We start from the raw sequence: 251,973 nt of genomic DNA on the forward strand, positions 1-251,973 counted from the left end.
GAAATCTATACAATAAATACAATGGTATCAAAGGGACCAATTTAAGAACTTAGGTGTTTTAATCTATAAAGATGACGTTAGCAATTTCTCTGGGTGCCTATTTCCAGGACTGTGTCTTCTCTAGCTGTTGTGTGTTACAGAGTTTAGGATCAGGTTTTCTGGGTATTATGTTTGTCTTTTAATTCATTCAACAAATATTTATTAAACCCTATTATTTTGCATATAGACCCTGGAGATACAAAATCAGAACAGGAGAATAATGATCCCAGATCTCTGGTATTAATTTTTAGTCCAGTGTAACCAAGGACCATATGAGATTTTGTCCTGTTTTCTAGGAATTGCTGCAAAGACTCAAAATTAAATGCAAAACATGCAAAATTCTTGCATTCTAAGCTCAGAGATCACTAGGAGTTGGGGCCAGACACATCTTCAAGGTCTAATGAGAGGCAGAATCCAAGCATCTTCTCTTCCATATCTAATGCCCATAACTCTGACAGTCAAAACACATAGAAGACTGGTGGTAAGAAAATGAACTGCCTTTTCAGAAGCAGTGTCCAAGAGGAAAGACTATTTTCTTCCTTTTTCAGCATGAGCCTATAGGAATGCTTATCCTTCCAAAATCCACTGGAAATGGGGAGCTTCATGAGAATCACTTATTCAATAGTAGGATTTCTGCCAGAAAAGGAGAAAAGTATTTTGTCCCCCAGTTGTACACTGTGTAACCAGCAGACTCACTAATCTGCCCCTGGGTCACCATGAGCTGGGAAAAGAAGAAGAAGACAGGGCTAAAATAGAGGGAAAAGTGAAACTTCACATACTGTTAAGGCTGAGGCGAGTGAACATTTCAGAAGACAGCTGGGTTTGAGCTATCTTGAAAGAACTTCTCCCAAGAGGAACCTAAGCAGGAAGGTGTTGTGGGAGAAGCCAGGAGCTACGAGTACAGGAGGTGGAAAATACCAAGTCAGAGCTAGATCTCCCATATCAGGGACTCAGCAGGAAATCTGAACGGAGCCCTCCTGGGTCCCATGACAGAAATGACCAATGTGAGCCAGACACCTCTCATCAACGAACAAGTAACTGCTTTCACCTACAGTCCAATAAGGAGAGGTCTGCCTTTTCCCTCTCCTTCCTCTCTACCAGAACCTAACAGAGAAGCTAGCACCTAGAAGGAGGAGGCAGATGGAGAAACTGCTCCAAGATGCTAAAGACACAGATAGTCCTACCTATGCTTTGAAGAGAAGAGAAAGCTTTGAACTGAGTTTCAGACAGAAGTTTTAAAATATACAAGACTGGATGTTAAATGCTGAAATAGGACTGTCCTAATAACTGAAAAGTGCCTGGAATGTGAAAGAGTCTATTCACAATTACATTAGGCAAAGTGAATGGCTTTGCTCTCCCCAGAGTTTGGCCCAAGTCTTAAGTAAAGCTATCAGCAATAAAAACTCAGTTAAGCAGATGTTTTGTTGAAAGCTAGATGTAGGGCACAGGCAGGCCTGAATCCCAGAAAAGGTATCTGAACTGAAGGCACAGAGTTGGAAGCTCTTAGCACTTAAAAATAATATCACCAATAAATAATATTAACCAAAATATATTAACAAAAATAATAGTATTAACAATAATAATGAACATTTATTGACCTCTTACCACCGGCCAGGCACTATACTGAGAGTTCTATATGAGTTACATAATTTAATCCTTAGGACATCCTAATGTACCTAAGGTACCACTATTGTGCTTATTTTACATGGAAGTAAAATGAAAATTTAGAAAATTTGAGGAACTTGCCCCAGTTTCCCAGCTAGTAAACAATAGAACAAGCATCTAAATAAAAGTAGTTCTGACTCCAATGTCCACTTGCTTAACTGAATTCATTAAACTGCCTTCTGAACATTTTTAACTGTATGAAAGTAGATGTTATCATTTAGAGAGACATGAAGTAAGAAGGAAGGGGAACTCTGAAAAACAAAGTAGAAAAGACAGAAAATGAATAAAAATAAGTAAGGTTAATTTAGATACTTTGTAAGATGAAGGCAGTGAGATGATTACAGAAATATAAAAGTTTTTTTCTTCCCAATCAGTGTTGAGGGCCAATTTAGGATGGAGAACATGAATTTATAATAGCACCAACTTTGCTGGTGGTTGCTATATCTTCACAGGTAAAATGCTTGTTTTCTTTAAGAAATAACACTTCATCTACCAATTCCATTCTGTATTCCTTGATAGCAGCACAGGATAAGTACATGATTAATAACTTCTATATATGTATACCTATATGGAAAAGCTACAACTAGTGGATGAGTATATATACATTTTTAAAAGTAGAAGTATAATTTGTGGATCACATTCTTTTAACATAATTCATTTTATGGGTTACAGAACTTATTTCCAGTAAGGTGCAGGAAACTAAACTAAGACTGTTAAGGTCCATTTCATAGCTAAATATCCAAAGCTACTGCATTCACTATCCCTCTTGTTTTATATAGTCATACCTCATTTAATTGACACTGCTCAGGAATATGGTATGCAACATAGATCAATTTTCCAGATAGCTAAAGCTTGCCCACTATAGTATCAAATTGACTCAATTTTAATGAATCTGATAGAAACCTTCTAAAATATATACTTCCTGTCCTTCTTACAGTAGGTGTATTATATAAAATGTATCCTTTTCTTGATGGTCTAGAATCATCCTTATACACATCAGTGTTTGTGCTGCACTATAATATAGTAATGCCCTGAGGAGCTATCCAGGTAGTTTTTCCTTTAGACAAAGACTACTCCAGAGTTGGCATAATTATATTGAATAAAACAAAGCACAACGAATAACACCATGAGCCTTGAATCCAGCCATATATGAATTAAAATCGTGGGTCTCCCATTCAAGAGTTGGGTTACTCTTTAGGTAAGTTATTAACCACTTATGAGTCTTTGATTTCCCATTAGCAAAATGGAGGTAAAATAAGAGCTAATATTGAGTATGTGCTAAGTGCTGGCCACTGTGCTACAGTCTTAACTCCACACTGAGAAGCATACAGTGCAGGAATCAAAAACACAGACTGTGGAGCTGGACCATTTCCTAGCTTTGTGACCTTAGGCAAATTACTTAACCTCTCCATGACTTAGCTTCCTCATCGGTAAAAATGAGACCATAAAAATACCTTCTTTATGGAGTTACTGTGAAAGTCAGTATACTCAAAACACTAAAAGGAGTGCCTGAATCCTAGTAAGCGTTGAGTAAGTGATGATGATGGTGATGATCTCATTTAATCCTCAGAGCGATCTTGAGAGTAACTTAATAACTCCTTATTTTGGAGATGAGGAAGCTAAGATTTAGAGACCTTAATTAACTTGACAAAGTAACAGCACTAGTAAAGAAGTGCTGACTTCAGACACAAAGATGTGACCACTAAACATGGCCACTAGATGCACACTCCAACACATGCTGTTTACATTGTTGGTAATGACCTGGGACTTATGCAGGACACAACCCAAACAGCAGCTCTACCCCCTAGGCTAACTCTCTATTTCATGCAACATTTTTTTGAAGATTAAATGAAAGTATGAAGGCACGCAACACAATTTTTCGCACATAGCCTTTCAATAAATGATAAATCCTTGTTACCTCAACATGCTTCAGTTTTTTTAGCCGTTTAAGCCGCATCCAATCTAGTACACTGTGAATCTAAAGAGAAGTGAGATAACTTGTCAATTCAATAATTAATTCGAAGCCACTTTCTGGCCTGAAAAATATACTCTTATCTCCTACAAGGAAAAGTTCATGGACTTTTTGACAGATGTTTTATTCTGGGTGTTGTAGGTAGTTTCTAAAATGGTCCCCAATGATCCCCACCTCCTGCCTTTGGGTAATCTCTTTCCCTTGAGTATGGGGTCAACCTAGTGACTTGCTTCTAACAAACAGAACAGGGCAAAAGTGATGAATGTCACTTCCAAGATTAAATTATGAAAACTATGACTCCTATCTTGCTTGCACTCCCTCTCTTGTCCTCTCACTTGCTTACTCTGATGAAGTTAGCTGGTATACTATGGGCTGCCTTACAGAGAGGCACTCCTGGTGAGAAAGTAAAGGTGGCCTCCTGGTAACAGCAGCAAAGAACTGAGGCCCTCAGTCCAACAACTCACCAGAAACTGAATCCTACCAACAACCACATGAGTGTGCCTGGAAACAGACCCACTCCTGACAAACCTTATGATGACTACAGCCCAACTTTATTCCAGCCTTGTTAGGGACCCTGAGTCAGAGGACCCATTAAGCCAGCTCCTGACCCACATAAATTTCCAGATAGTTGCTTTAAGCCATTAAGTTATGGGATAATTTGCTACATGGCAATAGAAAAGTAATATAAATCTCTGACAAAACTTGCCACATGGAATTGTCATTATCTGACTCCTTTTCTGCCTATCCTACTAGGCTGTGAGCTCCTTGAGAGCTAAAATTGTATCTTTTGCCTTTATTTTTCCAAAATCAGGAGCCCTGTTATCTAACAATTAAAATATCTAGAGCAAGGTTGAAAGACATAGATGAAGTACAAGCCCAGGAGAAGCAACAATACTGGAAGGTAGGGGAAGGGGAAAGAGGAGGCTGTGATCAAAGAGAGATTTCAGAGTTTGAAATCCTACAAACAAAACAATCAGAATGATGATAATGTGTGAAATGTGACAGTACTCTGCTAGGCGGCTGGGCACACAAGCCATTCTTAATTAGCTCTTGAGTAGTAGCTTGTTAAAGGCAATGACCACACGAGGAAGAATTAGTGGTGAGCCAAGCTCCCTCCATTTTGAGAAAGCAGTCTAGAGCTAATGCTGACAGCCCAATGCCTCTCTAACATTTCCTGGCCTCAGTAATGAGATCCAGGATGAGAACATCACACCCAGTTCCATTTCCAGGCCCAGCATGACAAAAGGAGTAGGGGCCCAAACCTTGACACATCACTTAGACTGTTAATCAAAAGAAAAAAGTGTCTGTATGAAGTTTCATGAGCAGAGCTTTGAAAGGTTACTATTAACATTAGTGTATTTTATCTGCCCAAGTTGACCTGATCTTTGATGATAACTTTTTAAGACTAATTCAGAAATGTCATAATCAGTTTTTGTTTAATAACCACTCTACTTTTAACAGCTTAACAAATAGGAAAGAGACTATATCCTGTGGAAACAACACAGATCAGAACACAGGAAGTTTGAGTGCAAGTCTCAGATATTCAGTAAACAAAATGTGTCCTTAGGTAATACTTGACTCCTTTATGGCTTAGTTTCTTTATTAGTCCAATTGGTATGATAACTGCTACAGAATTTTTGTCTAGATAATATAGAATGATGTGAAAACCCTTTGATAAGGTTAAATGAGCTGTTCAGTGCAAATTATAACACAAACACCAATCTGCTTCTATGACCTCCTTCAAGAAAGAACTCACTTTCATTAAGAAACGTTCTCTAACTCATCAGCAATCTCCCTCACTCTAGAATTATTCTGTCCTTCTTGTGTGGTTTATTTTATCATGTGCTTATTTATAGTTACAAAACTTTTCACTCAAGTTAAAGGTACAAAAGTAGAAAAGGTTTTTAAGTTATATATCAAAGTGAAGTTTCACCTTCCTGTTAGCACCAAACCAAACTAAATGTGTGCCCCCATGTAATTTGTTAACCTCTCCAATAACCTGATTGAATGTTTTACATCTAGGATATTCCACAATGCCATCTCTCACCACCAGCAACAACTGGCCAATACTTTCAGAATCACATTTTTCAGGATGCACAATAGCATTTCCAGGAAGTTGGTTTTGTTTATAGGGAATCAAAACCTCCTGGTTTCAGGAAAAATCCCTGCAAGAGATAAAGCCTCATGAAAGAAAGAAATGGAAACAAATGTCTCCACTCTTGCCCTAAGAAGCCCACTTCCCTCTATCCAACTTTACCTAACACCTGATTAGAGCTGGGCCATGGTGCAACCTTCCAAACACACAAGTCCACCCTGCCTAGAATTCCAGGCCAACTGTGAGCACACCATGCTGGACACTTTTCAATGCCATCTACAGACACCCAGTGAGGTAAACTTTGCAGGTTAGAGGATCCAACATCAACAGGTCTTTTTCCTTTGCTGCTGTGGCAGGAGCTCCTCATTTTCTCCAAAACTCTTTTCCCTGTATCTAGGGAGTTCCTCTACATCAGGTACAGGTAAAATGAATTACAAGCATTTCGCAGCTTAAGCAAAACTTAGTTGATTCATATATCATCTCTACTCTTTTTTAGGGTTTTACTCCCAGTTCATTGTCCCAGATTTGCTTTCCCCTGTCTTTTGGTGACTGGTGTGGTGGGAGGAAAGGTGAAGAGGAGACAGTGACACATAGTCCACTAACTCCACAAGGGATCCTACCTCAACAGGAACATTACAGAGATGCTAAATCACTAGGTTGTTAGCACTGCAGTCCTTCTTCAATTGTAATCACAGTGCCCCATCTTTGAGTTACTTCTCTGGCATGAAGGCATTTGCCAGTGCTTTCCAAGTCACCTAGCCTTCCAGTATAGTCACTCTTATCCCAGAGTACACTAGTCATCTCTTACTATTATTGCAGCTTCTACAGAGTATATAGTCAAGACTCCCCAAAACTGTGCTCTCTTTCAAAAGGCAGGAAGCTATTCCTAGAGAAGACAGCATATTCCAGATAAGTTTAAGTCTCTCTTACGTGCACCTACAGCACACTGTGCATGCCCTTATTAAAGCACCTATCACAGCATTGTATTGAAATTATCCATTTTCACAGTTAAAGTGTAAACTCTTTGAAGACACATACCAGATCTTAGCATTCTTTTTTTAGAGCTATGCATCTGTCTTTTAAACTGAACTAAGTGAGAGCAATGTACTGGGAAGTTGTAAATCTCTGGGTTATCCTTGCTATATTTCATATGATCAAGATAGAAAATGTTCCTAAAACCCTTGTAATGAAAATTTTCAAATATAAAATATGCTCTAGGATATTGAATTTATAAATGTTAAAATCATTTTTTATTCTTTAATTTTTCTGTCATTAAGATTTTCAAAAATGTGTATATTTCTTAATATTGATATATATTAAGATTCTAATTCTTTGGCTTTAACTCAATGTTGCATTATTCAACTACCATAATAAGATACTCTCACCAAAACAGAAAATCTAATACTTCCCATTTATAGAATATGATAGTAGTACAAAATTGGATTATAAAAGATTGTGAGTGCTTGGATAAGCAGTGATTAGGAAGTAGAAATGTATCAAATTTTCTATATTAATTATGATTTAAGGAGATAATAAAGTCTTGAAACTAAGCAACTGAGTAATTGCATAACAGATTAGAAATTGCTTTAAGTGAAAAGCTAGTCATCTCATTTTTTGTTTTAGACTATTAATCATAGGGTATTCTTACTTTTTGCTTTATATTAATAGATGGTATCATAGTAATACAAACAACATAAATTCAGCTCTGTGATTCCTGTAGGCCCCTTGATTTCAGAGTAGACAAATCTCCTCAGTCTCTGTAAAACTGGCCATGCTCATAGGGACCAAGTGCTATCCAAGTGTATTTCTCTCTCCAACACTGCCCCAAACCACCCACCTAACCACAAATACACATAAAGAACCTCCACAGGTACAACTTTTATTTTATTTCACATAAGAGTAAACCTAGCTCTCTCTAAAGAGACAAAGCTTGGTATTGCAGCATGCCATGTTCCTTGACTCAGTCCACAGCATTTACTGAAGAGCCACAATATGTCAGCCAACTCCTTCGTTGAATGTGCAATCCAATAAGCATAATCCAACACTCAAGCTCATCACATCCTTAAGACTGTGGCCATTCAAGCACAACCTAAGCAACTTCAATTATTCTTCTCTACGCACTTCTCTTAGTAGAAGCCCATCTACTTGTACATTTTGTAATACCCAGGTTCTCCATCAGAGTATCTAGGTCCCCATGTGCTGTCACTCTCCCAGAGGTCAAGAGTTCACTTGAAAATAACCTGGAAATAAATTATCTTGACCTCTCAAAGCCCTCTTGTCCATAAAGATAGAAATACTCATTGCCACCATTACCTTTAAGTCATGCTCTTTCTCTCCTGAAGGCTTTGGATTCTACAGTCTATTCTCCTTTAATTTTATTCAATCATCCATCTTGTCCAGCCAAACAAGATTATTTGTTTTTATCTCACTATGCTGTAGGAAAATATTAAAACACTAACTTGAAGGAATAAACTCAGAAATGAAACTTCCAGTGATAAGAGGAGAAAAAAAAGCAAAAGATATCTGAGAACAAGGTAGCAGAGACATTAAACTAACATATACTATACTTGAAAGCCACGCTGATTTTTCTGGAAAACTGAGGATAAACTAGGTAATGAATCTAACAAAAATGGGATTGACATTTCACAAGGACATTTCTTATCCCTTATCATTAAGGGATAAGAAAGAACGGAAGCCCTCTGGAAACAAAACTGCAAGACAAGCAAATAGATACATGAATCCACTGTCAGGTGAGAAAACAGTAAAGGAAAGCTGCTGACAGATTTCATCAAGAATCATTATAGAATGCTTGGTTTATGATGCTTTACCCATATAGAATTATTTATTAGTAACTGGTAATTATGCATGATAACATTTCTTTATGATCAAACATTGTTTCATTCATTTGTATCTGATCAGGATTATATATTAATTAGGTTCATGGCATCATTTAGAGTAGAGAAAAAGTATATAAACTTTTCTACGTACTGATTCTTTAGGAGATACAAAATAATATTGAACTGGAATAATAAAGCATCACTATTTACAGACAGGTGTCAGGAGATCTCCTTGTGCAAAGTTACTCAAAAATCAAAGACAGCTTCAATCATCTCTTCACTTGGCTGATTTGCTCTTGGCCTTGAGTGTTATTCTAGGCCTTCTTTGAGTTAGATGTTCCTCTTATGTACTCCTATAAAATCTTATGCTTCTATCACAACACCAGTTAAACTTTATATTATTGGCTTGTATTTCATGCTAGATTTCAAATAAGTGTGACTGAAACTATGTTTTACTGACTAATATAGCATTATCTAGCAAAGTCCCAGAACACAGTAGGCAGTCAATAAATATTTACTGAAGCAATGTATGAAAGCTTACATAGGAATGATTACTTACCAAAGAGTCAAGAATATGTAGTCTAAAAATAAGTTTGTCATTTCCTGATAGGTACTCCTGGAGAATCTTAGAGAGAATTAATGTTAACATGAAGGCTATGACTGAAAGCATCATGGTCCCTAGGAAATGAATGCCTATTAGAAACTTGGGATTTGAGGAAGTAGGCATCCAACCTAATTATAGTCTCATGATGATGACAAGAGAAGGAAGATAAACTAGACTCATTCCTGCCCTAGCCTGATTCTCAGAGTCCTGTAGTTCATTTTACAGTGTTCATGACACCATGTTTCCTATATTTAGAATTCCTTGTAATTACTAAATTCCAATGAGACTAAAGTCTCTGATATGCAGTGAGATAGAACAATATTAAATGTTCACGAGCTTTAAAGTACCAACTACAATACAATCCCCTTGCAATTGCTTGTAATTCCAACTTACATATGTTTTATAAAGGGACAACCCAGAAATAAATTAGAGTTTTAGTAATTTTGATACAAGTAAACACTTTTTCCTCCTCTATACTCAGTAGTTAACATGCGTCCTGAGAAGTGGTTTTGTAATTATAAATCCTTTCATTTAATAAAAGATTAAAGAATGATATTTACTCCTATGAGCACTTACACAAGAATTTCATTTTAAATTTATTTTTTAAGTTATAATAATGAACCTAATATTTTAATGAAAAGGGAAGCAAGTATAGTAACACAAAATTTCATTTATTGCATCTTAAGTTTTCAAAGAACAAATGCTATTGAAATGGTTGAGACTATTTGATTGATAGGATATTTTGTACTATGGTGGCTGGTTTTATATAGTTTAACATTTTGACTGTTTCTTCAGAAACACTTAGGCCTTTGTTTCATTTTGAATTATTAGAACACATTAAGATCTACAAACACTGCACTTTAAAATAGTAATCAGACTGAAGAGACACACAAAACATAATTTTTTGAAAATCAGTAACATACTAAACCTGTAGCAGATACTTTGTGGAGTAAACAATGATGTGAAGAACATTATTTCTTTCAGGATAACAAAAGACAATTTAGTTTAATATCTAAAAGAAGACTTTTACAAGAGAGGAATTAAACTTTCCCTAATAAAAGAAAACAGATTACTTCTAAAAAGTATTTCATTGAAAAATTCCTAAATTGAGAAGCTATGATAACCTCTCATCCATAATGAACCAAACAATTATTTATTAATAATTCACTACTGTACCAAATACAGCTATAAAACCTGAACAGAATGCATAGGGCAGTTACTTGATTCTAAGAATTAAATTGTAGCAAGCAGACTGGGAAAGAAAAAACAGAAATCAGAGTGCCACTAAACCGACATTGAGTTTTAACTTTTATTTTACTCTGGCATCCCGTGTCTGGACTCAATTCAGTCTGAAATTCAGAAATGGAATTTGGTCAAGAACAGCAAATGCCAAGAGAATTCCTGCAGTTCTGGCTCAAGAACTGAGAAAGGTGTCCCCTAACACTCAGAGAGAGAGCAAGAGCTCTATTTTTCTTCCTTTTTCTCCATTCTCTCATGCCCCAGATCCAAGCAAGCCAATGGTGGCTCAGTGACCACGGCAAAGGTGGCAATGAGAGGTATGGGAGCCTAAAACTCTAAGTGAGGAGAACTTTCATCTCCTGTAGATGAGTTGTGGTCCAAAGAGGGTAAGGCAACTCCTCCCCACCCACCCACCTTTGTCTTCTTGCTACTTTGCATCAAATGTCATTATTTAGAATTCCTCCCTATGATAGAGTCATAGGAAGTATGAGAGTAGAGTAAATAAAGACATATTTCTGGCCAGAGGACCAAAAAGGGGAGTCCCAGGAAACAGGTAAGTACAGTAAATACTGCAGACTAAGGATTGTGGGAAAGTGACATCACAAATTGTTTATGAACTACAGTGCTCAACCCTAGCTACATATGTGTGTACTTGACCTTAAACAGCACACTAACAACTCTGAGAAGTGAATCAGTATTTAGACCACTGCCCAGATCCCATACTGGCCATTGTGAGTGGTACACATACAAAAAGGACCTTTTGCACTATAAAAACTTTGAAAACAGAACTGACCTTGAAACCACATTCTGCAGAAAGCTGGTTATAATTCGTGGTCTGAACCCAACTTGGCCAACTGCCAGCTAAAACAAAAATATCAATATTTTTCATAGAATTTAAACAAGACCCAGCACCTCATAACATAATATTCAAAATGTCCTAGATATAACCCCAAATTACTTGGGGTTACCAAGAAATCTCTCACAGGGAAAGAAAATCAATAAATGCCAATGCTGTAATGGCAGATTCTGTAATTATCTGACAAAGATTTAAAACCATTATTATAAAAACATTCCAACAAGGTCAAATACCTTGAAATAAATGGAATGATAGAAAATCTTGAAATAAAACAGCAATTATAAAGAACCACCAAATGGTAATTTTAGAACTAAAAATACAATAACTTAAAAATTTACTGAATGGGATCCATGGAGATGACAAAGGAAAAAGATTAGTGAATTTGAAGATAGAGCAATAGAAACTATGTAATCTGAAAAACAGAAAAATGATTTAAAAAATTAAATGGAACCTCAGGAACCTGTGGTACAATAATAAAAGGTCTGATATTTGTATCATCTGAGTCCCAGACAGAGTGGAGAAAGAGTACATTAATAAAACATATATATATGTATATATTTGAAGAAATAATGGTTGAAAACTACCCAAATGTGCAGGGAAATGCACAAACCTGAAAGTTCAAGAAACTCAGTAAACCCAAACAGAATAAACACAAAAAAAATCCATGCCCAGACTCATCATAATTGAACTGCTGAAAACTATAGACAAAGAAAATATCATGATAGCAGCCAGAGAGAAATAATGCATTACGGATAGAGAAACATTTACTCAAATTAACAACTGTCTCATGGAGGCCAGAAGGAAATGGAACATTTAAAAATTGCTGAAGGGCTTCCCTAGTGGCGCAGTGGTTGAGAATCTGCCTGCCAATGCAGAGGACACGGGTTCGAGCCCTGGTCTGGGAAGATCCCACATGCTGTGGAGCAACTGGGCCTGTGAGCCACAACTACTAAGCCTGCGTGTCTGGAGCCTGTGCTCCACAACAAGAGAGACCACGACAGTGAGAGGCCCGCGCACAGCAATGAAGAGTGGCCCCCGCTCACCACAACTAGAGAAAGCCCTCGCACAGAAACGAAGACCCAACACAGCCAAAAATTTTTTTAAATAATTAATTTAAAAAAATGCTGAAAGAAAATAATTTTTAACCCAGAATTCCATATCCATAGAAAATATCTTTTAGGAATGAAAGTAAAATAGTCTCAGATCAAGGTAAATAAACTAAGAGAATTTTCTTGCCAGCAGATCTGTTCCAAAAGAATTGTTAAAGGAACTTCTTCAGACAGAAGAGAAATAATACCCAAAAGATGCCTGCAGCATTGAAAATGAAGAAAGAGCAACAGAAATGGTAAATATATGGGTAAACATAATAGACTATTCTTATCCCCTGTAGTTCTTTAAAATATGTTTGATATTTGAAAGCAAGAATTATAACACTGAGTTTTAAAATGTGTGTAGATATAATACATAAGATAGTTACAATACAAGGCAAGATAATAAAAACTATATGGTGGAAAAGTAAGTGGGTGCTTTATAAATGATAACCTATAGGAAGACAAAACTAAATATAAAGATTCCAAATGCAGTGTGACTGTCTACAGGAAAATGACTTCAAAAGTCAGAAGCAAGGTTAATCAGAAATAGATTGGGGAGTGGTATAATATGAAATCCTCACACAGCATATAAGTATGCTCATGATCTTGACCCATCATGAGGACTGCTTACCTCTCCAGCTTCATCTCACTCTTCATTTCCTTGTACTATATACCCTAGTCATATAAAAATTATTTGCAATTCCCCAAATATTCCATACTAACAAACCTCCATGACTCTGTATAAGCTACTCCTTCTCACGAGACTTCCTTCATTCCTTTCTTCACCTGGCTAATTCCAATTTATTTGTCAAGATTAGCTCAGGTGTTTCCTTCTCACACAGGACCCAAAATTAGGTTTCATGACTTTCCTATGCAGTCCACATACATATTATTATATGCATATGTATATTATTATATACACAGTATATATGTATATATACATATTATATACACATACACATATAATACATATTATTATATACATTATTATACACATATTAATTATATAATACATATATAATATGCTAATATATACATAAATATTAATTATTTGGTTTAAACTTTCTAACAAATGCTATCAAATTAGTACATAATAAAATTATAAAGCAATAAAACTATTTGGGGAAAAAACAAAAGTACTCTTAAATCAATACATCAGTAGAATAATTGAAAAATGAACTAATTTAAAATCATTTAGAATCAGTAAAAAATGCATTTAAAATTATCTCTAATACACTCTTATTTAGTTATCATCTTGCTACCATTATTAGAATGATCTTAACTAATGTATTAAACTAAATGCCCTAAGGTAAAATTACTTTTATGAATAATATTTAATGATCCAGAAGAATAATATTAAACCCACAAAAATGTTTTTCAAAACCCATTTTTAAAACTCCGTATTAAAATCACTGTTAAATAAACGTGTGTTCTGGCATTTGATAAATTTATTACAAGTTTGCTGGAACTGAATGAATCTAAGAAATCTACTTCAACTTCTCTATTTTACAGACAAGAAAACAAAGAACCAGGGAGGTGACTTGGGCAAGTTACATAGCTAATTAATGGTAGGGCTACATTAGAATCAATAGTCTTTGACTCCTTCCTAGAGCAGAGTTCTTTTTTTTTTTTTCAATTTGGGGGTATAGTTGCTTTACAATACTGTGTTAGTTTCTGCTGTACAGCAAAGTGAATCAGCTATATATACACATATATCCCATCTTTTTTGGATTTCCTTCCCATTTAGGTCACCACAGAGCACCAAGTAGAGTTCCCTGTGCTATTCAGTAGATTCTCATTAGTTATCTATTTTATACATGTAGTGTATATATGTCAATCCCAATCTCCCAATTCTTTCTAATATGCTACCAAACCTCTCATAGATACAATAAATTCTAAACTTATGAATGGATTGTATTTTAAAAATTCATTTATGATTCACTTTCAGTTAGAACTGGGAATTAACTTTTCCCCTAGAATAATTTTTTATTTGAGTTGAATTCCTAAATTAGTCCCCAAATATAGGTACTCTGAGGAATTAACAGTCCTTTAATTCAACGATCTGAACAGAGAAAAATTAAGTTTAAAGGAAGGGCTATTTTTATGTGTAGATCTTTGACGCTCATAAATTAAACTCCTTGAACATGCCACTAATGATTATTGCTATAGTTGAAAATGCAAGATGACTTTCTAAACAGGTATTACTAGGATTCTAGCACAACTTCCTGACTTTCATGATCCAACTTTGTAAAATTATATTTGGGGATTTTCCCCCCTTCCTTATGGTATCTGCCAGATGTTTTGTAGTTGCTAGCCATCTTCAGCTGTGTACCTACCTGACTTCACAAACCTCCTATAGGAGCTGGAAGGATTTTTGTAGAACATGGCAAATTCAACATACTCATTGGCTTAAATCCAACCAACACTAACTGCATCCAGGAGAACTGAATGTTCTTATTGGTTTAAGGCAATTCAGGGCTACCCCCTGAGCTGGCAGTAGTATATCTCCCTGAACTTATGGACCATGTACCAAAGGGGTGGATGGCCTAAGAACAATCTGGGTATTATAAGGAAGGTGGGTAAGGGAAAGAGATGTTATGTAATCAATCAATAAATGTCCACTACACTAGGAGATAATGTTCCTTGTTCTATGAAGTTCCTTCAAGGCAGAGTCATTTATAGTCTTCATGCAGTCTTTAATGACCAAAAAATACACAAACTGCCCCTCCTCTATAAATTCTCTTCTACTAATGTTTTTGTCATACCCTGAGTTTACCAGATTTCCCATGTACATAATATAGTTATGGAGCAGTCCACCAAAGGATTTTTTCTGATTTGGGAATTCATACATACATACATACATTCATATCTTAAACATGTATAGTTGTACAGCTAAAGACCAATTGATTATTAATGAATCACTTTTAATTGAAAAACACAAAAATTCCATTAAACAAAGGGGAACCCAGATATTTGATGGTTGTATATTACATTATCATTTTCCACATACACTGACTAAAATTCAGTATTAATTTTTACTCCCTGCAGGATATTAAAAGCCCCGGCTAAGCAGAGTTAAAAGAGAATAAAGAATTAGCACTAAAGTTCAAAGAAAAGTAGAAGTCTATAAAATGACATATGATATGAAGACTAGAGTTCCCTGTAGCCTCCTTCCTTACTGCTACCTCGCCATCAGATGAAACAAAGGATGAAGGGGAAAAAAGTAGATAGAATAAAAGAAGACATAAGGGAAAACTACTTCATGTGAATGGCTGTAAGGAAAAAACTAAAGTTCTGCATTAATGACAGAATATAATTTATAAAACTGTATTGCCTATTGTCATGCACTAAACAAACACATAAACACACACACACACACACAAATTAGAATTATTCAAAGAGAAAAAACCCAGGGAGGGGGACTAAACACTCTAACATTCAAGTATAGTAAAACCCTAACTGAAACAAAATTGAAAATTACTTAAAAATTTTTCCATATAATTTTAATATGCTTTTTTTTTTTTTCTTTTTGCGGTACGCGGGCCTCTCACTGTTGTGGCCTCTCCCACTGCGGAGCACAGGCTCTGGACACGCAGGCTCAGTGACAATGGCTCACGGGCCTAGCCGCTCCGCGGCATGTGGGATCTTCCCGGACAGGGGCACGAACCCGTGTCCCCTGCAGCGGCAGGTGGATTCTCAATCACTGCGCCACCAGGGAAGCCCTTAATATGCATTTTTAAGCATTAACACAGCATCAAAGGAAAGTGATTTATTTTGGAAAGATGTTCAACAATAATATTGAAACCAATAGTATTCTGATTAAAGAGAAAATTCTGATTAGCTAGTATACCCCACATACATTCAAGATCTTTTTATCTGAATTTCAATTTTATATACACACATGCACATTCAACACACGATACTTAAGATACAATTTTCACAGAGATTAGCTTAAATTCTAAAATGCAGAATTTCCCCTTGAAAGCTATTAGATATTGATATTAGTTTTTAAGGAAATGTTCAATTCCTTATCTCTGAAGACTTCTAAAATCTGTTGTGGTTTAGGAGCCATCAAGCCTAAATCAGTACACTTACGTGCTGCTAAACAGACAACTCCAAGGACAGTCCACTAAACAGCTAATATGCAAATATGTGAAAACATTCACATAAACCACAGGAAGAAATGTAGAAAAGGATTCACCGTTACCTTTTTTTTTTTTTTTTTTTTTTGCGGTACACGGGCCTCTCACTGTTGTGGCCTCTCCCGTTGCAGAGCACAGGCTCCGGACGCGCAGGCTCAGTGGCCATGGCTCACGGGCCCAGCTGCTCCGCGGCACGTGGGATCTTCCTGGACCGGGGCACGAACCCATGTCCCCTGCATCGGCAGGCAGACTCTCAACCACTGCGCCACCAGGGAAGCCCCACCGTCACCTTTTTACTGTGTTCTCCCATACATGAATGAGGTGTCTCAGAATCATCACTGCTATTTTTATTATTATGGCTATTGTTAACCAGCTCAATTGCAAATTCCTGCTTTTCCTTATAGTTTCCATTAAGTCTTGGCTAAGAAGCCTTCCCTGTCTCCCCTCAACAGGCTTGAGTCCTTCTTCCTTCTATGATCCAAAGCACTTTGAACACATCTCGATTATCAACATTAAATTATTGCATTTTAATTACTTAATTGCATGACCATTTCTGAAGTAGGTTTCTCCTAGAGAAAGATATTCTATCACTTTGCCTAAGTAACTTCTACTTTGTTGGAGTTCAATATATGCCTGTCGAATGAATGGTCAATCAAAATCTGTATCAGAGATTAATTCCTTCAGTTAATTATATAGAGTAGGAGTTGAGATGGCAAGACAGTTTTTCTGACATGTTTTCCCTTCCCACACTCTGTATTACTAAAGAAAAAGCCTAAATTGCCTTCTTAATAGAAGGGAGGAAGTATTTCCTGCTCCCATCAAAGGCCAGCATATCCACTTCTATTCCATTCCCTCTCAGTCTCTCATGGGGTTTGCTCCCACAATTATCCCTTTCCTGCATCATCAATTATTTTCTTGAGCTTAATTATTCCCATCAGCTTACAAACATAGCCTTGTATCCTGTATCTTAAATTTTTTAATTATAAATACATCAAATAGAAACCCCCCTGTTGCCTTCATATCCTCTCCCAGCTACCTTCACATTTCTCACCTCTTCTTCACTGCAAAACTTCGTGAACCTGTTAGTGATGTCTGTCTTAACTTCCTCATTCCCATTCTCTTGTCAAGTCACTCCAATTGTCCTTCATTTTTCCCCCACTACACTAAGACTGCTCTCATGAAGGTGCTGCTGATCTCTGTGTCTCCAACTCCCACAGACAACTTCTCTGCTATCACCCTGCTCAGCCTCTCAGGTCATTGGACAGCGTGGATCACTCCCTTCTGGAGAGTTTATTCTCTTGGCTTCCTTAACACACAGGCTAGCTTCTTTTCCTATCTCAATGACTGTGCCTTTTCTGACTTCTCTGCTAGCTCTTCTTCCTCTCCTCAATGTCAGGAGTGACTCAGTGATGAGCTCTGTTCTCTTCTCTATCTACATCTCTTCCTATAATTTTAAATAGAATCTATATACAGATGCCTCTCAAATTTCATTCTGTAACTCTCACCTCTCTCTAAGACTCAAAAATCTTATGTCCAACTGCATATTTGACATCTGCACTTGAATTTCTACTTGGCATCTCATAATTAACAAGTCCAATGCAGAAATGTTGGTTTGTATTTGTTCTTCCCCTAATCTTTTCCATCAGGATAAACTCTACTACCATTTATTCAGTTGATTTCTTAAGAACAATGAAGATCTTTATATTAATCATGTATTGATTGCTGTGTAACAATTCTCCCAAAACTTAACTGCTTAAAACAATGAACATTTATTGTTTTGAACAGTTTCTGTAGGTCAGGAATCCAGATATGGCTTAGTAGCTCTGGCTCAGGGACTCTCATAAGACTGCAGTCAAGATGTTGCCTGAGGCTGGTCGTCCAAAGCCTTGACTGGGGCTGAAGGATCCACTCTAGTGGCTCAACAGTGCTGATTGTTAAACAGAGGGTTTCAGCTCCTCTCCACAGGGACCTCTCCAAATGCCTGCCTAAATGGCCTCAGAATATGGCAACTGACTTCCTCCAAAGCCAAAGATCCAAGAGATAGCAAGACTGGAGCAGGAATTTCTTTCTGATCTAGTGTCAAGAGTCACAATGTCATTTCTGCAATATCCTATTGGTTACACAGGTTAGCCATACTTGGTTTGTGATGGGATGACACAAGGACATAAATACCAGGAAGCATGAATCTTTAGGGACTCTCTTGGAAGCTGGTTAATACAATTTTGCATAGGGGAAAAAAAATCACATAATTGAATCCTTCACAGTCGTTTCAACCCCAAATGTTTCTTTCCTGTAAATTACTCCATCACACACAAACACAACACAGAAAAATATGGAATACGGCAGCCTAACTATAGGTCCACATCCTCCTCCTTCTCCTCTCAAACCTCAGTAGACTTGGATAGTGCATTTGAAACCATGAGCTTTACTAGAGGCTTTGGAAAAATAAGTTAGGGACTTCCATCTACTCTGTACTAGGTAGGAGATTGAGGTCTCATGAAGTAAAACTCCCCCCAAAAGACACAACACTATAGGTCACAGAAATAGCTTAGTTGTCAAACACCTGAAAAGCTCCTCAGGAAGACCAGCACCTGATTGTAAGCAATCCGGATAATCTCCCCAATGTAGTCATATGGCTTCTGTTACTATATAGAGTTCTGTAACATAGTGGAATGATATAAAACCTTACCAAGGAGTTAAGTGGCATCCTCCCTAAGAAATATCAACATCATTAGTGTTCTTGAAAAATTCTCTTTTACTAGAGATCTTTATGTAACCGAGCAGGACCCTGTGGGTACTTCCTGGGACAAGAACCCCCCTCCAACCCCATGTCCTCTGCCTGCCTCCTGTTTGTAGAAAAGCCATAGTCTCCCAGGACTCCCCCTGAGTCACAAAAGCGTGGCTCAAGAATTAATGATTGAAAGAATGTGAACATGTAGTGACAAAAATATTAGTTGGTCCAGGAGAACTGGTAACAATTTAAACAGTCAATCTGCCATATATCAGTCACAGAATTTTTAGTTCCTCCCTGAAGAACATAGGTAACAGTGTCTGATGCACATTCCTGAGTCATTTTACAGATACTAAAACTCCCACCAAATGGAAGTTAACTACTTGATGATCATGAGCACAGAGCCCCCAAATCAGCTGGAGCCTGAGGACTGATGATGTTAACCCCTGTGATACCACACTGTTACCTCACCATCAACCAATTAGAGAATTGTGCATGAGCTGGTCACTCACCCTGAGACTCCCCACCCTCACCTGGCCTTTAAAACTGCTTCCCTGAAACCCATCACTGGAGAGTTAGGGGGTTTTGAGTATTAGCTGTCCATACTCCTTCTCTGGCACCTGCAATAAACACTGCACTTTCCTTCACCACAACCCAGTATCAGTAGACTGGCTTTACTGCACACAGGCGAGTGGACTCAAGTTTGGTTTGGCAACATTTAGATGGTGACAAATATCTAAACAAACTGAAAGAAAAAATTATGAATCATGTAATTAAATCATAGGGATATAACTAGCCTCAGAACGACTAAAACTAGCTCTCTCTAGCTCTCCTTTCTGTTTCTTCTTTGGCATCAGTGCATTTTTACCAGACCAGAAGTCTCCATTCAGTTGTAATTATAGCCACCACTCCCTCCTGGCTCATATCTTCTCAGTTCAGTCACAAGAAAGAGAAGGCTCTTCTGACCTCTTGACCCAGTTTGAAAAAAATCTCATAGGACTCTGCTTGACTCAGCTTGGTCACACGACTACCTCATTGAGTCAGGGGAGCAGAATGCTATGACTCAGTTGGACATATTGTTCATTCCTGAGAGCAAGGAATATGGAAGAGTTCATTCAGAATACATGCTACAGTGGGAGAAGTAGTGTTCCAAATGAGGAAGTATGCTATTCTCAAAAGAAATAAGAGTCAGTTGCCAGACAAAACAATGAATGTCAACCTTACTTCCAACCCTAAACTATAGCATCTGTCTGCATACCTGAGGATACAAGAATTGAGAAATTAATGGTTGAAAGTAAAAAGTAGTTATTTTTAAATACTTGCATGGACTTATCCAGTCTTCACAGGGACTCATCTCAGTTACCGATGGTAAATTTTTTTTAAAGTCTCTTACAAGAACACATAAATTAAAGAAAATTAATGTATGCAATGAAAAAAACAGCAGTTCAAAGAAGAGGGTCCTTTTTGAGCATACAGTGAGTTACTATAAAACATAAGAGAGTAAAAGAAATTGGACCAGTGAATTTAAAGTTCAGTTGGAAGAATTCTCTCAGAACTTAAGGAAAAAAAAAATAAAATGAAAATTATGGAAGGAAGGACTTTAGAAAAATAAGATAGGGCTTCCCTGGTGGTCCAGTGGTTGAGAGTCCGCCTGCCGACGCAGGGGACACGGGTTTGTGCCCCGGTCCAGGAAGATCCCACATGCCGCAGAGCGGCTGGGCCCGTGAGCCATGGCCTCTGAGCCTGCGGGTCCGGAGCCTGTGCTCCGCAACGGGAGAGGCCGCAACAGTGAGAGGCCCGCGTACCGCAAAAAAAAAAAAAAAAAAAAAAGTTTCCTAGGAAAGATAACTGAATTACATCACCTATAGATAAGCTTTCTTTTTAGTGATAAGAAACTCATCCATTCGCCAGATATTTACTAAATTCCTACTACGTACTGTTTAGCAGCTGGAGATAGAGCAGTGAACAAACTACACAGTCTCTGCCATAGAATCTTCATTCTAGTGGGAAAAAAATTAAACTGCAAGGCAAAGTGGAGAAAGCTTACCAAGATAGATAATCTCTGTCAAGGTGGAAAAATTTTGTTTCATCATATTTTATGTCTCACCATATTTAAGAAGTGATGCATACATTTCATTTTACTTTGAGATATTCATTCTGTCAATTAGGATTAGGTTCAGCCACAAGAGTAAATTAACAGAGGCCCTTATTTCTTTCACATATAAGTCCACAGTTAGGCAGTCTGTGGGCATTTTAGCAGATCAGCTCCATGAAATATACAGAGACTCAAGACTCCTCTATTCCTAAGAATGTACCCTGTACCACCCTACCATGCCCACCCACATACATACACTCCCCCAAAACTGTTTGGGGAATCCAAGGAATCTGCATTTTAACAGGTATCCCAGGTAATCGAAATGCAGGTAGTTTATAACCCACCTGAGGTATCCTGATATAGAAGACTGAGGAAAAAGATGATAAAATGACTCCTAAAACCTTGGTAATGAGAGAAATAAAAGTACTTCTAAGAATCAAACTGTGAAATCAATAAATAGTTCCTAAAAGCAGAGATAAGTAAAGTCACCTTAAAGAAAGCCAAACCACCCACATTTGACAAAACCTCAACTTTTAGGTATTTTCTTATCTAAAGAAATTGTCGGAGTGAAGGTGGATGATGCAGAGTGAGCCCATAAACAATATGGAAGCAACTAAAAGATAGTCTCAGAGGTCTTCTCCAGACATGATGCCTACATCTTATTGCACACATTTTCAGAACTCCTCCAACCATTCTCTTATGAAAAGTTTGGATTTACTTTTATTGTTACCTTTTAAAATGTTTCACATGAAACTTTATAATTTTAAATTAATTTTGTGCCATTAATAGTATCCCCTGTCAGGTTATGTCTTGGAAACATAGGTAATATTAGGCTGTGGCTACTCATACCAAAGGCTGTATATCAGATAATGTTCAACTACGGAGCTGGGCAAAAATGCAAGATAAATTTTGGCTTCCACGTTCTCATCTTCATTTCATTCTAAAGGGAAATAAGAAACAAAAGAAAAGAGAGAAGAAAACCCTAGAACAATGTGTCATAAAGCCAGATTAAAAAAAAGGGGTTAACACTATTTTGTAACATCTATCACTGTACTTCTTTTCCATAACACAAATGCAAAACTGAGTTGATTATTCCTGTCCACCAAGAACTTTTTAAAAATTCCTGAAAGAATTTTAGGTCCTGTTCAGAAAATATATGTATCTCCAACGAAATAATCCTAAATTCAATACGTAAGTTAAACTGCATGCCATTATACTACTCCACCCTAAAAAATTTTCTCTTACCTCTCCTTTTTACTAAAGCCTATCCTTTCAAATTGCTGTTTAATTTCCAAATTAATTCTTCCACAGCTTCACATCACTCAGGTAACCTCTCAGTCTCTGAATTAAGGGACTCCCACCACCAGTTTCCGGCTGGAGATAGAACTTTTATTAAAAGTACGAAGTATGAGGTCAGCCAACAGGACCTGAGATTTGGGGCAAGTTCTTCAACGCTGGGAAACTTAGCTTTTTCATTTGAAAAATGACGTTTGATGCAGATTTCTAAAATTCCCTCAAATGTATAACGGTGATTCAAACATAACCAGAACTCTTGTTTGATATGGCAGTAGATTTTCTTAAGGGAAGCAATTTGGCAAGTTTTGCATCACCTGTCCCAAGCCCCTTATTGTGTGCACTTACGGAAAACTACTTAAGCTCCATTTTACTACCGAATTAACCGGTGGGGAGGTGGAGCGGGGGGCGGGGATGTTAACCTACATTTTAGCACTGGGGAGAATGGAACTGTCGCCCCTGCAAAAATCTACGAAAGGGACAGCACTGCAACATACACCCAGGAAGCTTTCCAGAAGCAAAACCAAGGGATCTGTCAGGTGAAAAGTACGCCCCAGGTTGGTTTCACATGCTAACCACTGCCTGAGATCCCCTAAGGCCAGGCAGAAAACGCTTGTCTGTTCTTTTTTTCTTTGCAAATTTCAAATTCCTTCAACCCAAAGGCTTGGCTCCAAACCATGCTGTGGGGAGCTAAACCGCCTCACCCGTTCTGAATGTGGAAACATGACTCCGCCTCACCAACAACCGCAAGAGGGAGAAGCAGCTACAGGGAAGCCAGGTTAGGCCGGGCGCCTGTCTCGTCGGCCCCGCCCGGGAGTAGACCAGCCGGCGCAAGCCCCACGGCCCCGCGCGAAACCCTTAAGAGTCCACAGCCCACGCCGACGGCGGCGGGGTCAGGGCGGCGCGTCACGTGGCCCAACGGCGCAGCCAATCAGCGCAGCCCTCTGAGGTATTCAAATCGATGGCGGGGCCGACGGTTGTGGGAGGTTGCGCTGCCGCCGGCTTCTCGGGGGCTGAGTGTCGCCTTGCGCCGCCATGCCGGGCACCGGGCGCTGACAGACCTTCGGGCCCAGTGGGAGGAATGGAAAATCAGGGTGTGCCTCCCGGGCCTTATCGGGCCACCAGGCTGGTAAGACCGCGCGTGAACGAGACTGGCCAGTCGGGGTGATGGCTGCTTTTACGTGAGAACGTTTGTAGCTTTCCCTCGGGCGGAGGGATAGGTCCCAGAACCTCTTGGGTGGCTGAAGAGGAGAATGAGGGGAGTTCACGGATATCGCGGACCCTTGCAGGACACGCCTGTCCCCCTCCTTTGCTCCGGGCACCCCGGGTGGGCGCATCGGAGTCACCTTCTGAAGCTACCCCTGTTCTTGGTGCTGTCGGCGTCCTCTGAAATGTCTTGGAATATTTTGAGTTTAGCCGCTCCGCACGCCTGATTTTCTACCCGCATAAGGATTCGAGAAGAGTTTTGAGTTCCAGTGCTTTGTAGGGTCAGACTGGGGGCAAGCCCGATTGTTTGTGACAGCTTCGTTTAGCCGGTCCTGTAGAATTTAATGCAGGATGTACCGACTGAATGCCACTCAGTAACAGCTATTTCATAACTAAGAATGTTTTAAATACCCATCAGGAACCACTGTTGGTAGTCACTGGATTTGTACTTGCATAGAGTGGCTTGTGTATTTGGATCATCAATCCAAGAGGATACTGTGCCACTGGTTATGTGACATTAGGAGAGTCACTTCTGTGAGCGTCAGTTTCCACCTTGGTAAACTACAGCTAATGATACATGCCCAGGCTAAAAGATGTCCTAGAGTAGACATACTGTATGTGAAAGTGTGCTGTGATCTGTAGAATAACAAACAACTTATTCTCTGGATAAATTGCAGCTCAATATAAGTTTCTCGAATAATATATGAAATGTGGAAGTGTGGAAAGAAAAGAATACAGTTATTGTGTTTTCAGCCCTTAAATTCTGTGTTGTGATTTTGGGACCACATAGGTTAGATAAGTGGTAGCATAGCGAGTAGTAGCATAGTTGGGGTTACAAATCAGATTTCTTAACCTCTAATGTAAGATTTTTTAATTAAAAAGTTATATGTTTATTCTATACCACTCCTCGTAGACCTGCCACGAACCCAAAAGTTTGGGTAATTTGAAAACAGTTTTGGAAAGTGTGAGTATCTTTTGAAAATGTAGATATATCACAGCGTCATTAAACAAACAGTAGACTTAAAACTTAACTTACCGCATATGTTCTATGTAAATTATTGGGATCTTCACTAGTAAATATACTAAAGGTATATTAATACTTTAATACTAAAGGTATTTTACCAATAAAACTATTGCCTGCCAAGAGTTTTGTTTGGCCTGCATAGTTAGTTATGAGTACAGGTTCTAGAGTCAATCCAATGCCTGGGTTTTAGCTGTGTGACCTTTGTCAAATTATTAAATATCTCTGTGCTTCATATTCCTTATCTGAAAATGGGATAGTAATAGTACCTATTCATAGAATTGTGAGAATTAAAGTGAAATAATGAGTGTAATGCATAGTGTCTGACACAAATGCTACTATCATATTATTAATATTAGTTGAGGTTAAAGAAACAGGAAGAAACAGGAATAAATGCTTTCTCTGTTGAGGACTAAAGGCAGGTTCATTGTAGTTCTCCTTTATTCCTAGGTTTCCTAAGTAAGCCAACCAGCCAGTGAAGTGCTTGTAGTCCAAAACTATTACATAAAAATATTATTACAACACTAGAATTAATAAAAAGAAATCAGTATGGGATGTAAAATTTTCTTTAGCACAAATAAGACAAGTGATTTCTTCATGAATTTTAATGATTTAACAAGATGCGAATGAGAGAATTTTCTTTGTCTAATTAAAAAAAATTTTTTTCCTTTCTATTTGCAGTGGAATGAAGTTACCACATCTTTTCGAGCGGGAATGCCTCTAAGGAAACACAGGCAACACTTTAAAAAATATGGCAATTGTTTTACAGCAGGAGAAGCAGTAGACTGGCTTTATGACCTATTAAGAAATAATAGCAATTTTGGTCCTGAGGTTACAAGGCAACAGACTATCCAGCTATTGAGAAAATTTCTTAAGAACCATGTCATTGAAGATATCAAAGGCAAATGGGGATCAGAAAATCTTGATGACAACAGTCAGCTATTCAGGTACTAAACAAAGAAATAACTGCAAAACTGAATTACTTAACAATGAAGTTTCACTCCAGTTCTAATACTTTTACTAAAACAGCAGCCTCTTCAGGGGAAGTAATATTTTCTGCAGAAAACTTACTGCTCTTAGTCCAATTAAAACCATTTAAAAGTTAAAGTTAGTTAAGGGTTATTGCTGCACAATTCAAACTTATAATAAAATAAGGAGTTGGGAGGAAAGAATGAGATAGTGTCACTTTTACATATTCTGAAAGCTCTGTAACATGTCAAGGACAGAACATTATCAACCTTTAGTTTCATAGATTTAAGAATTACAAGACAAGTTCTCACAGGTCCTTACCTTCAAGTGATATGTAATCTATATAATCTAAGAACACATGTGATGAAATAAATAATAGCAAACTTTATATAATAACTAACAAAAGAAATATACCACAGGTTGAAGAGATTATTTATTAAGAATTTATCATGTACCAGAAGCCCTACTTTATGAGTTACATGTTTTCTTTATTTAATCCCTAGAATAGCTCAGCAAGGAAAATATTAACTCCTTCTTACAGGTGAAGAGCCTGAGACTATGCTTCAACAAATTTTATTCCCTTGGTCTGAAATATGTTCATGTACACATTCATCAGACGAGTAAACACGTTTCTTCTCATATCAGCTGTATTGTAGCATCTGTGGGGCCTTTCTGACTCCCTCAGGCCAGCATAATTGATTTTTCTCTCTCGTACCCGGAGTTCTTGATTATATATCCCTTAAATTAGGTCTTTGGATTCTAATACCCATGTGTTTTTTTGTGGGGTTTTTTTGTTTTGTTTTGTTTTTTGCGGTACGCGGGCCTCTCACTGTTGTGGCCTCTCCCGTTGCGGAGCACAGGCTCCGGACGCGCAGGCTCAGCGGCCATGGCTCACAGGCCCAGCCGCTCCGCGGCATGTGGGATCTTCCCGGATCGGGGCACAAACCCGTGTTCCCTGCATCGGCAGGCGGACTCTCAACCACTGCACCACCAGGAAAGCCCCCCATGGTTTTTTACTCTGCAAAATTAGTACTTTTCAAATGAAATGTAGAAATTGATTCTTGCCTATGTGTCAAAGATGATATGTCATACAAGTAAACTGCAATAACAAGCATATGAATATCTTGTATAACACCCTACAAATCTTTCCTCTCTCTACTACTCATCAGTCACCTTTTGAGTTCCTTTGCTGCTGCTCATCCTTTAGCTTTTACTGTCCTCAAGGTCCTAGGCTTGTCTACCCTTCACCTCTCTCCCTGGGCAATCTCATACCATGTCTCCACTTACTTTTCTTATGACTTTCAAACCTCCAACCCAAATACCTCTCCTGAGCTTTAGGCCCACTTTTGCCTATTAAACAGGCACTTCAAATATAGTATATGGAAAATCACTAACATCTCTTAACCTAAATTCTGACCTCTTATATCCATATCTGAATGAATGGCACAGTCTTCCCTGTAGTTACCTTCATTCTTTCCCTTCTCCCCTTTAAATATGATGTAATTATCAAACCATGTCTATCATGCTGCCTCAGTATTCTCTGATCTGTCTACTTCTCTTAATGAATGTTCTTTTTGTGAGACTACTATTCTCTCTTACCTGGAATTCTGCATAACTCTTCAACTAGTCTCTCTACCTCTAGTGCTTTTATAGTGGTAACAAAACTATGACGTAGTTAAAAATAAAGTATAACAAAAATGTGTAAGACCTTACTGGAGAAAATTATCAAATTGTACTTAAAGTAATAAGTGGAGAAGGATATTCTGTTCATGAATGAAAAGACTTAGTGTCATAAAAATAAGTCACTTCTTCCCAAATTGATGTATAAATTCAGTGCATCTTCATTCAAAACCCCTACATAATTTTTTGTAGGATTTAACAAGCAGATTTTAGAGTTCATTTGATAATGTAAAGGTCCAAGTCAATTTTGAGGAAGAGAATTGCCTTACCTGATTATCTGGGCTTAATTAAATTTAAATTAAGACCATTAAGTGCTGAGAATATAAACCCTTACATATAAAGAAACTTGGTGTGAGTTATACATGAATTAAATACCTAAATATGAAAATAAAACTCTTCTGAAAGAATATAAGAAATTATTTTTAGGACAGAGGAATAAGAAAAAAACTTCTGAGGTGACTAAAAACTTATGCATAAACTTGATGTATGTTAAAAGATACCACTGAGATATTGTTTATGTATATTTATTTAAAGTATGAAAACATGAACAAGAAGGAAATACACTAACTATAGGTTAATGATTTCCCTTAGGAAGAGAGAAATAGAATTAGCAAAGAATTTCTTTCATTAATAAAAAAGATAATGGGGCTTCCCTGGTGGTGCAGTGGTTAAGAATCCGCCTGCCAGTGCAGGGGACACAGGTTCGAGCCCTGGTCCAGGAAGATCCCACATGCCGCGGAGCAACTAAGCCTGTGTGCCACAACTACTGAGCCTGCGCTCTAGAGCCCGCAAGCCACAACCACTGAGCCCACACGCTGCAACTACTAAAGTGCACGTGCCTAGAGCCCGTACTCTACAACAAGAGAAGCCACTGCAATGAGAAGTCTGCGCACCCCAATGAAGAGTAGCCCCCACTCGCCACAACTAGAGAAAGCCCACACGCAGCAATGAAGACCCAACGTAGCCATTAATTAATTAATTAAATTTTAAAAATAATAATAAATTAAAAATTTTTTTTAATTTAAAAAAATTTAAAAAGATAATGAAGTCTTGGTAAAATGTTGATAGTTGCATTGGTTGATGGTTACCTATGTGGATGTTGTTTTATATTATTTTCTGTACTTTTTTGTATCTTTGAAATACATACAGTTTACTAAAGAAAGCAGGAAACTTAAAATTTTTAAAAGGTTTAATGGGAAAATTAATTTATGTAGAAGATTCATTCCTTGATAATGTAAATAAATCCAGTTTTTTTAAGTTATTTTTAAGATAAATGGCACTAAAAGTTTGTTTATGATCTCACATTATTTAATTGCATATTATTCTTAAACCAGATTTCCTGCAAATTCTCCACTTAAAACTCTTCCACGAAGGCATCCAGAATTGAGAAAAAACAGAATAGAGAACTTTTCCAAAGATAAAGATAGTATTTTTAAATTACGAAACTTATCTCGGAGAGCTCCTAAAAAGCATGGATTACATTTCTCTCAGGTAAAACATCCTTTACTAGTTTAAATATAATTACTGCGTGCTTAATAATAGAATCATTAAAAGTGAATGATTAATATTTGAAGCCAATACTTGGAATCTCTTAACTATATTATATTCTAAAAATGTATGTGTAAATTTGTTTAGAACTCACAGAAACGAAAATAAAAATGGTAGTGAGACATACTTGAAATAGTATTTGTATAATTTAAGCATGTTTTGTTTTAAATTAATTTGAGGGTAGTGGAGGCAGCTGCAAAACCGAAAGTTCTATTACAATATATTGCATTATTTCTTCAAGTGACACCTTACAGCTCCACAATGGGCTGATACTAATAGAATTACTAAATATTAGAAGTGGTGTCAGTTCATTATCTCCAAAATGTGAGCATACCATATTAAACCAAAGTAATTCTTTTTTCAGGAAAATGCAGAGAAAATGAACTGTGAAATAATCAATGAACATCAAGAAAACTCCATTGATAATAGAGAAATAAGCCAGAAAGATGTTGAAGAAGCTTGGAGATATGTTATTCTGATCTAGTAAGCTATAACTAAGCTATAAGCAAGTTCCTGAGGTGTTTAGAATGTTAATTTGATATTTTCATCAAGATATGCAGTTGAGGAAGAACAAATTAATTCGCAAAGCTTAGAATTTAACCTGTATATGTGTTTCTTAATAAATATTCTTGCGATAGTTCTGGTACAATAGAAGTAGAATGTTTTCAATATAATTTGCTTTTTCTTTGACTCAAAGTTGTAGCTCTAGTTTGGGGTCTATATTGGAATCCTGCAACGGTTATTAAGATATTTTAAAGTAAATACTAATATAAGTCTTAGAGGTTGATTTAAGAAAAATATTCCAAAAGCTTTGTTTGTTTTCCATTCAAACTCTTTCATAATTGTATTCTATTCCACTTATTTTATGGAGGAAAAACAGTTTGTATTCTTTCTCCTATTTAGCCTGCAAACAATTTTAGGTGTGTCATCCCTAGAAGAAGTCATAAATCCCAAGCAAGTAATTCCTCAATGTATAATGTACAACATGACCAATACAAGTAAGCACGGAGTAGTTATACTGCAAGACAAATCAGGTTGGTATCAATAAAAGAAGTTGGAATCATTTTAAACATGCTAACAAAGGTTGCAGCTATTGTGGGGATAAAGAGAGACCAAAATGTAGAAAGTAGAATACTTCAGTTGAGAGAACGTCAGGGAGACTACTGATTTATCAGAGGCGCTTTAGTAATCATAGTGGGCTAATTTTTAAATGAATATTATTCACACTTATTTTAGCTCTTAAGGTGGATTCCTGAATGATTTTTTTTTAATGACAGGGTTAAGCATCCAAAAGATATGCAAATATAATTAAAACTATTGATTAATCACATTTTATTGAGGACCTACAATGTGCCAGGCACTATGCTAAAGATTAGTGATGAGCAAGAGAGAAATGGTCCATGCCTTCCTGGAGCTTACATGAGAAGTTATATACAAATTTAAAGGGGTCAAGACATACATACAAAACCAAAGTAACACCCTATAAAATAAGTCAAAACTCTCATGAACAGTATTCTAAAGAAATCTGGCTTTGTATTATATATGTGTTTATATAATATATTGATTTCAGATATAAGATAGGAAAATTGGGGAAATAATTTAAGCCAGATGTATTGGAAAGCTTATAGGAAATGTATTAATAAATTTACTGAAAATGTTGGCTCATTTTTTTATAATCAATTGCTGTCTGTAGAATTAATTGACATGCATTACTTTGAGTTTCTTTTTGTGGGCAAGAACTTTGAGGGTTTAATTGTAGGAGCAAAAAAGTAAATGTTAAAACTTAAGAACTATGTTGTGTATGCTTGTAGCTTTGGACCAGTTGTATCTTTCATTACCTAAAATAACTTGATTATATGCTCTCCATCTAAGCTTTCTATTCTTTATAATTATTAACTTTTCAAGTCAAATGTATGTGTGGTTTTTGTGTTTGTGTCAAAAAAATGCTACACTTATGTGTCATGTTTCACATAGTGGCAATTGAAAGATTTTAAGCAAGCCTCACTGCGAAAGTACCTTAATATTCAAATATAGCTTGTTTCAATCATAGGTCTCACTCAAATCAGTAATATTCAAATAGCATAGCTAACTTTTTAAACTTGTATTGTAAAATACTGTCTTGGCCCTATGTCTTATTAAATATGTAATCATTTTTAATCCTGCTGGTACACATACGTGTGTGTGTGTGTGTGTGTGTGTGTGTGTGTGTGTATATACACACATGTATGTATAATTATATAATATAATAAGTGTTAAGTTTTAAATATACTATCATCATAACTGTATGATTGAACACTATTAATTTTTCGTGTAGATGACCTTCCTCACTGGGTATTATCTGCCATGAAGTGCCTAGCAAATTGTAAGTTAAACAAACTGTGTGTGTGTGTGTGTGTGTATTATATTGATAAAATATTTAATAAGAAGCAAGGAATTATTTTTAATAATTTATAAAGTCCTGATAAAATTAAATTATATTCTTTCTGTTGATGTTTAAATGAATATCTAGTAGAACTGATTACACTTCTTTGCATGTGGAGTGTGTTATAGAGCCCTTAACTTTTTCTATGCAGATAGTGATTTTATAATCCAAGCCCGTCATTTATGACTCAGTTCTCATAAATCATAAAATCATAGGCTAGAGGATCTCAGAGGATTTTTAGGTATAATCTACATCAATTGCTTTAGTGAGTCCAGAGAGTTCAAATAGCAACTTCTAAGTAATGCAGCTGGTAAGTTGAAAGTTTCTGTCAGAAATGAAGTCTTATAAAACCCACTTCAGTCCCCTTGCCATTGTACACGGCTTTAACATTTGGTGTTTCATGACATGCTTCTACTCCATAGGATATATTAATGGGACTTTTATGTTTATGAAAAAAAATGGTCTGTCATTAATCAGATCATTTTTTAGCATTTCATTCTTCAAGTTTTTTCCATAGTGATCAGTGATAAGTGAGTTTTATAATTTAAGACCCTAGTTCTAGTACAAAACCCTAATTGCTCTCGAAAATCAGTTTTTAAAATATGCAGAGGTGTATGCTTCTAAATCATCAAAAGTTAAATTATATTTTAATAATTTTGTTACAAAAGTATTTTTCTAGTTTTTATAAAATTAGTATTTTATTAATGTTCAGGATAAGTATATATTCCCTTGTTGTCCACTGGGTGTCAATATGACAAAATAACAGGATAACTAGCAATAAGTAAATAATATTAGTTATAGAAAAAAGTTATCAATTCAAGATAAAGATCTTGATCAGAAGCTAAAGATTTCTGAGATTCTCTTTCTACCTTCTCGCTACGTAACTGTCCTTCTCTCTCATACCTTGGCTCATGATTAGCAACTCAGATAGCATACTTCCAGGGATTTCTCTGATGCCCCATCTTTAGGGATTTGTTTCTTTTTCTTCTCAGTCCACATTACACATAAATGATACCAAGATATAGCTTACTAAATTCCAGTTTAACAACAATATGTCTAGCCAGAGGCAATATTAAGACTTTTACTTAACTTGTTTGTTATTTAATCCCCCACTGTAATCCTGTGACATACAGGAATCAAAGATCAGTATACTATTCATAATTTTTTTTCTAGAAGAGAAAACTAAGGCTTAGAAAGTCTTTTTTTCTGATACATAAGGAGCTATGTATTCAAACCTAGATTCTCTAACTGTAAATTCTGTGTTTTTAATTCCAGTAAAGTATTTTCTATCTTAGAAAACTTTTAATTATTATCAATTTTTTTATTCTACATATTAAGAATATTTCTTATATCCTCCTCAGAAAAATTGTCTATTTGTTCCACATAAAATCCTTATTAGCCTTTAAGCTATTAAGTGTGTATATGTGTGTTAACTTGAAAGATAACATAGTAACTCTCAAATCTGAGTGCATATCACAGTCGCTAGAGAAACTCAGCAAATATTCAGATTCAGTCGATTCAGTATGTCAGGATTTTTTTTTTTTTTTTTTTTAAATCATGTCTCAGAAGATTCTTACAGCAAGATGCCCAGCTCCGTGTTAGGAAACTACTTAATTAGTGAACCAGAAGCAAACATTTCTAGATCAGTAATTCCTAGCTCCATAGGAATTCTGATAGATTCTGGACTGTTTAGAGGAGATTATATATATTTTTAATATGTACACTGGATGATTCTGATTATGTAGTCCATGGACCACACTTTAAATGCTATTAAACCTCAAGATCCTGTGACTTGCTCTCGCTTTATACTGCTCTAGATTCTAATTTTAGCTTTGCCACCAAACCTCTTTTACCTTGAGCAAGTTGCTCTGAGCTTCAGTTTCCTCACCTGTAACATAAGATCAGAATTTATTTCTGAGGAAAATACTAATGAGTAGACATGATTATTTCAATAATGTTAAGCTAATGGAACAGCGATGTAAAGATATTATTTAAACTCATTCAGGGTATGCTTCACGTCAGGCAAAATTTAATCACAAAAATGTAAATTTACAAAAGACAATTTGAAAGAATTATTTGCATAATCCAAATAATCTTTGCTTTATAAAATGAATTGTGATAAAATCCCATTAAAATAAGCTGTCCTGATGCTTTTAAAATATATTTCAAATTTTGCTTTATATACAATTTTTCAGTCATATAAATATTAAAATTAAACAAAATGCTAATAGTTGCAGTGATTTCTAATGAAAAGATGGTGAGAAGGAATGAGATATGCACAACCCTTTAAATTTTTAAATTGTGACAATTTGTTAAACATAACTCCTTCATGAAATAAGTATATGTTTTATGCTTTTTATAAGTATCTTTAAAAACTATATTTAAAATAAATTATATTTCACCTTTTTTTTTTATTTTTTGCCTCTACTTAGGGCCAAGAAGTAATGATATGAATAATCCAACTTATGTTGGATTTGAACGAGATGTATTCAGAACAATTGCAGATTATTTTCTAGATCTCCCTGAACCTCTACTTACCTTTGAATATTATGAATTATTTGTGAACATTTTGGGTATGTATAGATTTTTATTTATTATTTAAATGTATTTTATTAGTTTCCAAGTCCCCCATAATTTAAAAGATCTAAAAGTATAGGTAAACATGAAGGTGGCAGGCTATAAATTATTTTAAACTTCAGGAATACTCTGGTTGTTGTTATGTTGTTTTCCAGTAATTCAAATATACCATTCCAACACCAATTCTCTACACCAATAGGGTGTCTTACAATTCAGTTCATTTCTGACACTAACTACCCAGCGTTAACCCAGACCCCAAAAAGTTGAGGACAAAGTCTTTCAGCTCTGATACTAACTACCCAGTGCTAGCTCAGACCCCAGAGATCAAGGGCTCAGTTCCACAACGCTGCCCTCACTTCATTCACCAGCTGCAAATGAGGTCCTCAGGTTTACTGACATTTCTGCCTGGCTAACTACCAGGTTAGGGGTTCCCACAACCCCCTGAAGTTTAATAATTCACTGTAACGGCTCACAGAACTCTGGAAAGTGCTTTACTTAATGATTACCAGTTTATTATAAAGGATACAAGTCAGGAACAGCCAAATGGAAGAGATATATAGGGCAAGGAATGGGGGTAAGGGTTGTGCAGAGTTTCTATGTTCTCTCCAGGAATGTCATCCCCCACAAGCGTGTCCATGTATTCACCAACTGGTAAGCTCCCATAGCTGTGTTGTTTCAGAGTTTTAACTGAGGTTTCATTACATAGGCATGGTTGATTAAATCATTGCTCATTTTTGACTAAGTCTGACCTCCACCAACCACCACTACCCCACCACCCCCTCCAGGGAGGTCTGAGGTAAGGCTAAAAGTTCCAACCTTCCAAGAAGGGCTAAGCCTAAGTCACCTCATTAGCATAAACTGAGGCTAGCTCTAATAGGCTCATTGTGAATAACAAAAGACTCCTGTCACTGGAAATTCCATGGGGTTTAGGAGTTCTATACCAGGTACCAGAAACAAAAATGATATATATGTTTTATTAAACTACAGTTGTCTTATAATTAAGAATTTTCTAATACTTGTAGACTGAAAGTAGATATTTTTTCATGTATTTGACTGAATCCATTTAATTAGATTGTTGAAATAAATTTTAAAGTTATTTTCATCACAAGTTGGAAAACCTTGAGTCTTGCACTTTGTAACTGAATGTTGCATGTGTCCTATTTAAGTGGCTTCTGAATTAAGCAACTGCTATTTGTACTATACTAACAATATGTACTATAGTGATGCTTTGTTTTTTTAACGTTACTCTTGTTTTTGTTTTATTTTTGTCCACTGTCATACAGTTGCATCTTAATTTTTGTTTCATTTCCTGGTAGTTGTTTGTGGCTACGTCACAGTTTCAGATAGACCCAGTGGGATACATAAAATCCAAGATGATCCACAGTCTTCAAAAATCCTTCACTTAAACAGTCTGAATTCCTTCAAATCAACTGAGTGTCTTCTTCTCAGTCTGCTTCATAAAGACAAAAACAAAGAAGAATCAGATACTACTGAGAGACTGCAGATAAGTGATCAAGGATTTCAAGAAAACTATGCTAAGAAAATGCAGCTAGTTAATTTAAAAAACAGAAGAGCCAGTGTTAATGACATAATGGGAGGAAGTTGTCATAATTTAATAGGCTTAAGTAGTATGCATGTTCTATCCTCTAGCATCAAACCAAGGTGCTATTCATTAGAAGGAATTATAGATTTACCAGGGAGTTCAAGTAAAGAGGTCTCCAGTGTCTTCCATCAATCTGTTCTGAACATAAAAGGACAAAATAATAAACAATTTTTAGAGTCTGAGACCAAACAGGAATCCCTAATGCATCTTCATTCAGAGGAAAGTATTCAAAAACCACTCTGTGTTGGTTTTAAAAGAACCTCTACTTTGACCGTTCAAGACCAAGAGGAGTTATGTAATGGAAAGTGCAAGTCAAAACAGCTTTGTAGATCTCAGAGTTTACTTTTAAGAAGTAGTACAAGAAGGAATAGTTATATTAATATGCCAGTGGCTGAAATTATCATGAAACCAAATCTTGGACAAGGCAGCACAAGTGTGCAAACAGCTATGGAAGGTGAACTCGGAGAGTCTAGTACCACAGTCAATAAAAGACTCTGCAAAAGTACAATAGAACTTTCAGAAAACTCTTTACCTCCAGCTTCCTCTATGTTGACTGGCACACAAAGTAAGGTTGATGCTTTCAATGCATGTAATGTTAACTTTTAGTGTTTACTAACCCTGTTTCACTTACCTGGCTTTTCTTCTCTGAAATTGCTTTACTTTTTCCCTCCAGAAGGAAAGTTTCATATTGTAAAAGACTTGTCATGGCATAACCAAGATTTATTCTACTTACCTAAAGCACTCCTTTTCTTTCCCTTAAATTGCACTTATTCTGAGTCACTTTATTTGTAATAAGTGAAGGATTTTCAATCCTTCATAATCCAATGGGTTATGAAGAAAATAATGAGTATCTTACCATGCTTTTGAAGAATGTGGAAATTTCTGGGAATAGTCAAACGAAATATTAAAATATTATTTTGCCTTCTTTATATAACTATATGCTGGTAGTATGAAAGCAGCTAGTGTCATTGATGATTTTTTTCTGGGGGGTAATTTGCCTTCTAGGTTTGCTACAACCTCATTTAGAGAGGGTTGCCATCGATGCACTACAGTTGTGTTGTTTGTTACTTCCCCCACCAAATCGTAGACGGCTTCAACTTTTAATGCGCATGATTTCGCGAATGAGTCAAAATGTTGATATGCCCCAACTTCATGATGCAATGGGTACAAGGTCACTGGTAAGTTGATTTCTTAAGGAAAGAATAAGTCCAGTTCATAAACTGCACCGCACCACCCCCCCCGAAAAAAAAAAGAAAGAAAGAAGACCAAACCATCTAAGCATACTACTCAAGTGATGTCATGGTCTTGAAATCCTAGATTCTTGAGTTAAAAAAAGGCTTTTGAAAGTCTAACCTTTCCTAGCAGCAGAATACTGGTGCATTAATCCTTTGTGCCCAGTCTTTTATACTTTCACATCTTGATCTTTACCTAAGGACTTTGCCTATTCACTCACGCTGTATCACTTCATAGTGGTTAACTGTCAGACCATATTATATTGCCTAGAGCCAATTCTGTTTGGTGGGGAAGGAAGAGGAGATGTAGGCACTGTTGAAAGCCAAAGGGCACTATAACCCTGTGAAATAAAGAATTAATGGGAAATTCATGTGTAGTAAGTCAAAGTGTTTCAGATATTGTAGTAGTGGGAAAATTGTATTTGATGTGTTATGTGAATTAGGATAGCTTGTCATTGTGGGCAGGAAGTTGGGAGAGGTACTGTGAAGCAGTCTTAGGCTCCATATGAAGATGAGGGAAACAAGGCATTTATATGCAGATGTTGACTGGAAATGAACTCTTGAAATAGTATCTCTAATATCTCTTTCCCTCCCTCTCTTTATCTCTCTCTTCCTCTCTCTCTCTCTCTCTCTGTCTTTCTATAAAGAGCTGCCACTTCCTCAGAGCACAGCTTCAATTTACAGATTGTTCTTGTAGCAAGGAATCTGTAGCTAAGCTCCGTTCTTCCACTTATTAAGGACAGTTTTTTAATAAAACGACATACCTAATATAAAGAGGAAGAATTATTCTTAAGTAACTGTGGCATCATTAAAAAGCATAGGGAAGTTTGTAGGAAAAGATATTTAGAGAGATATGAGTAAGAAGGAGGTAATTTTGATTTTACACTTTTTGAGATTCAGGTTATAGAATATCTAAGTGAAATTTATCCTACAGACAGAAGGTTGGAAATGAATCTGGTGAAGAAATATTAGGGCAGAAAGTATATTTTTTGTAAAAGTGGTAGTTGAGGCTATAGGAGTAAACGAGTTCTATAAAGCTGAGCAAACAAAGAATAAAAGCTGAGGACTGAGCATTGGAAGAAGATAGGAAAACCTGCCAGGCATGTAGGAATAAGACCAAAAATATTTCAATTCAATAAATATGCTCACCATCTATTATGTGCAAAATACTTAAAATACAATTCTGATATTCAAATTATTTTAGAATGAGGTGTGTGAGTGTTTATGTGTGCGTGTGTACATGTGTGTGTCTTATATTTGGTGGGTTATATGGACATGAATGAGAGTAAATTAGTTTTGAAACACAAAATTTACCCCAGGATTTGAAGATTGTCATGATGGAATTGAAAAATACAATGTACTAATTGTTTTTAAAGACTAATAGAATAGCATTAAAAACTGTTTTCCAGTTTCAAAAGATAAATGATGCCAACCTTGTAACCACTTGTGTTTATATATTCTCCTAATCTGTGCTTTTATGGGGTTAATTTAATAAGTCACTGTTCTCTAACAGTCTTTAAGCACCATATTTGTATGGTATTAATGGAACCTAGGTGTTTAGTGATAAAATTGAGACAAAACTGAAGAAAAAGCTAGGCCTTCTGTAATCATTTGGAATTTATATTAAGGAAATACTTAACAAGCACTATAAAAAAATTGGCATTTTATTCTTTCTAATGTAATAAGTTATTGTCCTCATTTTGTAAGCTGAAGTCTGCTTATCACTTTATCTCAATCCTTCAGCATAATACTACCTAGAAATTACTGGTATTCTAATTTATATAAAACCTTAAGTTTTTAAATTCACATCTTTTAACGTTTCTAGATGATACATACTTTCTCTCGGTGTGTGTTACGCTGTGCTGAAGAAGTAGATCTTGATGAGCTTCTTGCTGCACGATTAGTTTCTTTCTTGATGGATCATCAACAGGAAATTCTCCAAGTACCCTCTTACCTACAGACTGCAGTGGAGAAACATCTTGACTACTTAAGAAAGGGCCATGTATGTATTCTAAGTCTTAAAATTCTCTGCATTAGTCAGTTGTAAGTGGCAAACTCATCTCAAACTAGCCTAATCAGAAAGGGAGACTTTATCAGCTCACATAAATAACCTCCAAAAGTCAAGAATGTAGACAGAATATGGATATTCAAATAGCAATAGGACTGTTTCCATCCCTTCATCACTTATTTCCATTTCGGTCCTGTATTTGAAAAATGGCTCCTTCACATGACAGGATATGGCTGATTAAAGCTCTTGAGTCATAGACTTATATTTGCCATCCAAAGGGAAAAAAAAACCATTCCTCACCTCCAATTTGAAAAGTTAATGGTATATACATAGAGTGGCCAAATCTAGATTAAATGCACATTCTCTAGGTGGTTGAGGGTGAGTGGGTTGAAGAGAGGGCCCATTCTCTGAGTGGCTCTACATAGATTAGAGAAGAATCTGTTCTTCACGAAAGGTATGGATAGTTGGAGTAGAATGGGAAGAACTTTTATAAGGAGAGAAGGAATCTAAGCAACCAAAAACAACAGATGTCTGCTATATTCAGTCCTTAGCTGCCCAACACACATATTCATATTTCTTCCTATACATACTATTCTAATATTGCCATGACTTACTGTAATTATAACTATCCCCTACAATTCTTTCTCTTGTCTACATATTTTTTTTTTTCCTACAGCAGGTCCTAATTGGTCATCAATTTTATACACATCAGTGTATACATATCAATCCCAATTACCCAATTCATCACACCACCACTCCACCCCCCCACCGCTTTCCCCCCTTAGTGTCCATACATTTGTTCTCTACATCCATGTCTCAATTTCTTCCCTGAAAACCGGTTCATCTGTACCATTTTTCTAGGTTCCACATATATGTGCTAACATACGATATTTGTTTTTCTCTTTCTGACTTACTTCACTCTGTATGACAGTCTCTAGATCCATCCACATCTCTACAAATGGCCCAATTCCATTCCTTTTTATGGCTGAGTAATGTTCCATTGTATATATGTACCACATATTCTTTATCCATTCATCTGTCGATGGGCATTTACATTGCTTCCAGGACCTGGCTATTGTAAATAGTGCTGCAATGAACACTGGGGTGCATGTATCTTTTTGAATTATGCTTTTCTCTGGGTATATGCCCAGTATTGGCATTGCTGGATCATATGGTAATTCAATTTTTAACTTTTTAAGGAACCTCCATACTGTTCTTCATAGTGGCTGTATCAATTTACATTCCCACAAACAGTGCAAGAGGGTTCCCTTTTCTCCACACCTTCACCAGCACTTGTTCTTTGTAGATTTTCTGATGATGCCCATTCTAACTGTTGTGAGGTGATACCTCATTGTAGTTTTGATTTGCATTTCTCTAATAACTAGTGATGTTGAGCAGCTTTACATGTGCTTCTTGGCCATCTGTATCTCTTCTTTGGAGAAATGTCTGTTTAGGTCTTCTGCCCATTTTTGGATTGGGTTGTTTGTTCTTTTTAATATAGAGCTGCATGAGCTGTTTATATACTTTGGAGATTAATCCTTTCGCCGTTGATTCGTTTGCAAATATTTTCGCCCATTCTAAGGGTTGTCTTTTCGTCCTGTTTATGGTTTCCTTTCCTGTGCAAAAGCTTTGAAGTTTCATTAGGTCCCATTTGTTTATTTTTGTTTTTATTTTCATTACTGTAGGAGGTAGATCAAAAAAGATCTTGCTGTGATTTATGTCAAAAAGTGTTCTTCCTATGTTTTCCTCTAAGAGTTTGATAGTATCCAGTCTTACATTTAGGTCTCTAATCCATTTTGACTTTATTTTTGTGTATGGTGTTAGGGAGTATTCTAATTTCATTCTTTTACATGTAGCTGTCCAGTTTTCCCAGCACCACTTATTGAAGAGATTGTCTTTTCTCCATTGCATGTCCTCGCCTCCTTTGTCATAGATTAGTTGACCATAGGTGCGTGGGTTTATCTCTGGGCTTTCTATCTTGTTCCACTGATCTATGTTTCTGTTTTTGTGCCAGTACCATATTGTCTTGATTACTGTAGCTTTGTAGTATAGTCTGAAGTCAGGGAGTCTGATTCCTCCAGCTCTGTTTTTTTCCCTCAAGACTGCTCTGGCTATTTGGGGTCTTTTGTGTCTCCAACCAAATTTTAAGATTTTTTGTTCTAGTTCTGTAAAAAATGCCATTGGTAATTTAATAGGGATTGCATTGAATCTGTAGATTGCTTTGGGTGGTATAGTCATTTTCACAATATTGATTCTTCCAATCCAAGAACATGGTATATCTCTCCATCTGTTGGTATCATCTTTAATTTCTTTCATCAGTGTCTTATTATACTTTTCTGCATATAGGTCTTTTGTCTCCCTAGGTAGGTTTATTCCTAGGTATTTTATTCTTTTTGTTGCAATGGTAAATGGGAGTGTTTGCTTAATTTCTCTTTTAGATTTTTCATCATTAGTGTATAGGAATGCAAGAGATTTCTGTGCATTAATTTTGTATCCTGCAACTTTACCTAATTCATTGATTAGCTCTAGTAGTTTTCTGGTGGCATCTTTAGGATTCTCTATGTATAGTATCATGTCATCTGCAAACAGTGACAGTTTTACTTCTTCTTTTCCAGTCTGTATTCCTTTTATTTCTTTTTCTTCTCTGATTGCCACGGCTAGAACTTCCAAAACTATGTTGAATAATAGTGGCGAGAGTGGACATCCTTGTCTTGTTCCTGATCTTAGAGGAAATGCTTTCAGTTTTTCACCATTGAGAATGGTGTTTGCTGTGGGTTTGTCGTACATGGCCTTTATTATGTTGAGGTAGGTTCCCTCTATGCCCACTTTCTGGAGAGTTTTTATCATAAATGGGTTTTGAATTTTGTCAAAAGCTTTTTCTGCATCTATTAAGATGATCATATGGTTTTTATTCTTCAGTTTGTTAATATGGTATATCACATTGATTGATTTGTGTATATTGAAGAATCCTTGCATCCCTGGGATAAATCCCACTTGACCATGGTGTATGATCCTTTTAATGTGCTGTTGGATTCTATTTGCTAGTATTTTGTTGAGGATTTTTGCATCTATATTCATCAGTGATATTGGTCTGTAATTTTCTTTTTTTGTAGTATCTTTGTCTTGTTTGGGTATCCGGGTGATGGTGGCCTCATAGAATGAGTTTGGGAGTGTTTCTTCGTCTGCAATTTTTTGTAAGAGTTTGAGAAGGATGGGTATTAGCTCTTCTCTAAATGTTTGATAGAATTCACCTGTGAAGCCATCCGGTCCTGGACTTTCGTTTGTTGGAAGATTTTTAATCACAATTTCAATTTCATTACTTGTGATTGGTCTGTTCATATTTTCTATTTCTTCCTGTTTCAGTCTTGGAAGATTATACCTATCTAAGAATTTGTCCATTTCTTCCAGGTTGTCCATTTTATTGGCATAGAGTTGCTTGTAGTAGTTTCTTAACGATGCTTTGTATTTCTGTAGTGTCTGTCGTAACTTCTCCTTTTTCATTTCTAATTTTATTGATTTGAGTCCTCTCTCTCTTTTTCTTGATGAGTCTGGCTAATGGTTTATCAATTTTGTTTATCTTCTCAAAGAACCAGCTTTTAGTTTTATTGATCCTTGCTATTGTTTTCTTTCTTTCTATTTCATTTATTTCTGCTCTGATCTTTATGATTTCTTTCCTTCTGCTAACTTTGGCTTTTGTTTGTTCTTCTTTCTCTAGTTCCTTTAGGTGTAAGGTTAGATTGTTTGAGATTTTTCTTGTTTCTTGAGGTAGGCTTGTATAGCTATAAACTTCCCTCTTAGAACTACTTTTGCTGCATCCCATAGGTTTTGGATCGTCATGTTTTCATTGTCATTTGTCTCTAGGTATTTTTTGACTTCCTCTTTGATTTCTTCAGTGATCTCTTGGTTATTTAGTAATGTAGTGTTTAGCCTCCATGTGTTTGTGTTTTTTACGTTTTTTTCCCTGTAATTTATTTGTAATCTCATAGCATTGTGATCAGAAAAGATGCTTAATATGATTTCAATTTTCTTAAATTTACTGTGCCCTGATTTGTGACCCAAGATGTGATCTATCCTGGAGAATGTTCCGTGCGCACTTGAGAAGAAAGTGTAATCTGCTGTTTCTGGATGGAATGCTTATAAATATCAATTAAATATATCCGGTCTATTGTGTCATTTAAAGCTTCTGTTTCCTTATTTGTTTTCATTTTGGATGATCTGTCCATTGGTGTAAATGGGGTGTTTAAGTCCCCCACTATTATTGTGTTACTGTCGATTTCCTGTTTTATAGCTGTTAGCAGTTGCCTTATGTATTGAGGTGCTCCTATGTTGGGTGCATATATATTTATAATTGTTATATCTTCTTGGATTGGTCCCTTGGTCATTATGTAATGTCCTTCCTTGTCTCTTGCAACAATCTTTATTTTAAAGTCTATTTTATCTGATATGAGTATTGCTACTCCAGCTTTCTTTTGATTTCCATTTGCATGGAATATCTTTTTCCATCCCCTCACTTTCAGTCTGAATGTGTCCCTGGGTCTGAAGTGGGTCTCTTGTATACAGCATATAGATGGGTCTTGTTTTTGTACCCATTCTGCAAGCCTGTGTCTTTTGGTTGGAGCATTTAATCCATTCACGTTTAAGGTAGTTATCGACATGTATGTTCCTATGACCATTTTCTTAATTTTGGGAGGTTTGTTTTTGTAGGTCCTTTTCTTTTGTGTTTCCCACTTAGAGAAGTTCCTTTAGCATTTGTTGTAGAGCTGGTTTGGTGGTGCTGAATTCTCTTAGCTTTTGCTTGTCTGTAAAGCTTTTGATTTCTCCATCGAATCTGAATGAGATCATTACCAGGTAGAGTAATCTTGGTTGTAGGTTCTTCCCTTTCATCACTTTTAAGTATATCATGCTACTCCCTTCTGGCTTGTAGAGTTTCTCTTGAGAAATCAGCTGTTAACCTTATGGGAGTTCCCTTGTATGTTATTTGTCAGTTTTCCCTTGCTGCTTTCAGTAATTTTTCTTTGTCTTTAATTTTTGCCAGTTTGATTACTATGTGTCTCGATGTGTTTCTCCTTGGGTTTATCCTGTATGGGACTCTCTGTGCTTCCTGGACTTGGGTGGCTATTTCCTTTCCCATGTTAGGGAAGTTTTCAACTATGATCTCTTCAAGTATTTTCTCGGGTCCTTTCTCTCTCTCTTCTCCTTCTGGGACCCCTATAATGCGAATGTTGTTGCATTTAATGTTGTCCCCGAGGTCTCTTAGGCTGTCTTCATTTTTTTTTCATTCTTTTTTCTTTATTCTGTTCCGCATCAGTGAATTCCACCATTTTGTCTTCCAGGTCACTTATCCATTCTTCTGCCTCAGTTATTCTGCTATTGATTCCTTCTAGTGTAGTTTTCATTTCAGTTATTGTATTGTTCATCTCTGTTTGTTTGTTCTTTAATTCTTCTAGGTCTTTGTTAAACATTTCTTACATCTTCTCCATTTTTTCCTCCATTCTTTTTCCGAGATCTTGGATCATCTTCACTACCATTATTCTGAATTCTTTTCTGGAAGTTTGCCTATCTCCACCTCATTTAGTTGTTTTTCTGGGGTTTATCTTGTTCCTTCGTCTGGTACATAGCCCTCTGCCTTTTCATCTTGTCTGTTTTTGTGAATGTGGTTTTTGTTCCACAGGCTGCCGGATTGTAGTTCTTCTTGCTTCAGCTGTCTACCCTCTGGTGGATGAGGCTATCTAAGAGGCTTGTGCAAGCTTCCTAATGGGAAGGACTGGTGGTGGGTAGAGCTGACTGTTGCTCTGGTGGGCAGAGCTCAGTAAAACTTTAATCCACTTGACTGCTGATGGGTGGGGCTGGGTTCCCTCCCTGTTGGTTGTTTGGCCTGAGGAGACCCAACACTGGAGCCTACCTGGGCTCTTTGGTGGGGCTAATTGTGGACTCTGGGAGGGCTCGCACCAAGGAGTACTTCCCAGAACTTCTGCTGCCAGTGTCCTTGTCCCCAGGGTGAGCCACAGCCACCGCCCACCTCTGCATGAGACCCTCCAACACTAGCAGGTAGGTCTGGTTCAGTCTCCCCTGGGATCACTGCTCCTTCCCCTGGGTCCCAATGTGCACACTACTTTGTGTGTGCCCTCCAAGAGTGGAGTCTCTGTTTCCCTCAGTCCTGTCGAAGTCCTGCAATCAAATCCCACTAGCCTTCAAAGTCTGATTCTCTAGGAGTTCCTCCTCCCATTGCCAGACCCCAAGGTTGGGAACCTGACGTGGGGCTCAGAACCTTCACTCCAGTGGGTGGACTTCTGTGGTATAAGTGTTCTCCAGTCTGTGAGTCACCCACCCAGCAGTTATGGGATTTGTTTTTACTGTGATTCCGCCCCTCCTACCATCTCATTGTGGCTTCTCCTTTTTTCTTTGGATGTGGGGTATCTTTTTTGGTGAGTTCCAGTGTCTTCCTGTCAATGATTGTCCAGCAGCTAGTTGTGATTCTCGTGTTCTCTCAAGAGGGAGTTAGAGCACGTCCTTCTACTCTGCCATCTTGGTTCCTAATCACCTTGTCTACAGATGTTATGGGCCCTGCCCATGCTCTTACATCTCAAAAATAGTAGATGAACCCTTTATTACCATTTCAAAACGTTAATGTTTTAAGATGAATTAAAATATCACTTTGTTAATGTTTTGTAGTTAAAAGAATAAAATCCATGGTTATTGGTTCTAATGGTGTTAGCTACCTTTATTTAATACTTGTGTGCTAAGCATTTTATATACATTATCTCACATACATTCACATTTTACAGGTGAGGAGACAGACCAAGACCAGTTTAAATAACTTTCTGATGGTTATAAAGCTAGTAGGTTGTAGGGCTGGGATTGAGACCCTACTGACTTATTGCTACTCTGCTGCATAATACAGTTTTCTTAAAGTGTTGAATGTTTGGTGGCAAAATAATAGGTATTAAAACCCATCAGAAGAACCCTTTACCAAATAGGAACATGACCAGAATTAATAGATTTGACTGTATGTATCATTTTGTTCATTACAGATTAAAAATCCTGGAGATGGAGTGATTGCTCCTTTGCCAACTTATTCATACTGTAAACAAATTAGTGCTCAGGAGTTTGATGAACAAAAAGTTTCTACCTCTCAAGCTGCAGTTGCAGAACTTTTAGAGAATATTATTAAAAATAAGAGTTTGCCTGTAAAGGAGAAAAGGAAAAAACTAAAACAGGTAAGGGAATGAACAAGTTTCAATAGTAAATATTTTCTAATATGCTATTGCTGATTGTTATTTAATGACATTTAGAATCGAATTTCTCATTTTAATATTTTGAATTTTAAATATCATATATGTAGGATATGTATGACTACCTGCCTGGTTTTACTCTGTCCTGAAATTTTCATAATAACCATAATAACAGATACTCTCCTTTACTTCCAGTGTTTTATGTTTAAAGCATGCATTACCCTGGGAAAATAATTATAAACTTAGGACTATAATATGTAACTTTTAGTGACTTATCATTACCATTTAGAATTTTTAGCTCTACATCAAAACCCTGTAGCCACATGATTCTGGCAAGTCCATTTCCTGGTCTGAGACACTCAAAGAAGTATGAAATATACTAACTAGATCCTTGCGACCTTCATAGGCTTTACCAGTGAGAAGGAAGAACATCTGGAATTTAGGAGAATTAACAGCAGAAGAGAATCCTAGATGTTAATGCTAACTGGAATCTAAGAAATATTACAGGGTACCTTTCATGTGTGAGAAAGTGGAGGGAGAAGCAAGAATAAAGTGAAAGGATACTGATCTCTGTAATACATCTTTGAGAAAGGCACTGAATCATTATAAAATGTTGACCAGTGGCTTCAGCTCAGATAATAATGTTAAATACCCTCTAATTCCTCACCTCATTTTTAAGTTTCAGAAGGAATATCCCTTGATATATCAGAAAAGATTTCCAACCTCTGAAAGTGAAGCAGCACTTTTTGGTGACAAACCTACAATCAAGCAACCAATGCTAATTTTAAGAAAACCAAAGTTTCGTAGTTTAAGATACTAATTGAATTGAAAATTATGTAATACTTGTGGAACTTTGGTAAGTGAAGCCATATCTAAGAATTCAGCTACTAAAAAGGAAGTCTCTTTATCAATAAGGTTTTTCTAAATAGAACATTATGTAACGAAGTGCCAAAATAGTTTTTATCAATGTGAAACTGCTGAGAAACTAGTGAATCTCAATGGAGAGCAAGTGACAATAGGTGATACCAAATATTTTAATCAGAAATAATCTTTTGTTTTTTATACAACTATCTGGAAAAGCTATCATAATGTGTGCTAAAGTTTCATTTACTTGAATTTTGAAAAATGACATTTGCTCTTCAAGATTAAGCTGTAATTCTTTAAAAAAAAAAAAAAACAACTTATCTGCATGTGCTTATGGATGTTAGCTTAAAGAACTAGTTGTTTAGGATTACTTTTGTTTCTAAGTGTAAGAATGTGAAGAATATTTGAAAATTCAATGAATTAATTTTCAACTGCTAAATATTGCACTCATATGTTCTTTTGCTACTTTTTATCTATTTATATATGTATGTGTTTTTAAAATATGAATATATATTATAAGACTTTGGTTTGCCTTAAACATTTACCCTAACTGCTTCAGTCATTCATTTTTTCAATAAATATCTTTTGCATTCTTATCTTCATGAATCTACTAGAATATAAAGATATGAAAGAAGTATAAGGCAATCACGTATTCATTTAAAAGATATTTATTTAGCAACTACTATGTGCCTTTCATTCTTCAAGATGTGGAGAGAAAATGACGAATAAACCAGAAAACCTCTTCCCTAGAGTATTTGCTTCCTAATCAAGGGAGATATACCTACCAGATACTTAAAAAAACAATACACCCCCTGAAATCAAGTCATGAGGATTCATTCAACTGAAGACTAACCTTTTTAATTATGCAACAATTTCCTAAGCTAGTGTTTTCAAATTGTTGCATAATAGAATCACCTGGAGAGTTTTAAAATAATACATGCTCAGGCCCTACCTTATACTGAGTAAATCAAAATTTTAAGGGATGGCATATAGGCCTCAGTATTTTTTAAACTCTCTAGGTGATTCCAATATTCAGCCACCTTTGAGAATCAGTGCCCTAAATACTTTTTATAAATAAAATGTCAAGCTGGTTTCACACTGGCTTTATTATTTCATTGGAAGAAAATGCCAAGTGTAAATCCCTCTCATCTTAATAGAAGGTTCTACAAATTTCTGCTTGACTAACTGCGTACAAACTTGAAGCAGCTATTCTTCCACATTTTTCTGAAGATTATTTAATATCTATTTGGTAAGTGTAAAGATATACATAATGCCTGGGATGTAATAGACACTTATTGTTCAATGACTGTTTTGATTTTTCAGTGTAATGTTGTACTGTAAAATGACAATGTTCCATTTGAAATTAATATTTTTATTAAAAATATGGACAGAAAATAACTATATCTTTTGCCCAGAAACCTTAGCTATAAAAATATTGAAGCGAATTACAATTCTTCCCAAGGTGTTTGTATACTAAAAGTTTTTCTGTTTAAAGGTATGTAATAATGTGAATTATGTTGCATATTGAGATAAAAACTATTGTGGGTTTTATAACAATTTAATTTTATATTTATTGATTGATATTAAATATATAAATATTATAAAGACATATAAATTTTGATCTCCCTTAATGTGCATGCAATTGAGGTTACAAAATACATGATGTAACACTTTAATAATGTGAACTCTGAAGTCAGATTTGAATCCTACTGTGCTGTTTACTGTGTAACCTGAGACAGGTTATTTAACTTCTCTAAATCCCAGTTTTCTTATCTGTACAATAAAGATTATAATAGTACCTGTTCCTTAGGATTGTTGTGAGTATTAAATAGAATAATTTGTGAGAAGTTTTTAGCACAATGTCTAGTATAGAATAGGCACTCTATTAAATGTTAGAAATTAATACTAGAAATACCTAGAATTATAACAATAGAAGAGATCTTAGCAAAAATACAGTCCTCTCAATTGCTTTGAGCAGAAAGGAACCAAAACAAAATTGTGAACAACTGGTGAGTCTTATTAAACTATTTTTTAGTCATGAAACACAGCTTCTGATTGTACATACTGGTTGAAAATACCTGGTCTAATATAATGAGAAAATTTGATGAGGAAGGAAAGCATTAATATCTTCAGAAGCAATATCCTTGAATATGTGAAAGCATACAGGACACATTACACAAATAGAAGCCTTATTAACCTTTGGCTAGAGCATGGACAGATACCGTTGTATCAGAAAAAAAGGGCAGAGTCTTTAATTTCAAATATTGATGGGTTGATTTGATGTTGAGTGCTTATAAAAAGTATCTTCTAGTTGCTTTTGCCTTCTCAGGAAATAAGAATCAGAGTCAACACTTGAGAGTAAAGCATGGTGGGGAAGATATTGCAAGTTTGAAGGGAGAGGGTGTGAAATAGTAAATCTGTGGCAATGCACAGGGAATTGTAGTTCTGGTCCCAGAAGTTATTGCCACCAACCATTCCCAACAGCTTCTGCTAATTGTTGTCATTTAGTGATCCACTCTTCTCATATACTGTCTAGTTATCTAGCACTCAGTAGTGGAAAGTATCAATACAAGGAATTTCCTACTGACTAGCTTCTGTCCTTGGAAAATGTAAATTCTGAGTTTTCTCATCCATAAAATATGAATAATAACATCTACCTAACTGGGTTGTTAAGATAATTTAAAGCAGCAATATATTTAAATCTTGACCTTAGCAAGCCCAGGCTCAATTTCTAAGTCCTTTCCTCTGATAATGAGTTTAATAAGATTTCTGCTGATTAAAACTCCTTCCCTTCCAAATCTCTGTCCTCATATCTCACAATATATTTTCTTTTCTATTCTATCAGTGGCGATATTTTTTACCCCATCTTTGGAAGAATTAAAAATAGATCCAGAATTTTATATCCTGACAGCCTGTGTATCTCTCCCAAAGATATATCTCCTTTTGATTTTGAAGGTAAAGCACATATGTGTATATGTATATGCATGTGGTGTTATTGTTGAAATGAAACTTCTAGGAGAGAAAGGATTGCTGGTTTTAATATTAAACTCTAAATTTAAAGAAATAAAGTCAGTTCACTGGAATAAACTTAATAGTTCTAAATACAATAAAGTATAGCAACTAAGAATCTTTTGTTATCTCAGAATTAGCTTTTGTATTAACTAAGAATCTTATTTTCTAAGAACTGGGGGAAAAAATGTACAGAGTAGCTGTTTTTAACTCTCCTGAAAACCTCTCAGAATATGTACTGAGGGAACACAGAATGTATAAGACATTTGAAAGTAGTTTTGACTTTTTGCTCATTGTAAAAACAATTTTTGTATCATTAGTTGGTCTCTAACTTATCCTTCCATAAGCAAGTAGAAAACCAAAGTATATGCAACAACTGTTTCTAGGCATCGAACTACAGGTAATAAAAGACTGATTCCTGAGAAAAGGAAAACAAAGGAGGTAAGTCCTATGATTGTCCCCAGATTACTGCCTACAGGCAGTTGCCAGGCCACAGTGCAGGGAGGGGCAGCCAAAATAAAGCCCAGTGTCTCACTGCATTAAGGAGCTAGAGATCAGAGTTCAGGATGACTGAGAGAGATAGTAAAAAAAAGAAAAGAAGAAGAAGAAAAGAAAAAAACCTTCAGAGATCTGCAGTGGTCTAAAGGTTTTGTTGAGTACTAATTGGCATGGAGCACAGTGAAGTAAGTCAGTTGAGTACTAAAAAAAAAAAAAAAACTAGCCAAGGAAAGAATGAGAACGGACTGGAAAGCAGTAAACCAAACAATCTCTGTACCTCATGGATCTGGGAATAATTCATATTCCCACCAGCCAAAATATAGAGAACTTCTAATACTTGGGACATTGGGTAGCATCTTCAGAAGAGTTGTGCTTCAGTAGTGAGGCCAAATTAGCCCTAGAATAAAAACTGCTATAAACTCACCCTAATAAATCTTAAAAACAGCCTGAAAATGTTCAAATTGCTCCTCAAGTAACTTCCTGTATGCCAGAACAAAGTTCAGTACTTTAAAGAAATACAACAAAATCCAGCACTTAACAGTGTAAAACTCACAATGTCCAGCATCCAATCAAAAATTACCAGTCATACAAAGAAACAGAAAAAAATATATAATCCATAACCAGGGGGAAAAGCGATCAATAGAAACATACCCAGAAGTGACAGATAATGAAATTAGAGACACTTTAACAGTTATTATAAACATTATAAATATATGCTAGGATATAAAGAAAATCAGGAATATAGTGATAGAAATGAAAGATATAAAAAAGATTCAAAGAGAAATTCTGGAGGTTAAAAATACAATACCCCAAATGAAAAATACATGGAATGAAATTAAGAGCCAATTAGACACAGCAGAAGAAAAGATTCATGAACTTGAAAACAGCAACAGGAACTACCCAAAATAAAGTACAAAGGAAACAAAACTGAAAAAGACAAAGAACAGAGTCTCAGTGAGCTATGTGAAAATAACCGAGTAACATGTGGATTGGAGTCTATGAGAGAAGAAAATGAGAAATGAGAGAAGAAAGAAAAAGGGAGGGCATAAAAGTTATTGACCAAAAATAATGGCTGAAGTTTTTCTAAATGTGACAAAGACCATAAACCCACAGAAGCTCAAGTAACCACCCCCAAAAAAACATAAATTTGCAACAAGGCACACATAATCAAGTTGCTGAAAACTAGTGATAAAGAGGAAAATCTTAAAAGCAGAGAAAAAGCAGTTTATACAGAGGAACAAAAATAAGAATTATAGACTTCTTTTAAAAAACTGCAAACCAGAAGACAATTAAGTGATATTGTTTTAGATTTGTTTTCTTGGCTGAGAATTGGTGCCAATTCACCACTAATAAAAATTTTGGCAGGGACTGTCAGTACTCTACCAACCACCAGTGATAGTCTCCTCATTACAAGCCAGCCATTGATTGATCCAGATCCAAAATTCTATTTTAGTCAGCGTCCTAAGACTAGTCTTAGTTCTACCTAAGGTCATGTTACCCATAATATTGAGACAAATGTTTGTGTACTGGATGGTACACTTAGGAGCAATACTTAAAGTGCTGCAGGGGATGGGGCAAAAGAAAAAGTTGAACTACCACAGAATTGTAACAGAGGCCTCAACTGATCCAGTGAACAGGCTGTGGAGCTGGGATGGGCCTTCAGAATTGTCCACAATAGAGAAAAGGAGCTGGGCCTTTGTACCTTCATGTAAACCAGTCACTGAATATGGGTTGATTCGGGAGGAAGTGTAACCTTGGGTAAAGCAGTTCCCTTCAGCCAAGCACAGTTCCTAAAGAGGAGTGCAGCCAATATTCCTGACAGCTGGGAAATGAATGAGTGTGCACTGAGGGGTTCTATGGAGAACACCTCATATTCACTGCAAAGTATCCCTAGCATTAAAACGAACAAACTAGAAAAGGGATTGTGTTACTATGAGAGAGGTTATGAGAATTGATGTTTGGGGATTATTTTTTACTTTATTATTTGTTGATTTATTAAAAAGTAATGTCTGTTCATTATAGGTGATTTGGAAATGAAAAAGTTTAAATCACCTATAATCTTATCAACCACATAAAACCCTGTGAAATCTTGGAGTATTCTGTGTCTCAAAAACTCAAAAGAAAGTGGCTCTCTTTTTTTCTAAAGCTTATATGATTGACTAAGGTTAGAGATTAGCAATAATTTTTCTTAAAAGTTTATGGTGAAGCTAAAAATACAGTGAAAAGACCTACATTCTTATTTCTTATGTACAGTGTCTTAGACTTTTGTATTTTGGGGTTTTGATCAGCTTTCTGATTTATATCTTGGAAGTTCTAAAGACTGCATCCATCTTTAGATTTAGCAGTTTCAACCTGTCTCCTCACAATTAAGTGACCTGATTTGTCAGGCAGTACTTTATGCTAAAGCAAAGAGTCCAAATGTCTTTCTCTTCCCCAGCTTAATATTCATGTATCCCCTCCACTCAGATTTATGTTCCACCTATTGCTAGGCTGTAGGGCTATTAAGCATTGCTATTAAGTTCATTAAACAGAAAATTAAATTTCAACATCAAATCATAAATTGGAAGGAATTACACAATTTATAAATCACAGATGTTGGTGGAAGTTTAACTTTTGGAATCAGTGTTATATAATTCCTAAAATGACTGTGTATTTATTTTTTTAAAAAACTATTAGTAAATTAGATTTGGATGACTTATGGGCAGCAGTGCCATCTGCAGGCCTCCTCTGTTGTAGTTCTTTTTAGTCTGATGTTCTCTTTAAAAGGGATTTGACTCTACTGAATATTTATGGCTTTATAATGTCAAGTACAAAATGGTATTAATCACAGACTGCAGAAGGGTGAACTTATAGGTACAGATCCTCATTAGGGATTTTTAAACCACTGAGCTAATATCAACTCTCATATCCATATTTATAATTCAAATATTAAACATAATGTGTAAGATCTAGCATATATATAGAATGAGTGTGGGTATTGGAATCAGGCAGAACTGAGTTCTAATTGTGTTTATATTAGTTGTCAGCTGTGTGATATTAAAAAATTTACTTCTCTGAGTTGCAGGTTTTTTATTAGTAAAATGGGGATAATACTTCCTTCATGACATCTTTGAGAGCTCAAAGTAGATAAAATGTATAAAGTACCTAGCACAAATGTGCATACAATATGCCTCCAATTGATAATAGTTCCCTTTCCCTTAAAATTAAAACAACAAAAATCTCAAGACCATTTATTGCCTTTGTACACAGTGCATTTGAGAATTATAAAATATATCATTACATTTTTGGATAAAGTGGAGTTTGAAGGAACAGTTTTACTGGGATACTTATTATCCATCCTGTCCTGTATGTCTTTTCATTCTTATGTCTTTTATTTTATTTTATTATTTTATTTTTTTGCTTTACGCGGGCCTCTCACTGTTGTGGCCTCTCCCGTTGCGGAGCACAGACTCCAGACGCGCAGGCTCAGCGGCCATGGCTCACGGGCCCAGCCGCTCCGCGACATATGGGATCTTCCCGGACCGGGGCATGAACCCGTGTCCCCTGCATCGGCAGGCGGACTCCCAACCACTGCACCACCAGGGAAGCCCTCATTCTTATGTCTTTTAAAATTTAAATGTAGATATATGTTAGAAGCTGCATAGAGTATTTCTGCGAGGTATTTACAAGAAATGATAAACAGTGATTGCTGAATTTTGGGGATATGAAGGAGTCTTATTTTTTTAATGTGTATACCCTTGGAACTGTTTTAATTTCTATCATGTACAACATTGCTTTTTCCAAACTAAAACAGTAATAAATATCAACATTTGGAAAAGGAAAATGTCTGAGATTATCCTTGTATTAAAAATGAATCATAGTGACTTCCCTGGCATTCCAGTGGTTAAGACTCCACCCTCCCAATACAGTGGGCACGAGTTTGATCCCTGGTTGGGGAGCTAAGATCCCACATGCTGCAAGGCACAGCTAAAAAAAAATGATAATTTGGTCTCCTCACCCCCACCTCCAAAAATCTTTGCTTCTAAATGAAACAAGACAGAAAGGAGAAGGCTAACCTGAGCAATTCAGATTTTGAATAAACTTTCTCTGAAATTGTAATATTGATATATACTTTCAAGGGAACCTGTATACAATTTTCTTCAAAATTGATAAGAATAGAATGAACTGCCTAAGATCTCTCCTCTCAGGAAGCAGAGGCTGACATATTATCTAACTGCTAGCTCTGTGATTATGTAGTAGACTATGATTTGAATCACCTGACATGCATGCTTCCAGCTGAGGTTGAGCAAGATGAGGCTCTACCTTCTTGTTTTAGCTCTCATGCTATGAACAAGTGTCCTCTTTGCAGTCTATGTAGTGCCATGTTTTTCTTATTTTTGTGCTTTTTATAGGTGATTTCACTGTTTAAATTGAACCCCAAGCATAGTGCTGAAGTGCTGCCTTTTATTCCTAAGCATAAGCATAACAAGGTGGTGATGTTCCTGACAAGCAAATGTATGTGTTAGATATGCTTCACTCAGGCATGAGTTACAGTGCTGTTGGCTGTGAGTTAAATGTTAATGAATCAACAATACATATTAAATAATGTGGTTTTGAACAGAAACATACATAAAACAAGGTTATAGATTAGTCAGTTCCTGAAAATATTATGACCAAAGGCTCGAAATAACCTAACCCTGTAATTCCCCTAGGAGCAACGGTTCAGGATTTGCTATTTCAGTGTTTGTGGCGACTTTATAGAAACATCACTGCAAATAATGAGAATCAATTGTATTGCCATATGTGTACAAAAGAGTGGAGGTATCATGGCTGACTTTTTATTTCTCCTATACATTTCTGTATTTTCCAAATTTATTCTCATGAACATACACTAATTTTATTACAAGGAATAAAATTTTTCAAAATATATACATTCTTAGAGACAGTTTGATATAAGTAAAACACATTGATTAGCGGTCAGATGTGGATTTGAGTTACTGCTCTTCCATTTAATAGCTATGTAACTTTGGGAAAGTTGTTTAACTTTTCACAGCCTATATCCCCATCTATAAAACAGATAATATTATGTAACTTGGGAAGTTATTCTGAGGATTAGGAACAATGTATCTAAGTTGTCTAGCTCAATATCTGGTATAGGATGGAACTCAAAAAAATGTAACTACTAATATTAACTCCAAAAAATGTAACTATTAATATTAACTCTCTCCTAGGACTAAACTACAGAAGCCCAAGCCTCAGAGACTTACAGCTCTTTGGAAAATCATGATTTTTTATGCCAGCTGTTATCCCCATTCACAAGCACAAATTTTATAGATTCAGTGCTTCAGTTTCTCTATACTTATTCTTGTTCCATCAACTGTTTGTTGAGTATCCACAGTGTGCTGGAACTCTTCTAGTGGGGAATAAAACAGACAAGGTCTCTGCTGTCTGGTGTGTTAAATCATGTAATTTAGGCCTTTGTAGAAGAACTTTAATGACTTTGACCTCCACTGATGTATCTCATCGAATACCCGGATTTGGGGACTCTGACAATTAACCCTAAAATACACATATTCTGGAAATTGCTTCCTTTTTTAATCAAATCCATCAGATATTTGCTTAGGTATTTTTAATCTCTAAACTGTTTAATATGTGTGGCATTATAAGGCTTGATTTTCCTTCTAACAATACTTAGATCAGACTTTATTGCACCTGCTCCTTTTTTTTGTTCTTTTTTTTTTTTTTTTTTTGAGAGTTCATAATATCTCCTTTCTCTCTCTACCAATCTGAGGAGATTAAAGTTGCCGAACATTTACACTATGTTAGTTTGAGATGGTGAATAGAATCTGACTATTATACAAATTTAGAAAGTTTCTAAAATGGAAGCTCTATTTCAAAAATCAGTTTTTGAGAATAACTGAATCCACATCTCAGACAAATTTAATAAGGATGATTTAACTTGGGCATAATTCATAACAGAAGTTATGCTTCTAAAAATAAACTACACAAATGGGAGTTCTATTTGGCCTCCCATACACAAAGAGGTAGCAGTGTATGTCTGTGTCTCTTTGCCCTCAGTCATGATCTGCTAGCTGTGTTGTCCTTTTCCTTAGTATAAGGTGCTGGAATGTCATTACCTGTGTTCCCATGCATGTGTTTTCCAAGAGGCTGGCAAAATCTGTCCATGTGTGGTCCAGTGTCCCATTGTGTCCATTACTAGTACAGCTTAGCTGACCTCACCCATGTGCTGCTGCCCTTTTGCATTTTTCTATTTTATCTTGTCTCTGCTTTTATGTTGCATTCAGCTTTTCTCTTCTGCACACTGCAATGTCCTCTCTGTGCATCCTCTTTTCATCTGCTTCAGCTCTCAACCATGTGGGAGAGACCGTTTACCTTTGGGAAATGATTTTATTTTGTCACCGGAAAAACCAACCCCTTCCCCAAGTGCTTATTTTCTAACACACTCTGGATCTTGGAAACAGGAAACAGTAAGTAGTTTTTCTTCATTCCAGAACATCCTGGGCCATAGCTGCACAGCAGAGATCAAAGCAGGCACACATCAAAAGCACCCCAACCGAGAGGAGCAGCCCTGAAGCTTCAGTGCCTCCGGCTCTTATTATCATCACTGCCTGTGAGTCATGTATATCTCATCTTTCCCCTGTCTGCTATTCCTTTTCTAGGCTCAGCAAAGAAAGCTGCTCTTTACCAAACTTTCTTAACAACTCAAGATAAAAACTCCTTCAATATTTCCCTCCCTCCTTCCTCTCATAATTATTATAGTTACACAATTTGAGTGATACTCATTTATTTGACATTTCTTAAGCTCTTATTGTGTGCCAAGTACTATGCTGAGTGATGAGGCTAGAAAAAATGAATGCTACACTCCCTACTCTCAAGGAGCTTTCAACTAATGGAACAAGGCAAACAACACATAAACAGATAGTTCTAATATAGTGTGATCAAATCCACAGTAGAGGCAGGCAAAGGTCTTTTGCTAGTAAATGGAAGGGGCACCATTTCACTGGTAAGGTGATGTATTGGATGAGGGTTTTGCCAGGCAGAGGGTTAATGGATGTAGGGACAGGGTATGGGAGGGCTAGGGTAGTGTAGACAGAGGCAAATCACAGTAAGATATAGCAGATGTGTTCTTGAGGGAAGGGTAATAGAAGCAGATCAGGATTGCTGAGCTATGTATTTGAGGCGGGGAGATACTGCTGGGAAGAACATCGTAAAACTTTCATTTTTTTTTCCCCTTTATTCTGTTCTGCAGCAGTGATTTCCACCAGTCTGTCTTCCGCTCACTTATTTGTTCTGCCTTGTTTATTCTGCTATTGATTCCTTCTAGTGTATTTTTCATTTCAGTTACTGTATTGTTCATCTCTGTTTGTTTGTTCTTTAAGTCTTCTAGCTCTTCAGTAAACATCTTTTTGTATCTTCTAGGTCTGTGCCTCCATTCTTTTTCCGAGATCTTGGATCATCTTTACTATCATTACTCTGAATTCTTTTTCAAGTGAATTGCCTACCTCCACTTCACTTAGTTGTTCTTCTGGGGTTTTATCTTGTTCCTACATCTGGAACATATTTCTGTGCCGTCTCATTTTGTCTAACTTTCTGTCTTTGTGGTCTCTGTTCCACAGGCTGTAGGATTGCTTTTGCTGTCTGCCCTCTGGTGGGTGAGGTTGGTCCAGGGGCTTGTGCAGGCTTCCCGGTGGGAGGGACTGGTGCCTGCTCACTGGTGGGTAGAGCTGGGTCTTGTCTCTCTGGTGGGCAGGGCTGTGTCAGGGGGTGTGTTTAGAGGCTGCTGTAGGCTCAGGACACATTAGACAGCCTGTCTGCTGATGGGTGGGGCTGTGTTCCCACCCTATTTGTTGTTTGGCCTGAGGCATCCCAGCACTGGAACCTGCAGGCAGTTGGGTAGGGCCAGGTCTCAGTGCCAAAATGGCAACCTCCAGGAGAGCTCATGCTGATGAATATTCCCGGGGGACTCCACCACCAGTGTCCTTGCCCCAACAGTGAGTCAGAGCTGACCCTCACCTCCCCAGGAGACTCTCCAAGACCCAGAGGTAAGTCTGGCCCAGGCTCCTGTGGAGTCACTACTTTGCCATAGGTCCCAGTGCACATGAAACCTTGTGTGCACCCTCCAAGTGTGAGGTCTCTGTTTCCCCCAGTCCTGTGGAGCTTCTGTACTCAAGCCCTGCTGGCCTTCAAAGCCAAATGCTCTGGGGGCTCCTCCTCCCAATATCAGGCCCCCAGCTGGGGAGCCTGACGTGGGGCTCAGAACTCTCACTCCTGTGTGAGAAACTCCACAATATAATTCTTTTCCACTTTGTGGGTCGCCCACCCAGCAGGTATGGGATTTGATTACATCACAGAAGCGCCCCTCCTACCATCTCATTGTGACTTCTTCTTTGTCTTTGGATGTAGATTGTCTTTTTTCGTAGGTTCCAGTCTTTTTTGTTGATGGTTGTTCAGCTGTTATTTGTTATTTAAGTATTTTCATGAGAGGAGGTAAGCTCAAGTCCTTCTACTTTGCCATCTTGTATCCTTCCTGAACATCATAAAAATTTATCTGACACACATTCAAGAACGTGGACTTTATTCTATAAAGGTGAACTTTATTAAAATGTGACTTCTTGTGTTAGGTTGAATAACAGGCCCCCAGATAAGTTCATGTCCTAATGCCAAAGCCTGAGATTATAATGCCTTATATGATAAATATATATATATACTTTGCAAATGTGATTGAAATAAGGATCTTGGGATAGAGGGATTACCCTGGATTATCTGGATCATCTGTGTAAACCCAATATAATCACAAAGGTCCTTATAAAAGAAGATAGGAAAATCAGAGACAGAGAGAGATGTGAACATGGAAGCAGAAGACAGAGAAAATGCTGTGCTGCTGGCTTCAAGATACAGGAAGAAGCCACAAGCCAATGAATATAGGTGGCCTCTAAAAGCTGGAAAGGTCAAGGAAACATTCTCTGCTAGAGGCTTCAGAAGAAAAGCAACTCTGTGAAACTAGTTTAGACTTCTGACCTCCAGAAACATAAGACAATAAGTTTGTGTTCTTTAGTCACTAAGTATGTGGTAATTAACAGCAGGAAATTAATATGCTCCTTGAGAGCAGAAGTTTCTGGTTTATTGCTGCTCTATCATCTTGAACAGTCCCAGAATAACTTTCAGAGAAGAAAAAGAAATAAAAGGAATCCAAATTGGAAAAGAAGTAAAACTGTCACTGTTTGCAGATGACATGACACTATACATAGAAAATCCTAAAGATGCTATCAGAAAACTACTAGAGCTCATCAATGTATTTGGTAAAGTTGCAGGACACAAAATTAACACAGAAATCTCTTACATTCTTGTACACTAAGAATGAAAGATCAGAAAGAGAAATTAAGGAAACAATCCCATTTACCATCACATCAAAAAGAGTAAAATGCCTAGGAATAAACCTACTGAAGGAGGTGAAAGACCTGTACTCAGAAAACTATAAGATACTGATGAAAGAAATAAAAGGTGACACAAACAGATGGGGAGATATACCATGTTCTTGGATTGGAAGAATCAATATTGTGAAAATGACTACCCAAAGCAATCTACAGATTCAATGCAATCCCTATCAAATTAGCAATGGCATTTTTCACAGAATTAGAACAAAAACTTTTACAATTTGTATGGAAACACAAAAGACCCCTAATAGCCAAAGCAATCTAGAGAAAGAAAAAGGGAGATGAAGGAATCAGGCTCCCTGACTTCAGACTATACTACAAAGCTACAGTCATCAAAAAAGTATGATACTGGCACAAAAACAGAAATATTGACCAATGGAACAGGATAGAAAGTCCAGAGATAAACACACACACCTGTGGTCACCTAATCTATGACAAAGGGGGCAAGACTATACAATGGAGAAAAGAAAGTTTCTTCAATAAGTGGTGCTGGGAAAACTGGATAGCTGAATATAAACAAATCAAATTAGAACACTCTGTAACACCATACACAAAAATAAACTCAAAATGGACTAAAGACCTAAATGTAAAACTCTTAGAGGAAAACATACGCAGAACACCCTTTGACATAAATCGCAGCAAGATCTTTTTTGATCCACCTCCTAGAGTAATGACAATAAAAACAAAAATAAACAAATGGGACCTAATTAAACTTAAAAGCTTTTGCACAGCAAAGGAAACCATAAACAAAATGAAAAGACAACCCTCAGAATGGGAGAAAATATTTGCAAATGAAGCAACCAACAAGGGATTAATCCCCAAAATATACAAACAGCTCATGCAGCTCAATATCAGAAAAAAGCAGACAATGCAATTAAAAAATGGGCAGAAGTTCTAGATAGACATTTCTCCGAAGAAGACATACAGATTGTCAAAGAACACATGAAAAGATGCTCAACATCACTAATTATTAGAGAAATGCAAAACAAAACTACAATGAGGTATCACCTCACACCGGCCAGAATGGCCATTATCAGAAAAATCTACAAACATAAATGCTGGAAAGGGTGTGGAGAAAAGGGAATGTTGGTGGGAATGTAAATTTGTACAGCCTTTCTGGAGAACAGTATGGAGGTTCCTTATAAAACTAAAAATAGAGCTACCATATGATCCAGCAATCCCACTCCTGAGCATATATCTGGAGAAAACCATAATTCAAAAAGATTCATGCTCCCCAGTGTTCATTGCAGCACTATTGACAATAGCCAGGACATGGAAGTAACCTAAATATCCATCAGCAGATAAATGGATAAAGAAGATGTGGTACATATATACAATGTAATATTACTCGATCATAAAAAAGAACAAAGTAATGCCATTTGCAGCAACATAGATGGACCTAGAGATTGTCATACTGAGTGAAGTAAGTCAGACAGAGAAAGACAAATATCACATGATATCACTTCTATATGGAATCTTAAAAAAGGGTACAAATGAACTTATTTACAAAACAGAAATAGAGTTACAGATGTAGAATAGAAACTTATGGTTACCGGGGGTAAGGGCGGAGAGCAACAAATTGGGAAATTGGGATTGACATATACGCACTACTATATATAAAATAGATAACTAATAAGGATCTACTGTATAGCACAGGGAACTCTACTCAATACTCTGTAATGGCCTATATGAGAAAAGAATCTAAAAAAGAGTGGTTATATGTATAAATGATTCACTTTGCTCTACACCTGAAACTAACACAACACTGTAAATCAACTATACTCCAATAAAAAAATTTTTAAAAAGAAATATTGAAGTAGAATCTACAACTTGGTTAGAGTCAATAAATAAATAAATAAAAATGAAAGCTGGAAAAGTCAAGGAAACATTCTCTCCTAGAGGCTTCAGAAGGAAAGCAACTCTGTAAAACCAATTTAGACTTCTGACCTCCAGAAAGATAAGATAATAAGTTTGTGTTGTTTTAGTCACTAAGTGTGTGGTAATTAACAGCAGGAAATTAATATACCCCTTGAGAGCAGGAGGTTTTGGTTTATTGCTACTCTATCTTGAATGATGCCAGAATAATCACCCCAAAATATGCTTCTTTGAGCTAAAGGCCAGTAGAACCTGAACACCCAGGAAAAGCTCTAAAACCAGGGCACAAGATTCCCTTTTGTAAAGCAAATTTACATTTATGAAGGAAACTTACATTTGTAAATAAGATGTCTTATTTTCCTATACCAGAAAGAGGAGGACTCTTTTAACTCTTGTGAATGGAGAAGGCACCAAAAAAAACTGGTTAACAAACTTTATTAAACAACTCTTGTTTACCATATTTTTCTGGCCGCCTTCCCCTAACTAACCTCTCTCAGAAGTCCTTTATCCCTTTATCTTACCTAAGATGGTATAAAAACCCAGATTCTAACCACATTTTGGGTTGCTCATCTTTGGGTACTCTCATGTGTACATGCACAGTGCATATTGATAAACTTCTCTTTGTTTTTCAGTTGTTAATCTGTCTTTGGCCCGATTATCAGGGCCCCAGCCAAGGAACTTAAAGTGGATAGAGGAAAAGACCTTTTTCCTCCCCTAGACTTCTGGCAATGAGAATGGGCTAGCTGGGACACCCCACTTACTCTGGAGACTGTAGCTGAAATCCAGGACCCCTGACAAAGCTGGCCGAATGTAAAAATTCTTACCAAAGTCAGCCTCCCAGGTTTCTATCTGCAGGGTCCAATCAAATGAGGGTGGTAAATGTCTCTTTGTCTTATCTTTTCCAAATTTCGATTAACAAGTGAAAAACATTTGTAGAAATTAGTTATTTGGATTTTTACTCATGTGAATTTGGTTCTGAGGGACTGATTATTGATCCTTTCCCTCCCAGGGACAGCTATTGCTTTCTTCTTTGTCTAGTTCTGTGCCCTGAGAGTTTGGCTTTCCTCCTGCCAGGGCATGCAGGTTGTCATACCTGCAACTGCAGGCAGCCACCTGTCAGGGAGGTGGGCTGGAGGCCAAGAGCAAGTGGATGGGTTGCATTGCATTCACAGCTGGTGTCTTACCATTGCCAGTTCTCAGGGTTGGTTTGTCCAAGTCTTTCTTGCTTTTGGCTACCTTTGGATAGATCATGAGATCTATCACGAGAGCTTCTTCTTTTGCACCTTCTATGGTGATGCCTCTTGTGTCCCTGGTTATGCTATAAGAAAGCTAATGTTTTTGGCTTGAGTCAAAATTGGAATAGTATATCTTTGTTTTAAAAAATCTCCAAGACCTAAAACAGTATCTGGAACATAGAAGGTCCTCAATAAATATTTATACAGGAGTGAAATAGGACTTAACAATGAGGTACCCCAAAGAGAGAACCAGAGGCCTTGTGAATTTTTATCCTTTACTGTATCAACAGTATATAGAATTTTTTTTTTGCTTGACCACCTTAAAATAATATGCTTTTCCAACAGGAGAGGTCATATTCCAGGGCATAACCAAAGACAAATAGGACTCATCTTTCTGCAGAGTCAGTTTGTCATGAAATTTTGGAGGAGAAAAATATAAATAAATAATCTATACTATGTGATAGGGTATATGAATATTTTACAAACTTAAAGGAAATTTGATCCTCCAAGCCAGTAGCCTCTGGTTATGCCCACAGATGCTTAGAGGGTGAGTTAATTCTCATCCAACATTGAGACTATTTGGGTGGAGAGACTTGATAGACACATATCTACTGGTAATGATGCAAAATACCTCAGTCATGCAGAACTGCTCTCCTAAGCTTTCCATGGTCACATTCTCTTCTCTTTCATAAGAAGTTCCTGAGCACTTTCCTTTACTTTGCTTCCAAAATCAATATGCATTTGTCCTCATTCCTTTTTATTCTCCTAGCATTTTGCAAATCTAGCTTTACAATTACTTATATGAATGACATTTTACAGATCACTTTACCTCTTTGAGTTCCAGTTTCTTCATTTGTAAACTAAGGAGTTTATACCAAGATATCTTTAAAGTCTATACCAAGTTTAAAATTCTATGATAATATGTTTTATAGTATTAACCAGCTGCTAGTAGTTGGCTTAGAGTAGCAAATAAGCCAACATTTATCACTTGACATCTGTCCCTCATCTTTAATTACAAGATATCAAGTAGTTATTTTTGCATTAAACAACCACCCTCAAAATCTAAAAGCTTAAAATGACAACCGTTTATTTAGCTCACAATTCTGCAGTTCAATAATTTCAACTGGGCTCAAAAGGACAGTTTTTCTGATCTTACCTGATCTAGAATGGCCTCAGCTGAGATGACTTATCTTCATTTCATGCAGCCTCTCACCTTCCAGCAGGCTAGCCTGGGCTTTTTCTCATGGCAGAGCAAAGGCCCAAGACACAGAGTGGAATTGCACAATGCTTCTAGAGGGCTAGGCCTGGAACTGGCATACCTTCCCTTCTACTGCATTCTGTTGGTCTAAGGAAGTCACAGATCAGCCCAGACCCAAGGAGTGGGGAAATAGATTCCATCTCTTGATAGGAGGAGTTGCAAAGACACGTTGCAGAGGGCATGGAAAAGGGAGAAAAATTGGGGTCATCATTGTCCTCAATCTTCCACATAGTTCAATGATTCTTTTCTTTCTACCCCCAGCATCATAACTACTCTCCTTCTGAAGTGACAATAATAATAATAACTCACATTTATTAAGCACTTGTTGCCAGGCACTCTTCTGAGCACATTACATTAACAATTCATTTTCTTCTCACAAGAACTTGTTGAGGTAGTTATTATTGGTATATTAGAATGAGAAAACACAGGCACAAAGAGGAAAAATAATTTACAAGATCCTTTCCACCAGGAAAGAAAAGTTCTTAGAGGATAAGCCATGTGGTGTTGATGAGAATTAAGCCAGAATTGAACAGCTCTCCAGGTCATCTGAGGGCATAAACACCTTTCCATTGCTTTTCCAGAAGATTCAAAGGCTAGAGCACTCAGGAGAATGAAGTTGTCCCACCATTGTTAAAGAGATATTTGTACATTTACAATCTCAGCCAATGATTTTAAAAAGGCAGATTTTAAAATCATCTTTAATGGAAAGAATTCCTCTGTATAAATTTTCTTCATATCCCTATGGAATCTATTTTGTTTTAATTCCAGCAATCTTTATCAAGTGACAGTGATGCCAGACACTGGGGATATCAAGAACCATGGAGTCTTTTAATTTAACATAACAAAATCAACTTCAACTAATTATGCAGTTCTAGAGCAAGCATCAGCTAGGTAATTCTGGAGCATTCAGCCTTTCCTCAGAGCCACTAATGTCACTCAATGACCTCAACTTTTAAGCACACTCTAACTAATATGACCAAAGACATCTGCCTCTATGTCTGAACTATCTCTGATCTTCCTCTTAAGTTTTTTCTCCCCTGGTACAGCCATCTAAGCTCTATTGTACCTGCCTTGCCTGTGCTAGCCCACAGACCCTATTTTAGTGTTTTCCAACGTTGCCTAATCTATCACATCAGACCTAATGAGTCTGAATCTGCAGAGAGGGAATCTGTATTTCTAACAAGTACTCCAGGTGATTCTTATGACTATGTAGGTTTGGTAAATGCTGCCTTATCTTTTATCTAGCATGATTTTAATTAGAATGATTAGTTTAATCTAGCATGATTATAGTCTAATTCTAATTGGCTTGACTGAATCCTAAAATCTGGGTTCATGAAAATTGTTTTCCATGGCAAGAAGTAAACTTTGCCTGGGAACTTAGTCTCATCATTCATACTGGGTATAGCCTAATAGGGAGACAAGATCTGGACCCTCCACCCATGATAATTAAAAGTGATGTAGAGAAGTACTATCTGGTATCCATTTGGGCCATACATGGGCTGTTGGAAGTTAACATTCTCTGGTGGGGAGAAAAGACTAAGACTGATAGATATGTAAAAAAAATGTGTTTTAAATATCTCAAATCTAGTTGCTATATCCTATACCAAGGCCATTTCAATTCTGACCTAATTGAGAATAAAAACAATGAATTCTTGGGCTTTTACTAATAGGTTAGGTAATTGATCTTTTTGAGTTTTAATTTCCTAACATGTAAAATGGGAAGCTTGTACTAGATATTCTCTAAGCTTTTTAAAGACTAGTGTCTTGGATTCTAAGAGTTAGTTTAGTCAAATAAAATATGACAAGTCATTAGATGACTGAAATGTTTATTGAATTTATTATAGCTTTACTATACTGATCTTATTGGTTAATTCAATAATGACTAATAAAGCTATTTGTTTCTGTAAATACAGCTAATGTTTTTCACTTATTCCAAGTTTGGATATGGAGGAGAAAGGAAGAAGGAACACCTAGTCCCTCCCTTTTCTCTTCACCTTTTCTCTTCCAAGAACCTCTGAAAGGGTCCAGTGGTCCAATGATTGGTTGGAGTAGTTGCCACCCATTCCAAAATAGAGAAAATCACTTAATGCCCTTCAGAGAAGAAATGGTGCCCCATTTCTTCTTTTACTCTCTTTCAAATGTTAACTTTACTGATTCTTTCAAACCTAGAATCTTCTAGTTAGGAGCATCACAACCATAATAATCTAACATAGATCTTTTGAATGTAACAGTTAAAATTTAATTTCAGTGTGGTTGGAACCTTTCTAAATCCAGTTGTTAAAAGAAATTCCTAATTAAATATAACATCTCTAATTAATGAATGCAAAAATAATACATTAGGCACTCAAAAATGTGTCCTCATGCAAAAAAAATAAAACAGAAATTTGACTCAACAGTAGATAATTCAGGCAAAAATTGAAAGTGTTAATTCAGAAATATGAACATTACAGGTCAAAGTAATTTTTTAAGACCAAGATTCTTTGAATAATTGCCTCAACTGCACACAACCTGGACAGACATGATTAACTTAGCTAAAGAATGATTATGAGGAATTTATGTGGGAAAAAATTACTTGCAAATCTGATTGAATGTGAATTTCTGCATTTACGATTAATGCCAGGAAAAGACATTGTAGCAGTCTCATGGAATATCTCACAGCTCTAGTGCACATTTTTGTGCCGTTATCAGCAGTTGCAAACTAATCGACAGAGCTTGCATGGTAAGCAATTAGAATATACTAATCTCCTTTTTTTCCCACTCAGCTTTTTTTTTTTTTTTTTTTTTTTTTTTGGTATGCGAGATAAGCAGAGTCTGGAAATAAATAACTCAACAAGTCTGATTTGGGCATCTTCAGTGGATTCTTTTCTGATATTTCACCTTTTCATAATTATATTTGATGTCTTATCAAATGTTTGGCCAAATTTTTAATTATAAAATATCATTAAAGCCCTATAACTTATGCACAACTTTACCACATTATCTTTGTGCATGGCTTTTTTTCTTCTCTTCCCCTGTGTGCCCTTTTACTGTCCTGCTGATTACGGAGAAATATCTTCTGAGAAGCAAGTTAAAACCTGACAGAGGTTTTCAATCTGACATCTCATTTTACAAACTTGATTGGAATTCAGGTTATTGAATCATGGCTTGAATAACTTGAATATAAAGCTAAAGCCTTATATTCCACAAATATTCTGAAAAGCAATCTGCTCGCCCATTTTCTGCAGTGGGCCAAGGCCATTTGATTAGAAAATATCTGCTTTTTTGAAGAGGCAGCTTTAGAAGAAACCCTTTGAGAAATGGAAATTCTCTTCATAAACCATAATAATGCCATCCTCATCAGATATAGAAATTTGAAAATGAAGTCACCTATTTCTTTTTTTCAGCTATGCTCCCAGAGTCATTTTGCTGATAGTGAATTAGCCTTGAGAAGGATGAGATGTTGTTCATTCATCTCTTCATTCATTTCTAGGCATTGTTCTAGATCCTAGAGACACATACAAAGATCCTGCTGCTGTGGACATGAGCCACAATTGTCTGCTGCCTCTTTTTTTTTTTTTTCTCTTTACGTTGACGATCACAGAACTGCATTTGTCATATTGTGAAGTAAGTACTGAGTAATACTCAAGTGGATACATGACTAGCTTCTCACTTCTTTGAATTTAGGGAGTACTGCTGCTCATTTGTTTAAATTTGAAGGCAAAACAACTTGAAGTTGTCATAGAAGATTAGTATTAAAACTTTAGAAAAAATGTACTGAGCACTTAACCTATTGTTATTACATACCAACCTCAGTTGTGCTTGAGAATAAATGTGTTGGCCATTTTGACTGATGGGTATTAGGGCAGCAGTCAGAAGGCCCATTTATCCAAAATAACTCCCTTGACAATCAACCCTAGTACAGAAAATTTGCACCGTTCATTTATCCATTCATTTATTCACTCATTAGTACCTGCTATGTGCTCTGCATTATGTACACAATGGGGTTAAAAGACTAAATAAAACACCCTAGTCCTGATATAGAGATGCTCACAGACTGGTTAGAGGAAGAGATGAATAAATTGCCAATTATAATGTAACAAGTGCTATAACAAAGGAAGTATAAGGCTACGAGGTAACATATCATATGTTGTGTATTTTTTGGATTACATCATCTACCGTAATTAAATAAAGCATCTCAATTAAGTGAATATAAAAATACTACATTAGGTACTCAAAACTTGATCTCATACAAACTGGGATGAAGTTTAATGAAGGAAGGGACTTTGTCATTTTATTCACTGCCATATATACCACAGTACATGACACTATTTGTATCTTATAAGTCTTAACAGAAAAGTCTTTCTTAAGTTTCTTGCCTCCTGCATTATGACTTCCAATACCACCATATCATATGTAATGCCTTCAGTCATGAAACTCCATAATCTCATTTTCTCACTTCTAAAAATGCACAACAGAAGCTCCCTGCCACTGTTCTGTATGTCACTCAGGCAGTTCTCTGAAATTTATTTCCAAAAAAATGTATATTTATCAATCAGTGAACTTTAGCTCCCAAACAAAATTAAGTACTAAGGACCAGATTAACTCTCCTATCTGAAATAATTTTTAAAAGAAACAACACTGTTCATGATATGGGACATCATCAATAAAAAAAACAGTGGCCACTAGACAAGGTAAACCATCCAACTGCACCAGCTTAATGCTATGAAAGGATTCTAGGCTGTGATGCCCAGAAAGTGAATCTAGATAGAGCCAAAAGATTCCAAGTTAAGGAGATGGAGCTGAGAATTGAGGAAAACAAGGTGACTAGAGTTCATACGAAGGAGTCCTGTGAAAGAGGAAGTCTACAGAGAGAGAATTCTGAAGCTCTGCAGAGTGTCCCCCTTGAATATTCAACTGAAATACTTATTAGTGCTTCTGTGTGAGGAGATTACCCAAGGCCAAAAGAATCACCTGAGTGGATTAGAGGTCACAGTGCTAGTCACCCACACAGAGATGAGAATATAGTACCTATTCTCAGCACCCAAACTAGAAAGTCTCATGATTCATGGAGAATTTGGTAAAATAATCAAAAAAGTCTTGAACTCAGTATTAGACAGTAATACTGCATAATACAGTGTTGAGGAAAATTGGTCTTACACTGAGCACTGCTTCAATCCAACCTAACAAATCCTTTAAACAAAACTCAAAAACCAAACTGTTTCCAAAAACAATGAGTCACAGAATAAAGCTCAATAATATTTAAAGGAATACAAATAAACCTAGCAAGCAATGAAGTAAAACTTCATTCTGCACCCACAGAAGGGAGTGGCAAGATATATTCAAAGTCCTGAAAGGGAAAAATTTGCAACCTAGGATACTCTACTCAGCAAGATTATCATTTAGAGTAGAAGGAGAGAGAAAGAATTTCTCAGACAAGCAAAAACTAAAGGAATACAGCAATACTAAACCTATCCTAAAAAAAATATTAAAAGACCTTCTCAAAATAGAAAAGAAGCAAGAATCTATAGGAAAAAGAAAATCACAGTTGGAAAGTAAATCACTTAAATAAGCCAGTATACAGATTTTCTTTTTAATCAAAAAAATTTCTGTGAAAGTGATGATAACCAAAATGAACAGAAAAGGATAAACATGAGGATGTAAAAGAGGAAATCAAAATTATAAAATGAGGGGGAGGAGAGTAAGAAAATGTAGTTTTTTGTGTTTTTTTAGAATGCGTTTCAGCCTATATGACTTTTAGTCTAAAACAAGTAGATATAGTAATGGGTTAACATACTTGAAAAACAGGGTGACCACAAATCAAAAACATACAATAGATTCACAAAAACCAAAAAGAAGAGAACACAAGCATAATAAAAGAGAAAATCATCAAACCACAAAAGGAAAAACAAAAAGAAACAAAGAAGAAATACAAAATCAACTGGAAAACAAGGTTTAAAATGGCAATAAATACGTTTCCATCAATAATTACCTTAAATGTCAACGGACTAAATGCTCCAATCAAAAGACATAGAGTGGCAGATTGTATAAAGAAATTGAAAAGTAAGCCTACAATATGTCACCTACAAGAGACCCACTTTAAGGCAAAGGACACACATAGATTGAAATAAAGGGAATGGAAAAAGATATTTCATGCAAACAGAAATGACAAGAAAGTGGGGGTCACAATACTCATATCAAATGAAACAGACATTAAAACAAAAGTCATAAAGCAAGATAAAGAAGGATACTGTATAATGGTAAAAGGATCAATACAAGAAGAGGATACTACACTGGTCAACATATATGCACCCAATATAGGAGCACCCAAATACATAAAACAAATACTAACAGACATAAAGGGAGAAATTGATAGGAATACAATAGTAGTAGGAGTCTCTAACACCCCACTCACGTCAATGGACAGAAAATCAATGAGGCAACAGAGATCCTAAATGACACAATAGAACAGTTAGACATAATTGATATTTCTCAGGACATTACATCCATAGAAGCAGAATAAACATTCTTTTCAAATGCACATGGAACATTCTCTAGGAATGATCACATACTAGGGCACAAAACAAGCTTCAACAAATTTCAGAGTATATAAATTATTTCAAGCATCTTTTATGACTACAACATCATGAAACTAGAAGTCAACCACAGAAAAAGACATGAGAAAAATAAAATAGCATCCAATCAAAAATTACCAAGCATGCAAAGATGCAGAAAAATATAACCCATAATTAAGACAAAAATCAGTCAATTGGCACCAACCCAGAACTGAGACATATGTTGTAATTAGCAGACAGGTACATTAAAACATACAGAAAATTAAGCAAAGGTATGGGAAATATAAAAAAGAACCAAATAGAAATTCTAGAGATGAAAACTACAATGTCGGATATGAAAAATAAACTAGATGAGATTAACAACAACAAAACTTGATTTAATTCAAAAGAAGGCAGAAAAAAGGGAGAAAAGAACAAAGAACAGAAGAGCCGAACAAAAGACAACAAGATGATAGACTCACGTTTAACTACATCAATATTTACATTAAATGTAAATGGTCTGGTGGCTTCCCTGTTGGCACAGTGGTTAAGAATATGCCTGCCAATGCAGGGGACACAGGTTTGAGCCCTGGTCCAGGAAGATCCCACATGCTGCGGAGCAGCTAAGCCCATGCACCATAACTACTGAGCCTGCACTCTAGAACCCGCGTGCCACAACTACTGAAGCCTGCGCACCTACAGCCCATGCTCCACAACAAGAGAAGCCACCGCAATGTGAAGCCCGTGTACCACAACGAAGAATAGACCCCACTTGGCGCAACTAGAGAAAACCCACACGCAGCAACGAAGACCCAACACATCCAAAAATAAATTAAATTTAAAAAAATGTAAATGGTCTACCAAATACTATATGATATCACTATATGGAATCTAAAAGAAATGATACAAATGAATCTATATACAAAACAGAAACAGACTCACAAACATAGAAAACAAATGTATGGTGACCAAAGTGGAGAGGGAGCGGAGGGACAAATTAGGAGTATAGAATTAGCAGGTATAAACTACTATACATAAAATAGATAAGCAACAATGATTTACTGTATAGCACAGGGAATTGTATCCAATATCTTGGAATACCTATAATGGAATACAATCTGCCAAAAAAATAATAATAAACGTCAAACTAATACAATATTGTAAATCAACTATACTTCAATTTCTTTTTAAAGTATATAGTCTACATAGCCCAATTAAAAGGCACATACTGTCAGATTGGATAAAAGAGCAAGACCAAATCATAGTTGACCAGCAAGAACTGCAGTTTAAACATAAAGACACAAATAGGTTGAAGATAAAAAGATATTTCTTTGAGAAGATCAATGAATCTGATAAACCTCTAACTAGACCTACCAGTAAAAAAAAAAAAGGAAAAAAGGTGCAATTACACAATACTAGAAATGGGAGATGCAACATAACTACAGATTCTATAGATACTAAAGAGATAATTTGGAATTATTATGAACAACTTTATGCCACTATATTCACTAACCTAGGTGAAATGAACATATTTTTAAAAGATACAAATTAACATATCTCATAAAATGAATATCTCAAATGAAATAGATAACCTAGAGTCATATATCAACTAAAGAAATAGAATTTGTAGTTAAAACTCTTTCACAAAAACAAAGCTCCAGTCTCAAATGGCTTCACTGGTGAACTCTACCAAACATTTAAGGAAGAAATAATAGTAAATCTGTACAAAGTCTTCCAATAAAGTTAAGAGCTGATAACAATTTCCAGTTTATACTTTGAATCCATCATTACCTTGATATCAAAGCCAGACAAAAGCATTACAAGAAAAAGAATAAAAAAACACTATAGACCAATATCCTACATGAACACAAAGGCAAAAACTCTTAAAATTTTAGCAAATAGAATCTAAATGTTGATAAAATATGTTTCTGGTTTATCCCAAAAATGCAAAATTGGTTTAATATTCTAAATAATGTAATTCACCATATTAACAAACTAATAAATAATATCCATATGATCATCTTAATGGATACAGAGAAAGCATTTGACATAATCTAACATCCATTCCTGATTTAAAGCCTTCAATGAGTAGGAAATTTTCTCAACCTGATGAAGGATGTCTGAAAAAGCCTACAGTTAACATCATCCTTTGTAGTGAAAAGACTCAATACTTTCTCCTTAAGATCAGGAACAAGACAAGGATATCCTTTCTTGCCACTTCTATTCAGCATTGTCCTGAAGTTCTAGCAGTGCAATAAGGCAAGACAATAAAAGAAATAAAAGGCATCTAGATTGGAAATGAAGAAGTAAAACTGTCTTTATTCATAGCAACATGATCTTTATGTAGAAAACATGATGGCTTATTTTAAAAACCTACTAGGACTATTAATGAGTTTAGAAAGATTGCAGGATACAAGATCAATATACAAAAATCAAATATATTTCTATACACTAACATCAACAAGCAGAAGTTCATGTTAATAAAACAGTAGCATATGCAATAGCATAAAATGTTTAATTACTACTTACTAAATGCTGGGCTTTACGACAAAGTGACAAATAAACAGGGGCACTGTCCTCAAGACGCTAAGTGGGGAAACAAACATAAAAACAAATAATACACTCTGATAAGTAAAGGAATAGAGTTAAGTGTGGACATTCGGTCAAATATTCCTAACAACTTTCTCTTGTTAGGAAACCTATTCTCCCATTGTCTGAGAATAACTCATAAGCAATCCATTAATTCCATAAACTGGATCAGCACAGCCAGAATTCCTAATGCGATTAGAATAGCTCTTTTTTCTGATGTCCATGTGCCTGAAGTTAAGAGGATAAGTCTTCCTAATCCACATGTGAGGTTCTTTTGTCTAATAAACCAGTTCTCTGGCCCAGAGAGGGGGGTAAAAAGTCTATTCTAAAAGATTCAGTTGCCTTTTCTTTTTTTTTTTTTTTTTTGCATTTATACCAGCTGGCACAACCTGAGAACTTAAAAGTGTACGGAGGCCTTCAATAGCTGAGGCACCATAATCCAATGAGGCTGGCCCAGAACCTTCTTTTGTGTGCCTTTTTTTTCCTGTGAAGCAAGAGCTGATTAATTAAAATGAGTATAATCAAGATTTTCAAGTAAAAGTAAAATATTTCAAATTCTTTCAAAAAAACAAACCCAAATCCTTAAGCACTCATTTATAAATACAATTTTTAAATTATTCTTGTGTTCAGTTCATTAAGGCAGTTCTTCTAGTGGCCTCTATTAACTTGGTTGAAGAAACAGGTTTTATTGACTTCTTATACTGATGCCCTGAGCATAATGATGCATCAGTGTCACAGTAGGCTGCTGCCAGACCCTAAGTTTTTAAGATATCAGATGTCAAAATACTCCACACTCAAACCAGAGACCACAAGCAATTTAAATTATTACTGACACAGGCATATGCAAAGCAAGGGGGATTTCCTGAGTAAGGGGCAGGACCCACCAGCAAGAGGGCACTCTGATATCCCCTGTAGGAGAGAGAGAGGCAGAATGTACATGGTCAGGAGGATGTATATACATATATCCCTCCTTCTCTATGACCTTTTTGAATGATGCAAGGGCCGACTAAGTTCTGGTGATGGGGGAGGAGAAAAGAGGGGCAGGGTGAGTTGCCTCACATGTCACTTTTGGGGGTGCAGGAGAAGTAAGTGCAGAGCTTTTGATAGTCTATTGGTTTTCACCCTGGGGGAGCAGCATGGTGGCTGCCAGTTTCCATCCTGACATGTGTTGAATGATTTAGCCAAATGTCATTGTGCTAGGGTGATTTAATTCTCTCTATCTACAATAAGCAAGAAGCCCACAATCAAAAGTGGAAGACAGACATGCTAACAAATGAAACGACATGATGTGATATATACAAAAATAGACTTATATGTGAGTTTCAGAAAAAGTACAAAAGAGAGCATCCTGTCTGAGGCATCATAGAAAAGCAATGCTCTATCAGGGTTGTGATAGAAACTGGGAATTTACCAGGTAGACAAGGGAAAGAAGGGAGTTCCAAGTAAAGGAGCTAGCCTGTGTGAAGAAAGGGAAGCATGAAACAGTTGACAAGAAGCAGTGAACAGCTTGGTACTGCTGGAGCACAGATGAAAGGGGAGAGTGGCAGATGTTGACACAGAAGTAGGCAGGGGTCAGGTGTGTGAGATCTTATATAGCTGTGCTAAAGTGCTTGGACTTTATCCAGTGGTCATGCAGACCTCTTCAATGGTGCCAAATATAGAAGGGACATGATCTGATTTTCCTTTAAGAGGAATGACTCTGACAGTATGGCTGGGGAATGGTTGAAGGCACACAGTAGGGGCAAGTCAGCTGAGAAGCTTCCAGGAGCATCTGTCTACAAGGAGCACTAAAATATCACTGAGCGTGTAATGAAATCAAGAAAATAACATTTACCGAAACTTCCATTTGTGGATGGAAGTAATACTTATAACAGTACAGACCTTAGAATCCGACTGCTTTGGTTTGAAACCTATTTCTACTGAACAAGTTCCTTCAGGGTAAGGAGGATCAGGGGGTGCTACAGGAGGGAAGAAGGATAGACAAGTAAGCCCCATGGAGAAGATGAACGTTTTATAGCATCTCAGATTTTACTGTGAATTCTTGATATACCCATTCCCACTCAACCTTTCCTCCTTTAGTCTTAAAGAATAGTGTAATATTCATTCAGCTGCTCAAGCAAAAACCTAGAAATCCAATTTGGTTCTCCCATGTGCCATGCTACAAAAATTGCCTGGGTTTTTCATCCTTTTCTATGTCCGTGGCCTTTGCCATGTGACACTGCAATTCTCACTAATGACTAAAAAGGCAGAGGCTATTTTCACACCCCTTGATGCATGGACTGGACTCATGACTTGTTGGATTGACCTAATGGAAGATGGTAGAAGTGACAGTGTATTTGTTCTGAGCCTTGGCCTTAGGCAGCTTTTCATGTTTCTACTTGCTCTCTTTCATCTCTGCCATTGCCAGGAGATTATGCCCAGGTCACCCTACTGGAGAGGAGACCTGTGTAGTAAAGCCAAGCTACCCCACGCATCTCAGCTGAGACCTGGATCAGCTGACAGGCAGGCAAAGGCCAGTTACAAGAGCAAGTCCAGCCAATATCAGCAAATCTACCTTAATGTTGTATGACACTGAGGTTTGGTGTTAATTTTTATGCTGTAATTTTTATGCTGCAATATTTGCAATAAATAAATGATATACCCCATTACCCCCATTTTCTTTCATCCTAGACATATCACATGAGTCCTATATTCCTACTTACAAAACAGATCTCAAATCCATTCACTTTTTTCCATCTTCATTGTCCCACTCTAGTTTAAGAACCATCATACCTCATCTGAACTACCGCTTTATCTACTTCCATGCCAGACACTTATAATCTATTCTTCAAATACCAGGGAGAGTGATTTTCCCCCAAATAACATATATTAGATCACCTCAGTCATTGCCCTGCTTAAAATCCTTTAATATCTTCTCATTGCTCTCAGAATATAATCCAAATGCCTCATGATGACCTCATGGTCTGCCTAATACCAAGATGAAAAAGTAGCTTTTATTTTACCTTCAGAAATGGTTTCTTCAAAGAAGTGTGGGATCAATTCTTATTTAGAAATCTCTGCTTGAAGAAAGTTGATTTACTGTTTCAACTCATGGAATATTATTTTGGTAAAAGTACCAAAATATATCAAAATGAAACAGTTTCTTTGGAAAACACAGAAATCAAACATGATGATTTGATTTTACCAAATAGCAAAAAATTAAGGTGGAGAATAAGAGGAGAGGATGAAAGAAAAAATAACAATCCATTGGTGGTCCAGTGTATCACATTGAAATGACAAAAGGATACAATTAGACCTGAAAGAGAAGTCTACATTTGGAGCTTTGGAGAGTATATAACCCAGCTGTTCTCTAACTTCACAGGGACCGGAGAACAGAGGAAATAAGTTACCCTGAGGTAGGAGGTATAAGCTGGAAGATTAGACATGAAATCAAACTCCCTCAGAATCAGCATTGGTAAGTATTACTTAATACTTACATACAGTACTTAGCTAAAAAGTACTTTTGCTTATTTTGCTTCATTTATACCTGAAGACCTTGGGGTCTAGTGAGGTTCAGTGGATAGTAATTAGTTTTCATTCTGACATTAGGTAACTTGAGAATCCACACGATCCATGAGTCTGAAGCCTTCCCATAGTGAATTGCCATTATTTGTATTTTTAAAACAAATAGCCGTCAAGCAGCTGCCTCCTACGATGGAAGCAGGCTGAAAAATAAAGCCTACCAAAGATGCGAAATAAAATGCAAACATCACTAAAATCAGTTCCTGTTTTTAAATAATGTGGCTACAGCCCCAGAATACCAAAGGCAGCACAGGAATACCTAAGACAGGCATTTGGTGCAGTTGTGGGCACCAGTAAGATTGACTTTAATCTCCCTGGAAGTGATATTCAGTATTAACTGCGGTTTGTCAATGCCCTGTCCCTCAGGGCATAATGTTGTGCAGTAGTGTAGTATAGTGTAGTGTAGTTTTCTGGCACCTGACTACCGCAAAGCCTTCTTCTTTGGCCCCTTGTAATGGGAGGTGTACAGGAAGAAAAGCAGCTGGGTCCTGGTATTCCTGGAATTTCTCTTCAGTGGACTGCCAGTGTACAGGTATCACAACGTGGCACATGGCTGTACTCAAGATGAGACTCCTTCTGAGAAAATGAAATCTAGCAGAAGTGGTACAGAAGACAGAAAATCCTTCTAACGTGTGCCTCCCAAACTGCCTTCTCTCCCTCTGTTCCCTTCACCAGGAGTGTCCTCTCCATCTTCTCTGCCTTCTCCACACCCTGCCTATCCTTCAGATTCCAACTCATCACACTTCCCTATAAAGCTTTCAAAGTATACAACCCCCAGTGATCTCTTTATTTAATAAACATATATCTCAATCAGAATTTATTCTCTCTGCATCGCTGACACATCACACACAGACTGCACTATCCCAATGAACTGTACCATAATTCAAGCCGGAAACCTACTCGTAATCCTTGTCCTGCCTTTTATTTCTCCATACATTCACCAATCACAAAGTTTGATCAGTCTTCCTCTGGAATATCTCTTAAATATCATATCCAGCCGCAACCCATCCCCCTACATCAACTACCTTCATTTGTTTGGTCTCTCTCTAATTTATCTTGCCCAAATCTCCCATTCCTACATATTGTCCACAATGTAATTAGAGTGGTCTTAATAAAAGGCAAATCAGATCATGTCACTCTTCTGGATAAAGTATTTCAGTGATTCCCTCTGTTTTGGTGATATGGGTATCAATTTCTTTACATAGTTCACAAGGCTCTGCAAAATCTGGCCTATGATTATCTCTAGTCTAGCTTCATCTCTTGCCATTTCCCCAAATCATGCTCGCTTCCAGACTTTTGTAAATTCCCCCAAGCCGTGCCTGAACACTCTTCTCCCTACACTTTTACTGGCTAACATTTACATATTCTTCCTATCTCAGCTTAGATACATCCTCAAAAATCCTTCCGGGACCTCCATATACCAATATAGATGTTCATTATATGTGATACCACTGTATCCTATATTACCATCATTTTCTAGAGACAGAGCTCTTATCTGTAAACAGTGAAATCAACTCTAGTTCATCAAAGCGGCAAACAAAATTTTTAAATATTAGGTAGCTAACAGAATCTCTGGGATCACTAAAGAATGAGACCTGGGGATCACCAGGCCAGCGATAATGCTCCAGGCTTCACTGTGGAACGGCTCCACACTACAGCTGCCTTGGAGGAGTGGAGACAACACCGATGCTAAGCACTGGGTGCTACCACTAGGACCTCCGGCCCTGCCTCTTACTGATGGAGCTCAGGTCACATTCCTGAATCCTCACTGCAAGGTATGCTGGGACAGTAAGGTTTTGTCATCTATCTTGAGGAGTGCTCAGATTAATTGTTTTATAGGTTTGTTGAGGAGCTTGAGGGTGACTAGCCATAACCACTTATTAATTTTTTATATCAGTTTTTTTAATATTTCTTTTTTTTAACATCTTTATTGGAGTATAATTGCTTTACAATGGTGTGTTAGTTTCTGCTTTATAACAAAGTGAATCAGCTATACATATACATATATCCGCATATCCCCTCCCTCTTGTGTCTCCCTCCTACCCTCCCCATCCCTCCCCTCTAGGTGGTCACAAAGCACCGAGCTGATCTCCCTGTGCTATGTGGCTGCTTCCCACTATCTATTTCATATTTGGTAGTGTATATATGGCCATGCCACTCTCTCACTTTGTCCCAGGTTACCCTTCCCCCTCTCCATGTCCTCAAGTCCATTCTCTACCTCTGCATCTTTATTCCTGCCCTGCCCCTAGGTTTTTCAGAACTTTTTTTTTTTTTTTAGATTCCATATATATGTGTTAGCATACAGTATTTGTTTTTCTCTTTCTGGCTTAGTTTACTCTGTATGACAGACTCTAGGTCCATCCACCTCACTACAAATAACGCAATTTCGTTTCTTTTTATGGCTAATATTCCATTGTATATATGTGCCACATCTTCTTTATCCATTCATCTGTCGGTGGACACTTAGGTTGCTTCCATGTCCTGGCTATTGTAAATGGAGCTGCAATGAAAATTTTGGTACATGACTCTTTTTGAATTATGGTTTTCTCAGGGTATATGCCCAGTAGTGGGATTGCTGGGTTGTATGGTAGTTCTATTTTTAGTTTTTTAAGGAACCTCCATATTGTTCTCCATAGTGCCTGTAACAATTTACATTCCCGCCAACAGTGCAAGAGGGTTCCCTTTTCTCCACACCCTCTCCAGCATTATTGTTTGTAGATTTTTTTGATGATGGCCATTCTGACTGGTGTGAGATGATACCTCATTGTAGTTTTAATTTGCATTTCTCTAATGATTAGTGATGTTGAGCATTCTTTCATGTGTTTGTTGGCAATCTCTATATCTTCTTTGGAGAAATGTCTATTTAGGTCTTCTGCCCATTTTTGGATTGGGTTGTTTGTTTTTCTTGATATTGAGCTGCATGAGCTGCTTGTATATTTTGGAGGTTAATCCTTTGTCAGTTGCTTCATTTGCAAATATTTTCTCCCATTCTGAGGGTTGTCTTTTCGTCTTGCTTATGGTTTCCTTTGCTCTGCAAAAGCTTTTAAATTTCATTATGTCCCATTTGTTTATTTTTGTTTTTATTTTCATTTCTCTAGGAGGTGGGTCAAAAAGGATCTTGCTGTGATTTATGTCATAGAGTGTTCTGCCTATGTTTTCCTCTAAGAGTTTTATAGTGTCTGGCCTTACATTTAGGTTTTTAATCCATTTTGAGTTTATTTTTGTGTATGGTGTTATGGAGTGTTCTAATTTCATTCTTTTACATGTAGCTGTCCAGTTTCAGCAGCACCACTTATTGAAGAGGCTGTCTTTTCTCCATTGTATATTCTTGCCTCCTTTATCAAAGATAAGGTGACCATATGTGCATGGGTTTATCTCTGGGCTTTCTATCCTGTTCCATTAATCTATATTTCTGTGTGTGCCAGTACCATACTGTCTTGATCACTGTATATTTGTAGTATAGTCTGAAGTCAGGGAGCCTGATTCCTCCAGCTCCGTTTTTCTTTCTCAAGATTGCTTTGGCTATTTTGGGTCTTTTGTGTTTCCATACAAATTGTGAAATTTTTTGTTCTAGTTCTGTGAAAAATACCAGTGGTAGTTTGATAGAGATTGCATTGAATCTGTAGATTGCTTTAGGTAGTATAGTCATTTTCACAATGTTGATTCTTCCAATCCAAGGACATCGTATATCTCTCCATCTGTATCATCTTTAATTTCTTTCATCAGTGTCTTATAGTTTTCTGCATACAGGTCTTTTGTCTCCTTAGGTAGATTTATTCTTAGGTATTTTATTCTTTCTGTTGCAGTGGTAAATGGGAGTGTTTGCTTAATTTCACTTTCAGATTTTTCATCATTAGTGTATAGGAATGCAAGAGATTTCTGTGCATTAATTTTGTACCCTGCTACTTTACCGAATTCATTGATTAGCTCTAGTAGTTTTCTGGTAGCATCTTTAGGATTCTCTATGTATGGTATCATGTCATCTGCAAACAGTGATAGTTTTACTACTTCTTTTCAATTTGGATTCCTTTTATTTCTTTTTCTTCTCTGTTTGCCATGGCTATAACTTCTAAAACTATGTTGAATAATAGTGGTGAGAGTGGGCAACCTTGTCTTGTTCCTGATCTTAGTGGAAATGGTTTCAGTTTTTCACCATTGAGAATGATGTTGGCTCTGCGTTTGTCATATATGGCCTTTATCTTGTTGAGGTAAGTTCCCTCTATGCCTATTTTCTGGGGGGGGGTGGTTTATCACAAATAGGTGCTGAATTTTGTCGAAAGCTTTTTCTGCATCTACTGAGATGATCATATTGTTTTTCTCCTTCAATTTGTTAATATGGTATATCATATTGATTGATTTGTGTATAGTGACGAATCCTTGCATTCCTGGGATAAAGCCCACTTGATCATGGTGAGTTTCTAAAAAAGTGTTAAAGTTGTCAGCTGGTATAGTAAGTATCTTGTCTGTTTCATGGGGACTCCTTTGGTCAGTACCATGTCTGTGCTGGCAAACAACTGAGTCTAAATAAAGGAGTGTGGAAATATGAATGAAATAGTGCTATTTACTATCTGAGTGCAGCACACATACCAATGAACAGGAAGGTGATGTGGAGATCAGGAAGGCATTAGTAACAAGCAAAGATATGAAAGGGGTTCATCTGCAGCAAATCAAAAGAACATAACTGAAGTCCTCAGCCTGGTCGGAATTGGGCCCTGAATGGAGCCTATAAGGTGACCAGAGAGAGTTAGACGTGCTACAATATGCTTCCATAACACTCTATACTTCTCCAATCATAGCACTTATAAAATTTTATTGAAGAGTTTGTTAGTTTCTTGTTATTCTTGCAGAGTTACAAGATGTGTGAAGACAGAGATGGCTCATCCATGCCTGCTCCATAGACAATGTGTAATAGATATTTTTAAAAATAAGTAAGTGAATGAATAAATGAATGGGGGTAAAGATGAGGGCACAGAAGTGGAAGAGAGAGGTAGGCACCAGAGAATGTTGCCTGGTTCCAGTGGGGTGACCTGGATCAGCACAGGCCTGATGCTAGCCACTCCCACACAACTCCTTTCTTTCTAATCCACTTCTCATTCTCTTTGGGAAGGATTGAGGTCTCTGGAAAATAGCCAAAAAACAATTAAGGGAGCGGCCAGCCCGAATTAATGCTCAAGCCTCAGGAGTATCTGAGCACTGAAAGCCACTTCTATTCACGCTCTCTCAGATCAAGGGGTGAGAAAGGGTTCCCAAAGCCATAACTCTTTTTAGGTGGATTTAGAAGGCATATAAAGGCCCCTGGCTGAGGACTTGCCTCCTCATTCCACAACTGGTGCCAGCACTCTCAATCCTCCATGAGAGAAAATGTCCATCCAGTAAGTATCTCTGGGAGATTATTTTTTTAATTCCTTAGTGTGTTGATGGTAAATGGTCTATTTCAAGAGCTCCTGAAGAGGATTGATGACCCCTTTAGGGAAGGCCTTGGCTCATGGTTGGGGAGTTTATTCCTATTTTATGTATTGAAGCAAATATCTAGAATTCAGGTCTAAATTACAGTGGGGTTTGTGTGGCTTGGAATGGGCCTTGGAAGTAGTAGTGAGCATGAAGATTTCAATAAGGCAGACCTGGGTTCCACTTCTTGCCCAGCCATTTCCTAGCTGTGTGATTTTGGGCAAATTACTTTTTGAAGTCTTGGCTTTTCCGTATATAGAATGAGTAGTACTTACCCCCATTATGGTGTTGTGAGATTTAAATGAACGAATAGCATACAAAGTCCTTTTAAAAGTATGTGGCACATGGTAAGTCCTTAATAAAAAATAACTATCATAATTAGGCAGTCTGGTCAGCTCTCACTCTAAGAAGTTATAAAATGGAGCCAAAGTGAGAAGGGAGAAAATAATCAAAAACATAAGACCTAAATCTCCTTGTCTGACTATATTTAAAATGTACTGTAGCTCTTGGAGATTGGTGATGAAGTGAGATGATGGGAAGAAGTGATGGTATAATATGGGTGAATAACAAAGGATGACAAATTGATCCCCAAACCTGTGGTCTCCCAGTGCATAAGAGAGAGAGGAATGAGACTGTCTGGAAGGCAAGAGAATAAATGATGCAGTAAAAGCTGAGGGTAGGGACAGGGCAGGCTAATTCTGTAGGAAGGACTCGGTCAGGAAGAGAAGTGACAATGGCGGGATGTTTTGACTTGTCTTCAGAAATATGGGAAAACTGCAGAGGGCAAGCAAGTCCACTGTGGCATTAAAAGGGAGGTCATTTTCTCCTTTATCAAAGGAGGAGCACTGACCTGGGCCCTTTTGCCAACCTGATACATTTCTACCACCACACCACACCAAAACACTGTGTGCTCCCAGCCCAGGCTAGACTGGCAGTATGCACCACCATTGAGCAGAGAGCATCTTTTCTCCTGGAGCTCTGCCTCTATCTCCGTGGACTTCCTGAGATTCCACATGAGATTCTTCCTCATTATTCCACCATTTCAGAGTCGAACATCCTGCTGGTGGTTACAAGAAACTGTTTGAAACTGTGGAGGAACTGTCCTCACCGCTCACAGCTCATGTTACAGGTTGGTCTCACCTATCTTGAAGCCATCTTCTCTTTTCTGTCTCAATCTCTCTTCTCTGTCTCCTTATTCATTGGCATCTCTCAGAACGGGCTCCCCCTGTGGGCTACAGAGAGAGGAATCTGGACATTTGGGCTTTTTATGCTAAGAACCCATTTCCTCTTTTCTTTACTTCTCTAATATAGAAAAATGCTACCTAACTGGAATTCCTTAACAACTGGGACTATACCTTTGTCATCTTTAAGGTGTCAGTGCCTAGCTCAGTGCCTGGCACATAGAAAATGTCCTGTAAATGTCTGTTCTATCAGTTGCAGAATAAATGAAGGCCTGGTGACAAGCATCTGGGAATATGACAATAAAGCGTGGTAGGTTTCATGCCCATTATATCAGAAGTCTTGGTTCTGGAGTCAGGCAGATGTAGGTGCTAACTGTAGCTCTATTATTTTACTATCTGTGAATCCTTCAACAAGTTATTTAAACTTTCTGAGTCTCAATTCATTCACCTACCATAAACCAAATTTTACCTCATCGAGATGTTGTGAAGATTAAATGAGATAATGTAAATCGAAAGATTCACACAGTATCCAACACAAAGTTATCAATAGATGGTTGTTATTATTACTACTGCTATCATTATCCAAAGTCACCACATGACCCACATAGCATCCTTGCTTAGACATGGTGTTATAGGAAGGTCCAAAGCCTGGGCAGGTCTCTTTCCTCCCAATTGTCTCTTGTGCAAAATAGAAGGAATGAGCCCGGTGCTCTTTCTCAACTAGATTCTGATGCTAACAATCTAGGTTCTAGCAATCAAATTAATGCTGTGCCTTTTAGTTAAGCCATGCCTTCTTTTCAAATTTTTATCAGAAATATACATCCTTGTAAAGTGGGCTGCTGAAATTGAGCTATATAAAATAATACATTTGTGTTTTTTTTTAATAGCAAGGATTATAAAAACACTGCCAAATGCTGCACTTTTCAAAGGATCAAAGGGCACAAACTTAACTGTTTAGACTGAACAGACTTAAGGCCTTTCTTGTGTGCCCCTCATTTTGCAGAGAAGGACACGGAGGCCTAGAGATGGCACATAGCAAATCCTGAACCAGAATTCAGGTCTCTGACAGCCCTTTGCACTTTCTGCTATAGCAGGTTGACCTTTATCTGGACAGTAGCCCATATTCTCAAAGGAATATAGGTCTATATTTTAAGAAGCCAGTATTCTTGTTGTTTCATTTAAATGGTTTGTTCTGTAGACACATCTTTGTTTAGTATCTATATCCCTGCTTCTAATCCATCCCTCCTATATATCAAGAAATTTGAAATTTTTCTTAAAAGTGAGACAGTAAAAAGGCAAATGTATTGGTAGCTGGGGAAATCTGTTAGATGGAGAATCCCATTCCATTCGAGATACTTTTCCCTGTCTCCTTCCAACCCTTTATCTAAACTCTGAGATGTTGCCACATTTCCTACCACTTGGTCTCCTAGTGAAAGGAGAGTAGGCCAGCAGGCATTTCCTGAGAGCTACCCGCCATGAGAACTGGGAATGGAAATGCCTGCCAGCTTTAAAAGTAAGAGGCTGCCCAATCGGGCTGCTTAGATAATCACTGCTCTTTACCTGGGTGAGAAGGGCAGGGGTAAGAAGCAATGTTCTGAGTCTTGCCTTCATCACAGGCAGGATCCCCCTCTGGTTGACCGGCAGTCTCCTTCGATGTGGGCCAGGACTCTTTGAAGTTGGATCTGAGCCATTTTACCACCTGTTTGATGGGCAAGCTCTCCTGCACAAGTTTGACTTTAAAGAAGGACACGTCACATACCACAGAAGGTAAAGAACACTAGGGCCCACTCCTCCTAGGGTTCGGACCTATCTCAGCTCCTCCCTCCAGGTACTTTTCAACCTCCTGAACCCAAGAGGAGACTTTTATACTCGCCTCCACTCAGAATCCTCCTGGGCCAGTGAGTCTGTATGGACACCTCGGAGATGTACTATGGGATAAAGAAGCAGCTAAGAACTAGGGCTTTGGGGTCTGACACGCCTGGCTTCAAATCCCATATGCCCTACATACCATTTGCCTAGGTGGGTGCCCTTTGGCAAGATGTTAGTCTCTAATTCTTTGTTTTGTCATCTATAAAAATGGGAGAAATAAGAGAATTTACTTCAGGGTTTATTACAAGGATTAAATGAGAACATGGTTCCTAGCCCATAGGAAGCATTTAATAATAATAATAGTTATTATTATTAAACCATGGGTCTCTTGATGTCTTTCCTTTTTTATAATCAGAAAGGCCAATGGGAAGGAGGGAGGGGTGTTACAAAGGAGGCAAGGACCAAATATGTCTTAATAATACAAGAAAGAGAAGTTTTCTAAAAACAGAAGATTGTTGCTAAAAGGCTTGAAGCCCTAAGCCATCACTGCAATTTCATTACAAAGATTCATTAACACCACAATAAATAGTTTGTCTTATGCCTTAATATTCAGGCCTGTTAGCAGCTTTGTTGATCACCACAGATTTCAGGCATTCTGAAGAGACATCAAAAGAAAGAATAAATGGAGTCTTGCAGTAGTCAGGATAACTTGGACTGTAATAGAAGAGAAACAGATCAGGTCAAGCAGAAATTTAGTTATGAAAGCATATTTTGGAGGTCAGGCAAAGCCTTTATATGCCTCCTAAAGACCTTGGTACTTTTTCCTCTTTATGAAAGTGCAAAATCAGATTTTAATTGGCTCTCCACATGAGAAATCCTAGGCAACGTATGCCATCTAGTCTGGGAGATATGGTTCAGGAGGTCTGCCTGTGCAAGAGACCAGATTCAAGAATATCTACTTTTAAAAGTAGCAAAATAAATTTTTAAATTGAAGAAAAACATAAGAGGGACATGAGGAAGATTGAAAGGAATATAATTCAGCATAACATGTTCTATACTTCCCCGCTCAGTGTAGATTGTTGAATTATAGGCTACAGGAAGTCAGAGGTCCAATGTGAACTACCCATGGGGCTGCATAGTGTGATATGGAACAGGCATGTTTTCTGGCTCTGGCCACATATGCTGATCATTTAATTTCTCTGAACCTTGATTTCCTCATATGTCACTGTGAAGTTTATAAGACATAAATTTAAGCTCGTGGCACATTGTCTCTTTCTCCTTCAGTCACCCCAAGAAAGTTACGAGACTCTTCATTCTTCATGTTGTGGATTTATGATTCTGACTTTAGGAGGTCACATAGAATGACCATTCTAAGCTCCCCATGGACTACACTAATTGCCCTTGTCTGTGACCCTTTCCCGTGTCTCAATGTCCTTCAGGTTCATTCGCACTGATGCTTACGTACGGGCAATGACTGAGAAAAGGATCGTCATAACAGAATTTGGCACCTGTGCTTTCCCAGACCCCTGCAAGAATATATTTTCCAGGTTACTGAAACCCAACTGCATGTTATTAAAGACATTTTACATTAGCCCTTTTTCTCTCATGGCTTGAAAGTTACTGGACTGAAAAATCCATTTGCTTCTGCAGGTTTTTTTCTTACTTTCGAGGAGTGGAGGTTACTGACAATGCCCTTGTTAATATCTACCCAGTGGGGGAAGATTACTATGCCTGCACAGAGACCAACTTCATTACAAAGATTAATCCCGAAACCTTGGAGACAATTAAGCAGGTAGGACACAGTGCTCAGACTATATAGCTCAGGGAATTTAGAGTTTGCAACTTAGAATTAAATCAGCTGTGCATTTGGGTTTGAAGAATTTGAGAGCCAGAGAGATTAAGTTTCAAATCCCTGCTTTGTCATCAACTACTAGCAATGTGACATAGGGCAAACTTTGTTTCTCCATCTGTGAAATTTTAAACATTTATTATGTGGATTGGAGGAAAACCGTATAAAATGCCTAACATATTTATTTGTGACACAAATATTTATTGAGTCCCTTCCATGTACCAGAACTTATGCTAGATGCAAAAGATATACCAATGAGTAAGACAACATCGTCCCTGCTCTTCATGGTTTTTATAGACTAGCATGGAACTGGCACATTTAATATTGAAAACCCTACCATTCATTGTTCTAGGAAAGTGTGTTGTACCAACTTGCCCCTTCTTATAGACACTTCTTGTTAGAAATAAAGCTATATCTTAAATGAAAAAGCATAGAGAAACATGTCAGCAGTATTAAAAAGTGATAAATTTTGATGAGAACTTAGGCAATCTTGGTGCAGCATTTGATAAGATAGATCTACATTTTCAACCAATATTTATTAAGATGTAACTATTTGCAAGGCATTGTTCTTGTCTTCAGAAAGCTTAACACCTAGGTGGAGAAATCAAATGGATACATTACTTAACTATAATAGGACACAGAATGTGAGGACTCTTTTCACAGAGGGAAAACCTTCTATGAAAGAACAAAGATTGCTTCTGGCAGTAGTTGGTGGATGTGAAGTGGGGCAGATCAAGGAAGGTTTAAAAGTCTTGCACTTGAGTTAGAAGTTAAAGGGAAGGCACAACTTCATTGATTTTGGAGAAAGAACATTTCATATACAGGGAGTACCATGATCAGCTGTATAGAGGTGGGAAACTGGAGGATAAAGAATAATTTATTTGGCTAGATTTGCAGTATTTCTCAATGGAGGTGGCAGTGGCGTTGGGCCGGTGGTACTTCATCATTGTGGGGACTGTCCCACCCACTGCAGAGGTTTGGTATCCCTGATTCTACCTACTAAACACCAGACATGTCCTCAATCATTGTACAAACTCCAAATGCTCACCAACATTTCCAACTCTCCCCCTAGGGGGCAATAGCAGTCCCAGGTGAGAACTACTGATCTAAAGCATGCCACGTCAAGGGGAATAGTGAAACACAGGGTAGGGTGAAACTAGAAGTTTGAATAATGGACAAAAATTTGGAATAAGTCATTTAGCTGATGGGAAGCTACTCAAAGTTTTTGTTCAGGGAAGTGGTATAAGCAGAGCTGTACTTTAGGTTATTTAATCTGGAAGTCACGTGTAAGCTGTATGGGAGGACAAAAGAGATAAGGGATAGCTAGGAGACCAGTTAAGTGGAATTGAAGACCAGAACTAGATATTCAGTGTAGTAGGAATAGAAAGGAAAAGGAGTCCCAACAATGGGTCTCAATATCACAAGCTGATTTATAATCCCCAACAGACTATTTTACTAAGGCTTAACATATTCTCGATAGCTCTTTCTTAGTTTAGATGTATGTTTGAAACCACATATGAGTGTATGTGTAGATCATTTAGAGAAATACTGAAGCTGAGTTTCTAAACCATCCATTTGACTTTGACAGTGAATCCAATTATAGTAATTTAATTGGAAGTGTGAAGTTCATGGTATGGCTCCAGAATAGACTTTATTAGGAGTCAGGTTTCATTGTGAGCAGCACTATACCCTGACTTCGTATAAAAATGTAGTTTTAAAATTTTGAGTGTTTTTTTGTTGGTTTACTATTACTGAAATAGACTCCTAACAAGTTCCTTTGCCTCCAGCCCGATTCCCTTAAATACAGCTTCCTTAATTCAGTAGAAGCAATTTTCTTTTCTAAAATGCAAGTATAAATGTGTTATTCCAATTAGTGCACCCATAGTTTCCAAGATAAAGTTAAAAGCACAGACCTTTGTGGCTGGCCCATTTTATTTCTCCTCTTCCATGTGTGTGTATCACCACAGCCATGCTGAATGACTAGTAATCCCCAAGCAGCATTCACGTTTTGCGACTCTATGCCTTTACATTAGGGTTCCTACTCCCTAGAACACACTGTCATCCTTCTCCATCTGGTAAATTTTACTCATCTTTCAAGCATGTGTTGGAGTCATTGCCCTTGAGAAGCCCTGCCTAATCCCCTAGTCTGAGTTAGATGGCCTTTCTTTACAGATATCATTTTGTACCTACTGCACTGTATACCAGCTTATTGGTCTAATACAGTGCTATTAAATGGAACTTTCTACAACGTTGGAAATGTTCTATGTCTTCATTGTCCAAGTGCTATTGAGCACTTGAATGTGGCTACTGTGACTGAGGAACTGAATTTGAAGTTCTATCTAATTATGGTTAACTTACATTTAAATTGCTATATGTGGCTACCATAGTGGACAGTGCAAATCTAGACTGAAGTTCTTGAAAGCAAGGGCCATCTCTGTTTTCCTAGACCCTGACACAGCACCTGGCATATAATAGAAGCTCAAGGAATACTTGATGAATGACTGAATGACTGAATGAATGTCTTGCCTTTTATTTAAATGAGGGTGCTAAAAACTCCCTATACTTTAAAACATACTCTCCTAATCACATAGAAAGAATTTTGGTTAGACAAATATATACTCCATCGATTATTCATTCAATAAATCTTTATTGAGCAGGTTCCAGGTAGAAATTCTAGTGCTCTACATCCTTAGATAAATCATTTGATCTCTCTGACACCTCAAGTTCTTCTTATGTAAACTGAGAGGTTTGTGGTAGATTAGTGGTTTTGAATTTTTTATGAGAATCCAAAACGAATTAAAGCACTGAATCCTATCTTCAAAAAGTTTCCATTAACTCCAGGAATTCATGGTTCCCCTGAAGTCTATTTGGGTTAAGACTTTCTATACTAGATGAATCCTGAAGTTCCTTTCAGTTCCAAATTCATTCTGTATGTAAGATACTGGATTTGGTATTCAGGTTGTATCATAAAAAATTGCCATTTTTATAAAATGAAAATTATTGACTATCAGCATACAATTCAATGTAATTCAATAAGGAGAATGTAAAGAAGTTTCAGGATTCAAATTCGTCACTGATTGAAGACAAACTGCATGTGCAAAAGGAAAGTAACCAACCAGAGTAATATATGGCCTACATCAATTGAAAAGCTCAATCAGGGAGAACTTGAAGATTTCAGAGGCATGAGGGGTCAGCATGGGGGTCAGAGGAGAGCTCAGCGCTAAAGATGGGACTTCTACAGACTTAAAAGAGGGTAAGACCCAGAGAGATGGAAAGAAAGAGAAAGCACACTTAGGGTGAGGGTGCAAGTGGTAACGGTGAGGTCAGACTGAGGAATCAAAGGTGTAATACGATCTTCCTCTTAACATGGGTGACGTTTGTTCTCCTTCCATAGGTTGATCTTTGCAACTATGTCTCGGTCAATGGAGCCACTGCTCACCCCCACATTGAAAATGATGGGACTGTTTACAATATTGGTAATTGCTTTGGGAAAAATTTTTCAATTGCCTACAATATTGTAAAGATCCCTCCACTACAAGCAGGTCAGTTTACCACTTTGACTCTTCTTAAAACAAGTATCTAGGGGCTTCCCTGGTGGCACAGTGGTTGAGAGTCCGCCTGCTGATACAGGGGACACGGGTTCGTGCCCCAGTCCGGGAAGATCCCACATGCCGCAGAGTGGCTGGGCCTGTGAGCCATGGTCACTGAGCCTGCACGTCCGGAGCCTGTGCTCCGCAATGGGAGAGGCCACAACAGTGAGAGGCCCGTGTATCGCAAAAAAAAAAAAAAAAAAACAAGTATCTGTAACATGAGAAAGTTACTGGAAATACAGGGTGTCAGATCAGAAATATCAGGCTAGCACTATATGGACAGTTAAATTACTCTCAGATTTTAGGACAACTGCCCCTCACCCTTACCCTACCAGGGGACCAATGCCAAAGAGCACCATAGCAGGAAATGACATCTTCAAAAAGAAGTTGCCGTGTTCTATTCTACAGTGTTTCAAAGGTGTAGTGTATATGTGACTTTGATCATATAAGATTTAGATTCGAATCCAGCAAATATTTATTGAGCACTTATCCATGTGCCAGACAAAATTAAGATTTTAAACAAACATGTGTATGTGTAATAGGATACACACATGTATATGAAAGTGTAGTAAGTATTTTGTGTGTATTTAATTCCCAAAACTAAAAACATAACTTTTTAACTCATATACTATAGAGAAAGAATATTAAAACAGAAGAGAGTACTCTTTAGAATTCTCCATTCATCCTCCATTCATTGCCAGAAATTTGATAATGATCTTGATAATAGAATTATTTGAGTATATATGGATTTTTACATACAAATCTTGAGCCCCACCTGAGGTAGACTGAATGAGTAATTCTAGGGGTGAGCCCATAGTCAGTATTTTCAGAAACTTTTTATGTGGTTCTTATATACACTAAGGTTTGAAGACACTGCCTTAGTAGTAAATAAACTTTAATGTGCTTAAGAATTATTGTAAAGGGCTATGGACCCAAAACACATATGCCATAACTTTATAGATAACTTAAGAGATTGTAAAAGGCACTTTGACCATACTAAAATTTTGCCTTACTCCCTTGACTTAGAACCCACCTCCAGATGTAAGATGTGACTCCACTGTACCCTGTCTGCCACACACTGTTTGAGTATACTTTCCAAATCTGCTGCTATTTGGATTTTCCTGGGTGATTGCAGCTCCGCGTGAAATTTCTCTAAGAAATGCCAGTGACTGAGAAAATGGAAATAAACTCTTTAAAAAATCAAGATCTGAAAATGTATTTCTTTGCTTGCATAAGCTGTTCTAAATGCTTTGTATTTAAAAAAAAAAAAAAAAGAGGCTGTTCCATAGCCTTTTGAAACCACTTTATTTCAGACAAGGAAGATCCAATAAGCAAGTCAGAGATCGTTGTACAATTCCCCTGCAGTGACCGATTCAAGCCATCTTATGTCCATAGGTAACTTGAAGGCCTGCTATGAATCTTCAGGAAAACTCAGGTTTAAAGATCTGCTTTGCCTACCTTTGATACCAATCCTGATCATGACATTTTCTTGCAGAAACCTAAATTTAAATGTAGTTAATTTCATGTAGGCACTGTTGATTCATATAACTGAGTATACCTCATGTGTACATATTTCTCTGTGGTTTGAGAATCAACCCTTCCCACTCACAAGTTTATTTCTGTTTCTGAACAGTTTTGGTTTGACTCCCAACTATATTGTTTTTGTGGAGACACCAGTCAAAATTAACCTCTTCAAGTTCCTTTCTTCATGGAGTCTTTGGGGAGCTAACTACATGGATTGTTTTGAGTCCAATGAAACCATGGGGGTAAGTCTTACATTTATTTGTCAGCTTTATGGTTCTGAAGAATATGTCTTTCATAATGCACACTTTTTTTTCTTTCTAAATGCATCAAAATATTCTCTTCACTTTTCAAGGTTTGGCTTCATATTGCTGACAAGAAACGAAAAAAGTATATCAATAATAAATACAGGACATCTCCTTTTAACCTCTTCCATCACATCAATACCTATGAAGACAGTGAGTTTCTGGTTGTGGATCTCTGTTGCTGGAAAGGGTAAGAAAGGACATTGGATAAATGTTACATCTCCAGTTGTTCCTGGAAATTAGGGTTTCTTTCGGAGATGCCACTCTCCATATTTAATCTGAATTACATCTAAAAAAGCAAGAAGAATGCTTAAGTCACAAAATATGATTGAAAAGGCTGTAGGGAGTTTAGATAATCAGAAACACTAATTGAACCTCAAAACTATGGTTAATGATTGAAAACTGATCAGGTCCATGAACCAGACCTGAAAATAAAAGATTCTGTGACTTGATGAGTAAACTTAAGCTTAATTTCACTCAAACTTAACAAGATCCTTTGGGGAGCCTAGAACTCCACCTAGTCTGGGTTTGGGAAAAAGAGATATGCTTTCTTCAAAACAGCAGGTCACTAAGAAAGACAGTAGCCCCTGAAGACACAGACAGAATGGTGAGAGAGAAACAGAGCAGAACGTTTTAAAGGCTGTTGTTATTTAAACATATCCATGAGCAGGATTCTTTTCTCCACCCAGAGTGGGCAGGAGAAATGGCTCCAGGATTCCTGAGTCTTTAGCAGGTTCTGGGTTGGGGTCTGAAGAATAGGGAGGCACTTGTGCTTTTAAAAGGCATGAAGCATGTCTCTAAATTATTTGTAATTGGCTGTCCTCATGTTTGACTTCTTATTTTTGCAGATTTGAATTTGTTTATAATTACTTATATTTAGCCAATTTACGTGAGAACTGGGAAGAGGTGAAAAGAAATGCCAGAAAGGCTCCCCAGCCTGAAGTTAGGAGATACGTACTTCCTTTGAATACTGACAAGGTAACCACCCTCTACATAGATTTCAGATATAACCAGAATGTTTCATCTCGCTCAGGACTTTTTCTCCTGCTGTGTGTTTATACATAAAGTCTTGACATTTCAGAGCTGGAAGGAACTTTAAAAATTAATTCCACTTCCCTCATTTTATAAGCTAGGAAACTGAAGCTCAGAAGAGTCACATGACTTAGCAAAATCCAACTGTGGTGGAGTCAAAACGAAAACCAGGTTTTGACTCTAAACCTGTTGTTCTTCTATTTACAAAATCCTTTCAAAGTGATTGCAATCCAACTGGTTAGAACATAAGCAAAAACAGTGGAATAAGTGGGCAAAAAAGCTTAAAAAAAAGTAGGTTGGCAGTCTTTGAAGGCTTTCAGGCCAAAAGGTTTGTGCTTTATTTGACAGGTGATGGGGAGATAGTCAAGGTTTTGAACAGAAGAAAGCCATATTCAGAGCTGGTGGACTGGGTATCAAGCGTACTGACTACTCTAGTTGTCCCTGCTACTAAATGTCCGGCTTCCCTGAGCAAGTCACTCAGTGAGCAAGTTCCCCTACAGTTCGGTTGCCTGCTCAGAAACCTAAGTAAATTGGACTAAATAATAACTAAGGTTATTTGCAGCTTTGATTTTCTAAAATAAGGCTGTGTTGTGTATAAGTAGTATTGGAAGTAAAGAAAGGATGATGATAAGGGACCTGGGATTGGAGACAATGAAAATCACTCAGGTGATAGAAAAATGTAGTGGTAGTAGGAACAGACAAACCGACAAAAGTGAGAGTTCCTACAGGTAGAATTAAAAGGATCTTACATTTGATTGGATGGTAGAATGAATTAAGTCTTATACATGCAAAAGACCACAGAGATCCTTTAAGCCTATGTGTCTAGAGTGTTGATACCTTTGGAAATAGGAAATGTAATAATAGGCAGAGCAGGTTTGGAGATAAACCTGAATTGTAGAACTATGAGGAAGTGGGGAGAATGAGTAAAAGGGCTGACTTCAAGACAGACCCAGGTTGACCAGGGCTTCCAGCATTCTAGCGGTTTGATTCGCGGCAAGACATTTAACCTTTTTAAATCCCCTTTTCTTTATCTATATCCACCATACAGGATTTTTGTGATCAATAAACAAGGTGACATATGTCAATCACTGAATATAGTCCCTCACACAAAGTAAGTGTTAAATAATATTGATTATAATCATCATCAACAGCAAAATCAGCATCAACAACATTTTCGTGAAGACGTCTTGTAGGCTTTCATATGGAAGTGCAGGTCCTTGCGACACAAAGTAGGGTCAGAAGAAAAGAGCTGATAGTTATTGGAATTGAAATGATGATCAAATATATGAAGACAGATAAGATTGCTAGCAGGAAAAATTCATACTTTAGAGTGTTTTAAAAGAAACATACAAATTTGTTTATTTTAAAAATGATGAACTTGATAGCCATAACATGCTGAAAGAAAAGAAAAGATGGCCAAGCACAAAAGTTGGGGAAACATCCATGTGCAGAAAGTGGTAAGAAAAGAGGAGTCAGAAAAAGAAAGAGAAAAACGTCACCAAAGGGCCCTAGTTACAGCTAAGAGAGGATAATGCCACATGATAAGGCAAGAGAAGGGTTTCACTGGTGCCCACTGCTATATATAGACAAGTTGAAAAGAATGAAGATGAAGAGCCAGAAACCAGATTTAGTGATCTCCAGGGGAGTAGGGAGGGAGGCAGAAATCAGGTTTCAAGGCAATAAAGGTGAGCAATTGATGAGAATGTGGGAGCAATTACTATAGCCTGCACTTTTAAAAGTTTGGCAATGAAGAGAAAAATAAGCCATAAATTAGGTAAATAAGAGATAAACAGATTGAAGGAAGGAGAGGAAAGAGTATGAGTGAAGTTTCCAGTTTAGTGATTAATATAACAGTGATATCTTTAAAATATACCTTTATTATTTTTGAATAGGCAGTGAATTTAAATGGTCAAAAACTCAAAATGATCTAAAAAGGTACACACTGGAAGTGTCGCTCCAACCTCTCTCTGCCTCCATTCCATACCATTCCCCTTCACTTCTGTGTGTAACTTTTAATGTCTTTCCTTTTCCTTTGTTTATGCAAATATAAGAAAATATAAATATATATAATTATTATTTCCCATTTTTACACAAAAAGTAACTTTCTATATCCACATTTTTGTTCCTTGCTTCTTTTCATTTTAAAATATATATTGAAGATCTTGCTTTCTTCAACTGCACGGTATTCTTTTTTGTGAACATACCCAAGTCCCTCACTGCTAAGCAACAGAGTTGTTTCCATTCTTTGGCTGTTACAGATAATGTCACAAGGAATAACTTTGTATGTATGTTATTTTATATATGTGCAGATATAGCAATAGGATAGACTCTCAGAAGTGAAATTGCTGGGTCAGGGGATAAATGCACATGTTAAAAAAGTAGTGAGGGGGAAGAGTGAAAATAAGGAGCTAGTTTGGAAAGCAAAGATAATGTTACACATCTCTTACATTAAAAACCCTAATTTAATGGTGGAAAAAATAAGATACAACAGAGTAAAATCATTAAAGTTACAGTCGCATAAGTAATGTGTTCGACATCAACATTTGAACTTACTGAATACATGTATAAATATGTATGTATGCACACATGCCGCTCTCTCCTTCCCAAAATCACCATGAAGTGCCTCGAGGCCCCACTTCACAGAATCTCACAAGACCCATCCTCACCTCCCATCTCTTCCCAATCCTGAAAATCTTTCACTATTTCCTTTTAATTCATTGTACATACCAGAAAAATTCCATCTATCCTCTCTCAGAAGGTTCCTTCCACCTTCTTTCTTTTACCAAAAAATCTGACACTCTCTCTAGGACACTGGTCTCTTCAGCAGCAATTTCCATCCTCCTACAGCACTTGTACCACTGGGCCTGGGGTTGTGGTACACTTGTTCCACTTTGCTGCTTCCAGACCATTGCTCCTTCCACCCACCCTTAAAATCTTCCAATTTCAAATCTCACTTCAGCTAAGTATATAGCCAAGTGGTATGTCTACATTTACATATATACACCCCTCATTATTATTCTCACCAATTAACCACCACTCCTTCTCCCTTCTGGCTCAGTGTCACACTCCCCTGATCTACTCCTGACTCTCAGTTATTTCAATATACACATCATAGGTGACTCTTCCAACAACTGGTCTCTCAGTTCCATGACGTCTTCCACTGATTTTGTCTTCCATTCTATCTCAGCCACTCACTCCCCACAGTCATGCAATTGACCTTGCCATTACCATTGACTGTGCTTCTACCATAACCTTGGTTTCATGCATGACACATTCTGACTACCACCTATTATCTTTCAAGATTACTTGCCCTATTGCAGTTCCCATCAGGAACCTCCAATCTATTGAACCTATTACCTTCTCATCATCTCTCACTCCCTTGAGGACTTACCTTCCCTCCTTATTCAATAACAATTTCATGGTTAATCATTGTAATCACCCCCTTGAGTAGATCTTCATTTCTCTTCCCTCTTTCTTACTTTATAGAACTTATTTGTCAAAATCATAATCCTAGTTAAATTCAACCCTCCACCCACTCCATGCTTGTACCTCTAAGGCTGAAATTAAGTGCTAAAAACACACAATTGTGTTAATTGGCCCATTTTTAAGTACATGACAACAAACCTTACTGCTACATTTCCCAACTTCACTTTCCTAGTTAAATATTTCACACCCTCCTCTCTTCAACCTTCTAACACCTCCCACCTCCACACTCATACTCAACTGATGGCTCTGCTTCCTATTTTACTGAAACAAATGAAAGAAATCAGAAAAGAACGTAGACTCCTGCCACCACATCTACCCACCCACCAGCATCTGTACTCATACTGAATTATCCATCATCCTATTCAGAACTAGTCTTTCCCATCCTTCCTCACCCTCTCCAGGACAACACTCTACAATTCTCCCCCTCTCTCATATATCTCACTCTCCTCCTGTTTTCATTAAATCATGCATATCATGCTATTATTTTGCCCTCTTACAAAATCCTTCTTTTAACTCTTCTTGCCCCCACCACCTATCCCCTCATTCCTCTCTTGAAGACCCCTTAATGTTGGAGGGCACCAGAACTCAGCCCTTTGTTCTATCTTCTATCTGTACGTTCACTCCCTTTGTAAAGACTCATGCTTTAAAGCAGCCTAGAATTTCACTTCCAACTTTCCTTTTAACTCAAGGTTCTTATATGCTACTGCCAATGCCATGTCTTTATTTTGTTGTCCAATAAACACTTCAAGTTTAATAAGACAAAACCTAAACTTCTCCTCTTCCCCTACCAAAAATTACCTTCAGTAATCCCCATCTTTGCTGTGACAACTCCAACTTTTAATTATTCGGGCCAAAAACCTTGAAGCCCTTCTTGACTCCTTTCTCAGTTTCATGCCTCTTCCCCACCCCATATCTTAACTATCAGGAAATCCTCTTGGCTCTACCTTGCACTCCTCACTGACTTCAATGCTACTAGCCTAGTCTGAACCATTGTTTTCTTTTGACTGGACTACTACAAGACAAACTGGTTTCCCTGATTTCACTCTTTCATCTCCCCTTTTTTTTTTTTTTTAATTTACATGTATTTTATTTATTTATTTATTTTTGTATCTCTCACATATATATATATATTTTTATATAGCAGGTTCTTATTAGTCATCCATTTTATACACATCAGTGTATACATGTCAATCTCAATCTCCCAGTTCATCACACCACCACCCCCACCTGCCGCTGCTTTGGTGGTTTGGTGATTTGCTGCTTGGTGTCCATATATTTGTTCTCTACTTCTGTGTCTCAATTTCTGCCCTGCAAACCGGTTCATCTGTACCATTTTCTAGGTTCCACATATATGCGTTAATATACGATATTTGTTTTTCTCTTTCTGACTTAACTTCACTCTGTATGACAGTCTCTAGATCCATCCACGTCTCTACAAATGACCCAATTTCGTTCCTTTTTATGGCTGAGTAATATTCCATTGTATATGTGTACTACATCTTCTTTATCCATTCGTCTGTTGATGGGCATTTAGGTTGCTTCCATGTCCTGGCTATTGTAAATAGTGCTGCAATGAACATTGGGGTGTATGTGTCTTTTTGAATTATGGTTTCCTCTGGGTATATGCCCAGTACTGGGATTGCTGGGTCATATGGTAATTCTACTTTTAGCTTTTTAAGGAACCTCCATACTGTTCTCCAAAGTGGCTGTATCAATTTACATTCCCACCAACAGTGCAAGAGGGTTCCCTTTTCTCCACACCCTCTCCAGCATCTGTTGTTTGTAGATTTTCTGATGATGCCCATTCTAACTGGTGTGAGGTGACACCTCATTGTAGTTTTGATTTGCATTTCTCTAATAATTAGTGATGTTGAGCAGCTTTTCTTGTGCTTCTTGGCCATCTGTATGTCTTCTTTGGAGAAATGTCTATTCAGGTCTTCTGCCCGTTTTTGGATTGGGTTGTTTGTTTTTTTAATATTGAGCTGCAAAAGTGATCTCGACAGAGCAGTCAGGGTGATTCTTTTAAAAATAAATCAGAGCCTGCCACTGCTCTGCTCAGAACCCTCCAATGACTTCCCATCTCTCACTCACAGAAAAAGACCAAGACCTCACAATGACCTATCAGTCTTTACCCCTCCACTCTCCTCTCCTGCTCTTCTCCCCCGAGCTCAGTCAGTGCAGCCACACTGGTCTCTTTAATGTTCTCCAAGGACCTTTGGCATACTCCTACCTCAGGCCTTTGTAGTTTGTTCTCTCTGCTCAAATGCTCTTCCCCAGATACCTGCATTGCTAGCTTCCTTCATCTCCTACAAGTTTTATCCCAAATTTCACCTTTTCAATGAGGCTCTCACCCTGACCACCTACTAAAATTACAACTCACCTACTCTTCACATTTCTGATTCTCCTTACTCTGCTCTATTCTTTTTCCTCACATTCATGATGTACTAAACACTTTGTCTATTAATTATATTTATATTGTTTATGTTCCCAAATTAGAATGAAAACTTCATGATGACAGGGACTCTGTTCTCTGAAATATCCCAAATGCCTAGAATAGAGTCCATCACAAAACATGTATTTAAGTATTTGATGCAGGTATTACTAAATGAATATGTTCTTTGAAAGAGCTCATGATATTCATTCCTTTCATAAAATAATCTGAAAAATCACGTGGGAGCAATGTGGGTGACAAGAGATCTTAGAAAACATCTGGTCAGTAGTTTTTTAATTTGTTTTCTTTTTTGACAACTTACGAGTATGATTTTGTTTTCAAATAAGATAAAAATATAGCCTAACTATAAAGGAGACAAACACTGTATGGATACCTAGAGGTTGAAGTCTTTGTTGTTCTGCAGAAAAATACTTCTTTCTCCAGAGCCCATCCTCAGAGCTGTAAATTTTCTTCGAGGTCAGTCTCATTTCACTGATGAGAAGACTGAGGGCCTATGAAGTTGTATGACTTTCCCAGTGACACACAGCCAGTGACTGATGTGGACACAGACAGCTTTCCAGTCATGTTCCTGGGCTCCCCTTTCTAGAGTTTTCTGCACTGCCTCTCCCTACATGTTGACTTAAGAAATGAAGAACGCAGGAGACAAAACTTGGGAAGACTATATTTATGGCTGCTTGATTTTTCTTTCCTGATCACTGAGGTTTCTGTTATCCTCTTTCTTAGGCTGACACAGGCAAGAATTTAGTCACACTCCCCAACACAACTGCCACTGCAATTCTGTGCAGTGATGAGACCATCTGGCTGGAACCTGAAGTTCTCTTTTCAGGGCCTCGCCAAGGTGAGATGATTTAGGAAAAAACCTCACATGAGAGAGAACAAAATGTTCCATTCAAAGAGATTAACGAGTTTTCCTAAGCACGTGCTCTACTTTGCAGCATTTGAATTTCCTCAAATCAACTACCAGAAGTATGGTGGGAAACCTTACACATACGCATATGGACTTGGCTTGAATCACTTTGTTCCAGACAGGGTAATTAATCCATCTTCCTAATATTCAAACAGTACTTTGAGTCACATGCTAGTCAAGTAGAGCATATTGACTGATTGACTGACTGATTGATTGACTTTTCTTTCTTACAAGCAGCTCTGTAAGCTGAACGTCAAAACTAAAGAAACTTGGGTATGGCAAGAGCCTGATTCATACCCCTCAGAACCCATCTTTGTTTCTCACCCAGATGCCTTGGAGGAAGATGACGGTAATGAAAGTAATAGATGTGTCTGAACACTCTCTTTTCATTGCAGTTCATATAGTTAGTTAATTAGGAGAGGAGTTATGTTGATTATTCCCTAATGTTCAGAAATAATCCTTTATACTATTGAATGGGACAGCACTAAAGAATTTAAACTTATTTGAGAATAAGTTTTATCTTATGGTCAGGTTTCATTTGGTACTGTTGGAAAAATGCTAAAGCACCATCTGGTGTCACGATGGAACATCAATGTCTGCTCTAGATGAAGGAGAGGAGGAAGAAGGAGCAGCATGCGGTCTAGGTTTTTGCCTTTCCTGACCTAGATACATTTCTGAAAAGGGATAGAGTTCTAAGGAGGGAAACTGAGTATTCTAACAGATCCAAGAGAATGAGGATGAGGCTTTGTGTTTCTAGTTTTGGTTTTTCCTTTCAGTAAGCTGGGGCTAGAAAGGGATCCAGAGCAACAGCCTATAAAACAGCAACTCAGTTACAAAGAGTCATCTTAGTTAACTATTGATTATCCGGGACAAGGAGGTAGGTTATCCTCTCTGGGATTAAAATATGGAAAACCACAGAGAAATGAATAAAATAAAGAGTTGTAGAGCCGTTTTACACTAAGTGATTTTACATATACAGCCTTTCCAGTCAAAACCGCAAAAAGTTTGTTCTTATTTTGTTTGAAGGAAGTAGGCTTCCAGCTAGGTCTTGGAAATTATAGAAATAATATACCTTACCATTTTCAAAGTCTTTTTTTTTTTGGCCACACCGCTCAGCTTGCGGGATCCTAGTTACCCGACCAGGGATCGAATCCGCTTCCTCAGCAGTGAAAGCGCGGAGTCCTAACAACTGAACCACCAGGGAATTCCCAGAGTCTTTTAATATACATTTTTCACTTGATTGTCACAACATTTTTTTTTTTTGCAGTAGGTAGAACAGGTGTTAAATCGTATGATACAGATAAAAACACAGAAACATTCATTAAATAAGAATTTAATGAATACTTACTATGTTCTAATCATTGCAGTAGGCTATTGGGATACAACAGTGGGCAAGAGAGATAGGGTCACTCCCTTAGAGCTTATAGTCCAGGGGACATGAAAAATTTTAAATCCCTTTCAGGGTTACCACACAGCCAGGTGGTAGAAGAGTCAGAGCAAGATATCAAGGCATCTGGTTTTCTTTATTTGTCAATGTAATGCTTCCTTGCTTCCTGTATTATTTCAGTGACACTTAATCTATTGCTATGGGCTTTTTTTTTTTAATTCAACATTGCCTTATTAACTTCTGATTAACAGGTGTAGTTCTGAGTGTGGTGGTGAGCCCTGGGGCAGGTCAAAAGCCCGCTTATCTCCTAATTCTGAATGCCAAGGACCTGAGTGAAGTTGCAAGGGCTGAAGTGGAGATTAACATCCCTGTCACATTTCATGGACTGTTCAAAAAATCCTGAGCACATTCTAGCCTAATATGTTTCTGGTGACAAAACCCAGAACAACATAGTCAGGTCTGCAGTGAAATTCTGTTCAGTTTCAGCCTGCTGTATATGAGTTTTAACTTGCAGATGCACACAATTTTGCAGTGTTTTACAGAACGCACAGAGTTGAGTAAGCAATTCCTTTTAAAAAAAAGTGCATATTTAGGTAATCATACTTTCTCTGTGAGACAGACACATCATAACTAAAAACTCTTTATATATTTACAATCAAAGAGCAAATGAATGTGGATTTATTAACCTGTTTTTTTATTCCTATTATAAAAGTGTATTTTAGGTACCTATCTGCTCCAATTATTTTTTAACACTTAAAAGCCAGTCCTCTACACCTGATTTGTATGTGGCTTTGCTAAGTCAAAGCAGTATCTTGCAAAAAGGCTTAATTATTAAATGTCAAACCAAACTTTTTCTCAAACCAGGGACTATCATCTAAGACAATCATTGTAATTGTATGCATATATATATTATTGTTCAAAGATTCTCAAGTTTTATAAACTTTAACATTTCCATTTAATATAAGCAATTACTACTATTTCTGATTTTACAATGAGGAAACCTATCTCTAATCCACTGAGGGCTCTCAACCAAATAATTTCTCAGAGATTAAGTTATCTATTAAAAGCTTACATAACATCCAAGCAATTACATATAGTAGTGACTGTAATTTTTTTGAAAAACAGAGCATAAAATACTGACAAATATAATTTCTGTTTAAAATCAGAGTATGGGGTAATAATATGTGTGTGGGGGGTTATACTTTGTTGCCTCGTCTGCTTAATTATATTTAAGCACTGTGCAATCACCTGAAAGTGAAAAAAGAGAAATATTGTCATTAACTTTCCAATATTAATATATTTTAAGTATTTATGTTTTTAAAATTATTCTCTTCTGAGCTAGATATTGCAAAAAAATGAAGATTGTCAAAAATGTTTATTCTATATCTTAATCCTGGCATCTATTTTATGCTCAAAAGTATTACATATCATTGTATTTAAGATGATCAGCATTGTGTTTGACTAAGTAAAAACAGCTTGAAGGAACAGACTGACTAGTGTACTTGATGCATCCATTTGATTTCTTTATTTAGATAAAATGCAAACTCGTTTTTTAAAATTATAAATACTCATTAAAACATACTTTTCAAAGAAAATCTAAAATTACAAGAAAGTGGAAATTATAAAGTAAAATCATACACAGCTCATCTAAGTTCAACTACTGGTCTTTTCCATCATTTTTCCCCCTGTGGATTTTTAACGTAATCATTATTTCTTTGTGGGTAATTCCTAGGTAGAGCTAGATATCTCAAAAAATAAAAAGAAAAATGCCAGAAAATAACATGGAATATGTGACTATAGATAAACATCAGTCTGTTATTTTTGTCTCTAGACATGGCACGTGAACATAGTTCCACAAAGAAGCCTATTTATCCATTTCTTTTAAAAATGAAGAAAATAAATTACTGAATAATTACTAAGTTTTATACTTATTTAAGTCTTTAAATTTTAGAGAATTCCCCAAACTGTCACTTCCTACACTTGCCGATCAGTCCCTGCCTTCTTCCCATACCTTTTCCATAAGCAAGTCTGGCAATTTGGTGTGCCCACTTCTCCTGTTGCAGGATCCCATTTTAAGCCCTGTGCTCTGTGGAGATCACCACAGTGTTAAGAAGGGAGAGAGGCACATCTGACTAAAACATTCTGACAATACCATTTCACCAAAATTGGAATTGTCTATATAATCATTGCTAATATTATACCAAGAAGGCTTAGGAGCTGTTTTCAATTGCAAAGATGGAATTTGAGCTTTAAAAACTTACATTAGAATAAGGGAGATTTAAGTCAGGCAAGAAGGATTAACTTGGAAAGTCAGATTGAAAAAATTAAGTAACCTGGTTTCTAAGAATCAGAGGTATTCATCTAGGGGAATCTAGAGAATCATGTCCCATCCATAAACAAATAAATCTGTCTTAAGGGGAAAATTCAATTGAATTAAGATAAATAAACCTTCTAATAAGTAGTTATTTTTAAAATAAGTTGTTTGAAGTCAACCTTTTTCCATCTGGGACACCTTACATTTGTCATAGCCAAGGAGAAAGGATAATAACATCTTTGACAATATCAAAAAGTAATTAGTAACTGATAACTGCCTCATGGCAGATAATCTAGATAGAGTTCCTATACTACATGCTAAACCAGAAAAGATCAACGGACAGCAAAGCCAGCCTACCTTCCGACTAGTATTAAGAGAAAATATCCCCTAAAGGATCCCCTAGGGAATGCCAAATCTGGTACAGTTCAGTCTCAGTGGAAAAAAAGTCTCTGAAAGACAGGAGAAAAGGCAACTTTACTTATTGAGTGCCTTTTACTTTTACAGAAAAGTGGAAATTACTCCTAATACTATACCCACCAAGGTACTATAGTCACCATTTTAAAGATTAGGAAAGGGAGGACCAGTTACTTTTCTAATAGTAGCAAAACTTAAACTGAAATCTAAACCTATCATTTCTTCCACTAAAAATTTGGTTTCTGATACTTTCTAAAATATTTCTACTAATTTGAAATTTATTTCAAATACAACCACTATCACACTACTTAGTCATCAAGTCTGGATGCAAATAAAATCTTTGACTGTTCAGTAATTCTCACTATTGATTAGTGGGCCAAATGCTTCTTGAATAATAGTAACCAAGTAACAAGTATATATTATGCCAGGGATTCCACTAATTAGTCTTTATGTATAGATTTGATGATTCTATTTTGCAGATGAGGAAAGTGAAGCTCAATAAAATTAAATAACTTGGCCAACTTTCCACACAGGATGAAAATCTGATTCCAAACATCATCTGTATCTGTTGGGCACTGTGAACTACTACCTTGAGGTAGTTCACAATTTCAACATTAGATCACTACATTCCTTTGATGACATTTTAAAAAACTAGTTTTCCATTGGTTACTGTGAAAATATAAGTACCATGCAAAAATTAATGTGGAACACAAAATAATAATGACTGTGTCCAATCTGATTCCAAACTTTGAGAAGTTCTGCCATGTCCAAAAGGTACTAGGCTATTAGAACAAATATATATATTATGTCACTTGGACTTAACTATGTAATAAGCAGAGGTGTTACATATTTCTTTCAGAGTGCCATAAAAAAGTTACTCAGACATTAAAGGCTTTGTGAAGCTAGAATGTTAGAGAATCTCTGTTCAAGACTCTGGTTTTTAACTTAGTAGGTAAATCTCTAACCTCATAGGACCTAGTCTACAGGGTTGTGACTTAAATAACTTCATAAATTCATCCTCAAAACAAGTCATTTTATATCAGTTCCAACATTAAATTTATATCAAAGAGCTTTACTTATTTAAGAAAAAGAAGAAAGATGAAACAATCATATCCAATATTTCTATGATTAGTCTGTTTGTGGACATTTCTTGTTCTAATATGTTCATAATATTGTACTAGATGGATGATAAAATAAGTTTAAGAAGCTACCAACAAAAATCTCAAAACTTGCTGTTTCTCAAGTTTCTTTAACTTGGATTCATCCATATACATATCTTCATCTCCTTCCAGAAGGTGAGCAAAGGGGTATCTCCCATTTACAAGAGCAACCCTTGCAATGGGACATAGGACTAAGAATTCAGGCTCGAATGATCTACCACACTAAAAGAAGAAACATTGCCAAGTGTTAGGGAATTATGTGAGTAGTGCATTTGTATTAATGATCAACTAATCCAAGAAGCAATACATTATTGCTGAAGCTATTATAAAGAGAGTTGAATAAGTACTTAAAAACCTAGATGTGAAGGCTAAGCTGATGTGAAATGTACAAGAGACTTAAATATTCTTCATAACCATGACTGGTTATGAGTTACTATTTCAGTGGCATAATAGGAAATAGTACTAGACCTGACTTTGATTTGGGGGAGATATTAAGTACCTAACATAGTGCCTAAGACATAGTAGCTACTCAACAAATGGTAGTTAATATTTTTAATCTGGGGTTTCAAAAAATTTAACAGCTCTCTTTGCTACATGATTTTTCATTAATATTTAAAGTATTTTATGGGAATTCCCTGGTGGCGCAGTGGTTAAGTCCGCCTGCCAAGGCAGGGGACACAGGTTTGAGCCCTGGTCCTGGAAGATCCCACATGCCACAGAGCAACTAAGCCATGCACCACAACTACTGAGCCTGCACTCAGAGCCCGTGAGCCACAACTACTGAGCCCGTGTGCCACAACTACTGAAGCCTGCGAGCCTAGAGCCCATGCTCCACAACAAAAGAAGCCACTGCAATGAGAAGCCCACGCACCACAACGAAGGGTAGCCCCTGCTTGCCACAACTAGAGAAAGCCCGCATGCAACAATGAAGACCCAACACAAACAAAAATTAATTAATTAATCAGTTTTTAATAAAAATAAAATAAAGTATTTTATGATATCCTACATGGGAGAGAATATAAAACAATTCTCAACCTTATACAAGGATAGAGCCATTTTTATTGACATATATCATGAGACGTATGTTCTAAAAACAAGCTAGAATGCTGATAAACATCCAGTGCTTTTAAATTAAGATGTTAAGTGTAATCACCAGGGCAACCACTAATAAAGTAACTAAAAAAATGTACTAAATATTAAAATATACACTAGAAATATTTAACAAAAAAGAACACAAGTGGAGGAAGAAGGAACAAAAAAGACAAAAGATACAGAAAGCAAATGGCAAAATGTCAGACAAAAATCATATCAGCAATTACATTAAATATAAATGGATTAAGCATGCCAATCATAAGGCAGGGATTGGCAGGATGTATTTTTTTTAATGATCTAATTATATGTTATCTACAAGCAATACATTTTAGATTAAAAGGCACAAATAGGTTAAAAAAAGGGATGGAAAAAGATATACTGTGCAAAAAGTAAGCAAAAGAGAAGTGAAATGGCTATACTAATATCAGAAGAAACAGACTTTAAGACAAAAATTGTTACTAGAGATAAAGACATTTTATAATGATAAAAGGGTAAATTTATAACACATAAGGGAATTCTATGAACAACTCTATGCCAATAAATTAGGCAACCTAAATGGAATAGACAAATTTCTAGAAAGACAATAGCAACAAAAATTGACTCTAAAACAAATAGAGGGGCTTCCCTGGTGGCACAGTGGTTGAGAGTCTGCCTGCCAGTGCAGGGGACACGGGTTCGAGCCCTGGCCTCGGGGGATCCCACGTGCCGTGGAGCGACTGGGCCCGTGAGCCACAACTACTGCGCGTCTGGAGCGTGTGCTCCACAACAAGAGAGGCCGCGATAGTGAGAGGCCCACGCACCGCGATGAAGAGTGGCCCCTGCTCGCCCTAGCTAGAGAAAGCCCTCACACAGAGACGAGGACCCAACACAGCCAAAAGTAAATTAATTTTTAAAAAAGTAGAAAATCTGAATATACCAATAAGAAGTAAAGAGATTGAATCAGTAATTTTAAAACTTCCCCAAAGAAATATCCAGGCCCACACTGCTTCACTCATGAATTGTACCAAACATTTAAAGAAGAATTAATACCAATTATTTGCAGACTTTTTCCAAAAGTGGACATAGAGGAAATACTTCCCAACTCATTCTATGAGGCCAAATTTACCCTGATAACAATATCAGACCAAAAAAATCACAAGAAAAGAAAACCACAGACCAATATCACTTATGAATTTACATGAAAAATCCTCAATAAAATACTAACAAACCAAATTCAACAATACATAAACAGGACTCTACACTATGACCAAGTGGGATTTCTCCTAGGAATTCAAGAATTAGCTTAATATCCAAAAATTAATATAATGTACCATATTAATGGAACAGCAGACAAAGCCACATGATCATTTCAATAGATGCAGACAAAGCGTTTTGAAAACATTCAACAATCGTTCATTTTAAAAAAAGAAAAAATCACAAATAGAAGGGAACTTCTTCATCCTGATAAAGAGTATCTATGAAAAACCCACAGTTAACATTATACTTTATGATGAAAGATTGAATTTTCTCCCCGAGATTAGGAACAGAATGTCTGCTCTCCCACTACTATCCAACACTGTACTGGAGGTTCTAGCCACAGCAATTAGGCAAAGAAAAGAAATAGAATGTATACAATTGGAAAAGAAGGAAAACAATTTACAGATGACATGATTTGTATGTAAAAAATTCTAAGGAATTCACTTAAAAAATCCTATTAGAACTAATAAGCAAGTTCAGCAAAGTTGCAGGATACAAGATCAATATACAAAAATTAGTTGTATTTCTATATACTAGCAATGAACAACCTGAAAATAAAATTAAGATAGCAATTCCATTTAATAGTATCAAAGAATAAAATAGTTAGAAATAAACTTAATAAAAGGTTTCAAGGCTTGTACACTGAAACTACAAAACACCATTGAAAGAAATTAAAGAGTTCTTAAATAAATGGAAAAAATCCCATTTTCTTGCATTGGAAGATTTAATATTGTTAAAATGGCATTACTACCCAAAATGACCTACAGATTCAATGCAATTTACATCAAAACTCCAGCTGTCTTTAAGCAGAAGTTGACGAGCTGATCCTAAAATTCATAAGGGCATGCAAGAGACCAAAAATAGCCAAAATGATCTTAAAAGAAAGAACAAAATTGAAGGATTCATACATTCCCACTTCAAAACCCACTACAAAGCTGTTGTAATTAAGACAGTGTGGTACCACCATAAGGATAGAGACATAGATCAAATTAACAGGGTCAAGAGTCCAAAAATTAACCCTCACATTTGGTCAAATGATTTTCAACAAGGGTAGCAAGATAATTCAATAGGGAGAGAATAGTATTTTCAACAAATGATGCTGGGAAAACTGGATATACACCTGCCAAAGAATGAAGCTAGACTTCACATCATATGTAAAAATTACCTCAAAATTGATCACAGAATTACATGTAAGTGCTAAAACTTCAAAACTCCTAGAAGAAATCATAAGGGTAAATCTCCATAACCTTGGTTTAGACAGTGGTTTCTTAGATGTGATACCAAAAGCATAAACAACAAAAGAAAAAGGTAGATAAATTAGACTTTACAGAATTTTTTTTTTTTTTTCTTTTTGGCCATGCAGGGAGGCATGCAGGATCTTAGTTTCCCAACCAGGGATCAAACCTGCACCCCCTGCAACCGAAGCAGGGAGTCTTAACCACTGGACCGCCAGGGAAGTCCCCTATGGAAATTTAAAAAATTTGTGCTTCAAAGAACTCCATCAAGAAAGTGAAAAGACAACCTACAGAAAGGGAGAAAACATCTGCAAAAAATATAGCTGATAAGAAACTGGTGTATCGGGGCTTCCCTGATCGCTCAGTGGTTAAGAATCTGCCTGCCAGTGCAGAGAACACGGGTTCGAGCCCTGGCCCGGTAAGATCCCACATGCCGCGGAGCAACTAAGCCCATGCGCCACAACTACTGAGCCTCAGCTCTAGAGCCCATAAGCCACAACTACTGGACCCACGTGCCACAGCTACTGAAGCCTGCGTGCCTAGAGCCCGTACTCTGCAACAAGAGAAGCCATGACAATGAGAAGCCCGCGCACCGCAACAAGAAGTAGCCCCTGCTCACCGCAACTAGAGAAAGCCCGTGCGCAGCAACAAAGACCCAACACAGCCAAAAATTAATTAATTAAAAAAAGAAACTTGTAGGGTTTCCCTGATGGCACAGTGGTTGGGAGTCCGCCTGCCGATGCAGGGGACGCGGGTTCATGCCCCGGTCCCCGAGGATCAAAAAGAAACTCGTGTATAATATATACATATATACATTTTTATATATTCTAATAATATTCCTAGAAATATTTATTAATAATTGTTATTCACTCGTATTTCAAAGCTCGCTTTGACGAAAGCTTAGTCGTTTAAAAATTGTACGTGTCATTGTGTCCACTTTCCATCATATATTTTATAAAATAGAGAATACATAATCCTTGACATCCTTTTAGAATAACAGAATCTTAAAATTGAAAGAACTTGAGAAGTCATCCAGGCCAGCCTTTATCTGGTAAAAATCTTTTTCACATTTTAGGGAAGGGATTATCTAATCTCTTTTTCAACCCCCTGGTGAGAAGAACCCATTATTTCTGAGACAGTGGGTACACTAATTTACAAATCTATTTGTGAGAAAACTAGTTTTTACTGAGACAAAACCTACTTAAATTAGGATTATAAAAAATAACTCTGTTACCAAGAGGAACAGCAGGAAAATCTTGCTTTGTTCTAAGAAAGTGGTGCTTGTGAATATTTTTTATTTTAGCCTTTAGATAACAGGTATATTCAAAGTATATAAACCACAATATCACAAACAGTCCAATAGTAAATAATCACTAAGATATTAAATTTTGTGGCCTTAAAAATTAAATGGTAGAACCATAATGCCTCAAACTAGAAATGTGTTTAAGCATCATGTAAGAGAGATGTGTCAGACGGAGACATTTATTTTTTTCTGACTTCAGGGGAGTTCACTTGCAACTAATAAACTTAACATTTAAGAAAAATATTAGTAAATTAACTTTGTGGTATAAATAGCTTGAGTTTTACATGAAGTTATAAGTAATCTTTGACAGCGTAAATGTTGAAGATAAAAGTTACTATAAGACATGTAATAAAAGAGCTTTGGCAAGGCTCTATTGCTCTCCATAGGATTGTGAAAGTCTCCCCACCTCTCTGCTCTCCAGTGTCCTCAAAATGAGAGCGACTGGACCGTATTATCTTTATGGTTCCTTCTAGCTTTGATAATTCTATATAGGATGCATACATTAGGAGAGCATAGGGGTTATTCTATATTGATTTAGAATTAAATAATATCTTCAGTGTTTACTGATAATCAGCTGTATGCCAGGCTCTCTATTCCAAGCACAGTGGTGAAACCAAATAGGCAAATATCCCTGACATTGTGGAGCTCATGTTCTAGTGATTGAGCAGAAATGAACAACGTAAGTAAGTAAAAATACGTATGTTTGACAGTAGTTAGTGTTAAGGAGAATAAATAAAGTAGGAAGGAGGTATATGAAATATTGGGAGGGGATTAAAACTTTAGATGGGATGGCTAGGCAAAGTCTTAATTAGGTGAAATTTTAGTCATGCCTGAGGAAAGAATCTACAATGGCGTGAACAAGTGAAGTATGAACATGAAAGCAGAGAAGTCTCGGGAACTGGGAGGTTGGTGAGATCATGTGGACTTTCAGATTGCAAGCCATTGGAGAGTTAAACAGAGGTGTAAGGTGATCTGGTTTACAATTTAACATCATCTTTTGGGTAGCTATTCAGAGACTAGACTGCAGTGGAACAAGCCAGAGATAAGGAGGCTGTTAAGAAGCTACTGCAGTAATCCAAGTGAGAGAGGATGGAGGTTTGGACTAAGGAAGTGATGAAGGTGATGAAAAGTGGAATTCTGGATATATTGTGAGGATAGGGCCAACACAATTTGCTGACAGATTTGGTTGAGGGGAAACAGTAAAGAGTCAAAGACAACAACAAAATTTTTGTCCTGAGCACCCGGAAGGGCAGAATTACCATTAATGAAAAAGTCAGTATGAGGAGCTGGTTTAGTGACAAATATCAGAAATGGGTTTTGAAATGTTAAGTTTGAGATGTCTATAGCAATCCACATGACATATCAAGTAAGCTGCTGGTTATAAGTTTCTGGAGTTGAGGAGAATTCAGGTCTGCAGACATATATTTGAGAGTCATTACCACATATACGGTATTTAAAGCCATGAAATTAAGTAAGATCAACAAGGCAAAGGATAGAGAAAGGGAAATAAAGAGTTTCAAAGACTGAGCTCTGGGGTGCTCCAACATTTAGAAGTCAGGGAGATGAGAAGGAATTAACAATGAAATTTTTTTCCCCCTTTTTTTTTTTTTTTTTTTTTGGCGGTACGCGGGCCTCTCACTGCTGTGGCCTCTCCCGTTGCGGACCACAGGCTCCGGACGCGCAGGCTCAGCGGCCATGGCTCACGGGCCCAGCCGCTCTGTGGCATGTGGGATCTTCCCAGACCGGGGCACGAATCCATGTCCCCTGCATCGGCAGGTGGACTCTCAACCACTGCACCACCAGGGAAGCCCAACAATGAAAATTTTAAAAGGGTAGACAGAAATGTATAAGAAAAACAGTCAAGGTGGGTGTTATAGAAGCAAAGTGTTTTAAGAACAAGTGGGTGACCATCTGTGTTAAATACTAGAAGAGGTCAAGTTAGAGAAGGATTGAGAATTGACCTCATCTCATTTAACTTAGCAATGTGGAAGTCATTGGCTGACTTTGTTAAGAGTAGTTTCTGCAGAGTGGTGGGAAAAGATACTTGACTGGTATAGGTGCAAAACTGAATGAGGGGGAAAATTGGAAATATAAGGCATAGGAAACACCTTCAACAAGTTTTTCCATAAAGGGAAGGAGAGCAGTGAGATGATAGTGGGGGTGACTGGGAGAAATTTAGATACAAAAATCTCTTTTTAATTGAAGAAGTTATGGCTTATCTATATGCTGTTAAGAATGATCTGGTAGAGAGGGGAACATGATGATTTGGTAGAAACAGTGGGAAATTTCTGGAGCAATGTCCTGAACAGGCAAGAAAAAAATGGAATCTGGGGCACATATACTTTGGATAGGCTGAGGAAGTTTAGTATTTATGCAAAAAACTTATTATAATGAATAGACATGGAAGTTAAGCAGAGTGAGACAGGAAGATAAAAAAAGATCATGAGGATAGGGTCAGTGGTCATGTCAGGCCAAACTATTTTGGGAGTAAGAGAAAATAGAAGGCAATGGTTGCAAAATGGAGTGTGTTGAAATTGAGATTATAGACAGTTTGCACTAAGGGGTATAACAAGATTAAGAATAGGACATGGGAATGAGTGACCAAGGAAGGGTAAAGGAGAGGAGTCAAACAACCTATGATACCAGAGCACAGGTACAATCATCTAAATGAATGTTGAAATTCCCAAGGATTATGACAAAAGTGGCATTGAATGGGAAGAGAGTGATCCAACAGCTAAATGCTCAACAGATGAAGGGTAACAACCTAGAAAATGCTTAAATAATTACATTAGGAGAAATAAGAGATGGTAAAATCCGATAACATGAGATTTAAGCTGGATGATTTTTATGAAGGAGAAAGAGAGAAACGGCCTGAAATGCCAGGCCCCATGGTATGTTTATGGGAATACATGTCCTCTTAATACATGATTCTTCTCTTTGTTCCCATATGCCCCATGTACCTTTCTGCTAATTCACTTACCATAACTGTTTCATAATTAATTGTTACCCACTAGACTCTAAACTCCTTAAGAGTAGAATCCTTGTCTTATTTATATTTGTGTCTCAGTAGCTAGCACTGTGCCTGGTACTTAATAAGGACTTAAATATTCACTGGGTGAGTGAATGAATGAACAAATGAATAAAGACCAAACTGCTATTTGTATCTATGAATGAAAATCTCACATGAAATTTTAAATGTAAGTTTCTTGACCTTAAATATCCATTTGACTATTTCCAAAGACCAAATGTATAAGGCGTTTACAAAGTTGTCCACATCAGTCTCTAAACATAGACTCAGTCTCCATTTGCTATTCTCTTATCATGAGAGTTGCTAATAATCTGTATTTCAGTATATTTTCATTGTATGAAGGAATCCTAGGTTCCTAAGAAAGTGGTGTTAGACCACTATCAGTAGCATCTAAGAAAATAAAAGGTTAGAGTTTAAAAATCCTAAGAAGCAAAATAACTTTCACTATAATGCTAGCCCTTTCTCATTGTGGTTATAGCTACAGGCTTCATGGTAGAACTATTCCAGAACTTTTACAGCCACATCTTTCATTTGAACCAGGCAACCATTGTCTAAACAGCCACTGCAATCAGAGCCCAAGAAACTCTAGAGCAGGAGGTCTCCATGGGGGTGAAACAACCATAGGGGAATTTTGGAAATATATAAGGTACATTGTATCATCAGGAAGATGGGAAAAGGAACACACTGATAACATTTTAAGCCAATCCAGAGATGTCAGTTTTCCTGTAATCTAGGGAACTACTGATCAAAGAAGAACTCTGTACTCTTTGTAACTTCAAATGTCGTGCTAGACATTTAGAAGAGTGAAAAACTTGCTCATAATTATTAGAGCCTAGAACATGGCTCAATTTTACATTTAAATCTAGTATTTTTTCCTTGATTTTAATATACACAGAAATTGCCAGGAATACATGACCATGTGTAAAGAGGGAATATTGTCCTTTATTGGTTTGAGATTTTGATTGTTGACAATTTCATATGATTATGTCACTGATGGCAAAACCACTCTGAGTTGCCAATACAGCAAAGCTGTGTGAGTTTATATTTGCAGCTGTTGCATTTGTGGTGATTCTGCATAAAGGTGCAAGCCTCTAGGCACTCATCTGTTCTAATGGAGTTGTTCCCCTATATTTCCTACCGAAATACATATTATTTTATCAAAATTTGTTTTTTCACATTTTCTCATTCATATATATATATATGAATTGTGTGATGTTATTATATAGCTTTAAAATTACGTGTACAATTGGGTTATATCACCTATTTCACTTCAAATTAGTAAAGGTGATGTTACAAAATCTAAGTTATTAAAAACTGTTCTATAGAAATACTGTTTGAAATCATGAAGGTTAAGAAATTCTGCTGTAGAGCAGCAGTGTCCAATAAAACTTTCTGCAGTGATGGAAATGTCCTATATCTGCATTGCCCAATGCAGTTTGTACTAGCTACTTGTGGCTATTGAAATGTGAGTATAAGGAACTGAATTTTTAATTGGCATTTTTATATGCAAGGAAACCCAGGGTCAATATCCTTTTGAGGATATTGAGAAGGATAAACAGGGCTCATGACAGGGAAGAGTAATGGATATGTCTGGACCAATTCAGAGGGCCCTGTGTAAGGATTTTGGTTTTGATCCGCTAGCATGTGAGAAATCATTGTTGATATGACCATATGAATCAAATTATTAGTATAGTATCAGGCCAAATTCAGCTTACTCTCTTTTTCATTATGGTTGAAGCTATTACTAGAAGATTGATTTTTAACAGAAAAACCGTAGATGAAATTTTATAGTAGAATGTCTTATAGCCATAAATCATCATTGAAAGGTCCCATTTCCACAGAATAAATAAAAACATTTCCACATAGCTGAAGCATGTGTAGGAAATAAGTATTGCCTTGGGGATCAAGATTTTCATCACGTATATTCTTTAAAAATACTGGCTTTGTGTTGGATACTTTGAACAGCTAAATAATTTAAATCTCCTACATAGCAGCTACAAATAGCTTTTGTTGGTTATCTGAAGGAATAATATGCTGAAATATGAATGAGAGAAGTCATTAATCACACAAAGTGTCAGTGCACTAGAATTTGGGAGAGCTGTTTCTCCATATGTGGATGTTGGGCGGGAAGACTAAGGCAGGTTCTCCTCTAGGGAGTGGTGAAGAGTTAGGTTTGGTGACAGACTTCGGTTTGAACCCCAGCTCTGCCATTTCTGAGCTAGGTCTGGTGCCCCATTGGTAGAAAGGGGTTAATGAAAGCTCCTATTTCACATGTTTACTGTGAGGATGAAACAAGAGAAGGCATGTGAAGTGTTAAGAGCAGTATCTGAAACTGAAGGAGTACCAAGTAAATGTTGGTTGTCATGGTTAGAGTGTTCGTAGAGGGGTAGGTTTTGGGGAGGTTTTCTCAGATGTTCTCTCAAGCAGCAAAAAGGGTTTTAGAGTCAGATAGATCTGGACCAGAATCCACATTCTTCCTTATATTATCTTTGTGAACTTTGACAGTTTATTTAAAATTTGCATCTATAAAATGGAACAACAACGGTAAGTACCTTGTTTCCTTCTCTAGAACCTAAGTACCTTGAAGGGAAAGGCTACCTCTTATCATTTTTCATATCATTCTTGACATACTGCTGTACTTAAGTTCTCAATAAACAGTATTTGTTCACTAACTGATAGAGTGTACTCAGAGCCTCAAAGGATAGGAACACAGGCTCTGCACTCTGAGGAGCCTTGCATGGCACATTTTGGGACACATAGTACATACTTAATAAGTAGGTCTTTTGAGAGCACGTGGACTGCCTAAACTTTATCTGAGATCTATCATTCACTTTTTAATTCTGAAAGGGAGAGAATGACTGCTGTATTTATAAAAAGCTTGCTAAGTCATAGTATACTGGTAAGGTAGCTAATGTTCCTGATTTGCTAATTTCCTTTTTCATGAGTAAACCAAAGTTCAGAAAGTGTAAGTAACTTGCCCAAATGTACTCAACTAGTAAGTAGTGGAGGAGACATCAGAACTCAAACCTATCTGACTTCAAAGTCCATCCTTTCCTACCATTCTTCACTGCATCTAAATTAAGGAAAGATAAAAGAATGGCAAAAACACAACCCAGTTTAAAGGGTATTAGAGGAAACTGAAATAGGCTCAAGTCAGTGTCTGTATCTACTACTACCTACCCACGTGTTCATCCCCCTTCATAGTAAACTAGGCTGCAGAGTGTAAAGGAGTAAGTTTCAGAAGCCCTGAGTTCTAGCCCTATTTTGCTTCTCATAAGCTATGTAACCTGAAGCAAAACACTCACGTAAAATGCCCTGAAGTTTGTCCACAAAGTTGCAAGAATTATACCAGCCCTAACAGCCCTCCAAGATTATTCTAAGACAAGTGAGATGACATATATAAACATCTTTGGTAAACTGCGGAGATGGATTCAAGTGTAAGGCACTGATTCAAATAATGTAACTGTTCGTTTTGAGAGTAACTAAATAGACCAATTAGCCGTGAAGTTTTAAAACCATAATAAACAAAACCAAATCACAAAGAAGAAGTCAGGTCACTTTTACTCCTGTTATTGAAAGCAGCTTTTTTGTCATCCACAGAGGTTGCTTGGGAAACCACTGCAAGTGGATTACAAATATGTTGACTGCCAGCTCTGCTCACAGCCACCACACACACACACACACACACACACACACACACTTCACATTGTTTCCCCAACACAGACTCGCTTCACAAAATGTTTGTAAGAGTGATCCCAAAGGGGTTTTGGAGTGAGAATCAAAAGGTTGAAGAGAAAAAGGAACAAGAACAAACAGGGCCATACAGTTATGTCAAGTTCATCCTGTTTCCTGTAATCAAAAGGGAAGGTTTGTTTAACTGCACAAACAGTGGCCATGAGGAAACACCATTCCTAAAAGACAAACAGTAAAAATTCATTCTGCCTCCACAGAACTAAAGGTCCTCCACTGAAGTATTTGTTGTTTGGAAGCCACCATGGAGAGGAAGATTCTTCAGCATGCCCAGATCACTCACCATTTGAAAAGAGCTTTGATTCTCAAAAAACTCTGTGAAGTAGGCAAGGCAAATAAATATTCTTTGTTTACTCAACCCTTTCGCTCAACTAATATTATTGAGCAACCACTATGTTCCAAGTACTGTCTAGACCAGTGAAGGTGGAAATGTTCTGTACCATATTGTCTGATGCTATAGTCACCGGCCACATAGGGCTGTTGAGCACTTTAAATGCGCCCAGCATTTTTACCCACCCTCCCTAAGCTGGGCCCCAACAAGAGTCCAGCCCCGTGTTGTTTGAGCCAGAAGAACGAAACCAAGTTTTGTTCAGAAGCAAAGGAAAGTTTTCTTCTTTGATCAAAGAATGCACAGGTAAGAGTTGCGCTCTAGAGCGCAGGCTCTCCCCGACAGGCCATGGGCGGGGCTGCTTTATAGGGGTCTCCCTTTATAGGGGTCTCACGGGTCTGGCCCTGCCACGCAGCTCCCAGCACTCGCTGCAAATCTCGGGTGCCGGGGTGCAGCGTCTCTGCACACGGCCCGCCGCCACCAGCTTGGGTGGAGGTGTTCTGCATGGAGTCTCGACACAGACCCCTGAGCGGAGGTGCTGGCTCAGCTTTTAGCACTAGGAACTCTGGTCTGAGGAGCTGGGGGCTAGGCCTCCGCACATGGCACCCTATAAGCAAATGAAACTGGACGAAGCACAAAGGAAAAAAAAAAAGAGGTTAGACTTTATCTTATTACCCAAATTCTATTTTTTTAATTTATTTATTTTTGGCAGTGTTGTGTCTTCATTGCTGCGCGCGGGTTTTCTCTAGTTGCTGCGAGCGGGAGCTACTCTTCGTTGTGGTGCGCGGTCTTCTCATTGCAGTGGCTTCTCTTGTTGCAGAGCACGGGCTCTAGGCGTACAGGCTTCAGTAGTTGTGGCTTGTGGGCTCTAGAGTGCAGGCTCCGTAGTTGTGGCTCACGCACGTAATTGCTCCACAGCATGTGGGATCCTCTCGGACCAGGGCGTGAACCTGTGTCCCCTGCATTAGCAGGCAGATTCTCAACCACTGCGCCACCAGGGAAGCCCTATTATCTTTTTGATTAATTTTATTTTTCATGGAGATATGACATATATGCTAAACATGTAAAGTGCATTATATTAATTATACAATTTGAAGATTTTTTTACACATGTAAAATATCATGTAACCACCACCAAGATAAAGACATGGTAACTCCTATCATTACAGATTAGTTTTGCCTATTCTTGAATTTCATGTAAAGTAAATCATGCAGTTAGTATTCTTTTGTGTCTGGTTTCTTTCAATAACATATCTGTGACATTCATCCATGTAGGTAATTGTATTAGTAGTTCAAATTCTTTGTCAGTTTCCTATTGATAAACATTTAGATTAGTTCCAGTTTGAACCTGTTAGGAATAAAGCTATTGTGAACATTCTTGCACATGTCTTTTGGTGGGCATATATACTCATCTTGGGATTACTGAGCAATAGAATGTCTTTAGCTTTAATAGATATTTCCAAGCAGTCTTCCAAAGTGCTATATTAATCTATACTCCCATGAGCAATGTATGAGAGTTCCAGTTGCACAATATCCTTCCTAACAGTGGTTGTTGTCAGTCTTTTTAATTTTAGGCATTCTCTTGGGGGGTTGATTATATCTCCTTGTGGCTTTAATTTGCATTTCCCAGATGAATAATAATATTAAGCACCTTTTCATATGCATACTGGTCATTTGATTATCCGCTTTTGTGAAGCATCTGCTTCTAATAAAATTTGAAATGCACATACACCTTAACCTAGCACGTCCCCTTCTAGGAATTATTCTACAAAAATATTCAACCTGTTTCTGCAAGAAATATGTATATTGGAGCATTGCTTATAATACCAAAACATTGAAAACAACCTACGTGTTTTGTATAGGGAAATATGAGAAACTAGGCAGCTATCTGTATAATGAAGCAAATCCATGAAAATCAGAGTTTGAACACTTTTCTTGCTCTAGGGGATATATAGAGTCCAGCCAGAGATTTTTCGCACTTTTTGAGGTCTACACTTCCTATATATATGACAATCTTCAAAAAAAGATAATACCTTTCCTATCAATCTCACTGATGTTTTAACAGTCTGGCCACACCAGACCCTCCAGCACCATCAGCCATCATTTTCCCTTGCTCTCTCTGATCCAGCTACAGTGGACTACTCTCAGTTTGTCAAATATATATGCTCTCTTCTACCTACGGGTCTGTCCACATACTTTTTTTTTTTTTTTTTTTGCAGTACGCGGGCCTCTCACTGTTGTGGTCTCTCCCGTTGTGGAGCACAGGCTCCGGACACACAGGTCCAGCGGCCATGGCTCACGGGCCCAGCTGCTCCGCAGCATGTGGGATCCTCCCGGACCGGGGCACGAACCTGTGTCCCCTGCATCGGCAGGCGGACTCTCAACCACTGCGCCACCAGGAAAGCCCCACATACTTTTTCATTTACCTGTAAAGCTCATCTCCATCCCCTACACCTTGTCCTCATCTCCACCCAGTTAACTCCTATCCATCCCTCAATTTTAGCTAAAGTATCATTTCCTCAGGAAGAACATCTCTGATTCCTAGACTAAGTTAGATATCCTAGTACATGATCCCACAGCTGATTTAACTGAAATATCTAACATATGTATTATTAATTAATTAATCTATATCTTTCCTACCAAAATAAAAGCTCCAAACATGCTTACCTTATTCATCATTATATCCCCAGCCCGCAGCAAAATACCTATCCCAAATCAAGTCCTCAGAAAATATTTATTGAAACTGATTGCAGAATTCCAAATAGGTGAAACATTACCACATTATCATTAGTTAGCTCAATCATATTATTGAAGAAAAAAGACCCCAGAGTTAAAGAAATTAATCCCCTTAATTACTTTCATAGCTAGGAATTAGCATAGCTGAGACAGAATATCATCAATGTTCCAGAAGTCAAAGATTATGAACCTCCTGCCATGAGTGAAAATCGTCAACACTGTCCAATGATAACGACTGATACGAATCTATACAGAAACCAAATGACTAATAATTCATCATTCTGACTATCACTTACATAGTAGCAAGAATGCTCCTCCACTATCGATGAGGTACACAACTGCAAGGTGGTTCTTGCTTGCATGTCATGTGCTCACAGTTGTTTCTTCACCATAATTGGGTATAGTGACACATCTTTCACTGTTGCATCATTTGCTACTAACATACACCAGACTCCATATATCTTTCCAGTTCCCGTAGGATAATGTATAATTAATTGGATCTTAAAACAAGAAAAATGTTGGTGTTCATCCACAAATGCTGTTACCTATTCTCTCCCTCTACGTTCACCTTTTCTCCCTTAAAATAATATAAAGTTGCCTCAGCCATTAACACCTGTTGCAGAAAAGCATTTTTCAGGCAGCCTGAATAAGTTCCTTCTAGTCCACCCTCTGGCTTTAAGTTAAGCATAATTTTACACTATACTCTTAAAAAACAGAGAGACTATTTGTTGGGTGTGTGGTAGATGTGTGGTAAAAATTGGCAAGAAATTCTCCCCATCCCATTATCCACACCCTTTTGCAAAGCAACTGTGCAGTTTTTCCCATTGAGATGGAGTACTTCTCCACCCTCTAAATCTGGGCTTGGTCATGTTCCTTCCTGTGACCAATGGGATTTTAGTAAACACGATGCAACTAGAGTCCTGAAAGGTGCTTGGGTTTTGGGGCTTGCTCTCTCTTGCTACTTTTAGGAACCCTATCACCACCACCATGTGAACAAGCCTGGCAATATTCATTACCCCTGATGACAGTTAACTGCCAAACAGGTAAGTGAGGCTATATACGATTGCTAGGTGACAACACACGTGCGCGTGAGACCACTCAGACCAAATTGCTAACATACAGAAGAGTAAGCAAATAATTGTTGTTTTAAGCCACCAAGTTTGGGACTGTTTGCAACGCAGCACAAGCTGATATAGGATTATCAGAAAGAAATAAACAGACTCAGCTGCATGTAACCCTATTTTACCAGTCCTGGCCCTGGGGTGGAGTTGTCCATGGGTCTGAGGGTATTATTCCCCTCAGAGTGATGTAGTGTTCACAGAACCTGAAAGCACCATGGCTTCGTTGTTTGCGGGCATCTTTCCAAGCCCAGCAGGAGCAAGAGAAGTGGGGTTGGTTCACAAACGTAACACCAAAGGCAAAGACATTTCTTTGGTGATACCAGTCTCTCCAACGATAGTATATTAGAAAGTGGGGAGAAGGGTTATTTTTCATTAACTAATGAAGAGTAACAGAATATGCCACTTTGGCTTTGATTATTTTGAGCTGTAGGTACTTGAAAAACAGCAAATGCAGGGAGAATCTTTCTTTGAACTCCTCTTATCTTCCTAAAGACAGATCCTCCTAAAGGAAATCCCCTGTTCTAATGCCCCTCCCAGGAACTTTCATCAACCAGGGAAACGGACTCTGATCACAGGAGAGGAGACCAGAAGTCAACACCAGACCAAGACAAACTTTGTCACAATCTATCATACCTCCTAGCTATTCTTCTGAAGGTCCATTCATCTTTCCTCAAAATCATTTACTCTCCCCTAAGAGGCCTATATCTCCCTGACCCTTTCCCTATTAAGATGGTACTTAAATCTGAATTCTAAGCCTCCTCAGGGAGTTACTCATTTTTCCTGGGTGTTTCCCATGGGTACATGTAGTACACATGCTAATAAACTTCTGTTTGTTTTTCTCTTGTTAATTTGTGTTCTATTACAGGAGTCTTAGCCAAGAATTCAGAAAGGTAGAGGGAAAGTTATTTTTCCTCCCCTACTCTGATTAAAGGAACAAAATCTGGCAACACTCAACTGAAATATACTTCTGATTGGTTTGTATTAACTAGAAGGATAAAGCTATTTCTAAATCGAAATGATTTAAAGGCAAAATATATTTTGTTACATGAATCCTTACTATGTCAGTATATTTTTGCTTCCGTTTTAAGGAGGAAAAATCCACACTAATATTAAGAGGGAGATGTTATTATACATGTTTTAAGTTTTTCTTCCCTATCCCCAGTACTTTTTCTGACAATGGTTCCCTCTAGCACCTCCTCTCCCCCATAGCACTCTGCTTCTCATGGTCTCTACTCTTATCGTACCACTTCATTGCCCTCCGCCACCCATACAATATACTTTGGTGGATGGGGGTAAGAACTGATCCATTCCTGATATCATATCCCTCAGCACTTAGCACAATGCCATGACAGGCATGCAATACATATCTATTGAATAGAAATGAATCTGAGAATAACAAAAGAGCAAAGGCCTGGACAAGTAGCCAGTGTTCAAAAATACTGGTTTGTAGATTGCTATGGCTTGGAGTTATGGGTCATTTCACAATGAACTCAACTGTCACATGGTCAACCAGCTTCAGGGGTTTTTTTCTTAATTTTTATTATAGTTGATTTACACTGTTGTCTTAGTTTCTGCTGTATAGCAAAGTGAATCAGTTATACATATACAAATATCCACTCTTTTTTAGATTCTTTTCCCATATAGGTCATTACAGAGTATTGAGTAGAGTTCCCTGTGCTATACAGTAGGTCCTTATTAGTTACCTATTTTATATATAGTACTGTATATATGTCAATCCCAATGTCCCAATTTATCCACTCCCTTCAGTTATTTTTAAGATGTAGTTTTTAATCCTCCTTCCCTTGCCGCTTGGTTCAAGAATGGGTATGTGACCCAAACCTAAGACAACCAGTACAGAGTATTCCCATGGCCATCAAAATAGGACATAAGATGACCTTATCAGAGCAAAGCTCAGGACCCTTGTGGAAAAGACTCCCTCTCTGTCCCTGGTGTGAACAAAGAGGCATGTAGCCCTTATTGCTGAGGGCAGCCATCAGGCAACCATGAAGGAAAACAGTCTGAGGATAAAGAAGATGAGGGCCAAGATAATTGAAAAGAAATACATCCAGGTCCTTGATCAAACTGTGTTTGATGTCTACATTATTAGTGGAATTTTTAGTTTTGTTAGCTAACATATTTCCTTTATCATTAAAGCCACTTTGGGTTATATTATTCATTAGCTGCAACCAAAATGATCCTAAATAATGCAAACTCTAAGAGGATTACTTCAAGATCAAAATATCTGGCTATGGCCTTTCTTCTATTTCAAAGACTATCTCAAGCTTCAACTCCATCATGAAGGATTCTCAGACAACTCCAGGAGAGAGTATTATCTCCATCCAAAGACTCCAGAGTATCTCTTGTTTATGTCCTTTGTCTGTTGTGCACTGTTTTGTAATCTCTACTATATATTTATATTGTATGACCTCCAGAATGTTTTCATCATCCAGGAGTAAACTGAGTTGCTCATGTACTAGCGGTTTGTAATTAGTGCCCTTGTGTCTCAGATGTCCTTTTTCTTTCTTTGTCTGGATGCTGTCAGTAATTCTGAGTATCTGGCTTAAAAAAAAATGCATGAGAACTAATAATAGCTTTTGAAAATATATTACTACATTATACATTAATATATTACATGTTAATATATTCCAATAATTATAAATACAAGATGATTTTGTGTGGTTGATTGTGTTTTTTTACATTTTTATTTCAATGTTGAAGAGAGATGAAGAAGCCCCTGCTTGTATATCCAGGATTATTTTTGTTTCTTTATACTTTATGGCTCTAGAGTACCCCAACTACTTGTAATTACCCTATGTAGTGCATAATATTTGTTTCACACCTCTAAATCGTTGTGCATCTTGTTTCCTTTGATTGGAAGACCGTTTTCACCCATTCTAAGCCTAAGTAATTCCTACTGTTTTGTCAAGACTCAGCTCAGCACCATTCTCTCCAGAAATACTAGGAATCCCTCTTATGTGCACTCATAAACATTTTCACATTGTATTAAAATTATGTGTTTCATCTATAAGACTGCATGCATTTATTCACTCACTCAAAAACTTTTATATCTATTACTAGACAGATGTTCATTCACCAAATATGTACTGAATGCCTACTAGGAAACATGTACTTCTTCTTGGCGTTCAAGATACAATAGTGAATGAGACAGTAAATTGCCTGCCATCATGAAAGTCGCATTGTTGTGTAACATTTTGGATAACGATTAAGAGTGGGGTAAGGGGCTTCCCTGGTGGCGCAGTGGTTGAGAGTCCGCCTGCTAATGCAGGGGACACGGGTTCGTGCCCCGGTCTGGAAAGATCCCACGTGCCGCGGAGCGGCTGGGCCCGTGAGCCATGGCCACTGAGCCTGCGCGTCCAGAGCCTGTGCTCCGCAACGGGAGAGGCCACAACAGTGAGAGGCCCGCGTACCGTAAAAAAAAAAAAAAAAAAAAAAAAAAAAAAGAGTGGGGTAAGAGCAAGTCAATGATTGGGAGTGGGTGGGATCTATTAGGTAGGGTGGTCAGAAAAGTCCCCTTCGAGAAGATGGTATTTCAGAAGAGATATCAATTAAGGCAAAAGAAATGCCAGGGAAAGAATCTCACTGGCAGAGAAAAGAGCAATTTTCTAGTTTCAAAGGCAGGAAGGAATTGCTCTATTGTAGGGCAGCAAGGAGAATGTTGTAGGTGGATGGGAGTGAATAAGGCAGGAAATGGTAAAGATGAGGTTGTGTAGTCAGTAGCCAGATTGCATCACACCTCATAGGAGTTTGGAATTTATTCTTTGAGATGGAGAGTCACTGGGGGTTTTGACAAGCATAGTAATTTGATCTAATTGTCCTTAAATATTATTCTGGTGGCTGTGCAGAGAATAGATCAAAGGGGAGCAAACAGGAAAGCTGAGTGGCCAGACATGATACCCAGTACTAGGGATGCAACGATGGGCAAGAAAGAGACTTAACAGAGAGCCACACAGGAGAGTGATAAGGAATATAGACTCCAGCAAGTCTATGTGAGTTTGAGCCCTGGCTCCTCCATCTTATGCTCTGTGACCTTGGGCAATTTGTTTTTCAGCTTTTGCTGTATTTCCAGTCTTCATTATGCTGTACTTTAAAAAAATTTATTTATTTTATTTATTTATTTTTGACTGTGTTGGGTCTCCGTTGCTGTTCAGAGGCTTTCTCTAGTTGCGGCGAGTGGGGGCCACTCTTCATTGCAGTGCACAGGCTTCTCACTGATGTGGCTTCTCTTGTTGAGGAGCACGGGCTCCAGGCACCGGTCTCAGTATCTGTGGCGCAAGGGCTTAGTTGCTCCGTGGCATGTGGGATCTTCCCGGACCAGGGCTCAAACCTGTGTCCCCTGTCTTGGCAGGCGGATTCTTAACCACTGCACCACCAGGGAAGTCCCTATTATGTTGTACTTTTCAGACCAATACCTTCAGTCCCAAGTTGAATAAAGTATGTTGATAATGACCGTCCTTGTCTTGTTCCTCATCTTAATGGGAATGTTTTCAGCATTTCACTATCAAGAATTATATTTGTGGGGCTTCCCTTGTGGCGCAGTGGTTAAGAATCCATCTGCCAATGCAGAGGACACGGGTTTGAGCCCTGGTCCGGGAAGATCCCACATGCCGCGGAGCAACTAAGCCCGTGTGCCACAACTACTGAGCCTGCACTCTAGAGCCCGCAAGCACAGCTACTGAGCCCGCGTGCCACAACTACTGAAGCCTGCGCGCCTAGAGCCCGTGCTCCGCAACAAGAGAAGCCACCGCAATGAGAAGCCCGCGCACCGCAATGAAGAGTAGCCCCCGCACCGCAACGAAGAGTAGCCCCCGCTCGCCGCAACTAGAGAAAGCCCGTGCACAGCAACGAAGACCCAACACAGCCATAAATAAATAAATAAATTTATTTTTTTAAAAAAGAATTATATTTGTGGTATTTTTTTCTTTTTCTGAGGATGTCTATTATCAGGTTATGAAAGTTTCCTTTCATTCCTAGTTTGGGAAAAATTTCTTGGGCAATTTAATGCCTCTGTGCTTCAGTTTCTTTGTATATAAAAATAGGGATAATGATAATAATAAGTACTTATCTCTGAGCGTTGCTGTAAAGATTAAATAAGTTAATACATGTTTAGTGCTTACACCCACAACCTGGCACAAAATAAATTCAGTACAAATGTTAGCTATAAGCATTACAGCCTGTGAGGAGGTTAGATATACCAGACGGCACTGGAACTGATCATTTATAAAAGCAACAGTGAGTGTTAGTACAAGGTGCTGGGAAAGCTCGTAGGAAGAGTTCCTACCTAGTCCTGGGTAGTCAGCACAGTGGTTGGGCACACAGTAGGTGCACAAATAAATACTTATTGTGGTCAAATTTTATGGCCTTTCATTTTCAGATAGATCTTTTGGGTATCAATTTTAATTCCATAAAGTACTATTACTGGTATACAAGAGTCATTAATCTCTGTGTTTATTTGCTACAGTAGAATTCATCTCCACTTTTAAGTATTTTTAATTAGTGTTTCCTCTTAGGATTTTATTATTCATTTAAGCCTAGTTATTCTCCTATGAAAAAAGTTACTCCTTGATAACAAATAGATACTGAGGAAGATACAATAGCTCTACAGGTTACAAAGTTAGAATCTGCACCAATGGTTTCCTAAACGTTCCCCCACCTTTAGCCTGAAAGCACCCTTGCCTTCCCTAATTTATTAGCAATGAGTCGTTACAGCACAAAAGTAGCGTCCAGATTATGTATGGAAATAAAATGAACTAAAGAAAATGGCCTTGTAAGAAAATGTAGTGAATGACTCTGTGTAATTACTAAAATACCACCATAGGAGGGCCCAGTGTCTTTCCTTGAGTGTGGTGTGTTCTTTGGAAGAAAGACCTCTAAGCCTCCTGACTCCCAAGGACAAGCACATAAAGGAGATGAATCACTTTCCAGTTTTCATCAGTGAATCACGGTTGAGATCACCACTACTTAATTTGAGCTTTTCAAATGTATGAGTCACCACACAAGTCTCTGCATTCTAAATTAGAATGAGAACAGATTTCGTGATGTTCGGTCAAGTAGCTCTTAAGGGGTCTTTCTTCCTGGAACCAGGGCAGTTTGCCTGGACTGGAGGAATGGGGATAGTACATCATATGTATTCCAAACAGCCAGTTCAGGCCTAAATACGCTATCCCAGCAGCTCTCTGGTAACTGGCTCAACAGAAGTCAGGGGATAAAGAAAACTCTGTCAACGGTATAAATAGTACATGTAAGAGCTCTGCTAAAACCACAGGATCCAGAGACAATTTCAGGCACGGGAATCCCACCAACCAAATTCAGGTATTTCCTTCTTTTATTAAAGATGTTAGCACTTAACTCACACTTGCCTCCTCTAATCCAAGGCATGCTGTCATCCACCCCAGGAGTCCCATAATCACATGGATGACCCCCTGGATTCCTCAGTCTGTGACTTCTTTGACCTTCTAAGCGCTAATGACCTTCACCTCACATCTCCCTCCCCCATCTCTCATGTCACATCACTCACTCCCACGTCCATCCTGGATTGCTACCTATGCTCCTATTCCATCTCTTAAGGCTTAAATTCAAACTCTCCACTCACTGCAGACTTCCTTCCATCTCTCTCATTCAATTACTGCCACAGTATTATTTCTTCAACTTCATCATGACTTCCAGATACCCTCTGATTCCTCTCAAAGCATCCCCTCTTGTCTTCACCACTTCTTCAATAATATAGTTACTACAACAGTAGTAATTACAATAACAAGTAAGTAATAGCAATTAACAACAATGACTAGCATTTATTGAGTTCTTAGTTTATTCCAAGCATTGTATTAAGCATTTTCGTGCCTTACATCATTTAATTCTCAGGACTACTCTGTGGACTAGGTGTAAAGGGCCTTAGTCAAGCCTTCCATTCTGAGCCCGCTCTAGGTCTCGAACTGAACACATATACACTGCTCATCATTACAATGTAACTGCACACAAGAGATGCACAGCCGTCACTCTAAAACCTAGGACAATGTAGCAGGATGGCACTATGGCTTAGTAGAATTATACCTGGAACCTATGTTGTTTAGATACAGGTAACGGGACTTGCCAAAGGAAGTTTTTTCAGCCTTATAAAGTAATTATACTAGAGTTTGGGTGTGACATATTATGGAATATAAGAGGCTTGGTAAGCTCCCCCTCAGGACTTCCTGCAACCCGGCAGGATCTCATCCTAGACAGGTGAAACATCATCACCACCAAAGTAGGCAGTTCTGTGAAGAACTAGGGAAACAAGATGTTACACTTACTTCACATATATTCAGTGAGATAATCTGGGCATCCTTTGCTTAAAATGTTTCCTTTGCTCTTATAACATCCATACATTTATGTATTAGAGTTTGCCAGACCTCCAGCCTGAATACCTTATACAGATGTTATCCCCATTTTACAGATAAATAGCCTAGATTTTATCATTGCAACCACTCTCTTGCCGACAGTTTCAATCCCTTTCCCAACAGTAATTTCATTGCACCTACTTGTCCAAACCTCTATCTAGACCAGATTTTTCTCCTGACTTGTAGAACAATATTAGCAACTTCCTACTTAACATTTCCCCTTGGTATCCCACACATATCTCACACTCAACATGTCCAAAACTGAGCTCAGCTCCTCCCCCAAACTGCTCTTCCTCTCGGTTCCCATCTTTTTCACTGATGCAACTAGTTACCCAGCCTCACAAGCCAAATAACTGGACATTAACCTTTGTTCTTCTCCTTCCTCACAGTCCAGGTGCAAACAAACACATGTTGCTCTTATCCCTATTACCTCTCAAGGCCATATCATCCTCTTCATTCCCACCATCACTCAGTTCAGGTATCTCTAACCTGGGAGAATTTGGTCTGATGTCCCTGCAATTTGATCTTTTCCCTACAATTCATCTCAAAGATGCAATTTGATCTTTTCCCTACAAAAATCCTTCAGATTTTTCTGAAGGGAAAGTTTGATAACATCCTTGCTATGCATAATACTTCTAATGGTTTTTCCCACTAGGGCTTCCCTTGTGGCGCAGTGGTTAAGAATCCGCCTGCCAATGCAGGGGACACGGGTTCAAGCCCTGGTCTGGGAAGATCCCACATGCCGTGGAGCAACTAAGCCCGTGTGCCACAACTACTGGGCCTATGTTTTAAAGCCCGTGAGCCACAAGTACTGAAGACCATCACCATCCCCCTCTCATGTTTGGATTAGGTCATCTTCATATGTGCTCCTGTATTACCCAATTATAGTAGTTAACACATTATATTGCGATTATATAGTTACTTGACTGTTACACCTATCCAACATAAACCCCCTGGAGGGCAAGAAATATTTATCATTCAATCCCCAGTGCTGAGCCCAGTGTCTAGTGATGCATGCAAGATTCTCAATAATTTATTGGAATGATTTTGTTTGATTGAGATCTCAACTCTCTGAGAGTACTTACTACCCAGGTATATTCCTCACAGAATCTCCCAGAAGCATAAAGCAAGAAGCTTAAACCTAGAGCTACCTCTTTTTATTAAGGGCTTTTAAAAAATTATTAGAATCATATGTGTACCATAAAATTCATTTCATCACTGACCTACCAAATTGTTCTATAAACCTCTGGCTAGACTGATTCTATATTGTTTGGTAAAAATGTAATCTCTTTTGCTTAAGAGAATGCATGCACATGCATATGCACACACACACACACACACACACAAACACACACACACACACACACACACACACATTGGTTTTCTATTGCTGCATAACAAATTACCACAAACTTACAACTGTAAATAACACAAATGTATTATCTCACAGTTTTCAGGAGTCAGATGTCCAATACACTTGAACTGGGCCCTTTGCTGAGGGTCCCAAAGGTTGACTAAAATCAAGAGGTCAGCTGAGCTGAGCTCTCCTCAGGAGATTCGGCGGGAAGAATATGCTCCCAAGACCATTCCTGTTGCTGGCAGAATCCAGGTCTTGTGATTGTGGGGCTAAAGTCTCCATCCTCTCACTGGGGGCTGTTGACCAAGTGTCACTCTTGCTCACATTCCTCAGCTTGTGGCTCCCTCCGTCTTCAAGTCAGCAATTACATGTTGAATTCTGACTTCTGCTTTTCCAACCAGAGAAAAACTCTATTGAGTTAAAGGGTTCGTGTGATTATAACAAGTCTAACTTGCTCTCGTAAATATTTATTTTATTTATTCATTTTGGTTGCTCCAGGTCTTTGTTGCAGCAGGCGGGATCTTCGTTGTGACATGGGGGATCTTTTTTAGTTGTGGCATGTGGGCTCATAGTTTCAGCATGAGGACTTCTTAGTTGTGGCATGCGAGCTCTTAGTTGCGGCATGCATGTGGGATCTAGTTCCCTGACCAGGGATCAAACCCGGGGCCCCTGCATTGGGAGTGTGGAGTCTTACCCACTGGACCACCAGGGAAGTCCTACCCTCACTCTCTTAGGGACAACCAATTAGTAACTTTAATTACATCTGTAAAATCCCTTTTCTTACGTAAAATCATATAATCAGAGAGTAACACGAGAGGACAGAGATCAAGGGGCCATCTTAGAATACTGCCAAAATACTTAGAATACTATCCAAATTTCCCTCTTCTTATAAGGATATCAGTCAACAGATTAGGGTCCCCTCTAATCCAGTATGACCTCATCTTAACTTGATTATATGTCCATACACCCTATTTCCAAATAATGTTACATTCATAGGTTCCAGGTAGACATGAATTTGGGGGGAAAACTATTCAACCTATTCTATTGTCCTTGCATTAATTTCACAGGGATTTGCTCCATTAGACAAGAGTCATACCCACATATCTTTTTGAGAAGGTCTCCTCTCTATCTTTGGCTTCTGCAGAGATGTCTAAGGGATACACCCCTAAGCTTCTGAGAGACCCTCTGGTTTGATTAATGGGATCTGTGCATCACACTCTTAATCTCTTAGAAGAGGCTTTTGTATGATTGAATACTTTGACCTGTTGGTCTTTCTGTTGTTTTAGTAAAGACCTGTATAGACACGGAGTCCTTCTTTCCTCTATGTCATGCTTTCAGAAGTCATTTCTGACATTTAGCATCTTTTACCACCTGAAAAGCCTGAGAAATTTCAAGATTATCCAGTCCTCATCTCTTTATGTTTACCAGATTTTCCCTAAAATTATTTCTTTTTCACATTTTAGTATAAGCCGTAAGGAGAGACAAACCAGCACCTTTAACACTTTGCTTGGAAAACTCCTGAGATGTATATCTAAGTTTGTCATTTACACATTCTGCTTTTGACATAACTGCAGGTCACAATTTTTCTAAGGTTTCTGCCACCACACAACAAGGATTCTCCTTCCTCCTGTTCCAATAACATGTTTCCCACCTCCTTCTGAGTCCTCACCAGCATTGTTCTTAAAGTCCAGATTTCTAAGAACAGTCTGTTCATGGTGATTTAGGCTTTCTCAAAGAAAATCTAAGTTTTCTCTATAATGCTTCTCACTTCTTGCTGAGTTTTCACCAGCTGAATCTTTAATGTCCATATTTCTGCAAACAGCCTGTTCAAGGCAGTTTGGGTTTCTTTTATCATGTTCCTCAAAATTCTTCTAGCCTCCAGCCACTGCCTAATTCCAAAGCTACTTCCACACTAGGTATCTGTTACTGTGGGGCAGTACCCCGCTTCTAAATACCAAAATCTGTATTAGTCTTCTATTGCTACACAACAAATTACCACAAACTTAGCAACTGTAAACAACCCATACTTATTACAGACATATCTTGTTTTATTGTGCTTCACTTTACTGCACTTCACAGATACTGTGTTTTATACAAAATGAAGATTTGTGCTAACCAGGCATCAAGCGACTCTATCGGCGCCATTTTCCCAACAGCATTATATTTTAGTTAAGATATGTACATTGTTTTTTAGACATGTCACTGCACTCTTAATGGGCCACAGTATAATATAAGCATAACTTTTATATGCAATGAGAAACAAAAAAATCTGTGTGACTTGCTTTATTGCGATATTCTCTTTATTGCAGTGGTCTGGAACCAAACCTATAATATGTCCGGGGAAAGCCTGTACCTGACAGTTTCTGTGAGTCAGAAGTTTGGCATATCTTACCTAGGTCCTCTGCTTGGGATCTCAAAGGCTGAATCAAGGCACTGGCCAAACTGGAGGCTCTGAATAAGAATTTTCTTCCAAGTTCATTAAGGTTGCTGGCAGAATCCAGTTCTTTCTGATTGTAGGACTGAGGTCTCCATGCACTTGCTGGCTGTTGGCTGGGACTCACTCTAACTCCTAGAGGTCACTCACATTCTTCAGCTTGTGGCTCCCTCCATCTTCCAAACAGCGATGCTATGTTGAATTCTTCTCATGCTTTGAATCTCTGACCTCTGCTTTTCCAACTAGCCAGAGAAAAAATTGCTTTCAAAGGGTTCAAATGATTAGGTTAGGCCCACCTGAATAATCTCCTTATCTTAAGGTCAACTGATTAGTAACTTAAGTAAAATCTCTTTTGCCATGTAACCTAATCGTAGGCATAACCTCAGAGGGTGGAAATCATGGGGGCCATCTTAGAATTCTGTCTTTTACGCATCCTCACACTGAAAATACTCTAGAAATGTATTCATAGTGACAACTCTGAGTTTTCATTTCTTTCTGCTTTTTCATTTTGTGCAATAAAAAAACATATGACTTGGCAATCAGGAAAAATACAGAATGACACCATTATTAATTTAGTTCACATCACTGTGACCTTACAGAATCTTGGAGCTGTTTGCCCATTTGCAATAACTACGACTGCATGAATTACTGATTACAAAAGATAGTCAATTTTTAGAAAACTGCTTTTGTTACAATGGAAGGTTTTTCTGCAAACACACACACACACACACACAGGCACACACATGCACATATAAGTATTTCTAATAAAACAGATGTATTGTTAATGACAAGCCTTGAGACTAGGTGGTTTAAAATAAGTGTGCCTAACACTTTTATTAAGTCTCACTTTACCTACTTTTATAGCAAAAGAAATACAGATGCTGACGTCCTATTAGCTATAACAAACCAGCAGAGCAGGATTGCATAATACAATTGGCTTTCAGTTTCTGTTCATGCACCAAATGTTTATGAACTCCCACTATATGCCAAGCACTTGGGTACAGAGATACAGATGGTATCACCATGAACCCAAATGAAGAGCTCAAAATTTCTCATTTTTCCCAGCAGGCAAGTTTCTAATTTCACTATTTCACCTAAACATGTATACTTTAAATATTAGTTGCCAGATTCTGGAGGGCATTTGAGAGATCCTAAAAATATTTTCATAATTAAACAAAAATACACCTGCATTACAATCAGTGTTTATTCCTTGTTTCTTAAGAAACTGATGTTTTAAAAACAGAATTTGGCAAATTGTAATTTTTCTTTAAACATGACCCTTGATCAGACATTTTCTTGACTATTTTTTTCAGAATCAGGCAAAAGACCAAGATCACCTGTCTTTGGGGTCACGTACATTTAAGGTCACATCTCTTTGTCAACATCGTCTGTTCTTTGGAAAAATATAGTAGTTGGCCCCAAATGCCACTTACTTTGAAAAGATCTTGTTGGCTTAACCTCAGCCTAACCCAGCCAACCCACTGAATCAACCCAGCAGCAAGCCGGGCAGACGCTGGAAAAACGGAACACCAGGCTGCTCATGGGCTGTTTCCACTAGAGCATACTGCATTTTATGGGTGAAAGGTGATTAGTCATTTAGAAGGTCTACCCCCTGTGGACAATTTTAATGCAGCCTGGCATTTCTGACACAACTTTAAATTGCTTGGCTGTTTAGTTGCTGTTCTTCACCTGCTTACAATTCCCCATCCTGAACTGCAATTCTTCTGACCAGAAATGGAGCAAGTGGGGAAGGACTACAAAGAGAAACTCCAAAATGTTCAGTGACCTGGAGCTGAGAGGAGGGAAAAAGGAAGAACCGAGTCTGACAGATGGGGATTCTTCCGCTATTCCTCTTTTCTATTCTCCTGCCCCATTTAACTGGCTTCTACTTTCTTCCATCCCTTTCCTCATCTGAGAGATCTTCCTTACCACCATTAATTCTCAAACACTACCCAAACATCCCCACCTTCTTATCCTTCTACTAACACTGGTGCTACAGGTGCTAACATAGCCATGCTGGGCTTCCAATGGTAAAAGTTAAAAATCACAGCCTTCCACTGACTTACTGTTCACCTCTTCTTTCATTCATTCAAAGGACATTTACCAAGTGCCTTCAAGGTGTCAGGCCCAGGGCTAGGTGCTAGGGATAAGCAGGGGAACGATACCTGGTCTCTACCTTCAAGGAGATGGAAGGAACAGTCATATACACAAGGGTCTGTAACACATTGCATTAAGTGTTTATGCAAGAGCACGGAGAAAGAGTTGGACTCAACCTAAATAGGTGCACTAAGGGAGCCCATATTTTAACACTCCTCCGCCCAATAAAACCCTATATGCTAAAACAAACAAACAAACCAGTCCAACTCAATCAGGTACAAAATAATGAGAATTTTCCAAGGATATCTGGGAACTGGGTTGAATTGGGGACAGAACTGCTTTCCAGCGAACAGTCACAGGTAAAATAAGCATATTTCTAGAAAGAGGTTTGTATGCCAGGAGAAATGGAGGTCAAATTTGTGAAAGACGTGCATTGCAGGAGGATTCAGGATATACCACATATCTGTTTATCTTGGTAACTTTTTTGCCCAGAGAGAAGAAAGAAGTATGAAATGAACTTAAGTTCACAAATATGGGAGGCAGGATATGCATCAATGCACTTTTTAGAGTGCTTACCTTGGCTAAGAACAATGCAGTGTGGTCTCTTTGCAAATCAATAACTAGAACCATAGAGACAGAGTTGGTGAGACTTAAAGGTCCCCCTCTTCCCCAGCCTCCTTGTAAAACATTTGAAAAACCTTGATATTCCCTTGCAATGTTATAAAGACTACTCTTTGTAACAATATCAAATGTCCTTTCCATGGAAAGATCTCCCCATTCAACCTTTTTTTCATTGCTAACAACTAGAGACACATTTGCAACTTAATTCTAGGCTTGAAGGCCATGATCTTGAAAAATCACTTTCAACATTGCAAGTTTCAACCTATAATAAAAACATTTTTTAAAAGTGGGCTGGAAACAGCACCTATTCCCACAAAGGGTTTGGCAACCCAGACCAACTAGGGGATGCAGGGATGAGGTAAGAGGAAACTTCAAAGTTTCCTTTGGAGCCTGGCCTCTTTCATTCTTTTTTCAGACATTCCTTATTCATTAATGAAATATTTATTAAAAGCTTTGTCCATGCCAGTCACTGTACATGATACTAGGAGCACAGAGATGAACCAACAGTTCAGTTCAGCCTCTCAAGATAGTCCTCATCTAAGGCTGATGACAGAGAGGTATATGATCATAATACAATGTGAGGAAGACAAAAACCCGAGATGGGTGCCAAGCCCCAAGGAGTATAAAGGAGAGTGTGCTGCATTAAGGCTAAAGGGGTCAAGGAAGGCTTCTCAGAAGAGGGGATATCTGAGTTGAATCTCAAAGGTGGTAAAGGATTTCCTCAAGTGAAAGAGGATGGAAAAGGGGAGTGTGTGCAAAGGTCTGAAGACAGGACCCCTCACAAAATGCTGGGAAAAACAGAGTAACTTGCAATGGCTCCCTTCTTTCCCACCATCCTCACATCACTAATGATGATAGTGATGACTTTAACTTTCTCATGACTCAGTTCAGGCTCACAGATCCCACTGGGGGATTTACCAGCCACCACAGAGTCACCCCTGTGTGTGAAATTACCTCTTTATACAGGCTTCACTGTTCTTGAGGTTTGCTTCTCTGACGGATCTGTGGGCTGGTTGATGGATCCAGCACTGGGAAGGATGCACTGACCCTGGGGTTGCCTTTAGGGAAGCCAAAAGATACAGAATTCCAGGTATCCCGGAGGTTGTCTAGCTGCTATGTACCACACCCAGGTTCTCAGCAAAGGCCAGGGCCCCCTGTGGCTGGTAAGGAAGAACCTAGAACCTGGGCCTTCCCTGGAGAAGTTCTCATGGCAATAGCAGAAGCACAAGATGGCAAGTTCAACCTTGTAATCACACTTTAAGCCTCCTCTTACATCACATCTGTTAACTCCCATTGGCCACAGCAAATCACATAGCCAAGCCCAAGGTCAGGAGTTTAGAAGTACATTCTGCTCAGCTGAGGCCAAAGCAAATCATAGAGTATCAAGCCCAACATCAACTGAGTTAGGGAAGAGAATTCTTCCCATGAGGTCACGGGCAGGGAATAAATATTTTGAACAATAATATAGTTCGCAACACTTCCTTTTAGAGGGCATATGAAACTTCACCTCATCTTGGGCTACACTGATTTAGCCCAATAAATTATAGCATTTGGTCTTTAATCAAGTGTTGGATAAATCTTTGAAGTCAAAAAACAATAATTAATTGAAAAAACAATAATTAATAATTATATTAATTGTATATCTAAGTTTATTCTCTGAGAGCAATAGTCCTGTCCTTGAAGAACAAACAATCTGAATGGAAAGTCAGGAAATAAACTTATTTATATAAATTGAGCACCCCCTTCAATTTTTTCAGGAAGCAGTTGCCTTTTCTGTGAAATGTTCATATTAAGCTATTTGATCACTAGAGATATGTATTTTTAATGATTTTAAAAATCATTAGGATATTTGTTTGCTGGATATGCTATTAATCATTAACTCTTCTAGGGAGTAAAAAAAAAATTGTTTAATGCTTTAAACAGCTTTATTGACACATAATTCACAATCAGAAAATACACTTCCCCCCAAATTTGCCCATATTAAATGTAAAATTCAATGGTTTTCCATAAATTTAAGTTTACAGAGCCATCACGACACTCCTATTTTAGAACATTTCCATCACTCCCAAAAGCTTTCTCAGGCCTATTTGCAGCCAAACCACTTTCTCACTTCCAGCCCTAGGCAACCGCTAATCTATTTAGTCTCTATAGATTTGCCTTTTCTGGGGATGTTTCATATAAATAGTATCATAGAACAAGAGGTCTTTTGCATCTGGCTCTTTTCAGAGCATAATGTTTTTAAGGTTCATCCACGTTGTAGCAGGTATCAGTAGTTCATACCTTTTTATTGTTGAATACTATTCCATTATGTAGACATAACACATTTTATCTATTATAAATATTCTTATCTTAAATTCTATTTTCCCTTATATTATTATAGCTGCTATATCTTTTTTAAGTTTACTGCTTGCATACACTCACACAGGTACATATATATTTTTTAAATCAACTATTTTTAATGTTTTAGATTTATAGAAAAATTACCAAGATAGTATAGAGTTACTGTGTAACTCACATCCATTTCCCCCTATTATTAACATGTAGGATGTTAATAATATCCTACATTATTAAGGTACATTTATTAAAATTAATGAACCAACATTAATACATTATTATTAATTAAAGTCCATTCTTTAATCAGATTTCCTCAGTTTTTCTCCAGTGTCCTTCTTATGATACAGGATCCCATCCAGGATGACACATTATGTTTACTCATCGTGTTTACTTAAGCTCCTCTTGACTGTGACAGTTTCTTTGATTTGCCTTGTTTGTGATAACCTTGACATTATTTGAGGAGTACTGGTCAGGTATTTTGCTTAACGTCCCTCTATTGGGGTTTGACTTACGTTTTTCTTATGATTAGACCGGGGTTATGGGTTTTGCAGAGGAAAACCACAAAGGTAAAGTGCCACTTTCACCACATTTTATCAAGGATACGTATTATCATCATGACATCACTGTTGGTGTTGACATTGATCCACTGATCAAGGTAGTGTTTGTCAGCTTTCTCCACTATATATGTACTCTTTTTTTTCTCCTTTCCACACTACGCTCTTTGGAAGGAAGTCACTATACACAGCCCAAACCTAAGGAGTGGGGAATTACGTTCCACATTTTTGAGGCAACAGTATCCACATAAATTATTTGTAATTCTTCTGCATGGGAGATTTGTCTCTTCTCCCCCATTTATTATTGATTCAATCATTTATTTATATCATTATGGACTCATGGATACTTATTTTACAGTTAGGGTTATGATCCAATAGTATTTTATTCATTTTGTTCCTCAAACTCTTCCAGCTTTGGCCACTGGGAGCTCTTTCATTTGCTTCCTGTGCCCCAGACATATCCCCAACATTGTACATGTAGATTGGTTGGTTGGTTAGTTTTTTTGAGCACTTTCTTACTTTCTGGCACCATAAGATGCTCCAGGCTCATTTTGTATATTTCCTGTCCCAGTTCTAGAATCAGCCAGTTTTCCAAGGAACCCTGGTTCCTTTGATTGGAGAATAGTTTTAGAAACCAAGATCTGGGGACTAGGTGTGCTCATTTCTACTGGAGTGTTATTGCTTCTGGGCCTGCTCAGCTGACAGAACAAGGAAATATATGTGTATATACTAACCTGTGTATATATACATTTCTATGTGTAAACGTCTCTACTGATATTAAGCTAAACCTGAGTTCATACTGACATCTCAAACGCTAACCCATTTCCACTTGAATAATTCTAGCCTCCTCCCTTTGCATATCTCTAACTTTTCAGTGCAACAGTGAGACATCTTCTGACATCATGTAACATCTGATTCCCATCATCTGACATCAATTTACTTAACTGTTCAATTCCAGAATAGCAGTATCAGAACTGTTAAGCTATATGGCCATAGGTAATAACGTTATCAACTAGTGACAGTGTTTATGCACAGTTTCTTTTGTCATTAGTTTTACAGACTCCACTCATTTCCAAAGTTACTTAGGTTGGTACCTCTTACCCCTACCCCCTTCAGTGCGGTTGCTTCATACATTTGTAACACATACAGTTTGATTGTTCCTTCACATACATCATTCAATCCTGAGACTCCTCCAATCTCCTAATTGACTTTTTTACATTTTTGTTCTTTTTGCTCCTGAAGTTTTGAAAAACATATAATGTCACATAACCACAATTATATTATCACACAGAATCCTTTCCACATCCTTAAAAAATGCCTGTGCTTCACCTACTGAATCTCCCCCCAACCCCACCACAGCCTCATTCCAAACCCTGAAAATTACTGACCTCTTACTGTCTCAGTAGTTTTGCCTTTTCCAGATTGTCATATAATTAGAATCATAGAGTATGTAGCCTTTCTAACTGGCTTATTTCACTTACCAATATGCATTTAAAATTCATCATGTCTTTTTTATGACTTCATATCTTTTTATCACTGAATATAACATTCTATTCTATGGATGTACCACAGTTTATCTCTTCACCTACTGAAGGACATTTTGGTTGCTTCCAGAGTTTGGTTACTATAAATAAAGCTACTATAAACATCCATGTGCAGGTTTTATGTGGACATAGTCTTCCAATAAGTTGGGTAAACACCTAGGAGCACAATAGCTGGATCATATGATAAGATTATGTTTGGTTTTGTAAGAAATTGCCAAACTGTCATCCATCCAAACTGTCATGATGCAAAGTATCTGCATCATTTTACATTCCCACCAGCAACGTATGAGAGTTCCTGCTACATCCTTACCAGCAACTGGTGTTCTCAGTTTTTGGATTTTGGCTATTCTAATAATATGTTTTTTCCATGCTTTTGCTTTCAACTTATTTGTTGAAATTTTATTTGGAGTTATTTATCTACATATTTCATTTTTTTCTGTTCTTTATTGCCTGTATTGTATTAATTTTTTTTTTTTTAGATTTTCATTTTTATTTATTTATTTATTTAGGCTGTGCCAGGTCTTAGTTGAGGTACGTGGGATCTTCATTGCGGTATGTGGGATCTTTTTGTTGTGGCATGCAGACTCTTAGCTGCACATGTGTGCAGGATCTAGTTCCCCAACCAGGGATGGATCCTGGGCCCCCTGCATTGGGAGCGCAGAGTCTTACCCACTGGACCATCAGGGAAGTCCCCTGTATTAAATATTTTCTAGTGCACCATTTAAATTCATCTGTAGGATACTGTGATGGACTGAATGTTTGTCTCCCTGCAAAGTTCATATGTTGAAACTCTAACCCTCAATATGATTGCGTTTGGAGGTTGGGGCCTTAGTGAGTTAATTAGGTTTAGATGAGGTCATGGGGATGGGGTCTTCTTGATGGAATTTTTGTCCTTAGAGGAATAGGAAGAAAGATCAGAGCTCTCTTTCTCTCTGCCACATGAAGACACAGGAAGAAGGCCACCATCTCTAAGCCAGAAAAAAGGCTTTCACCAGGAACTGAATCTGCCAGAACCTTGATCTTGGGCTTCTCATTCTCGAAAATTGTGAGAAATAAATGTCTGTTGTTTAAGCCATGCAGTCTATGATATTTTGTTATGGCAGCTTGAACAGAGTAATACAGATGCCTTTGACTATATATATTTTAGTTATTATCAGGCACAATTTGTTGAATATTTTTTCTTCCCTTTTTTATCTCTCCTGAACTTCTGGAACACCTGTGTTGGATCACCTGATGATGTTCCTCAGGTCTCTGAGACTGTTCATTTTTCTTTCTGTAATTTATAATTTTTGATCCAGCTTCAATTTCATTGATTCATTTGATTCTGCCATCTGAAATCTATTGAGCCCCTCTAGTAACTTTTTTCATTTTAATCATTGTACTTTCAACTCTGGAACTTCTATTTGATTTTTAAAATAATCTTTATCTCTTTATTGATAGTCTCTACTTAATGAGTCCTTGTTATACCTCCTTTACTTCTTTAACTATTGTTTCCTTTATTTAACATGTTTACAGTAATTGCTTTGAAGCCTTCCTCTGCTAAGTCCAATATCCGACCCCCTCAGAGATCATTTCTATTTATTGCTTTTGTAGGGGAGGCAAAAACCTTACCTCTACTCTCTTAAAGTGTCTGGCTACTCCTGAGAATTAAATTGACAAAAGACATATTAACAGGAGAAAAGCATACACATTTATTTAAGGTTAGTTTTATAAGACATGGAAGCCTTCATAAGGAAATGAAGGACCCAAAGAAGTGGCAAAACCTGAATGCTTATATACTGGATTGAATAAAGAGTGGCAAGTGTGGAAACATAACTAAAATAAATGAAGAAACTAAAGGAAGATAAGAGTTATTTTAACAATGTCTGTTAGTACAGAATTCTCCTGGCCTTGACTCCCATTTCTGGTGATAAGAATGTTTCTTTCCTCCTGGCACAGGGAGGGCAGATCTCACATTGGAGTTTTAACTTCTGCTTTCAGGAAGAAAAAGGAGAATCAGAGTGCCTTTCTTGCACCTACTGTTTAAGTGCCTTTAACTCAAAATTATCAATATATCAAGGCAGCTTATTTTGGGTAGCATGTCCTTAACCCCTTCATCTCCCCAACTTGGAAATTCCCCAGAAGTTTCACATATGAAAAGCTGAGTTGGAGGCCGAGGAGAGAAGGAACAGGTTACTAGCTGATTGGCAAAAGATCTTCAAAGGAAGAGAATAACATAGATAAAGCACTAATAAATAAGCAGAAAAGAAAAAAAAAAATCTAAGTATGTTTCCCCATATCCCTTTAAACCAGTCTCCCATCCCTGGGAATAGGTCAGTACAATTAAGAAAGAAAAAAGGTTAAGACTCATTTATCTGATGATTTATCTGATGGAGAGTGTTTATCTTGTCCTTTAAAAGGACAATAGTGTAGATTAGACATTATTTGTTCCAAGTGATTTACATAGAAACCACATTCTCCACAGATGATCACACAAGCTCCTCCTTGTTGGGCTATCAGTGTGTCCAGAGCACAAAGATTTTGGAGTTAAACAGAAGCTAAAGTATTAACTCTAATTGAAGTGCTTCCAGTATTTGCACATTAATGCTGAACTCTTGTTCTATCACTATGAAAAGATTTCAAACTGCCTTTTCCAGCTCATAAGTTCCAAAGCCTGGGGAAAGGGATCTCAATACTGAAAAGAATTTAGAATTGTGATACACAAGTGGGTTTTCTATGACTTCCTGCCTAGTACATTTAGTATGAATATGTGGCACTCTTTTAAGAACAAAGGTGCCTAAGTTTGTAATTTTATTTAAAGTAAAGTACCTGGTGACAGAAGGCATCAGGCGTCCAAATCCACATTGTCCCGACTATCTAGATGGGAATCCTTCAAATACCTTGTCATTGCATAAGCCAAAAAGACCAGCAATGCTCATGGTTAAGGTCAGAGTGGAACTTTTGACCCACTAGGGTGGAGTTTGTTGTGTTTTGTCATCTGTCATATTGGCATCTGCACAACTCCATCTTCCACATATCCCCATCAGTCTGTAGGAATGGAACAGGTTGCAAAATATCTAATATAGGAGAGCTGCAGTTCAGCTTTGGTAGTTATGAGGCTTGCTTTTGTCACGTGGCCAACCTAGTCCAGAATTTTGGTCTACTTTGGTCTACAAAGACTACCCCATATGTAATCTTTGGCAGTGAGCATCCTAATTAGGGGAGCAGCTGAGCTGCTGAGCTACCCAAGATTGCACAAAGGTGTCTTGTGACCTAGCCACAATATTTGATGATCTGGCAAGTGTTTGTACCATAAGTGCTAGGACCATCTATAACCTTTGTGTGAGGCTTGAGCTTGTCACCTGTGGAATCAAACCACAGAGTCTGATTGAAGCATTGCCTTTGTACGTCACCTAGGACGGGTCAAGCACCATGACTGTTTTCAGTGCAAAGGGAAAAATTCCCTTCTAATGACTTCATCTGAGCGAAGGATGGTCCTTGAGATTCTATAGAGATTTTTTTCATGTCCAATGAACTCAGCAGAAGGAGAAGTAGGTGATGTTGTTTACTTGGCTGTGGATACCATACACCCATTTTCTAGAACTGTTCTACCAGATGTTCACACTGGTAAGAACAAAAATTAGGTCAGGTTCTTTTGCATGATCTAGATGTTGACATAACGAGTAATTAGACTGGTTAGCTAATGTGGGTAAGGTTTGGGAAAACAATGTAAAGGAGTGTCAGGTCTGTCCCTGACCTATTGAGAAAATAGTAAGGGTTAATAAGAATGAGATACAGTTTGAAAGAAAGGCCCTAGTGGAGGATCAGAGGGAGAATAGGACAGATTGGGACAAGTAATCTCAGTCAACCCTTAATATAATGGCCAAAGAACGGGGAGGCTTCATTAAAAGGAAGAGGGTTGTTTTTATGTGTTTGTTTTTCTGTGGAGTTGGAAACTTAGTATGGGAAGAAAATAGGTGGAAATGGAGTTTTTTAATCCATGTTCTTGGGAAAAGCTGTCTAATTCATGATGTCATCTGCTTCCAGGGCTTGAGAATTGATGCCAGAAATCATTACTTTAAGGTCATTTGTAAGAATGGTCCTCCACTGGTCCTGGGACTGCTGATCTGGGTCTAGTTTGGTGTCACTCATGTGAATTCATCAAAATTCTTCTATTTTGATGGCAGTGTAGGTGGTTAGGAATACTTCATAAAGTCCTTCCCAATGAGGTGACAGTGTGTGCTTTCTTTTAGAAGCCTTGATATACCCCCAATCTCCTGGTGGAAAGGATGGCGAGGCTAGTTAGTTGGTGGAGGCCATGCTTTCTTACCTGTTGATGATGTGCTCCAGGTGTACCAGGCAATTCTTGTATGTAGCTAGTCTTAACATCAAATTGTTCTCTTAAGTCTCCATAACATTCACTCAATCTGGGAATGGAAGGTTAGAGACGCCAGAAGGCAAAGGGCAGCCAAACATTATTTCAAAATGGGTTAATCCAGGTCTACTATTTAGAGTATTCCAGATTTTTATAAGGACAGTGGGTAATGTTTAAGTCCAGTTTCTTGACAGACTTTTCCTAAAGTCCTTTTTATGTCTTGATTTTTACATTCCACTTGCCATGATGATTGAGCATCCTCAATCATCAGGTAGGAAATTCTGATGAGTATGCCAGAGTTTTTGCAAGTGAGTGGTTTATTTCTGCTGTAAAACTAATTGCTTGATCTGATTCAATTTGTAAAGGAATGCCAAAACAAAAAATAATCTCTTATTCACTTCTTTACCACTATTGTAAAGTAAAGTGGCATCAGCACATCTAATGGATAGCATTCACTCTATCCCACTGAACATACAGACAATTACCACCAGTGGGAATAGCCTAAACCTTTAAATCCATCTGGAGTAATACAAGGGGCATGTGGACCTTGGAAGACTTCCTAAGGTATGTTGGCTTCTAAAATTTGGTGAGATTACAAGTAGTGCACTGGGAAATAACTGAGTCAGAAATTTTATGAATGCCAGAGCAGAAACAAGTATCTTTTAGTTCCTTGACTATCCCCCATCTGCACATATGTCCCATCTTATGGGAGATCGATGCAAGCCAAAAGGTCAGAAGAAAGGGGGCCACACGAAGTCTGTTTGGCCCGATGTAAAATGTGTCTGACAATTGTTTGGCACCTTTTTGTATTCATTTGTCTTTTTTCAGACTGAGGAGTACTTGTCTGATAATAATATCAGCCACAGATAAAGGCCGGTTTATAAATTGGGTGGAGAAAGGGTGGGGATCCGTTTTAGGCTGTGTATTTAGCAGCTCTGTCAGCCCTATCATTCCCTAGAGATGTACAATAGTATCAGTCTCCTTAATACAGACTGGACAATGGAGGTGAAGAGCCTCTCACAGGGCAGCCATTGGCAATAGGAGTACCAGCAGGGTTTAAGAATCTGTGGGAGGGCTTCCCTGGTGGCACAGTGGTTGAGAGTCCACCTGCCGATGCAGGGGACACAGGTTCATGCCCCGGTCTGGGAAGATCCCACATGCCGCGGAGCGGCTGGGCCCGTGAGCCATGGCCGCTGAGCCTGCGCGTCCGGAGCCTGTGCTCTGCAACGGGAGAGGCCACAACAGTGAGAGGCCCACGTACCGCAAAAAAAAAAAAAAAAAAAAAAAAAAAAAGAATCTGTGGGATTTCTAGATTGTGCCAACAGCATGGCAGACTCGAAAAGCATATCTCCAGTCAGTAAATATGAGCATTTTTTTCCCCTTGTCAGCGTGCAAGCTCTAGTGAGATCTGTAAGCAGCCCAGGCTGATTTTACAGTGGCAAAGGGTACACCCCAAGCATTTCATGTGGGAAAACAGTTATTATGTTTTCCCAGAAATTGTATCTACAAGAGCCATCACAAAATAGAAGTAAGTCTGGGCTGTCTAAAGGGGGCATCTAAGAGGTCTTCTCCTTGCTTTGAGGCCATTTATATATGTAGTTGCAAGGCAATCACGTGGAATGGACTGAGGCTCTCTGTCAGCCGGGGGGTGGTAGAGTAGCCAGATTTAAAGTGTTACAACAATGTAGGATGACGGAGGGATTGCAATTAGGGCTTATTCGTAGGTGGTCTGCCACCCATGTAGAGAGATGCTATGTCTTACGAACTTGTAAGAGAGTATGGGGAATATGCTTATTCTTACATTAGGCATGTACTGTAAGAGTACTGGCTTTGTCGTTTAGGGCAGCATCTGAGGCTACAACATGCAGGCATGGGGCATCCTCCCTGCCACAAGGTCCAGGTGACATGAGAAATATTCTTTTTTTTTTTTGCGGTACGTGGGCCTCTCACTGTTGTGGCCTCTCCCGTTGCAGAGCACAGGCTCCGGACATGCAGGCTCAGTGACCATGGCTCACGGGCCTAGCCGCTCTGCGGCATGTGGGATCTTCCCAGACCGGGGCATGAACCTGTGTCCCCTGCATCGGCAGGTGGACTCTCAACCACTGCGCCACCAGGGAAGCCCCATGAGAAATATTCTTTAGGACGTATGAGAGGTTAAAAGTTGTCCTGCAGCAATCCCATTATTTTTTCATGGCAATATCTGTGAAAAGGTTTGTGAAAATTAAATAAAGCGAAGAGCCGGGGGTGTGGACAATGTTAATTTTAAGGCGTCAGAGGAAGTTAATGCCTCTAGGGGCCAGGAAATATACTCTGAGGTAGTATCTGGAGGAGAGCATATAGGGGTTTAACAAGGGCAGAAAAGTGATGAGTCCATTGGTGGCAATAGCCAGCTGCCCCTGGAAATTTATGCAGCTGCTTTTCTTGTTTTGGGAGAGGGGATGAACGAAATTGATTCAAGGCATTTTAGAGAGAGCTTTTGAGTGCCCTGAGATATTTCCTGTCCTAAGTAGGTAACGGTTATTTGCACCCTTTGAAGTTTAGACTGGGAGGCTTTATGGCCTCCTTCAGCTAGCGCCTTTAGGAGAATGATGGAGTCTATAAGAGCACCCTGTTCAGTCTGGTTACGGAGTGAAAGGTCATCAACATATTGAATAAGAGTGGAACCTTGGGTCAAGGCTACAGAACGTAAATCAGCTTTAAGGACTGGGAAGAGTATTAAGGGAGACCCACACTATCCCTGAGGTATGGAAGTCCACGTCAATCATCTTCCTCTAAATGTAAATGCAAAAAGAAATCGTGGGTCAGAATGCAATGGAACCAAAAAGAAACCTGAGCAGACATCAACCAACTACTGTAAACCAGGCTTCATCAGCAGGAACTGAGGTGAGAATGGTACCCGGATTAGGACTATGGGGTGGAGGAATTACAAAGGAGTTTGAGGCTCTTAGATCTTATGCAAATCAATACATTTAATTTCCATCTGAATCAAATTTCCCTTCTTTCTTTACTGGCAAGATTGGGGCGTTATAGGGTGAGGAAGTAAAGATAAGTTATATAGGGTGATATAAAAAAGAGTCTATTATAGGTTTAATTCCTCATTCTGCATCTCCTGAGAGGGGCTACCAGGCCACTGATGGGAAAGGTTTGTTCCTTTTCCTGGCTCTGCACAAGCTCTGTGCTCCACAGCAATCCAATCTCATTTGCATGTGAAGCCCAGAGACTAGTTGGGACAACTTTAAGGTTGCCTCCTCTACAGAGGATTTAAATTGAGATGAGATTTCCTTAGGGAAAGTAGGAAGCTTGAGGTTTAGTCTGAGGGGGGCGGGGGGGACTGCCTTTTTATTACATTGTATGGTGGCATTAAAGTTACATAACAAATCTCTGCCTAAAAGATTTGCTGGTGAAGAGTCAGAAATTAGAAAAAGTATAATGGGAGTTGACAGCCTAAGGATATTGCGGTGGCCTGAGATGTGGACAATGGAACAGGCTGTCCAGGGACTCTGACACCTAGAATAGAATCAGAGGTGACAGGTAGTATTAAATCCTCTGAGCAGATGCTAGAGAGACTCACACCAGTGTCAATTAAGAAGTCCAGCTTCGAATCCTCTATTTTAAGTTTAATAGTGGGTTCTGCAGTGTGACTGAGGATTGGCTGACCCTGTGAGTTGATGGAGTATTTATTGTCCCAGAGGAAGGAAGAAATGAACCTTTTGATGGTGCTGGGGCTTAGGGAAAAGGTTATTTGAGCTTTTTTTCTTTTAAGTTAAGGATAATTGTCCTTCCAATGTCCTGGCTTCTCACAATATCTGCAAATACAGGGAAGGCTATGTGATTGGTGAGAAAAATGAGTGGACTTTGAGTTACCCTTAGAGTCATCATTTTTGTTTTTGTAAAGACTCAATGTGCCCATCAAGGTCTGTTCATTTTAGTTTCTTTTTTGTCTTGTTTTCCTGCGTGCTATTTACAAAGAACTATGTAGTTGCTTCTATAGTAATGTTAAGAGACCAAACTGCCCAGCCAATGACACTATTTTGGATTTATCTCTCTATATCAGAGAGAAGATTTCCAACCAAGGCAGAAATTAAAAGATGTTCTAGACTCCAGAGTTTACTGCAGCGTGCCTTTGCAAAGTCTATATAAAGCATTCCACCAACGTTTTAAGATGTTCCTCTTTCTCTGAGCACATAATTCAACCTGAGACCAATTTACCTTAGAGGGAGGCCTCCATTATCCCCACATCAGGCCTTGAATGTTGGTCTGGCTGAGCCTTTTCCTGTTATTTGCAGGAGGGCCTGGGAGATTCTGGTCACCTTTTTCCTCTGGGGAAGTGTTGGCGGAGGATTTCCCACCTGAGGCCATCTAGCCTGATAATTACAGTATAATCAAGGGTGGAAGAATGTCCTTTAATAGCCAGTCCAAGTCCCTAGAGTGGGGCTGTGAAAGGCCACTAATCTTTCTAACTCTTCTCTAAATTTGGTAGAATCTTCTGAAAGTGGTGGCAAAAAGGCTTTGGAATTTAAAAGATCTGGTGCTGTCCAGGGAAGCCAAATTCTTTGCTGTGGAGGTCCAGGATGCATCTTCATGGGACATTGCACAGGAAGGCCTAGAGATGACTGAGTTTAATTACAGAGCCCAGGGAAGTAAGAGGGGTTGTAAAGTACTGCAAAGTGATCCCGGCTGTGAGCTCCTGGAGCCTGTGCCAGATTTATTTCCTGGCTATCAGTGTTTATACAAATAACCTGTATATTCCAGGCCTGAAGATCAGGCTACAGCACTTCCTGTAAATCTTGCAGGGAAGGGCAACTTAAAGCAGGTATCTGGGCGTTTAAGGGATTTGGGGGGGTAGTTGGAGCAGTTTTGGGGGAAAGTTGAAGGAATTTGCTGAGGAGATGGGGCCAGATTTTGAGGACAGGGGTTTGAGGCAGGGGGTCCACAGATCTAATATATCTGTGGTCAGGGACAGGTAGATGGAGATAAAGGGAGTATAGGTGGGTAGAGAAGGAAGATTTATAGTGGGTGTGGATTTTAACTTTTGTTTTTAAACCTGTTTTCTGTTCTTTAATCTTTTTAAGGGAGTCTCTAAGGCTAGCCGATAAAATCCGTTGTGTCCTCTTTTTAATTTGATCTTCCCATAGAAACCAATGGGATATTTGTTTAGGATGAGAGCTCTGTAAAATTTTTTTGAATAAATAATTTTTTCCAATTCAAAGGATCCATCATCTGGTTATTGACAAATATGATCTTCAAGGGTATGTTTATTTCAATAGCAACTCAATCCAATAAGCCTTTTTATGGAAAGACCAGAGGTAATTTTCTAGGCACAGACACAAGACACATCCCCAAAGCAGGTCTAGAAGATGCAGCCCGCAAAATCCAAGAAGTTTCACTCTAAGAAAGCAGAGATCCTCATTGTCACGGGAGGTAAGAATAGCGTTTGTGAAAATTGTGACTCCAGTCTCCCACAAGAATTTGAGATTCCTCTAGTCGCAGACCTACTAGTTTGTGACACTGGGTAGGCAATACTAGGAAGGGGCTTTCCCAGCACTAGGGAGATAAAGGTCCCTTATGGACTGGGATCCTTTATTAAGACAAAATCCCTGAAAGCTGTCACGGTTGGACAAAGAAACTGCTGCATGTCACTTCTTGTCTTGGGTTCCCAGCCTGTGGGCAGGTCACTTGAGGCAAACCCAACTGGCAGAGACCAGAGAGAATATTCTCACTGGTCACAATGCCAAGCTCTCAGGACATAAAACAACATGAAGAGAGAATCTGATCCAGCTGTTGTTGTTGTTTTTATCTGTGACCCACAGCAAAGTTTGTCTAAACAGATGCTGATCTGGTGAGAACTATAAACTAGTCAGACTGTGAGGCCAGCTCGAACAACAGCCTTGTGAGACCTATACCTCTGTTTTACCCTATGAATCTCCTCTTTATGACAAATGACATAGAAACAGAGACAAAGGAAAACTATCTCTGGGAGGCAGGAGATCAACAGAAAACAAGAGTACTCCAAACAGAAAACATTAGAGGTGCTATGCACAAAAAACTAGTTCACACCAATGGTTTTCCCTGCCAATCTGAACTTGAAAAGGGAAAAAGACAAAGGAAGACTCATCACTCTCGCCCTCCCACCCAGACCCTACAGGTGGAGATTTGGGAGAGAGTGACATAGTAAGAACTCTTACCAACTTCCAGCGTTTGTCAAATGTCCCAGGATCTCTCAGCTTCAGCCCCGAGAGTGATAAGCAGTGACCCAGTCAGTACTATCCCATCTTCACTGCCAGAAACGGTAGGGGAGGCAAACGCTGTAGGGGAAACATAACTAAAATGAAGAGACCAAAGGAAGATAAGAGTTATTTTAACAAGGTCTGTTAGTACAGAAGTTTCCTGGCCTTGACTCTCATGTCTGGTGCTAAGAATATTCCTTTCCTCCTGGCACAGGGAGGGCAGCTCTCACATGGGAGTTTTAACTTCTGTTTTCAGGAATAAAAAGGGAAATCAAGTACCTTAATTTCACCTGCTCTTTTTCAAGTGATTTCAACTCAAAATAATATGTCAAGGTGGCATATTTTGGGGTGACATGTCCGGAAATCCCTTCACTTTTCTTCCTGTATATGTATGGTCATACCTTCCTAAGCTTTTTTTTTGCATGCAATTTTTTAAATTGGAAATTTGTAGATAATGTATTGCAGCAACTCTGGATTCTTATCCCCTCCGGGGTAGTTGTTGTTGCTGATTTTTTTTGTTTCTGTAATGGCTTGCCTGGATTAACTCTGTAGAGTCTGTCTTCCCGGCAGTGTGTAGCCACTGACGCCTTTGCTCAGGGTATTTTTTTTGTTTTTTATTTAATATACTTTTGCTTTATTTTTAAGTCTGACTCCCTAGGGGTCAGCCTAACTTAATGGTCAGTCAATGATTGATTAGAGGTTGTACATAAACATCTTGAACCAGTAAGGTTTCCACCCTTTGCTGTGAAGTTGCGTGTGTTTAAGGAATGTCATCAAAGTTCAGTCAGTTTACAGTCTGCTCTAGCTTATTCTTTCTGCATACTCAAGACTTCACATTCATCAGGGACAAGTAGATAGCCAGGGCCCTATCTGGTCTTTCCTCTGTGAGTGCATGTCATTGAGCATGCGTACATCTGCTTCCAAATCACCAGGGCTAAGTGGACACTTCTGAGCCCCTCTATCACTCTCTTGATCTCTGGATTTCCCTTTTAATTTTCTAGCTGGTCTGTCAATCTCTCACTTGCCCAAGCAGTATTGACACCTCAGGCAGCCTTCTTAAATTGTTTGCTATTATCCCTGGATTCTCCTGTTATCATTTTTGACAATGCCCTTGTGTATTTGTGCTTCTCTCCAGAGCAAATCAGCCCCCTCTAGTAAGAAGGCTGCGATTCCTCACAGCTTGCCTGGCCCTTATAAAAGTACTGAGTAGCAGAGCTGGGTGGGGAATGGCAGAAACCCCAGGATAAAATGCACAGACTCCCAGTATTCTTAATGATGCTTAGTTTTTCTTGAATAAATGCTTCTCAATTAGATAGATGCCTTTGGTCAATTTCCAAAATCCTGGAATGGCTGTTTTTAACAGCTTTGTCTGATTTTGTATTTGCTTTTTAGGGAGAGGGTTTGCCTACTGCCTCACTCAACCTTTCCAGAAGTCCCACCTCACATTCAAAATTTTTGCTTTGGGCCAGAGGTCATTGTAACGTTTCATTATGACATGTGAAAAAGGGAAAGATATGCAAGACTTATGAACAAGCTTATGAATGAGGAGATACACCATATTTTTTTAATAAAAAGATTCAATATCAAAAACATTGAACTATAGATAAAATGAAATTCCAATTAAAATATTGAAACAGGAGGGAAGGGGGCAGGGCCCAACCTTTGAGAGAATGACATAGCCAGAGGACATGACATAAACTGATTAGAGCCAAATGGGTCCAAGATGGCAGACAAGTCGACTTCCACTAGACCTTGAGCCTCAGTATACGCTCACTGTAACACATCAGTAAGCTAAATGACACATCCACAGGCACCATGGCAGTTCCAAGACCAACCATAAGGATCAAAAAGTGGGCGGTGGCCCAATTCCTGGAAATCCCCGCCCCTTCCTGAAATAGCTGGAATACTCCTTCCACTCATTAGCCTATGAAATTAGGCGCCCTATAAAAACTGACAACCCCATACTCTGGTGCTTTTCTCACCTTCTGAGATGGCCCACACTCTGTCTGTAGAGTGTGTTTCTCTCTAAATAAATCCACTTCTTACCTATCACTTTGTCTCTCACTGAATTCTTTCTGCGATGAGACATCAAGAACCTGAGCTTCATTAAGTCCTGAAACCAGGTGTGTGACCTCAGTTGGAAGACCTCAATTGGAAGACAGTTTTGACTGGGTTTGAATCCTAGCTGTGTGGATTCAAGTCCCAATCAGGAGTTTGGCTGGGTTCAAGTCTCAATCTGAAGTGCACAGTTTCAATATCAGCGGGGCTCTTGATGGAACATGATTAGACAGTGTAGATATTGACACAGGAATAAGCCAATGGCAGAGGTTAGAAAGGCTACAAACAGATTGTGTAGGCAGAATTCTACGAATGACTCCCCTTGGACCGAGGTAGAATATGAAATGTCCTTTCCATGATTACATTACATTATATGAAAAAATAAAGATTATCTAGGTAGGCCTGGTCTAATCAAATGAGCCCTTTAAAAGTAAAGAATTTTCTCTGGTTGGTGGAAGAAGAGAAACTCAGGGATTGGAAGGCCGAGAAGAATTTGACATGGAATTGCTGACTTTGAAGATGAAGGGGGCACAGGACAAGGAATGTGGGTGGCCCTGAGCTGCTGAGAGTGGCCCCAGGCTAACAGCCAAGGAAATGGGGACCTTACTCTTATAGCCTCAAGGAACTGAATTCTGCCAACAACCTGAATGAGTCTGAAAGCAGATTATTCTCCAAAACCTCCAGATAAGAGCCCAGCCCAGCCAACTCTTTGATTTCGGCTTTGAACCCAGCCAAGGCTGCCTAGACTTCAGATCTACAGACCTGTGAGATAATAAGTGGGTGTTGTTTTAACCTGAAAATTTTGTGGTAATTTGTTATGCAGCAATAGGCAACTAATACACAGCCCTATATTTATACAAGTATTTGACAGATGACAGAGCTGGCTTTGCAGATTCTTGGTGAAAGGAGATCTCTTCAATGAGTAATTCTGGGACAAATGGTCATACATATAGAATACAAAAAGGTTGGATCTCTACCTCAAAATGTGACAAGCAAATAGAAATTTTCGATGTAAGGAATTCCTTAATGAAAGATGTAAAACACATAAAACGATTGAAAATTCAAGTATGCAAAAAATTTTAAATTCTATTTATCAAAGGTCAACATTGAACAAAGAAAAAAGAAGGAAAGGACAAGAAGTCTGAAAAGCAGGAGTGTACAGTGTCTCAAGAGTTCCGAGAGAAGCATGTTTGTAGAAAGGAAGTTGCCATCTTTGCTGAATTCTACTGAGGGGGGAATCTGAGGAAGACAGAAGAATGTGCACTGGATTTGAAGACACAAGGAACACTGATGACCAGAACAAGAGCATTTCAATGGAGTAGGAGGAAACCCAGGGTAGTGCGTGGACAGCTGTGTCTCTTGTTCATCACCCTTCCAGAAAACGCCACACCTTCCTAGATGCCTAAAACGCCCTATCACTTGCATATTCACAGCTCTCCTAAAATATCTGAACATGGTAGTGACAGGTTCTAGTTGGCTTTTATTCTGTAACAGAACAAGTAGAATTATGATCTGTATCATGATTTACTTAGCTGATATCACATGCTTTTGAGAATTCTATCATTTTTCTGACATTTCTTCATCTCTAGCAAGATGAGAAAGAGAGAAACCATAACAAAATTGTGGCCATCTCTACAGTCAAAATAGGTCTTAGTTGTTTCTAGTCAAGCCGAACTTTCTGGAGGGTCAAGGGATGGAAATTTGAGGTGCATTTTGCCGTGCTAAAATCTTACACTATATGTATGTGTGTATATATATATACACACATACATATAGTATATATATATGGTGTAAAAACCCTGAAATTAATCCCCCCCCTTCTTCCTCTCATTGTACCTTGCAATGTTGACTCAACTGGTCATTTTGACCCCACTAATTCAATAAAAAAAAAAAACTCAGGGTAAGGGGGCGCAGGGGATGGGACAGAGGCCCAGTCGTGTGCTCCCTAGGGACTAGTTGTATCTCAAACCATGGAATCTTGAAAATATCCCCCTTCCTCAAAATTATTCTCCTCCAACCAAAATAGCTCCTAAACTATAGAAGCTCTGGATGTGCAAAAGGATTTCAAGATTTCACTAATGAAGATTATAATTAAAATATTTAAATGGGTTTTTAATTTTCTTTCTGGGCTATGCTATTTCCTAGTCCTCTCGAGGAGCTGCTATTGTTCAATCCTGACAGAATTCTCTGTTAGAAATTATAGCCTGCTGCCTTTCAGCATCTTCATTAAAATGCAATGCTGCCAGATATATCTGCATGCATATGAATGAAGCATCTATAGAATAATTAAGTCATGAATAACACATTGCTGAGCATGGCTTTTCCTGAATAGGGAAAGACTATTATTTATGAACCAGAGATTTTATATTATATGAAAAAATAATTGGCAATAACAAGTATTATTTGAAGACACGTTAATTTAAATTATGATTGCCCTTCTATAGACTCCATTTTTAATAAAACAGCATTTACATTAGAAAATGGATGTGAATTTATGTGCCATTTTTCTTTATTTTGCTCAAAAGGCCACCTGAAAGCTTTTTGGCAATGGGGATTGCATAATTTGAGAATCTTGAGGTCTTTTACAAAAGGTCATTAGCATCACAGCGACTTCATAGGCCTGGGTTCAAACTAATAGCTACATATCAATGGAAAAACATAGATACTGTTCACAAGCAGTACTTAGGCTTTTTCAAGGAACACTGTGGAAGCAAAAGCTGAGCTCCCCTGAATCCACCCCTCCCCCATGCAGTGTGTTTGAATCAAGAAACAGTTCTTTTCCAAAAGCCCCAGTTTAGCAATGACCACATTCTAAAGTTAAACTGTGCTGTAGTTTCAGCACTGCTTAATGTTTAGCTCTGGGCTCTCCTGAGACCTTTAGCCACAGTGCACTGCGTGCTAAAGTACAGAGGCAGAGGAAGAGTAAGTGAGAAGACATGAGAAAGACCAGAGAGGGAAAAAAAGGACACAAGGCTCAAGGTGAAAAGAGAAAGGAAACATCTCTTCCTTCTTGACCTCCCTCAGGTCCCTTGGTTGAGTCTCTTTCTTGGTCATATCTCTTTGTGATTCATTTCACATTTGGTCTTTCTTCTGCTTCTTTTTAAAAGACAACACACCCAGTAAAGTCTCAGTAAAGTCTCCCTGAGGAAGGGTCAGAGTCAAATGTCAACAGAGCAAATAAGCCTACCATCTAGTTAGTCCCCACGGCAGTCAAAGGACCTGTTTCAAATCTGGGGAACCCGTTTCCTCTTTTCCTTTTTCCCTCACAGGTGCCTCAGTCCACCCTGCTCCCTTTGTACCTGGGTCACAGCATCTTCCCCTCTAATGCCCTGTCCATAATCTCCCATCCCCCCACCCAATGCCCCACCCTGCCTTTCTACCCTCCCCAGCCCTACCCAAGTACAAGTACACTCCCTAAACCATCTCTGATTAAGTCATTTCTCTGATAAAAATTCCACAGCGGTTTCTCATGGTGCTCAGGATCAATTCCAAACCACTCAACATGATTCAAACGCCCTGCAGGTCCTGGCCACAGACCACATCTCCAGATCCTTCTGCAGAGCCTTGAACGGTCTGCTCTCTCCAGTCTAAATGAATTACTCACCATTTTTTGAGTTCATCTGTTCCATGTCTTCAGACATACTGTTTCCCTAACTGACATCTATTCCTCCTTAAACATTCACCTCAAAGGCCCGCTAGACCTGCAAGCGTTCCCTGACCATCCCCACTCCCACTCGTTTTGATGTCCCCCATGGCACTCTGAGTATCACATTTATATCTCAAGGAAAACCCTTTCTTACTCTTTACTATAATTGTTGATTTGCTTGTCTATTTTCCCCACTATAGTCTCCTTAAAAGCAGAAAATATTTTCTTGGACTTTGTGTTCCTACCACCTGTCCCAGTGTATAGTATTAAAAGCCCCTTGAATGAAAGAACTACATATAACATAAGGCAGAATGAGGTAGATGCTGTCACCTTCTGCCTTATATGGCAGTGAGTAAAAGCATAGCTTCTTGGAGACCAGAAGGCTTGGGTTCACACTGTGACTCTACTATTTACTAAGTGATGATAAGTTATCTTATTCCTCTGATCCTCTGTTTCCTAATTTGTAAGGTAGATATATACACTTGTTTTTTTACAGAGTTATTTTGAAGATTAAATTAAATAAAAGAAATTAAATGTTTAGTGGGAGGACTGGCACATAGTATGCAATGTGTAGTGGTAGCTGTTAGTGTTGTCGTTACTCTTTTTATTACTATCAAAGCACAGCCAATAAAAACTTAAAAGGCCATTTGGGGTGGGGTGGGATATATTTACCTTAATTTTAAAGATTCATTGTATCATTAAAATAGAATACAAGACTCCCAGGTAATCCACAATGAAACATCATAACTAAAACAGCATAAGCAGACTGGCAAGCCAATCTTATTTTGCCAACAAAAGTTTTGCCAACAAAACTTATTTTATTCAGTTCCTCTTCATGGTGTGGTGGGGAAAAGGATACTCTACTTTAACTGTAATCATTAAATCACATTTTTGTTGTTGTTGTTCCCACGTTCACCCAATACAGATCTTTCAAGAGGCATTGCACTTAGCACTGAGTGACGAGTTTAAACAACATTGAATACTAGGACATATCCTGATCTCTGAGTAGAAGGTCTGGCTTAACTATGGCATTGGCCAGCCGTGTGATCAAGGGTAAGTCACACCTATTCGGGTAGCTGTTGTTTCTTCATCTATGTAGTTAGAAAAGTGGACTATCAGATCTCTAAGGTTCCTCACTTCACCAAAATCATGATTACAAGTGGAAGCGTGGCCCCTACCCTACAAAAAAATTGTAATTAAACTATTAAAGTATAAGTGACCTGGTATTGCCCATTTTGTCCCCTCTCCCTGCTGTTCTCAGGATACTGCCAGACTAATACTCAGTTTTCGTGTAATGGAATCCCCAGAATGTGGAAGGTGGAGAAAAAACAAAAGCTAAATGGGTGGTTATCTGGAGGAGAGCAGAGAGAGCTGCAAACTGATAGAGCAGGTGGGTGGAGAGGAAGGGTGTGGGAGCAAGAAGAGTTGGGGGAGGAGACTGAGAGAGTATAGGGATGGGATGGCATAAATGAGGGGAAAGTTACAGGGCACTGCAGGAGGTAGCTGGGGATCTTCATGAGTTGCCATAAAATATAATCTCCATTCCTACTTATGTTCTTCAAGACAGACAAGTGAAACAGAGTCAGGGCTTCCCTGGTGGCGCAGTGGTTGAGAGTCTGCCTGCTGATGCAGGGGACACGGGTTCGTGCCCCGGTCCAGGAAGATCCCACATGCCTAAGAGCGGCTGGGCCCATGAGCCATGGCCACCGAGCCTGTGTGTCCGGAGCCTGTGCTCCGCAACAGGAGAGGCCACAACAGTGAGAGGTCCGTGTACCGCAAAAAAAAAAAAAAGATTCAGAAGGTCTGTACTTCCTTGAATGTAGCACCTCCTGAGGGATTGGACCAAATGGGTCAGAGCGTCAGTGGACTTACACCAATTAGTGAGAAAACAGAGAGAGGTACCAATTGATATGCCCACAAATATGCGTACTCTGAGTATGTGTTTAATTCTCACAGTAAAGGATATGAATGAAGTATGATTTGAGGTGCCTTAAGAATACTGTAAAAAAATTAAAAGGTTGACATTTTAGAGATAAGGGAAAGAGAAAAGTGGTGAACTTCATTATCATCCAATGATAAGCCGTCAGGCCTAATGAAATCCATGTAAATGATATAATTGACAAAAGTAAAGAAAGTATTCCAATACTGTGGATGGAAAATTATTTCACAAACATGTGAGGATTACTCAAAAAGTTTAACTTTTTTTTTCCTCTTTTTTAACATATGTTAATAAGGCATGTAACTTAAGTCTATGTTTTTTAAAAGGTATGGCTACCTTTCTACTCAATGAGGCTGAATTTTTAAGGAGAATAAATATCAGTTAGGGAAACAACATAGTGAGGACATGGAACCTGATATACTCAAGGAATCATAAATCATTTAGTTAGACTAATTAGGGGAATAATAAGTATAATATAACAAAGATTATCCTGGTTGCAGAGTGTAGGATGGCATAAAAGGAAGCCTAGTTAGGAAACTGGGGCAATAATCCAGCTGGGAAACAATGGGAACGTGAACCAAACAATGTAATTGAGGAGGAAGGGGGAACAAAAGACTTGGGTTCAAGTCCCAACATTCTCACCCTCTATACATATGATCTTGGACAAATTACTTCTCTAAATCTTAATTTGATAAACTAGAAAATGTGAATAAGAGTACATAGGGCTGCTGAAAGATTTTTAAAAAATAAGACATGCAAACCATTCAGCACAGTACCTGGACTGAAAAATATAGACATGGAAGTACTCAGCAAATATGTGGGAGTTAAACTATGAGGTTGTCCAAGTAGTAAGTATGGAGTAGACAAGGAGAGGGCCAAGGTTGCCTAGGTTAAGAGGGTGGATTTCTGACTCCTTAAATTCTAACCCTCCTGCTCTTCCAGAATTCCACTGCTTCTTCATGGAAGATAAGACACATACCATGTAAGTGATGACACTGCCACTACCAACCAGCTATTTGCTTCCTGGTAGCTCTGTCTATGGCTCATGTTTAGAACTAGCAGCAAGAAACAATAGGAAGAAAGCATAAGTGAAGGTGTGTGGTCTGCCTTCTTGATAAATCCCATTCCCCACCCGGCCTCATGAAGCTGTATGATTTTTCTCAGTGTTTCAGATAGGATGGAAAAATGAGGCCTGCTTTTTTGTGCTGTTTTGATTCTGAGGTTTAATTACTGTTGTTTCTGGGGAATTCATTGCTTTAATTAATAATGTGCCCTGAATCTCTTAAGTGAAGAATGCCATTGAAAACATGAATATGTAATGAGTACAGCCTTCTTTATCCCAGATGAGGAGGGTGGCTGTTACTTGGCTATCACCTCTCAGTGCAAGTACAAGGACCTCAGGTACTAAAAGGAGCTGGGCTTCAAGGTTTTATTTGCATGTCTGGTTTCTTTTTAGTTCAAGAGTTCTTTTGTTTTATTTAAAAGCTGGGTCTATTAACAAGGAAACCAGAGGGAAAAAAACAATCAACTTGCTTTGGTGCCCTTTCAGACCTCCTCTTAACTGCTTATAAATCAATAAGCTAATTTCTAAATCAGGGTTTCTCAATCTCAGCACATTTTGGACCAGATAATTCTTGCTTGTAAGAGGTTGTTTCGTGTATTGTAGGATGCTTAGCATATCCCTGGCCTCTAGTAGCATGTCCCATTCGCGACAATCAAAAAAGTCTCCAGAAGGAGGCAAGAATATACAATGGAGGTCTTTAATCCATTTTGAGCTTATTTTTGTGTATGGTGTTAGGGAGTGATCTAATCTCATACTTTTACATGTAGCTGTCCAGTTTTCCCAGCACCACTTATTGAATAGGCTGTCCTTTCTCCACTGTACATTTCTGCCTCCTTTGTCAAAGATAAGGTGACCATATGTGCGTGGGTTTATCTCTGGGCTTTCTATCCTGTTCCATTGATCTATCTTTCTGTTTTTGTGCCAGTACCATACTGTCTTGATTACTGTAGCTTTGTAGTATAGTCTGAAGTCAGGAAGCCTGATTCCTCCAGCTCCATTTTTCGTTCTCAAGATTGCTTTGGCTATTCGGGGTCTTTTGTGTTTCCATACAAATTGTGAGATTTTTTGTTCTAGTTCTGTGAAAAATGCCAGTGGTAGTTTCATAGGGATTGCATTGAATCTGTAGATTGCTTTGGGTAGTAGAGTCATTTTCACAATGTTGATTCTTCCAATCCAAGAACATGGTATATCTCTCCATCTATTTGTATCATTTTTAATTTCTTTCATCAGTGTCTTATAATTTTCTGCATACAGGTCTTTTGTAAGGCCAGAAACTATCAAACTCTTAGAGGAAAACATAGGCAGAACACTCTATGACATAAATCACAGCAAGATCCTTTTTGACCCACCTCCTAGAGAAATGGAAATAAAAACAAAAGTAAACAAATGGGACCTAATGAAACTTAAAAGCTTTTGCGCAGCAAAGGAAGCCATAAAGAAGACCAAAAGACAACCCTCAGAATGGGAGAAAATATTTGCAAATGAAGCAACTGACAAAGGATTAATCTCCAAAATTTATAAGCAGCTCATGCAGCTTAATAACAAAAGAACAAACAACCCAATCCAAAAATGGGCAGAAGACCTAAATAGACATTTCTCCAAAGAAGATATACAGAGTGCCAACAAACACATGAAAGAATGCTCAACATCACTAATCATTAGAGAAATGCAAATCAAAACTACAATGAGATATCATCTCACACCAGTCAGAATGGCCATCATCAAAAAATCTAGAAACAATAAATGCTGGAGAGGGTGTGGAGAAAAGGGAACCCTCTTACACTGTTGGTGGGAATGTAAATTGATACAGCCACTGTGGAGAACAGTATGGAGGTTCCTTAAAAAGCTACAAATAGAACTACCATATGACCCAGCAATCCCACTACTGGGCATATACCCTGAGAAAACCATAATTCAAAAAGAGTCATGTACCAAAATGTTCATTGCAGCTCTATTTACAATAGCCCAGAGATGGAAACAACCTAAGTGTCCATCATCGGATGAATGGATAAAGAAGATGTGGCACATATATACAATGGAATATTACTCAGCCATAAAAAGAGATGAAATTGAGCTATTTGTAATGAGGTGGATAGACCTAGAGTCTGTCATACAGAGTGAAGTAAGTCAGAAAGAGAGAGACAAATACCGTATGCTAACACATATATATGGAATTTAAGAAAAAAAAAATGTCATGAAAAACCTAGGGGTGAAACAGGAATAAAGACACAGACTTACTAGAGAATGGACTTGAGGCTATGGGGAGGGGGAAGGGTAAACGGTGACAAAGCAATAAAGAGGCATGGACATGTATACACTACCAAACGTAAGGTAGATAGCTAGTGGGAAGCAGCCGCATAGCACAGGGAGATCAGCTCGGTGCTTTGTGACCGCCTGGAGGGGTGGGATAGGGAGGGTGGGAGGGAGGGTGACGCAAGCAGGAAGAGATATGGGAACATATGTATATATATAACTGATTCATTTTGTTGTGAAGCTGAAACTAACATACCATTGTAAAGCAATTATGCTCCAATAAAGATGTTTAAAAAAAAAAAAAAAAAAAATAAAAATAAATAAAAAAATAAAATAAAATAAAACGTAAAAAAAAAAAAAAAAGAATATACAATGGAGGAAAGACAGTCTCTTCAGCCAGTGGAGTTGGGAAAGCTGGACAGCTGCATGTACATCAGTGAAGTTAGAACACTCTCTCACACTCTACACAAAAATAAACTCAAAATGGCTAAAGACTCATGTCACCATAAAATTCCTAGAAGAGAACATAGGCAAAACATTCTCTGACATAAATCATAGCAATGTTTCTTAGGTCAGTCTCTCAAGGAAATAGAAATAAACAAATAAGACCTAATCAAATTTATAAGCTTTTCCACAGCAAAGGAAACCAGAAACAAAATGAAAAAACAACCAAAGGAATGGGAGAAAAATATTTGCAAATGATGCAACCGAAAAGGGCTTAATTTCCAAAACGTACAAACAACTCATACAACTCAATAACAAGAAAACCAAACAAGCCAATCAAAAAACGGGCAGAAGACCTAAATAGACATTTCTCCAAAGAAATGTCTTGTGCCTATCTTGGCCAATAGGCACAAGAAAAGATGCTCAACATCGCTCATTATCAGAGAAATGCAAATCAAAACTACAATGAGGTACAACCTCACACCGGTCAGAATGGCCATCATTAAGAAGTCTACAAATAACAAATGCTGGAGAGGGTGTGGAGAAAAGGGAACCCTCTTGCACTGTTGGTGGGAATGTAAATTGATACAGCCACTATGGAGAACAGTATGGAGGTTCCTTAAAAAACTAAAAATAGAGCTACCATATAACCCAGCAATCCCACTCCAGGGCATATATCTGGAAAAAACTCTAATTTGAAAAGATACATGCACCCCAATGTTCATAGCAGCACTATTTATAATAGCCAAGACATGGAAGCAACCTAAATGTCCATCAAGAGATGAATAAAGATGTGGGGGGTGTGTGTGTGTGTGTGTGTGTGTGTGTGTGTGTGTGTGTGTGTGTGTGTGTGTGTGTATAAAATGGAATACTCCTTAGCCATAAAAAAAAAGAATGAAATAATGCCATTTGAAGCAACATGGATGGACCTCGAGATTATCATACTAACTGAAGTAAGTCAGATGGAGAAAGACAAATACCATATGATATCACTTATATGTGGAATCTAAAGTATGACACATTTGAACTTATTTACAAAACAGAAATAGACTCACAGACATAGAAAACAAACTTATGGTTACCAAAGGGGAAAGGGGGTGGGGGAGGGATAAAATAATAGTTTAGCATATACAAACTTATATATATATATATATATATATATATATATATATATATATATAAATCATTTTGCTGTACACCAGAAACTAACACAACATTATAAATCAACTATACTTTAATAAAAAAAAAAATGTCTCCAGGCCTTTGCAAATGTCCCCTGAAGGCAAAATTGTCATGGGTTGAGAACCACAGGTCTAAATGAAGGACTTAGTTTGCAGGACAGTGAAAGCAAGGCATATTAACAAGCAATAAACATATGTTCACTGAGGACTTGAAAAACACTGTGCTTGGTGTTGTAGGAAATACAAAAATGCTAAAGTATTATGTAATATTGGGAAAGTCCTTGGACCAGCAGTCTAGATCCCCGTCTGCTGCTTACTAATCATGGGTCCTTGAGCAATTCATTTATCCTTTCTGAGTTTCCTCATCTTACTGAGGAACAAGTGTGAGAAACGTAGGGTGCAGGAATATATGTATTTGCAATTGGATGAACAGTCTTTATAGTCTTATCTAAAGGTCTCTAGTAGTGAATCCAAAGTCTTTGTTTGCTAATCTGATCTGACTAACATTTTATTAATGACTTAAATGAATGAGGACATAATCGACATGTTGATCAAATGTAAACACAACATGCACTTGGAATGGCCATTAGCTGGATAAAAGCACCAGAACTGAAGATGATACTGAAAAGCCACATCTAAGCAAAAGGTATTTGCATACAGATAATGTAAAGTCATGCATTTGGACCCAGAAATTCACACCAGAGCACAAATACCAGATTGGGGAATTCAGTGTGTATGTAGGTGAGCAAGAAAGAGAGTAGTAGAAGATGAGATAAGAGATAAAGGAGTTCAAATTATATAGGGTCTCACATCTCATATTAAGAGAACTTTGTCATTTACTTGGAGTGAGGAGGAAAGTCATTTGAGGGTTTGAACAAAGGGCTAACAGACTGGACCAAATTTTTATTTTATCAGATTACTTTGGCTGCTGCATTGAGTATAAATTAAATGGGGATAAGAACAGAAATAGGGAGACCAATTAGGAGGCTACTGCAGTAAACCAGGAGAGACACTGCAGTGACTTAGATGAGGTGTAGCAGGAAGATGTTACAGATTAGATTTGGGTTGTCAGAAAAAGAAGGGAGTCGATACTGACTCTAATCAAACAGAAGGATGGAGGGCCATGAACTAAGATGGGAAAGACCGAGGGAGCAGATTTTGGATAGGCAAGTGGAATGGTATAAATGTAACACGAAAAGAGAATAGCTGTGAAGGAGAAATTTGGCTCATTCTACAAAATTTTTGAAAAAAATAAACAAAACAAGATGTAGAGTTTACAGGTATGACCATCTGATTCTGGATAAGAAAGAATTGGCAAAAATGAAATGGGTAACCATGTGAAATAGTGACTTAATAATACCAACCTTAGCTCATACTTCCCATGAGCCAGCCACTGTCAAGGACTTTGCAATTATTATCTCATAATCCTCAAATCAGTCCTATTTTACAGATGAGCGAATCATAGCTCGTAAGTGATTAAGCTATCCAAAGGTTGGTCTAGGTTCAGATCGGCAAAACTGATAACTCTAGGTGAGCTAAGATTAAATTTTCTGCGGTTTTACTATTGCTTCAACTAGTAAGCAATGCAAAGATACACAGAAGAGCAAGATGGGAAAGAGATAAATCTCTCTCGTGACAACTTTATTTTTCAAGCATACCTAAAGTGGAGTAGTTTCAGCAGCTCATGTGCTGTGGAGATCCTCCAGGTTGGAAGAATCTGCAACACTGTACTTACCCTTCATTTCTTTTTAGTCTGGGAGAGAACCACGTCATTTAGACCCTAGTGTTGTGGTTCCAGAGTCAGAATTTCTGGTTGAGCCACTGTTACCTAATCCAATTATCTGCCTGTTTTGGCTCTTGCATGGCCAGTGTGCCCACTTGATTCTTCAGTGCAGCTGGTCTGGCCATGGCCTGCCATAGCAGTGAGCTAGGATTTGAGCCCAGGCAATCTGATTCCTGAGTCTGGTCTTAACAACTGCCCCACACTATCTGCACGTAAAAGCTTTCAAAAGGGACTCAAAACTCATTTGGAAAAAACGTAGTGGAAGAAATTTAAACCTCAGATATGGCATGAACTAGGTAGCTAATAAAGCAACTTCGAATGTCTAAAACATAATACTACCTCTCTGCTAACCTGTTGGGTTGGTGAACTATAATAAAATGTAGGAAAGAACTGGAGAGGTGTTCTTGTTATATATTCCTGCAGAACGGAAATCTAAATTGCGACTACATCTCTACCGTTGGGATGTCCTCCGTTCTATACCTTACTCAAATTTCTTGTCTCCAAGTAAACCATATGTGGTGTCTTCACACATATTGTTTCTGCTTCCAGAATACCTCCTCTTACCCTCTTTTCACCTGGATAACAACTACTTCACGACTGGAGTAAGACACCATCTTTTCTGTAAAGCCCTTTAGCATCCCATCCTCTATCCAGTCAGCTTTGACCTCTCCTTCCTCTCTGCTCCCAGAGACAGCCTCTTGGACCTGCCTCTTGCACCTTGCAAAGTGCTTATCTGATTGTCATATGTATATTTATTTACTTACAGGTTTCCTCCGACAATATAGCCTCCTTTCCTTGGATTGCTGATAATATTTTTTCTGAGCTCTTTTCCAAGATACTGTTACAAAATGCTGTTGCTGACCATTTTGCATTTCATCTGTGTAAGTATATTTCTGGCTAGCACATGCAGCATGAATTGGAAAATGAGATGGGGAGTGCAGGAATCCATATTTGAGGTCCTTGCAATAGTCTAAGGTGTAGAGGGTGAGAATGGAAAAGAAGAGGATTAAAGGAAAAATGCAAGAGATGTTGTGGAGGAAGGGTGAGAGACGTAAACATATGAGAATAAATAAAAAGTCTTTTTTAAATGAATGGATGTTTCTGAAAATATGGCTATAGAAACATTAAGTGAAACCCCTTCTAGAACAGCACACCAGAAAATGCTAGGAAAGATTTTTCTTAAAACAACAAAATTTTGAATGTATAACTCAGCTAGTGGGAAGGAATAGAATTATTCAAAGTTCAACAATGCACAAAAAATCACGTAAGTACCAGAGCCAAACTTTTCCTTGGAGGCATTTACTGAGTTCTGATGGTCTAAAGTCTGAATTTTAATGGGCCACTGGCAGTGAACAGGAGACAGAGCCAGAAGCTGAGCAAAATGGGAGGTTGTATCAAAGACCCCTTTCACAAGAGTCAGGACCACCAAGGGCAATACTCTCAATGAGTGAACTAGAAACAACCTCTCCCTAAAAGAGAGTCATGGAGATACCACCTTTCTCAGCCTTAGCTTTGTCTGATAAGGAAAAAATATAAAGAAAAAAGAAAAAATGTCTCCAAAGAAATTCCTCACCCAGATCTGCATTCTCATGGTTTGAGGGCCAAAAGCCACACTGCCCATGTATTTAAAACCCTAAACAAGATAATTTGAGTGACCCTTGGTCAACAGTGTTCCCAGAAACCTGGCAGAAAAATCAACTCTGCTCCAGAGAAATTAATTTTGGGCATAGACTCAAAGAAAATTCTCAGAGATAGAGTTCTAAGATATGTAAGTTCACAGTCAAAATTATCATACTGAAAAGGAAGCAAATCATGATGAGTGAAAGCTAGCATAAGAACAAACAGCAGATTAAGACAATAAAGAATACATATTGGAATAATCAGACCCAAAATATTAAATAAGTATGTTTAATATGTTTCAAAAAATAAGAAAGTAACTTGAAAATATTGAAAAGGCACAAGAGACTATTAGAATTGGCCAACTGGATATAAAACAGAACCAAATAAAAATTCTAGAAATGGAAAAAATTAAAATAAAAAAGCAACAGATTAGATTCAGCAGTGGAGAGATTTAGTGAACTGGAAAGTAGAGATTAAAAGCAAATTATAAAACAATGCCCAAGAGAGACAAAAGGAAGATGTGAAGCAGAGAACGAGACACATGAAGGAGACAGTGAGAATGCCTGCTACACTCAATCAATTGGTAAAGAAACTCTGAAGGAAACATGAGCAGTAGCAGCTGTAAAATTTAGGTAGACTTCAAAAGCTGCCTCCTGCTACGTAGATTATTAATACTAAAGGAGCATGGATAATTGCTGAGTACAAAGCTGCAAAGAAAGCCTGCCAACTTGAGGGAAAATATAGATGAAAGGGGAAATCTGACCACCCTTCTCTTCCTTCCTATTCAAAGTGGTAGTGACACATTAATATAATCCCAAAAGAAAGAGGGAGCTGTGTCTTAAAGGCCACATGCCTAAGAATGAACTTGTAATGGGACCAGCAGCAGCATTGATTGTTGCTCATTCTCTCTGTTTATATAACACAATTGGAGTAATCTAGAAAATAATTATATGTCCCCTCCCTCCTCTTCATAAGTCATCAAAGATCTGTCTCTAAGAGAAGGTCTGAGAAGCCACCTGTGTATCCTGGGCATGGACATAAACATCCAGTGTACAGGCTGAGGAGACATTCCAAGGGGAAGCATAGCATTAGAAAGCAGATGAAGGGATGTCCCTGGTGGCGCAGTGGTTGGGAATCCACCTGCCAGCTCAGGGGACATGGGTTCGATCCCTGGTCCAGGAAGATCCTACATGCCACAGAGCAACTAAGCCCGTGCACCACAACTACTTAGCCTGTGTGCCACAACTACTGAAGCCGCATGCCTAGAGCCCAAGAGAAGCCACCTCAATGAGAAGCACGTGCACAGCAACAAAGAGTAGCCCCCGCTCGCCACAACTAGAGAAAGCCCGCAAGCAGTGACAAAGACCCAATGCAGCCAAGTAAATAAATAAATAAATAAATAAATAAATAAATAAATAAATAAGCAGATGACATTGAAGGAAGTTTACCCCATGCCCTCTTCTCTGGATCTTGTCCCTGCTATTATAAAACGTCATGCACTTCATTTTATCACACCTCTAGCTACACATAAACAAGGATTTCCCAGTAAATCAGAATTTTATGATTTTTTAATTATAAAAACAACATAATGCTTTCTTTTGCCATTTTGAACAAAATAAGTATGCATACAAATTCTCAAGTTTTTGTTGGGCAAATCAAGAAATATGCATTGTAAGATTTTTACATAATAAAATTGTTTTCTCTTTTCACCTCAATTTTTAATCAATGCAAAATAATAGCCAATATTATTGATTGTTTAACATGTCCAGGCACGATTCTAAATACCCTACATGAATTATCTTATTTAATTCTCATAACTCAATAAGGTTGGCACTATAACTGATTTGCAAGATATACGTTTAACCTGTGATAGCCACTTAAGATACCCACCCATTTTACTTTCCTTTCCTGCTCTCCTCATACCCACTTCAAAACGCCTCAGGTTAAGCTCAATGAAGAACTTACCATATGAGACCAAAAAAAAAAAAAAAAGAAATCTGAGCAAACTAGAATGGCTCATCCTCCCAGACCTTATGCCCTTGCTAGAGGAAGAAATATAAAAACAAAAATGAGCTGAAGAATAGGAAGAGTTTTTTGGGGGTCAGATTCAAGTTCCTGGGTGCTTGAGTTTGTTGCATGAACACTTGCTCCCTCACTCCTGATTTGGGGGAGCTCCATGAGCCAGACAGCTGCGTTACAGTGAGACTACAGGAAGAGGAGACTGGCACCTTACTTGCCAATTGCTTAACTGCTGAGCCTCAGGGCTTGCAACCAGAACTTGATGAAAGGAATTTTAGGAAGAAGGGATAGGTATTGGCAAAGTAAGGCAGAAGAGAGCAGAGCTACTCTCTGAGGTCAAGAGGTCAAGATCAGGAAGACAGGGACATCAAAAGATGAATAGGAAGGGAAGGAAAGGCATTTGCCAAAGGGACCACATTCGTCACAGCTGTAGGTTAGATGACTGTCAGGTGAAAGGTGCAGCCAAATACTTCACAGAAACCACACAGGTGCCTAGACAGCTGCTCAGAGACAAGTCCATCACCATCCAGATCTGTGGGTCTCCCTCATCAGGAGATTTGGAATGAACTAAATCAAAGGTGATGATCGACTCAGGAGTGTGCAGCCAATTAGCCATCACCAGATCCTAGTGGTCAAGAAAGTATCTTCTCCCTCAACATTTCTTCTACTTCCCTTCCTCCAGATATGGCAAAAGGAGAAAGGAAAACACTGCAGACCCTTTCTCAATGGAATTCTCCCAACTGAACGTATGTGTTATTTCAGATCCTTCAGGAAGCAAATGCCAAGATAGAATTAGATATACAAATAATTAATTGGAGGAAACAACTATGAAGAATAAGGGAGAAGGAGCAGGAGTGGATGGGGAAAAACTTCAGACCACGATGCTCACCTGACACTTGTGCAAGGACAGAAGAAGGAAGGAGGACTGGGTAGGCAGAGGCCCCAGACTGCAGTGAAGATCTCAGAAAGGCTTGACCAGGCCAGTGGGGCATTGTAGAGCAAAGTTTGTCCATTAGAGGAGCCCCATGTTGGGCAGGAACGGCCCAGCTCTAGTATACATACCTGCTTTGCTGGGTTATTGGATTTGAGTAGCCCAGGGAGCGTGTAACCTCCTTGTCATGGACACTTCAGAGGATCCCAGAGTTACAGCCTCTGGAGGCTGTCAGCTAACTATTCTCTTTGCAGCTTGTTCTCACTTCAAGGGAGATGTGGACAACACACTCCATTAGCTGCCACAAGATCCATTAAGTCTATTCTGGGATGATGATGTGGACTTCACACTTGGACATTAGAGTGAAATTATAAATATTTTGCTCTAAGCCAGAGTTAATAAGATCAGTCACAACCTCTTCCCATTCAGCAGGTTATAACAAAGAACTAGGACACCTGGTGCATCTGCTCTACATCAGTCATTTTTCACATTCACCTCCTCCCACCTCACTGCTTCCTCTCACCTTTCAGCTACTTGTCTGTCCTATCAACACCCACTCTGGGATCAGGTCCACCTTCAGACAAAAAAATTTACCTTCAGTGCAGGTAATAGCTAAGTATAGTTTGGTCACTGCTTTTAATAGTTGACAAAAGGATGTGTGAATATTTTTGACTGGTTTCTGTCTTAGCATCTCATTCTTGTTTAAAGAATAAAAATGTGGTCAAGAAAGAGGAATCACCCCTAATTTGGAATAAATCTCAAATCAAGCACATAGTGGTATGAGAGGCTAGAATAGTATTGTTGAACTTAAAAGGGAGGTTTATTTGAGGAAATGGCTCAGAGTTAAGATCTGAAAAGGGGAGGGAAGAACATTCCAGGCAGAAGAATCAACATGTACAGTGGCCCTTAGTGACTGGGGTAAGGGTTCAAGATGAGACTAGACCAGGTGGGTAAGAGCCAGATCTTCTCACAGGAGTTTTCATTGTCCTAATAGTAACAGTAGGGTTTTAATCAAAGGACTGGGATGGGTGGAAGATGATATGTTAGGATTTGTACTTTGAAAAAAATCCCTCCGGATGAAGAATGGAGAACAGATTGAAGGATGCATGAGGAGATATTAAGAGATATTTAGGAGTTTTGTTTTGTTTTAATAGCCCAGGTGAAAGATGAGGCTATCTTGAACAAAGAGAAATAGATAGATTTTAAAAAAAAAATTTAAATGGCAAAACATCCAAAACTCACTGGTAGATTAGATATGGGGCTTGAGAAAGAGAAGGGTGTCAAGATGTCTCCTAGGTTTCTAGCTAGCATACTGGATGAATGATAATGGCATTGACTAAAATAATAAATACCAAAAGAGAATCAGGTTAAAGGACAAAGCTGTGAATTCAGAATTAAACAGTTTACCAATTAGGAATCTTTTAGTCACAAGTTATTAAGAAGCCCAATTCAATCTGACTTAAACAAAGAAGAGAAGATATTGCTTCACCTAATTATAAAATCTATTAGAGAGGCTGGCTTCACCAGTGGCCTCATTTAAGAATCAGATGATATCACCAGGATTCATCTCTCGACTCTACTTCCTCCCGACTGGCTACATTCTCAGACTTTACGTGGTGGCTCCTGTACAACTTCAGGCTCACACCATCACAAGACTAGTTCAGTGTAAGAGGAAATTCTCTTCCCAAAAAGTTGAACAAAAATTCAAAATCTAATCTCTTTAGCCTTTATGGTCTTATTCTGGGCATATGCCCAACCTTGAACCAATTACAATTGCTTAGGGTGATTAAATATGCTAATTGGATCCTGTAGCCTGAGGCTTAAGTCATATTCAAAAAGAAGTTCATGAATGAAAACGGAGGAGAGTTACATATCCCAAAACAAAATCATGTACCACTGCCACAAAAAGTATAAGGGAACACAGGGTAGTGAAAACAAAATATAACTATCTCGTTTAGGTGAACGTGATTTCTGAGATTAACAACAGGCAGGATGTGGTGGACATCTGAGAAAATCAAAGCTTCACCGATAAAGAAGGGGTACTTAAAATCACCTCTGAGCATTAGCAGAGGTCAAGACTATGGGCTTTCAGTAACAACTGGCTCAATACAAGAACATAGACCACATGGGACAAAAGCAACATAAGGAACATCCAAGAAAATCTATTTTTGGTGAAGATTCTCTGGAAGGTCCATCAGATGTCTTGCTGTAAAATAATCAGAATTGAATTTTTTTCTGTTTATGTTTAATGCACATCATATGATGTGAGTTCAGTCAATCTTACTTTTTCCATTATTAAAGTATTGATACTCCTCCAGGTATCAATAGAAATATGTAGACTCCAGCACCTAGAATGGACAAAAGCATGACGACCACCCTCTTTATTTCCTGTTGTATCAGCCAGACCTATTCCTGCCTGGGAATGCTAAACAGTACACACACACACACAAAAAACCCTTTGGGGGCTGTCTTCGTAAGATTGAATGTGAAAAATAGTTTCCACTAGAGGGTGCTAAGCCTCAAAATAAAAATACAAACCAAGTACGTAGGATTTTCCCATACTTTCCAATATTCATTGAGCAACTAATAACTATTAACCTGGACTCCGCAAAAAGCAGAGCCTGAGGCAAAGCTTATGTGCTACTACTTTATTATAGAATGCAATCCCAGGGAGCAGGAATGAGGGCAAAGGAAAAGGAGGCAGGGAAAAAGTGAGAGTCAGTCCAAGAAGTTGTATTACTGAGCCAGTCACCTCTTGCTATTAAACACAACTGACTCCTAGATCTTATTGTACCTTCCTCTAAGAGACCATATAAAAAGCTGCTTCAGGGCTTCCCTGGTGGTGCAGTGGTTGAGAGTCCGCCTGCCGATGCAGGGGACACGGGTTTGTGCCCCGGTCTGGGAAGATCACACATGCCGCGGAGAGGCTGGGCCCGTGAGCCATGGCCGCTGAGCCTGCGCGTCCGGAGCCTGTGCTCCGCAATGGGAGAGGCCACAACAGTGGGAGGCCCGCGTACCGCAAAAAAAAAAAAAAAAAGCTGCTTCATAGAACAGTCCATCCAGACTGGCTCAATCATCCATTGTTAAAGTTTTACCCAGTGGGGTATTAATTCCCTCCTTACGTCTGAGTTGCGAAAAAATACCTTGTCAAAGATAATGTCATGCAAACAGCAGTTGGAGGATGTTTGTCCTTTGACACTAAACGTTAATTATCACTTCTCATTTAATAAGACAACTAGTTGTGGGTTTCTTAGGTATTTCTTGGTTGAAAATAATTTCCATTAGACTTGCTAGTCATCTAAGAAATTAGCTTTGTTGTTTATCTTTGAATTAGTCTTGTTTACCTTTGCCAAATGAATGCTACATTATAACTGATTGAATAAGCAGTGCTATTTGTTTTTAAGAATGAGAACTCTTTGTTTTTTCAAGTTGATTTATTTTGAAATATTTGTAGCTTTCCCCATGGCTTCAGAAGCAGACTAGGAAGACATTTAGCTGCTTTTAAACAACTGTTGTATAACACTACAAGCTTTTTTTCTGTTTGTCTACTTAGTAAATCAAGCATATGTTTTCTAGAAGGCTTTGTCTAACTGCCATAATATCAATAATTTGCATCCATTTGTCCTACCTGCTAAATAATTTTATGCTTTAGATCCTTATCAGTTATTCTTAACGTTCTTATAAAATGTGTCATTTTTACATTGACTTTTTATTTGGAAATAATTTCAAACTTACAAAAAGTTGAAAAAATAAAAATAGTACAAATGAATACCCATATGCCATATACTTTATCCAGATCTATCCATTTTTTAACATTTTACTCTGTTATATATGGTTGTCCATCACGGCCCTTTACCCCAAAATACTTCAATGTGTTATTTCCCTAAAATAGGGATAGTCTCTCAAATAATCAATTATATAATCTACTGACCATATTCCAATATTACCAACTGATGTACTAATGTTCTTTATAGCATTTTTCCCTCCAATACAGGATCCAGTCTAGGGTCAGGAAGGTATTTAGCTGTCATATCTCTTCAGCCTCCTTTTGTTTGGAATAGTTCCACAGATTGTCTGTGTTTTTTAAGACATTAATATTTTTGAAGGATACAGTCCCACCTCCCTTTTTTAAAAACAGAAAATTTCTCATTTTATGATTGTCTGATGTTTCCATGTGATTAAATTCTTTCTCCACCAGCAAATGCACAGGTGATGTTATGTCCTTCTCAGGGTACCACATTTGGAGCTCCATGACTTCTGTCTGTCCCTCATTGGAAATACTAGCTTTGATCACCTGGTCAAGGTGTTCTCTGACTTCTCCACTATTGTTTTTTATTCCTCCCTGCAACTAATCAGCAATCTGTGAGAAGACACTTAAGACCATACAAATATGGTTTTGCTGTTCCAAAGCAAAATTTCTCTTTAGATTTAGCATGGATTGATTATGCTTGGCTAATCCAATCTTCACTGTGATGGTTGCAAAATTTGTGAGTTTTTCACTGCAGAACAGTCAGTCCTTGGCATTCTTCTGTATGCAAGAGCCCTTCCTTCTCCCCCATTTATCTATCATCAGTAGGGACTCATGAATTAATATGCTTTTCAATGGTTTAGATTTCATTATTGAACTTTATTTTGCTACTTAGATTGTCCCAGATTTGGCCAGTGGGAGCCCTGCCAAGCTAGCTCCCATGTCTTTGTGACATCTTTTTTCCCCAGCATTTCTTACTATCTGGTACAACAAGATGTTCCAGGTTCATCTTGTACCTACACGGCTCCAGTTCTAGAAACCAGACATTTTTCTAAAGAGCCCTACTCCTTTTAGTGGGGAATGGTATTAGAGATCAAGATCTGGGTGATAATGTACGTTCACTGCTACTGTTGGGGGAGAGGGATCTTTGCTTCTTGGCTCTTTCAACCAGAGATAGAAAATCTGTGCGTACACATGCATACAAATGTTCATATATACATAAATATTTAAAAATAAAAATACATAGGCATGCCCACACACACACACACACACACACACACACACACACACACACACACACATTTTTTTTTAAGAAATCAAGTGTTCACACTGGTTCTTCCAATTCCAATTCATGCCTACGGAGTTCTTTCTTTCTCTTCTGTATTCCCTATTTGTATGGCCATGCTGCACAGAAAGAATTCCGGTTCCCAACAACATGCTATGTATGCATTTGCTCAGTCCTATGATGCATCTAAAATGGTTTCAGAATTTTGCCAATACTACTAAAAATACAATACAATAAACAAAACTACTGAAAAGAGTTAAAGATTTATTTCCAATTCTCACCTCCCCTACTGTACCACCCCAACACACACAGCTATACACACCCTGTTCTGGCCACAACTAATGGTGTAGAGTCAAATATATATACGGTCAATAAAGGCATATTTTGTAAACTTTGCTATTTTTATTACTCTTAACAAACAGGATAACACATGTTAGCCTTCTCCTTTCCTAGACATGCATATATGTCAGCACACCTCTTCACATGACATATTACCCAGCCCTTCCTTTCCTTTTGGACTATGCCATTTTATAATCTATCCCATATGCAGCTTTCAAAAAAAAAAAAAAAAAACTTCCTAAGGTGTAGCTTCACACATGCCATGATACTGTTCAACAAAACTTTCTATCACTTCCAATTACCCAAGACAAAGAAACAAGTTCATCTTCCAAGCCCTTTGTAATAGGGTCCCAAACTAGCTCATATATCCTAGCTCCCCAAATTACAGTCTATATCTGATTCTGGTCAAAATGGATTATTTGCTGTTTCCCAAACTGTTCCCATACTTTGTCTCATGCAGTTCACACTTGCTGGATGCCTTTTATTATCAGATCACTTGCCTTTTAAAACCCTATCAGTCCTTCAAGGTTCATCTCTAATACCACTGGTTCTCCCATGATGGCTTTTATTTTTCCAATTTATGCTGATTTTAGTTATGGTCGAAAAATAATTGTTTTCTGTATATATTATCAAAAAGAATTTATTTTCTATCTAGTATTTGGAAGAAACTGTGACAGAGACCAAAATAACCTGTATCTACTAATATATTGTGGGGTCTTGATGATTTGACCTTGGGGAACCCAACTCATTGTTGGTGGATCCTAATTTCATTACCAAATAGCTGTGTGGCCTTGGACAAGTAATCTCTCTGGCCTAAGTTTATCATCAATAAAATAGACATAAAAAAAGTATCTTCACTGGAGAATTGCTGTGAAAAACAGAAATAATCTTGCACATAGTAGCCCGTTTTGTCATTGCTGCTGAATGTGCTTAATAAATGTCTCAGATGAATTGGGATCCAAGACAGACCGAATTCTAATCCCAACTCTACCAACACCTTGGACATATCACTTCAGCTTTCTAGGCTTCCTTATCTTCCATCACGCACAAAGCCAAGTGGTGAAGCCCACGCCCTCTGACTGAGTCAACCTGGCTGAGTCCCTAGGTGGCAGTGTCTTGGGTTTAGGCCCATACTCTGTGTGGCCACTAGCTGGCAGGATTGCCACATGGTTGCTTGGCCACTCCCCATCTCCACCTCCATCTCCACCTCCAGGAAGGCCTTGCCTTAGGGACTTTGGACCAAAACAAACAAAACAGTCCAGGCTAGCTGCAGCCAAGCCTTCAGAGTGGAGTCTTATGTGACTATAAAAGGAGAAGAGGAAGCAAGATCTCCAGCATGCTTGTACAAGCCTAGAGGAGGGACTAGGATTCCAAGGACAGCTGACATCTCTCCAGCCCATCTATCACATGGTAGATGCCCCTGTAAAGTGCTACCGGTGACCCAGGCCAACACCACGGTGCCTTTTGGAGAATCAGATGCTGCCTCTCCTGGAAACCATATCTCATGCCTCACGAAATACTTGTGAAAATTTGGGACTTGGGCTTGTAACGTCCAAATGTGTGAGCAGCTCACTTTGATCTCTTCGCTCCTCAGTTCCCTTTGTTGTAAAATGAGTGTAAATCAGGCCTCTGATCTCCTTGTTTTGTCTTCCGTGCTATAGGCAGTGCAGAATCCTGGAAATAATGTGGGCTTCGTGAACACACAGACTTGCTTTAAATCCTGTTCTTTCCATTTGTATAAATCTGAGGAACGTTTCTAAGTTTCCTCATCTACAGAATGGAGATAGAAAAGCTATTGATTTCGCAATTTTTTTTGATGAATGGAATGAAATAAAGTAAGTGAAAATGGCACATAAAGTTGCTTAATAGTGTTAATTCCCATCCCTGATTATAAAAATACAAAACAGCACAATTTCATAGTCATTAAAAATGGGTACACATGCATAAAAAGGACAAGATCAATATGTACCAAGCTCTTAGGATTTATCTCTAGTGATAAAAATTCAAGTGATTAATATTTTCCTCTTTATAGCCCTCTGTAGTTTCTAAATTTTCTAAAATGAACCTTTATCACTGTTGTTCCTTTTTTTATTGTGGTGAAACATACATAGCATAAAATCGACCATTTTTAAGTGTACAGTTCTGTGGTATTATGTACATTCCCAATGTTGTGCACCCACCACCCACTGCCATCCATCTTCAGATGCCTCTTATCATCCCAAACTGAAACGCTGTACCCATCAGATCACAACCTGCATTCTTCCCTCCCCTGCCCCTAGTAACCACCATTCTACCTTCTATCTCTATGAATTTAACTATTCTAGACACCTCATGTAAGTGGAATCATGCAACATTTGTCCTTTTGTATCTGGCTTATTTCTTATTTCACTTAGCTTAATATTCTCAATGCTCATCCGCGTTGTAGCACGAATCAGAATTTCCTTCCCTTTTAGGATTAAGAAATACTCCCTTGTATATGTATACATACATATATATATATATATAATATATTGTATTCATTTATCCATCAATGGATATTTGGATTGTTTTTATCTTTTTGGCTATTATGAATAATGTGAACAACAGTGTACAAATATCTCTTTGAGTCCCCGCTTTTAATTCTTTTGGGTGTATACCCAGAAGTGGAATTGCTGGGCCATATTGTAATCTGTGTTTAATTTTTTAAGCAACTGCCATGCTCTTTTCCATATCAACTGCACCATTTTACATGCTTATTTTTTTAATATATTTAAAAGCCGTCCTAATGGGCGTGAAGAGGTGTCTCATTGTGGTTGTTACATTTATGTAATGTGCCGATTTGCATTTCCCTAGTGACTAGTGATATTGATCATCTTTGCATGTTGTTAAGTAACTAAAAACAAAACCCTTCCTACTAAACAAATGAATATATTATGAAACAGAATATAATATTTGTACACATTTTCAAATTGAAACATGAGACTTCAAAGAAATTTCCTGTATGTGGTGGGCACCTTAGATCTATACCCCTAGACTCCCCAGGAGTCCTCATTCCTTCTTCTCCACCATGGGGATGGGTCAGGAAACCATTTGCGAAGACTGCTGGTCCCTGAGTTCACAGGAGGAGAAAGGGTGTAAGAGGCCAAGAAGGCTACATCTAATAAGATAAAGTTTCCAGAGGAAAGTCAGCCCCGAATTAAAATGAAACCCATTCAATAAACATTTAAGACACCTGAAAGCTACTCTGCATATGACAGTGATCAAGTTACTCCTTGTGAAGTAGTGAGTAAAACAAACATTGAATTATGGTGTGACAAAGCGAGAGAGTGGCATGGACGCATACACACTACCAAACGTAAAATAGATAGCTAGTGGGAAGGAGCTGCATAGCACAGGGAGATCAGCTCAGTGCTTTGTGTCCACCTAGAGGGGTGGGATAGGGAGGGTGGGAGGGGGGAGATGCAAGAGGGAAGAGATATGGGAACATATGTATACGTATAACTGATTCACTTTGTTATAAAGCAGAAACTAGCACACCATTGTAAAGCAATTATACTCCAATAAAGATGTAAAAAAAAAAAACCATTGAGCACTTGTTACAACAAACAAACATTGAGCACTTGTTACCAGTTTAGTGGGTACTACCGATGTAGAAGTACAGTACCACAGGAGGGTATAATAGGAGGATTTAAACAATGGAGTACAAGAAGCCCAGAGCCAGACACTAAACTGACATGTCAGGAACTCCAGAGGGAGATAAAAGGAGGTAAAAGGAACACATGGAGCAGTTATTCCCAAACATCTGTCTGTGGGCAAAGTGGTAGCTGATCAGCAGTAAAAAGAGAAAAATAAGGATACTCTCATGAGTTTTACATAAAGCTAAATTTACCCTGTACAGAACTATCACTAGGGATTAAATGTCCTTTCTTTTATAAAGTAAAAAATATTCTTAGGGGCTTCCCTGGTGGCACAGTGGTTGAGAGTCCGCCTGGAGATGCAGGGGACGTGGGTTCGTGCCCCGGTCCGGGAAGATCCCACATGCCGCGGAGCGGCTGGGCCCGTGAGCCATGGCCACTGAGCCTGCGCGTCCAGAGCCTGTGCTCGGCAACGGGAGAGGCCACAACAGTGAGAGGCCCGCGTACCGCAAAAAAAAAAAATATATATATATATATATATGTATATATTCTTAATAAGCCAAAATAAAAGGAGCAAACCCACATCATTTCTTAAATTTCGTTGTGACCTTTAACTGCTCTGTAACATTTCAGTACTCTCAGCACTCCAGGAATTCCTGGCTAGGAGCAAGAAGCAGGTGTCTTGACATGGAGAAGGGCAAGCCAGTCAGGATGAGTGGAGACCCACAGAAGGCCTGGCCTAGGTTGGATCTCACGGACTCCAAGCCCTTCCAGAGAAGCCACTTGTAGGTGTTGCTACATGCAGCCCCCTCCCCAACCCTATCATTCTGAGCCAGGGACAGGGATTTAAAGAGGCAGGAACCTGCTGACGTCTTTTGAACCTGTCTGTCCCAACCTGTAGAGAGGGGTTGGCACACTTTTTCTGTAAAGGACCATACAGTAAATATTCTAGGCTTTGTAGGCCATCTGATCTCTGTCATGACTACTCAGTGCAGATGTTGTAGCTCAAAAGCAGCCACAGACAATATGTAAACAAACTGCCATGACTGTGTTTCATTGAAACTTTATTCACAAAACACAGGCAGAGGGCCAGATTGGGCCCACGGTCCACAGTTTACCAAGGACTACTCTAAAGAGCCTCGTACATCCCAGATCAGACTCAGCAATAAAAACAGATCCCGGTCATTTTGTAGACATGAAACTTGTGGCATAGAGAGACTTGTGGTTTTGAGTTCAGCTTAAGCAGTTGTCTGCTGAACACCAATATCATCACCGTTCCTAGAATTTTATATCTAGCTGCTATACACCAAGAAATATACTAAGTACACCATACGGATTATTTTACTTAATTTGCACAACAACACTATAAAGGGCTATTACTACCATTTCTACTTTACAGCTAAAGGGATTGAGGATTGAGAGGTTCTGTAAGTTGCTGAGGCCCACACAGCTGGTGAGCAGTGGAGCTGTGTTGATAAAGCAGGAGACGTGGACTTCCGCTTCTAGCCATGATGGAGTAACAGGGACTAGATTCACATTCCCACCTTAAACAGCTAAGAAACTGAACAAAATCTATAAAAAGATCGTTTTCAGACATTCAGTAAGTGGCACAGCGGGACAGTGATTCCTACGAGAAAAGAGGTGAGCCCTACCTAGGATGCCCCAACTCACTGTCTGCATAAAGTTTCCTGGCTAATACCAAAGGGAACAGGAACCAGACTGAACCCAGCCAAACAGAACCCAGCATCTGGAGTCTGGGAGGCCAAAGCAGCTAAAATTTCTGGGGCAGAGTACTAGAGAGGAAAGAGTCACACAGAAGGGAGCTCCAGAGACATGCAGAAGGTTTACCTTATGTCTTTAGCTGAGAACTAATCAGCATGTGTGTGCAAGAAACTACCAGTGCAAGGAGAGAACCATCAGAAAGGAGCATTCCTGGAGCTCACCCAGGGTTGGGAATATTTTATGTTCCTGTAGCCACAGTAAAAAGATCTCCTGATATATACCTACTCAAAAGGTATCACGTTAGTAGTGGGACTAAACCAGGCCTACCCTAAAGGATACTCTGGACCTGCCTAACAAAAATTAAAAGCAAGTCAAAAGAATCAGTTTGTTTCCAAGTAACTCAACTGCATCCCCCAAAACAAGGCTTAAAAGATATTTAAAGGATTAGAGAAAAAAATCTGTGCCCAATCACATAAAATTCACAAAGTCTCCCACCCAACAAAAAAATAACAGGCATTCAAAAAAGCAGGAAAATATGTCCTTAAAACCTGGGGAGGCGGCACAGGGAATCAGTCAATAGAAACAGATACAGAAATGCCACAGATGATACAATTAATAGACAAGGATGTTAAAACGACTTCTATAAATATGCTCCATATGTTCAAGAAAGTAGAGGAAAGCATAAGCAGGACGAGAAATGAAGGATATAGAAAAGATCCATATAAAACTTCTAGAGATGGAAAGCAAAGAACAGTAATATCTGAGATGAAAGGTCACTCAACTAGCAAGTGGCAAACCTGAGATTCTAACCCTGGACTGACTCCAAGTTTGGTTCACTGCACTACTGGATCAGTTTTGTAGCATAGGCGACTGACAGAGAAGGAAAATCAGTACCACTTTCTTAATTAAGCCAACTGGTTCACAGGTGTAAGTAGCATTTTTAAAATTTCCCTGAATGTATTTATTTATTTTAACATGTTTATTGGAGTATAATTGCTTTACAGTGGTGTGTTAGTGTCTGCTGTATAACGAAGTGAATCAGCTATACATATACCTATATCCCCATATCTCCTCCCTCTTGCGTCTCCCTCCCACCCTCCCTATCCCACCCCTCTGGGTGGTCACAGAGCACCGAGCTGATCTCCCTGTGCTATGCAGCTGCTTCCCGCTAGCTATCTATTTTACATTTGGTAGTGTACAGGAATAAAGACGCAGACGTAGAGAATGGACTTGAGGACACGGGGAGTGGGAAGGGTAAGCTGGGACGAAGTGAGAGAGTAGCATGGACTTATATACACTCCCTGAATGTATTCAAACTGTCTTCAGCTTATGCTGCACGCTGGGATGGAAGCTAACTAGACACGGCCGTACATCATCTCTGGCAATCCAAGTAGAGAGTACTATAAAAAGAAACAAAAAACAACCATTGCTACCCAGTGTAAATCTAACCATGCCTGGTGAATTTGCTTAGTTCTCTTTCCTGCTGAGAATATTCATACCTCTTTTTTGTTGTTATTGAGACAACCATATATGTGATAAAAGAATGAAAGATCATTCATTGTTCTTCATCTCAGGGACTACTCAGATGCTATAGAGATTTCCCTGATCCATCAAAGACATAAGAGGCATCAAAGAAAGAAAGGACATGATTCTTAATGAGGAAAGAGCCTGCATATCCCCAGGGTTAAGTCAGTCCCTGATTCTGTCACCCACATTCCACCACAGTGGGGCTGGAGCTCATCTTTTGGCTTTTTAGGATATTTTCAAGAGCAATATTTAAACAGTAAAAAGGAATAAAGAGTTTTCATGTCCCTTTGCCACATTTATCTGTATACTATACATTGCTAATTATACCTGAGTTTATCTACTCAGGAAAAGCAGACTAAGAAAGACCATAGTTCCATACATCATATAATAACATCTTAAAATCAGACACAATCTCAAAGATCATCTAATCCTTCCCTGTCATTTTAAAGATGAAGAAACCTAGGCCACACACACAGATAATGGCAGAACTGTGACTAATATCTTTACTCCTCAGAAAACTGGAGTACATGTGGGAAGAAAAGGATCCACCTTTTAGAGGCTGTGGGCTGTTGGGCTAGATCCTTAACCTAGGGGACAAATATCTTCTGTGGATTAGATAAAATAATGTATGCATGTTGTATTAAGTTTACATTTATTTCAGTGGTTGCCCCATGTAAAGGGCCTACTAAATGGATTTAATGTCCCCAGAACCCATTGACTAGTAACCCTCTAAGAGACGGAAACCAGTTGGAATCAACACAAAACTGGAAAAAGTCTACCATCCTAAGAGCCTCATAAACATGTATATTTTCAAGGTCTAATCAAAATAACTGGGATGAAGTCTTAGGAAAGTGTAACTAGAATACAGCTTACGAGGGCAAAAGAGCTATGGCCTAATGAATTTTATTTTAATCTTCCTAAAGAAAGATAACAATGGAAGAGAAGGCCTGGCCTGCATGGGAACTACAAAAGGGCAATGAAAGAACATAAATTGGCCATGTTGCTTCCATCTCTGTCCAAGAGAGGCGATGCCATGAATTGGATGACAGTGGCTGTTATTTTCATCCAGAGAACTCTTTCCTTTCTGTTTCTGTGTTTCCTCTTCTCTCCTCCCCTCTCCTCTCCCTTTATCTTCTTCCCCGACCCTCTCTTGGTCCCATTCAATTTTGGGCCATGTGCATGCAGATGTAAAGCCAATGCATCCATTTTGCTACCATGAAAGAAACCAGCCTTAGAATGAATACAGCATTGCAGGGGGCAGAGATAAGGCACATGAGCGTGCGTGCGCGCGCGCACACACACACACACACACACACACACACACACACACACACAGAACAAACAACCAAAACCAGAACTTGATAATACAGTGAGTGCTTAAATCAGTTCAACTCCAAGTCTCATTCTACTTTGGATTTCCAATTGTAGAAACTACCAAATCCTCGCACTCATTTCACCTATTTTGTTTCTTTTTTTCATTTATTTTTATTGAAGTATAGCTGAATTACAATGTTGTGTTAATTACTACTCTACAGCAAAGTGACTCAGTTATACATATGTTATCTATAAATCACCTATTTTGAATTGTAGTTTCTGTTACTTGCAACAGAATGCAACATAATGAATCAAAATTGGTTCATCATGAGGACTTTCCTACATGGGATATAATGTTCTAATCAGCCAGCATATATATTTGGTCCACCTGAAGGATGGTTTTCAAGCAAAATTAAAAACCAACATTAAGTTTTATGTTTAGGTCACATATGATTTTGTTTAGCATGATTCATTTACTTGTTGTGTGGGATGTGTCTTCTAGCCTTGTTGAGTGGATCATTTCTAGCAATACCAATATTTTCACATTTCTGGACCTACAAATCTAAGAGCCAGACCCTGAACTGTGGCCTCCATGCTCCAGTGTTGCATCTTGTGTGACCTAGACTATGTGTCTGCTCTGTTCATCTCATCTCTCTCCTTAATGACTCCCATTACAGTGCTCTTTCCACCATGCCACATGCTCATTAGGTGGTTAATTACATCATGAGCTTGAAGTAATAAGATAGCATTTCTTACTATTTGTTAATTCAGATGGTAGGCCTTCCCTCCAATTAGTGTAAATTATTAAGGTTTTATTATATACATACATATGTGTTTATGTCTGTAAAGTTTCATTGATGAATAATGACTGTGCAGCCACCCACAGACCAGATGTAAATGATTGGAGAGCATTAAATAAAACATTGTTAGGTCATTTCCAGTATGTAATCAGCACCAGTGGCTGTGGTTAGACTTGTTAAATAAACAGATGGAGGAAAGGATGACTCACTGAGAACAAAAATTATTGAGGCCTTAGGTATCCCCAACACAGACCTTCCAAGGAAAAAGCTTGAGACTGCTGAGCAAGGCTTGGGTGATGTCCTAGGTTGAAGGGTTGGTGAACAGCACAGAATCTTTGCTCTCTGTGTATTGACTATAGTTTAAGGTTATAAAAACAGTCTCTCCTTCGCCCTTCCTCCTCTTTCCTCCTTCCCAACTTTCACTCCTTCCTTTATTTTTTTCTTTCTTAGAAATACTTATGAATGTCAAATATGTGCCACTCACTGGGCTGGGTATTAAAAAAGACATAATCCTGACCACCGCCCCTACTATTTCCTGGTTTTGTGGCCTTGGTCAAGTTGATTAACTTCCAGAAGCTCAATTTTATCATTTAAAACTGAAGATATAGTTGCCTCTCCTGTCTCTACTTTACAGGTTTGCTTTGAAGATCCAATGTCATTAGTGAGGTAAAAGGAAGGAAACCCCTAAGAATTGTGATTGCTATTCCATGCCCACTACCACGGCCCTCTAACAGATAACGTCATCCTTGCGCTTTGCTTCTAAGCATATTTTCACTAATAGTTATGTAGTACTTTAAAGTAGAAAGCATATGGCATTTATTATCAGAACAATCAGGCTTAAGTCCCAGCTTCACCATTCAATAGCTGTGTGACATTAGGCAAATCCCTTAAAGTCTTCGAACCTCAAGAGATTGTTGTAAGGAAAAAATTAAGTTTAAAAAAATAATAACAATGGTTAGAAATCAGTTACATTTGGGGGAGGTGTGTGTGTGTGTGTTGGTTGCAAGGACCACCTTTAAAAAGGGACGGAGTTTATTTCCAGGACTTATACTATCTAGAGCAGGAACAAGAGGCCGTCAGGACTTGAGACTCTCTGGGGACCAGACAAGTTCTTCAGACTTTCTCACTGCATCTCCGTTTCTCTCCACCTGTCTGGTTTGTACCCACTGCACAATCTAGATGGAATCCTAAAGTGAACCAATCTGAGTGGTTTAGCAATTCACCACGGCCTCTGTAACGCAGGAGCCCTCCATACAAGGTTATCTCCAAACAAGCCGAGGACTAGCTTGGGGTGGCCCAATCAGTGGTCACTTCCGCTCAAAGAATAGCCAAGCACTAGTCTCCTGATTAGGGGGCTGTGGATGGGCTGAGGGATGTTGTATGCGGCAGGAAACATCACTGACTATTTCAAAGTAAGGCAGGGATGTATGAGTACATTCTATTGGGCAAGAAGTAGCGAATAGAAACTGCCCCCTGAGCACTCTGAGGCTATATTTAAAGATGTTACACAGGGACTTCCCTGGCGGTCCAGTGGTTAGGACTACGCACTTCCACTGCAGGGGGCACATGGGTTCGATCCCTGGTCAGGGAACTAATCCCTCCTGCTGTGTGTCTCGACAAAAAAAAAAAAAAAAAAAAAATTTACACAGAAGGTGTATGCTTAGGGAGGAAGAGATTAGATTCCAGGCAGAAAATAACTTTTCTCTCTAAAAGTTTCCCTTCACTGCAGCAAATAGAGAAAAGAAAAATTAACATAGATGTGAGGGGTGGGAAGGGGGATGAGGAGACATCCAGAATGTTAAGATTAAATGAGGGAAGCAAAGATGAAATACACTGCAACCGCTCCTACAGTAAAAAGGAAATCAGGCAGCTGGCATTTTGCAGCAGGTTTGGGGGGATCTGGTCTCCTCAGCAATATTGATGACAAATTTTGAATACTTAATGTGAATTCTGAGTAATATAACATAAGCAATTACTACTAAGTACCCTGAAAAACTAGCATGGAGTAACTTGGGGAAAAAGAATGTGAGGCACCATAGGAAAATCAAAGGAAGCCAGAAGATGATAAATCAAACGGTATCAAAATCAAAGGTCTTTCCTCAGCAATACCTATCGGTTAGGGGTCGAATTATGTCCCCTTCACACACACACAAAAAAGATATATTGGTACGAACCCCCAGTACCTCAGTATCTGAGAATGTGACCTTATTTGGAAATAAGGTCTTCACAGAAGTAATCAAGTTAACATGAGGTCATTAGGGTGTCCTTATATGATTCAATACAACTGGTGTCCTTATAAAAGAAGGAAAATTTGGACACAAAGACAGGCATGCGTAGAAGGAAGGAGATGTAAAGACATAGTGAGAATGCCATCTTCAAGCCAAAGATTTCCAGCAAACCTCCAGAAGCTAGGAGAGAGAGGCCTGGGACAGATTCTCTCTCACAGCCCTCAGAAGGAATCAACCCTGCCAACTTTTTGGTTCTCTACTTCTACCCGAAATTTTTGTTGTTGAAGCCACCTGGTTTATGGTACTTTGTTATGGCAGCTCCAGGAAACTAAATACACCATCTGAGGATGTTTACCCGTTCCTTAAGGAGAAGAAGAAAAGAAAGTGACAGTCAGAACCCCATTGACAAGCACACAGTCTCATTGCTTATAAACAATCCTACCATACTGCTTTTGTAAAATATGTAAGTTCTCAGTCTCCCATACAGATTCAGTCCTTGAATCATCTCCTTCCAGCCCTGAGTTGGATGCTCTCTAGAATTTTTTTGTAAATATCTGAACTTGGTGTATTCTACCTGAGTACTGCAAACAAGATTCCAGTAGCTAAAACCAGAATTCCTCTTCAAACTAGAATGGCTAATTTTTTTCCAGTTTTACTGAGAAATAATTGACACATATCACTGTATAAGTTTAAGGCATACAGCATGATGGTTTGGTTTACATATATTGTGAAATAATTACCACAATAGGTTCAGCTAAGATCCATCTTCTCATAGAGATGCAATAAAAAGAAAGAAAAAATTTAAAAGGAAAACTTTTTTCTTCTTGTGATGAAAACTCTTAGACTCAACGCTCTTAACTTTCCTACATCATACAGCAGTGTTAACTATGGTCATCATGTTGTACATTACATCCCTAGTACTTACTTATCTTATAACTGGAAGTTTATACTTTTGGACCACCTTCCTCCAATTCCCCCTCCTGCACTCTCCCCCTCTGGTAACCACAAATATGATCTCTTTTTCTATGAGTTTGCTTATATATCCCACCTATAATGAGATATGCAGTATTTGTCTTTCCCTGTCTGACTTATTTCTCTTCAAGGTCCATCCATGTAATTGCAAATAGTAGAATTTCCCACTTTTTAATGGCTGAATTATATATATATATATATATATATATATATATATATATATATATATACACTCACACACATATATCTCACAACTTCTTTATCCATTCATCCATTGATGGACACTTAGGTTGTTTCCATGTCTTGGCTATTGTAAATAATGCTGCTATGAACATGGGGGTGCAGATATCTTTTTGAGTTAATGTTGTTAGTTCCTTTGGATATATTCCCAGAAGTGGAATTGCTGGAATATATGGTAGTTCTAATTTTAATTTTTTGAGGCTCCTCCATACTGTTCTCCATAGTGGCTGTACCAATTTACAATCCCTCCAACAGTGCACAAGGGGTTCCTTTTCTCCACATTCATACCTGCATTTGTTATCTCCCGTCTTTTATTTATTTATTTATTTATTTATTTATTTATTTTAGCGGTACGCGGGCCTCTTACTGTTGTGGCCTTTCCCGTTGCGGAGCACAGGCTCCGGACGCGCAGGCTCAGCAGCCATGGCTTACGGGCTTAGTTGCTCCGCGGCATGTGGGATCCTCCCGGACCGGGGCACAAACCCGCGTCCCCTGCATCTGCAAGCGGACTCTCAACCACTGCGCCACCAGGGAAGCCCTCTCTCATCTTTTTGATTATGGAAATTCTAACAGGCATGGGGTGATATCTCATTGTGGTTTTGATTTGCATTCCCCTAATAACTAGTGATGCTGAGCATCTTTTCATGTACCTGTTGACGTTTCACATATCTTCTTTGAAGAAATGTCTATTCAGGTCATTTGCCCATTTTTTAATTGGGTTATTTGGGGTTGTTTGTTTTTGTTTTTTTTTTTGCTGTTGAGTTGTATTATACATTTCTTTATATATTTTGGATATTAACCCTTTATCAGATACATGGTTTGCAAATATTCTTTCCCATTCTGTAGGTTGTCTTTTCACTTTGTTGATGGTTTCTTTTGCTGTGCAAAAGCTGTAGAATGACTCTTTAGTATGGCTTTTGTCTTTTTATCCAGGTGGGCTATATGATACTGAAGCGCTTTACAGACTGTGAAATACTATGAAATAATAAGAACATATATCCTACTGATAAGAATATTCTCTGTTTTGTGTCTCTTCCTTCTCAACAAGGATAGCTGCAGGAAAATCCTATAAAACTCCAGGAAAGTCATCTTAGGTACATTGGGCAAGAATATGTATTGTTCCAGCAGGAAACTGACTGCATGTCAGAAACCATGGCAAAAGCCCAATCACACCAGAATTATCCTCACAGTAACCCACAAAATCCCCTCTGGGAATCCATTTCCACTCCACTCACCACCTTTCATCTAGGGGAATTGTGGGGAGTCTCTAAGTGGTAGAGACTAGTAAGTGTACCTCAACATCCCTACTCCTCTTCTTTAGCAATAAGCCCACAGATTGTTATCTGGAAGCATAACCATCCAAAGTAAAGTCAACATTTCATGCCTCCACATATGTGTTCCCATGTGATTAAGTTCTGACCAATGGCACACAAATAGAAGTGTCGAATGTGGTTTCTATGTCCATAAAAAGGGAAGACATGTGATCTGTATCCTCCTGTCTTCCAGGCTGTAATAGCAACATGATAGCCAGTCCTCGTAACATTGTCTCTTTAGAATAGTATAACAACATGATGAAGGAAACACAGGCCTTTGCCACTATGGAGAGCCTACCCTGGGTTGCCAACATCAGTACATTTTTATCAAGAGAGAATTACAAATCTATATTGTTTAAATCACGATTATTTTAGGATTTTGTAAAATGTAGCCAAAATTCTGCCTAAATGATTCAATGCCCTTGAAAACAAAGAACAGAAAACATGTCATGGTGGTTCAAAGAATATGGAAACATATCACATAAGGAGAAATCCAGAGGTCAGGCAGCCACAGGGTTGGTTAATTCAGCAATTCAAGAAGGTCAAACACCCAGATTTTTGCATCTTTCTGGTCTGTTTCCCACTGTTTACCCACAAATACTATACTTCAGGCTTGATGAACTACTATTGGTTCCCTAAGTATGCCATGTTCTTTTAATTCACCTTTCAATGAAATATGCTGTTGCTTCTTCTTGGAACATCCTTCCTCTCCTTTTAGCTGGCTTAATCAGCTCAGGCTGCCATAGCAAAATACCATAGATTTGGTAGTTTAAACAACACAAATTTATTTTCTCACAGTTTCTGGAAGTCCAAAGTCAAGGTTCTGGCTGATTCAGTTTCCAGTGAGGACTCTATTCCTGACTCGCAGAAGGCTGCCTTCTTGTTAGTCCTCACGTGGCTTTACCTCAGTTTGCTGAGGTGGGAGGCAAGAGGAGGAGGGTGAGGGAGCTAGCTCTCTGGTGTCTCTTCTTGTAAGGACACTAATCCTTTCAGACCAGGGCCCCACCCTTATGACTTCATCTAACCTCAGTTACTTTAGTAAAAGCACTATCTCCAAATATAGTCACACTAAGGTTAGGGTTTCAACATTTGAATTTTGGGTGGGAGAGACACAAAAATTCGGTCCATAATACCTGGTAAGCTCCTCCTAATCCTCTAAGATATAATCAAACCTTATTTCCTTTCAAAAGCCTTCCCAGACCACTAAGGTAGAGTTAGGTGTTTCTTCCTCAGTTTCTATATTAGTTCCTATCATGCAATGCTAATCACACTGAACAGTAATTAGGAGATGTTTGTCCCTCCTTGTTAGCCCACAAGACACTTAAAAATAGGACAGTAGTTTATTTGCTTTGTATTCCTAACACCTAGGGTAATGCCTGGCACAAAGTTGGTATTAACAAATGTTTAAGGAAGGAAGAGAGGAAAGAAATATCACGACTTTGGAAGAAAATGTGATCCTGTGCGCCAAATAACTGACTTACAAATGAACATCAGAATAGCCATCATCCACTGGATTTGTCTCAATGATACATAAATTCAATCACCAGATTGCTAAACTTGGCTTAGTGGTTAAGAGTGTCTGAGTAATGCTGTCTTCCAACCTATTGGCTATATGACTTGATTATTTACAGTGGCATATTTAAAATGATTCTCAGTTCTTTGATGTCCCTCCTATTCCCTTCTCCTTGAATCTTGGCTCATCTTAGTGGTGGAAGTCACCTTCTGGGGGTTCTGAGGCTGTGCCATAAGAAACCTTGCAGCTTCAGCTCAGGCCTCTTGGAACACTTGCTCTTGGAACCGTGGGGCACCATGGAAGAAGCCAACTACCCTGAGGCCACCATGCAATGAGGAAACTCAAGCTGGCCTGTGGGAGACCATGCTGCATGAGAGATGCCTTACCAGCCCCCAGACATTCAACTCATCCCAGCTGTGGTTCTAGACATCTTGGAGCAAAGCAGAGCTGACTCTGCTGTGCCCTGTCTAGTTTCATGAGCCCCAAAAGCATGAAATAAGTGTAATAATAGTGTTGGAGTAGGTTTTTAAGTGGTAGTAGATGATGAAATACTTACTCCACTGGGCCTCAGTGTTCTTGATCGAAAATGGAGATATAAACAGATGCTACCTCTTGGCACTACAGTAAGAGTGAAAGAGTTAGAGCTTGTAAAGCACTTAAAACTACCTGGCTCAAAGTAAGTGCTTATTAATATGAGATATTGTTTTTATTTTCCTTTCATTACTTTATTTTGATACTTTTTATTTCTGTAGATCAAAACTATTTTGTTTTGGTGAAATTAATGATTGATCAGAGCTAAGGTACATTGCAATTTTGATGACTGCGACTTTGTAGTTAGTGGGACTTGATTCAGACCCCATAGAGGTAAGGCCATCTCTGCTAAGAGCCTGCAGGCGTAGAGGGTGAAGAAACAAGCCCCTGCCCCAATTATCAAATACTAATCATCTTCCTAAGAGGTCAGAGCTATGGCTTGGGCAGAGGAGAGAGGCTCCCTAGCAAGCTTCCAAATCCTCTGTTTACATTGCTAGGTTTTTTGCCTTCTCCCTCCTGGGATAATTTGACACTAATGGGCAAAGCTCTTGAGGATGGAAATCGTTGGTCTTTTCTCCCTGTGAGCCTAAAATCCAGCTTCAGAGGAGGAAAAACACAAACATGACACTAATGGACTTCTCTTGTTCTCAGTTCTTCTCATTTCAAGACAGCAGTCCCCTTGGCATCAAGGCTCCTCATTTCAGATCCATTAGTGCCGGGCAAATGAGCCGTGTGGTTTCTCTCATCTCCTGCCCAGAAACCACCACACGTACCCCTCTCCTGACCCCTCCCTCTAGTTAACATTGTTTAACAGACTCAAGGACACAGTTGTGGTTCTTTTATTCCTACAAGAGAAAAATGTGCTAATGCTTCCTGACCTGGCCACCTGGCTTGGTGGCAACTCAAAGCCAAGGCCTGGGCTGTTTGATGCTTTCTATTTTGGGATGTTATTGAGGACCTGGGCGATGAAAAGGGCCCCCGGAGCCCATGACACTACTGTGTTCCTCCACTGACATACCCTGGCACAACCCAGTCATCTGCCCTCTTCTGACTTTCCAGTGTGGCTCTGGTTTTACTGGCCTCCTTTAGGACAGCATCAGGGCCCTGAGGCCCTGGGAGGAGGGGCTGAGATGCACAAGAGGAATTGAGAAAGACTTGCACAACTAGTACCTAACTCAGCTAACTTATGAGGAAAAGAGAAGCATTTATGGGCTCAGTTGGATAGTTAACCAGCATCTAGGGTAAGGGAAAGTGTATCAGTTTCAAAACTGTAGACTGGGGTCTCAGGCCCTCTCCACTTTGTACTAGCTGTCTGACATTGGGTAAGCTATCTAGATCTCACCCTACTTATTTATATAAATGGGAATATAATATTTAACACAGAGGGATATTTTGACAGTTGGACGAGATAAAGTATTGCCTTTATGAAACAACACCTGGAACGTCATGCAGATATCAAACATGACCAGAAAGAGTCCAGTTTTCTTGTAGTTGGGTCACAAACACACCTGGAATCCAGAGGACTCTGCAAACAGTTTTGCTACTCTTCCCAGCAGGCTGTATTGCAGTCCACAGAGTTTGCCTTCTCTATTTCCTCTTTACTTCGTTTTTCTTTTCTATCCTCTGCCCTCAGTCCCAACCAAGGCTAGGGTCTGTCCCTCCCATCTGAGTCTGGGAGGAGCCCTATTCCAGAAGCCTTCTGAGTAGAGCTCCTGAAATGAAACAGGACTCTCTTGCCGATCCTGATGGCCTCTCTTAGCATATCTTTGATGTATAATAATGTTGAAAGGTCTGTCTCTACCATGGATGAGAATGGGAGCAGATTAAAGGGACAGAGAAGTGTACCCTGACAAAGGTGGGAAGTGCCTAGCAGAGTAGGTATTCAATAGTGGCACTGTCCTCCTTTAATGTTTAACTAATCTTTATCCTAACTCTTCAACCTACTAACTATGTGACCTGGGTCAAGTTGCTGAACCTCTCATGCCTCAGTTTCCTCATCTGTAAAATAGGGATAATAATCCTTATTATCATCCCAGGTCATAGTGTTGTTATGGGAATTAAGTGAACTTATACATATAAAACTCTCAGAATGATGGCTAGCAAATAATAAATAACACATACGTGTTTGCTGGTATTACTGTCATTTTTAACTATTTTGATTGCATTATTTGAAATAGGCTTTCATCCAGGTTAACGCAATTTAAAATGGGAGGTTCAAACAATACAGTCTCCTCCTTCTCTCTCCTTATTCATTTACAGATTTCTGAAAGTTGTTTCATACTCTTCAAATTCCCATTTGTTAAGGTGTAGGGTGCCAGACTGGGAGCATACGGGTCTGAGGTCTCCAAGCTTGGCCACTGTGTGACCTGGGGCAAGGCACCTGGCCACATGCTCCTCCCTTTTCTCCTCTCCTCTAAAAAGGGCAGCACTCTCAGACCACACAACCTGTGCAATGAATTCACCCTCCGGCCAGGAGAACAGCAGGGCCCCTTTAATATGGCATCCTTGTATTTCTCCTTCACCCTGGATTCCAGGCAAGGCTGAAGGCAGCCTGTTTTCAAACTGTTTAACTCCCAAGAGAGGAGGAAAGCCTGCCTTCAAACATAGCTTGCTGCCTTTCCCCAAGATAAGCACTCCCCCAACCAAGAGTCCCTGATTATCAAACATGTCAGCATATTCTAAGAATCCTGTATAAAATAAGCAAACCAGTCCTCCGGGAAAACCTGAGGGACTGCTTTGAACAAAGTGAATGAGCATTAATGCATAAATGGATACATCCTCATTAAGCTGCAGAGGCCCAGAATCACTGGGATGGTGACCTCTATGCAAAAGGTGCTGCACCTCTGTGGATGAGGGGTCACCAGGGAGCTTAATTCTCTACCCTCTGCGGAATAGTCACCCCCAACATCTTTATATTCTCATGATGATACCTGTAGAATCAAGATCTTTTTTTCTTTCTTTCCTTTAATCTCTCTTTCCAAAGTAGTCTTGAGTCCCTGCTATGCACTAGATACTCTGCTTACTGACAGTTACATAAAGAAAATTAAGACATGCTTCATGCTTTCAAATAACTTATATGTCGGTCGGAAAGACTAAAATATAAAGAATTCTATAATACATTGCCAGGCTAACTCTGGTTCCTCTGTTAGTACGTTGATAGCACTTAGTACTTTCCCTTCACTTATCATAAGTCAGTAATTGTATCTGTGTTCTCTATTAATTAATATCCACCCTCCCTCACACTCCTTCACAGTGTAAACTGTGATGCTTTGAGCTAACATACACTAGTACTTATTATATACAAGACACTGCTTTAAGTGCCTTACATATATCAACTTTTAATCTTCACAACTACTTCAAGATAAATGTACTAAATATTATTCTCATTTTACAAATGAGGAAACTAAGACACAGAGAAATTAAGAACTAAGTAATGTGCCTCAGGTCACGCAGCTGGTAAGAGTCAGAGCCAGGTCTTCAACCTAAGCAGTCTGGCTCCAGACCTCTGCTCTCAATTACTAAGCTCTGTATTAAAGGGATGATACCACGGCTCTTTTTAAGGTAATAGATAAGTATGTGATACAGTCTAGACAGATTTCCTTGTCAAATTATTAAATTTTGATAATGCAGATAAACTTCATTTGTCTGGAAAATTCATTCCTATGGAATCCCTAGTGTCAAATCCAAGTAAGTGAGGTATTGGGTTGTATACAAAAGAAGAGAAGGGAAACGGCAGTACTTAGATCAGACTAAGGAAAAGAACATGCACTGCAAAGCAAGTCTATTTGTAGAACTGAGAAATGTTGCTACCTAAAAGCAAAGAACTATATACACTGTCAGATTTCTGACTTGATCTAAATTTTTAATTATGGAATCGAAGAAAAATGGCCTACTAGTTCTTAAAGAAAGAACCCCATCCTGACTGCTGTAACAGCCCAATCCATTCATCCATGGGCAGCAGGCATTTCTCTGATAGACTCTTATCATCTCATAAGTTAAAAGAGCAAAATGTCTATCAAAAATAAAAGTTAGTTTACTTTATGCAACTAGGTAATTTAAAGACTTACTAGATTTCAGGGCTTCCCTGGTGGTGCAGTGGTTAAGAATCCACCTGTCTAATGCAGGGGACATGGGTTCGAGCCCTGGTCGGGAAGATCCCACAAGCCGTGGAGCAACTAAGCCTGTGCGCCACAACTACTGAAGCCCGCGCACCTAGAGCCCATGGCCCGCAACAAGAGAAGCCGCCGCAATGAGAAGCCCATGCATTGCAATGAAGAGTAGGCCCTGCTTACCACAACTAGAGAAAGCCTGTGTGCAGCAATGAAGACCCAATGCAGCCAAAAATAAATAAATAAAATAAATAAATTTATGGAAAAGAAAGACTTACTAGATTTCAAAACTGTTTAATTGTTCTCTGCCTTTTGAAAATAAAACATGAAGACTTTCTATCTTGATGTGTTAAATTCCTGTTGGTAATTTAAAGCATGAGATCACACCAATTAGGTTTCAACCCCAGCTCTCTTACTAATTATCTACAGAGATTTGGACACGTAATGTAGTCTCTCTGGTCTCAGTGTACTTAGCTGAAAAATTAGGAGACTGAATTAGATGGTTTTTAAGACTCTTTCGCTCTCCTCTAACATTCTGAGATTTGGTGATATATTTTTATATCAGCCTGTTTATGTCTTTGTATAATGTTTTATTTCCATGCAATGATGTTAGAAAATACTCATGTTTGACTCCAGTTCAAATTCTTTCCATGAACATTTACTATAATAAAAACACTAAATTCACTTACAAAATAAATTTGGAGTTAGGGCCAGTGTTCAACAGAGTAAAGTGGTTCCCAGAGCATCAATAAATAGATGGGATAGGGACATCAGCTGTAGAGATTGCTAGTGTTTACAAATACCAGTGCTCTGTTTTTCTTCTGGGCACATGGCTGGACCACATCCTGCAGTTAGTTGAAGCCATGTGTCTACACTTCTACCAAGGGAATGTGAACCTATGTGACATGAGCCACTTCTGGGCCTGAAACTTAAAAACCTTCTTCGTGCATTCCTCGTTCTTCCACCCCATCCACTGGCTAAATAGACAGAATTTGGAAAGTGGAAAAGAGGAGCACAAACTCAAGACAAAAGCAGCCTATGCTCCAGAATGACCACATACAGCAGAACACTACTGGATTGTTACATGAAAGAAAAATGTTTATTGTGTCACACCACTGAATTTTGGGCAATAGCCTATCCTAACCAACACATCACCCTTTTAGATTTTTATCCAGGTGAAACTGGGTTATGATGAGCCTCTGGTTCAACCTCGAAGGGAGGCAATGTCACAGAATGGTTAGTCTGAGGACTGTTTCTGGTGAGGAAAGATGAATATTTTTGTTGGGCATCTTGAATCTTTCTCCCTTGTTTATCCTATGATACTACTGGGTTCTGTTTTGTTTTGTTTTGTTTTTCGGTAAGCGGGCCTCTCACTGTTGTGGCCTCTCCCATTGCGGGGCACAGGCTCCGGACGCGCAGGCTCAGCGGCCATGGCTCACGGGCCCAGCCGCTCCGCGGCACGTGGGATCTTCCCGGACCGGGGCACAAACCCGTGTCCCCTGCATCGGCAGACGGACTCTCAACCACTGCACCACCAGGGAAGCCCAATACTACTGTTTAAATATCTTATCCTATCATCTTAAAGGTCACCCTAGTTTTGCCAGTGCTCCTACTGCACTTACAGCACGTCCCTACAAAACGCCACTTCTGCTGCTCACTATCCAAGTCGCTCCATTATCCAAATCTCCTCTCTAGTAAATGCAGCTTAGCCGTTCTTCACTTATTTTTTATTTGTCATTTTCTATAGCATTAATTCTAAAACATTTTCAGTTTCTAATCTGTCACATTATTGACTAATCTTTCACCTCAGTCAAAACTGAAAGCTGTCGGACTTCCCTGGTGGTGCAGTGGTTGAGAGTCCGCCTGCCGATGCATGGGACACGGGTTCATGCCCCGGTCCGGGAGGATCCCACGTGCCGCGGAGCGGCTGGGCCCGTGAGCCATGGCCGCTGAGCCTGCGCGTCCAGAGCCTGTGCTCCGCAACGGGAGAGGCCACAACAGTGAGAGGCCCACGTACCACAACAAAAAAAACAAAAAAAAAACTGAAAGCTGTTTAAGAAACCTGTTTGTGTACTGATCTGTTTCTCCTTGGCGTTCCATGAGTTTTTGCTTCATGTATTTTGAAGGTCCATCATTAGGTGAATATCTGTTTAAGATTGTTATGTCCTCTTATTGGAATGACACCTTTATCATTATGAAGTGACATTCATATTCCTGGTAATATTCTTTGCTCTGAAATTTACTTTGCCTCCCTGCTCCATTGCCTGGAAACTCTCTAAAGACAGTAAGCTGGGACAATGGCTGGGTTTGCCTCATTTGGTTCCCGTCTTTCAGGAATTACTGTCCTTTGTTGCTTGTTGCCCAGTGTCTTTTTTTTTCTTAATTTAATTTATTGATTTTTGGGTTGCGTTGGGTCTTCATTGCTGTGCGCAGGCTTTCTCTAGTTGCGGCGAGCAGGGCCCACTTTTTGTTGCAGTGTGTGGGCTTCTCATTGAGGTGGCTTCTCTTCTTGCGGAACACGGGCTCTAGGTGCATGGGCTTCAGTAGCTGTGGCTCTCGGGCTCTAGGCATGCGGCCTTCAGTAGTTGTGGCTCACAGGCCTAGTTACTCTGTGGCATGTGGGATCTTCCTGGACCAGGGCTTGAATCTGTTTCCCCTGCATTAGGCAGGTGAATTCTTAACCACTGTGCCACCAGGGAAGTCCCACCCAGTGTCTTAAAACTATTCCCTCTTCTCTTATATTTTAGCCAGTTTTGGGTTGTTCCAGCCAAGAGGGTAAATCTGGTCCCTGTTAACCCAATCTTGCCCTGAAGGGAAAGTCACTAATGCTTTTATTTTTATTTATTTTTTTAAATCAATATTTATTTATTTACTTGTTTGTTTGTTTATTTTTGGCTGTGTTGGGTCTTCATTGCTACATGCAGGCTTTCCCTCATTGCGGCGAGCAGAGGCTACTCTTCATTGCAGTGCACGGGCTTCTCATCGTGGAGGCTTCTCTTGTTGTGGAGCACGGGCTTTAGGCGCACAGGCTTCAGTAGTTGTGGCATGCAGCCTTCAGTAGTTGCGGCGTGTGGGCTTCAGTAGTTGTGGCTCATGGGCTCTAGAGCACAGGCTCAGTAGTTGTGGCACACGGGCTTAGTTGCCCCACGGCATGTGGGATCCTCCCAGACCAGGGCTCGAACCCATGTCCCCTGCATTGGCAGGCAGACTCTTAACCACTGTGCCACCAGGGAAGTCCCACACTAATGCTTTTATATATCAACTCATTTGATCCTCACAGAAGAACCCTATGAAGTGAATCTTATTATCCTTTTTTAGAGCTGAAAACAAAAACCAAAAATCCTGAGTCTCAGTGAGGTTACATAAATGGTCTAAAGTTACACGGTTACAAAAACCAATTAAAATATATGGAATGGGTCAAGATTTTGGTGATAGTTGCATATGGTTTCTGAAACTAAAATTAGGCACATGCTATAAGATTTTCTTTTATTTGTGAATTTATTTACATGATGAATCTCACAAAGATTTATAAAATCAAAATACATTTAAGTACATATGTAGTAATTTGTCTTACCTGACAATAGCTACAGTATATGAAATGAGGTCTATCTCAGAAAATCTGGGCTACGACTTCAAAGTATGAGATGAGAAGGATGATGAAATATTATAGCCAGTGGGACTGGACAAAGGATTAAAGTTAATAACACTATTTCAGGTAGGAATTGGACCTGCCATATTTAAAAAATATCCTTCAAGCCAAGAATCCTGAAGCAAATGTCTTTAGTATTCATGGAAGAGTTTAAAAGAAATAACTGGAGTGTGTGTGTGTGTGTGTTTTTTTAAGGGGTGGGGGACCTACTTTATTTATTTATTTATTTATAAATATATATTTTTTTATTTTTCAGCTTCTTTCCCATTACAGTTTATTACAAGATATTGAATATAGTTCCCTGTGCTGTACAGTAGGTCCTTGTTGTTTATCTGTTTTATTTTTTAGTCCTAATCTTATTTTATTTTATTTATTTATTTATTTTTTTACAGCAGGTTGGAGTGTGCTTTTTAATTCTTGTTTTCTTTTGCCTGTTGGAATATAATGGAAGTAAATCATCAGGAACGACTTGGGAGGGGCCACCCAAAACAGATGATCCAATTTATGTCACAAGCATAGTCTTAGGGCTCAAATGCCTCAGTTTAGCAATGTTCTCCAGTGGGTTCAGTGGGAACAATGGGAAATCCTAGTTCAAAGATTCCTTCTTCTTTTAAAGTACATATCATCGTGTCTGGCACATCAGATGCCCTTTAGCAAACGTGCATTCCATCCTTTCTCTCCAATTAGAATAGATCAGACCAAACACTCTCTGTCACAAAGGAAGCAGCAACTCAAGGACACCCAGGCAAGGCTGCATGAGGAGGCTTAATTTGTTTTTATATTGGAGATCCTTCCATTGACACTAATTAATCTCGCCCCCCAACTTGGAGGGCTAGCAAACGTCTTTTAAAATAGCTGCAATAACTCACTCCCTCTTGCGAGAGCACCGGAATCACAACTAACTGCTGACCAATCATCGAAAGGAAGACACTGGAACTCACAAAAAAGATGCCCACATCCAAAGACAAAGGAGAAACCACAATGAGATGGTAGGAGGGGCACAATCACAATAAAATCAAATCCCATAACTGCTGGGTGGGTGACTCACAAACTGGAGAACACTTATACCACAGAAGTCCACCCACTGGAGTGAAGGTTCTGAGCCCCACGTCAGGTTTCCCAACCTGGGGGTCCGGCAACGGGAGGAAGAATTCCTAGAGAATCAAACTTTGAAGGCTAGTGGGATTTGATCACAGGACTTCGACAGGACTGGGGGAAATGGAGACTCCACTCTTGGAGGGCACACACAAAGTAGCGTGCGCATCAGAACCCAGGGGAAGGAGTGGTGACGCCATAGGAGACTGAACCACCTACCTGCTAGTGTTGGAGGGTCTCCTGCAGAGGTGGCGGGTGGGTGTGGCTCACCGTGAGGACAAGGACACTGACAGCAGAAGTTCTGGGAAGCAGTCCTTAGCTGAGCCCTCCCAGATTCCGCCATTTGCCCCACCAAAGAGCCCAGGTAGGCTCCAGTGTTAAGTTGCCTCAGGCCAAACAACCAACAGGGAGGGAACTCAGCTCCACCCATCAGCAGACAAGCAGATTAAAGTTTTGCTGAGCTCTGCCCACAAGAGCAACACCCAGCTCTGCCCACCACCAGTCCCTCCCATCAGGAAACTTGCACAAGCCTCTTAGATAGCCTCATCCACCAGAGGACAGACAGCAGAAGCAAGAAGAACTACAATCCTGCAGCCTGTGGAACAAAAACCACATTCACAGAAAAATAGACAAGATGAAAGGGCAGAGGGCTATGCACCAGATGAAGGAACAAGATAAAACCCCAGAAAAACAATTAAATGAAGTGGAGATAGGCAACCTTCCAGAAAAATAATTCAGAATAATGAGAGTGAAGATGACCCAGGACCTCAGAAAAGGAATGGAGGCAAAGATCCAGAAGATGCAAGAAATGTTTAACAAAGAGCTAGAAGAATTAAAGAACAAACACCTAGAAGAATTAAAGAGCAAACAAACAGAGATGAACAATACAATAACTGAAATGAAAAACACACTAGAAGGAATCAATAGCAGAATAACTGAGGCAGAAAACCAGATAGGTGACCTGGAAGACAGAATGGTGAAATTCACTGCTGTGGAACACAATAAAGAAAAAAGAATGAAAAAAAATGAAGACAGCCTAAGACACCTCTGGGACAACATTAAACACAACAACATTCGCATTATAAGGGCCCCAGAAGGAGAAGAGAGAGAGCAAGGACCCGAGAAAATATTTGAAGAGATCATAGTCGAAAACTTTCCTAACATGGGAAAGGAAATAGCCACCCAAGTCCAGGAAGCACAGAGAGTTCCAGGCAGGACAAACCCAAGGAGAAACATGCTGAGATACATAGTAATCAAACTGACAAAAATTAAAGACAAAAAAAATAATTGAAAGCAACAAGGGAAAAATGACAAATAACATACAAGGAAACTCCCATAAGGTTAACAGCTGATTTCTCAGCAGAAACTCTACAAGCTAGAAGGGAGTGGCATGACGAATTTAAAGTGATGAAAGGGAAGAACGTACAACCAAGATTACACTACCGACAAGGATTTCATTCAGTTCAACAGAGAAATCAAAAGCTTTACAGGCTTCCCTGGTGGCGCAGTGGTTGAGAGTCCACCTGCCGATGCAGGGGACATGGGTTCGTGCCCTGGTCCGGGAAGATCCCACATGCCATGGAGCGGCTGGGCCCGTGAGCCATGGCTGCTGAGCCTGTGCGTCCGGCAGAGGCCACAACAGTGAGAGGCCTGTGTACCGCAAAAAAAAAAAAAAAAAGCTTTACAGACAAGCAAAAGCTAAAAGAATTCAGCACCACCAAACCAGCTCTACCACAAATGCTAAAGGAACTTCTCTAAGTGGGAAACACAGAGATGGAAAGGACCTACAAAAGCAAACCCATTACAATTAAGAAAATGGTAATAGGAACATACATATTGATAATTACCTTAAACGTGAATGGATTAAATGCTCCAATCAAAAGACACAGGCTCACTGAATGGATATAAAAACAAGACCCATATGTATGCTTCAGACCTAGGGACACATACAGACTGAGTTTAAGGGGATGGAGAAAGATATTCCATGCCAATGGAAATCAAAAGAAAGCTGGAGTAGCAATACTCATATCAGATAAAATAGACTTTAAAATAAAGAATGTTATGAGAGACAAGGAAGGACACTATGTAATGATCAAGGGACAAACCCAAGAAGAAGATATAACAATTATAAATATATATGCACCCAACATAGGAGCACCTCAATACATAAGGCAACTGCTAACACCTCTAAAAGAGGAAATCGACAGTAACACAATAATAGTGGGGGACTTTTAACACCTCACTTACACCAATGGACAGATCATTGAAAGAGAAAATTAATAAGCCAACACAAGCTTTAAATGACACAATAGACCAGATAGATTTAATTGATATTTATAGGACATTCCACCCAGAGACAGCAGATTACACTTTCTTCTCAAGTGCGCACGGAACATTCTCCAGGATAGATCACATCTTGGGTCACAAATCAACCTCAGTAAATTTAAGAAAATTGAAATCATATCAAGCATCTTTCCTGACCACAACGCTATGAGATTAGAAATCAATTACAGGTAAAAAAATGTAAAAAACACAAACACATGGAGGCTAAACACTACGTTACTAAATAACCAAGAGATCACTGAAGATTTCAAAAAGAAAAGCAAAAAAATACCTAGAGACAAATGACAATGAAAACACCATGATCCAAAACTTCTGGGATGCAGGAAAATAAGTTCTAAGAGGGAAGTTTATAGCTATACAAGCCTACCTCAAGAAACAAGAAAAATCTCAAATAAACAATCTAATGTTACACCTAAAGGAACTACAGAAAGAAGAACAAACAAAACCCAAAGTTAGCAGAAGGAAAGAAATCATAAAGATCAGAGCAGAACTAAATGAAATAGAAACAAAGAAAACAATAGCAAAGGTCAATAAAACTAAAAGCTGGTTCTTTGAGAAGATAAACAAAATTGATAAACCATTTGCCAGACTCATCAAGAAAAAGAGGGAGAGGACTCAAATCAACAAAATTAGAATTGAAAAAGGAGAAGTTACAACAGCACGGCAGCAATACAAAGCATCCTAAGAGACTACTACAAGCAACTCTATGCCAATAAAATGGACAACCTGGAAGAAATGGACAAGTTCTTAGAAAGGTATAACCTTCCAAGACTGAACCAGGAAGAAATAGAAAATATGAAGACCAATCACAAGTAATGAAAGTGAAGCTGTGATTAAAAATCTTCCAACAAACAAAAGTCCAGGATCGGATGGCTTCACAGGTGAATTCTATCAAACATTCAGAGAAGAGCTAACACCCATCCTTCTCAAACTCTTCCAAAAACTTGCAGAGGAAGGTACACTCCCAAACTCATTCTATGAGGCCATCATCATCCTGATACCAAAACCAGATAAAGATACTACAAAAAAAGAAAATTACAGACCAACATCACTGATGAATATAATGCAAAATTCTCAACAAAATACTAGCAAACAGAATCCAACAACACATTAAAAGGATCATACACCATGATCAAGTGGGATTTATCCCAGGGATGCAAGGATTCTTCAATATACACAAATCAATCAATGTGATACACCATATTAACAAACTGAAGAATAAAACCATATAATCATCTCAATAGATGCAGAAAACGCTTTTGACAAAATTCAACACCCATTTATGATAAAAACTCCCCAGAAAGTGGGCATACAGGGAACCTACCTCAACATAATAAAGGCCATATACAACAAACCCACAGCAAACATCATTCTCAATGGTGAAAAACTAAAAGCATTTCCTCTAAGATCAGGAACAAACAAGGATGTCCACTCTCACCACTATTATTCAACATAGTTTTGGAAGTTCTAGCCACGGCAACCAGAGAAGGAAAAGAAATAAAAGGAATACAGACTGGAAAAGAAGAAGTAAAACTGTCACTGTTTGAAGATGATATGATACTATACATAGAGAATCCTAAAGATGCCACCAGAAAACTACTAGAGCTAATCAATGAATTAGGTAAAGTTGCAGGGTACAAAATTAATGCACAGAAATCTCTTGCATTCCTATACACTAATGATGAAAAATCTGAAAGAGAAATTAGGGAAACACTCTCATTTGCCATTGCAATATAAAGAATAAAATACCTAGGTATAAACCTACCTAGGGAGACAGAAGACCTGTATGCAGAAAACTATAAGACACTGATGAAAGAAATTAAAGATGATACCAACAGATGGAGAGATATACCATGTTCTTGGATTGGAAGAATCAGTATTGTGAAAATGACTATACTACCCAAAGCAATCTACAGATTCAATGCAATCCCTCTCAAATTACCAATGGCAATTTTACAGAACTAGCACAAAAAAATCTTAAAATTTGTATGGAGACACAAAAGGCCCCGAATAGCGAAAGCAGTCTTGAGGGAAAAAAACACAGCTGGAGGAATCAGGCTCCCTGACTTCAGGCTATACTACAAAACTACAGTAATCAAGACAGTATGGTACTGGCACTAAAACAGAAATATAGATCAATGGAACAGGATAGAAAGTCCAGGGATAAACCCATGCACCTATGGTCAACTAATCTATGACAAAGGAGTCAAGGATATACAATGGAGAAAAGACAGTCTCTTCAATAAGTGATGCTGGCAAAAGTGGACAGCTACATGTAAAAGAATGAAATTAGAACACTCTGTAGCACGATACACAAAAATAAACTCAAAATGGATTAGAGACCTAAATGTAAGACTGGACACTATAAAACTCTTAGAGGCAAACATAGGAAGAACACTCTGACATAAACCACAGCAAGATCTTCTTTGATCCACCTCCTAGAGTAATGGAAATAAAAACAAACAAATAGGACCTAATGAAACTGAAAAGCTTTTGCAAAGCAAAGGAAACTACAAACAGGACGAAAAGACAACCCTCAGAATGGGAGAAAATATTTGCAAATGAATCAAGGGACAAAGGATTAATCTCCAAAATATATAAACAGCTCATGCCACTCAATATTCAAAAAACAAACAACCCAGTCCAAAAATGGGCAGAAGACCTAAATAGACATTTCTCCAAAGAAGATATACAGATGGCCAAGAAGCACATGAAAAGCTTCTGAACATCACTAATTATTAGAGAAATGCAAATCAAAACTACAGTGAGGTATCACCTCACACCAGTTAGAATGGGCATCATCAGAAAATCTACAAACAACAAATGATGGAGAGGGTGTAGAGAAAAGAGAACCCTCTTGCACTGTTGGTGGGAAAGTAAATTGATACAGCCACTATGGAGAACAGTATGGAGATCCCTTAAAAAACTAAAAATAGAATTACCATATGACCCAGCAATCCCACTACTGGGCTTATAACTAGAGCAAATCATAATTCAAAAAGACACATGTACCCCAAAGTTCATTGCAGCACTATTTACAATAGCCAGGTCATGGAAGCAACCTAAATGCCCATCGACAGACGAATGAAAAAAGAAGATGTGATGCATATATATAATGGAATATTACCCATAAAAAGGAACGAAATTGGGTCATTTGCAGAGATGTGGATGGATCTAGAGACTGTCATACAGAGTAAAGTAAGTCAGAAAGAGAAAAACAAATATCATATATTAATGCATATATGTGAAACCTAGAAAAATGGTACAGATGAACCAGTTTGCAGGGCAGAAATAGAGACACAGATGTAGAGAACAAACGTATAGACACCAAGTGGGGAAAGTGGTAGGTGGGGGTGGTGGGGGTGGGATGAATTGGGAGATTGGGTTTGACATATATATACTAATATGTATAAAATAGATAACTAATAAGAACCTACTGTATAAAAAAATAAATAAAATAAAATTCAAAAATTCAAAATAAAATAGCAGCAATATAACACTCCCTAAATGGGATTTTAACTAATGTATAATAATTAGTCTTATCATAACAGCATCTCTTTACCACATTCAGAAGAGAACCCTGCCTGTGTGCCATAAGTGGTGTTATTAGAGAGAAGAGAGTGTTTTTCCTGCCCATTCATGCTCCAGATGCCATTTAGCCACGTTCTGTGGGGACAATGGTCCTCGCCTTTCATAGAGTACAGATAGAAATGCAGAACTACAGCATTCAGAGATTCTGCTGTCTGCCACAGAATTCTAGTCAGCCCCATTTCTTTGAAAATGCATAATATTTCTGAGCAGAATGAAAACTTTCTTTCAAAAGAAAACTGCTTTCTGAGTCTACTGTAGCCCAGAAAGAGAGGTCAGATACGGAGAGCTGCCACAGCAGACCTGGCCTTTAGATAAAATGCCTTTTTCATTTGTTGAATGCAAAGAGAATTTTTGCATGAACCAAAACTTACTTAGTTGCACAAAAATCTAATTGGAGAGCTCATGTTGCCCTTGAACACAATAGCAGGAAAGCATCTGCTTAGACTCAGACCCTCTGCAACTTGCTGAAGCAGAAAAACCATGGGCTTTTGCACCATATAGACCTGTGTTCAAATTTTAACCTGCTGTGTAGGAGCATAGCCTCAAAGCCAATGCTATCCAATAGAACTTTCTTCCATCACAGAAATTTTCTGTATCTGTGCTGCCAAATAGAATAGCCACTAGCTACATCTAGGTATTGAGCACTCGAAATGTGGCTAGTGAAACTGGGAAACTGAATTTTTACATATTCTTAAAATTTTAATTCATTTAAATTAAAATAGTCACATGGTTAGTGGCTACTCTATTGGACAGCACATCTCTAATATAAGAACACTTTCTGCATCTTGCACCTCCAACCATTATGACAGAGTTACACCTCCCAGCACTAAGTTGGCCTCTTTGGGTTTTGGAGGCAGCACACACTGCACTCAGGAACATTGCTTTGTCTCATTTATCAGGTGAACTATAAGACTGCCAATTTCACATAGAACCCAGAGCAAGAGAGGGGTTTGCAGCAAGTTGAGGCTGGGAACCCGCCTGCCCACTCAGCTACAAACTAAAAGTAACAGTGGCAGATGAGAATGCTGAGTGGAGGACCAAGCAAGTTTCAATAGGAGAGTTGTTACATCGTCTCCTAGAGCTTGAGAGTAAGGCCATGGCTTTTACAGCAGAGAACAACTTTCTGTTTGAAAATCAACAGCTGGCATTCTATTGGACCCTAGGAGGGACTGAGTACTGCTATCAAGCACTATGTGACCAGAGCTGCCCATTATATCCTGGATATTGTTTAATTCACTGTGTCATAAATTCAAGCAGGTGCAACACAATCCATTATTCTACATAACGGATTGTGTTGCAATCCATTAATGTACAGAAACGGTACATTAGAGTTTGGGCTTAAGTGATTCGAGAAGGCACAAGTACATTGCATTAACAGCTCAGACTTCCACATCATCTGTCCCTATTGTATCAATACCTCTTCTAAAACCCAAACCTATAGCTCATGGGGAGTACCCTACAACCAACTGTCAGAAGAGGAATGAACTTGGGCTTAGTTCACAGATGGGTTGGCATGATATGTTGGTGCTAACTGAAAATGGACAACCGCCATTATAATTCCACTCAGGGGTATTTCTAGTGAACAATGGTGAAGAGAAATCCTCCCAGCGGGCAGATCTGCTAGCAGTACACTTGGCCATCCAGTGCTAATGGAGGGAGATGTAGCTTGAGGTACTTAGGCTCCTGGTTAATGGTTGCATGACTTGGCTAGTTGTTGAGAGGTCTAGAACAAATAACACTGGAAGGTTTAAAACAAGTAGTTCTGGGCAAGAGGTATGTAAGCAAATCTATAAAAGTAGGCACAAAGTGTGCAGATCCTTGTGTCTCACAATAATGCTCATCAGGAAGTATTCCCTGCAGAGGAAGCTTTCAATAGTTAAGGGAACAGAATGACTCAGTAGACGTTATTTTTCTCCTTTCCTTAGCAACCTAAAGCCTCATGAACTGTGCCAATCAACAGAGTGGCCATATGAAGAAATAAAGACACTAAATGGGTCTAACAGCATGTACTTCCTCTAATCAAGACTGATACAGCTACTGCCATGGTGAATATCCATCCAGTTTCCTAGGAGAAGAGACCAACTCTGAGCCATCACTATGGCACCATCCCTTGAGGCAACCTCAATTTTAGCAGGAGGTCAATTACAGTGGGCCACTTCTACTATGAAAAGGGCAGTGATTTTTGTCTCACTGGAATAGAAATCTACTGACAATGTTAGTTTTCCTTTCCTTGCACTTCCCTCAGCACCACCATCCAACCAATAGATGCCTGATCTATCAGCATCATGTTCCATACAACATTTCCTTGGAGCAAGATCCCTATTTATGCCAAAGGAAGAGCTACAATGGATGTACAACCACAGGAACCACTGGTCTTCAATATACACCCCTCACCAAGAGCATCTGTCTAGAAGAACACTGGAAAGCCGTGTTGAAGGTTAAGCTAAGGATTGATTGCTGTCCTCTAGGATGCAGGGTAAGTACTGATAAATGGTAGATACACAGTGATGCTTTATCCTACATAGCAAAAATAAATGCGTCTGGGAAGCACAGGGTCAAAATAGAACTGGGTTCTTTCACCATAATTTCTAAAACTCACAGAATTTGCACTTTCTGATCTTAGGTTCTACGAGATTAGAGATTGTGTTTCCTGGGGATCAGATAGGTAGAGTGGAATGGGAGCGTGCATCTATCAAATGACACAGAAAAATTCCTACTTAACTTGAAGGTATGACCTACCTGTTCATTTTGAGCTCCTTATACCAAGAAACATCAAGCAAAAAAAGGTATTAATGTCTTGTCAGGGGTAATTGATCCCTGTTATCATAAGAAGAAATCCAGAATTGCTGCTATACAATAGGGATAAAAAGGGATGTGTCAGCAACCCAGGAATTCACTGAGGTATCTCTTGGCGGTTTTATACCTGGCAAGTGATCAATTGTAGCAACCACAGCCTGACAAAAGGCAAGGCCACTATGGATACGTACCCTCAGAAATGAGGTCACTCCAGCAGGAAAGCAACTGAAGGGGAGGAAATTCTAGAATAGCTGGTGAAGAAGGGAGATTATATTTATTATACCCTTGGAATCAGTTGAAGCTGACAGCATGTTGTTTCCACCAAGAGAAAAGAAAGAAAAAGAAAAGAGAGAGGGGTCTCTTATTTCAGAATGGTAGCCAGATACAATGAGAGCACATGAGTTGAGGTGACTGGTGCAAGGGGGTGAATTGTATCATATACCACTTATGGTTGCTTCAGATTCTCTTGATCTCAGCTTTTTCTGTCATTGCCACACTTGTTCCAGAACCAACAGTCACTGTATTGACACAGTCTGGCTGGACACTAACTCATTTCATGTGGCCACAACCTAACAGCATTTGCCACATGTCTATTCAAAGCACATCTTGCCTCTTGTTTCAGATGATGCTGCGGGATAAGATGACATGGGACCACGTATGCTCAGCTCAGAAGTATCAAAGAATTAATATCCTAGGGAGCAAGCATTTGACTAATGAGAAATGGGAGCTAATGGATAAATTCTCCTTCCTTCTTTTCTTGGAAGGACTGACTTGAGAAGTAATTGTTTTCATAGTCTCTTAGAAGAAGGTCCCATGAATCAGGTAACACTGTCACTTGATACCACATATGGCCAGCTTGATAATGTACCTTTTTATTGGCTCTTCCCCCACTTTCCCTACCGTGCTCTCCTTGTTCCTCAGATCTGCTGCCCAGGATTAGGAGAACCCAGGTCAAGAGACAGTGGAATTACTGAGATTTTCTTGAAAAAAATAAAATCTCAGGTTTATAAAACCTGCGGGCTATGTTTAAACATCTTATGAAGAATAGAGTTAATAGGCATATTTTCACCACTTCAGGAGGTCAGCCTAACTCTTGCTTCCTGGTTGGCTGTCAATTTCAACTCATCCATCCTTTAGAACTGACCCAAGTCCTTCAGACAGCAGCACCAGAAGACATAGAGAGATACCCAGAAGAGGAGAGGGCCATAAAGAAAAGGGAATTAATATTAACTAAGCACTGTACCACATATACTCCATATATTATCTCAGCCAATCAGCCAAGGTAGGTAACATTATTTATTATCTCTATGTAAAATAGAGAGGAAGGAATGTAAGTTCAGACCAATACTACCCAATTACCAAGTGGCTGGGATCAAACTCAATTTTTTTCACTAATGTAATTTCTCCATATTAGATTCCTTTATTGAGAACCAGAGTTATATTTAGACATTAGCGTTTTGTGACCTCATTGGACCTAGAGAAAAGGAAGTTGGTATTTAGGGAGCAAAAAAACCCCAAACCCCACAAACCATCTTAGCAAAAGTAGAAGTTAAATACAGTTATACGTAAAAGAGAAAAATAAAAGAGAACAGAGAAAGTCAGAATCTTGGACGGCATTTGTCCAGACCAAAGTTTTACAAATATGTGATGCAGAACACATATGTATCAAAAAATTTGGATGTGTTACTAATTTTTTTTTTCGGTACGTGGGCCCCTCACTGTTGTGGCCTCTCCCATTGCGCAGCACAGGCTCCGGACGCGCAGGCTCAGTGGCCATGGCTCATGAGCCCAGCCGCTCCGCGGCATGTGGGATCTTCCCGGACCAGCGCGCGAACCCGTGTCCCCTGCATCGGCAGGCGGACTCTCAACCACTGCGCCACCAGAGAAGCCCGTGTTACTAATTTTTGATCAATATTCCAATATGTTTTGGCTATCACTAAAGATACTCTATTTGACAATGCCTGTCAGATTAAACATTGCATTACAGTGGGTTGTGCAACATGGTGTCCGGCAGAGCAAAACTTGCTATGAACCGGGAAGGACTGTATCACAGATTCAAGCAGGTGACAAAGAAAGAAGTGTTTAATGGAACACTTGAGAACATTGTCTTCTGTGTGTATAAGAAAGAGTAGTCATGATAGTTGATATTTCTATCAAACATCAACAGTGGTGCTGTGAGATCAAGGGAATGCTGAAAAAAATACTAAAATCTGATGCAACATTATTTTTTGTAGTTCAGACTGATCAGTAATGACTGCTGACTTGTTTACTGTTGTCAGATGAGTCTTTAATCTTTCAAATTGAGCTGCTAAAAATACCTTGAGTGTGAAAAGTGTGAGAACTGTTGTTCTAAGAAACCTATTTACCTGACCAGACTTGCCACCCCACCTAAGCTGAGAAACAAATGGGAAATTGCTGGTTTAATTGCTGGCTCAAGCAATTTATTGTGTTAAAAATGCACTTTTCCTTACTAGTACAACTGAAATGAAAATAGTGATAGTGATGTAGATATAGACTAGTGATATAGAGACCCACATTCATGGAGCTTTCTATCAGAATCAGCAGCATCTCTTTGAGCCAAGTGACCCACCTGGACCAAAATGACCCAGAAACCATGAAGGGGAGAACACCTCACTCACTGAGAATGTATTTAGGAAGTAGAAGAGCTAAAAGTCAAATTCCCTGAGCCTTGGGCAGTGATCACAACGTGCATTAGAAAGGACAAGAAAGAGCTGAAAAAGAAGAAAGCCAGGATTTTGCTTTGGCCTGCCTCTTCTCCCTCCAAGTGTTGGCATATGAAGGAAGCCTGCAAAGTGGAGAGAATTTCTTCAGTAAATGGCAGACCCCGCATCTGCTGAAGAACGGAGGTGAAGGTAGCCCCCCGCCAAAGCTCCAGAGTGGCTTTGAATGGTCAGCCAGAGACGGAGGAGGCCATTACTGGCCCCGCAGACCGGCTATTGCTCTTTCAGGAGAATCAGTGGCAGTTTTCTTTGCAAGATTGAAGGACAAGGAAACAAGTTACACTTGCTAAGATCCCTTCTTTCCCGTTTTATCAAGATTTGATGGCAACTCAATATGCAACACTGGCTTCCACGTTTGGCTCCTGATGCTGTCCCGAGAATAACAACCAACATTTGAAGGTGGGCCCATGGCGAAAAGGACAGGAATGTAAGGGCCATAAGGCCCTGGATGAAAACCATAACTCCACCACTTCCTGTTTAAGAAGTGAACTCTCTGAGCTGCAGATTGATCCCAGTTAAATGGGAAAATGATACCTGCCTTGTAAGAGTGTTATAAGAATGATTTTGTGTATAGGGTCCAGCTCTTAGATGGTACTCAATAAATGTTAATTCACTTGCCCTGACTGCAGTTAAATTCAGTCTCCTTTAATCCTCAAAACTCTACAAGGAATGCAGTCAGGTACCACCCACATGTAAAAGGCAGGGAGAAACTGAATCTCATAATGTGCCTAAAAGTTGATGGCTGATAAATGACAGAATTAAGAGTTATTTCCACGTCTTTTAAAAATTCCTAACATCTCTGCTCCTTTGCTCTAAGTCACAGGGTTTGATTCATTTATTCATTCATTCAACATTTGTTCAAGTGCCTAACACCCATGCCAGACTTAGAAAACAAGGATTGAAAAAACCAACAAATCTCTTTCCTTATAGAACTTACATTCTAGTGAATGGAGACAGATAACAATTAAATATGAAACATGTACAAAGGTGACAATGCTAGAAGAAAATACAGTGAAGTAGAGCAGGGGTCCCCAGCCCCTGGGGAACCGGGTCACACAGCAGGAGGTGAGCAGCAGGCGAGCGAGCGAAGCTTCCTCTGTATTTACAGCCGCTCCCCATCACTGGCATTACCGCCTGAGCGCCGCCTCCTGTTAGATCAGTGGCGGCATTAGATTCTCATAGGAGCGCAAACCCTACTGTGAACTGCGCATGCGAGGGATCTAGGTTGCACGCTCCTTATGAGAATCTAATGCCTGATGATCTGAGGTGGAGCTGAGGCAGTGATGCTAGCACTGGGGAGTGTCTGCAAATACAGATTATCATTAGCAGAGAGGTTTGACTGCACAGAGACCATAATAAACCAATTGCTTGCAGACTCATATCAAAACCCCATCGGTGAGCGGCAAGTGAAAACAAGCTCAGGGCTCCCACTGATTCTGCATTATGGTGAGCTGTATAATTATTTCATTATTTATTACAATGTAATAATAATAGAAATAAAGTGCACAATAAATGTAATGCACTTGAATCATCCTGAAACCATCCCCGCCCCCGCCAGTCCATGGAAAAATTGTCTTCCACGAAGCCAGTCCCTTGTGCCAAAAAAGTTTGGGCACCACTGAAGTAGAGGACTGTAGGGCTGAGTGTGTGTGCACTAATTAAGGAAGCTGATTGGGAAGGTGGTCTGATAAGCTGACCCTGGAGTAGACCTGAAGGAGTGAGAAGTGAGTCATGTGGATATCTGAGGGAAGAGTGTTTCAGGCAGAGGGAATCACCAAGTACAAAGGTCCCAAGGTAGGAGCATGCTGATTTTGTCAGAGGAATATCAGAGATATTGTGGCTGGATGGAGTGAGGTGGGTGGGGGGGTAGTGGTGGGATATGAAATGAAAGAAGCATGGGGGAGGTAGGTTTATTCAGGGCTTCCTAGGTGATGGTTAGCTCTTCAAATTTTACTCTAAGATGGGAAGCCAGTGAGGTAATATGATCTTAAGTTTTTACAGAGATCACTCTGCTGGGGGGCAAGGGGAAAGCATGAGACGATTCACTAATCCAGGAGAGAGATGAGGGTGGCTTGCTTAGGATGGTAGTGGTACAGATGATGAGGGGTGGTCAGGTTCTGTATATATTTTAAAATAGGTTCGAAAGAAGCTGTTTATGAATGAATTTGAGTGTGAGAGACAGAGGGAGAGATGTCAAAGATAGCATCAAGATTTTGTTGTTATTTTTTAAACACCATAGAAAATCACCAGTGATTGCTAAAGTTTCAGCTCTTATAAGTAACCCTGAATTAGTCATTTTACCCCTCTCGCTTTAGTTTCTTCATTAGCAAATGTCTTTTGATTGGTCCAGAGGCAGCATCCCTTCCCTCCAACACCCCTTCCCTCCAGCATCTTTTCATGCCAACAAATTTAATTTGAGGGTGGTGTTTCCTCTTCCATTTCTAAGAGTTTCTCTTCCTCTTCATGCATCATTCTATTTCCCTCAGGTTTTCTTCTTCCTCACTTCCCTTTTCCCATTCAATCTGCCTCTTCCTGAGTCATCGAGAACTGAGGATACATCCTCACAATTTGGAAGAGAAGCATCCCCCTTCCCGGGGATTATGCTGGCCATGCATTCTCAATCCATCAAAGGCTAAAATTTTAGCATCTACAGTGGATTAGGTATCCTGGGAAGATAGCTCATGTCCTCAGGAATCAGTTGCTTCTCCTTGCATTAATATCTTGATTCATGTAGATCCCTTCAGAAGAAAGTAAGGGAAACAGAGTACTGCAGAAATGAATCTTAAATCTGATAAGTCTGGGTCTAGCTAAAAGCTTCATTTTCCAGTTTTGTCACTTGCCTCCCTCAAACCTATTCCCAGCACTCCTAAAGTATAAACACTTGACTGATTTGAAAGCTAGATAAATAGAAATTCTACTGGACAACGAGAAATTCTTCATATCTTCTCAGCACTGAATGGCTTATAGAGCATTCTCATATCCTTTGGACAGCACTATGAGAAGGAAGGGAAGGACAGAAATTATTTCCCCATTTCACTGGTGAGAAAATTGAAATTCAAATAACTATTATTGCCCAAGGAAACAACTGCTAAATGCAGGATCTACACTAACATCACTAGAATGTGGGTCTTCTGATTTCTAAACATAATGCTATTTCATAGTAATAGCTTCTATTTATTGAGCTCTGTATACCTAGTGTTCTGTGAACAGTTTTTATAAATTAGCTTATTCGATGTTTACAAATGCCTATGAAATGCATGTATTGACCTAATTTACAAATGAGGAAATTAATACTCAGAAAGCTTAAAAAAGTCAATTATACCTCAATAAAGCTGAAATTTTAAAAAATAATGAAGTTCCTATATTTACTTTTAAAAAAAAAGGTTAAATAAATTGTCCATCTGACACTCATAAGAGATTTAGCCAAGATCAACCTTGCCCCCATGGGTGGTGTTGTTTATCATATAAAGAAACTTAGTGGTTACAAATGGATTTCAATATAGTTGGCTACTTCATTCCTACAACACTTGCCTCTCCTAGGTTTCTTTTTTTCCTACAGTCATCACTTACGATCTTCCTCCTACCTCAAGGTCATGGCTTTTTGGTTTCCTCACTAATTCATTTTCCTCTACAATCATATTTTTATTTATTTATTTATTTATTTTGCGGTACGCGGGCCTCTCACTGTTGTGGCCCCTCCCGTTGCGGAGCACAGGCTCCGGACGCGCAGGCTCAGCGGCCATGGCTCACGGGCCTAGTCGCTCCACCGCATGCGGGATCCCCCCGGACCGGGGCGCGAACCCGCGTCCCATGCATTGGCAGGCGGACTCTCAACCACTGCACCACCAGGGAAACCCCTCTACAATCATCTTAATTTTGGATTCCCAAATGCAAATCTTGGGCTCTTTCTTCTTCCTTTCTCTATATGATTTTATCCATCTCCTTAGATTCAAATACAAATGAACTTCCGGAGACTCTCAAACTTCTGTCTCCAGCTTAGCAGTCTCCTCTAAGCTCTAGACTTGCCTCCATATCCAGCTGACATTTTGGCATATCTCCTTGCCTGTCTTGTTGACATCCCACACTTAACATTTCCAAAATGGAACATGTGATTCCCTCTTTACCCAACTCCTAAGCGGATCATATTGAAGTCTTCCCTTTGAAAGGGAAGAAAATGACCGAACCACCCAAATAGTTGCTAAAGCCAGAAGCCATGGTTCTTCCCTTTCCTCACTCTTCACAACCTATCAGCAAGTCCTACTGGCTCTGCTTTCCAAATATATCCTGAAACTCTACTCCCCTCTGTTTTAAGCCACCCTCCATTTTTACCTATGCCACCTCATAGGTGGCCCACTGCACCCACACTTGCCCCTCTCCCATCTGCCCTCTCTACAGTAACTTTTTTGGAAAATGTAAACCAGCTCATGTCATTCCCCTATTTCAAAGCCCTCAGTGACTTCCCATAGACTTAAGAAATCTTCAGACATCTAAAGGCTTATGTGATGTGGCTCCTGCCTTTCTCTCCCCGTCTTTCCTTCCTTATACACCAGTCATGCTGGCTTTCCAGTACTTAAAATTTTTCCAGCTCCGTCCCACCTTGGTACTCTTGCTGTTGGCTCTGTCTGAAAAGCTTCTCTCTTGACCCTTCACTTGGCTGGCTTTTTGGTCTCATCTTAAACATTGTCTCCTATGAGAAGCCTTCTCTAACTACTGCCATTAGTCTCTGTCACAGCACCATGCTTAACTTACTTCATCACACTTATCACAACCTGTAATTATTTATTTGTATATTTATTTGTCTAACTCTACTTGAGGGCAGAGTTTTGTCTATCTTATCATTGTCACAATACAGTGTCTGTACATAGGTGTTCCCAGTACAGAAAGCTTGGGAGATACTTACGAAATGAATGAAAGAATGAATGGATGAAACTCACTTTTAGTTATGCAGACTCCCATTTTCATAAATATGATGTCTTGGTTGTGTTTATCCTCTGTGTTCTGTGCTCTAAAAACTCAAGGAGGCATCCCAGTGATGAAGTAACATAGAAATGAGCTATGGTCAGGACCTAACTTCTATGAAATGAGAACAAAGAGGACAGGGCTTCCCTGGTGGCGCAGTGCTTAAGAATCCGCCTGCCAGTACAGGGGACATGGGTTCAAGCCCTTGTCTGGGAAGATCCCACATGCCGTGGAGCAACTAAACCCATGCGCCACAACTACTGAGCCTGCTCTCTACACCCCGTGAGCCACAACTACTGAGCCTGTGAGCCACAACTACTGAACCTTGTATGCCTAGAGCCTGTGCTCTGCAACAAGAGAAGCCGCCACAATGAGAAGGCCGCGCCCCGCAATGAGGAGTAGCCCCTGCTCGCCGCAACTAGAGAAAGCCTGTGTACAGAAACCAAGACCCAACACAGTCAAAAATAAATAAATAAAATAAATAAGTTTATTAAAAAAACTTATAAAAAATTATTAAAAAAAAAAAAAAGAACAAAGAGGACAAACTATATTGACCCAAAAGAATCCAGGCCGTTAAGCCAGGTTAAGCCAGAATTTTTTGGCTGTTTCATTTCCTTAGGTACATAACAGACTGGAATTTCTGAGAAGTCACCCAAAGTATGACCATGTGTTACAAAACCCATTTCACTTAGCCCTTAAGTACATGTCATGCTCTATTTCAATATCAGCCAGAATTCTCATCAGCATTTACAGGGTTGGAGGCCATATCTAACCCAGGCCTTAATCTTTGTCACTAAAAGTAGGCAAATATATAATCATAATAACTATTTGTCTTATTTTAAGAGCCTACGTATGGTAATGACAAGTACTCCCAGGTACTAGGTGCTCTGTGTTTTCTTTCTACTTAATCTTTGCAACAAACCTATAAGGAAAATTTTTTGCCCAACTAATAGTTGAAGAATCTGAGGCTCAGAGAAGTGACATTACTTGCTCTTATGTCAGGCTTATAAGCTGGTAAGAGGTAACGCAGAGATTAAACTCAAGTTTTCTGATTCCAAAGTGAACATTATTTAAACTACATTGCCTTTTGAAAAAAAAATCACACCAGTATCTTTTTAATAAATTATTTAAATCACTAAGTATACCATATTTTCTGATCAACTAATGAAATGTGGTTCTCTTTAAGAGGCAATCTGTGTAAGCTCTCTGGCTCTCCATTATATCTCTAGGGTGAATCCTATCAGTGACTCTGTCACAGAGAATAATCTTAATTTGCCTTCTCTGAGTAAACAGTTGGCTCACAGATAATAGTGATTCCTCTACCTGAAGTCTCCTCAAAGAGGAAATGAATTCATTTCAGTAACGATCTGTGGAACCCTTGGATTTCATGAAGTTGCGGATGAGGTTCTTACAAAGAGAAGAAAATGGCGCCATTATTCCATTGTTTATTTTCTATTTTGGGGCTTTAACTTAAATTTTCATTTGAAGTTTGAAAACCACTGCCCTTGAGAAAGAGAAAAAAAAAAAGAAGGAAGGAAGGATGGGAAGGAGGAAAGGGGGGAGGGAGGAAGGAAGGAAAAGGGAAGGGAAGAAAAGAAGAAAGGGAAGAGTCTTCTTTTTCTTGGAATGGCACTACAATTAAGGTATCCTGACACCCTATCTGACTGGAAGAGAGGGAGAGATGGAAGACCAAGGGTAGAGTCTTCTTACGAAGGAAGGTAAAAATAGGTGTGTTCCAGCCCCAGAAAGAAAAGTTAGATTGAATGAGAGTATAAACTCCTTCAGCTAGAACATCTAACACAGATGTGAGGAAATAAGAACAACCTGATTTAGCTAGAGAGAGTCAAAGAATAAATTCTATGACATAAACAGTCCCCCACTTCTGTAAAGAATTCCTAAAAAACAACAGGCACTAAAGTTATCTGGGTAAAAGTTCAGCACGAAGTCACGCAAACAATGTGAGAGGTGTTCTACCCCCAGGAAGTTAAATGTATTATAAAACTCCTAATTACACTTTAGATGATCTACCACCAGCATGTCTTACATATTCTTAGATTTAGTTTTTCTTCTGTAATTAAACACACAGTTGTCCGCCTGAAATCCAATGGATGACTACTTGAGACTCAGTATATCTAATGATTTTTCATATTCCATTTTGTTACAAGAAGCATCATTTTCAGAATGGAAGTTCTCCTCTGCTATACCGATTAATGTTGGTGTGATCCAGAAAGGGGGGAGTAGGAAGCCTACTGCTCTTCTCTAACCACACGTTCTCTCCAGGTAAATACCTGTAGTCCCATGGCTTTAAATAATATCCATGTGCCACTGCCTCTTAAAGCTTCATCGCCAACTCTGATCTTTCACCAAAACACCCGTACTGATATGTCTAACATCTCCAATAAGATGTATAGGAGGTATAGGAACTTCCCTGGCTGTCCAGTGGTTAAGACTTCACCTTCCAATGCAGGGGGTGCAGGTTCGATCCCTGGTCTGGGAGCTAAGATCCCACATGCCTTGCGGCCAAAAAACCAAAACATAAAACAGAAGCAATATTGTAACAAATTCAGTAAAGACTTTAAAAATGGTCCACATCAAAAAAAAAAAATCTTAAAAAAAAAAAATCTTTAAAAAAAAGAGGTATAGGAGGTATAGATATCCTAAACTTGAAATACCCAAAACAATATTCCCATTCCCCAAAATGTAATCATCCCCCAATTTTTCATCTCAGCAAAGGTCTATACCACTCATTGCTAAAAATAAACAACCAAACAACTCTTGGAGTCATCCTTGCCTCCTTTCTCTTCTTCACGTTCCACATCCAATGTTGGCTTTACCTCCAAATTTTATAGTATTCATCCACTTTTCTCAATCTCTTCAGCTACCAAGCCAACATTATTTCTTCCTCTAGATGAAATACAACAGCTTCCTAACTGGTCTCCCTGCTGTTACTCTCACCCACCTTCATACAAACTTGCTCTCTAGACAGCAGTCAAAGTCAGTTTTCAAAATGTGAATTAAATGTTACTCTCCTGCGTACAACTTTTCCAAAGGTTTCCAATTATACTGAGAATAAAATCCAAACTGCTTACTATAATCTAGGACAGAGCTTTCCAAACCAAGCCATTACTAGGTTGTGAAACCAATGTACTGGGTAAGGATCAGCATTTTAAAATAAAACAAAATATCAAAGTTTATTGAAAGAACTCTTTCAGGAGCGTGTGTGTGATAGTGGACTGTAATATAAAATGTATTTCTTACTGTGGGTCACATTAAAAGAGTTTGAAAGCCATTGGCCTACGAGATCTTAAAGATCTGTTAGCTCACATCTCCTGCGTAACATACCACCCCATCCCCTGCTCATCCAAATACCTCAGCCCTTCTAGCAGCCTTATTGCGTCCTCAGAGAAGGCAAGCTTCTCCCCACCTCTGTCCCTGGCACTTGCCTGAATGCTCTACTTCCAATTATTCTTAGGGATGAATCCTTCTTACCATTCAAACCTCAGCTCAAATCTCACCTGCTTAGAAAGCCTTTCCCCCTCTAACTAATGTAAAGCAGTCCCTACCACTTCTCTATCACACCACCCTGGTTTATTTCCTTATGTGGCTAACCATGCTTTTGAATATTTATTTGTTTGTACACTGTCTTTCTCGGCATAATGCAGGGCCCTTAACTCTCCTGTTCACCACAGTTCCCCACACACTTATAACAGCCTCTCAATAAGTATTAGTTGACAGAATGTTGAATATTTCAGTTTTATGTGTGTTTTTATAAAATAGGGACACCTTATGATGAAATCCTTAAATAATTGTAATAACACTGCTAGGAAAACAATGATGCTGCTGCTGAAACTGAACAGTGACTGGTATGCAGGGCCCATGGGAGAGCCTGAAGGTTCGTTTGTCAGCTGATGGAGGAAAACCCAACTGTAGCGTATAAAAGGTAATTTCCGGGCACGCAAGGATAATTCAGATTGGTTGACACTGAGCATAGAAAAGTTAGAGACTTTGTCATAGTTTTTGTCTAGTGCCCTGTGGTTTCTGGCAACAAAAACCCTTAAAACCAAAATGTTCATCTTGAATTCCCTTCAATAGTGGAACCAGGAGCAAAAATCTGCCTCCAATGCCTTCAGTCCTGAATGAAAGAAGAGGGACCCAGGAAGGCAAGAAAAGAGTGGCAACTGCCAGGAAAGACAAGATGGGGGCAGGGTCAGAGTGGGAAGTGCCCTCGGGGAGCCAGGCCCACAAGTAGACTCCAGAGTCGGAGGGAAAGAGGCCCTGGTTCCCTTCACAGCCCCATCTAGCAAACTCCCCCAAGAGGGGATTAGGATTATCGCCTCTGTCTGTCTTTAATTCTTTCCAGGTGCCTGTCATAAAGGGGCTTGTGTGCTAAGCTGAGGAGTTTGAACTTTCTGGGGAACCTTTGAGGAGTCTAAGCAAGGGGATGGCCCATTGCGGTGTCTCAGAGAGATTCCCCCTGGCTGCAGGGGGGAGAGGGCTGCTGTCTGCATGCTTGGAAGCGGGAAGCTCTGCAGCAGACGCACCTGATGAGAAGCAGTGAGCGTCTAAACGAAAACGAGGTGTGTGGGACCCAGAGGCTGTGCAGAGGGAATCTGACTCCACCTGCCTACTAGTTAGCGCCCCCAGTCCGTGACCCCAAGCCGGTTAGGAACTCCAAAGCCTTTTTTTCCTCCTTGTAAAATGAAACCGGAGACTGGCATCTCCTTCAGAGATTACTTTGAGGATTGCCTAAGATCATGCGTATAAACTCTAAGTGCCTGACACATAGTAAGTGCTCAATAAATGTCAGCTGTTACTTTTTTTAGGCGGGCACTAGCATTGTCTTTTAGCACGGTGGGAGACGCTGAAGCGGACAGAGACAGACAGACCCCACATCCAGCAAATCATAACTCACGTTGGACGGTCACAATGCCTTGAACACACGTTCTTGCCAGAGATGAACCTGGAGCTACAAGGGAAAAATAAACAGCATTTTATTCGTAAAAGCAGTGGACTTAGACTGAAAACAGCAATGCAGGAGAATGAAAACCGAGTTAAAGCTCGACCTCATTGGGGTGAGCGTGGGACTGAGGCGGGAGAGGTACCGTTCAGGCCTGGCCCGCTTAGAATCCGGGCTCCTTTCCCTTCGCCTCCGGCTCCTCCTTTCGGAGACAAGGCTCCCGCCTTAAGCGAGCGGGATAGGCGGCAGCTATCCAGGCCCACAAAAGGTCGGGGGTTGAGGGCCCCTCGGCACAGGTTTTGTCTGCAAACCCAGTTTCCGAGGTGCCTAAAAGTGTACAAATAGTGAAGCCAGGCCCAGGCGAGCCAATTCATTACCTCGTCTCCGCGCTGCATGCTGATTATCTGCTCTCCATATCACCTCTCCTCAGGGGGCTCAAAGGAATCAGCAAATCCCCCGCATCAGAGCTACGAATCCCCAGCACAGCCCATTCACACACAGCGGGGCGGCTGGGGATTAATTGGAGGGGGGATGTTGTGAATTCCAGAGAGTTCTTTCTCTTTGCCTCACAGCCGGTGGCCGGGGATATTGCTACATGAAAGCTTCCCTGTCAGTAGCAATCATCATTGCCCCGGCTGCTACATTCCAGAGAATGAATTGGCCTCATTTGGTAACTCAACTGGAGAGGGGGCTGGGGAGGGGGTCATTCCTCAGGGGTCCCCATTTGTGGTCCCCACTTCTCGCTCCATAAGTGGTTTGCAAAGCCAAACAGAAACCCCCAGGGCTCAGCTTTCTTTTCCTGTTTCCTTACTTTAGTGATGCTTGGTACGGAGTGAAGCCAGGAAGGGTGGGAAAGGGCGGGACCTGGGTTAGGGCCCGGGCAGGAAATTAGTTGGGGCAAAGCCGCTGCGGAGGAGAGAAGCAGGCCAATAGACCCCCAGGGTTTCTCTGATTGCTTTGATGCGAGGCCGACTTCCCCCTCCCATCCCCGGGCTTCTCGGCGGGAGGCCTGCGGGCTCTCCCCCAACCTCGCACCGAATGGCGCCCGGGCCTGGAAGCCAAAGGAGCCCAAACCCCGCCGCGCCCAGAGGCAGGGCTGCTCCAGCAAGGCAGGTAACATGAAATGTAAGCCTCAGACGTTTTCTTCGAGGAAGCAGTTTCTGGGAGCCCCGAGAAAGGAGAAGGATTTCATCTCTGAGGTCGGCCGACTGAAACCTTTCGCTAATTCTTTACCTTTTTAAATGCAAGATTGCCCGACTGCCTTCCCCTCCCCCGCACCTTCTGAGCATTTCTCTCCGATCCTCCTAAACCCTCCCGCTGCCTTTTTGCAGAATTCCCTGAAACTCCCACCAAGTCGACAGTTCAGAGAATGTACCCTGGGGAATCCACGAGTCTGGGCCTCTGCATGCCGCCGTAAGAGGTGCCTGAACTGAGGGTCCTCAGGGGCTGAATCCCCCGCCGGGCTCTGCTCAGCCACTCTGGGGCTGTGTGGTGTGGGGCAACTCGCTGGGCTCCCTCTGCCTCACTTAGTGCATCCATAAGACATATGATAATAACTGCTCTGCCTCCCTAATGACTGTGTAGGGATTAACAGAAGAAGAGATTAAAACGCGTTTTGTGATTTGCAAAGCGCTCAGCATAAGGTATGATTATTATTCAGTTCTCTCATTGGGCTCAGTATTGGGTGTACTCGTGATCTTTATAAAAACCTCATTCTGCATTTATCTACCTCTGTCAGGAGAGTCCTGGTGACGTATGCCCAGGGAGGGACAGAGATAAAAAGATAGGCCAATATACACAAAGGAAAAACAAAACAAAAAGCAGGAGTGTTAGTGTAATTTTCAAAAATAAAAACAGAGTGATATCCCTGCAGCATTTCAAATTACGGACGCCCGGAAGGTGACTCTCGCCCTGTGGGCATTATTCTAGGCCAATAGTCTATCTGCTGGGGATTCTTTGGCGTGGCAGCAGGCAAGCATTGGCCTGCAAAGCAGAAGACTGTGTAGTATTGAGCAAGTCATTTCCTCTCTCCAGGCCTCAGTTTCCCCTTCTCTAAAATATGTGAATAGGACTGGATTTCCTTAAAATCTTTTCCAATCTGTCTGTTTTATGATTCTTTGTATGCCTTGATAAGGATTTAGCAACAGTTGGGGCTCCAGTGTCATTTCATACTTGCTAGAACATCACAGAGTTTTACTAATCTTCATCCTGGGATGAAGGACTAAGTGAGCAAACAATCCAAAATCATGCCAGCCACTTAGGGACCCTTAAGTCTACTTAATCATAATGAGAATTTTTCAACATTTGGAAATTAATATGGGAAGAAGCATGACATCATGCCTTAGAACATTCCAGTGCAACTGGCACAGGATCTTATTGCAATTGGCACAGTTTCCCCACCCCAAATGCTTTACTACTAAAAGTGCCTGCTTCACTTAGTAACTCCACTCTAAAAACTGACACCTGAAAACCACAACGTTGGTGTTGCAAGAATCCTAAAGACCACAAGTTCAGCATTCCATTTCACCTTTCTGTCTGCTAAATCTGAACTCTCATCTTGAGTTCCCCAACCAGGGTCTTTATCTCCCAGCTGCACTCATCTGCCTTAGAGAGATGGATTTCTTTTCTTCCCAGCTTCTGTCAGCTGGCTTGTCTGTCCTCAGTGGGAGACTTCAGGTTCAACGCTCTGTCTGGGGAGTTCATATACAGCCTTGACTATTATTCTGATAGATCGTTTTAATTCTCCCCACTTTGATCATGTCAGTTTCCACAACAAACAAGCCTCACCAGAAGCATTCCTGGGCTCACAAAGGCAAACATGCTTGGCTTTGCCTCACACACCAGAGGCCAGAATTCTTTGGTTTTGGCTTCAAGGCTATTTTAACCCTTGGTTACATAAGTTTCCCAGTTAACGCGTTTAACCTTCACTTCCTGCAACCAAAGGCGTGTTAGCCTCCTTCAGAGAAATGCAATGATTTCCAGCCTTTAATTAAGTAAGGATCCAAGTGGCAGATGCAGTTCACACACACTGGAGCCAAGCCCTGGCTACGAAGATTCTTTTGCTCCAAATGCTCTGCAGTTCACTAAGAGTAACTTCAGCTAATAAAAATAACTCTGTCTATTGAGTGCCAGGAGCCATTTCAAACCACTTAAAATATTATCTCATTTAAGATAGGCAAAATGTTAATGTGAAATGGGGATTATGTTGACTTCATAAGTGAAGAAACCGAGGAGATAGAAGCTAAGAGGTCTGTCTAAGATTATACAGCTAGCCCAGGATGGCGCAGGGGTTTTAACCTAGATTTGTCTGACTTCAGGGGAGGCTCTAACACTGAAATGTTAAATGTTAGACATCAGCACTCATTCATGCTGTAGCAGAAAGAGCTCTTGATTGAGAGTTAGGAGGCCAGAGTTAAAGTCTCTGACTGTGGCCATCTCAAGCAAGTCAATTTTCTCCGTGCTTTGATTTCCCTAACTGTAAATTGAGGACAGAATTAAATCAGTTTTTTCCCAAACCTCCATCATGCACTTTATTACTTATACCATTCATACTATTATTTAATAACTTTTTTCTTTAAATCCAAATGTTTTAAAATTAAACGTTATTAAATTAAAAACCGAAATGTCGTGCTCTAAGTAGATGGTAGTAATAAAAATAAGATGATAAAAAATATACCGTTAAATTCTAGCTGGATACTGTTGCTGGCCTAAGGCTCTAAGACTCCTTAGGCTAACCTTATGTTAAATTGGAAAATATGCAAGCTGGTTAAAGACACTGCAAGTTAGTTAAGTTATATGGAGGACATACTAACAGTCAAGCTAAGACTTGGCCTCAATGTAACCACGTGGAAAGAGAAACCAACAAGAGACAACTTTCTCACTCCCTTTACTCAATGTTACTTAATGTTTGGCTGTGTATTACCTAAAATATTTTTTGCGTACAACCAGTGGTCCCCATCTCATATTTGACCAGATGATGTTGTGGGTTTCTCTTTTAGCATTTCTAGCTCTAAAATACTTCGATGCTAATGAGGAAAGTTATATTAATTACTGGTAAATTTGAAACTTAGTATTAGCACCTAGTGAGTATTTCTTGATAGGGAGGGAATTTGACAGTAAAAAAATCACTGTTATCAATTTCTTTGAACAGCAAAATACAATAAAGAAAGACTCTTCTCTGGGAAGTCTGGGAAGGACTTCCAACCCTTTAGCCAGGTAATAATTTTTCATATTTACCATGGTGTGTACAGTAGGTTTTCAAAGTGTGGTTGAATGCCCTGGGGAAAACCAATACCCATTCGGGTCAAAACTATTTTCATAATAATACTAAGATGTTCATGCTTTTTTTACTCAGTTTTCCAGAGGCTACATGAAGTGAGATACTGCAACAGATGGAAAGCAGAAGTAGATATGAGAATCCAGCTGTCTTCCATTGACACAGACATTAAGGAGATTTGCAAAATGTTAAACAATGTCACTCTTCTCACTAATTTTTTTTTAACATGGGTAAATCTATTTTTCCATAAAAATTAAGTTATTTATGTTAACATACAATGAATTCGTTATTTTAAAATAAATATTTTTAAAATATCTCGATTTACCTTCTTATATGGTAAATATGGTTGATATAATCCACATTAAAAAATCTTGATCCACCAGAGGGCAGACAGCAGAAGCAAGAAGAACTACAATCCTGCAGCCTGTAGAACAAAAACCACATTCACAGAAAGATAGACAAAATGAAAAAGCAGAGGACTATGTACCAGATGAAGGAACAAGATAAAACCCCAGAAAAACAACTTAATGAAGTGGAGATAGGCAACCTTTCAGAAAAAGAATTCAGAATAATGATAGTGAGGATGATCCAGGACCTCAGAAAAAGAATGGAGGCAATGATCGAGAAGATGCAAGAAATGTTTAACAAAGATCTAGAAGAATTAAAGAACAAACAACAAGAAGAATTAAAGAACAAGCAAACAGAGATGAACAATATAATAACTGAAATAAAAAATACACTAGAAGGAACCAGTAATCAGAGAAGATAAAGAAATAAAAGGAATACAAATTGGAAAAGAAGAAGTAAAACTGTCACTGTTTGCAGATGACATGATACTATACATAGAGAATCCTAAGGATGCCACCAGAAAACTATTAGAGCTAATCAATGAATTAGGTAAAGTTGCAGGATACAAAATTAATGCACAGAAATCTCTTGCATTCCAATACACTAATGATGAAAAATCTGAAAGAGAGATTAGGGAAACACTCTCATTTGCCATTGCAACAAAAAGAATAAAATACCTAGGAATAAACCTACCTAGGGAGACAATAGACCTGTATGCAGAAAACTATAAGACACTGATGAAAGAAATTAAAGATGATACCAACAGATGGTTGAGATATACCATGTTCTTGGATTGGAAGAATCAATATTGTGAAAATGACTATACTACCCAAAGCAATCTGCACATTCAATGCAATCCCTATCAAATTACCAATGGTGTTTTTTACAGAGCTAGAGCAAAAAATCTTAAAATTTGTATGGAGACACAAAAGATCCTGAATAGCCAAAGCCGTCTTGAGGGAAAAAAATGGAGCTGGAGAAATCAGACTCCCTGACTTCAGAGGATAGTACAAAGCTACAGTAATCAAGACAATATGGTACTGGCACAAAAACAGAAATATAGGTCAATGGAACAGGGTAGAAAGCCCAGAGATAAACCCACGCACCTATGGTCAACTAATCTATGACAAAGGAGGCAAGGATATACAATGGAGAAAAGACAGTCTCTTCAATAAGTGGTGCTGGGAAAACTGGAAAGCTACATGTAAAAGAATGAGATGAGAACACTCCCTAACACCATAATAAGAATAAACTCAAAATGGATTAGAGACCTAAATGTAAAACCGGGCACTATAAAACTCTTAGAGGAAAACATAGGAAGAACACTCTTTGACATAAATCACAGCAAGATCTTTGTTGGTCCACCTCCTAGAGTAATGGAAATAAAAACAAAAATAGGGCTTCCCTTGTGGCGCAGTGGTTGAGGGTCCGCCTGCCGACGCAGGGGACACAGGTTCGTGCCCCGGTCAGGGAAGATCCCACATGCCACAGAGCGGCTAGGCCCGTGAGCCATGGCTGCTGAGCCTGCGCGTCCGGAGCCTGTGTTCTACAATGGGAGAGGCCACAACAGTGAGAGGCCCGTGTACCACAAAAAAAAAAAAAAAAAAAGAAACAAAAAACACAAATGGGACCTAATGAAACTTAAAAGCTTTTGCACAGCAAAGGAAACTATAAACAAGACGAAAAGGCAACCCTCAGAATGGGAGAAAATATTTGCAAATGAATCATCAAAGGATTAATCTCCAAAATATATAAACAGCTCATACCACTCAGTATTAAGAAAACAAACAACCCAATCAAAAAATGGGCAGAAGACCTAAATAGACATTTCTCCAAAGAAGACATACAGATGGCCAAGAAGCACATGAAAAGCTGCTCAACATCACTAATTATTAGAGAAATGCAAATCAAAACTACAGTGAGGTATCACCTCACACCAGTTAGAATGGGCATCATCAGAAAATCGACACACAACAAATGCTGGAGAGGGTGTGGAGAAAAGGAACCCTCTTGCACTGTTGGTGGGAATGTAAATTGATACAGCCACTATGGAAAACAGTATGGAGGTTCCTTAAAGAACTAAAACTAGAATTACCATGTGACCCAGCAATTCCTCTACTGGGCATATACCCAGAGAAAACCATAATTCAGAAAGACACATGCACCCCAGTGTTCATTGCAGCACTATTTACAATAGCCAGGTCATGGAAGCAACCTAAATTCCCATCGACAGACGAATGGATAAAGAAGATGTGGTACATATGTACAATGGAATATTACTCTGCCATAAAAAGGAACGAAATTGGTTCATTTGTAGAGACGTGGATGCATCTAGAGACTGTCATACAGAGTGAAGTTAGTCAGAAAGAGAAAAACAAATATCGTATATTAACGCATATATATGGAACCTAGAAAATTGTACAGATGAACCGGTTTGCAGAGCAGAAATTGAGACACAGAAGTAGAGAAAAAACGTATGGACACTAAGGGGCGAAGCCATGGGGATGGGGGTGGGGGTGTGATGAATTGGGAGGTTGGAATTCACATGTATACACTGATGTGTATGAATTGGATGACTAATAAGAAAAATAAATAAATAAAAAATAAACATTAAAAAAATCTCTTTTGCTCCTCAATAATTCTTAAGAGTATAAAGATGTTCTTCAGCCTAAATGTTTGAGAATGTCTAAGGTCATTACAAACAGCAGGTCTAGAGTACATCAGCTGGATTATGAAGTGAGTGAAGTCAAAAGTAGTTCATCACAGAACTACCTATAAGGGGGAGGAGGAGGAGAAAAGTACAGTTAGCAATAATTAATTATTATGGTTAGTAATAATGAAGTTAGATTTTCTGAAGTGATCATCAACTCAGTGACATCATTTGTGATTGTGACAAAGGAAAATTAAGAAGAAATGTAACCAGAAAATGTTTACATTTTATATATTAAAAAACAGAAGCAGAACTTTGAGTTCCAAACTTTGTGACTGCAGCAACATAAAACATGTCTGCTCTCGCGCAGGCCTAGAATTGAATGTGGAAAATGAAGACTTTTCTGGGAAGTTGGCATAGGAAAATTTATTCTTTCACAAATTATTTTTAATGGTGTCCCCAGTTGGCATATATAATCACTGTACAGTGGTAGTTAGTTTAATGTCTTGTGTAGTCAAGAGACTGCTGAAAGGTTGGGATACCACAGAGATGGTTCTCTGGTCACACACTTGATTAAATCAACAAGTTGGGCCAATGTAGCTTAGCTACTTTACTAACTGAATCCCATGAACTATATGGCCATATATATATATATTTTTTTAAAGGGCTGGAGAGCACCCGCGGGTCTCGAACCACTCTCGGAAATGTGGTTGAACCATGATGAAGTATGGCCATAAATTGATTGTGATTATCAGCCGAGACCATGGCCGAAAAAATATAATTGTCGGGTTTCCCTGGTGGCGCAGTGGTTGAGAGTCCGCCTGCCGATGCAGGGGACATGGGTTCGTGCCCCGGTCCGGGAAGGTCCCATGTGCCGCGGAGTGGCTGGGCCCGTGAGCCATGGCTGCTGAGCCTGGGCGTCCAGAGCCTGTACTCCGCAACGGAAGAGGCCACGGCAGTGAGAGGCCCGCATACCGCGAACAAAACAAAACTAAAGAACAACAACAAATATATATATATATATATATATATATATATATATATATATATATATAAAATTGTCAATTTGTGTGTTTCACGTAGATAAGGCCAAAGTGTATTTGCACCTACACTAAATGCCTCACTCTCATTTTGATTCTGGGAGCTCAATTTACAAAGAGAATTAACATTTCTCTTTATTTTAAGTGGTTTCTATGGATACCTTCTATGAAGCATTTCATTCACATCTATCCAATTTAAGCTTCTCATTTTAATTTAAATACATTTTCCATTCCTTCAGAATCTGTATATGATATCCACAGTTCATTTTCTGAAAATAACCTATGCAAAGCATTTATGCACATAAAATTTTAAATTAATATGTTTAAGAGTTAAAAACGAGAAACTCCTATAATACAGAAATGCATAATCTCAGAGTTAGAAGTCTATTTTCATCTGCCTCATACTCACTGAAAATCTGAACTGATTTTCTGATTTCAATTTTTTGGTCATTATTCAGTGCTTTTTGGTCCCTTTCGTAATCTTTTTTATTGTTGTTGCAGTTTTCTTACTTAGCAGAGTTGGGATTAAAACTTTTTAGGTTCTAGTGCCATTAAAATTCAATAAGGTTTCTACTTAGTGTAGAAAAATGGAAAAAAAAAAGGTTTTAAATGACTACAACCTCAGATATATAATATTGCCAGTATTCCCTAATCTAATGAGCACTTATACTGTTAATTTCCTTTTTTCCAAGAAAAACTATTATATATAAACTCTTGTTAGAGGAGAGGTCTGATGTCATCTCCAGCTACAAATCTTTTTTTTAATCTATTATGCAGACTTTATATACCCCAGCCTAGAAACTAAGATCTTCCACATTTTGATTCCAGACTTCTGCCACTTCTATCCACCACCTCTCCCTGCACAGACCTACTATGCCACAAATAGGCCTACTGAGTTCTCCAGGGGGTTGGTCCCCTTGCCAACCTCTGGCCTTTGTTCTCACCATTCTCCTTCCTGTGAAATGCCTCCTTCAGGACCCTCACTCTCTGTTAATTGAAATTTTATCCAGGCCGCCGAGGCATATGACCAACAACACTTCCCTTAGAAAGACTTTCCTGATCCTCCCAAACAGAGGTGACCACTTTGCTCTTAATGCCAAAGGACTCTCATTACTCAACAGGATACCTGTGTTTTTTGACTCATTTGTGCATTTGCTTTATCCTCTACTTCAAAATAAAAGCTCCTTTAATTTTTTTTTATTTTTAATAAGTAATGCATGCATACAATAATATACTAGTCAGAGAGCACCAACGGATATTCAAGGAAACATGCCTGCTTCTTACCCTCACCCAGTTCTCCCCACAGGCACCCAATGTTACCAGTTCCTTGTATCAATATATCTTCTCAGAGACAGTCTATGCGTGTGTGTGTGTGTGTGTGTGTGTGTGTGTGTGTGTGTACACAAATGGCAGCATATTTTCATGTTATTCTGCAGGGTGGACACATGATGTTGGGCAGTTTGTGCCTTATACAAGGGCACCCAGTGGAAAGGGCATGGACCGTGAAATTCAGCCCAGGCTTCTCCTGCAAGCTGTCTGCTCTGTGGCTTTCCTAAGTACATTCTAAAGAAAGAAGGCTGTCCTCAAATTTCCGCCAATGCTGCTTGGAGGCTATCAGTCATCCTACTGTGTATTTTTATTTCATTTTTAATTTTCACTTTATTGTGAAATATCTTTGTTGTTTCCTTCACTTTACACTCTTACAAGAAAGGACTTGCATTAAAAATTCATATTTAAACACTGTCATCAGGAAAAAATTAACTTGCAAAACCTGTTTTCAAGCACTGGCCTATTTCTTTCAAGACTTGCCAATTTACAAATCATCAGTGAAAATACTAAGTTGATATTATTGTTTTTAAATGAAATATCCATGAAAAGCTTTCAGAAATCATGAAAATATCAATTGTCATACTTATAATGATTATTATTCTTTTTAGAAGCAAGAATTTTAAGAATGTTTGCTAGATTAGGTTATTTGGAGTTTATTAAATCTAAAAAATTTTTAATCTAATAATTATACCTTTTTTCTTTTCTCCAAATGAGTCTAAGATATTTTTTTTTAAAAGGTACTGTGTTCATACCCTGAGGGCTCATTGGGTGTCAGTTGCAAATCATGTCAAAATCCAAGGCTCTTATAGTTCCAGAAAAAAATTTATCTTTAATTCTTCTCACTTCAGGGGTCCCCTTTTGATGTGTTGCTGCCCTCATTTTCCAATAGTTAAATCTAAACCTGTGTTTTTTCTTAGAAAATTCATCATTCTACTTTGGAGTCTGAGATTTGCAAGCCAAGACCATGGCTCCTTCCTGGATGTGAGAACCCAGGAATTCATTCTTCCATCCAACCACCTATTTGTATTTTATAAACCTATCTAGATTATAAGCCTTAGATGCATCCCTTTCAGAATTGTGTTTTAAATGGCTCTATCACTCTGCTTGGACATGTTACCTTTAGGTCAGAATCTCTGGAAGACAAAAAAGACATTTCCCCATGGCTTAAAAGATGAGAACATAAATATTTGTAATGCCATAGACATTTAGTACTTACTCCTGTTTTATGACCTTAAAAAAAACACTAAGCTTTTAGATTTTTAACATAAAAATCAAATAATATGCCATCATTTGCAAACTGAAGGACCTTTATGTCTATTCCTCACACTCAGTTCACCTCTGACCTCAGGCTCAGGGAAGAGTGAGCAAGATGATGATGATAAGGTGATGAACAGAAGAAGGAGAAGAAAAAACTATGAAATTAATGATCGGCCTTTTCAGGTCTCCAAATGCCAGGGAGCCAAAAGTATTGTCAAAACATCCTGCTTCTTTTAAGGTAAGATGTATTCCTGGCTTATTTTTCACAAAGCAGTAATAAGTATTAAGACATTATCACCTTTCTCTGCATTGAAGGGGCCCAGAATACTCTGCCGTAGCATAAAACATAATGTTGAGCTGATGGCATTTGAAAAGTCTTTTTTCCTTAATACTCTCATCTGCCTAAGAACAGAGCCTCCCAAAAGAACTCAAGAGAACTCAATTGCCATAAATTCGCTTCCTGGGAGCAACCAGGAAAGTCTGACTGTCATCACTGTCAAATAGAAATCAGCACCACACCTAAGCAGGCTGTCTTATCTCGTATCTATTCTCCTAAGGACTTATTTATCTTTCTTTAAAGTCATTTGTTTTCCAATAAGTACCCTTCCCCTCCTCCTCTTCCTGTATTAAAATAGTACATAAGCCCCAAATTTTAACTGTCTCCTAGAGTTACATTTTTTGTGTGTGAACTCCCATATGCCTTGTACTTAGGTGGATAAAAATCCGCCCTTTCTCTTGCTAATCTTTGTCAGTTTAATTTGTGTGCTCCCAGGGACTTAAGAGGGTAGAAGAAAAGTTTTTCCTCCCTGACAGTTTGGCAATGAGGATGGGATGGTTGGAACTTCCAGCTTGCTCCAGAGACTGAAGCTGAGACCTCAGGACCACTGATGAAGCTGGCAAGGGTAAGATTTCCTTACTAGTCTGTCTCTTGGATTTCTGCCTGGAGTCCAGTTGAACAAGAGTAAGAGCTTCTCTTTGTTTTTTCTAACTTTAGACTGGCAGAAGAAAACACTTGAAGGAACTAGTTTTGGGGCATTATGACTCTTGGGTGACTCTCAATTTCGACTACTCTTGACTATAGATCCTTTCCTTCACATGGGTCGCTACTATGTCCTGTTTGTCTCATTTTGTGTCCTGAGAGCTTGGCTTGTGTTTAGGGAGAGCGTGTTTGCTCTGAGAGTTTTCATCTGCCAGGGAGTGCAGATTGTTGGACCTGCATGTGCAGGCAGCCAACCATCAGTTTGGGGGCCCCAGGAATTTGTAGTCAGCTGAACAGAAATGCAGGAACCTGCGGTACAGCTGGCACCGTACTGACCACTGCCAGCTCTCAGAGGGTTCATCTGTCTTTCCTTATTGCCTTGCTAGTGCTGAGACTGCCTGTGGCAATGAGAGTCTTTACTTTCTTTCTCTTTGGCTATCTTTGGGGATGAATTTAAATCATGGGGTCTGCATCTTCTACACCGTTTTGGGGCTCGCCTTTTGCATCCATGGTTAAGTCATAAAAGGGCTTATTGGTTTTGAGTCACATTTTTCTGTGAACTCTCATATATACCTATGTGAATGAAAATCTGTCCTGTCTCATGCTAAGCTTTCTTTTTAATTCACAGTTTAATTCACAGACCTCCAACTACTGAACATAAGAGGATAGAAGAAAAGTTTTTCCTCCCTGACAGATCATCTCTTCCTAGTGAAATAATACCCTTTAAGATCCAGCTCAAACACTGCATTATAGAAAGTGTTCTCACCTTCTGACTTTCCAAGAAATTTGCTTATACTTCTTTTAGAGCATTTCTGCAGATATAATGATGTATGCATTTATATTACTCTCTCATATTCTTTTTTAAAAAATATTTATTTATTTATTTGGCTGCGTCGGGTCTTAGTTGCGGCATGCCAGATCATCGCTGAGGCACTCAGGATATTTTCATTGGGGTGTGCGGGCTTCTCTCTAGTTGTGGCATGCTGGTTTTCTCTCTCTAGTTGTGGCACGGGCTCCAGAGCACGCAGGCTCCCTAGTTGAGGCGCGCGAGCTCAGTAGTTGAGACACGTGGGCTTAATTGCCCTGTGGCAAGGGGGATCTTAATTCCCCCACCAGGGATCAAAGCCATGTCCCCTGCATTGGAAGGCAGATTCTTTACCACTGGACCACCAGAGAAGTCCCACTCTCTCATATTCTAATATATGGTTTTAAAGACAAAGACTGGATCTACCCTATCTTTGAATTCCCAGTACTACTAAGGACGGTATCTTGTGTATGTAATAAATATCAGTAGAAAGGAAAAAAGAAAACTTATCTAATGACCCCAGCATTATAAATCTGAATAGTTCCTCAGGTGGTCAGTTCTTAACTATTAGTCTTGGGCAAGTTCCCTCCCAATCTCAACCTTAGCTTCCTCCTTAGCAAATGAGAATCATAGCACCTATGTGGAAACATTCATTTTCATGATGGGCAGATGAGCTACCTCATTCAAGCACCTAGCAGAATGTCTAGGACATGAAAGATGCACTGCAAATTTAGTTCCTCTGCTCCCTCACACCTACCTGAACATACCTGTGAAGACTGAGGAACATAGCAGTCTTCACATCTGGATCCTATCTGAGTCTGCCACTGTCTCTCCCAGTCAGGTGAAAATTTCCCCAAATAAGAGTTTCTCCTTTCTATTGGGCTTTGCCTATTCAAACTAGAATAACAAAAAACACTAGACTAATTATCTGGAGACCTGGATACTTGTCCCAATCTATAGTCAATCTCACAGTTGTTTGGGGATAGTTGCTTAATTTCTAAGCCTTAGAGTCTTAATCTGTATAATACAGGTAATAACCCTCACCAGTCCTGTTTTTCACATCATGAATATTGTAAAGTAAAATGAGAAGTGAAAAAGATGGCTTCACGCTAGATAAATACAGGTATTATTAACTGACATTCAAATTTAGAGGGTATGGCTATAAGGAGTATTAAATGTGATGATTTGGAAACTCAAGAAGCCTGAAAAAAAATGCTGGGCAAAATCCCTTCGAGGGTCATACAGGGTCAAAACACCAGGACTTCTAGAAGCTGCCTAAGTCTTTTTCTAGGCCTACTGTTAGATTATCTTGTCAGGTAGTTCACTGTTTCCTGTGTCAGCTGACAGGGGGAGGTTTCAATGGTGCTGGTGGTGAGAGAGGATTGAGCTGGTAGCATTGGCCTTGAGAGAGGAGTGGGGACGAAAGAGGTGGCCACACAAGACAGCGGGCCAGCAAAGGGAGGGCTTTGGTGACGAGAACAGTGTCCCCATCACTCTGGGAATATTTGTGAATTTGTGTGAATCTGTTTGTCCATGCTTATGCGCACAGGAGAATTGCCCACAAGAAACCCACGCATCTATTCATTCATTCATCTGTTCATTTTAATCAAATTAAATGCACTTTTAAAAGTGCTCCAGGTACTGGGGGAAAAAAGATGAGTAAGATAACCTATGCCCATAAGGAGTCTGATTACAGTTTATTTACAGTCTGTTGGAGTCAGACAAGTAAGTGCTTTACAAGTACTCTTGTAAGAGAGGTTAGCGCAAAGCACTAGGACAGCAATCAGGGAAAAAGTGCTGGAGAAAAGGGGAGAAGCACTAAGCTGGAGTTTTCTTCTCCTCTGCACGTTCTCCATTTACCTTTGTATATTCTCCATCCCATTCCCTCCCCACCCCACCCCAGGATTAGTTTGGAAGTAGAAACAAATTTAACGAGACTTTTTGTTTTCTTTTGACATGTGCTGAAAGGCCAGAACTGCACAGCTTTTCCTGTCTGGAAAGAGGACCACCCTTTCCTCTACCAATTTCAAGTGAGCAAATTAAAATGACTTGTAGTTACTGTGTTTCCACTCGTTAGTTGTGGTAGATGGTAAGCACCAGCACAAGGCCTACCACACAGAAAAGGCTCAGTAAATAGTCTCTGGTTGGTGAGGGAGGGAGGGAGTGAATGAAACTAGGTCTGACTTGTAACGTGGAGATACCGCCTCCTGATTCTCAGTGCCGTTGTGAGGGTAGCTGATGCTGGGCCTGGCCTTTGAGAAGCACTCAGTATATGATAGATAGCATTGTTATTATCATTATTAATACTAATAATTACACTTTAGTGGATTATACCCAAACATTTAAAATGTTTAATTTCACTTTTAAAGTAAAGAGAGAGAAAGAAAGAAAGAAAAAATGTCTGGGCCATAATTAAAGCCGTGTGGGTCCCCCCACTGCTCTGTATTCCAGAGCTCTACATGAGCACCACATGGTGTTCCCTCCTCTTAGTCAAATTCCAAGTCCAAGAGTTACCCCCAGGAGAGAACTTGCCATTTTGGCCAGTGGCCATTATCTTGCAACCCTTGCTATCTAAACAGATTGTCTCCTTGGATGAGTAGATAACCACACCTGAGGACAGGTGGCCCTCTGCCATCTCCTTAAGATTCCAGTCCCTTGGGTCACAGCCTTGTGCCCGAGGAACCCAGGCAATGCCAGCTTCCTAGGGCTGCCTCACTCAGGACTCAAGACTTTCACTCCTTTGCCTCCTAGGCATTTGTGACTGCAGAATTCTCCACTAGGACACTGGGCCAGGGTGCAAACCAGTGTGGTTCCCAGGTCTGATCCTAACTCAGCAGCTCACATCTTACTTTGCTGAGACCTACACGCTAAAGACAAAAGGATGGAGTCATCTGCAAATGCCACCACTGGGTTTTTTATTAATAAGGGAAGGGGGTTATTCATTATCATTTGTGAGAAACATCTGGAATGCCACCTCAAGCATGGAGACCATTTTAATCCACTCATTCCAACCACCCAGGTTTTCATTTTGAAAAGCTGACTTCTGCTACAGTCCTGCTCCCAATTCAAAAACATCTCCCACATAGTAGGTGCCCAAGAAATATTGTTTCAGTTCATGGAGAAAATGTCATTTAGGTCTTAACTTGAATGAAGACATTTACCTTGTCTGGGTAGAGATTTATGCTTTGTGGGATGGCTAGTCTCTTAGGCTACCCATTCAGAAAGAATACCTCTAAGGAAATTATATGTGGCAGGCAGTAGGCATTTATAAACGTTTTGCTTCACAATGGTAGACCTGGAGGTATAGAGAGGACAAAAGGGAACATGTGTATATGTATTACTTGTATAATTGAAAATTTTTATACATAGAAAAAGACTAAAGCAAATATGACAAAATGCTAGCATAAATTAACTTTTCATGTGTGGGAATACATATTACATCTGTTCTTTTCTATATTCTACTTCTATATATTCTATATTTTTCAAAATTCTAAGTTAAAAAAAGTATGTTGCCTGGATTTGGCCATCTATAGGATGTGGATTAAAGGGCACAAAGGTGGGAGTGGCTTCTGCTGCCTCTTTTTATAAATATAGGCTGGGTCTTGTATCCCTCGTACAACCTTAAGTGTCAGGTATTACAATACTCATTTTACAAATAAAAAAGAGAAAGAGAGAGAGAGAGGTTAGTTAATCAGCACAGATCACACAGCTATAAATGGTTGAACGCTGCTTCAAACCAAGCAGACTGCCTCAGAGCCCTGCTTTTTAACCACTATCACGATGAACTGGAACTCCTGAAATTGCCGTCATAGCATAGAACACCAAGAATAGTCCTGTCTCCTGTCTCCTTCCTGGAATAAAAACCTGAGCTAAGAACTTTATGTTCTCTCTAAGGCAGTGTTTCTCAATCTTCTTTTTCCCCTAATCACCCCTTCCCCGTGAACTTTTAATACCACAGGTATATTGTATATCTATTTATGTACTGAGAAGGGCCACAAACCATTGTAGTATCTGATCTGGTTTTTCTCACCCTCTATAACCAATTTTCACCTCCTTGCCAATAATACTGTCCTCTGTTAAGAATGCATGCTCTAAGGAAAGTCTGTAAGACCTTTTGTACTGTCATTGTCTATCCACATATTACAACACTGTGGTATGAAACAAAAGCCTCCATGTAGGCTGACTTCACAGGAAATGTAGTAATGGAAGAATTTGGGCTCTTTCTCGCTAGCTTCTGAGGTTGTGTGTTTGAGGGTGGCTGCCGGTATGTTTTGAGAGAACAGGGAATGAGTAACACCAAAGTAACTGCCTCCAAGCTGGAGATTCCAGTTGTCCTTATTATATACAGTCAGTTTTCAATTATGTGTGCTAATGAGGTCCAGCAAGAGGATGGGTAATTGAAATCCACAAAGAATTCCCAAATCTCATTTAGGAAACAGTTTCAAGCTCCTTCTTGAGCCTGTGAACATGTAAGAACCACACTAGGATAACTATTGTTTCTATTGTTTCCAGCCTCAGATGGAGTGGGAATAACAACGGATGCCATGTTCACCTTGTATTCATCCAGTAGAGCCTTCTCTTTACCAGGTAAACTTTGTGAGTTCTGTTCACTGAGGTATCTTACTTAGGCCCGCAGGGTCCATATGTGGTAGGTATCATCTTTCTATTTTAAAGAAATGAAACTGACTTGCTCCAAGTGCTGCCAGTAGGAAATGGCAGAATCTGGTTCAAACTCAGGTATTTCTAATTCCAAGTAAGTTCCTTTGTAGTATCATTAAAACCTTATGCAAAAGCTAGAAAGACCTGGAAAATGTTCAATTCAGTTGAATTCAGTGCACTTTGAATTGTTAATCAATTCAAATGCTAATTGTTTGAGCTTTAACGTTAGACAACTTGGATTTATTTCTTTCTAATTACGTGTCCATAAGCAAGTTTCTTAACTACTCTTGTGTTTCCATCAACATTCTAATCAGTAAAACTGTGTTGTAGGGAAGATTAAATGAGACAGTGTTTTTAAGCACCTAGTACATCATCTGCATCAAAACATCCTGTTTCCTGTCCCATCCATCAGTTTAGTCCTCATGTCACTTATTTGGCTTTTGTGCTACACTTCCCTGCATTGTTACATGTCACTTTACAGTATCTGTCTGGCCTTTTTTGCTGTTCTCATAAAGGTTGTTGTCAAATTTCCATATTTATATCTTTTCAGTGTATGAAATTGTATACATTGCACATTGATACTCCTAAAAATGACTGTTCTGAGCTAATTTTAGACTTCTTTACATCACCCAGTGAGCAAGAATTTGAACTTTGAAATGTAGGCGCCTCCAGGATGGCCACAATTTTTGTTTGTTCTGTTATATGAAGAGTTGATTGCATTTGCCCTTGAAATTTTAGAATGGGTGAAAAACGGTGATGAATAAAATTGTGAGATGATAGAAGATATACTCTAAGTGGCAGATCTATGGCTTCAAATGGATGTTTATTGAACTTCAGCCTATATCTGTGTTCAGTTGTGAGGGTAAGAATAAAATGAAAGGTCATCCATGAAACATTGAGGTCTATCTTCTCAGACTGCCTCAAAGGAGAGGAGTCGGGGATGTGAAGAGATCTTTAGATTATAAATTGTGAATCTATGTAAAAATTATTGCTATAATTTGAATGCCCAGAGGAGTTCAAGGCTGAGAGAGATATTGACAAAGGTAGAACTCACACAGATTCCTCCCTCAAGGAGAGAATGCCAGGGTTCAATTCCTTTTGACAAAACTTCAAAAAGAAAAAACCAGAAGTTGCTGCCATAAGGTCATCTTTATAAACTCCTGCTCAATGTTCTGCACAATCTCATTTTGCAAATCCTTTTCCCCACAATGAAATGATGTGTTTTTTCTGTTTATAAGATGCCATCTTTAGAAAGTAAGTTCCTTACAGGCAGAAATATATTTTGTTCACTGAAGAGCTCCAAGCACCCAGATCAGTACCTGGCATGGAATAATCACTTAATAATTATTTACTGAATTTAATTCAAGTAAAGTCAAGTTGGAATAAGATATTACTTTATAAAATTATTTGCTATATTCAATTTTCTCTGTGTTAAATAATCATGTGTACCTGGTGTCACCCAGGAGTTTAAGGAAAGCTAAAATGGAGAATACAATTAGGATTTTATTATTTTAGCTCTTTCAGGTCCAGAAAAGTTAAGCACCAGGTTAGGTTCTGTCTTGCATGAAAGGTGTAATATTAATCAAGTCACTAAACTTCCCTGAACCTGATTTAAGATAGATAAATAATGACATATTTATGTAGCAAACTATTTGTTTATCTATGTATCCGCCTCACAGAATTAGGACACCTTCTAAGAATACATACAATGGACCAAAACAAATTAGATAAACTGAATAAAGAAGTGTATAAATACGTGTGTAAGTTTCAAATAAACTATAGGCTAAAGGAGAAGCTATGACAAAGAATAAAGCTTTGTTTTTTTCAGTTTTAAGTTAAGAAATGGCACCAACCTTGCAGATTAATGTATTGAATAATTTTATGTGATATTAACTTGTAAGGTTAACACATTTTAGGTCTTTTAGTCGTAATAGTAATTGTAATCTTAAAGATGAGTAGGGTAACTTCATGTTTCCTACCTTCATACCATTTGTGGCATGAATCTCCCCTCTGCACTGTAATCTTTGTGACAGTTGTGGATGCTCAGTGGGTATTACTGAGGGTGACACAGAGTGTGTGGTAGATTATATGTAAAGATGGCCATTAGCAACACCTCCTATTCTTATATGTCTGCTGGGCCTCTCCTCTAGAAGTGCAGTTTATTTTCCTTTCTCTTAAATCTGGGATGACCTTGTGACTTGCTTTGTCCAAAAGAATGGAACGGAAGTAATATTGCACCAAGCCTTGTGAAGTGTTGAAACTTGTATTTTCACTCTCTTGGGAGCCCTCTGAGACACCATATAAAGGAGTCCATCTACCCTGCTAGACAGAGAGGCCATAAGGAGAGAAACAAGCCCAGTCATTCCCGGCCATTCTAGCCACCCGCTCTAGCTGGAGCTCCAGTCATGTGCGTGAAGCCATCTGAGATCCTCCAGTCCAGGGGAGCCACCCAGCCAAGACCACATGGGACAGAGGAGAGCTGTCCACCCAAACCCTGGCCAATTTGGAGAATTGTGGGCAAAAATGTGGCTCTTGTTGGAAGCCACTGACTTTTGGGGTGGCTCTCTACGCAGCAATAGATCAACAGCATGGTTTTCCCTGGGCAGAACACCAGCCTCAGAAGTGCCCTATCCAATAGTAGTTTGTTTTGTTTGTTTCACCTGTTATCTCCCATCCTGAGCAACTTCCTCTTTATTTCTTCAATTACCACTCCATTAGCTGTCCATGGATTTTCAAGGAAGATCAGTGATGCTGTGAAAAGGGCCTTGACCTTTGATTGGTACCCCAGAGAAGACTATCAGGTGTGAGGACTAAGTGAAGATATTTAAATATTTAAAACTCAGAGTTGTTTAACAATACAGAAATGGAAATCTAGGCCTTCTATAGGCCAAATACCAGAAACTGGATGTCACAGTGGCTTGTTTGTGTAAGGCAAAAAGGAAGGAAAATGACATTAATCAGTCCCAGTGGACCGCAATAAGATATTGGTATCGCACAGGAAATGCAACCTCACTTCCCTTATAAAGTGAAAAAGCAGCGTAACACACACAAACATGCCCTTTTTATTTTCAATTTTAATGTATTGTACAATCAATATTTTAATGACAAGGAAAAGAATAAATAAGCCACAGTCTTACCACCAAATGCAACTATTTTGCCAAGTTCTTTTCCAGTCATCTTCCATGTGCGTTAACTGTAAGCCCTTATTTTTATCTGGTTAATTATCCAGCTTCTCTTGCACAAGGATAAAGACCAATAGGAACCGAAAGCAGTGAGAGAGGCAGGGAAGGGAAATAAGGGAACTGTGCCCCCTGTCTCCATGGAGGCTTGGAGAGAAGGTGTTAACGGTTAATTTATTTCTTCATTTATTCAGTCAATGAACATTATTGCAAGTATTTTAAGTACTTTCCATTTCTTAACATTCTTCAGCTGTGTAACTACTTGTTCATTGGTCTTCTGCCCAATTAGACTGTGAGTTATACATGGCAAGATCTGTTTTTATTCACAACTATTTTTCTAGCATTTAATATAATGCCTAGCACTTTGAAGGTATTAAGTAAATATTAGTTGGACTGAAGCACGGGAATGGCAAGTCTAGAGAATATATTTACCAAACCAGAGATGGAAGGAAAGAAGTAAGGAGGAATGGTGGTTGTTAAATAGTGGGTAAGAGACTATGTATTAAAAGGAAAACATGCATGGCCTAATGTACTTTAAAATGTGGTCTATTTGATTAATGCTGCTAGTTAGGATTTGGGTCTTCTGGAAAAAAAAAATGATGAAACCATCTCCAGAGACATTGTGTATTCAGTTCATTTAATATTTATATCGAGCTTCTTAACTCAGCATCCTCAAGGAGACCGAAAATGATCATTGGAATGTGCAGTGATACTCAGGAGGATGGGGTAAGAGCGCTCCCCACTCTCCCAGTCCCAGATAAATCAACATAGATTGAGTTAAATTTAGGTACGTTCCTGAAGGGCGGAGGAAGCACTATAGAATATTCAGAAAGGAAATATCCTTTCTCATCTCTTTCTCCACAAGACTCTAGCAGAGGTTTAAAAAGTAGGTTTGCTATTACGAGGAATAAAAAATATGTTAGGGGCTTCCCTGGTGGCGCAGTGATTGAGAGTTCGCCTGCCGATGCGGGAGACGCCGGTTCGTGCCCCGGTCCGGGAAGATCCCACCTGGCGCGGAGCGGCTGCGCCCGTGAGCCATGGCCGCTGAGCCTGCGCGTCAAAATTCAGTGGCTTTCAAGAAGATAAACTTTTATTGTGCTCTCTCATGGTAGTCTACAGGTGGGCAGACCAGACCAGTAGACAACTTTGCTCAACAAAATAACTGACATTTAGATTTTTTTTCCATGGATGTTGACCCATCATCCGCTACTGAGGCAGTACTTCTCAAATGTTAATGTGCTTTCAAACCACCTGAGGCTCTTGCTAAGATACAGATTCCGGTTCAGTGGGACCAGGATGGGGCCCAAGATTATGCATTTCTAAAAGGCATCCAGGTGATGCTGATGCTGCTAGTCCAAAGACCACACTAGGGGTAGCAAGGCCCTAGGGCGGCACCGTCATTATCTGCATTGTCAGAGCTGGGTGGCTGGCATATTTTGATTCCAGTTTTCAGGAAAGGGAAAGAGAACAAGTCCAGGGCAAAAAGTTTCCTTAAAGTGAACAATGTAGAAATTATATGCATACCATCTGTTTATATTCAAAATCAGAGTCTTAGTACGATGGCCATGCTGGGGTTCCAGGGGGCTGGCAATGTGCTTAGTCGCTAGTTGGCAGCCATGTTGCCAGCAAAAAATGTGGAGTGGAGGAGAAAAGCACTATTACCCTAGGAAAAGAGAGAATGGCTGTTGGGGAACTTTATCAGTCTACACACAAAAACAAAGGAGGCAGGAACGTGTAATGAAGCAATAGAGATGAAATGGAACACCAAGAAATAGGATGTATGAGCTAGATATTACCCTGAAACCTATGAAGACAGCTTTAGCAAAAAGCTATTGGATCATAAGTCTATGGGCACTGACAGAATCCCATTTTAAGTTTTCAACCCCCGGTATGCTTTGCTTGCATGTCCTCTGTGACTTATTCTTGGGGGGTGCTGACAATATGATAGGTAAGTGGGAATGACTCAGAGACTATTCTATTTTATTTTTGGCTGCAGTGGGTCTTAGTTGCTGTGCACGGGCTTTCTCTAGTTGTGGCGAGTGGGGGCTACTCCTTGTTGCGGTGCACGGGCTTCTCATTGCGGTGGCTTCTCTTGCTGTGGAGCACGGGCTCTAGGCATGTGGGCTTCAGTAGTTGTGGCTCACGGGCTCAGTAGTTGTGGCTCGCGGGCTCTAGAGCACAGGCTCAATAGTTGTGGTGCACAGGCTTAGTTGCTCTGTGGCCTGTGGGATCTTCCCTGACCAGGGTTCGAACCCATGTCCTGTGCATTGGCAGGCAGATTCTTAACCACTGCGCCACCAAGGAAGTCCCCAGAGACTATTTTAGAGATACTGAGTAGACACTGACATCTGCCTATGGTTTGAGAAAATAGATGTAAACAAAAATTAAGAACATAGCTAAGATGTCATTAAAGACATTAGGCTAAATATTAAGAAAATCCAAGCATAAATTAGGAACTTCTGGACATAGTTAACATGACTTTTTATCCCTGTGACCATCAGTTTACCCGGGATGTATTTTGAAATTTGCTTCTGACAGCATCAGAAACAAAATTCATTGCCTAGCCTTTTGATATGACACATTTTCTCAGAACATTCAGTTGCATAATAAATTTGAGAAGCTTCCAGCAAAGAAAATTACATAACCTTTTCTGATAGTCCCACCTCATTTCAACATTTAATTATCCTGTCTTACATAAGATCTTGTTTGGATCTAACATCGTTAGAGTGACCATGTTGGAACACTTCTGAAATTGAAATGGGCATTGTTAATTATGTCAGAACAATAGGTATAAACCAGGACTGTCCTGGGTAACCCAAGAGATATATAACTTAGTCTAGGTAATACCTATCATATCTTCTCTCTCTCTCTCTCTCTCTCTCTCTCTCTCTCTCTATATATATATATATATATAATTATATAATATATAAAAATATATTATTTCTTCAGTAGAAGTAGGGAGCATTAACTGTATTAATAAGGTTCTTTAAGATTGTAATGAATAGTCAGTTGCAGATTGTCTTTGGTAATGAGAGTTTGTTCCAATAAAAATAACAAGAAGGTGTGGCTGGGGAGCTGTGCAATCAGTCACTGTTGACTCTAATCCTATACTTTCAAGAATGGGATGTTCAACATCATTCAGGATATAGTCTGGGTTCCACTGTCTCTTCCTCTCTGTGTGCCTTTGTTGGGCAGAGATATTGCCAAGTCCAAAGCACTTGGCCTTCATTCACATCAAGCACATTCAAGTTTGCCTTGTTCAATCAATAGTACCCAGGGAACAAAGACAGTTTACCTCATTGAAAATGTTGTGAACTTTAGGTGGGCTTTTTGTAGGAAAAAAAACAAAAAACAAATCTGTTGTGTTGTATATTTCCACTTATGTTTTTTTGCTTTAAATGGAGGAAGCATACAATTGATTGGGATATTCAAAAAGGAAATAACATTCTTTCCTCTCTCTTTTTTCATGTGACTTTGTAGAGGTTAAAAAAGTAGATTGTGGATTGTGGTCCATTATGACCATAAAGCTTATTTGGTCATTTGATTACTCCTTTGTAGGATTCTGTTACCAGAAGAAGTGGGGAGAGTGAATGTGATGGGCAGACAAAAATACAAATACTATCATGCTGGACAAGTGATAAAAGCTGATAGAGTGAAGTAGAAAATGTGTGGAACTTACCCCAGTGATACTGGCAATCTGAACAGGAGCTGCCCTCCAAGATGAGAGTCTAGATTGTGTCTGGAGAGGAATGCTATGTAGAAGGTGTGAACTCAGAATCACATAGCCCAGAGAGGGTTTCATAATGAAAGAACGCATTATGCAGGAAAGGGAGCTAAGGTTATAACCTGGAAAAAATCAGATGTTGCCTTAAGCCACAGAGACTCAATTGGAAGTATAAATATCAGATGGAAAAAATCAGATGTTGCCTTAAGCCACAGAGACTCAATTGGAAGTATAAATATGGTAATGCATATGATAAAGACAGTTAAGTGAGGGATGAGGGGATGCAGGGTCAAGGTCAGGGATTTTTGTATATGGCTTCTTGAGTTTTGCATATCTGGTAGAGAATATTTCTTTTAAATGTGGGTCCTAGCTTGTTTCATGATAGTGGAAAATAACTCTTAAATAAGTTGAAAAGAACCAAATTAGATAAATTTCTCATTTCAAGGAAGTACAAAGCACTGAGATAGAAATTCCCTTCCATAGACACCCCACTGCCTGGGCGAGAAGCATGAAGCCAGCAAGGAGGCCACGAGTGGGCGAGTGTGATGGTATTTTGGAGACGAGAGCTCCTTGAGCATTCACTCTTTCCTTGTTGTACCAAGTGCCAACACTATCCATAGTTTTTGTTTTTTTTTTTTTGCGGTATGCGGGCCTCTCCCTGTTGTGGCCTCTCCCATTGCAGAGCACAGGCTCTGGACGTGCAGGCTCAGCGGCCACGGCTCACGGGCCCAGCCGCTCCACGGCATGTGGGATCTTCCCAGACCGGGGCCCGAACCCGTGTCCCCTGCATCGGCAGGCGGACTCTCAACCACTGTACCACCAGGGGAGCCCTATCCATAGTTTTTAAATGTGCTGTTCCCCAACAGAGTGGAGACATGCAATAAAACTTTATTGGATGAATGTATGATTGGTACTATTATTTCCCTTTTCCCCCTTCAAATACAAGCGAAGCCTGAATGTCCAACCTTCCCTCTCTCTAACCACTGTGAAGGAACCAAGCCTAGAAACAGAATCAAACCTAAGGTGTTCCTTTTAGTAGTTTCCACACGCTAAATAAACTTTAACCTATTCAACTTGCTAATGTCTAGACCCAGTGTATTCTCTTAATTATATTCCTTTTCAGGGCCAACAGGACCAGTTACTAAGGTATAAGAAGGAGCATGTATAGTTAACCAACTTGAATCAGAGACAGGGATACAGAACCCAGCTACTAATCATGGGTCAAGGGCTTACTATGGCAGAGACTGAGTTGGTATTCACCAAATCTATTTTCTCTTCTCCCTGAAACATTTTTCAGTCTTGTTTGCAATTAAATGTGATTATGTTTTAGCTAATAGAATGTGAAAAAAGTGATATGTGCAAATTTTAGATCTGCTCAATAACCTTCCATCCTTCCATAGCATACAATCTTTGTTTTCTATTCCCCTGGCTTAGTGATAATAAGCAAGGTGACCTGGGATGCCATAGTTTGAAGATAACAGAATCACAAGATGAAGGAAGTCCCAAAACTTCACTTGGAGGAGAGCCACCTGCCTATCAGATGTCTGTTTTGGACTTTATATGAGTAAGAAATGAACATCTTTTGTATTATGTCACTGAGACGCTGGTGTCTATCTGCTGTAGCAACTAGCATCACCTAACTGATTCCTATACACATGAAGAAAGAATCATGGAAATTAGAGCTGGAAAGGGTCTTAGAAATCATCAAATCCAACTCTCTCAATATTCAGAAGTGTGGCCCAGAGAGGTAAAATATTTCCCCAAGACTAATGAGCTAGTACTAGAATCCATGTGTTATTTATTAGTCAGGATGAACTGTAACTGTACTAAACAAAAAACAGTAATGTATTGGCTCACATAACTGAAAAACTCATGGGTAGGGCTTCATCCAGAGGCTGAGACAATATCATCAGGATTTGGCCTTGCCCCCTCTCTCTGCTGTTCCTTCCACTGGGTGAGCTCTGTTCTTAGGAAGACTCTCCACTTCCGGCAGCAAAATGTCTGCTGGCAGCTCCAAGATACACCCCCAAAAGAAGGAGAGTTTTTCTTTACTGCACTTTAAACAAAAATCCTGGAATAACTTCTTCTGATTGACGTAGCCCTGTCGTATGCCACTCTCAGGACCAAATGCTGCAGCCACCAACCTAGATGACTTGCTAGGTGGCATCGACCCCATGCATAAGATCTAGAAAAGCCAGAGGTCAGTGTTCCTACCTTACATAACTAAATGCACCATCTCTTCCTCACAAGAGCATTGACCATGCATTTACGCATTGTACATTTGCAGTATGCCAGGCTCTGTGCAGGATGCTATAATGGATACAAAGATAAACAGGACACAGGTCCTTCACTCAAAGAACTACCAATCTTGTGTGTTTGATAAAACATATACACAAATAATTACCTGGCCACCAGGCAACCATACGAGCAAGCTATCAATCATAACTAGGATATGCTTAGAGTTTATGATTGCAATTTCCTACCATGGGACAACATGTTTGTTAAAATCCACAATCAGTGCCACTAAAAAGAGGAGAAACAGTTGAACTAGGGAATTAAAGAAAGGCCAATTGAAACATACTTGGGGAAAATAGAATAAAACTGGTTTTCCCTTGTAATTCCAAATTCCAACTTTAGTTACTAAAACAAAAGCCCAATTCATCAAAAGTAGTTTAAACAAGATAGAAGTGTATTTCTCTCTCATAGAACATTTTAACAATAAATGATAATAAGGCAGCTTCCTAGTGTGAAAGGTCTAAATTCCTTCCGTCTGCATCATTCCTGATGGTGCTGTCTCCTCGTGCTTGAAGATGGACTGCCAACACATCTCCTCAATCAGCTTTCGGCAAGCAGGAAGACTGAAAGGTTCAAGGGAAAGACAGGCTTTTTGCTTCTAAAGGTACAACCCAGAAGTTGCAAACATTACTTCTGCTCATATCCCATTGACTACAAGGGAGACTGGGAAAAAGCTTTTGTAGCTGAGAGTTCTAATAAGGGACAAAGGGAATGGGCACTAAGGGACGGCTAGCAATCATGCTACACAGTAGAAATAATGATTTAATCTATCCATGAATGATTAGGGAGAACTTGTAGGTATTATTTAGTCAACTTCTATTATAGGAAACCAAGATTCAGAGAGGTTGAATGATTTAGCTAAGGTCACACAGCAAATTATTGAGGGAGCCAGGACACAAATTGGTGTTAGTTGACTTCAAATGGTAAATTGTTGTTATCACCCTGTGCTGCCTGTATTTTATTATTTTTTAAAATACATGCACTTTTTTTTTTTATTTTTAATGCTTCTAGTACTCTTTGTTTTTAAATTTATTTATTTTTGGCTGCTTTGTATCTTCGTTGCTGCGCGCGGGCTTTCTCTAGTTGCAGTGAGCGGGGGCTACTCTTCGTTGCGGTGCGTGGGCTTCTCATTGCCGTGGCTTCTCGTTGCAGAGCACGGGCTCTAGGCGTCCGGGCTTCAGTAGTTGTGGCACATGGGCTCAGTAGTTGTGGCTCGTGGGTTCTAGAGCGCAGGCTCAGTAGTTGTGGCTCACAGGCTTAGTTGTTCCATGGCATGTGGGATCTTCCCGGACCAGGGCTCGAACCTGTGTCCCCTGCGTTGGCAGGAGGATTCTTAACCACTGTACCACCAGGGAAGTCCTGTGCTGCCTTTAAAAGTGCTTTGTCACATAAAGTTGTAAAAAAGAAAGTAGTAGTGTAAGATGTCAATGAGAGCTTTTATAAGAAATGTTAAAAGACAGAAATACTGATTTTTTTTTCATTGCATAGTTGATAGAGCTTATATAGATTTTAAGATATTTGGTTGTGTTATTTAATGCAAATTAATATGCAGTCATAAGAATTAAAGTATCACAGAAGTGGTTAAAAGTAAAAATCTTCCCAGGCATGACCGCTGTTAACAATTTGTGCAGAGATCTTCTCAGGTAGATTTTCAAAGGTTCTTGCGTCTATTCCCAAAGTGATGAGAGTCCCAGCAATATTTTTTTAAGTAGAGTCAAAGGAAAAAGGCAAGTAGATCAGCAGAACCATTCCCAGTCACTGCAAAGTGGGGTGATTCTTTGGTTAGGAGACTTTGGAGGCACCTGGGGTCAGGCCACAGAGAAGTAAAGAGCCAGTACAAGAGGTGGGCACACCTGCAGTTGTCATCTTGCCAACACCAGGACTGGTTGCTTGGCATCAATTCCTCCCTCCATCTCCATAACCCAGCGCCCCATCCAAGCTGATGTTATCCCTGAGGGCACTGCCTTCCTTCCTCCCCAAAGGCTGGCTTCCACAGCCACATTCACTTGGTGGAAAATATTAAGTGTAGGGGCAAAGGGAGAGGAAGAGCACGAGTTTTTTGTGTGATTTTCTGACCATTCAGAGTGACAGCCCAGAACTATATTCCCATTCATTCTGTCTGTCCAAGAGATAGTGTGTGCTGAAAGGCAGAGAGCTCAGTTCAAGGCCTTGTGCCACTATTTACCATACATGTGCCTTGTGACAAGTCACTTAGCTCTCTGAGCCTAAATTTCTTCATGGTGACCAGGGACAATTAATCTTACCGGGTTGAGAAAATTAGTGAATGGCTGTATATGAACACTGTTGTAACTCTAAGCCTCTGTGGAAGAGAGGTTTAAGGCCCTGCTATCAATGGGCTACACTACCTTCTTTCTTGATTCAAGTAATTTCTGATATTAAAAAGAGTAAACATGTTCATATACCATTGAAATTTGTGTTGAAAAACCCACAAGTTCTAATTTATAAAAATATTTTGAGAAACAGGACATAACAACAAAAATATTAGACTAAAATCTAATATTCGTAATTCTTCAGGAACTTAGCAAGCCTCAGGTTATAGGTTTGAAGTGCCCTGGATATTTTTAGCATTAATAAAAGGATTCTTCTTAATGAATAGGCAGTAATTCTGTAACATTATTCTTAATACCAGAACTAGATCAGAGGGGCTAGTCCTTTTATTTTTTGTTTTTATTGTGACTTCTATTACTTCCATTTTTAGTTCTAAACTTCATACGAAGATTCTCTGGGCCATTACTATGTTGGCCACAAGGGAAATGGATTGAGGAAGCCTAAAAGGTAGGGGTGATAGCCAGCAGGTACCATTAATTCAGGCTAAAAGTGGTGGTTTAAGGCTGGCCTTTCTTCTGATTAATACCTGAACCAGTGCTAACAGGGACCTTTTCATTAAAGAAGCAAATGTCAGTTTGAAAATTAACTCATTCTTGAAGAGAGTAGAGTAAACTTAAAGCATCTTTACTTTTGGGCAGAAATGTTTAAATCAAAGGCAGATATGGTTTTTTCTTGGCAGATATGTTTTTCAACTCCCCAAACAAATGTCATTTACAAGTTGACTGAATTGCAGAGATTTGCCCTTGAGCTTTGGCCCTGTTTTAAACATAGTTTGGGGTTGCTTATAAAATAAGCAAACAAATGAATCAACCTCCTCCACTGCTCCCCTCTCTGCAAAGAAACCCAACAAACAAAATCAGCGGTGTCAGGAACGCACTAACCCTTCTTGCTCATAGACATAGCAGCATGTGTGTCTTTCTTCCCAAGATCTGTTTTCAACCAAGAATACAAGCAAGTGCATATCCTAATCCTTACCCTTCCCTTGAAGATATTCCTGAATCTACATTTTCTGTTTAAATTTGAAAAGCTCTAAGCAGAGATTTTATATATATATATATATATGTGTGTGTGTGTGTGTGTGTGTGTGTGTGTGTGTGTGTGTGTCAACCCCAAAGTGTTTGAAGACAGCAATTTGTGAATTGGTATATCTGTTTTCCTTCTTTATTTCTTTCTCTCTTTCTTTTGAAACATTTTAAGCGAGTGACTAATAAAACTAAGATTTTCCAGCTTTTCAACCAAAGATTAGAAACCCTACCCATTTCCTGGCCTCTGATAATTTTGCTTCCATTTATAGGACACAAAGAAAAGACAGCATGGGGAAATCAGTTAAGTCAGAAATTACTTCTCTGTCAGTTGTGCATATTGAAATAAGATATATAGACATATAGAAACAAAATTATGAGGAAAACAAGAAATTCAGAGAACTCAATCATTTCTATTATGACTGAATCAAAACAATTATTTAAGCCACTATATCTATCAAGTCTAAGCATAGCTTATATAAATGAGGAATAAAGTTTGAATTACTCCAAACTATCAGGTTATTCTATTGATACTTTTCTACAATACACTGAAATATTCATTATCTGTATTTTAGATTTGCGCTTGTGGTGATCAATTGCTTTCTTTTTTCTTCAAAAAAATTATGGCTCACATATACTACCAAAATTGGTGTTACTTTTTAAATTAGAAAAGTGGATAAAATAGTCAATTTTTATCATTAGAATACTCTTTTCTGTTCTAAAATGTTGATTCCACTGTGAAAAGTAAGAATTAATAGTTGTTGACTTTGCTGTTGTCCTCTACTGTTGAATTAATCTTAGAATTTTTTTGATGGAATCTTTGTTGGCAAGATACCACAATTCTGAAGTCAGTGTACTTTCATAAAATTGAATATTTCTCTTATGTAATAAGTCTCAGGGAGGTAACAAAATCTAAATTATTCAACCTAGAAAGAGCCTGAATCACCTCTAGTAGAAGCTAAAATTTATAATTTTGTTTAATTTTGCCTTATGCTTATTTTATGAACTTTAGTTTCACCTAAAGAAGAGTCGGGTACCTGATTCTGACCAGAAAATGAAACAAAGACTTAGGCACATTTGCCTTAAACAAAGTAAAGTTTTGAATTTCTGACAGTAATATAACCATTAA

At 38.8% G+C, this 251,973-nt stretch overlaps 2 protein-coding genes and 2 long non-coding RNA genes across 7 annotated transcripts; 3 read left to right on the forward strand and 1 right to left on the reverse strand.

Annotated features, from left to right (window-relative positions):
- Positions 1-23,608: 23,608 nt before the first annotated feature.
- DEPDC1 (DEP domain containing 1) lies at positions 23,609-50,561 on the forward strand. Of its 3 annotated transcripts, XM_049699455.1 has the most exons (13): positions 23,609-23,788; positions 25,568-25,833; positions 28,870-29,026; positions 29,448-29,566; positions 29,987-30,117; positions 31,398-31,445; positions 33,938-34,078; positions 35,399-36,250; positions 36,691-36,863; positions 38,743-38,919; positions 45,957-46,142; positions 46,837-47,013; positions 49,867-50,561. In XM_049699455.1, exons 1-12 carry the CDS (start codon positions 23,621-23,623, stop codon positions 46,975-46,977), a joined length of 2,559 nt encoding a protein of 852 aa, XP_049555412.1. In that variant the 5' UTR covers positions 23,609-23,620; the 3' UTR covers positions 46,978-47,013; positions 49,867-50,561. The 3 variants fall into 3 exon arrangements, with proteins under 3 accessions (XP_049555412.1, XP_004280795.2, XP_004280796.2); XM_004280747.3 differs by lacking the exon at positions 49,867-50,561 and having other exon boundaries at positions 46,837-47,767; XM_004280748.3 differs by lacking the exons at positions 35,399-36,250; positions 49,867-50,561 and having other exon boundaries at positions 23,610-23,788; positions 46,837-47,767.
- Positions 35,377-221,725, reverse strand: LOC125961470 (uncharacterized). 2 transcript variants are annotated; one of them, XR_007472217.1, is made up of 6 exons: positions 221,310-221,725; positions 220,888-220,941; positions 150,568-150,687; positions 38,754-38,878; positions 35,777-35,823; positions 35,377-35,535 (listed from the first exon to the last, which is right to left on the reverse strand). It is a non-coding gene; the product is annotated as an uncharacterized LOC125961470 (long non-coding RNA). The 2 variants fall into 2 exon arrangements; XR_007472221.1 differs by lacking the exons at positions 220,888-220,941; positions 221,310-221,725 and adding an exon at positions 199,765-201,030.
- RPE65 (retinoid isomerohydrolase RPE65) lies at positions 83,487-103,220 on the forward strand. The gene is made up of 13 exons (XM_004280749.3): positions 83,487-83,587; positions 85,256-85,406; positions 86,888-86,995; positions 87,099-87,240; positions 90,692-90,839; positions 92,201-92,282; positions 92,521-92,653; positions 92,764-92,903; positions 93,562-93,691; positions 100,407-100,521; positions 100,619-100,713; positions 100,828-100,939; positions 102,229-103,220. The coding sequence occupies exons 3-13, from the start codon at positions 86,919-86,921 to the stop codon at positions 102,378-102,380; spliced, it is 1,326 nt and encodes a 441-aa protein (XP_004280797.2). The 5' UTR covers positions 83,487-83,587; positions 85,256-85,406; positions 86,888-86,918; the 3' UTR covers positions 102,381-103,220.
- A 79-nt stretch (positions 221,726-221,804) lies between the features above and the next one.
- On the forward strand, positions 221,805-225,529 carry LOC125961475 (uncharacterized). Its single transcript, XR_007472223.1, has 3 exons — positions 221,805-222,575; positions 225,083-225,147; positions 225,287-225,529. It is a non-coding gene; the product is annotated as an uncharacterized LOC125961475 (long non-coding RNA).
- The last annotated feature ends 26,444 nt before the right edge of the window (positions 225,530-251,973 follow it).

Source organism: Orcinus orca, chromosome 1 (genome assembly GCF_937001465.1).
Source record: "Orcinus orca chromosome 1, mOrcOrc1.1, whole genome shotgun sequence".
NCBI classification, from domain to species: Eukaryota; Metazoa; Chordata; class Mammalia; order Artiodactyla; family Delphinidae; genus Orcinus; species Orcinus orca.

What these genes read in the sequence shown, in the direction of transcription:
- DEPDC1 (XM_049699455.1), top strand. Translation starts at nt 23,621, where the DNA reads ATGGCGGGGCCGACGGTTGTGGGAGGTTGCGCTGCCGCCGGCTTCTCG. An exon ending in AGATATGTTATTCTGATCTA is followed by an intron (nt 29,567 to 29,986) that starts GTAAGCTATAAC and finishes TCTCCTATTTAG; the next exon opens with CCTGCAAACAATTTTAGGTG. An exon ending in TATGTTGACTGGCACACAAA is followed by an intron (nt 36,251 to 36,690) that starts GTAAGGTTGATG and finishes TTTGCCTTCTAG; the next exon opens with GTTTGCTACAACCTCATTTA.
- RPE65 (XM_004280749.3), top strand. Translation starts at nt 86,919, where the DNA reads ATGACTGAGAAAAGGATCGTCATAACAGAATTTGGCACCTGTGCTTTC. An exon ending in ATCACTTTGTTCCAGACAGG is followed by an intron (nt 100,714 to 100,827) that starts GTAATTAATCCA and finishes TCTTACAAGCAG; the next exon opens with CTCTGTAAGCTGAACGTCAA. An exon ending in TGCCTTGGAGGAAGATGACG is followed by an intron (nt 100,940 to 102,228) that starts GTAATGAAAGTA and finishes TCTGATTAACAG; the next exon opens with GTGTAGTTCTGAGTGTGGTG.